The sequence below is a fragment of the Schistocerca gregaria genome, chromosome 9 (genome assembly GCF_023897955.1).
Source record: "Schistocerca gregaria isolate iqSchGreg1 chromosome 9, iqSchGreg1.2, whole genome shotgun sequence".
Lineage (NCBI taxonomy): Eukaryota > Metazoa > Arthropoda > Insecta > Orthoptera > Acrididae > Schistocerca > Schistocerca gregaria.
The window spans coordinates 174,740,159-175,011,813 of NC_064928.1; the positions used below are offsets into that span (position 1 = coordinate 174,740,159).

Genomic DNA, 271,655 nt, shown 5'->3' on the forward strand with positions numbered 1-271,655 from the left:
CCTCTGATACTGAGTCTTGCCCAAACAATTTCATATGCAGCTTCAATTTCTGTCCTGATGAATATGAGATTTTTGTCTACTGTGACTAGCGCAGGTGTTATGTAACTTGGCGGGTGAGGACTGGATGCGCAGTGGCACGGAAATCACGTGAATTGCCAACCAGTAGGAGTCAGTCAGTCGTTCTGTGCAGAGCAAGTTTACGATTGGTTTTAACATTTGTGTGTGGTGCTTTTTCGGAAGTTATTGCAAGGCATTGTTTTAATATGAGTGACAACAGCAAATCTCACTCAGTATTACACAGGCAGGCGAGAGAAATAATATTACGCGTATCAGTTCTTTAGACGGGAGCTGGATGTGGCAGCCACAGCTGACAAAAAAGCGTCGCCCACTGTTGCCAAGAACGAACAGTTGAAGAATGTGGTATCGGTTTGAGAACTGTACAACGGATTGCCAGTGAAGCCAAAGCATCTACTGAAAACAATGTATCACCTATTTTTAAATCACCTGGTAAGTGCCGAAATCGAAAGAAATTTGTAAGTGAGCTCGACGATTTCAGCAAGAATGTGTTATGGTGCAGACATGTATAGCCAAGGTGAATATCCTATGACTGATAAATTATGTTCCTACATGAAAGAAGCCGCAAGTTTCAATGGTACCAAATCTACCATGCTTAGAACATTAGGGGAGATGGGATTTAAATACAGAGAGAGCAATGATGGAAGAAAGCTGCTCTTAGAGAGCTGCTCTTAGAGAGAAGTGACATTGTAGCAGCAAGAACTGTGTTCTTGAGAGAAATGCACGAGATAAAACAAGCCAGAAAATCACGTATTTATTATCTCCATGAAACATATGCTCACCAGAACCATTCAAGACCAATGTGCTGGAAGACAAGTGACGATGTTGGTTGCCTCAAGGCTCCTGTGGGGAAAGGGAGACGCCTTGTGCTTCACACTGGTTCTGCAGTCACAGGCTTCATACCAGAGAGTAACAGAGAGTAAATTAATATCTAAAGCATCAAAGATGAAGGAATCGGATGACTATCACTCTGAAATGACCTATGCTGTCTTCAAGTAGTAACTTGTGCAACAGCTACTTCCGAATATGGCAGAGAATTCTGTTGTCATGAACAACGCAAGCGTGCACTCTGTACAAATGAATAAGGCTCCTGCTTCAAATACCGGGAAGGATAAAATTAGTTCATGGTTGTCGTCTAATGGAATTCCTCTCACAGCATCACAGACCAGAGCAGAGTTCAAAAAATGGTTCAAATGGCTCTGAGCATATGGGACTTAAAATCTGAGGTCATCAGTCTCCTAGAACTTAGAACTACTTAAAGCTAACTAACCTAAAGACATCACACACATCCATGCTCAAGGCAGGATTCAAACCTGCGACCGTAGCGGTCATGTGGTTCTAAACTGAAGCACCTAGAACCGCATGGCCACTCTGGTCGGCAGAGCAGAGTTACTCATGCTTGTAAATACATACAAGCCTAAATACCGCACTTATGAGACAGATGAACTGACAAGACAGCATGGTCACCGAGTAATCAGGTTACCATCATATCACTGCTGCTACTACAATCCTATTGAACTGCTATGGGCGCAAGTTAAAGCCCATATCTCAGAAAGAAACAGCACCCTCCGAATTGCTGACGTGAAAAGATTCACACATGAAGCAGTGAGCAATGTAAGCATATCTGCATGGGCAAACTGCGTCAGACATTTGGAAACACTCCAGGAAGAAGATTTTAAAAAGAAAATCGACAGAGACTCGGTGATGGAGGCTTTCATAATTAATCTTCACGATTCGGATTCGTCTTTATCAGACAGTGAGGATGAAGACAATGTTTTGGGATATCTGTGACAGTACTGCAATGCTGTGGTAAGCAGTTAAACAGATATCATAAATCATAAGCTTATATTATGTAACTTGAGTCTAAATTTCCTGGCTGGTAAAGTAATTATAAAAAGATTTTAGTTTCTTACGCAATTTCGTTGTGGACTTTATTTAAAGCTTGTCTTCAGAGATTACACTTGTCGACTTTCTTATTGAATTATCTGTCAAAGTATGTTAAATTTCTTTTGTATTTATGCTAGTTGGACTGCTGTCTTCATTTTTGAAAAAGTAATTCTTCTTGCTTTCCTGAAAATTATTCCCAAGAAACAGCATGTGGAAACTTGTTTAATATTATGTATGACAATAACTATGTACAATAGACACAATATCAACAACTATAAATTATTTGTTGGAAGTTAGGAATCTAGAAATAGAAAGTGCCTTTGGTTCTTTTAATAACAATTTTTAATGTGTGACAGGCTCTTTCTAGATTTTCTGAAATATGATTCTTTCAGCTATGTGCCGAAAAGATGCTCTCCATGTAGGCTGCTCATACGTTTGCTTAGGTCACTTAAAAAACTGGCATGTAAAAATTTCACATGTGCGAATATTTCACCCGCAATCCAAACAAATAATTTTGACTACAGACAAAGCCATTACAGGGTGAACATATTCTCTGGGTTCGAAAGGGAGACAGAAATACTCCTGTATGTGCCGCGATTTTTCCCAGTACTCACAGGTATTGCAAAACATTGTAAGTGTATTATAAAAATTGTTTGAGTATCAGTAGGTATACATTTTTTCGTGAGGTTTCTTCTACTTTTCAATATTTTATTTTTCAAGGCAGCACAAGAAGATTGTATTTTATGAGCTAGAATAGGAAAGATAAATAAATGTGCAGCACTTTTCCCAGTTACTCAAGATGGTATTCTTGTGTTGATCAACAGACACAATAAACAATGCAAGTCTGTTTATTATTCTTGCCAATGTTCATAGCTTTTATTATTTTTACACATTTTGTACAACTCCATATTTTAAAGGCAGATGATTCGATGACAATGGATTTCTCACAAAGGCGTATAGGTATTATTGCGCTTGTCACCTTTCCTGCATGCGTGCGTACTTCAGTGCGCGGCTGTCGGTAGCTGACAATCGAATGGAGTGGTAACGCATAGTGTGGTTACACTGCCACAGCTGGCTCCCTCACCACTAACTGCTGGCTGCGTAGAACTCTCTCCATCAAAATACGTGACTCCCGCTCTAATACACCACCTGCATTTCCCAGTTTACTATCCTTTTGATATGCACTTAAATTTTCCTCAAAAATCTCACTGCTATCAACTTCAGGCTTCAACCAGCTTTCTGTACCTAGTACTATGTGAGCTTCAATGCTTTTCATGAGCACTTCAAACTCTGACACTTCAGTGCAAGTGCTTCGGCAATTTACCATTGGGATTTTAATACTCTCACCTGTGGGAGGCATTTCTAAGATTAAATTTAAACTTAAAATTAAGCACAAGCCACAAGATTTTAAAATCAAAACCACAGGCAAACAACAGTTTGAACTTATACTTAAAGTCAGGTCCTCAAAATTATGAAAAAAAAGAAAGCGCACTCAAAACAGATAAGCCAATTTCCATATGGGAGAAAGTTGAGCAAATGCCAGTGGTCCCTTCAAATAATCACTAATCAAATGTGGAATACAGCGGAGCAGCACACGTGAAGCTGACAACTAAGCAGAAGGCAGGTGCCAAGCTGCTTCAACAAACTGCAGACAACTGAGACAATTTTCTGGCGAACATTACAAATGATGCTTACCCATAAACAGAAGGAGAGAGGATGTGGCTCTGACCTCAACTAGAAAACCAAAGGAGGCGTTGTCCCTATGTCTGACAAGATCCTGAGTGACTAGGGCAGTCTGAGGTGCAATCTGTAGGCTTCACGGAATTATGCTAACTTCTCCAGGAGGAACCAAGAAACCATACGAGCTAGTGCAGCTAGGACACGGGTAGCCTGGCTGAGTGCATCACTTCAACAACCACACCGTCCTGTAAGGTAAGTGCTGGTCAAGAGTGCTCACACTAGAAAATCTGTGCACCAGCAATACTAGCCAATTACTCTCCAAGAAACACGTCAGACACCACGTCTGTCGGATACCACTACCAACTATCGACAACTTCAACCAACTCCACCTCACTCACTCCACTCTCTCCTTGTTACCACAGAGACGAAAGACCTCAAGAAAGTGCTCAACTCACACGGCCGGAGCTATCGACCATGCATCATCGCCCATTGATCTAATTTGCTGTATAAGGAAAGATATGTTGCAAGTCTGCTGGCTTTAGTTTAGGTACCTCCAACAGCTATATTGCTCTGGAGACTAGGAGGAAAAAGTATGCAGCCAACCCAAGGAGTTTGGGGACACAAAAACACAGTGGAGAAGGTACAAGCTGCAGTCAGTAGTAGTCAGAGGGACGAAAAGACCAAGTAGATCCTTCTGCTGGAGAGTAGTCAAGGGAGGAGTAGCATCCGAACTAGTACAGAACTCCCTGGGTAGTGAATACCAGGTAACTAGTATTTTAAGCCAAAAGTAAGTTTCAGGATGTTGCCTGTGAGTTGGGCTATTGGCGGGAGGATCATGTATTTGTTGTTTGGAGAATCGGGAATAGCTGGGACCATAAGCTCAAGTAGTCAATTGAGGATCACAACAGGCATATTGCTGGAAATTAGTTGTTCACAGTATGTTTATATGTTAAAAATACAGTAGCCTGGTTGCCTTCTGTTTTGGCAGTAGCTTTCAAAGAGCACAAAACCCGTGTTCTGGCAGTAAGATTAACCCGAGGTTATTCTGTAAAGTTTTAGCCTGAAGTGAAACAAGCTGCTAGTGCCCACTGGAATACCTTCAGTACTGATGCAGAACAGCAAGTGAGGGACACGAAGCTGTACTATGCCGTCACAGACAAGACTATTTAACACACAAAATTTACTATTTACACATTTTTATACCAGTTACCTTGTTAGACCCCTATGACAACTGAGTGGTAACATTGAAGGGATTTCTGCCTCTGTAATACTGCTATTTTCTCTCTATTCCGTTTCGCATTGAAGCAGCACATTAATAAAAATTTGGACATAAGAATATTTTAATTATGTGTGGCACTATGGGAGGATATTTCCACAATATGCCAGCTAATTTCTTGGAAATTGTTTTTTCTTTTGACAAATTATCAGTTCCATTACTCTCGGCGATCTTCTTCTTCTTCTTCTTCTTCCTGACACGTTTCTGCTTATACACATTGATCACATAACCTCTTCCAAGCTTCTCTTTTCATCCACAGTCTATTATTCATCTTTTCCTCCCTCAGTAGGCCTTTCTGATTCACATCATCCTTCGCATGGTCTCTCCATCCTGTTCACAGTCTTTCAATTTTTCTTCCTCCAGATTCTGTCCATCCTAAGGCTCTTTTTGGAAGTCTTTCTTGTCCCGTTCTTTTAATGTGCCCAAACCATTTAAGCCTCTTTCTCCCCGTGGTTTCCTTTTGAGGATTGGTCTGAAAGGTGTTTCCTATTGTTTCATTCCTTATCCAGTCCCTTCTCATCTTACCCAGGATGTGTCATAGAAAGCACATCTCTGTCACTTGAATTCTGTTTAGATCTTTCTTTGTCCAAGTCCAGCATTCTGATTCATAAGCCAAAACTAGTAATAATGTGACTTGTATATCATGATCTTTGCTTTGGCTGGAATTTTCCAGTTCTGAGTTAAGTCTAATGGACAATAATGAAATTGAGTGATTTTATATGCTTTATGTAATTTCATCCTTGATATTTCGTTCCTTGCTTAGCTTAGATATTTTAAGCATCTGGTTCTTTAATAATTCTCCCATAACAACTTACAACATTCACTTATTCACTTTTCCTGATAATTTTCATTACTTCACTTTTTGTTAAATTTATTTCCATACCTACTTCTTCAGTTATCTTGTATCAGGTATTTAGGTGTTCTTCCAATTTTGGGTCATTGTCTTCCTAAATCATCACATCGTCTGCATATGCTACAATCTTATCATATGCTATTGACCCTTGGTGAATGTTTATAATGCTAATGTCCACGACTGTATTGAAAACCACTGGTGAGAGCACGTTTCCTTGTTGAACCCCTCTATCTTTTCTCAACCTTTCCGGTTCTTCTTCTTCTTCTTCTTTTTTTTTTTTTTTTTTTTTTTCCATTGATTGTATCACAGTACAGCCACTAGTTATACATGGTTTTGACTCTGAGTTGCATTCTGTTTGACAATTGCAGTCTATGGAGACCACGTCTCTTCCCTTCTAACAGCACCTTATGCATTTTTATATGAACCTCTGGAACTACAGTGTCTTTCCCAAGTTCTAGTTTCTGCTCTACTACCTGTCCAGCAGTAAATATGGTTGTCTATAGTTGATCTCCCGGGTCAAAATCATTGCTTTTCATCTCGTAATGGTGGTTCCATCTTGTTCCTGATTTTCTGTAAAAATTATCCTTTTTTTTCACAGAAATTTTTGAAGTATTTTTTCTATACTTCAAAACTGCTTCTTCCTCCTACATGGGTTATCTTTCTCTGTTGATGACTTCTGAAGTATTTTCGTTTTGCCTACTTCTGTTACCTAATATGTGATATAATATCTTCTTGTTATCCTTAAATCACTCTTCTATTCTTTTGTGAATTTTTCCCAAAATACCTTCTTATCCAGTGCTATAATTTTCCTTGCTGGTCTCCTTTGTTGTTTCCTTTTATCTCTATTATATTCTGTTTTGTTTTTCATTCATTCTCTCCCTTAATTCTTCTTCTTCTTGAGTGCTTCTGCAGTTCTTTCATTTCACCACAATGGAGTTTCTTTGTGTCTGACATTCATTAATGTCCTCCCACATGTTTCTTTTGCTGCCTTAATTAGACCCTGTTTGAAACTCCCACATTCTTCCTCATTGAACAAGAGCTCAAATTCCGAGTTCTGTCACGTTCATTTAGCCAACAGCACTAACAAACAGCCCCATGGTAGAAATTCTATCCATCTGTATTCTCAGAGGGTGCTGGAGGAGAGAAAAACTTCCATTGAGCATTCAACATCTTCTGTCACACCAGATGCTCCAGCAGCATCACAACCGAAACTTCAGTAAATCTGTTAACACAGACCTTTTGAACTTTAGTTGCTTGGGAGTAATGGTCTCAGATGTTTCCAGTGTCCTTTCAATCTTTGCTTGCGCCTGACACCTGTTGTATGTACTTTGTTTTCATTGACAGCTCTCTTTGCAAATCCTGGACACAATCATCTAATTTAAAATGCCATGATCATACATGAATGTGGTCTGTTTTGCATTCGAGCCCCCTCTGGTTTAGCCTGTTTGACAGACCAACACATGCTGGCAGCCTCACACTTACAGTATTACATAATAGGCCATAGCTACCTCAGGTGCAAAATTCTGTGTGTAATGAATCATGGTGTAATACAAGGATTTTTCAATAAGTAATGCAACACATATTTTTTCTTGGTCAGTTTCTGTTGAAAAAAATGAGGATTTTGTAATGGGACGTCATTGAATGTTCTTTCATTAGGCCCTATACTTTCATGAAGTTCTGTTAGGTGGTAGCCCTATATGTAGCCTTCAAAATGATGTCTGTGCTGGTATGTTCCAAGCAGAGAGCTGTCATTGAATTTCTTTTGGCAGAAAACCAGAGCATCACAAATGTTCATAGGTGCTTGCAGAATGTCTACAGAGACCTAGCAATAAACAAAAGTATGGGGAGTCTTCTGACGAGGCACCTGTCATCATCGCAGCAAGGTTGCCAACCCTGTCCAATCTCCCACATGCTGGCCAGCCACACGCAGCTGGACTCCAGCAATGTTGGCATGTTCAGACACACTCATTCGAGGTGATTGTTGGATCACAGTCAAACAACTCGGTCCTCAACTGGACGTCTCTGTTGGTAGGGCTGACACACTCATCCACCAGTTGGGGTACTCAAAGGTGTTTGCCTGTTGGGTTCCTCACAGCCCAACATAAGGCCATAAAGAACAATGAAGAACCATGTGTTTGTCCCAGTGATGAGGGTGCACTCTGCAGAAAGTGGTACATGGATGACGGGAACATTATTGAAGCAGCAAGATATTGGTTCTGACATCAACCAGTAGAATGGTAACATGAGGGAATATAGGCCCTCCCAGTAAAGTGATGTAAGGCCGCCCCTCTGAACAGAGATTATGATGAAAAATAGTGTGAGGAATAGTATACATAAAAAAAGAAAGAAAGAACATGTTGCATTAATTATCGAATGCGCCTTATACTCATTGTTACAATAATCAGCAAACTGTGAAGTTCAAAGTTTTGTGTAGTTACTAAATCAATAATACACATGCATAGTGCTCAGAGCCATTTGAATCATTTAATAAGACACATGCATATAATAAAAATAATGTAAGTAAAAATCATATATTATTTTGATTGAAAATATCATAATGAACATTTATATGCACAAAATCCAATAGACAACACTGTTAAAATACCTGTCACAAGACAATTGAAACATCTTTGCTTTATTTTGTATAACTTGTCATATGGCAAGTTAATATGATCAAAAATATTTTGTTAGACACTGCTGAATGGCTTCATTAATTTTAGCAACTTTGTCATTTGATATGCAGCTACACTATTCTTTTTTTTATTTAATCATTTTTGAAATGTTCCTTTTAGGTATAATGTATTATAACAAACATGTACTTGATCCTTTTTATGGAAATATTTATGTCTTGCAAGAGAGAGTATGTGTTTGTTATAACACTTTATACCTAAACAGGACATTTTATAAATGATTACTGATTGCAGTTGTGGAATCCACAGTTGAAAACCTCTTTTATGATTCAAAGATGGTCTGAATTTGACCAACATTAATAACCAAAATAAAGAAAGTATTAAGTGATGCAGTTCCTAACATAATACCTTTAAGTTTGAAATTTTACAGAAGAAGAAAACAAAATGCAAATCTCACATTTGACCAAAAAAACACACATCACAAATTCTGCAGCAAAAACAAAATAGCTTTGTTGCATATTCCTCATAGGTCTATGTAAGTTATCTGATGTCTAAATAAACGCTCGAAATACAGTTTTGTAAGACATCACTGGATTTTCCAGATTATCTTACCCTGGAGCACTGATGGGTGATGTGCTCCACAGCCTTGCTATGCTACTATGCAGTCACACTCATGGCAACATGCCCCATTTGTATAGGATAGTAGTGGTACATTTGAATACAGTTGCAAGGCACCAAAAATTTTGTGCTTAATATGGAACATGGTGCTGATATACACTGAAAACATTTGTTTGAATTCCTTACAAAAAGGGTAGTTGCTACTCAGCATGTAGTGCTACTCAGCATATAGTGAAGATGCTGAGTCACAGATAGACACAACAAAACGACTGTCAAAAAAAGCTTTTGGGCAAACCAACCTTCATCAGAATTAGAGAAAAAAAAGGGTAGAAAGGCAAGTCATAAAACATACACATTCAGAGAAGAGATTTAAAACTTATTTTGCTATCTCACTTTATCCACTGGACTGCGTTTCTGGTCTTCTGTTTTCAAATAATTTGCAGTAATAATATCAAAAGAAAGAGGGAAAATGTGTCTGTAGCACAGTTTGCGACTTTCAGTTACACAAGTCTTTTTCTTCATCTTTCCAATTAGTTCCATCGTTGATTTCACTTTTTAAACACATCAATTAAACTGCATTTGTTATCTTCTTTTTATGCACTTATATCACTGTAATTCATTTCCTGAAACAGATAAATCAATACATCAGTAGTATTTACCAGCAGGCATAAATTACATACAGATTGTACATAAACAATAGTTAAGTGGTTGGTCTTACCTCACGAAGTGTTGTGTCTCCCCAATTTCCTTATTGGATCAATGTTCTATTGCAAATATATATAATCAGAACAGCACCATCTGTCAGTAGCTGTACATCAGGGCATAAAATATTTTAGTTCATCAAACTGATTCTTACATTTGAAAATGAAGCTACATTTACATTCCACACAAGGATTTCAGGGACCAATAAAATTCAAATCAGACACACTTTATCTGCTTGCAAGAAGGTAGAGTAAATTCACGCAATGACAAAAAATAGTATAACATTGAGCATTACAATAATTTACAATTCAGATGGAATTAATGTAGATGTCTAGGTTAATGAGCTTCACCCTAATGATAACCGCTGTGTGTTTTCCCCAAGACTTGTTGTTGTTGTTGTTGTTGTTGTTGTTGTTGTGGTCTTCAGTCCTGAGACTGGTTTGATGCAGCTCTCCATGCCATTCTATCCTGTGCAAGCATCTTCATCTTCCAGTACCTACTGCAACCTACATCCTTCTGAATCTGCTTAGTGTATTCATCTCTTCGTCTCCCTCTACGATTTTTACCCTCCACGCTGCCCTCCAGTACTAAATTGGTGATCCCTTGATGCCTCAGAACATGTCCTACCAACCGATCCCTTCTTCTAGTCAAGTTGTGCCACAAACTTCTCCCCAATCCTATTCAATACCTCCTCGTTAGTTATGTGATCTACCCATCTAATCTTCAGCATTCTTCTGTAGCACCTCATTTTGAAAGCTTCTCTTCTCTTCTTGTCCATGTTTCACTTCCATACATGGCTACACTCCATACAAATACTTTCAGAAATGACTTCCTGACACTTAAATCTATACTCGATGTTAACAAATTTCTCTTCTTCAGAAACTCTTTCCTTGCCATTGCCAGTCTACATTTTATATCCTCTCTACTTCAACCATCATCAGTTATTTTGCTCCCCAAACAGCAAAACTCCTTTACTACTTTAAGTTTCTCATTTCCTAATCTGATTCCCTCAGCATCACCTGACTTAATTTGACTACATTCCATTATCCTCGTTTTGCTTTTGTTGATGTTCATCTTATACCCTCCTTGCAAGACACTGTCCATTCCGTTCAACTGCTCTTCCAAGTCCTTTGCTGTCTCTGACAGAATTATAACGCCATCAGCAAACCTCAAAGTTTTTATTTCTTCTCCATGGATATTAATACTTACTCCGAATTTTTCTCTTGTTTCCTTTACTGCTTGTCAATATACAGATTGAATAACATCGGGGAGAGGCTACAACCCTGTCTTACTCCCTTCCCAACCACTGCTTCCCTTTCATGTCCCTTGACTCTTATAACTGCCATCTGGTTTCTGTACAAATTGTAAATAGCCTTTCGCTCCCTGTATTTTACCCCTGCCACCTTTAGATTTGAGAGAGAGTATTCCATTCAACATTATCAAAAGCTTTCTCTAAGTCTACAAATGCTAGAAACGTAGGTTTGCCTTTCCTTATTCGTTCTTCTAAGATAAGTCGTAAGGTCAGTATTGCCTCACGTGTTCCAGTGTTTCTACGGAATCCAATCTGATCTTCCCCGAGGTCGGCTTCTACTAGTTTTTCCATTCATCTGTAAAGAATTTGTGTTAGTATTTTCCAGCTGTGGCTTATTAAACTGATTGTTCGGTAATTTTCACATTTGTCAATACCTGCTTTCTTTGGGATTGGAATTATTATGTTCTTCTTGAAGTCTGAAGGAATTTCGCCTGTTTCATACACCTTGCTCACCACATGGTCAAGTTTTGTCAGGACTGGCTCTCCCAAGGCCGTCAGTAGTTCTAATGGAATGTCGTCTACCCCGGGGGCCTTGTTTCGACTCAGGTCTTTCAGTGCTCTGTCAAACTCTTCACACAGTATCGTATCTCCCATTTCATCTTCATCTACATCCTCTTCCATTTCCATAATATTGTCCTCGAGTACATCGCCCTTGTATAGACCCTCTATATACTCCTTCCACCTTTCTGCTTTCCCTTCTTTGCTTAGAACTGGGTTTCCATCTGAGCTCTTGATGTTCATACAAGTGGTTCTCTTATCTCCAAAGGTCTCTTTAATCTTCATGTAGGCAGTATCTATCTTATCCCTAGTGAGATAAGCCTCTACATCCTTACATTTGTCCTCTAGCCATCCCTGCTTAGCCATGTTGCACTTCCTGTCGATCTCATTTTTGAGACGTTTGTATTCCTTTTTGCCTGCTTCATTTACTGCATTTTTATATTTTCTCCTTTCATCAATTAAATTTAATATTTCTTCTGTTACCCAAGGATTTCTACTAGCCCTCGTCTTTTTACCTACTTGATCATCCGCTGCCTGCACTACTTCATCCCTCAAAGCTACCCATTCTTCTTCTACTGTATTTCTTTCCCCCATTCCTGTCAATTGTTCCCTTATGCTGTCCCTGAAACTCTGTACAACCTCTGCTTCTTTCAGTTTATCCAGGTCCCATCTCCTTAAATTCCCACCTTTTTGCAGTTTCTTCAGGTTTAATCTACAGGTCATAACCAATAGATTGTGGTCAGAGTCCACATCTGCCCCTGGAAATGTCTTACAATTTAAAACCTGGTTCATAAATCTCTGTCTTACCATTATATAATCTATCTGATACCTTTTAGTATCTCCAGGGTTCTTCCATGTATACAACCTTCTTTCATGATTCTTAAACCAAGTGTTAAGTATGATTAAGTTGTACTCAGTGCAAAATTCTACCAGGCGGCTTCCTCTTTCATTTCTCTCCCCCAATCCATATTCACCTACTACGTTTCCTTCTCTCCCTTTTCCTACAACCGAATTCCGGTCACCCATGACTATTAAATTTTCGTCACCCTTCACTATCTGAATAATTTCTTTTATTTCATCATACATTTCTTCAATTTCTTCGTCATCTGCAGAGCTAGTTGGCATATAAACTTGTATTACTGTAGTAGGTGTGGGCTTCGTATCTATCTTGGGCACAATTATGCGTTCACTGTGCTGTTTGTAGTAGCTTACTCGCATTCCTATTTTCCTATTCATTATTAAACCTACTCCTGCATTACCCATATTTGATTTTGTGTTTGTAACCCTGTAGTCACCTGACCAGAAGTCTTGTTCCTCCTTCCACCAAACTTCACTAATTCCCCAAGACTTAAGTAAATTGAAGAATTTATTACTTATCTATCATATGGCATATTTTAAGAGCTTATAAATCACAAGGATACTTGTACATATATAAAGATTACTGAACTACTACATATCAACACCTCAACATAGCTCTCCAACATAATATAATACAAATACCAATAGTTACAGGTGAATATCAAGCAGAGTTATTTATATAGTGTACCACTCCATTTGTCATTTTCAGGAAATCTTAGAAAACACTCTTGTAGGCATGTGCAGGACTCATTGATACAACATAAGAAACTGTCAGTCGTTCCCCTTAGTCACAAGATGATGATTTCCCCCATGTGTGGAGAGTTTATGCACATCTTCCATGGGCCATCCTGAAGCACTTCAGAGTAGTCGAAATTTCCCAAAGCTGGTCAAATCTGGGGAGTGTGTTCTGAATGCAGCTCAGGATCAGACATTTTGGGGGACAATTTAATTGCCTCGAGTGTTCCCATTCATCCATGACAGAATTAATCTTCAGAAAGAATCCTGGCTGTGATAAGAGTGGGATATCTTGATCTCAATCTTTTTTGCTCCACAGGAAATACATCATTCAATATCAGAAGGTCAGGCTTATCCACAATCTTCTGATATTCACATAGTAGTGTACTCTGCCATATGACTAGAGGAGGTGGGATGTGACTCAAGACAGATAACTGGTATGTGTTAACAGGCCGCATTGACTAACAAGCAATGTGCATGCATTCTTTAAGTAGCACCGCTGACTATCACATATTAATTATTAAGTCAGACAGACGCACAGTACTTTGCTGTTGCTTAGACCAACCTAAGGGTCCAAAATCTATGAATGTCTGCAGCCAATCCCAGCTAGTGCCACAGAGCAGATCTTAACATCAAATATTCCTTAGGTGAAAGTGACTTATCCAAGGTGATTCCAAGGTATTTTGGAAGCATGTTATGGTGAAGTTCATGTCCCTCAAAATAGACATAAAGGGTTCTGTATGCCAATTTATGGGACAGATGAAAATGTGCAACTCCTGTTTTATTTGAGTTGGGTTGTTTGATTTGATTTGATTTATTTTGTATTGCATAGGTCCAACTGTGTTGAGCTCACAAGGACATGGAATGAGTCAGTTTTTTACAAATACAATATGATAATCTTATAGCATATACAGACATTTGAGTACATAATTATATAAAAATTTATACAGTAAATTCTTTGAGCAGCAATACAGTAAAAAGAAATTACATATTTTCTTAGAATCATTAAAGCACTACAGAAAACAGATACAGAGCACATACAGGTACAGAGCTCAAGTCAAATAACATGCTTAGTGGCATTATGTCAACTTTTATTATACAATATTAAAATTTTACAATTTATTTAGTTAAAAATTCATCTAGACTGTAAAAAGCTTTTTCTAGCAGAAATATTTTTAGTGCTTTATTAAACTTACTCTTGTTATGAATCTCTGTCTTTCTCTGAGAGAATGAAGACATGGTTTTGACCCACTTACTGATTTTACAGATGACCAAAACCTCCTAGGGTTTCTACTCAGGTCAGCTGACAATTTCTTACTTTCAAAATCATTGAACACTTCTCTAATCGCTATCCTTACACTCATTTTTGCTTTATTCAGCTTTTGTTTATCAGCTATGTTTTTACTTATCTTGAATCTCAGATGAAGTGCTCTTTGTTTACATAGCGCTTTTCTAATATGGCTATTAAACCATGGTGGATGTTTCCTAGCCACGTGGCCTAGAGCGTCTTGTTACGGTCCGCATGACTCCCCCCATCATAAGCTCCATTCTTCCCTTGGGGATGGGTGTTTGTGTTGTCCTTAGCGTTAGTTTAAGTTAGATTAAGTAAAGTGTAAGCTTAGGGACCCATGACCTCAGCAGTTTGGTCCCATAAAGCCTTATCACAACTTTCCAATTTACAGTCTTCCCTATCCCTTAAAACCTTACTCAGAAAACGCTTGTCTAGGGCATATTGAATGATGCCGTTGAATTTTTTCCATTTGTTCACCACATCTTCGTCCTCATCGCCAAAATTTGAGGCTGACTGCTGAGATATTCTGAAATTTGTATCCTGTCACCCTTGCTGAGGAAGTATATCTTCCTACCTTTCTTAACATTACTTGTAGGACCAGTCATCATAGTTGCTGTCACAACTTAATGATCCTCTCCGTTAACTAATTCGGTAAGTTCAGGTCTGTTTATTGCCAGGAGGTCTAAGACGTTACCCTCACCAGTTGGTTCCTTAACTATCTGCTCAAGGTAATTTTCAGGCAAGACATCCAGTACAATTCCACACAAATCCCTGTCTCTGGTCCATTTTTTATGGCATTGCACTCCCAGTCTATACCTGGTAAGTTGAAGTCACCCATAATCACAACAGCATGACCAGGAAAATTACTAATGAAATTCTGCAAGTTCTGTCTGAAGTCCTCTACAACTACAGATCCTGACCCACGTGGTCTATAAAAGCATCCGATCACCATTTTTGACCGTTCTTTGGTACTCAATTTCACCCAGATTAATTCACATTCGGAACCTGTGATAACCTTACAAGATTATATCGAATTATTTACTGCAATAAAGATGCCACCACCATTGGCGACTAACCTATCCTTATGATAAATATTCCAACATGGACTTAGGATTTTGTTGTCACTGACATCTGGTTTCAACCAGATTTCTGTTCCCAATACTATCGGTGCGGCGTAACTTTCAGTAACTGATACTACTTCTGGGACCTTACCTTGGACGCTCCTGCAGCTTTCTAAAATGATATTAAATTTTATATCTCTGATCTGCAGGGATCAAGGTTCTCTGAGGACACTGTGGTTGATTTAACAGGCAAATCGTCTTTGATCCCAAGAGAAGGGTTCCCTAACCTAAAAAAAGCCTCATGTGCACACCACACGAATATTGGAATATCCTGTGTTCTACGACAAAGTACCGTTACCCAAGATGGCGGCGATGACGTCATCCAAGATGGCCGATTTTTGGCGGGAAGTTTGAATTTTGGCGGGAAAGTGCCACTCCCCCCTCGCTCAGAAAAATGGCGGGCTATTCATATTCCAACATGATAATGCGTCGCACTCCAGTTGTCTCTACTAAGCAAAGAAAATAGTGGGGAAAAAGGACTTGCCTTTATTATTTAATCAGTTCCAAGCATGTGTGTTCGCCACAGGTTCTCATCTCCAACTGGCTTCGTTGAAAATTCTCGCCATCAGAGAGTGCCACAGTGATGTCATTCAAGATGGTTGATTTTGACAGGAAGATACGACACTTGGCGTACCTCCACTAACCTAAGCATCCGACTGCCACCTCTGTCGAACTCGCGCCAAGTTTGAACTCCAACAGGATAATGCATAACACTGCCCTTAACTCTACGAAGCAAAGAAAATCGTGGGAAAATAAATGACTTGGCCTACCTCCACTATCCTAAGTCACCCGACCTCCACCTCTTCGAACGAACTGGCACCAACTTTTAATTTTGGCAGTAAACAAAGTACAATTCCCATATATCTACTAAGCTAACAAAATGGCGCAAAAGAAAAAAAATACTTGTACTAACCTCAGTCGCCAGACAGCCACCAGCTCCTAAGGATTCCTGGGAAAAGGACTTGGACATAACACTTTATTTAAACTATTCCATGCAGGTGTGTCCACCGCAAGGTCAGGACTCCAACTGACTTAGTATACATCACCACCACCAGAGGGCGCTCTCATCTGTGACGTAATCCAAGATGGCGACACCCAGTGTATTCACCAATAGCTCCAGACTCCAACTGACTTAGTGCACATCGCCACCGCCAGAGGGCACTATCGTGCCATCAGGTGATGATGCAAATACCATTATTCAAGATGGCAGCATACAATGTATTCGCCATCGTATCTGGACTCCAACTGACTAAGCTCATATTGTAACCACCAGAGAGTGCCACCGTGACGCCAGCTGATGACGCAAGTACAGTTATCCATGATGGTGGCTAACAGTGTGTATTCCACGAGGTCTAGTACTCAGTACCACTAGCAGAGGACGCTGTCGTCCTTATTGTGACATAAACCAAGATCGTGAGAAAAAATGGAGGGAAAACGACTCAGCTTGCTCTGGGCTGCTGTTGGGGGAGTAAGCATGGAGTGCACTCTATTTATTTTCAAACAACTTATTTAAGGATAGATTATATCTATCACACTGATACAAAACATCCACCCTGATGTGCCTAGGGTCATGTTGCACAGCCACAGACACACAACCAACTCGTAATTTTAGTACACAATAGCAAACTGCTCCTAAATAATTATTCACACTTATGTGTAGACACGCTCAGTACTCGTTAACTGTCCAAATAGCGCATAGCAGGGTCTACAGAGCCACTCATGAAATAAAGCAATCGACGCACGCAAGCACAGTATACTGCCCCCTGTCCTGTAGAGTACACATGGGATAACAGTAAGTGACACATCCGTCAGATGTCAAACTGCACGTAGCCCCTGCTCGGCTTCCGCAAGCATGAGGTGCAAGTACCCCCCTTCATACATAATGCATGAGAAATTCCTATCCACTAGACACCGATGATGACGCGATCACATGTACAGCCAACATGGCCGTCAACTGTCAAACCATGCACAGGACCCCGCTCGCATCCCACAAGTGGCGCCATCTCATTCACAGTTCTTTTCTGAGAAACTTCTATCCCAATATGTGTTCACCTAGACACACATGCTGACGTGATTGGGTCGAGCTCCAGCCGAACCAGACCAAAGTTGTATTAGGTGCCATTAATGACTGGGCGCTTATTTACAGAGCGTGCACTCCAAGCAGAAGTGAGAAACCACGCATGTGGTGCATTCCTCGCTACCCTCACTACAACTGCAGTCCAGCAAACACGCTGCAGAATTCCATTCCACAATAGCAGTCCCTACTTTCTCCTTACCGATTCTATTGGACCATAAGTAACGTTTAACTGATGCTTCACCGCGTGTAGATACATACCACCGTGAAGTGAGGCAGCCACAGCTTGGCTCCAGCGCGCTCTGTCAGTCCTCGGGCCGGCGGCGTCGAACACCGGTAAGTTACATGCCTCTATGCAGTCACCGTTATACTGCCAAAGCATTCCAAAGCGCGCATTCACGCCAGTCTCATATTCGATGCATTGCTGCTACATTCTGACACCAGACAATGTACAGTTAATGTCTCCTCTTGATGACTGCACCTCAGTATCTATAGCGCATATAATTTTTCACGTAAAAAATCGCTCACCGTTATCCATGTACTCAATCTAGACGTCCCTCCACTCATCCTCTCTAGTCATCCCATTACATAAACAATAGTAACTTTACAATGCAATACATAAACAGTTTATACAGTGTAAGGCACACTAACTTTAAAATACAATATATGCACATTTTACACAAACAGCGCAGTTTTCTTTTATATCTGTACAGTACCCGAAAAAAAATTATGGTATGCCCACACTCACACTGCCTACATGTCATGATGCTCCCCCAGTCCTAGGGAAGCACTGTCAGCCTGTTATTTATTTCTACAGACACTACACTCAGTGGTAATAAACTATTTTACACTAGTCTCCATTTTGCACCGAGAACTAAACATCGCAATGTTGTCTACAATTCATCAAATACACACCAGACTCACAGGAATATTGGGGCATTAAACCGATATCCAGCCAGGGAATATATCACAGAAAACCGTCTCGATCCAGTAAACATGCAATTCATATCCCCCACCATACCAAATGATCCCCTTTATATCAGCATACCGAAGTCTCTCTGCTGGTTGGGGTGGCCGAGCGGTTCTAGGCGCTACAGTCTGGAAGCGCGCGACCGCAAGGGTCGCGGGTTCGAATCCTGCCTCGGGCATGGATGTCATGATGTCCTTAGGTTAGTTAGGTTTAAGTAGTTCTAAGTTCTAGGGGACTGATGACCACAGAACTTAAGTCCCATAATGCTCATAGCCAATTTTGAAGTCACTCTCTCAGAACTGATGTCCAACAACAGGCTCGTTTCAGCCCGGCACAAATGCGTTACTGTTTCCGCTTTCTTGCTCGCATTTCTACAGACATCTCCATACTCCTCGATTAAAACATCAACCGTATATTCGCCATAATATTATACAATTTACGCCGTCCTTCTCGATATCAAACACACAGCAGTAGCCTCCCAATCGCTAACACGACATAATGCACTAGATATAGACTGTAAATTATTTCTCCACAAACACCAAACTTTAGCGAGGTGCAGCATGCTGTAAACCATTGACTAACTATAAACAAATAGAGTAAACTTATATTTGTACTCTCGAATACCGAAGTCGATCATCTAACATATTCCAGATGATCAGTATTCTTACAAACCAACTAGCGTCTTTCCCACGTCTAGAGAACAGGCAAAGATGCATCCAACACACCACAATCGATCTGCCCTGAACTAAATAAAGGCACCAAATGTGCAGAAGCAGTCAACCTAACATTTTACATGGGAGAGAATTACGCTCCACCGCAAACGTACCATCTTCTCAAAGTTACACTTGATCACGAAAGCCGCCTATCACATACCAAGTATTAGTAGCTATTCGCTCGTCTAGAACATGGTAAAGTTAACTCTGATACATTCCCGCACTCCAACAGGCCTCTGCATTCGGAAGACTGATACCATTAACATGGGAACCCTAATCAATGCCACCACAGACTTTGCATGCACAGACACATTCTAGAAAACCCCTCACTTATATCTTCTATCATTATACTTACAATTAAATCTTACGATCGCGGTCTCAACTGAATGGTATTCGGCAATGACCGAAGTATCGGAAATACATTCTGTTCACCGCTGTGGCTCTGGAAATACCTATACTGTCCTTACAACTAACTGGACATGCTCTTCCCTTCGCTATCACAGTACTCCAAGTCAAATCCTTACCTTCCCTAAAAGAGAACATAGACATTTCCTTTACACAAACACATATACTTTATAAACCTGATGCTCAAATGCGAACATATCGCGCACCCAGCACTAATACTAAGTATAATGTTACCTCGTCAATAACTGGATGCATAAGATACCAAATAATACTGACCGAGAATAACAATCCGTGTGCATGTCTCTTACGTTCTTCCTGAAAGTCATACCACCGTGTCATAGACGTAATCGAGCAGATGTTAAAGAAAAAATCCCGATCTCAACAACTACTGCATTTTACTCTCACAAGCGCTCTTGGTTCTACAGGTGCACCCAAGTATCCATGTTGAAACCTATAACCGCTTTACGAATCAAGGTACGACATTACCTCTGAATGGTATGCTGTTTTTCGGACAAATACCGTGATGGCGATCGTAGGAATGCGTATTATCAGCCAACGATGCAACCTCGCGATAAACTCAATGAACTTTGAAAGTCATTGAGCTAAGGAACGTCGCATGTACACGGTATTTGCGACTCCATCACACCGCACCCAACTACATAATTCATTAGTTTTTGCAACATATTCTGTCTCGAGACCATATCAGATGTTCCGCGATACATCTGCTGAGTTATAGGCTATGACAGACAGTAGTAGTAGATGATGTGCTGATTGAGGTCCTAAGAAGAAAAATATACACCAACTTCTCAGATCTCGAGCCTTACGCTATATATATTAGTAATTACGTCCATTCAAAGACATACTTTCATAGGCTCACACCCACAAGTTAATCATATTTCACGCCCTCTCATATCTCTAAACGAGTCACCTTTCTCGAACCTGTCTGCTACAGTAAAATTACAACTTGGTTTTTAATCACACCCCTACACATCTCGCAGTCTCACCCATTTCTACAGCTTTCCACAACTGCTCGTTCCAATTTAAGTCGGTGAAAGACATATCCAACACCTTCTGCAACCCGTGTGGAAACAGATAGAGTTGAGTTACTGCAGCAGGGCAGTGTTTTGAGCATTCGGTGGAAATGCACGCAATGTGGTGCGTACCCAAATTAGTTACAAGTACTACAGATCCCCCAACAAGCTATCTTCGTTATTCTATACCCACCCCAACATAGAAAACTGTGTATAAAATAGATAGAAGGTGTCAAATGGCACTACTAAGTTTGAAATGTATACAACATGTACCAAAGGAGAATAAGGTAACACTAAAAGTTGCTGTGCAGATCTTTCGCTGTACTCTGAAACCGAAAGCTATTAAATAGAAATAAATTTTTCTGCTGAAGTCGATGTAATTACAGGTACCTTTTGTCAGAAATCCTGTCTACCGAAAAGTTACTGCACGAGGTAAATATTCAAACTAGAGTGCACTGATCTAAACTGTATGCTGACTACTAGCACAGAATTAAAACTTAGTGGTTTGCCGGAGTTTAATGTTTTGGGGAAATCAACCCGTGACAAATAAAGTATTTGTGACTCAGAAAAGAGCAATCCGAATTCTAAATGGAGCGAGTAGAAATCATTCGCACAGAAATCTTTTTAAAACACACAAAGTACGATGGTTGGAACTTTGGTAATAGTAGCAACTATTTATTTACAGCTCGTACAAAATAGATACATGTTTCAAAGTTTTAGTGACCTCCAAAGGAGTCACCAGCATTGTGTATAGCCCGTTGCCAGCGATGTGGAAGTCGCAGAATACTCTTAGCAGTGCCAGTTGTGTTGACAGTTCGAGCGGCGCGGTCTATTGCCCACCGAATTTGTAGCAGTTCTGAAGCGAATGCCGTGAAGTGTTTCCTTCAGTTTAGAAATCCAGTTGAACTTACGGGGCTTAAGCTAGGGGAGTGCAGCAGGTGGTGTAGCACTTAGCAGCCCCATCAGTCAAACAAATCAGAAACAGCTTGTAATGTACGTGCTTGAGCATATCCTGTCTCTACACTAGTCGTAGGCTGTATTCCTTAAATGAACAGCATAGAGACAGAAGTGATGACACTTTGTGCAGGACCTGACCATCATATTGCAGGACAATGCCATCCTTTTATGTCATACAGAAAGAGGTTCATAAGCAACAACATTTGCACAAAACTCACTATTTGACATGATCTTAAATTTCATTTTAAATAATTTATCGTACCTCTCTCCCACTGCAACAACATTTCCATCCTTTAAAAATATGCATATGTTGCCGTTAGACTGCTGTATCACACCTCTATCGATGGCTGCACCCAAAGAGAACAGATTGTAGGTTAACCGTGGAACATACAACACCTTGCTGATGTACTTCTCCTACCATTCCCTTCCAGCGTAGGCAGCAATATTAATGTCTCCAGATCCAATAGCAGGAATGCAGTTTCCATCACTGATATGAACAGGCCTTGCCTCTGCAAATTCTACGTACGCGGTGAGTCACGAATGTTGATTGAACATAAACTGAAGAGCCAGAGGAACTGATACACCTGACTAATATCGTGTAGGGCCCCCACGAGCATGCAGAAGTGCCATAACATGAGGTGGCATTATCTTGACTAACGTCTCAAGTAGTTCTGGAGGGAATTAACACCATAAATCTTGTAGGGCTGTCCATAAATCTGTAAGAGTACTAGGGGTTGGACATCTCTTCTGAACAGCACGTTGCAGGTCATCCCAAATATGCTCATTAATGTTCATGTCCGGAGACTTTGGTGGTCAGCGGAGGTGTGTTCATTCAGAAAAGTGGAGGCACTCTGTAGCAATTCTGGTCGCGTGGGGCGTTGTGTTGTCCTTCTGGAATCACCCAAGTCCGTTGGAATCAACAATGGACATGAATGGATGCAGGTGATCATACAGGATGCATACATGCGTGTCACATGTCACAGTCATATACAAATATATCAGTGGTCCCATATCACTTCAATTGCACATGCCCCACAGCAGCCGGCCACGGTGGCTGAGCGGTATTACGCACTTCAGTCCGGAATCGTGCGACTGCTATGGTCGCAGGTTTGAATCCTGCCTCAGGCATGGATGTGTGTGATGTCCTTAGGTTAGTTAGGTTTAACTAGTTCTAAGTTCTAGGGGACTGATGACCTCAGATGTTAAGTCCCATAGTGCTCAGAGCCATTTGAACCATTTTTTGAGCCCCACAGCATTACAGAGCCTCCACCACCTTGAACAAGCCCCTGATGACATATAAGGTCCATGAATTCATAGGGTTGTTTCCATATCTGTAAACGTCCATCCTCTCGGTACTATTTGAAACGAGACTCGTCCGACCAGCAACATGTTTTCAGTCATCAACAGTCCAATGTCAGTGCTGAAGGGCCCAGGTGTTGTGTAAAGCTTTGTGTCATGCAGTTATCAAGGGTCCACGAGAGGGTCTTCAGCTCTGCACGCCCATATCGATGATCTTTTGTTGAGTAGTTTGCGGACTGACACTTGTTGATGACCCAGCATTTAAATCTGCAGCAATTTGCGAAAGGTTGCTCTCCTGCCACGTTGAACAATTTTCTTCAGTCGTCATTGGTCACATTCTTGCAGGATATTTTGCCAACCGTAGCCGTGTCGGAGATTTGATGTTTTACTGGATTCCTAATATTCATGGCACACTCATGAAGTGGTCGTATGGAAAAATCCCCACCTCATTGCTACCTTGGAGATGCTGTGCCTCATTGCTTGTGCACTGACTATAACACCAAATCTTGATAATCTGCCATTGTAGCATCAGTAAGCGAAATAACAACTTCGCCTGACACTTGTTGTCTTATATAGGCGTTGCTAACCGCAGCGCTGTGTTCTGCCTGTTAACATACCTCTGTAATGGAATACACATACCTATACCAGTATTTTTGGCACTTCAGTGTAAATTTTCATAGCAATTGATGGATGTGATATTGACAAGTACTTTCACAAGATGTTACTGAAAATTACTTTACAGTGTTCAAAAGGTGAAATTATATACACTCCTGGAAATGGAAAAAAGAACACATTGACACCAGTGTGTCATACCCACCATACTTGCTCCGGACACTGCGAGAGGGCTGTACAAGCAATGATCACACGCACGGCACAGCGGACACACCAGGAACCGCGGTGTTGGCCGTCGAATGGCGCTAGCTGCGCAGCATTTGTGCACCGCCGCCGTCAGTGTCAGCCAGTTTGCCGTGGCATATGAAGCTCCATCGCAGTCTTTAACACTGGTAGCATGCCGCGACAGCGTGGACGCGAACCGTATGTGCAGTTGACGGACTTTGAGCGAGGGCGTATAGTGGGCATGCGGGAGGCCGGGTGGACGTACCGCCGAATTGCTCAACACGTGGGGCGTGAGGTCTCCATAGTACATCGATGTTGTCGCCAATGGTCGGCGGAAGATGCACGTGCCCGTCGACCTGGGACCGGACTGCAGCGATGCACGGATGCACGCCAAGACCGTAGGATCCTACGCAGTGCCGTAGGGGACCGCACCGCCACTTCCCAGCAAATTGGGGACACTGTTGCTCCTGGGGTATCGGCGAGGACCATTCGCAACCGTCTCCATGAAGCTGGGCTACGGTCCCGCACACCGTTAGGCCGTCTTCTGCTCACGCCCCAACATTGTGCAGCCCGCCTCCACAGTGGTGTCGCGACAGGCGTGAATGGAGGGACGAATGGAGACGTGTCGTCTTCAGCGATGAGAGTCGCTTCTGCCTTGGTGCCAATGATGGTCGTATGCGTGTTTGGCGCTGTGCAGGTGAGCGCCACAATCAGGACTGCATACGACCGAGGCACACAGGGCCAACACCCGGCATCATGGTGTGGGGAGCGATCTCCTACACTGGCCGTACACCTCTGGTGATCGTCGAGGAGACACTGAATAGTGCACGGTACATCCAAACCGTCATCGAACCCATCGTTCTACCATTCCTAGACCGGCAAGGGAACTTGCTGTTCCAACAGGACAATGCACGTCCGCATTATCCCGTGCCACCCAACGTGCTCTAGAAGGTGTAAGTCAACTACCCTGGCCAGCAAGCTCTCCGGATCTGTCCCCCATTGAGCATGTTTGGGACTGGATGAAGCGTCGTCTCACGCGGTCTGCACGTCGCGCACGAACGCTGGTCCAACTGAGGCGCCAGGTGGAAATGGCATGGCAAGCCGTTCCACAGGACTACATCCAGCATCTCTACGATCGTCTCCATGGAAGAATAGCAGCCTGCATTGCTGCGAACGGTGAATATACGCTGTACTAGTGCCGACATTGTGCATGCTCTGTTGCCTGTGTCTATGTGCCTGTGGTTCTGTCAGTGTGATCATGTGATGTATCTGACCCCAGGAATGTGTCAATAAAGTTTCCCCTTCCTGGGACAATGAATTCACGGTGTTCTTATTTCAATTTCCAGGAGTGTATATGGGTCCTACCTAAAGTTAATCAAACAACCTGCTTTAGCGTCGTATCAAAGACTATTACTGCATTGCCTATTATTTTCCTGCCCTTCTCGGCTCAGCTTGTGGTCTTGCTGTGTAACATTCTCACTTCCCACGCATGGGGTTCCAGGTTCGATTCCCAGTGGGGTCAGGGATTTTCCCTGCCTCGAGATGACTGGGTGTTGTTGTGTCGTCTTCATCAACATCATCATTCATCCCCATTACGGTCGGAGGAAGGCAATCGCAAACCACCTCCGCTAGGACCCTGTCTAGTCGGTGGTACAGGTTTCTCGCATCATCCCCTACACTCCTCGGAGTTTGGTACCTCATCATCATCATTTCTGCCCAGGTGATTTTCACAGTTGTAGGAATTCTGCTGTAAATTATTGATCTTACACTGGAACGCTCCCAGTCAATGTCCTGAGCTGATTTCCATGGTTGTAGGAATTCTGTGGTAAATTATTAATGTCACCCTGAAAGTGCTCCCGTTCAGTATTCTTCTCGTTCGTATTTCCCCTATTATTCCCATTATTCCCTGTTTTACCGGTAACACATTGTACTGCCCATCCTCTCCACAAACTCAAGAAATCTCTATATTGTTTCCATGGGGCTGTGGATTAAATCCCCCTTCAAATGATCTGGCAGGCGCCTTTACAGTGCGTGAATCTCTGTGAGTATGCCCTATGGTCTATTAAAATGCACCAATTTCTGCAGCTTACACACATAAAAATCGCGCATGCTCCCTCGGCTATTGCTGTACAGGTCCAAAGGCCAATTCACACTGGCCGTCATGGCACCATTACGTCACAGCACCATCAAGTCTGTATTCACACTGTCCTCACGTCAGGGCGCTTCAAGTCAATTCGTGTCATGTGATTTCAACTCGCGTAGCTTTCCACAACTTTTTTTGTATTTTTTTTCTATCCTCTCAAAGCGATTTTCGACTGTTTTCATGCATGAAGTTTACATACACAGTGTGGTAGCTTATACAGGATGTTACAAAAAGGTACGGCCAAACTTTCAGAAAGCATTCCTCACACACAAATAAAGAAAAGATGTTATGTGGACATGTGTCCGGAAACGCTTAATTCCCATGTTAGAGCTCATTTTGGTTTCGTCAGTATGTACTGTACTTCGTCGATTCACCGCCATGATTTCACACGGGATACTCTACCTGTGCTGCTAGAACATGTGCCTTTACAAGTATGACACAACATGTGGTTCATGCACGATGGAGCTCCTGCACATTTCAGTCGAAGTGTTCATACGCTTCTCAACAACAGATTCGGTGACCGATGGATTGGTAGAGGCGGACCAATTCCATGGCCTCCACGCTCTCCTGACCTCAACCCTCTTGACTTTCATTTAGGGGGGCATTTGAAAGCTCTTGTTTACGCAACCCTGGTACCAAATGTAGAGACTCTTCGTGCTCGTATTGTGGACGGCTGTGATGCAATACGCCATTCTCCAGGGCTGCATCAGCGCATCAGGGATTCCATGAGACAGAGGGTGGATGCATGTATCCTCGCTAACGGAGGACATTTTGAACATTTACTGTAACAAAAACGCTGGTACGTTCTGTTGCTGTGTGTTTCCATTCCATGATTAATGTGATTTGAAGAGAAGTAATAAAATGAGCTCTAACATTGATACTAAGCGTTTCCAGACACATGTCCACATGACATATTTTCTTTGTGTGTGAGGAATGTTTCCTGAAAGTTTGGCCGTACCTTTTTGTAACATCCTGTATACATGGGTGCTAGAGTCCGCATGTGTACGAAAGTGACATTTATTGGATTCAAGTGGTTTGCAGGTTGCAGGGATAGCGTGTATATTACAGAAGGAAGACAGAAAAGCAAAACAACACAAAAAAGGATGTGGTTATGAAAAAGCCATTTCATGGTACAGAAAAACGCACTGTTCAAGGATCTTGAGGAAGGTAAATGATCATCTTATATTTTATAAAGTCGAAGCATCAGTTTTTTTATTTGTTATCAAATTGTACACAGAATCACTAAAAGGAACACAATGTTACGAGCTGTCACCACTTCACGTGAAAAATTGCTTGTTTCGTTGCTAGTAACGTGCAAATTTTTGTGCAATATTCGTATCTCCGTATCTCCCTCAGTACCTTTCCCTTCAAGATTTACAGGCTTTCTCTAAGTCATGTAGTTGGCTTTGAACAGTTCAAGTGCCTTATTTGTACTGGGGTTAGCAAGTGAAACCACATAAATATAGACCATTGATTCTTGCAAAACTATTTCATACACAATTCACAGAACTGCTTAGCAATGAAGAGGCCTGCCAAAAATACTTATTTAAGCAAACAACTTGTAGTATCTGAAGGTTTCAGTGCATTTCTTTATGTAACACTAAAAATCCCTGACAACCTTCAAATAAATTTCACCTACTAATAAGTCTGATTCTACGCATAGAACTTTCTTCACTTCAAATTGCAGCCATGTTGCTGTCCATTTCATTGTTAAATTTTAAATACGATACCAGTATCTATAAAAATCCACTTTACAAAAGTAACAGAGGGGAAGTAATTTAGTACGCTCATATCATACAGGTTAGACTGCTGTCTCACTGTTTCAGTTAATCTGTCGTTATTTATTATAAATTTTAGCAACAGAAATAAGGAAAAGAAACAAACAACTGATATCAATCACGAAAACCACAACGAAACAAACCATGGAGATCTGCCCATGTTCGTATATCGGGAGGAAATGAACTTACGGGTCACATGATCAGCAATGGACGGATGACATCATCCGTCCTAACTTTCTCCAGAGAAATCTTTACGGTGCCGTGGCTTGATGTGACGTGACGGGACGCCTAGTGGGGATGTTACCATTTGAAATGCATCGCAGAATGTTTTGTCGAGACGTTACAGCATTTGACGTGACGGCCAGTGCGAATTGACCTCAATTCACATTGTCCATCCTGTCAGGGTGTATTCACTTACACTTTCTTCCACAAGTTAAAGTTCTTGTTATCACTGGTCTGAGAGTGACAAGCTATAAGCAACTTATATATACAATGCTCTCTCTCAAAGTAGTGGAGTGTCTGTGATGCTGTATATACCATGACTGCCTGGAAAAACAAAATGCTATTGTTGCAGTTTCTGAAGATTTCATTTCTCTAATAAACATTATAACATGCAAATAAATTCCAGTTAGAAGTCAATCTACTTCTACCCATAGTAATTTTTTTTCAGTTCTAATTGCAGACATACTGCAATCCATTTCGTTGTAAAATTAAATGCGTATAAAAATGCACTTTATAAATGTTGCAGAGCACCAGTAAGCCTAATTTAGAAACACTACTGAGAATCCATTTTAGGCACGTGGATACACAAATGAGAAAAGGTTTAAAATGTCCATGAATCAGAATACTCATATTCTTTGACGTTATTTGTTACAAAAAAATAAAAAAAATACATTACGAAAATTCATCAGGGCTCAAACTTGAAACACAACTTCTCAGCTCACCTTCTTCATTGTATAATTTAATCACAGTTTTGTATACACCCATCCCTGGCAATTCCTTGCCTCTGGGGTAGGAAGGTTCACACAGTACCTGCCATGATCATAAAGAACAAATATATAGGGCACTGTGTCCTCTGATGCAGTAATTCCTTAACCTGTTCAGAAGAGCTTCATGATGTTTCTCTCTTTCGTTTTCTGACTGTGCCGGATGGAAAGTTTAAATTAGGAACTGAGAAACTGGTGATACCAGGAGATATGGCTTCTTCTTTTTGAGAAATTGTTTCATCTCCTGTATTTGAGATTTCTCTCTCTCTCCCATGAACCATGGACCTTGCCATTGGTGGGGAGGCTTGCGTGCCTCAGCGATACAGATGGCCGTAACGTAGGCGCAATCATAATGTTGAGAGGCCAGACAAACGTGTGGTTCCCGGAGAGGGGCAGCAGCCTTTTCAGTAGTTGCAGGGGCGACAGTCTGGATGATTGACTGATCTGGCCTTATAACAATAACCAAAACAGCCTTGCTGTGCTGGTACTGCGAACGGCTCAAAGCAAGGAGAAACTCCAGCCATAATTTTTCCTGAGGGCATGTAGCTTTACTGTATGGTTAAATGATGATGGCGTTCCTCTTGGGTAAAATATTTCGGAGGTAAAACTCGAACTCTTTACAGACGAGTGAAAAGACTGGTAGAAGCCGACCTTGGGGAAGATCAGTTTGGATTCCGGAGAAATGTTGGAACAAGTGAGGCAATAATAACCTTACGACTTATCTTAGAAGAAAGATTAATGAAAGGCAAACCTAAGTTTCTAGCATTTTTTGGACTTAGAGAAATCTTTTGACAATGTTGACTGGAATACTCTCTTTAAAACACTAAAGGTGGCAGGGCAAAATACAGGGAGCGAAAGGCTATTTACAATTTGTACAGAAACCAGATGGCTGTTATAAGAGTCGAGGGTCATGAAAGGGAAGCAGTGGTTGGGAAGGGAGTGAGACAGGGTTATAGCCTCTCCCCATGTTATTCAATGTGTATATTGAGCAAGCAGTAAAGGAAACAAACGAAAAATTCGGAGTAGATATTAAAATCCATGGAGAAGAAATAAAAATTTTGAGGTTCAACGATGTCATTGTTATTCTGTCAGAGACAGCAAAGGACTTGGAAGAGCAGTTGAACGGAATGGACAGTGTCTTCAAAGGAGGATATAAGATGAACATCAACAAAAGCAAAACGAGGATAATGGAATGTAGTCGAATTAAGTTGGGTGATGCTGAGGCAATTAGATTAGTAAATGAGACACTTAAAGTAGTAAAGGAGTTTTGCTATTTGGGGAGCAAAATAACTGATTATGGTCGAATTAGAGAGGATATAAAATGTAGACTGGCAATGGCAAAGAAAGTATTTCTGAAGAAGAGAAATTTGTTAACATCGAGTATAAATTTAAGTGTCAGGAAGTTGTTTCTGAAAGTATTTGTATGGAGTGTAGCCTTGTATGGAAGTGAAACATGGACGATAAATAGTTTGGACAAGAAGAGAATAGTAGCTTCCGAAATGTGGTGCTACAGAAGAATGCTGAAGATTAGATGGGTGGATCATATAACTAATGAGGAGGTATTGAATAGAATTGGGGAGAGGAGGAGTTTATGGCACAACTTGACTATAAGATGGGATCGGTTGATAGGACATGTTCTGAGGCATCAAGGGATCACCAATTTAGTATTGGAGGGCAGTGTGGATGGTAAAAATTACGAGAGATGAATACACTAAGCAGATTCAGAAGGATGTAGCTTGCAGTAGGTACTGGGAGATGAAGAAGCTTGCACGGGATAGAGTAGCATATAGAGCTGCATCAAACCGGTCTCAGGACTGAAGACCACAACAACAACAACTCTCTCTCTCTCTCTCTCTCCATAAAATATGGCTTTAAAAAGCTCATGATGTTCTCGTACTTCCACTCTCTGTTGTTCCTTACTGCCTTTGCACATTTAGATTGTTTGTTTAGTACTTTTCCATATTGGTCCCTTTGTGAGATCCACCTCCGCTTGCTATAGAAACTGAAATAAAAACAAGGAACTGTAATTTTACTCACAAACAAGTACACATCTAACGCTACATGATGTAAAAAATGTTCTTGGAATCAATTATCATAATAAACTTAAGATACACTGATCTGCCAGAACGTTATGACTACCGACCTACTATCGATATAAACCCATCCACATGATAGCAGTATCACCTGGCGAGGAATTATTGTTAGCCAGACACATGGACACTGCACGTAGTATCAATGAGCGTGCTATCTGTGTATAGAATGGGGAAGAAGAAGGTTCTACTGTTAGGTAGTTCTCATAGAAGAGGTGTAGGCCAGCAGTTGCAGGAAGTGCTGTGGAGTGAGTACCAGGTCACCAGCATTGTGAAGCCTAATGCAGGATTGGCGCAGGTGACTGTTAACATGGGGGGCTATGTAGGGATTTTACTTAGAGGATCAGGTAGTGATTGTGGGTGGGGCTGGTAAAGGTATTGATAGGGATGGGGAGTATGACGTAGATGGTGACCTGGAAAAGATAGCCACTCAGACTGGCAACACGAATGTGCATTTCGTGGAACTGTTTCAGTGTCACGATCAGCCTCATCTTAATACAGCCGTCAGGCTTAATAACATGAGACTTGGGGGTGCGCTGATGACAGAAGGCATGAGTCACATTTCAGTGGTGTCGGTGGAGTCTATCAGCAAAACGGGTTTCACTAGACACGGCCTACACCTCAACAGGTATGGGAAGGGGAGCTTAGCAAAGCTTATAGGCGACAGCATAGGTGGGGGTGGTGGGATCACTCATGGCAAAATTTCTGTAGTAGTGGGAGTTAGAGCTACACCTTTTTTAGATTGAAGTCAGCTGATAGGTGTTCCTGCTTAAGGGAAGTCTCTCTAATAAAGGAACCACTTTTGACAAAGCTTAGGTATCCGAGTAATGAGGGAAATAGTATATTTCATCAATATATACAAGGTATTAGAGATAAAGTTAGTGAATTGCTTATAGATGTTGACTCTGAAATTATTGGTATATCTGAACACTTCTTAAGTAAGGAAATAACTCAGAGGCTTCCTTTACCAGGATACAGGTTGTCAGGCAGCTTTTCTAGGAGCTCTTTTCGGTGTGGGGGAGTAGCCACGTATGTGAAAACCGGCATCCCATTTGAGTCAATTGATGTTTCAAAGTACTGCACTGAAAAGGTGTTTGAACGTTGTGCAGGTGTGGTTAAATTTAATGGAGCTAAACTTCTAACTGTTGTTATTTATAGATCCCCAGGCTCCGATTTCACAACATTTTTGCTAAAGTTAGAGGAGGTTCTTGGTTCACTTTATAGGAAATACAAAAAGTTAGTTATATGTGGTGACTTCAATATTAATTGTATAAGTGATTGTGCAAGGAAGAGGATGCTGGTAGACCTCCTTAATTCATATAATCTTATGCAAACCGTATTCTTTCCAACGAGAGTGCAAGGGAACAGTAGAACAACCATAGACAATATTTTTGTTCATTCCTCATTACTAGAACGGCATTCAGTTAGCAAAAAAGGTGAATGGCCTTTCAGATCATGATGCACAAATTTTAAGTCTAAAAGATTTTTGTGCTGCAACACATGTTAAATATAGTTACCAACTTTTTAGGAAATCTGATCTAGTTGCTGTAGAGGCTTTTGTAAACCTTATCAAGGGAAAAGAGTGGCAAGATGTTTATAGTGCTGATACAGTAGACGATAAATATAATGCTTCCCTCAATACTTTTCTCGTGCGCTTTGAAAGTTGCTTTCCGTTAGAACGTTCAAAACAGGGTAGTAGCACAAACATGCAGCCTGGGTGGCTGACTAAAGGGCTAAGAATATCTTGTAGAGTAGCTAAGTCTCAGGATAAAATTGAAACCATATGGTCAGCCGTAAAGGAATTGGCTGGTCTGTAGACACAGGTCGAGGATATAGAATCAGTGCGTAGTGGGAATGTCTGTGTTACTTATAAGTCGCATATATGTACACTACTTAACAATGACTTTCTGAATATAGCAGTTGAACTAAATAGAAACCTAGTCCCAACAGGGAATCATATTACGCTCGTAGAGAAAAGTGTTCCGAGACTGTTACCTGAAATGTGATTGTGCAAGGAAGAGGATGCTGGTAGACCTCCTTAATTCATATAATCTTATGCAAACCGTATTCTTTCCAACGAGAGTGCAAGGGAACAGTAGAACAACCACAGACAACATTTTTGTTCATTCCTCATTACTAGAAGGGCATTCTGTTAGCAAAAAGGTGAATGGCCTTTCAGATCATGATGCACAAATTTTAACTCTAAAAGATTTTTGTGCTGCAACACGTGTTAAATATAGTCATCAGCTGTTTAGGAAAGCTGATCCAGTTGCTGTAGAGACCTTTGTAAACCTTATCAAGGAACAAGAGTGGCAAGATGTTTATAGCGCTGATACAGTAGACGATAAATATAATGCTTTTCTCAAGACTTATCCCGTGCTCTTTGAACGTTGCTTTCTGTTAGAACGTTCAGAACAGGGTACTAGCACAAACAGGCAGCCTGGGTGGCTGACTAGAGGGATAAGAATATCTTGTAGAACAAAGTGGCAGTTATATCAAAACGTTAGAAATAGTCAGAGTCTAAATGCAGCTGCTCATTACAAACAGTATTGTAAGGTGCTTAAAACTGTTATTAGGAAGGGAAAAAGTTTGTGGTATGCAGATAGAATAGCTAAGTCTCAGGATAAAATTAAAACCATATGGTCAGTTGTAAAGGAAGTGGCTGGTCTGCAGAGACAGGTCGAGGATATACACTCCTGGAAATTGAAATAAGAACACCGTGAATTTATTGTCCCAGGAAGGGGAAACTTTATTGACACATTCCTGGGGTCAGATACATCACATGATCACACTGACAGAACCACAGGCACATAGACACAGGCAACAGAGCATGCACAATGTCGGCACTAGTACAGTGTATATCCACCTTTCGCAGCAATGCAGGCTGCTATTCTCCCATGGAGACGATCGTAGAGATGCTGGATGTAGTCCTGTGGAACGGCTTGCCATGCCATTTCCACCTGGCGCCTCAGTTGGACCAGCGTTTGTGCTGGACGTGCAGACCGCGTGAGACGACGCTTCATCCAGTCCCAAACATGCTCAATGGGGGACAGATCCGGAGATCTTGCTGGCTAGGGTAGTTGACTTACACCTTCTAGAGCACGTTGGGTGGCACGGGATACATGCGGACGTGCATTGTCCTGTTGGAACAGCAAGTTCCCTTGCCGGTCTAGGAATGGTAGAACGATGGGTTCGATGACGGTTTGGATGTACCGTGCACTATTCAGTGTCTCCTCGACGATCACCAGAGGTGTACGGCCAGTGTAGGAGATCGCTCCCCACACCATGATGCCGGGTGTTGGCCCTGTGTGCCTCGGTCGTATGCAGTCCTGATTGTGGCGCTCACCTGCACGGCGCCAAACACGCATACGACCATCATTGGCACCAAGGCAGAAGCGACTCTCATCGCTGAAGACGACACGTCTCCATTCGTCCCTCCATTCACGCCTGTCGCGACACCACTGTGGAGGCGGGCTGCACGATGTTGGGGCGTGAGCAGAAGACGGCCTAACGGTGTGCGGGACCGTAGCCCAGCTTCATGGAGACGGTGGCGAATGGTCCTCGCCGATACCCCAGGAGCAACAGTGTCCCTAATTTGCTGGGAAGTGGCGGTGCGGTCCCCTACGGCACTGCGTAAGATCCTACGGTCTTGGCGTGCATCCGTACGTCGCTGCGGTCCGGTCCCAGGTCGACGGGCACGTGCACCTTCCGCCGACCACTGGCGACAACATCGATGTACTGTGGAGACTTCATGCCCCACGTGTTGAGCAATTCGGCGGTACGTCCACCTGGCCTCCCGCATGCCCACTATACGCCCTCGCTCAAATTCCGTCAACTGCACATACGGTTCACGTCCACACTGTCGCGGCATGCTACCAGTGTCAAAGAGTGCGATGGAGCTCCGTATGCCACGGCAAACTGGCTGACACTGACGGCGGCGGTGCAAAAATGCTGCGCAGCTAGCGCCATTCGACGGCCAACACCGCGGTTCCTGGTGTGTCCGCTGTGCCGTGTGTGTGATCATTGCTTGTACAGCCCTCTCGCAGCGTCCGGAGCAAGTATGGTGGGTATGACACACCGGTGTCAATGTGTTCTTTTTTCCATTTCCATGAGTGTAGAATCAGTATGTAGTGGGAATGTCCGTGTTACTGATAAGTCGCATATATGTACAGTATTTAATAATCACTTTCTGAATATAGCAGGTGAACTAAATCGAAACCTAGTCCCAACAGGGAATCATATAGCGCTCTTAGAAAAAAGTGTTCCGAGACTGTTACCTGAAATGCTCCTCCATGATACTGACAAGAGGGAGATTGAGGTAATAATTAAATCACTAAAGACCAAGAACTCTCATGGATATGACGGTGTATCTAGCAGAATACTGAAGAAGTATTGTTCTATGTATGTTAGCCCAGTACTTAGCCATATCTGTAACTTTTCGTTTAGGAGTGATCGGTTTCCTGACCGACTAAAGTACTCGGTAGTGAAGCCACTTTATAAAAAGGGAGACAGGGATAACATTGACAATTAAGGACCTACTTCTATGCCATCGGTGTTTGCTAAAGTTATCGAGAAGGTTGTATATACAAGGTTATTGGAGCACTTAAATTCATATAATTTGCTGTCAAATGTTCAGTTTGGTTTTAGAAATGGTTTAACAACTGAATATGCTATATTCTCTTTTCTCTGTTAGGTTTTGGACGGATTAAATAAAAGGTTGCGAACGCTAGGTGTTTTCTTTGATTTAACGAAGGCTTTTGACTGTGTTGACCGCAAAATATTACTGCAGAAGTTGAACCATTATGGAGTAAGGGGAAATTGGTTCGCCTCTTACTTTAAGAACAGAAAGCAGAAGGTAATTCTACGCAATATCGAGAGTGGTAGTGATGTTAAGTCCCAATGCGGCACTGTTAAGTGGGCGTTGCCCAAGGGTCGGTGCTGGGGCCACTGCTGTTTCTTATTTATATAAATGATATGCCTTCTAGTATTACAGGTGATTCAAAAATATTTCTGTTTGCTGATGACACCAGTTTGGTAGTGAAGGATCTTGTGTGTAATATTGAAACAGTATCAAATAATGTAGTTCATGAAATAAATTCGTGGCTTGTGGAAAATAATTTGATGCTAAATCACAGTAAGACTCTGTTTTTACAGTTTCTAACTCACAATTCAACAAGAACCGATATTTTGATCGGACAGAATGGGCGTATTATAAGCGAGACGGAACAGTTCAAGTTCCTAGGCGTTCGGATAAATAGTAAGCTGTTGTGGAAAGCCCATATCCAGGATCTTGTTCAGAAACTAAATGCTGCTTTATTTACCATTAGAACAATATCTGAAATAAGTGACACTTCGACACGAAAAGTAGTCTACTTCACATATTTTCATACGCTTATGTCGTATGGTATTATTTTTTGGGGTAATTCTTCGGATTCAAAAAGGGTATTTTTGGCTAAAAAACGGGCTGTTCGAGCTATATGTGGTGTAAGTTCGAGAACCTCTTGTCGACCCCTATTCAATAGTCTGGGAATTCTGACATTGCCCTCACAGTATATATTTTCTTTAATGTCGTTTGTTGTTAGCAATATTAGCCTATTCCCAAGAGTTAGCAGCTTTCACTCAGTTAATACTAGGCAGAAATCCAATCTGCATGTGGAATGCACTTCCTTGACTCTTGTGCAGAAAGGAGTGCAGTATTCTGCTGCATCCATTTTCAATAAGCTACCACAAGAACTCAAAAATCTTAGCAGTCTAAACTGAAGAGTTTCCTCATGGCTCACTCCTATTCTGTCGAGGAGCTCTTGGAAGAGCTAAAAAATTAAGCTAATTCCAGTGTTACATTGTTGATTTTCTTTATTTAAACTTACGACTTGTCACCTGAATATGTTTTTTTATGTTTCGTTTTATCTGTTTCTACTATCGTGTTATAATTTCATGTATTGACTCGTTCCAGGACCATGGAGACTTCTCCTTAATTTGGTCCCACGGAACAATAATTAAATAAATAAAAATAAAATAAAAGGTGCTTGACCTTGCTGAGTTTGACCGAGGGCAGATTGTGATGGCCCAAAGACTCGGCGCGAATATTTCAATTAGTGCACGTCCAGCACGAACGCTGGTCCAAATGAGGCGCCAGGTGGAAATGGCATGGCAAGCCGTTCCACAGGACTACATCCAGCATCTCTACGATCGTCTCCATGGGAGAATAGCAGCCTGCATTGCTGCGAAAGGTGGATATACACTGTACTAGTGCCGACATTGTGCATGCTCTGTTGCCTGTGTCTATGTGCCTGTGGTTCTGTCAGTGTGATCATGTGATGTATCTGACCCCAGGAATGTGTCAATAAAGTTTCCCCTTCCTGGGACAATGAATTCATGGTGTTATTATTTCAATTTCCAGGAGTGTATTTAGTTAAATAATTTGTCAGGAAATCGATTGCAGCATATGGGACATTATTTACTCAAGTTAGACAATGTGTGGAATAGCTTTTATGTAAATAATTTACGCAATCCAAGGTGGTGTTCGGAATATGTTTATCTAGTTAAAGAATTTGTCAGGAAATGGCTTGCATTGTATGGAATACTGCTTATTTAAACAATTTGCTAGGAAATCGATCGCAGTATGGAATATTTAAACAATTGCGGTGCTTTTCTATTCTAATCACACTTGGGTTAGTTTATATTTGCTGCTGAAGTCATGAGCGCTACGGCTCTTATTATTTATTGCCTCACTTATCGAAGCACACTGGTGTCCAAGCACAGACGGGAACATCAGAACAATTACGTATCAAACCGTTCATGACATATTTCGAAATCCACTGTCACTTTCTGCAGACAGAGAAATTACCACAATCTCATTGGCAAACCATTTCGTACAGATTGAGAAACATACAGCACTCATACTGCACCGACATTTAAATCCTGCAATAGTGGTCCACAGGTCATGACTGGAATGAAGTGCGGTGTAGCAGCCACTGTTTGGGGTCTCCTGTGCGTGTCTCTATCGTCAGGGCACAACATCAAAAGTGAAAACGGCCCATGTCCTAATTACAGATCACCTTACTGAATACCACCGATCACGGACCTTCATGAAACGTGGAATGTAGTGAGCTGCCTCGGGTCAGCTAGATTAGATTAGATTAGATTAATACTTGTTCCATAGAACATGAATACGACACTTCGTAATGATGTGGAATGTGTCAGGTTAATGAAAGATGTCTGTACAAGATATTACATTACACAAAATATTGCATGACACTAATGCTGCAGATTAAATCGATGAGTGAGCAGGGAGCGTTGATCATAGGCAATGTAATGAGGTCTTTCAGTTTCTAACTTCATCATAAGAATGCGAGGATGCTCTGTGACTCCCATATGCATAGGGAAAGGTGGGCAATCGTAATCGTAAATTACGCATTATGATCGAAGTGCTAGAAATACGTAGATCACTGGCTGGTATACTTTGGTACATATGTTCGACAATTAACAATGAATGGACGTACTGCACAGTCATCTATCTGAATTCGCAAAGTAGATGAGGGGCAGTTCAGCGATACAGAAACTGGGAAGCTTGGTGCCACGTCACTGGTCAGCGTTGTAAAAAACTGGTAAAATTGCAAAAACTTATCGCAATATCAACTGTGATACTTATTACAATACATCGGTGGTGTCTTTTACATCCCATCTGCCCACTGGTACGCTGTTGATTACCACATAATGATTAAGTGACATCGCTTGTTTGAGATGGAGAAAGAATCTTGGCGGAGGGGCAACACCTTCCAGGGATGGCCAGTACCAAAACAATGATCATGTACATGACTGCAATATGAGGAATCAATCGAAATAGAACACCGAGAAATCAGCTATCTCGTCACTGTGAAAGATGAGTTTAAATGTAAAGGTCGTAGGTCACCTTCGGACAGCAGTTTGGAAACGCTCCACAATACACCAAAGCTCTTCCAGTTTCTTTATGTTGTGACAGTCTTTTATTTCAATCATCCATCGTGTGTTGTGGGAGCAGCAGCAACATGATTTACACCGTGGCCAGTTTTCGGTGAGAGTCAATTGACCGAAACATGTTAGTGTCAGTTTAGAATGTGACACAAACCTCGAAGTCGTGGCAGAAAAAACAAAATGTGTGGCGGTGTACAAAGCGTGTTACAGCAGAAGAAAACAATGTATCAAACAACGAAACAGGGACCCTCTCTTGCGACTTACAGTCTGTGAGATATGGCCTCCTACAGTACAGGTGATGTAACTTTAAACTGATGTGTGCAAGCGACTTCGATCACTGGCCATCTGCTCCAATGGGATCAATATCTGTATATTTAATAGGATCACTACACATGCTCGATGGCGGCATGCAGACGATATATATATATATATATATATATATATATATATATATATATATATATATATATATATATATATATATATATCAGAAGAGAGAGATGTGGTAAAAATCTTATCAAGTTCTCTGTCGGATGAAGTTAGTGGAGATTTTATAGTTCATAGTTTTTCTCTGTTGGATGGTACAAAACGATGATGAAAGACAGACCTTAGTGCGCCCTGAGGGACACAGACCTCCTTCAGACTATAGTACCTGTATGCAATTTGGAAATGCATAAAATGCAGTAGCAATATCCTTGTCTTTCTTCCAGCCTGTGTGTGATGGATTCTTATTAATTTTCCCAGTAAGAAACAGCACCGTCACTGCTTGTCCCGTCTTGTATACTACCTTTTGTTGCAGAAGAAAGCTCCATTCTGGTGCTGACCTGATCCATCGAACACCGTTGCTATGACAACATGTTCTCAATTCTATTGAGAAGTCAAAACACGATCCTGTCGCATTAACTCTGTTACTACACAGGTTGCAGAAGGTGTTAGGTATAGCGCTCTCCGAAATCTGCTCAGTTTCGACTTAAATTGGGACGATCACATGCGCAAAGCTGGAGGGGTGGCGTGGGAAGACTGAGGAGCGGTTACAAGATGCTTAGGGACTGTCTAGAACCACATTGTAGTTTTACTGTAGCAGACAGGTTCGGAAAAGGTGACTCGTTTCGAGATATGAGAGTGCTATGAATATGATTCACTAGTAGCTGTAATCATTAAAAGACATCATAGGATCCAGCGCAGGTATGTGGTTGAATCGAAAGACTTGATTCCAAAATTCATTCAGCGCGTCTACCAGAAAGCGTAACGCTATCAGCGACTCTTGTGTGTACCTGTAGTATCGAGGTCGCTTTTTGTGCATAGTGATGGTAACATAGTCGTTGTGATCGTGTTTTTAATAGCGCGGTCCTTACGCTTAATGTATTTAGCCGGAGGCAGTTTCTTTTTGTGGTCGGATTTGTTGGCGGAGCTACGACAACATGTTCCCGTTTCCACTGAGTGGTCAAAAGACGGTCCTGTAGCATTAACTCAGCTCAACCTGTTGCTACACGGGTTGCAGAAGGTGGTGGACATAGCGCTCCCCTACTTCCATTCAGTTCCGACTTAAACTGAGACGATCACATGGACGAAGCCGCAAGGAGGTCGGGGCAGAGGCTGAGGAACAATTAAAAGCTGTAGAGGAATTGTCTAAACCCACATTGGAGTTTTGCTGTAGCATATAGATTCGAAAGGGGTGACTCGATTCGATATATGAGAGTGATACGAATATTTTTCAACAGTGGCTGTAATCATTAAAAGATGTCTACATAGGATCTAACGCAAGTATGTGGCTGAATGGAGAAACTTGATTCCAAATCGCTGACAGCATTTCTACCAGAAACCTTTACAGTATCAGCGATCCTTGCATGTGCACATAGAACCAAGATCGCTTTTTATGCTGGTTTTTAATAGCAAGGACCTCATGCTTAATGTATGTTGTTGGTGGTAGAATCCTTCTGCGGTCAGCTTCAAATGTTGGTTCGCAGTAGTGTTCCTCGAAAAGAACATCATCTTCCCTCCAGGGATTCCCATTCGAACTACATTCTGACTGTAGTCCGACAACTGAAAAAGAAAAATTACTCTCACGATCAATTTAATTAATTACCGTATGAACTTGATATCAGTGGCACGCCGCCTTGCGGGTGTAGACGATGGCTAGGCACCACGGGTATGATTCTTCACTTGGTGTTTTTTTCGTTGCGGCAATACCTTTTAACGATATTTTAATCGTCTCCTTGTACAGGGAGAGACAATCATCGTAATAAAAGCAAATGTGTTTCTGAATATATAAAGTGATATATAATACAAAACTTACCTCAAGATACTTTGTATGTGGCGAGACATTTGGTTGCCTTAAGAGAGAGCTCGAAAGTTAGGAGGCCTCCTGTGGCAGTGATAGATGTTAGTACTCCATCATAATCGAAAAATGAGTTTAATATTCTAGTCCTGTGATGCATGACGTGACAGATAAGGAAAGATATTTTTCTACTTGATGAAAGAATACTTAGAGGGAATATAGCCTATACCACAATCCTGTGCAGGATTTTCACAGCAAATAAAGATACTTTAGCGACCTGAAAAGCGTGCATTGTCCAATTTCTTCTATCTACGAAAATAGCTCGTATAAATGTGAGGAATCTAAACTTAACACGAGAAATTCGAGGAATGTGGCCAACTACATCGTTGCCTCTGATTGGATAAGTAGATTTTTTTTAAACTGGGTGGTCTATGTTGGGGCAGAATTGTTTAGAACTACTGTATATGTCCAAGCTACAGCTGCTTGTTTCACAGTGCACTGCAGCAGCCTGCAAGGATGGTCATGAGAAGTTGGCAACCGAAAGTAACGGATTAGCTCAGCCTTTGATGGGTACAAAGAATGCACCTACCTGTCTGATTTTTCCCAAGGCAGCGAGGGCTGTCTAACTGACCAGTGTGTTGGGTGAGTGCGACAGAAGAAAACGTGTGTGTTGCGTGAGAGAATATTCAAAATGTTGGGCGTTTTCGATGTATGTACTGATAACACCTGAATTCCTACTTCTCCATTCATCCCTATATGCCCTCCATGGCCGGGGCTGGTGCATCCTTGCATACACATGCATCCACAACTGTGGCTGTGGCTGTATCAGAAATTTTCACTGACCTCTTAATGCGGAACTGGTGGTGTACATGGGTATGGGCACATTGCGTGTGGATGTCTGGAAGGTGAGTGTGCGGGATGTGCGAGTGTTTCAGTGATATCTGACATACCCACAGTAACTACTGCTATGGACTGGGTTATGGTTTAAGTGTGTTTTGTTTAGTGCTTCTCAGTACATCGAGGTATTTGGTATTGTAGTGGTATGTGCTATTCTGTCACACAGTACAACCTTTCTCCCTCCTTCCAAATGTAGCAGAGATAACCAATTTAGGAATTCTATACTGCTTGAAAAAACCAATCGTGACATCAAATTCTAGCATAGGGATCTATAACATCTAGCCACGGCATCTAATACTACTACAGATTGTATCACGGTGTGAGTGTGTCATGCTTAGTGCTTCTCAATACATTGCAGTGGACTCTGTCTTGCAGCAGTATTTGCTGTTGTCTCTATCCCATCATGCACTAGAACCTTCCTATCCTCTTTCTTCCGAATGTAGTGGAAAGAACCAATTTAGAAATTATATTGGGCTTGAAAAAACCCAATCACGGCGTCAGATTCCCGATTGGTGCCGATCTCTGACATATAGCCATGACAATTTACTGCCACGGACTGGACTGTGGTTTAAGTATGTCAGGTTTAGTGCTTGTCAGTACATAGCAGTGGACCCTGTCTTACTGTGGTATTGCCTATTGTCTTTATTGTATCGTGCACCTTCCTTCCTTCTTCCGATTGCAGTGGAGATTGCCAATTTAGGAATTCTACAGTACTTTTAAAAACCCGACCACGACGTCAAAGTTCCAATTGATCAAGTTATTGTGCCAGATAGTTGTATTCCATGCACGCATGCATTCAGGTGCTGGTCTCTCTGCTGGCCAGTGCAGACGGAGGCTACAATGTAGATGATGAACAGCACGCACTTCGTGATTGCTAGTTCATGTGATCGGTAGAATTTTTTTCATCAGACATGTTCAGTGGATCATTGTATGTCTGCCGTATGTTTCTCAATCTGTACGAAATACTTTGCCACTGAGTAATTTCTCCGTCTGCAGAAAGTGATGGTGTATTTCGAACTAACTTTTAGATATGTAAATGTTCTGATGTTCCCATCTGTGTTTAGACACCAGTGTGCTACGAAAAGTGAGACAATAAATAATAAGAGCCATAACACCCCTGACTCCAGACTCCAACAGCAAATATAAACTAAGCCTGCTCAGCATTTCCAAGTGTGATTAGAATAAAAAAGCACAGCAATTGTTTAAATATTCCATACTGCGATCGATTTCCTGGCAAATTGTTTAAATAAACTATATTCCATACACCAACTTGTATCCTGTAAATTATTTAAATAAAGAGTATTCCATACTATTCAGTCTATTTCCTGACAAACTCTTTATCTAAATAAATAAACTATATTCCCAACACCACCTTGGATCATGTAAATTATTTAAATAAACACTATTCCACACATATTCTAAATTGTTTAAACAATATTCCATACATTGCAATCAATTTCCCATCAAATGACCGATCAACTGAGTCTTTTTCACACCAATTTGTGAGAGGGGGAGGGGAGAGGGAGGACTGGATTTTTTTCAGAGGCTGGTCTTAATTAACTGATCGATTAAATTAATTAGTCAATCAAATTAATATAAAAAATGTGCTTCTTTTAGTGAGGGGAGTTCCCTGAGGGATCGCGAAGAGTAAAGTGGAGGGGAAGGGGGAGGAAGGAGAGGTTAAAGACCTGTCAATAAAAAGGAAGGATTATTCCAAGGGATCATAACCAAGGATGGATTATCCCCAGGTGTCTTAATCCTCTTAGCAGAACAATAGGTTAAAGACTCGTCAATCAAAAGGGAACTACAGGTTTGACACGTTTGCCCCTGAACGAATAGTCTGCTTCTGAATGTAGTCAACCCACACTACCGATCTTTACTGATACCCCTGTTGCCCTACTACTGTTGTCAAGATGTGTTAATGCACACAACAGTTCCTATAATCAATCTTTAGAATATTAATAACCTTCAACAGCAGTTGTGTACTATTAGGTCTTGCTCTCGTCCGTACTCTCTTCAGGTACTGCAAGTGATTTTTTTTATCAGCGTTTTTTGTGTCAGACATCGTGAAGGAATTGTGATTGACTGAATGGGTGAAGGTGGTACACAGATTAGTAAGTAACTAATGGATGGCATCATGAGTCATAAACAATCTACAGGGATAGCATAAGGTCTGATAACCTGTTAAAATGCCAATCAAACAGCTGTAACAGCAGTATAGAGGGCATTAGTATAATCAGCTGTCTTTACAAATAGCACTACAAAATATGTGGCGTGATAATTCAGTTTAACTTAACTGTTTATTATGCTGACAGTATGCTGTGGCAGGCGACCGTGACCGTAAACAAAGTGTCGCAGAGGTTTGGAGGGGTACAGGGGGAATAAACCACGCCTCTATCTCGAAGGGCTGCCAACGTACGTCGATATTCTGTGCTTCTACGAAAGCAGAACTGACAAATGGCCACAGGGATCACATATGCCTTTTGTTGTGATAAGAGTCGCATTCGAATCCCTTCATGAAGCAGGATTAGTTTCTTCACTCATTTCTAAATAAGAAAAAGAAAACAAGCAATCCACAACACAAAGCAAATTGAAGTACAGAAAGCACTTGATAGTGGCTACAGCGCAATTGTTTGGTGCGGCTGGCAGTGGTAGTTCATGCCTGATCTCTATCGCTACCTTATGCAACGATAGTTCGAAACACTCTCAACCTAAACTGTCATGGTATGGTTTCTGCACAATATGTAGGCGGTTGCTGTCAGAGACTTTGCTGGGTGGCATGAAAAAAACTGTTGCAGTGAACCCCTCGTAGTAGTGCCGCATGATATGCATAGAAAATTAGTGATTCACAGTGACAGTCATGGAAATCAGATCCTGAGTTTCGGCATGAGTTTTTATTTCATGAAATGACGATAATAACCACCGTTTTTTATTCTACCAAACTCTTTATTTACAAGCCACAGAACATCTATAAAGCAAGGAGATTATAAAATGTCGTGTATTTGAAAGTGAGTATTACAAATAGGAGATATAAATGTCTTGAAGACCTCAATTGCCACCAACCACAATATGTTGAAGTAGTAACCATGGGACAGTAAGTGCCATATGGGTCCGAATAACACACACTCAAATGGATTACGAGATGTGCCGGCCATGCTTGGCAAAACATGCACCATGCAGCAGTAATAGCAGAAATAGGAAGGACAACACCACCACAGCAGGTCAAGACCTACGATGTGAGCTACATGACTAGACCGCTGGATGTTAGTGAAACAAGTGCACCTCAGGGCCAATAAATAGTTGTGAATTTTGAGGCAGATTCATTTGGAGTCCAGCAGCGCCAATGTGACACCAGATCTATATTGGATGATAGACGACTGGGCACTGCCAGCTGCAACCATGAGTTCGTGACAAGGACAGACTAGCTGCCACCTGCACTGAGCCTCCTTGTGAGACTTGGTGCCACAGCACGGCCAGCCTGCTTTCCGTGCCCGTGATCGCCAGACTTCTGCCAGGGGGAAGCGGATCCTGTCATGTGCATGGCAGTCTCCACCCTCCTGAACGATGGACGCAAGTGGGGCCTGAGTCGCCGGGTGTGGCCATTCTGTAGCAAACGCCGCCGCAGCCAAAGTAGAAGGGCACCACTGATGTCAAGGCTGTGGCCTAGTGGCAGGCCACCTTAGCTCTGCTTGACATCAGCATCGCAGGGCAGTAACACACACATCTCTTTACCAGGGCAGATGAGAGCTGCTGTTGAGCCATTGCTAGCGAGGGTCACCAGAGTGGAATGTGATGTGATTTGAAGTTGCATCAAACATTGTCTCTATTGAGGTCAAAGTGGAGCGCAACAGTTGTGTAATCTGGTCGGGTATGACACGTGTAGAAGAAACCAGTTAACTGTTGGGTGTTTTTGCCAACCACCCATTTCCATTGTGACAGTTCTAGAGCTGTTCAAAGAAAGTCTACAGTCAGTTGTTGTAACCTCCCAACAGAGAAAAATATTTACAATATTCATATTTAGTGTAACCTCCCAACAAAAAGAATCTCTTTTAAGTTCCCCATAGAAAAATTTCTTTCCAGTAATAAAATTTCAAGTTTTAGTGTGAATTTCCATTAAAGACTGACTGCATCTCGAGATTAATAAGTTTTGACATCAGCAGCGCTGCGTCATGGCCCTGTGAAATCATCCTGAATAAACGGAAAAATTCTTACCTCACAATGATGTCGCCAGGTAATGCTATCTATATATCTGATTTGATTTTAACAGGAGAGCTAAAACAGCTTAAGTCTAAACCACAACTGTCCGCACCAAAACTAGGTTTATTGTGCGGTATGGCTCCCTGTATACCTAGTAAAGCCAACCAGTGCCCTTAAATAGTGCAAGGAGTCCCTCTACCAGTTTTTTGTTAGGTACAATTTCTTCAGGTCTAGTTGTCCCGAAGATTCTGTATCTTTTACTCTCCAGTGCCATGCGTTCAAAGATTAGGTGTGATGTAGTTTCTTCTCCCTCATCACAGATCCTACATTTAGGGTCCTCTTCCATTATACCCATTATGTGTTAGCCGGCAGAGCATATTGAGGAAAGTGAGTTGTGAGGAGCAATTCCTGCTTCTGATGTGCTGTCTTTGTATATTCCCCATCCTCCTTCCTCAACGTACCTCCTGGGTTAGTTGGTACTCTAGTGAGAATCTTGTGAAATCTGGCTTGTGCAGCCGTGCCTTCCACTTCCTCACAGAATGCCTTCCACGATGCCTCCTTTGCTTGTCTTATTGCAAGGTTGTAACTGACGAGGGCCTCACGATATTTAGCCCATTGTCCTTTGCGTCTCGCAATATTAAACAGTCTCTGTACCTGTTTTCTTTGCATTTCCAATTTGTTATTCCACCAAGGAACCCTCCTATTTGTGCACTTCCTGGTGATTGCGCAGTTATCCTGATATGAGGTCACTATGGTAGAGGTAACAGCCTCTCCTACTTCCTCAAATTCTACTGGCTTCCTTGTCGTGGTTTTAATATCTGATAAGCCTAAGTCAAGGTCCCTCCTATATGTCTCCCAGTCTGATTTCCTGGGATTTCTATAAGTCATGGTCTGTCTGATTCCCATTTCAACCTTGAATTTAATGTACATGTGGTCCGATGAGGATGGCTCCAACACCACATGCCATTATTTGACATAGCTACCCATCGTCATGGAACCAAATGTTATGTCAATTACTTCTTCCTGTCTGCTATTCCTGAATCTAGGTTCATTGCCCCTATTCAGGACCTCTAAGTTGTTAGCTAAGAAGAATTCAAGAAGGTACTCACTTCTACTGTTGGTGTCCTTGTTGGCCCACACTAGGTTGTGGACATCGGCATCGCACCCCACCAGCAGTTGGTCACGTTGCCAATGACAAGTCTCTACCAGTCTCCTCACCTCCAAGGGGGGGGGGGGGGGGGAGGGAAGGTATGCTGAGGCCAAGACAATTTCCCTCGTGATACCTTCCTTACATTGCTGCATTTTGATGGTCACAAAGTCCCTAGAGCAGAAATCCATCATTGGCATGAAAGAGATGTCGTTTCTAACACAGATGCATATTCTGGAGTTTCTTAGATTTCTAGCATAGATCAGCTTACCTCCACTGCCTCCGAGGCCCGATACATTCCCTTTGTATAAATATGGTTCTTGTATCAGGGCCACGTCCACTTCCTGTCTCCCCAGGCAGCGGCTCAGGGCACCAGAGGCCCCTTTATTGTGCTGCAGATTAATCTGCAACACCTCCAGGCTCCGTCTTACTGCCATCTTTGAGGTCTGACAGTGACCTACAAGAACCCTAAAAACAGTTGCACGTCCTGCTCCCACATCGCCTTCAGGGACTTCTCACCAACCTCCACCACCAGGGTTCGTCCTTCTGAAGCAACCTTCTGGTTATTCACTCTCCAGTCTTCTGTCGGGACTTTTGGGTTCTGGGCCCCTATTTTCCCAAACAGAGTTTTGGGAGAGACTTCCTTAAGGATCTTGGGTAGCCATAATGATATCTTTGCGGTCTTAAGAAGCTCTGCTGCTGTCTTGACCAGCAGCTTTGCATCTTCCCACGGGGATATCATGGGCACCTTGTCCTTAAGCCATTCTACTGTGTGCACCCCCTCAGACAAAAATGAGTGCACCACGGTCTAGATAGACCCTCCTGCAGTTGGGACCTGGGCCAGCGTCCCCCCCAATCTTTCCAAAGAGGGCCATCTGTACTAGTTCCTCCTGATGCGAGGTAATGGCCACCAGTGGATAACCTTCCTGGATAACAGCCATCCTAAAATCTTAGGCTGCAGTACTATAGGTCTGTTTCCCTATTTCTTGCCTCAGTTTTTTCTGGACTCGCTTATCCAGGGAGGAGGGAGTCTTTGATTCCTCCCTTATCTGCTTACTACCAGTCTTTGACGTTGTGGGGTCTGCGTGTCCCCTTCAACCTGAGACAGTTTTTCCTGGGGGTCTTGGGTTCTAGTCCCTTTACTTCCCTCCATTTGTGTTTAGGAAGCCATTCTTATCCTTCCTTTTCCCTCTGTTCCCTGAGTAGCTTCCTCCTTTGGGCCCCAGACAACCTCTGATCCTAATCTGGTCTAGCTTCTTGGTTACAGTTCCCACTCCTGGCTCAAGTCTAGACCCTGATTCAGTAGTTGAAGTTCCTTCCATCGGTTCAGTCTTTGATGTTTGGGTATCTGAGGTCTCAATTTGCCCCTCAGTTTCTTTTTCCTTTTCTGTAATCATGTCCATGTCGGTCCCACGAGATTTGGGGATATAGAAGGTCCACACCATGAATACCCAGCTCGGTGTAATGCTAATTACTCAGGGAGGTCGCCCGGTATCCCTGAGGCTCCGTTTCTGACACATCTTCCCATGTGCCATGCCCCCCTCAGCACGGATCACATCACATCTTGGGTTGGGTCAGGGAACAGGGTAGGACTAGGACTGGATACGGAAGAAGGGACGTCGTGGCGCACTCTTACTCTGATCCATCAGCTGAGGCCTTTCTGGCAGTAGGTCCTCTACCTTCGACATAACCCTCAGCTTCCCGCGGATACGCAAGCCTCTCCACCCGCATGGACAGTGCTTCGTCAAGGTGGTGTCCCCCGGAGAGTATCTATATATCTACTCCTATAAGAAATTTTTGCCACAGCCCAGTACAATGCTGGCCACTAGATTTTCATTTGTAGAGAAACAACCGATTTTCTTTCGCTTAATCAACATGAGTATCACAGGAAAAATTTGTAAAATCTTTAAACTCAGATAAATGACTGTCAAAAGCTTTCTTCCGAACAAAAGTTATTATTGAAACATTTCTGCAAGGAATTACATGGGACTTTAACATTATATTTGTTGATAAACCAGCTGTGGCAATTAACATATGTGTGTGGCAACAAAGAGCAATAATTTTTTTTACTACCTCATACTACAATCGCTCAGACACTGCCATTGTTCTGCTTGACTGGCCCAACACAAGTCAACTGCTGGACTGCTCTGTCCGAACTCCAAAACTCAAGTGCTCTGTGCGAGGTACAAAACACGACTGCTCTCTGGGAGCTACTAAACTCGACTTAATGCTAACACTGCTCTGACCTGTGATTCTATTGTAGCATAGATATTCCACATCGCAGGCAGTAAGTGAGCAATCCATCGAAATTACATCTGCTCAAATGCGCTAGGGAATAGTAATGAACCCCTTACATTGTTTATAAATACCCAGATCAAGCAATACTAGTTGGAGGCGACCTACGAAGTATAGACTGTGTAGGAATAGCAAAACACAAACTATGATTTATTGGCAGAACACTTACAAAATGCAACATGTGTACTAAAGGGATTTCTTGCCCCACGCCAGTCTGCCCTCTTCTGGAGTACTGCTGTGCGGTGTGAGTTTTTTTACCAGATGGGGCTGACGGAGGACAACGAAAAAGTTAGAATAAGAACAGCTCGTTTTGCATTATCGCGAAATGAGGAGAGAGAGCCATAGACATCGTGTGTGAATTGGGGTGGCTACCATTAAAACAAAAGCGTTTTCGTTGCGACAGAATCTTCTCGTGAAATTTCAATCACCGATTTTAACCTCCGCCTGCGAAAATACACTACTGGCCATTAAAATTGCTACACCACGAAGATGACGTGCTACAGACGCGAAATTTAACCGACAGGAAAAAGATGCTGTGATATGCAAATGATTAGCTTTTCAGAGCATAGCAGAATATGGAATCGGTGGGTTCAAGAGGGTAATACGGAACGCCGTGCTGGATCCCAACGGCCTCGTATCACTAGCAGTCGAGATGACAGGCATCTTATCCGCATGGCTGTAACGGATCATGCAGCCACGTCTCGATCCCTGAGTCAACAGATGGGGACGTTTGCAAGACGACAACCATCTGCACGAACAGTTCGACGACGTTTGCAGCACCATAGACTATCAGCTCGGAGACCATGGCTGCGATTACACTTGACGCTGCTTCACACACACAGGAGTGCCTGCGATGGTGTACTCAACGACGAACCTGGGTGCATGAATGGCAAAACGTCATTTTTTCAGATGAATCCAGGTTCTGTTTACAGCATCATGATGGTCGCATCCGTGTTTGGCGACATCACAGTGAACGCGTATGGGAAGCGTGTATTCGTCATCACCACACTGGCGCATCACCCGGCGTAATGGTATGGGGTGCCATTGGTTACACGTCTCAGTCACCTCTTAATCGCATTGACGCCACTTTGAGCAGTGGACGATACATTCAGATGTGTTACGACCCGTGGCTCTACCCTTCATTGAATCCCTGCGAAACCCTACATTTCAGCAAGATAATGTACGACCGCATGTTGCAGGTCCTGTACGGGCCTTTCTGGATGCAGAAAATGTTCGACTGCTGCCCTGGCCAGCACATTCTCCAGATCTGTCACCAATTTAAAACGTCTGCTCAATGGTGGCCGAGCAACTGGCTCGTCAAAATACACCAGTCACTACTCTTGATGAACTGTGGTATCGTGTTGAAGCTGCATGGGCAGCTGTAACTGTACACGCCATCCAAGTTCTGTTTGACGCAATACCCGGGCGTATCAAGGCCGTTATTACGGCCAGAGGTGGTTGTTCTGGGTACAGATTTCTCAGGATCTATGCACCCAAATTGCTTGAAAATGTAAACACATGTCAGTGCTAGTATAATATATTTGTCCAATGAGTACCCGTTTATCATCTGCATTTCTTCTTGGTGCAGCAGTTTCAATGGCCAGTAGTGTAAATCACTCAAGAATGCTAAGAGAGTGTTTCAGCCAGATAGAGCAGATAAGCAATTGTTAGCATCTCATTTAGACAGTAAATGACGTCACTCAGTTCCAATAAGATGGACGTAGAAGGATTATAGGCAAAATTTAAGTAGATTGTAAATCGTAGTCTGGAGAGTTATAAGCCGAGTAAGTGGGTAACAGATGGAAAAGATCCACCATGGTTCATAACGAAATCTGGAACCTGCTGAGAAAGTAGAGGCTGTTGCACTCTCGGTTCAAAAGAGAACGCGCAAATGACGAAAAGCAAAGGTCACCAGAGATACGTGAAAATATTTATATGCGAAGCATACAACAACTACACCGCCAAATCTTAGCAAAAGATCTGTCAGGGGAACTGAGAAAATTCTGGTCCTATATAGACTCCCTAAGCAGGTCTAAGGCTTCCATTCAGTCTCTAGTTGACCAGCCTGGTGTGGCAATAGAAGATAGCAAAACGAAAGCCGAAGTTTTAAATTTCGCGTTCAAGAAATTATTCAAGCAGGAGAGTCGTACAAACATCCCGTCATTTGATCACTGGACAGACTCCCGCATGTAATACCAGTGAATGTAATAGTGACAAGCATCCCTGGCATTGAGAAACAACTGAAAGATTTGAAGGCAAATAAGTCACCAGTACTGGATGGAATCCCATTCAGTTTTACAAAGATTACTCTACGGTATTGGTCCCTTGCCCAGCTTGCATTTATGGCGAATCTCTCGCCCACCACAAAGTCCCAAGCGACTGGAATAAAGCGCAGGTGACGCCAGTATATAAGAAGAGTAAAAGAACGGACTCGTAAAATTACAGAGCAATATCGCTACTTTGGTTTGCTTCATCCTTGAACATATTCCCATTTCGAATGTAAGAAATTTTATTGAGGCTTATGTCCACGAATCAAAATGGTTTTAGAAAGCATCGCTCGTGCAATACTCAGATTCCCATTTTCTCACATGATATACTACGAACTATGGATGAAGGGCAACAGGCGGATTCCGTATTTCTAGATTTTTAGAAAACATTTGACATGGTGCCCCATTGCAGAGTGTTAACGAAGGTACGGGCATAGGGAATACGTTCACAGATTTATGAGGGATTGGAAGACTTCTTAAGTAACAAAATCCAGTATGTTTTCCTCGATGGCGAGTGTTCATCAGAGACAAGGGTATCTGTAGGAGTGCCTCAGGGAAGTGTGATAGGACAGCTGTTGTCCTCTGTATACATAAATGATATGGCACACGGGTTGGGCAGCAATCTGCGATTGTTTCCTGATTATGCTATGCTGTAGTAAGGTGTCAAAATTGAGTGACTGTAGGAAGATACAAGACAACTTACACAAAATTTCTAGTTGTTGTAATGAAAGGCAGCTACCTTTAAATGTGGGAAAATGTAAGTTAATCTGGATGAGTAGAGAAAACAAACCTGTAATTTTGTATACAGCATGTCGTTTAAATATCCGGGCATAACATTGTAAAGTGATATAAAATGGAACGAAAATGAGAGGACACTGGTAGGGAAGGCGAATGACTGACTTCAGTTTATTGTGAGAGTTTTAGGAAAGTGTGGTCCAGCTGTAAAGGAGACCGCATATAGGATGGTGGTGTGACCCACTCTTGAATACTGCTCGAGTGTTTGGAATCCATACCAGGTCAGATTGAAGGAGGGCATCAAAGCAGTTCAGAGACAGGCTGCTAGATGTGTTTCTGAACAACATGTTAAGTGTTACGGAGATGCTTCAGGAACTCAAATGGGACTCCCTGGAAGGATGGCGACTTTCTTTTCGAGAAACACTATTGAGGAAATTTAGAGAACCGGCATTTGAAGCTGACTGCCGACAATTCTACTGCCGGCAATATACATTGCGTGTAAGGACCACGAAGATAGGATACAAGAAATTAGGTCTCATACAGAGGCATATGGACATGGACTTTTTCCTCGTAGTATTCCCGAGTGAAACAGAAAAGGAAGTGACTAGTAGTGATACAGAGTCCCCTCCACCATTCAAAGTATGGTGGCTTGCGGAGTGCCTGTGCAGGTGTAGATGTATATTCCTCCCAATCACTAGTGGTTCATTGGACCCATCAGCCCATACCACTCACCCTCCTGAGTGCCGTCTGCACTCTGCAGAGCTGTGTCAGCAGTAGAATCTTCAAAGCCATCACCACGCCGTTTGGTGAGAGCAGTCAGCGCCTATAGTCACCCACTGTGGAGGACAAAGATGACTTGGCTATTGCAGGGGTACAGTTTTGTCGACACACAGTGAGGTGAGTGCAATCTTTATGTTTGGCTGTGAGGTCATTGCAAGTCAAGAGATTTTGCCAAGGGTTTACTTGCATTTGTAAGTTCAGTATGTGACAAGTGAAAACAGACGGTATTTTTGAGGAGGCGAAAATATATGCGTTAGTATTCACCTGGATGATATTGGGAATGTGGGCGTCAAGAGCAAGAGGTGTGGGTCATTGTCCAGTCACAAATCCCTGGAGTATAGAGAGAAGTTGTAGAGAGAGCAAATGGCTGGCTGATCAGAAAAAGGACTCGGTATGTGGGAAATATAATATGTTGATTATGGAGAGAATGAAAAGAAGAGTAAGAGATGAAGCAGAAAGAAGGAAAGAGGAGAAATCTGAAATGAAGATGAGCAGGCTTGTGGATAGTTAACATGTTCTTGGAGGACGTCCGGCTACCTTCAATATAGTTGGAGCTGTCAGTTCTGTGAAGAGTAGGGAAGGACATCATGGAGGAGTGGATGATCTTTTCAGAGGGAATATTAAGTTACTTGCCGATGGTGTCATAATGAAAATTCCTTGGAAGTTACAGGAGGCACAGAATGATAAGATAATTGAAGTTAAGGAGAATAATGTACAAGGGGTGTTCAGTAGGTAACGAAACACATCTTTTTCTCGGCCAATTTCAGTTGAAGAAATGTGGGCTTTGTTGTGAGACATCGTGGAATATTTCCGCTTCAGTTCTTATAGTTTTAAGAAGTTTTGATTGGTCACAGTGCTATATGTAGGCTTAAAATGGCGTCTGTAATGGACGTGTATTCCAAGCAAATCGCTGTCATTAAGTTTCTTTTGGCGAAAACCAGAGTGTCGCAGATATTCATATACTCTTGCAGAATCTGTAGAGGGACCTAAAAGTAAACAAAATGTAAGTAGGCTGTTTAGGTTTTTTTATTGGTAACGCCGCCGCCACGTAGCGCTCTGTATGAAAATCACTGGCTGTGCCGTGTGCAGTCAGTGGCTGGTTGGCATTGTTGTAATACTCGCCATTGTAGTGTTGGGCAACGGCAGCTGGATGTGAACAGTGCTTAGCGTTGCGCAGTTGGAGGTGAGCCGCCAGCAGTGGTGGAGAGAGATGGTGGAGTTTTGAAATTTGTAAGAATTAGTGACATGAACTGATATATATATTATGACTATTAAGGTAAATACATTGTTTGTTGTCTATTAAAATCTTTCATTTGCTAACTGTGCCTATCAGTAGTTAGTGCCTTCAGTAGTTTGAATCTTTTATTTAGCTGGCAGTAGTGGCGCTCGCTGTATTGCAGTAGCTTGAGTAACGAAGATTTTTGTGAGGTAAGTGATTTGTGAAAGGTATAGGTTAATGTTAGTCAGGGCCATTCTTTCGTAGGGATTTTTGGAAGTCAGATTGCGTTGCGCCAAAAATATTGTGTTTCAGTTTAAGCACAGTCTTGTACAATTTTTCAAAGGGGACATTTCATATGGCGACCCTGCCAGGATACCTCACTGGAATATTCTGATTTTTTCCTTGTAGTTTGTGTAATTACTGTAGATTTTGTTTATTGCTAGCGCGTAATTGTAGAGAGAATCTCCTTTGTAGTTGCAGTCTTTCATTGGTGTACAGTAAAACAGTTGTGGCATGCATGTAGTTTTGCACAAAGTATTTCGCAGCTGTGCTTGCAATTAACTAGATATTATTTCCAGTGCTATGTTAATGTGTTCTCTTATTTTTGCTCTTCAAATTGTGCTTTTCTGTGTTATAGTGTGTAATATTGTGACAGTAGTAGCGTCTGAAGTAAACTGAGACATGACAGTGAAGACAAAAGCAGTGTATTAGCGCCACCATGTAATGAATTAGCTAATGTTCAAAGTAGTAATTTGGTAATAGTACATAGGGAAATGGAGCAGGCTGCAAATAATGGTGTAGGCAGTGAAACAATTAGTGAACAGGGAAGCATTATCGATCAATTGGTCGGCAACAGCTCACATCAGGAATTCTAAATGACAGGACACAATCTAGGAAATACTGTACATTCACGTTTTTCGTCCTCACCGTTTTCTAAAGTAAGTCAAGACACATTTTCTTCTTGTCAAAATGTGAATGTTGCCGGCGCAACTTCACTGCCGAGAGGATAGGAACAAAAAAAAGTAGGGTTTAGGGACAACAGGTTTAGGTAGGATTTTTTTGGAAATAAATGATGAGGTATGATGATGGAAAATAAATAATGAGGTAAGAAATATGTGAACATATAACTACAAAAAGCATGCTTGGATAGGATTTTTTTGGTGGAAATAAATTTTGAAATAAGACGAAATATCTATGGAATGAAGTTTTGGGTTGGACTGCAGTACCAAATGTTACACTGAAAACAAACCCTCTTCTTTCCTTCTGTTATCCCACTATGTGTTTGTGTACCCTTGTGTATTTATGTTCTACCGGTCTTTATATGTTTATCTGATAAGATTTATGTTGCAGAATTTTTCTAATACTCAGCTACATGAACTATGATGAGGAATACTGTTATCCTCAAATATAATTTGCATTAATAATATGTTATTTACTTTGTAAAGATGTTAGACATTATTAATTCTGATCTGTTTTAATGCTCATGTGTGAAGTTTATGTTTCAAAAGTTATTCTGATCTTTATGTATTTACTTATGTCATAATTCTTGTAACACTGATGTATTTGTTATTTCGATTCTTTTGTAAAGCCTGTATTACTGCAAATGTTATCTGTACTATTATGTTCTTTATTGATATATTTTGTACCTTTGTTATTGTATTCTCGTGTTATAAAATTGTAATTGACACCAGTTGATCAAATTAAGTAATTTGTAAATTACATTTCACTGCACACGTTTCTGTTGGTCATAATATATGGGCAATGTATGAGAATAAGAACTGATAGTGTTTGCACGTGTGTTAATAATTCAGCAAGGGACTGGACAACAGCATTGCTGGTTCTAAGGACAATTCCAAAAACTTTGCGCGTGCACAAGTGGTGGTTGATAGACTTGCTATATTCTCCGCAAGACTCTTCGATGGTGATTGTGCACCTGCACAGTCGCAACAGATGGCTGCTGGCTATCTCTACAAGGACTGAAGTGGGTCTACGCCTTTGATGACTCACCAATACCATTATTTCTACAAGGACTGCAGTGGGTCTGCACCTCTGGTGGCCCACCAATACCGTAATCTCTACCAGGACTACAATGGGTCTACTCTGTGTTGACCTACCTACCAATATTCTTCAAAACTTCGACTGACTCTGCTGTGGGTTTGCTCTGTTGTGGCCCATTACCTGTCTGTATGTCAAGAGTCAGCACTGTCTTTCCGTTGGAAGGAAAACACTACTTCTTCAAGACAGCATGGAAATCCATCACTTCCATGTGCATTTTCTTTTACTGCCCAGACTTTGAGAAAAGCACTGCTATTTTACTGTGATGAATGATCAGGACTGTCTTTATGGACTGTGAGAAAATTTTAGCTTTTGACCAACAATGTATCAATAAGCGTATGTATTTGATTTCTTTGTTATTGTAATTATAATTATCAAAAAAATTTTCAAATCTGTATTGGCCACTGCCCAAAACAATTTGTAAAATTTTTTGTGGGGAGCATGGGGGCTATGTAAGTAGGCTGTTTAGGTTTTTTTATTGGTAACGCCGCCGCCACGTAGCGCTCTGTATGAAAATCACTGGCTGTGCCGTGTGCAGTCAGTGGCTGGTTGGCATTGTTGTAATACTCGCCATTGTAGTGCTGGGCAACGGCAGCTGGATGCTAACAGCGCGTAGCGTTGCGCAGTTGGAGGTGAGCCGCCAGCAGTGGTGGAGAGAGATGGTGGAGTTTTGAAATTTGTAAGAATTGGTGTCATGAACTAATATATATATATATATATATATTATGACTATTAAGGTAAATACATTGTTTGTTCTCTATTAAAATCTTTCATTTGCTAACTGTGCCTATCAGTAGTTAGTGCCTTCAGTAGTTTGAATCTTTTATTTAGCTGGCAGTAGTGGCGCTCGCTGTATTGCAGTAGCTTGAGTAACGAAGATTTTTGTGAGGTAAGTGATTTGTGAAACATATAGGTTAATGTTGGTCAGGGCCATTCTTTCGTAGGGATTTTTGGAAGTCAGATTGCGTTGCGCCAAAAATATTATGTTTCAGTTTAAGCACAGTCTTGTACAATTTTTCAAAGGGGACGTTTCAAAAAGTACGACGAGTCGTTGGGCATGGTGTCTGTCATCATTGCAACAATGTTGTGCAAACCTGTCTGATATAACGCCTGCTGGCCGGCTGCGTACAACTGTGACTCCTGTAGATATCATGTGCTACCTTCAGGAAATTAAAGAAACAATATCAGCAAGTTCGTCGCCACAAAAATGCGAACTAACTTCTTCTCTATGACAATGGAAGGCGTCAAATAAGTCTGCACGCTCTAGAGGAGCTCACAAAACTTCATTGGACCGTTCTTCCTCACACAACCTACAGCCCGGATCTAGCAACGTCCGACTTCCATCTGTTTGGCCCAAGGAAGGAAGCACACTGTGAGAAGCAGTAGATGGATGATGGGGAGTTTATTTATGCAGCAAAACGTTGGTTCCGACGTCGACCAGTAGAGTGGTAAAATCCAGGCATATAGGCCCTCTCAGTAAGGAGCCTATGGCCGGTGTATTAAACAGAGATTGTGTTGTAAAATAGTTATGTAGCCATAAGAGTGGATAATATGGTGTATTTGAATCCTGAATAAAGCTAATCTGCATTCATAAAAAAAGTCTTGCATTCCTTATTGAACGCCTCTTGTAGAAGTACAAGTTCCAATATCCAGTGGAATTGTGCAGTCTGAGGAAGCAGGAATGAGTGTGGGATGTACCAAAGTGATTAAGTGTGGGGATAGCAACATGGATTACTTAAGTATAGGAGTATCTGCCTAATTGGGTGATAATGGGTGTTGCGTTGAGGTTGGAGAACATGGACCAGATGCACAGGGAAGTGCGTGTGCTGATGATATTAATATCGTGCAGAGTGAAACTGCAGACAACGTCGTTGTTTTAGATACTACAGGGAATACACAAGAAGTTCTTGATAGTTGTATTGCAGATGATGTGGCAGAAATGGTGCAGGCGCATGTATTTGCCCATGAACAGGATAAACGAAGGAAAAGAGAAAGGAAAAGGAGATGAGTTTGTAGAGTGGATGATGAAGTGGACGGGGCTGAATATGTTGAAGAATATCTGTCAGAGGGTCAGGCTATAGCATAAGTGCAAGTACTGGGTCACAGCATTGCAGGACAAGCAGCTGACGTGAGCAGTGGACTGCTTGCAGTGTGATGTATGCGACAAGCATAAAGTGGCGAAGGGTGCAACATGAGCCTGGGAATAAATGTTCTGACTGAACATCATGTTAAAGTTAACTTTTAGTGACAGAAAGCTGTTGTCAGAGTAGAGTTGCCGTAAGGATTGTCTATGGTACAACACAATCCAATTAAGCAATGCAAAAATACACTATGGGGTAATTCGCTTGATGTTGTGCCACCGGGCAGTAGGAAATTGTTTTAGGTGGGCAGGAATACCGGAAAACGAAGTTTTTGGGAGAAATTCAGTCTGTAATGAGCGCTACATAGGAAGGAAAAATGTGACTGTTGTCGAACTGTTGTGAGTGGTAGTGGTGTACATTGTTTTCTCGTGAGTATAGTTTAGGAGTATGTCTGCTATGAAAGTGTAGGTGGGAACTGTTGTCCCAGGGACAAAGGTCCGAAAGTTTTTCCAAAATATAGGATAAAAAAACACTGGATAGACATAAAAAATACCAAACGAATGAGTGTAATGGAACCAGACAACATTGTAAGTTGATGTCCTAAGGATAATTTTTTTAAGAAAGGAAGAGTGTCGTTTCAGTTTATGAGTGTGCAATGAAGAGTTAAAGGACGTTTGTTTTTAAGCATGGCAAGAGGCCTAGCAGCAAAATATTTTCCGCGATATTTCAGTTAATGAGAAGTCCAATGAATTCTTGAGAAACGTTGTGGGATTAAGCAGTATGAGGAGAGATTGCAGGGTAACAATAGCCATAGTAAGTATATGAGGAATATTCTGGTCTACATATCAGAGAAGAATACATTTGTAGAACTTAAGGAACATGGGAAGCAGCTGTTAAATTCAATGTAGAAACTATATAATGTTTAAAATTGCCAGTCTAGTATAATCTTGGAAGTGTATACATATTTTATAGATCAAGCGTGGAAGTAGTCACAGTGGTGAACCACTCCTTTAGTAACTGTTTGAGAAATATTGTGATCAAATTTGGTAAATTTGTAGAGCCTAAGGAAGATGGGAAGCAGCTATAAAATTTAATGTAGAAAGCATATAGTGTTTAAAATTGCCAGTCTAGTTTAATCTTGGAAATGTGTACTTATTTTGTAGATCAAAGGTGGAAGTATTCATGGTGGAGAACTGATCCTGACCAAGACCGGAGGGCCTGGATCTTCTTTATGGAGAGGACAGTGTCGTGTTGCTACTCAGAATTTCGTGAAATTTGTGAGGAAGGCACCTCAAAATGTAGTAGTAGCAACTGTGGGCTGCAAAGTGCAGTGGGGTGACTTGTGGGTCAGAACAACACATACTCAAAATTGCAAGACAGGCCAGCCATGCTTGGTGAAACCTGCACCACACAACGGAAACAGCCGAAGTGCGCACGACAATGTCACCACATAAGGGCGAGACCAGTGCTGTGAGTTGAGTGACTGGAGGCTGTGTAATAGTGCAACAAATGCGCCAAAGAACCATACAAATAGCTGTGAATTTTGAGGCAGATCTATTTGGAGTCCAGAAGCTCCACCTTGACACCTGGCCTATGCTAGTCGATGAGACAACTGGACATAGCCAGTTGTAGGCATGGGCTCGAGGCCGGGTCTGGTCAGCCGCCACCTGCACTGAGTCTCCTTGTGGAACACTGTGCCATAGCACAACCAACCTGCTGCCTGCACCAACTTTCACCAGACTCCTGCCAGAGGACAGTGGATTGTGTCGTGTCCATGGCAGTCTCTACCCACTTTTCCAGTGAATGAAAGTGGGACCTGAGACACCAGGTTCTGTAGTGAACACCATTGCAGCAGAAACAGGAGAGCGACACTGATGTCAAGGCTGTGGCCTACTGTCATGCCAGTCATTGCTTGGACTGACATCAGCACTGCAGGGTGCCAATACACGCATCTCTTCACTAGGGAGAAAGACAACATGTTGCGAACAGACACTGATCAGTGTCACCAGAGTGGGGTGTGTCTGCCTCACATTGCTAATGATCTGATGTGAATTTGAAGTGGAATAAACCATTTCTCTGGACAATGTGTGGTCCACTGGACCTACTGGCTCATCACTCTTCCTAGCAAGTGTTTTCTGCACTCTTCAGCAGTAAGAGTTATTACATTGAGTAGGAGACTGGGCTACTGCAGGCGATTATTCACAAAATTGGGAATAATGATTTTTACAGCCATTATGTATTTTTGTGCTTCCTTCACGTTAAGGAAAATCTAGATTACTTCAGCAAGAGGCATGAGATAAATAACCACAACACCTGCAGCAAACAGAGTATAAACTTAATAACTTGTTGACTGTGCAAAACAAGATACAGCCAATGTCGCCCCTGAGAATGTTCAGATCGGTACCCATGGAAGTGCAGATCACGCCACTTGATAGGTTCAAGAAGAAAATTTCAACAGACTAAAAGCTTTGTCAGATATACTCTGTCCAGGAATTTTTTTACTGCAAGGAAAGTGAATGGGTTTACTGACCTTTCTCTGAAACCAGTAAATCTGTCAGAGATCTAGAATGGCAATGTTAGATGAAATGCATCTATAGCAAAATACTTCAACTGTTCAGTTCTTTTGTAATGTTAAATATTATTTGCATTGTAATATATCAATTTTGTGATTCTTCATACAGGCTGTCCAGCCATGGCTGCTCAACGAGACAGACTTCGTAATAAATCTCCAAGTTTGTGGCAGTTCATTGTAGGGTAATGAATAAATGTGTGGAGTTACAGAGTGGATGGAAGTAGATTCACATCCTGCTTTAAGCTAATATTCGCTTTTATAGATCTTTGCATATGTAACAGATTCTAGGACTTTCTTATTACTACAACACTAGCGTGTTCTGCACTATTTGGTGTCATTTACGTATGAAAATGCACTTTCCCAGGAATAAGTTTCTTCGATTGTCATGTTGGACGTACATCGTGCCATGTGAGTACACTTAGTCCAGTACTGAACAGTGAAAGGGAGTTTATGAGTTACCAAAAATAACAACGATAAAATTTATTAAGGACCAAAGCAAACTTCAAGATATATGTAATTGGTCAATTTTATGTGACAAATTGCTGAGAAGTGTAATAACATTTAAGAGCATAGATATTTATTTGCTTGCATTTATTAGATACACATAAAATTATCAACCAATATTTATAAGGGAGTATATAGACCCTGTTTACCTTATCCATTACGTTTTATTTTTCTACATACCAAATAATATCACAAACAACTTTGTTTTTCTTCTTCAATATGACTGATTTTTTTCACATATAAAAGGTTATTTAATTAAAATTGCTAAATCAATTTATGTTCTTATTTATATCCAGTATAGGTGTCAGCCCTGTTCCTGTAAAATTTAAATTACTTTTCAGTTTCTGAAATCTAGCACCACTTATGCAAGAACAATCAATGGAAAAAATATCGAAGTCGTCATTGAGCATTTGTAATTTGTCATGAAAACAGATCAAAGTAATAAAATAAAGGCCATATACACCGGTTGTCCCTTCACATCATGGAACCACAACGTATTCATACTGTCTGACACATCTTGTCATTTTGCTTAGGTCATTCCGAATGGTGAAAATGAGGTTATGAGTTACCATCCACGATACAAAAACTTGGAATATAGTCTCAGCATTGCGGAACTAAAAACGATAAAGTTTATTATAACGAAAGCAAATGTCATAACAAACATCAGCATTTGTTTGCTAGCAAAAACATATACATTAAAACATATTAAACGATATTTGTAAGAGAATAAATAGTTTTACACTTAAAATGTTGCCGGCTGCGGTGGTCTTGCGGTTCTAGGTGCGCAGCCCGGAACCGTGCGACTGCTACGGTCGCAGGTTCGAATCCTGCCTCGGACATGGATGTGTGTGATGTCCTTAGGTTAGATAGGTTTAAGTAGTTCTAAGTTCTAGGGGTCTGATGACCACAGCAGTTGAGTCCCATAGTGCTCAGAGCCATTTGAACCATTTGAACTTAAAATGTTATTTAATGCGAATTGCCTCATCAGCTTACATTTTTGTTTATATACACTGTGGGTGTCACCTCTGTTCTGTTATTGTAAAGGAGAATTAATTTTTCTCTTTCAGTTCTCTGACTTCACTTGTGGAAGAACACCGAATTGAAAAAAACTGAGATGCAACGGAATATTTACAATTTTCCCACAAAAAGAAATCACAATAACAAAATTAAGATTAAAGGAAACAAAAGCACAAAATAAAACATTATAAAAATGAACTTGGGCTGGTTGTACAATTCTCGTTTACCTGTTGGAGTAGAGCGACGAAAATTGGTTAAACTTTCTTCCGGAGAAATCTTGAGATGCCGTGACGTGACGCAACCTGACGGCCATTGACGTGCTTTATGATTCCGCCATTTGAAATGCGTTGTGGAATATTTTGACATTACATTGTGTGATAGCCACTGTGACTTGGCCTTAGAAAGAAAACAAGAGTTCAAAATAAACTACTATAACACTTAGCATCCGTTGTAACACTTCCCCCCACCAATCTCACAGTCAAAACTTTCTCCCGAGAAACTCTGAGGTGACATTACACTGATGGCCTGTGTGAATGCGTCATTTGAAATGGATTGTGGAATACTTTGATGTGATGTAACAGCAAGTGTGAATTGCTCCTTACAAACTTTCTTTCTTTCTTATGATGTCATGAACGTTAGCCAATCAGCTACCTATTCTCTGGCAGCAGCGAGAGGTAGACGTGTCATGCATGGGTCAGGCATGAACCTCTACTGCAACTCTCTGCATCAAAATATAAAGCTCTATTGTAAACTCCAAATATGGACTGACAATCTATAGGGAAAGTTGTGCTTTAGTATTATGGAAAATATTGTACTCAAGTGTAGCAATCCATATGTCACTGAAGTCATTACTGCAAGATGCCCATTTATAAATGCAACATTCTGACTTTATGCAATTTTGTCATATTTTGATGGTGTTGGACGAATGTTATGAAAACAAACACTCCAAACCGACATTTCACGTAAGTCACATAAATGAAAATCTGTAACGCAACCATCTGTTATGACGTGCTTATAATTATGTATTATTTATATTTTAGGACAATTAATCTCCAAAAAACGCACCACATATTATAAGGAAAGCATGTAAACTGTCTGAAGATGAATCATAACGATTTGAAACCGGTAAAGGTACTCTCTGAATAAAGGAACTGAAAGTAAATTTGTGGCTGGTTGCTGTCCCAACACCACCAACATTCTGACCTTACTCTTTTGTAGGACAAATATTTTAATTTTAACTACACTGCCATAAAAGATTTTGGCATAGGACAGTACTAAGGGAAAGTGTGCTAGCAATCCCTTCTGCAGGTTGGCATAAAAAGACAGATTCCTTAGTGCAAAGCAGGTAGAACAGAGATTTTGTTTTGCTATAAGGTCAGCTGCTCTTATTTTCTCTATTAAAGAATTACTAGCTGTCAGATATTGATTTGACAGATCTGTCAAATTAATATTGAAGGCATAAGTCAATCAAAATGTGAAGCCTTACAGAATATTTTATCAAAATATAACACTGATATTGTTGCTGATCAGCAAACGCATATTGAAAACGAAGATAAAAACGAATGAGAGAGGAGAACTTCCTGGCTTCGACTTATTAGGATCAACATGCATCATGCTTATAGAGTGGTAACTTATGTGCAAGCATCAATCTAGAATGGATATATAATCTCTGTTTCCGATCTCAATGACATCCACGAAGTTACAGTAAAAATGGTAGAATTTCAGCTATGTCAATATGAAAAGTATTAACAGTTGCAATCATGAACAACCATCAACTGTATAAGGGGATGACAACAATGAAAATCCATGCCGGACGAGGACTGGAATACAGATTTCCTGGTTTACATAAGCAATCATCTCAACTGCTTTGGCTATCTGTGCTCAACCCAAGACAGGACCCACACTCCCACATGTCGTCATTCCTGTTTCACAACTTGTACTCATACAGATTTTAAGTAATTCTCATACACGGGAGAATATTTTGATTGAAATTCTCTGCCTGGCACCAGCCTGTGACACAGGAATGATGACATCCAGAACTTTGGGTATGGTTGTGGAACATGCACAGATAGCCAAACCAGTTACAGTGGCCACACGGGTAAAGTAGAAAATCCAGGTTAGAGTCCTAGTCTGGCACAGATTTGCATTGTCTTAATTCCCTTTTTTAGATGACAGTTGTTCGTATTCACTACTGTGAAAACGTTTCAGGTATTTAAAAATGGCTGTAGTCGCCACAGTGCCTGTTCCTTTGGACATGCATGCGTGTCCAAAGGAACATTGTGTTGTTCTACTTAACAACACAGACACTGTAAGATCTTGCTGCATCAATCTCTTGATATTCGTAGGTCATTCCAGTATAACAACAACTCACCGTATGTCTCAGACGTTTTAACAGTCACCATACTCAGTGGAAGTATAAGGAAAGTAGTGAAAATGGTGAAGTCTTTGTAAACAGGGCAGAAGACAATAGCTTACATTTAGTGTTTGATGCAAAAGAGGAAGGAACATTTGTATCAGCAGCTTAGAGACATGAGTATAGTCCCAATATATGTTTTGTAACAATTAATGTAAATAAATTACCTCTCCAAAGTTAGTGAATCATATTACAAGACTTCCTACACAGCCATAACTGTCCAATCTTGATTGAAAGGGGGCAAGTATCCTACTCGTTACATCGTCTCCACGACCTAGATGAAACTTTAGAAAAGCAAATTGGGATGTATTTGTTAATAATCTGGACAAATGTCCAAAAGCAAAAAACTATTATGCTTGTTGGAGCTGTGTAGCAAAGAAGGCAATCTCTGGGACTACTAGAAGACAATCTAGGGACTACCAGAAGCACTATATTCCAGGTTGGAATGAAACTAATGAGAAAGAATATGATGAATTTCTAGAAAGAATTCCTTGAAAGAATTCTGTGTAATCGGATTAGTCCTGTGATCTTTCAGGCCTTCCTATTGAACAAGTGGGATTCCATCCATGACAGTTCTTTCCTTGTTCTAAGTGCAGCATATGACATCGTTTGGAGGCATGGACTATAAATGATCACAACTTGACAATTGCAGATGGACAACAAAACTAATTAACAACATGTTGGGAAGAACGTTGACAGTAACTGCATAAAAAGTGACTAGCTACCCAAAAGTATTGAATAATTGCTTACTACACTGATCTGCTCTCGCACTTCTCTTGTTCAGTTTATATATATGTGACATTCCTCCAACACAGTCCAGAAAGTTTGGCTATGCACACGAGTGGGCAATAGCCATCAAACACAAAACTAGGAAACAATGAAGAAATCCTAACTTCTGATCTAGACACCTTAAGCTAATACTTCCATAAATGGAGGTTATGACCCAACTCAAATAAAACAGAAGTTGTCTGTTTTTATCTGTGCAATAGGTTGGCATGCACACCTCTTGATATCTGTTTGGAGGGAGACAAAGTTAAACATAACATGCATCAAAAATACCTTAGGATAAAGTTAGACAGGACCCTTTTTGAAAGAAGCACTTGACACGAACATCTGCTTAGCTCAAAAGCAGACATAAAATCCTCCATAACCTCTGTGGCATTCCTTGGGGATCATCAGCAGACACTCTTCGAGTCTCAGCGCTCAGATTGGTATACTCAACAGCAGAGTACTGTAAACCTATCTCAATTAACAGTCCACCAGTGAAAAAAATCATGTATAGTTTAATGAAGCCATGAACATTGTTAGTGGGTCAATATGAAATACTCCAACATACAGGTTACCTATCTTGACCCACAGTCCACTTACTCGTATCAGATGGAAGAGTGCATTACTCCATTAATGCAGGAAGGTTGCTGATGATACCGACCATCCAAAATTGAGTGATGTATTCCCTGTGGAGGAAAAAGAGTAAGCTCAAGACACTCTACTCTTATGACACTCAGGACTCTCACGGAAATTGAGTTCAGTACCATCAATGTATGTAAATGTTACTGGCAACAAAACTATCCTCCACAATGCCTGAATCTGCCCTGCATCCAGAAGAAATCCCTTGGATTTAACCAGCCTTGGGAAATTTGGACTATCCTGAACTGCATTCAAATGGGCCATGGAAGATGTACAGACACTTTCCACAAGTGGGGCAAATATTCATCAAAATCATGCGAGTGTGGTGTATCGACATCCAATGGGCCTACAAGGGCCCATTGTAGATTTCCGTACAGTGGTGGGTGATGTGATAAACATAAAAGACCTTGGTATCTGTATACAGCTGTTGTCATTCGTGTTATTTTATGCCGGAGAACTGTGTTTAACTGTTAAAATGCGGTAGTGTCATAATCTATAACCAGATTTGTGTATCACCTATGGATGTTCCCAAACATTAATGATCATGCCTTTCAGCCTTTTAGAATTCTTGTGCATGCGTTTTGGACCAGCTATGGTGATCAATGTCAATAAGACTTCGATTGGAACCACTTTACACCAGAAATTGGACTATTGTTAGCAACCATTATGCTTTCTTTTCGAAGAAGCAACTGGAACGGCAAACGAACTGGAGCACCTACAATAAAGAATTGTTGGCAATTTATAAGAGCGTGGAGCACTTCCACCCTCATGCCAAGGCCTGTTCAGCGACAACTTTCTTGCGCCACAAGCCAGTTGTACCCACATTCTAAAATTCAGGCGATAAGTGCTCACATTGACAGTTCATAAACATTCGAGTTGTTACCAGTTCACGACAGATGTTCAACATATCTGAGGTGCCAAAAACAGTCATCTCCTACCTTTCCTGTGTGTGTGATGAGGTTGCAATTTTAAAGTATGATGACCTCACCAAGGCACAAATGGCAGATCATCAGCTACAAGACTTACTAACTAATCAGTTTTCGAGTCTGTGATTCCAGCAGGTCGAGGTACTAGGTTACAGTGTTAAGTTATGGTGAGACGTCTCTTAGTAGGCACCATAGCCCTGTATCACACGAAAATTTTTCAAAATAGCATTCAACAGCTTGCACAGTCTGGCAAACCACAGAGAAATATCATTGTTAACATGACAGTGGAACATTTTGTGTAGTAATCGGTTAAAAAAGATGCTCACAACTAGACATACACCTGCCTCCACTGTCAGTCCTGCAAAGTGGGACATGATCTCCATGCTGATGTTGGGCATTTTTCGGATATAAAAGCGAGATTTCGAAATATGTATCTTGATATTGTGAGTCTCCCATCACTCTCTGGTGATTATAAATTCTTGTTCACAACGATGGACTGGTGCAAAAAATGGGTGGAGGCCAAACCACTAATGGAAATATCAGCTGAGATGGTGGCAAAGGCATTGCAGATTCCAACACCACCACACCACCAAGTACCACCCACCAGCAATGGAATGGTGGAAATGTGGCATATCTCACTGAAAGTGGCCTTTATGTACCAGCAAAAAAGTTGGACTGAAGTGCTCATTAGATGGATAAAGGGATTTTTGGCGAAGTTTTAATTCGTTCAAGACAGCCTATCCTCCCCCCAACCCCCTGGTGTAGATGTGGCAACATTGCACTAATGATATGAGTGTTCTCCCTTCCCCTCCACTTTCCCAAACATCCCCCTCCCCTTCACACCCCATTTCTCCATTCCCATCCCTCTCTCCTTTCTTCTCCTACCTCCATACCTCGTCTCCCCTCTTTCACCTCCAACCCTTGCTTCCCTCCATTCTCCCCCCCCCCCCCCTACATTAAAAAATCGCTCAGTCTGTCCTGAGCTGTTGGCGTGGAAGCACATAGGATAGTTCATTTTCTCTGTTTTGGTTGTTATCTCATTGGAATGCGGTTTCTAAAGTTTTTTCATGTTCATTTGGTCACCTTGTGAGTGGAGAAAGACTGACCTAGTTTACATTGCCACCACCAGCAGGCCTGCTGGTTCAGACTCAAAAGTATCATTCACAGCTTCAGGACCATCAATATACAGAACACATGTGGGAAGATAGGGAATGCCTTTGTCAGCTTTCACCTTTCCTTCCTGGAAAAAGCTTGTTGTTGACTACATCAAAATGTGCGAAGTCCTCTGGGGGTCTGGGGTGGGTATTTCCAACAAGATCGACATCCCAGGAATGTCTTTGTCAGTGTTCAACAGTCCTTTCTGGAAGGATGGAATATCTTTGTTGCATCTGACACAGGTTTCTACAAGCCAGAGACCGACACCCATTTCATTTGTGGAAATATGCTTGATGGCCTATGTGAGACAGACCAAAAGCACTTTGTCCTGAAATAGTGTTTCAGGTGGTTGGGAGCATTTGAGTCTGTAGGTATACCATGACTGTAGGACGTGGAGAGGATATTTTCGATATTATTCTAGCACTAGAGAGTTGCTACAGCCAGTGTAGCTAATAGCCTATAGCCCAATAAATTTGGAAAGGATGGGTAATAATAACAGGACAGCAAGCATCACTCAAGTGCAGGGGAGTAGCCTCCTTCAGATCTACAAGTGAATAGCTGCTCCTGTAAGTGTCCCACTGCTGCAGTTTTTTTTCCTTTATTAAATTTCGATTCCCCACAGAATGAGGGGGGGGGAGGAGGGCTGGCAGCAGCTTCATTTGCCGCTCTTCAGCGTACAGAAGAGTTAAAAGCATAATGAGAAGATAACAAACAATAAAAATATGCGAGAAAAGGCGACTTTTTAGAAACTGTAAAATGGCAGAAAGTTGTGGAAGTTAAAATGTAAAAACACAGGGCTGGTGATGCTAATTAAGACACACAGTAAGTAGACAGGCACAATTAAAAAACATGGCAACATTCTGGTTTCTGTTCGCAACACTTAAAAAAGGGGACATACAATACTGAACACTCATGTAAACACTGTACTATAGAGTAGACACGAAAATGACACCACAGCCTAAGGCAGATGCGGTGAGAGGGGGATCAGGACAGATGAGGGGGAAAATGTGGGAGGAGAGGAAAAAGCAAAAGGGGGGTAATACTCCAATATTTTTTTTCTTTATTGTATTCCAGTGCCCCATATAGGGCGGGCTGGCAGCAGCATAAGCGCCACTCTTCAGCCTAGAGACATACATTGAATACATGGAGACATAAAAAAAACAGAAAGGAGGAAATATAGCGAAACATACATGTAAAAGGGAGAAACATAATGGAAGATAGCATAAAGAAGGGGGTGACTGTAAAATGGTTATGAAAAGCTAAAAACTGTACACAAGAAACCACACACTGTGCCGATTATAAGAAACACAAGGCGAAGTATGGCCGGAGGAAAAAAGTAGCAATGGGCGGTGTAGCACACAACAATCACTGACAGTAACACTATGCACAAGTCCAGCACACAATTATAATAAAATGGAAATGCCATTAGGCTAGGGCCTCCCTCTGGGTACTGTTCGCCTGATGCAAGTCTTTCAAGTTGGCGCCACTTCGGCAACTTGCTTGTCGATGAGGATGAAATGATCATGATAAGGACAAAGCAACACCCAGTCCCTGCGTGGAGAAAATCTCTAACCCAGCCGGGAACTGAACCCGGGCCATTAGGTATGATATTCCGTCATGCTTACCATTCAGCTACACATGTATAATCACAGCTCTTGATGGCATGGGAGAATGGCACCAAACTCAACACTGACATAGCACACTGATGATGATGAACAAGCTGAGAGGATCTGCCAGGGAGATGAGGGAAAAGGGAAGAAGGGAGGGATAGGTGAGGAGAGGGGGTAAGGGGGGGAGACAGGTGGGTGGCATGTCGGGGAGGGAAGGATGTGGGAGGGAAATAGTCAAGGAGGGGATGCAAAGACTCAGGGCGAAGGAGGAAAATCCGCTCTGGGAGAAGGAGGGGACAGGAAAGGGGGGCCTGGGGAGGAGGAGGGGAACAAGGGCAGGCTACATGTGGTATGTAGGGTAGATTTCACAGCAAAGTTCAACATCTGGGAGGAGGAGGTGCTGGAAATTGCCCTTATGAAGGAGATGGTGTGAAGATGGAGAGAGAGAGAGGGATACAGCGATAGAGGCGTGACAATGGGTGAAGGGTGGAGAGGAAAGAGGAAACTCCATGGGGGGATCAAGCCTGTGGACAGTGTAAAGGATGCAGAGATGTTGGGAGAGTTGGGGGAAGGGAATGAGGTCATACGTGTTGTCAAAGGGAAGCAGATACGGAAGGCAAGGCGGGGCACATGGTGTTCTAGGATTTGGAGGGCCGTGTAAAGGGGGGGGGGGGGCTGAGGTCCAGGCAACACTGGCACAACAAAGTATAGGATGGATGAGGCACTTGTAGGTGTGCAGGATGGTGGAAGGATGCAATTCCCATATCCGCCCAGACAGGAGTTTCGGGAGGTGGAGGTGGGAATGGGCTTTCTGCTGGATGGTCAGGAGGCGCCAGGTGTGACAGAAGAGGGTGAGGCCAACGTATCTCAGGGTGGAGGTGAGCTGGATGGGATGATTATAAATGGTTAGACAGAAATCATGGAGACGGAAGGAGCAGGTGGTGTGGCCTATAATGATTGCCTGGGTTTTGGAGTGGTTGATACAAAGGAAGCACTGGTTACACCAAGTGGTGAACTGATCAAGGTGGGTTTGGAGGGCACGTTGGGATCATTGAAGGGTAGGATAGAGAGCCAGGAAGGTAGTGTCATCAACATATTGGAGGTGGTTGACAGATAGGAGTGGCTTGGGCATAGGAGATAGAGGAGAGGGGAGAGGGGAGAGCCCAGTGGAATGCCAGCAGTGGGATAAAAGATACAGGCGTTGGTGTCATGAAGGGTGCAGTAGGAAGGACAGCATGAGAGTCAGGAAGCGACCAGACAGACAAAATTGATAAGCAGTGGACAAAATTGATAGACAGTGCGTAGGTTTGAAGTTGAAAGAGGAGACCGTGATGCCATAAGTGGTTATAGGTATTTTGAGGGCCGGGGGAAACAAAAATGACAGAGCAATCGGAGTTAAGTTGGAGGCAGGGAAGGTGGACGAGGATAAGGATTTGGTCTTCAGTGGAGAAGGAGGGTAGAAAGCTGCACTGGGTAAGGGGAAGGAGATGGTGTTGATTGAGGTGGTGATGGATACCTGCTCCAATAACTCCATGCTCCCTATATACAGGAGTCATGTAGCAACAGCATTGGCGAATGAAATACACTTATACCTGTTTATGAGTCACAAGTCGCATCCTAGCCAACAGAAATGTATGAAATATACAAAACAATATTTTTCATGACTGTGGTGCTCATATCTTACATGAACATGGCATCTCAAGACGAAAAAACTGGTGAGTCACATCCAGGATAGTCCAGCGCCATCTACCAAGTGTATTTTGTTCCTGAAGAACAGACTGCCCAGAGTTTTTATTTGTACCTGCCGTTTCCAACAGCATAAGCTGTGGCTTCCAGTCAGGCATTCCCTTGTGATCACACCTGCCACTGGCCACAGACCGTCATCACTACCTCCTACTGCACTGAGACAACTAGGCATAGCTTGGATGTAGAGTTCTATCTGCAATTCCACCCCTGACATAGACTTCCCAGTTTAAAAAAATCCACTTTACCCAATCTGAGGGTGGATGTTTCTCTTCCGTCCTTCCCTCCCTGACCCTCTTAGGCGCGCCCTCCACCCCATCTATCCTTCTCTCCCCCCCCCCCCCCTCTAACACCACCCATTTCCCCCCTTTCTTCCCTTCTCCCTTGTATCTGTACTCCAGGTAGATCAGTTTGTTCTTCATCATCAGTGTGCTATGTCAGTGTTGTGTTCTGTGCTGTTCTACAGTAGCGTCAAGCGCTGTGATTTCAATCATATGCTGAACCTGCACATAGTGTTGCTATCCGTGATTGTTCTGCGATACGTCACCCATCGCAACTTTTATGCTCCAGCTGTACTTCACCTTGTGTTCTTTCAACCATCACAGTACATGGTTTTATGTGTACACTACGTTTTTAGATTCTTATCTCCATTTTTACAGTCAACGTCCTTTGAATGCTATCTTCCATTATGTTTCCCCCTGTTTTATATCTCTGTTTCGCTCTATTTCTCCTTTATGTTGTTTTAAATGTTATGTACTTACTGTCCCTTGGCTGAAGAGCGGCGCCTATGCTGCTGCCAGCCCGTCCCAGATGGCGAATTGAAGTCCAATAAAAAAAAAGTGGCGATGTTGTTGTCCACACAACTCGAATTTCTCACGCAAAATATGTATTATTTTCGAAGACAGAAGAACTCAGAGCATACACACGTTTTCACATCGCTACAGTATCATAACTTGTTGATTCTTAGTGTGAAAATAAGGTACAACAATATCATAGGCTATATTTCCTCTAAGTATTCTCTCCCCCAGTAAAAAAATTTGCTCATGTCAGCCTCAGACCTATCACTGGCGAATCCTCTTTCACCGCCCCAGACGTATCATGGATGGAGTCACGTTCAAATCCAATGTGTGGCGATGCCACCTTCAAACAATAACCTGACCATAACACATGGTGGCCCCACCTTCAAGCTATACCCCAGATGTAACATGTGATGAATCCACCTACGAGCTCTATCCCAGTACTATCCTGAAACTACCGTGTATTTTGGGGCACTTCCCATGAAAACTGATACACATCCATACAGAAAAATTGCGCAATTGCGCTATGTGCTTACAACTGTACTATGTGTATAAGCAAATTTAAAACATTTGGAGAGAAGTGACATCATGATCATGTGAGCAGAAGAGTCAGCATCTTTAATGTGATTCTTTAATTTCTCCAGGCTTATTTTATGACGAGATAAATCTCTGGTGAAGAGCCTAGTACGAGTGTGCATAGGACACAATATTTCAGCAATCGATCACGTTGCCATCATCAAGTGTGCTGATGTACTGATCGGCGGTGGGCCAGCGCCAGGTATACATAGGAAAAGCCCCCTCCCTCTCCTCTCACAGGCGCTTCCTATGAGTCGGTGCGTTCCGTGCTCCGCGTGCTGTCCAGGTACAGCGTCCATTCTCCCAGTGTCTGAGCGCTGTGTCCTACGCCTTCTCATTCAGGAGGTTTGCCACCACTGCTCTCGTTATTCTTCCCTCCTCCCCCGAAGTCGGTACACTCTGGGAAATATCCTTTTTCTTCTTAATCTGGGTGACCGTGGGTTCCCACGCCTTGCTAAGGATGTAACTGCTGCCTCGATTTAGTTGTGGTTCCCTTACTCTGATCTCTATGGCTTCTTTGATGTACATCAGCGCACCTGATGATGGCAATGTGGTCGATTGTCGAAATATTGTGTCCTGTGCATACTCATACCAGGCTGTTCACCCGAGATTTATTTCATCATAAAATACACCTGGAGAAATTGAATAATCACATCATATACCTCTACAGGGAGGAGATGTATCGCAGCATGAAAAGGATCGACAAGCTGCGTCATCAGAGAAGTAGTTTACTGACTTCTTTTGTTTTTCTTATGAAGTGCCGAGAAGACCGTGTGGTACGGAATTTTGCTAAGCTCAAGCATCTCATCAACTCAGGGGCACCCAGAAGAAACAAGAAATGGGACAGCCTAGCTTTGGTACGAGAGAGAGTTCACTTCACGCAGTGGCAGTTGGACACTACCAACAAAGAACTCCTACAGTTACATCTACAACTGGATGTGGAATTGGGTTGATGGTGTCACATGGGCCACAGCGGACTCAACCCAGACGAAGTCAGCTGAACAACAGGCATCCAAGTTTGAACATATATTAGAGAAACAACCTTCTGATGGCAGCAGAAAGACCATCATCAATGTCACTAACAAGGAACTGGATGATGTCGCTATTTTGGTTCTTAAGAAAGCATTGAATTTCGCTCCTATCGATGTACCCATTGCTGACATCATTAGCACAGTGGAACAAACAGCTGCTCGATGTCCACCTGAAGCTGCTGAAGAAGTTCGTTGTGAAACCTGCAGAGCTCTAACCAAAACAAAGCTGATGAAACCGAACATTTCCTACGGGGAGAGGGCTGCCACACGGGAGCTAAGAGAAGATCCAGACATAGTAATATTACCTGCAGACAAGGGCAATGCAGCAGTGATCCTATCCCAACAGGATTTTGCTGAGAAGATGTGGGGCCTACTTGGTGACAGCGCGTACCGCAATATTGACACTGATCCTACCAAGAGGCGCTGGCGCTTCTCAAGGATTCCGGCTTCCCTGATGAGATTACAAAGAGGCTACGCCCAAGGGCTGCTGTTCCTCCTAGACTATATGGACTGCCAAAGGTGCACAAGGAATCGATTCCGTTATGTCCCATTGTCAGCAATATTGGTGCCCCAACGTACCTTCTCGCCAAGCGCCTCAAACAACTGCTTAGCCCTTATGTTGGGAGATGTACACACCATATCTGTAATTCCATGGATCTTCTGGGATGCATCAACAACCTTACGCTTAAGGAATCTGACATACTGGCGAGCTTCGACGTGGTATCTCTATTCACTAAGTTCCGTTACAAGAATCCTTGGAACTCATCAGCCAGAAATTTGATGAAGAGACCACCAACCTTTTCAGACATGTTCTGACATCAGCTTACTTCTTATTTGACGGTGAATACTACGAGCAGACAGAAGCAGTAGACATGGGGAGTCCACTCTCACCCGTTGTTGCAAATACGTAAATGGCACATTTCGAGGAGGAAGCTCTTGAATCAGCATATCTAAAACCCATCTGTTTTTTCAGATATGTGGATGATACCTTCGTTATTTGGTCACATGGAAGAGATAAACTGGCAGACTTCCTCACACACCTCAACTGCAGACACAAGAATACTAAGTTCACCATGGACATAAAAACGGATGGGATGCTCCATTTCCTACATGTTTTGATTAGAAGACGAGCTGACGGCACTTTGGGCCACAGCGTGTATAGGAAGAAGACGCACACCAATTTGTGCCTACATGCAGATAGCTGCCACCACCTGGCACAAGAGAATGGCGTTCTCAAAAGTCTTGTACACAGAGCTCACGCCATCTCCGACAGGGACAGTCTCCAACAAGAACTGGACCATCTGAAGACCGTGTTTCGTGGGAACGGTTACAAGGAATGGCAAATTCGGAAGGCTCTACATCCCACACCTGGAGCACTGGTGGAAACTGAGGATGAACCTCAGGAGGAGGCGGCCTTGGCTATTATTCCGTTTTGTGGGGCCTTATCCGGAAAAATTGGATGCATTTTACGTAAACACCAAGTGAAAACCATCTTCCGTCCTCCAAGCAAAACCAAGAGCGTTCTTGGTAGTGTCAAAAACAACCATGGTCTACGTAAATCAGGATTTATCAGATACCTTGCCAATACGGTAGTGTATACATAGGTCAAACCATTCGTACCATTGAGGACCGATGCTGAGAACATCAATGGCACACTAGACTGCAACAGCCCAGTAAGTCGACAATCACTGAGCATTGCCTGTCAGAACTCCAAACCAAAGTCCTGACACAGACTTCCAAATACTGGGACTGTGTCATCAAAGAAGCCATAGAGATCAGAATAAGGGAGCCACAACTAAATCGTGACAGCAGTTACATCCTTAGCCAGGCGAGGAAACCCGCGATCACCCAGATTAAGAAGAAAAAGGATATTTCCCAGAGCGTACTGACTTCGGGGGAGGAGGGAAGAATAACGAGAGCGGTGCCGGCAGACCCTCCTGAACGAGAAGACCTAGGACGCAGCGCCCAGACGGTGGGAGAACGGACCCTGTACCTGGACCGCGCGTGGGGTGTGGACCGCACCGACTCATAGGAAGCACCTGAGGGAGGAGCGGTTGACGCTGGAATGACGAGCCTTTCCTTGGCTTGAGGTGGTGCAGTATAGACATACATTTGTCATTCCTGCAGTTCCTGTAAGAGAGAGAAATATATATTAACACTCTTGTCATTTTGTCCTGTCTGGTTTTACCTGAAAAGGAGAAAGACACACTCTGTTGAGGATTAGTAAAACTTAATCCCTCAGCAGGTCAGGCCAATGCGTGGTTGGCCTGTGATGTGGTTGTTGGCCCAGTCCACAGATGAGCCGGTTGTGGGAGTGTTCCGTCCTCTCGTAGAACTTCCTTTCTCGGAGAGGCAGGATCCCGGTTGAAACGCCCCTTTGAAAAATTATACAAAACTGTGCTTAAACTGACACACAATTTTTTTTTTTAGCGCAACACAATCTGACTTTCAGAAATCCCTACAAAAGAATGGCCCTGACTAACATTAACCTATACCTTTCACAAATCACTTACCTCACAAAAATCTTCGTTACTCGAACTACTGCAATACAGCGAGCGCCACTACTGCCAGCTAACTAAAAGATTCAAACTCTCTAACTACTGATAGGCACAGTTAGCAAATGAAAGATTTTAACAGAGAACAAACAATGTATTTACCTTTATAGTCATAATATATATATCAGTTCATGACACCAATTCTTACAAATTTCAAAACTCCGCCATCTCTCTCCCCACGTCCACCACTGCTGGCGGCTCACCTCCAACTGAGCAACGCTACGCGCTGTTAGCATCCAGCTGCCGCTGCCCGACACTACAATGGCAGACAACAATGCAAACTAGCCACAGACTGCACACAGCACAGCCAGTGATTTTCATACAGAGCGCTACGTGGCGTTACCAATAAGAAAACCTAAACAGCCTACTTACATAGCCCCCATGCTCCCCACAAAATATTTAACAAATTGTTTTGGGCAGTGGCCAATAATGATTTGATAAAATTTTTCATAATTACAATAACAAAGATATCAAATGCACACACTTATTGATACAATGTTGGTCAAAAGCTAAAATTTTCTCACAGTCCATAAAGACAGTCCTGATCGATCATCACAGTAAAATTGCAGTATTTTCTCAAAGTCTGAGCAATAAAAGAAATTGCACTTGGAAGTAGTGGATTTCTAAGCAGTCTTGAAGAAGTAGTGTTGTCCTTCCAACAGAGAGACAGTGCTGACTCTTGACATGCAGACAGGTAATGGGCCACAACAGAGCAAACCCACAGCAGAGTCAGTCGAAGTTGAAGACTATTGGTAGGTAGGTCATCACAGAGCAGACCCACTGTAGTCCTGGTAGAGATTAGGGTATTGGTGGGCCACCAGAGGTACAGACCCACTGCAGTCCATGTAGAAGTAATGGTATTGGTGGGCCATCGAAGGTGCAGACCCACTTCAGTCCTTGTAGAGATGGCCAACAGCCATCTGTTGCGACTGTGCTGGTGCACAATCACCATCGAAGAGTCTTGCGGAGAATATAGCAAGTCCATCAACCACCACTTGTGCACGCACTAAGTTTTTGGAATTGTCCTTAGAACCAGCAATGCTGTTAACCAGTCCCTTGCTGAATTATCAACACATGTGCAAACACTAACAGTCCCTTCTTCTCACATATTGTCCATATACTATGACCAACAGAAATGTGTGCAGCGAAATGATACTTAATTTGAAGAACTGGTGTCTATACAATTATAAATTTCATAACATAAGAATACAATAACAAAGGTACAAAATACATTATAAAAGAACATAAAAATACAGATAATATTTGTAGTAATAGGGGTTTTACAAAAGAATCGAAATAACAAATACATCAGTGTTACGAAAATTATAAGTACATACATAAAAGATCAGAATAACTTTTGAAACATCAACTTCACACATGAGCATTAGAACAAAACAGAATAATTAATGTCTAAACATCTTTATGAAGTAAATAATATGTTCTTAATGCAAATTATATTTGGGGATAACAGTATTCCTCATCATAGTGAATGTAACTTAGTATTAGAAGAGAAAAAATTCTATGAAACAGTACACAGAGACAGGAAGAAAATAAATCAACAAGGGTACACAAGCACATAGTGGGATAACACAAGGAAAGGGCAGGGTTTGTTTTACTGCAGTATTTTGCAAACAAAACTTTCTTTACTTCTCGGAGATCTCCCTTCATTCTTCATTATTTCCAAAAAGTCCTATCTATACCTGCTTTCTGTACTTTTTTCATATAACCTCTCAGTGCATTTCTTCAAATCCATCGCAACTCATTCTCTTATATAGGCTACCCCCTCTTAAGCTAACTTAAACCTACTGAGCTCAGATGCTAAACTAAGGGACGACGCAATGCAGCAGCACAAAACAATTAATAAATACAGCAATGACAAAAAAAAATGCAAGTAAGCAAAGCAAGCAGCAATAAATGTAATAACTTATATCTGAACATGACAAAGGTGAAGCAGAAAAAATATTACAGTAAAAATATTTAATACCTATGTCACATCTTAACACTAGAGTGATGCATCATGAGAACATACGCTAGCAGATAAGTTACCAAATCGTAAAAAAATTATTTTTGCAATTCCTGTGAAGGGAAATGTCTATTTGTGGTCTCTTTTCCAAGAAAGTACATCATAAAATGATTCTTTACTGGGTCTGTAGACAGAAAATACTGATATTAGTACATCTATTAAATTTTATTTTAACCAATGCTGCAGTGCAGATAGAAACTGGATATTAAACAAAATGAGCAATCTCTCAGCTAGAAAGACAATAGATATAAAATGTTTCTCATCATTTCATTTCAGTAAATATCATAAATTAAGAACTCTACAGTGTAATCATGTTTTCAAGTTTGAGGGTGTCGTATTTACGATGCTTTCTACAAAGGAATGTCAATAGCGAGGATAATGGCCTTTTTTTTCTCTCTCTCTCCACCTGTGCCACCGAAAGGCACACACTAATAGCTTTCTTTTGTCAGGTAGTTGTCGCGCAGCTGGGTGCCCACGACGCATTACGTGCAGGTGGTCACCTAACTGTCTTATCGAAATATTTACGACACCAGTTTCCGCTACAGTGGCAGTCTCATATAAAAATACTTTCACAGGTTGAGTATTTGCGTTACAAATGTGTAGAAAATTAAATCCTATAAATATAACAGCGTCCAAAAAGATTTCGACAACATTGTAATACATTCACGCATGTACACACATTTCATAATTCTTAAAGTACGATTCTTGGTTTCCAACATCCTTTTCCACAAACCAGAGTCCCTAACCACTACTCATTATTCCTTACCTTATTACACATATACATATTCGTCGACACTTCTTCAATATTTTATCATAACAGATACATAGCATAATCAAATAACTCATATAGCATCGGCATATTGATCATAAACATACTGCAACAGCATAATACACATAGTCATCATAATAATATCGTAACACCTCAGTCAACTCACAAAATCGTCGTAGCTTTTTCCAATAATTACAAAACCTAAAAAAATTCTCTGTTCATGTCAAAAGTGTCATCTGCCTCAAACGTACTTTTAAAAATCATGATCCCATACCAAATACATCATTCAAAGCTCGCATAGTATCACAATAGTTCCGAAAAAATATGAACATTTCACAAAGTACAGACAAAATAGAATTTCATAAGTGTGAAGTTATCCACCTGCGTAATTGCTTAAACATGTGTCACTGACGTACTAAAAAGGTGTTTGTTTCTCTGTCAAATAATCAGATAGCTGTGTAATTCTGTGTTAGAGAAATATGGTACCGATGTGTAAAGTTGTATAAGCAAATACCATATTAGCTAGGGCTCCTTGTGCTTGCCAAACACATGGTACACAAAGTAAGCGTGTACCCCCCTGAGGATTAATGTAATTATATCCTCAGGTGCTACAGATTACAGCAATGGAATGAATTGTATCACGGAAAACCTTTGTATCATTGTACTTCAAATATCTTTAAAAATAAATGTTTTAAGTACAAAATTAATCACTCAAATACGTGTACTGCAGCGCTAAACTGTGCGTCTTGTTGCAAGATAATCTCTGTGGAAGTGTTGTAGTTATCGTCCTCTGTAAGCAAAGTTCTGCAGAAGTCAATGTACTTACCTCATGATAAACAAAAGTGAAATGCTTTGCGTATAGATATTGTAGTTACTACGCTTATTGCCATGATGAAGTAAGTACTGTACTGTAACCTATTGTTGTGCTACAGAAAAGGCTGTCTCATTGTAGCTATACCACAAAGTTACTACTAAAACATGTTTTTCTTTCCAGAAGAATTCAGAAAAACTGTGCAGATATAAAACAGATACACCGCGAAAGCAACATTGTAAATTGTCACTCATTAGTAGCGTCGTGATATAATCGTGTAGCTGTCACATATACTAACTACTGTGTCATCTGGTATCTCACAGAAAGTACTTTAAATCCAGAATGTCTTTTCAACTAAACCAAAATGTTGCATTAAAATCTCATTAACAGTATATGTTCTAAGTATGTAAGCCTTATAGTCGTTACATAATCGTGCAACTAACAAGCAAGAATGTACAAATAACAAGAATGTGTCGTCTGTTCACTATAACAATGCATTTGTAATTTCTGTTTAAAAATGTTCCCTAGGTTCTAGACTGGATAGTTAACTTCAAAACATTGTTGCATGTTAACAGTTTCTCAGTGTGACAAAGCATACTAGAAATGTGAAGTGGAATGTTTTATGGCAAAGACAAAGTTAAAAAGCAGATTATATTTCAATAAACGGTTTTACATGTGAAATGTGGTGCAATCTTTTACTCTTCCTAGTGCGCAGAGTTTCAGTCTCAACGCAATTATCATGTGGTTACGTCGGTAAGGAACACTGGAATTTTGCTCAAGGTTAGCTTATGTTATTTTTCTCTGAGCCAGCCGGCGCACGCGGCTGCCTGCGGTGCGAGTCATTGTCTGTCTCTTTGTTGGCGCGCGCCCTTATTGGGATTAGGAGACCTAACTTCTACAAATTCACCTTAACGAGAAGGCCCTGCCCTGTTTGAAGCTGGCCAGTTCTGATGGAATTCAGGTCTGTCGTTACGATCATATCGTCTGTCGTCATGTCGGTAATTTCTGTAATTAATTTCTTGTCGGTCACGTGGTGGAGAATTTCTCCCTGAATCGTAACTGCGCACTGGACCGTTGCGTCTGACGTTATTCCGTCTCCCTTGATAATAATTATTTTGGTTTCCATAGTGTCTGTTTCTCTGATTGTCTCTGTGATAGTCATTACTACGGAAATGCGATCTTTCTCTGTAACTATTATTATTCCGCCAGTGCTTGTCATATGGGTGGTGTCTGTTTTGGTCACGATTTGCTTTGTAAGAATAGACTTGTCGTGTCCAGTTATTGTTTCTGTCGTCACGGAATTGTGACTGATGTGAACTGTGATTGTTGTGCTTCTGTTTTCGCATTCCGCGACTGTCTGTGTCAATTTCTAATTCTTGTAAGAGTCCCTGAAAAGCTTCAATGTCGTCTTTGCAACGCCCTGCCAAAATAATATTCCTTAAATGTTCAGGCAATTTCATTATGCAAATTCGGATGAGTTTTGAAGGGCTATATGGGTTTGAAAGATATTGATTCTTATGTAACATGTCTTCAAAATATTTGACGAGACTGGAAAATTCAGATTGTTCAAAGTGTTTCATCATCAAGATGCTATGTTTTACTCGGTCTTGTGTAGCTTGAGACCAATATGCTGAGAGAAAGGCATAATAAAATTCTCCTTCACTGTGGCAGTCGTGAATGACCGATCGCATTCTTACAGCCGGTTCATTCTCTAAATAGCCACACATAAATTCTAATCTGTGCTCTAATGACCAGTTGGGGGGGGGGGGGGGGGACAATGAGAGAATTGATGAAGCCACGCTTGTGGATGAATGTCGTTGCCAGAAGTTTTAAATGTTTTGAATTTATGTGTAGTAATGAACAGCTTATAGTCAAAATCATCATGTCGGCGAGTCGCATGTCGGTCATTCTTACATCGTTTCGGCGGTTCCATCTCAAAATTCAGTGTACCTTGCCAATTTCTTTCATGATTTCCGAAATGCCCTCTGTTATTATTTTGTGGTTGTTCTGTATTGCTATGTCCCTCTTCCCGTACTGGGGCGCGAGTGTCCTCTGTAATATGTAATTCTTGTATTACCTGTGTCAGCTGATCTTGTACTTCCCGGATTTCTCTTTGGTGTTGCGTATTAATTTGATTCTGATTTTGTTTGAATTTCCTAATTTGTTCGAACTCTTCTGTGTCATTAAAGACTACCGGTTTTGTGTCATTCAGATTATCATCTATCTTCGTAGATAAATTATTTAGCTGATCCGAAAATTCAACTACTTTCTCTGATAATGAACTAATGTCCTCCATGTGTCTTTCTGAACCAATTTTCAGAGTATCTACTGTGTCCTTTAAGTTTTCTTGAGTTTTTGCAAGTTGCGTAACCGAATCGGTAGATGCAACTGAGTCAATTTTAGCTTGCAAGGTCTCATGATTTTCATGAACAATTGTTTGCAGTTCTTTTATGGCTGCTTCGTGATTCTGTAATGCATTTTCATGCCGCGAAAAAATAGGTTGGAAATGCTCACAAATTTGTGTTTTTACGTCATTACAGTGTTTTTGACATTTCGATTCGATGTTATGTAACTCATTAGTTAAATCTTCACGTGTTTGTTCAAGTGTGGTGTCTAACTTTTGAAGCTTTTGTTCCATTGTGTCTAACTTTTGAAGATTTTGTTCCATTGTGTCTAACTTTTGAAGATTTTGTTCCATTGTGTCGAACGTTTGAAGCTTTTGCTGTGTTTGTCTCTGATTTTGTTCCATTGTGTTTAACTGTTACTGTGTTTGTCTCTGATTTTGTTTCATTTGCTGCATTAATTGCAATAATAATGTATTAGTGTCTGGAATCTGTTCCTCTATGCTTTTCGGCAGTGCATTTGCACCGGCAACATTCACATTTTGACAAGCAGAAAATGTGTCTTCACTTATTTGAGAAAACGGTGAGGACGCAAAACCTGAATGTACAGTATTTCCTAGATTGTGTCCTGTCATTTCGGATTCCTGACGCGAGCTGTTGCCGACCGATCGATCAATAATGCTTCCCTGTTCACTAATTGTTTCACTGTCTACACCATTATTTGCAGCCCGCTCCATTTCCCTATGCACTATTACCAAATTACTACTTTGAACATTAGTTAATTCATTACATGGTGGCGCTAACATACTGCTTTCGTCTTCACTGTCATTTCTCAGTTTACTTTGGAGCCTAGTATTACGTTTTTCACAAGCCATTATTGTCACAATATGTCACACGACAACACAGAAAAACACAATTTGAAGAGCAAAAATAAGAGAAAACATTAACATATCACTGAAAATAATATCTAGTTAATTGCAAGCACAGCTGCGAAATACTTGGTGCAAATCTACATGCATGCCACAACTGGTTTACTGTAAAACAATGAAAGACTACAACTACAAAGGAGATTCTCTATACAATTATGCGCTAGCATACTACAAACTACAAGAAAAAAATCAGAAGATTCCAGTGAGGTATCCTGGCAGGGTCGCCATATGAAACGTCCCCTTTGAAAAATTATACAAGACTGTGCTTAAACTGACACACAATTTTTTTTAGCGCAACGCTATCTGACTCTCAAAAATCCCTACAAAAGAATGGCCCTGACTAACATTAACCTATACCTTTCACAAATCACTTACCTCACAAAAATCTTCGTTACTCGAACTACTGCAATACAGCGAGCGCCACTACTGCCAGCTAACTAAAAGATTCAAACTACAGAACTCACTAACTACTGATAGGCACAGTTAGCAAATGAAAGATTTTAATAGAGAACAAACAATGTATTTACCTTTATAGTCATAATACACTCCTGGAAATGGAAAAAAGAACACATTGATACCGGTGTGTCAGACCCACCATACTTGCTCCGGACACTGTGAGAGGGCTGTACAAGCAATGATCACACGCACGGCACAGCGGACACACCAGGAACCGTGGTGTTGGCCGTCGAATGGCGCTAGCTGCACAGCATTTTTGCACCGCCGCCGTCAGTGTCAGCCAGTTTGCCGTGCCATACGGAGCTCCATCGCAGTCTTTAACACTGGTAGCATGCCGCGACAGCGTGGACGTGAACAGTATGTGCAGTTGACGGACTTTGAGCGAGGGCGTATAGTGGGTATGCGGGAGGCCGGGTGGATGTACCGCCGAATTGCTCAACACGTGGGGCGTGAGGTCTCCACAGTACATCGATGTTGTCGCCAGTGGTCGGCGGAAGGTACACGTGCCCGTCGACCTGGGACCGGACCGCAGCGACGTACGGATGCAAGCCAAGACCGTAGGATCTTACACAGTGCCGTAGGGGACCGCACCGCCACTTCCCAGTAAATTAGGGACACTGTTGCTCCTGGGGTATCGGCGAGGACCATTCGCCACCGTCTCCATGAAGCTGGGCTACGGTCCCGCACACCGTTAGGCCGTCTTCTGCTCACGCCCCAACATCGTGCAGCCCGCCTCCAGTGGTGTCGCGACAGGCGTGAATGGAGGGACGAATGGAGACGTGTCGTCTTCAGCGATGAGAGTCGCTTCTGCCTTGGTGCCAATGATGGTCGTATGCGTGTTTGGCGCCGTGCAGGTGAGCGCCACAATCAGGACTGCATACGACCGAGGCACACAGGCCCAACACCCGGCATCATGGTGTGGGGAGCGATCTCCTACACTGGCCGTACACCTCTGGTGATCGTCGAGGGGACACTGAATAGTGCACAGTACATCCAAACCGTCATCGAACCCATCGTTCTACCATTCCTAGACCGGCAAGGGAACTTGCTGTTCCAACAGGACAATGCACGTCCGCATTATCCCGTGCCACCCAACGTGCTCTAGAAGGTGTAAGTCAACTACCCTGGCCAGCAAGATCTCCGGATCTGTCCCCCATTGAGCATGTTTGGGACTGGATGAAGCGTCGTCTCACGCGGTCTGCACGTCCAGCACGAACGCTGGTCCAACTGAGGCGCCAGGTGGAAATGACATGGCAAGCCGTTCCACAGGACTACATCCAGCATCTCTACGATCGTCTCCATGGGAGAATAGCAGCCTGCATTGCTGCGAAAGGTGGATATACACTGTACTAGTGCCGACATTGTGCATGCTCTGTTGCCTGTGTCTATGTGCCTGTGGTTCTGTCAGTGTGATCATGTGATGTATCTGACCCCAGGAATGTGTCAATAAAGTTTCCCCTTCCTGGGACAATGAATTCACGGTGTTCTTATTTCAATTTCCAGGAGTGTATATATATCAGTTCATGACACCAATTCTTACAAATTTCAAAACTCCGCCACTGCTGGCGGCTCACCTCCAACTGAGCAACGCTACGCGCTGTTAGCATCCAGCTGCCGCTGCCCGACACTACAATGGCAGACAACGATGCAAACTAGCCACAGACTGCACACAGCACAGCCAGTGATTTTCATACAGAGCGCTACGTGGCGTTACCAATAAGAAAACCTAAACAGCCTACTTACATAGCCCCCATGCTCCCCACAAAATATTTAACAAATTGTTTTGGGCAGTGGCCAATAATGATTTGATAAAATTTTTCATAATTACAATAACAAAGATATCAAATGCACACACTTATTGATACAATGTTGGTCAAAAGCTAAAATTTTCTCACAGTCCATAAAGACAGTCCTGATCGATCATCACAGTAAAATTGCAGTATTTTCTCAAAGTCTGAGCAATAAAAGAAATTGCACTTGGAAGTAGTGGATTTCTAAGCAGTCTTGAAGAAGTAGTGTTGTCCTTCCAACGGAAAGACAGTGCTGACTCTTGACATGCAGACAGGTAATGGGCCACAACAGAGCAAACCCACAGCAGAGTCAGTCGAAGTTGAAGACTATTGGTTAAAACTCGTTCTTTTCTTGTTTTTTCCTACATCAGTCACAATTATGTCTGTTCTTAATATGTTAGCTATGATTATACTACGGTTTAACGCCTACTGGCCTGTGTTCAAGAATCGTAATTTTTTAGTGTCTATGCATGGAACTGACATACATTACCATTGTTTTGTCAACATATGCAGTCTTGCACAGGGTTTTAAAAGAAAATCACATCATCCCCCAGCAAAGCACTATTGTTAAGATATGTGCTATCGAGTTCCATATGATCTGTCGACACGTGCTTTGTAATATGTACACACCACTATGCTAATAGTGACTAAATTATGTATAGCGGTGTACTGCAGGGGAAAAAAGCAGAAAATCTTAGTGCCACCTATAGCCATGCACGATATTACATCAGTATAAAACACTACACAGCAGATGTAATCGGAATTGATGGTTAAAGGTGTATGGTTTTTTTAAAGTATGCACTATATGCTGGCTGGTAAGATAATGTCACATGTATGAACTCCCACCCGGCCCCGGTCCCAGCACGGTCGGCCACGCCACGCCGCTGGCGCGCATGTAAACACGCCTCAAACCAGACATCCTCTAAGAAAATGAAATCCTGTCCGAACTGCTTTCGTGCCCATCCCGTCAAGGACAGTGTATCTTTTGTAATAAGAAAGGACATGTGCGAGCTGTGTGTAGTAAGATAAACAATAATTCCGAACTTGTCTCCCGTTCTCGTGACTCGCGTGGACGTCACCGCAACGGCAACAGCCATGATCGTGCTTCACATCAGCCTATGAATGCTAATGCCATTTATTCACAAAGCCTTCTGCTTCACGTGCTTCGAAAGCTCGTCGTGTGAATCAAGTTTTGCCAGACACTTCCTCTCGCATTCAGCGCGATGCGAGGAAACTTTTTGTGACTTTGCACATTTGTGGACGTTCTGTTCGCTTGCAGCTGGACATTGGTGCTTCAGTTTGTTTACTGAACAAATCTACGTATGACATGCTTGGTTCGCCCCCGCTTCGTCGTTTGCATTCCATGCTGACTGCTTTTACAGAACATGAAATCTACATCTACATCTACATCCATACTCCGCAAGCCACCTGACGGTGTGTGGCGGAGGGTACCTTGAGTACCTCTATCGGTTCTCCCTTCTATTCCAGTCTCGTATTGTTCGTAGAAAGAAGGATTGTCGGTATGCTTCTGTGTGGGCTCTAATCTCTCTGGTTTAATCCTCATGGTCTCTTCGCGAGATATACGTAGGAGGGAGCAATATACTGCTTGACTCCTCGGTGAAGGTATGTTCTCGGAACTTCAACAAAAGCCAGTACCGAGCTACTGAGCGGCTCTCCTGCAGAGTCTTCCACTGGAGTTTATCTATCATCTACGTAACGCTTTCGCGATTACTAAATGATCCTGTAACGAAGCGCGCTGCTCTCCGTTGGATCTTCTCTATCTCTTCTATCAACCCTATTTGGTACGAATCCCACACTGCTGAGCAGTATTCAAGCAGTGGGCGAACAAGCGTACCGTAACCTACTTCCTATGTTTTCGGATTGCATTTCCTTAGCATTTCCTTAGCGGATTGCATTCCATGAATCTCAGTCTGGCATCTGCTTTACCGTCGATCAACTTTATATGATCATTCCATTTTAAATCACTCCTAATGCCTACTCCCAGATAATTTATGGCATTAACTGATTCCAGTTGCTGACCTGCTATTTTGTAGCTAAATGATAAGGGATCTATCTTTCTACGTGTTCGCAGCACATTACACTTGTCTACATTGAGATTCAATTGCATTCCCTGCACCATGCGTCAATTCGCTGCTGATCCTCCTGCATTTCAGTACAATTTTCCATTGTTACAACCTCTCGATACACCACAGCATCATACGCAAAAAGCCTCAGTGTACTTCCGATGTCATCCACAAGGTCATTTATGTATATTGTGAATAGCAACGGTCCTACGACACTCCCCTGCGGCACACCTGAAATCACTCTTACTTCGGAAGACTTCTCTCCATTGAGAATGAAATGCTGCGTTCTTGTTATCTAGGAACTCTTCAATCCAATCACACAATTGGTCTGATAGTCCATGAGCTCTTACTTTGTTCATTAAACGACTGTGGGGAACTGTATCGAACGCCTGTGGAAGTCAAGAAACACGGCATCCACCTGGGAACCCGTGTCTATGGCCCTCTCAGTCTCGTGGACGAATAGTGCGAGCTGAGTTTCACACGATCTTTTTCGAAACCCATGCTGATTCCTACAGAGTAGATTTCTAGTCACCAGAAAAGTCATTATACTCGAACATAATACGTGTTCTAAAATTCTACAACAGATATACGTTAGAGATATAGGTCTATAGTTCTGCAGATCTGTTCGACGTCCCTTCTTGAAAAGGGGGATGACGTGATCCCTTTTCCAATCCTTTGGAACCCTACGTTCTTCTAGAGATTGACGGTACACCGCTGCAAGAAGGGGGGCAAGTTCCTTCGCATACTCTGTGTAAAATCGAACTGGTATCCCATCTCAGTGCTCGGCGTGTGTAGTTTGCAAGCCACATATGGTGCAATGACCCGTACAGTGTCTTTTCATGTGCTCCGCTCTAGTGATGCTACGAACATTTTTGGCATGGACGCATTTGACCTTTTTGCCTCGCCATTCAGGACAATGACTTTGCATCAGCGCTAGTGACCATGCAGACAGTGTTGCCGCTCTACGCGATGATTTTGCTGAACTCTTTTCTGACGGACTTGGTTATGCCACAGACTTTGAGCGCATGTTGTAGTTAAAGACAATGCCATCCCTATTTTCCGGCGCTCACGCCCGGTACCGCACGCACTGTGCGACGCCGTAGCTGCTGAACTTACGCATTTGCAAGACAGTGGTGTAATGGAACCTGTTTCTGCTTCGCAATGGGCTTCGCCTATAGTGTGTGTGAAGAAACCAAATGGTCGTCTCCGTATTTGTGCTGACTTAAAGTCAACAGTAAATCCCCTGACAGTGGTAGCTACATTTTCCTTATCGCGTCCTGAAGACATTTTTGATAAGCTTGGTGCGGGAAAATTCTTTTCCACGATTGACTTGCAGGAAGCATACTTTCAGATTCCGCTCGCCGAACAGTCGCAGCGCTGTTTTGTGAGCAACACACCTTGGATTTTTCAAGTTTCACTGTTTCCCTTTCGATTGTGCTTCGGCTCTTGCTATTTTTCAGTCTTATTTGCAGCAGTTGTGTGCCACTGTCCCTGGTTGTGCCAATTATCTGGACATATAGTTGTATCAGGTCGCACCCCTGACGAACATTGCAGAATTTGTGTGCCTTGTTTACTGTACTTTTGCACGCAGGACTAAAGTGTAACACGGACAAGTGCAATTTTTTTCAAACTGAGATTCAATATTTAGGACATGTGATTAACGGATAGGGTATCCACCCCTCAACGTCCCATCTCAATGCAATTAGAGACTTGCCAGCACCCGGGAAGTTGAAAGAACTTCAGTCTGTGTTGGGCAAAATCACTTACTATATTCGGTTTATACCAAATGCAACGCAGATTGCAGCGTCTCTGCGAACGTTCCTTTCGTTTGGTCTTCGGAATGTGACGCTGCTTTCCACAAGCTCAAATCTGCTTTGTTGAGTGATCGCTGTTTGATTCCTTTTGATCCCTCCAAACCAGTTGTTTTGACTGTCGATGCATCTTCTCACGGCATCGGCACGGTTCTCTCACACCGCATTAATTCTGTCGATCGTCCAATCGCTTTTGCGTCTAAGTTGCTCAATTCTGCCCAGCAAAACTATTCTCAAATCGAGAAAGAAGCTTTAGCTATTGTGTATGGCGTAACTAAGTTTCTTGATTTTTTGTACGCTCGCAAGTTCTATTTGGTAACCGACCATAAGCCTTTGACGTCGTTGTTCCACCCATCAAAGCCAGTTCCAGCCCGTACTGCACAAAAGTTGCAACGTTAGTCTTTGTTTTTGTCTAACTACAATTACGAAATCTTGTTTTGGCCTACGGCCCAGCACGGCAAGGTTGATGCTTTGACTCGTCTACCTATCGGTCCTGACGAAGTGTTTGATTCTTACGAACTCTCCTGCATGTTTATCGATTCGCAAGATAAGGATTTAGCTGATGGTTTTCCGTTGCATTTTCGTCGCATTGCTGCCGCGACAGCCGCCGATACTTCTTTGAAATTCTTTTGCAGTATATTCGTACTCAATGGCTTCCATCTGCTACGCAAATCCGTGATCCACTTGTTCGACGTTACTTTGCGCAACGTCAAAACCTGTCTGTACACCACGGTGTTATCTTGTTACGAACTGACAATGACCAGTCTCGTGTGGTTGTACCTCGTTCGTTACAGTCGGAAATCCTCCGTTTACTGCACGCTGGTCATTGGGATATAGTGCGGACGAAGCAATTAGCGCGTTGTCACTGCACTTGGGTCGGCATTGATAAACAAATTGAGAAGTTGCTTGCTAACTGTCGATCTTGCGAGGAGCATCAATCTGCTCCCCGCCAGCGCTTCTTTGCGTGGCCGACTCCCACTGAACCTTGGCAGCGCGTTCATATTTATTTTGCGGGTCCTTTCTGGGACACCCGCCGGTTGATAGTTATTGATGCGTACAGCAACTTTCCTTTTGTTGTACCTATGTCCTCTACTACATCTGCCATCACTTTTCGGGCTTTAACGTCTATTTTTTGCATTGAGGGCCTTCCCGGAGTTATTGTCTCCGACAATGGCCCTCAATTCGTGTCCTCAGATTTTGAAGCGTTCTGTGCTGCTAATGACATTTGCCACCTGACCTCAGCCCCATTCCACCCCCAGATGAACGGCGAGGCTGAACGCCTTGTGCAGATGAGCAAGTTGCGCGCTACGCTCTCTCGCGAGCCCGCGCTCTGGACTTTCCTTGCTTCCTATCGCTCTCAGCCGCTGATGCTGTCGCTGCACAGACGAGAGTGGACCCTCGACGTGATTAGGAAGTTCTAGCGCTGGTGCGCTTCGCCTACCTCGTGGCCGTGTGGCAAGATTTGACGTGGAGGTATGGAACAACATGACGGTGTGCATATGCATTTCTTTTTCTTTTTTTAAATAATACCTAAAGACGACAGGAGAGTGAGAGAGAGACAGTAGAAGTGGAGGAAAACGAAAGGCCTCATGTGGCTAGTAGAAGGGACAGTAAGAGAAGCAGGAAAACGAAAGGCTCAAATGGCAAGCAGGTCTTTGAATGAGATTGGAGAGAAGAAGCAGAAGAGAGAATGAGAGAAGAAGAAAGACCAGAAAAACGAAGGCCAACCCAGCCGGTCACTGACAACTGACGGTGAGGCAGACACGAGCAGTACGAGGGGTGGGAGAACCGAATAAGGGGGAGGGGAGCGGTCCTGGGGGGGGGGGACAGTCTATGGACTGAGTGGAAGACTAGAACAAGGAGGGAAAGAAGGACGAGAGAATGTGGAAGAGGCGTGGAGCAGCTGGCAGGGAGGGGGGAGGGGAGAAAGAAAGGAAGGGAACACGGGGAGCGAGGAGGGGAGGGGAGAAGGGGCGAACAGGGATCAGGGGGCAAGAAGGTCATGCCATTGGGTGGTGGCCAGGCGATGCCAAGGGAAAGGATGAGAGGATTGACAGATTGGCGGCAGTGGTGGTAAAAGGAAACGGCAGGGGAGCATACACGGTCGTGAAGGAGAGCGATACCAGCAAGCACGTGAAGTTCGAGGGTGGGGAAAGGGTACGGGAGGCGGAGGGCGCGGCTCCCGTTCCCCAGCGGAAATGCTCCACGGCCTCGCCCATCGGTCGCTCCTGCAGCTATTTCACCTGGCGCTGCACGCTCCTACTGCTTCCCACTGTTGGCGCCGCATGCTTTGGTGGTCTATCGTGTTTTCTCTGGCAGGCAGCGCTGGGAGGAGGGGCGCATTCTTCGCCAGCTCGGCAGCGCCCTATTTCTCATTTGTGGTCCCTCCGGCACTGTCAAACGACACCGGAACCAGATTCGTTTGTTCCGTCCTCGGTTTTCTGCCGCCGGTTGTTTTCTGACAGAATTGGAGGCTTCGCGGCTTCCGCCGCCTCCGCCCACGGCGCCACCGACGGCGTCTCCGCCGCTCGCGCCCCCGCCGTCACCTGCACCGGTCGGGGGCCTCTTGCCGCCGCCGCAGCCGAATTCCTCCGCAGTGCTAGAACCGATGGACGCTGAGGCTGCCGTCACGCCCGTGGAGGTCGTTGCTCCGCCTCCTCATCCGAGCATACCCAGTAGCGGTGCGCAGTTTGGGCAGGTTTTCCACGGGGCGTTTTCCTCGCCCCTTCGCGAGCAATTGGGGATCGTGGGTGGGCAGTGCGCCCTGGCAGTTCCGCTGTCTGCCCCCTCAGCTGCGCCGCCGCTGGGTCTCTCCACCCGCCGTCGGAAGCCACACTTAACGACGGTGAGTCGTTTCAGGCGGGAGGCATGTGGTATCGATAGCTACGATGCCACAACGTAGGTCCGCTCTGCTAGGTTGGCACTATGAGAGACACCGACGACAGCGCCCTCTAGCCGGTGCTGTCGAGGTCTACGAGCTCTGCGACTGCTTCGACCCATTTTCGTCAGGTGTGGCCAGCCGGGACACTTCGCTTCAGCATCGCACCTACCTACAAAGTTATGTAATCGTTTATCACTTTGTTTTCGCACCAGTAAACCATTTTCTCACAGTACCGTCTTGTATTATCTTTTCCCGTTCCTACCCACACCCCACCTCCCAGGCAGGATACAAAAGATGGCGACGATCAGGGAGTAATTTTTTTTTTTTTTTTGCATTTCCTATCATTTCCTGTTTTGCTCGGTAATGCTTAAGGTTTTTTGTGATTTCCCAGTGTGAATGTGTGGGTGTATGAGTGTTCCCACCATTCGCTATAAGACATTCATTTGTGTAAACCATGGCTTCTCCAAAGGAACAGGCTTCGCTGTCCGGTCTTGTACGTTTTCAGGCTCAGCAAATGACGCAGCTGCTTGCTGCCATAAATGGACTGGTCACACTACAGACTGCAGCTACTGTGGCGCCTCCGACGCCACCGCCTGTACCGACGCCGTCGCCATTTCGGGCCTTCAATCCTGATGTTAACACAAGCCAGAATAAATCGCCCAGCTCGAGGCACATTTCACAGCTTACAACGTACCAAGTACAGAACGGCTTGCTTTTTTCATTGCCAACGCAGGTGTTGTGTTGTACCGTGTGCTCGTGAAATTGTTGCCCAGCACCACATGCATTGTGAAGAAAGTCTGATGCATACTGTGTGGTATCGATAGCTACGATGCCACAACGCAGGTCCGCTCTGCTAGGTTGGCATTACGAGAGACACCGACGACAGCGCCCTCTAGCTGGTGCTGACGAGGTCTACGAGCTCTGCGACTGCTTTGGACCATTTTTGTCAGGTGCGACCAGCCGGTACACTTTGCTTCAGCATCGCACCTACGTACAAAGATATGTATTCGTTCATCACCTTGTTTTTGCACTAGTAAACCATTTTCTCGCAGTACCGACTTGTATTACCTTTTCCCATTCCTACCCATGCGCCATCTCCCAGGCAGGATGCAAAATACTGAGTATTAATTCACTATTCAGCTATCCGGAGACCCTCACAAGGCCTGTCACTGGGGCTTCTCCCGTGGGCCAGACTCTACTAGCCAACGAGCCAGAACTTTTCTTTGTATCTGCCACCCACAACAGACTTCACCCAGAAACATCAATTTGTTCTAGTCAGTGGTTACCTCAGCCATGCACCCAAACAACCAGCATAGCCGTCCTAGGAAACCAGCCACATATTTATCACTATCATTTCAGTTAAATATTACTATCTGAAGCCCCATTCTGCTGACATTCGACAATGCAAAAAGTATCAGAAATATCTCCTCCAGATGGCTGTGGCTCTGAGATGAATCTCACATTGAAATATCAATATCTGCAGCCTCCTTATGACTGCACATAATTTTCCACGAAAAATCTTTCATCCCCTTTACAGCTAATGATGCTCTGAAGTCGCAGTCTTCCACGACAGATCCATACCTCCCTTACAACCGGACATAGTCATTTTCTTTGCACACATCGGAACACAGACCACAGTATCTTTACATTCCACATGTACTTCATAAGCCTGTTGGTCACAGTGAATCTATCACAAATCCTCTATTAACTATAATACTTCGCCAGTAACACTGAGCAATGTTGAGCGAAAACTGGCGAGTGGTACCAGCATTTGAGAAAGAGAGACATAATCACAATTGCAACGACCATGTTACAGTCACTCGGCATAAAAAAGTGGTCTCAGTTCTACAGCACACACAAGCATCGCTAACGCTATCTATGTTAAAAATTATACATGCTTTATAAGTTGAGGTATGGTATTGCTTCCGAGTGAAGTTGTCTTCCACATAAATATCGTGACAATGAATTTAGATGGTGATCGTGGGGTGTGTATTAACAGACCTAAAATGGAGGTGTGTGTCGCCAGTGGTGTAAGCTCCTAATAAAATCACCCTTCTCGCCAAATTTAAAAAGTGATTCGACTGAGGAACGTGATATTATGGATATATTCATAGGTTTATAGGCAAGGAAGGATGATGGTCGATAGAGAATGGTCACATACAGTAGATGGTGTGCTATTTGAGGACTTACCTAAAAAAATGCAACGCTAGATTGTAGTTGGAGAAATGTATAAAATCCTGTGACCTATAGAACAGCTTTTGAGATATATAGTGTTACACTTTCTGGTAGAAATCCTGACTGCAATTTGGAACCAAGTCTCTCCATTCAATCATATACTTGCATTGGATCCTATGGAGATGTCTTATAATGATTGCAGACACTGGTGAATCATATTCGTAGCACTCTCATATCTCGAAACAAGTCACTTTTTTTCGAACCTATCTGCTAAGGACCCTATATAGAATAACTCGAGTGTAGTTTTAGGCAGTCTCTCTTTATCTTGTAAATGTTCCTCAGTCTCCACCCTTCCCTCCCTGTAGCTTTGTCCATGTGATTGTTCCAATTTAAGTTGGGACTGAGCGGAATTTGGAGAGCACTGCATCAACCAACTTCTGCATCCTGTGGAGAAACATGATGTGCTGAGTTAATGTGACAGGACTGTGTTTTGACCACTCAGTGGAAAGGGGCACATTCTGTTGTAGCTCCACCAACTGTGTACAATATGTAAGGGCAGCGTCAAACGGTATCTTCCTCATGCAACACCATGAGCTAGTAGGAAAGACAGTATGAGGAGTTGCAGAAGTGTTTCATACCGGGAAAATTAGGAAGACCCCACATCATATGGGACTGGAAAAAAGATGAGGATTTTGCTACTGCATTCAGGTGGATTTCGATACTGAATACAGCTACAACAGTCTGAAGGAGATCTGCATCTCTCAGGGTGCATTCAAGTATATCACCCGAACATTCTCTCTGTCCTCGTTATTTTGTGCCATCCAATAGAGAAAAACTGTGAACTATAAAAACTTCACTAATGTCACCCAGTTGAGAAATTGATAACTTACTACAGTGTCCCTCTCTTCTGATATTTCGAAAACAAGTACCATGCTTGTGTTGACATTGAACATATGTGGCGATCCTGTTAAATATACAGGTACCGGTCTCCATTGGAGCAGATAGACAGTGATCAAAGTCGCTTGCACAGAACAGTGTAAAGTTTTGTTGCATGTACTATAGAAGAACCATATCCCACAGACTATCAATCACAAAAGAGGATCCCTGTGTTGTTCTTTCATGAACAGTTTGATATATTGTTTTTCTGCTGTAACACATCCCAACAGTGTGTGACTACAGCTTTGTACGCTGCTGCACATTTTGTTTTTCTGCTATAATTTCGAGGTCTGTGTCAGGTACTAAACAAATGTTAACATGTTTCGATCCATTAGCTCTCATAGAAATCTGGTGTAAACTATGCAGGTCCCACAACACAAAGTATTGTTGAAATAAAAGACAGAGGCGTTGTTTCTTATTGACAAAAAGTGGAGGATATCACAACATATGGAAACAGGAAGAGTTTGCAGCATTATGGAGCTTCTGCAAACAACTGCCTAAAAGTGATGACCTCTACATTTAATCTCATCTTTCACACCGATAGTGTAGCAGATGTCTAGGTGTTCCTTTTCAAGGAGATCAAGAACATTAATTCCTCATATTGCAGCCATGTACGCGATCACTCTTTCGGTGCTGGCCATCCCAGGAAGGTGTTGCTCCCACCAAGACTCTCTCCACCTCAAACAAGTGGTGTCAGTCGATCATTGTGTGGTGATCGAGAGCATACCATTGGACAGGATGAGATGGAAAAGTCACTGTGGATATGGGATGATGTATTGTAGCAAGTACCACAGCTGACTGTGTGATCAGTTTTAGCAAGTTTACCAGTTTTTGTATAATTTCAGTGTCGACCAATGACATGGCAGCATGCTTTCCAATATCTGTATCATCACTAAGACACCCCTCCACTACTTTGCATGTACCACTTACTAGATTTCGAATGTAGAGAGGTGACTGTGCAGTACATCCTTTCAAGGTTAACTCTAGAGCACATACACCAAAGTATATCAGACAGTGTCCTGTACTGATGCAGTTAGGTTATCTACATATTTCTAGCACTTCGATCATAGTGTGTAATTTACGGTTACGACTGCCCATCTTTCCCTATCTGGGTGGGAATCACAGAGTATTCTCGCATTCATGGGATAAAGTTGGAGATTGAAAGCAATCCATGCATTGTCTTTGACCAACCCTCCCTGCAACACTGTCGCCGATTTAGTTTGCAGCTGACCAGATGTTGGAGGCTACTATACCCACTACATTCCACATCTCATGAAGGAACAGAGCAACCTGAGTCCGTAACTGCTGTTCAGTGAAGACTGTTCTGCACAACTCTTACTCATTGCACCCATCCAAGTGCACAAGATCTCTCCAGATGTGCACATGTTGAGGAGGTTAGCACTCCTTGTCAGTGTATAGTAGACATGACAGTGTTGTGGTGATATAACAGGTGGTTAAGAAGAAATGTGTGGCTTATGCATAAGGGAGCTCCAGATGGATAGAGGTTGAAGCACTTTACCTAAATCAAGTGTGCTGTCAGTTCTAAAGTATTGTTTATTGTTCCAGCATCTGGGGTCAGCAGCAAGAAGGTCGCCTGATGCATGCGGCATTCTTGACGTTTTTTATCAAGCCGAATCTCGAGAAGCTGCTGCTCTCTTTCTTGCTGCAAAGTGTCGCCTTGCGGTAGGATTGCAGCCGGCTGGCGGGCGCACTGATCTCTCTCCTGCTGTGCCTCCGAGATCGGTTTGTTGATCTGCCTCTCTTGACGCTCCTTCATCGCTCGTGCATCAGCCAGCTCCTCAATGACGGAGGTAATTGACTTCTCCCTGAGCTGCAACTTTGGTGCGTCCTTTGGCGTGATGGTGCTGGAAGCAACAGGAGGCGCTGCTAACGTCCATTTCTTCACCATTGTCCGTCTTCGTCGCAGGAGTCGTCATACGTGAGGGGCCAGATAAGGCCATCGTCCGAGCAAGCTCATCCGAACGGTGATCTGCCGACCCGTCTTCCTGTTGAACACTCCGTGGAAACTCTCGTTTATCCAAGACACGCTTGCGCTTCGGCCTCTCAGCGCGGTGTGTTCACGAGATTTCAATTTCCGGTCCGTATCGTCTGCGCATCCAGACACTATCCAATGTCTGGGTGCTCGCTGTACGGAAAGAATATCGCAGAACTGCATGCGATCTTTGTTATATTTATTTTGTGTACTGGGCTGTAGTGTATACACATTCTGATGGGTTTGTGAGTGTAGGTGTAGGAGATACGTATGTGAGAAATTGTGACTTTAGGAGAACTCATACGTACTAATTTCAGTTTTCGTGTGCATTTCACAGACTGCATATTTTGAAAAGGGTAAGTACTTTGTAATGATGATCATCGGTATGTCAGTAATTTATTTTCCCCTCAAAATAACAGCGCTGTAGGTCGTTGAATGGCAGTATAAATAAAGAAATGGCCAGGAGTTAGGAAATATTACATGTGAAGCCAAATACATTGAGATTTTTGTAGTCAAAATGTATGAATCGACTAATATCCAATAGTGTCCAGATATTAAAAACCTAAAATACATATTGATGTTCCACAATAATATCATTTCATAGTTCGTTATAAACCCCTTTCTATGTATTCAAGTTCGTAACATGTTTGCGTTCCACCAAGTACCGACGGAGTACTCAATAAATGTTGACTTATGTAGTTATTACTGAATCTTAGAAGAGAGTTTTTAAATTTCCATCTTGTAGTAACAGGTGTCTGAAAGCTAGGATGAATTCACTAGCGGAAAAGAAAATTCAGTTTGCTGCATACATATATCGTTTTTCTGATGATATGACATTCTTAAATGTACACCTTAGTTGCGTTATTGCAAGTACTCAGTTTGCACATTTGCTACAAACTGGTACTATATTGCTCCCTCAAGAACAGCTAAGACATGGCAGGAAAGTTGGCCGAGTTTTTTGCCGCTACTGCAATAATTAGGTTTCCCAAGTACTCCAACTTAACGATTTGCGCTTCGCTAGTGTCGCTGATGAATCTGTTACAACAAATGTCAATCCTCAGAACTTTTTTCATTATTAGTAGCTGTTTGTCATGTGCTCAAACAAATTATTGCACAGTTACTGCCAATATATGTATACAGCATGTAGTAATATGTTAAATCTCCTGTTGGAGTGTACTCTTCGATTTTAAGTATGAATGTTCAAGATTAATTTATGTTCAGTGTAGTGATTAGAGGTAATGTCTTGTTCATAGTGGTGGTAATATTGTTTTAAAGCATAAGCTGGTTTGATTTTTCTATGGAATTGTAACAACAGCAGTTTCATAATTGCTTTGAAACTTTGCGGTGACATGCATGCAGTGTTGAGAGAGACTTACTGATGTTATAGGTAGCAACTTATTTTTTGCTACAGGTGGTGATCAGCTTTGCTGAGTCATGGATTGGAGACCTAATCAGTGAGTATTGAGTTCAACATATTCACTATGGCAACCTATATTTATCTGTAAAGAAACTTGTTTCCTGCATAAATATAGCCAGTCATCTTTTTGTGTTAGATTTTGCATTATTGCTGAGTGTTGTCATTTACATTGTGGTTTTGACCAAGAAGTAATATGACTTGTAAATATCAAAGGAAGAAAACTATGTTTGGTCGCTGGTAATGGCTGTATTGACAGGCAGTATGAATGTTCATCCCGTGGGGGTGCCCTGAAATTAGCTTTACATGTGTCAATTTTATTCCATTAAGAATGATGTGTTTGTTTCTATCTGGTAGGAGGTTCTGAAACAAATAAAAATTTATTTATTTAGTTTTTGCTGTGATGTCATCAATATGATGGCTTTTGTAAACATTTAATATTTATGGGTCTTAGTGACGTAAGTAGTAAATACAACAATCTCTCTTTCTCTGTCTCCATCCTCTGACAGACAAGAACGCCATTCCTCACTGAATGTTCGGTATTATTCTTTTAATACAACCTGGTAAGGCTCCCACACTGATTGTATTATTCAAGAGTCTGTGGAACTTGTTTTGCAAGCCACTTCTTTTGTGAATTCATTATATTTTCTTAACATTTCCCCAGTTAATCTGTCTGGTATCTACTTTCTTACAATGTGTTTTATGTGGTCATTCCAATTATAAGTTGTTCCATGTGGTTACCCATAGACAACAGCAGCATCCATGCTTTGCAGACTGTCCAACTTCATCCACTAAATCATTAATATATTTTGTAAACACTAATTGTCCATTCATGACCCCTTGGGGCACTCTTGAAATTAACTTTACATGTATCAATTTTATTCCATCAAGAATAGTGTATTTCTTTCTATCTGCCAGGAGGTCCTGAAACCAATCCAAATTTTGTTATTTATTTAATTTTTTGTGTGGCGTCATCAGTATGAGGGCCATTACAAGCATTTAATATGTATAGGTCTACTGCTAAAAGTAGTAATTACAACAATCGAAAATGCTTATCAAAATACATTACAATTTTTACACTTCTTAGTCTGACAAGAATCATTAGATTACCACATATATAAAGTGTATCTTTTATAAAATCATCTCATTAATTTATAAAAATGCTTCAAACATCTTACCCCCATCTTATGGTTACATTATGTTACAGTATACCAGTGGTATTTTTATGTTGATGTTGTTGTTGAGGTCTTCATTTCTGAGACTGGTTTGATGCAGCTCTCCAATGCTAAATTTGTGATCCCCTCATGCCTCAGAACGTGCCCTACCAACCGGTCCCTTCTTCTTGTCAAGTTGTACCACAAACTCCTCTTCTCCCCAATTCTATTCAGTACATCCTCATTAGTTAAGTGATCTACCCATCTAATCTTTAGCATTCTTCTGTAGCACCACATTTCGAAAGCTTCTATTCTCCTCTTGTCCAAACTATTTATCGTCCACGTTTCACTTCCATACATGGCTACACTCCATACAAATACTTTCAGAAACGACTTCCTGACACTTAAATCTATACTCGATGTTAACAAATTTCTCTTCTTCAAAAACGCTTTCCTTGGCATTGCCAGTCTACATTTTATATCCTCTCTACTTCGACTATCATCAGTTATTTTGCTCCCCAAATAGCAAAACTCCTTTACTATTTTAAGCATCACCCAACATAATTCAACTACATTCCATGAGCCTCATTTTGCTTTTGTAGATGTTCATCTTATACCTTCCTTTCAAGACACTGTCCATTCCTTTCAACTGCTCTTCCAAGTCCTTTGCCGTCTCTGACAGAATTACAATGTCATCGGCGAACCTCAAAATTTTTATTTCTTCTCCATGGATTTTAATACCTACTCTGAATTTTTCTTTTGTTTCCTTTACTGCTTGCTCAATATACAGATTTAATAACATTGGGGAGAGGCTACAACCATGTCTCAACCACAGCTTCCCTTTCATGCCCCCTCGACTCTTATAACTGCCATCTGGTTTCTGTACAAATTGTAAATAGCCTGTATTTTACCCCTGCCACCTTTAGAATTTGAAAGAGAATATACCAGTCGACGTTGTCAAAAGCTTTCTCTAAGTCTACAAATGCTAGAAACATAGGTTTGTCTTTCCTTAATCTTTCTTCTAAGATAAGTTGTAGGTTCAGTATTTTCTCACGTGTTCCAATATTTCTACGGAATTCAAACTGATCTTCCCCGAGGTCGGCCTCTACCAGTTTTTCCATTCGTCTGTAAAGAATTCGCGTTAGTATTTTGCAGCTGTGACTTATTAAACTGATTGCCCGGTCATTTTCACATCTGTCAACACCTGCTTTCTTTGGGATTGGAATTATTATATTCTTGAAGTCTGAGGGTATTTCACCTGTTTCATACATCTTGCTCACCAGATGGTAGAGCTTTGTCATGACTGGCTCTCCCAAGGCCGTCAGTAGTTCTAGTGGAATGTTGTCTACTCCCGGGCCCTTGTTTCGACTCAGGTCTTTCAGTGCTCTGTCAAACTCTTCCCGCAGTATTGTATCTCCCATTTCATCTTCATCTGCATCCTATTCCATTTCCAGTACATCGCCCTTGTATAGACCCTCTATATACTCCTTCCATGTTTCTGCTTTCCCTTCTTTGCTTAGAACTGGGTTTCCATCTGCACTCTTGATATTCACACAAGTGGTTCTCTTTTCTTCGAAGGTCTCTTTAATTTTCCTGTAGGCCGTATCTATCTTACCCCTAGTGAGATAAGCTTCTGCATCCTTACATTTGTCCTCTAGTTATCCCTGCTTAACAGTTTTGCACTTCCCGTCGATCTCATTCATGAGACGTTTGTATTCCTTTTTGCCTGCTTCATTTACTGCATTTTTATATTTTCTCCTTTCGTCAGTTAAATCCAATATTTCTTCTGTTACCCAAGGATTTCTACTAGCCCTTGTCTTTTTACCTATGTGATCCTCTGCTGCCCTCACCAAATAGCAGAGATGTTCAGTTGTTGACAGGCACAAAGAAAAGAATGAAAACTTTGCTGGTTTTCAGAAGAAATCTTCTTACGAGCTAGAATGCAAGTAGATGCGCGTATGGATCCCCATCCCCCACCACGCACAGGCACGCCACCCAACATGCTCCCCACCCCAATCCACCTGCAGAACTGCAATCCAGGCATTGTGTGTCCAGCTGGCACAATGTAGGTATGTGCATTGGTTTTTGTATGTGTGTGTGAATGGGGGAGGGGGGGGGGGTGCAGTCTAGTATGTATTTCAACTCAGTGTCTCAGTTACTATTTGTTGTGTGGTCTCATTTACTCCTACCTCACTGTCCATTTCATATCAAACAATAGAAACTCCATGTAGGAGTATCAGTAATGTAGGAGCAAATAGATTGTTACTTACCATAAAGAAGACATGTTTAGTTGCAGACAGGTACAATTAAAAGATGCTTACACAAAGCCTTCAGCCACAACCTTCATCACCAAAAAAGAAACATGTACCATTCGTACACACAAGATTCACACTTCTTGCACACAACAGCCAACTCCAGCAGCTCGCACCAGAACACCACTATCATTTGGGATGGAACCAGTAATCTGGAGGGGGTGGGGAAGGGGTCATACTGTACTGGTTGAGGGAAAAATGGAATGCCGTTTGGCAAAGCGTGCAGCAACTAGAATGCCAAAAGATGCAATGTGAGGAGGTTGTGGGGGGGGGGGGGGGGGGGAGGGCAGGTGGGAAGGGAACGAAAAATGAGAAGGGAGGGGGATGTGTGGGTGCATTGGCATAGGGTGGGAGATGAGATTGGGGAGAAGATGATAGTACAGAAGGAGTGAGGAGTGACAAATGGGTGGTTATTGTGGGGCAGTGTGTTACATAGGTTGAGGCCAGGATAATTATGGGAGTGGAGAATGTTTGGTAACAATAACTCCCCTAACTCCCCTCTGCACAGTTTGGAAAAGCTGGTGGGGGGGGGGGGGGGGATAAAGATGACTTGGGTTGTGAAGCAGCCATTGAAATCAAGCTCAAGCATGTTATGCTCAGCTGCATGTTGGTCTACTTCTCTCTTGGCCACAGTTTGATGGTGACTGCTCATCCTGGCGGACAGATGGTTGGTAGTCCTACTAATATAAAAGCAGTGCAATGATTGCAGCAAGCTGATAAATGACTTGGCTGCTTTCACAGGTGGCACGGCCCCTGGTGGGGTAGGATAAATATGTGACAGGACAGAATAGGAAGTGCTTTGTTTGTGGATTGGGCAGGCCTTACACCTGGTTCTTTCACAGGGATATGATTCTTGAGGCAAAGGGTTGGTATTGGGAATGGTATAGGGATGGACTAGAATGCTGTGGAGGTTAGGTGGGTGATGGAATACCACTTTTGGAAGGTTGATCTTAGAGAGGATGTTCCTCATCTCAGGACATGATGGTAGGTAATCAAAGCCCTGGTGAAGAATGTCGTTCAGTTGTTCCAGTCCAGGGCGGTACTGGGTGATGGAGGCGGTCATGTATGCATGAGGTGTGCTTGTTTGTGTTTATGGATGGTGTGTGTTTCTCTTTTACTGATGACTGCTGTGGCCAAAAGGTTTGTGTAAATGTCTTTTAATTTTGCCTGCCTGCAACTGAACGTGTCTTCTATACAGTAAGTAGCAATCTGTATTTTCCTACATTGTTGTCAATTTTATATGAAAGTTTGGTACACTGTTTGTGACTCATCAGGTACATGGCTACAAGTTTCGTTGGTATTTAATGCCCACAGTTTAAGAGAAGCCCATAGTTACCTGAGTCAAAGGTTTGCTCAGGTCTAGAAATATTCCAGCTGTGTGCATTCCCAGTTCTATTTACTGTGGTCTTCATGGGAGACACTGACATCAGTCGCCATGCTAAGGCCTTTCCAAAATCCATGCTGTGACTTGGTAAGCATTTTGTATTGTGAGGCAAAAGCTGTGAGTTGCAATAGTTTAACGGTTCCAAATATTCTACTGAAGTGAGGGTTAGTGATGTCAGTCAATAATTTGAAAGGTCTTCCTCACTCCTTTTCTATTTATGAGAGTTGCCCAGAAAGTAATGCACTACATTTTTTTCTCACCTGCCACACCATACAGCAATCTTTTCTAAATCGCTTTGCAACTGATACTGGTCTTTGGAAGACCTTACTAGACGGTAAATTACAGCATCTGCGAACAACCTAAGCGAACTGCTCAGATTGTCACCCAGGTCATTTATATAGATCAGGAACAGCAGAGGTCCCAGGACGCTTCCCTGGGGAACAACTGATATCACTTCAGTTTTACTCAATGATTTGCCGTCTATTACTACGAACTGCGACCTTTCTGACAGGAAATTACGAATCCAGTCGCCCCGTAGGCCCGCAGCTCGATTAGAAGTCGCTTGTGAGGAACAGTGTCAAAAGCTTTCCGGAAATCTGGAAATACGGAATCAACTTGATATCCCCTGTCGATAGCAGCCATTACTTCATGAGAATAAAGAGCTAGCTGCGTTGCACAAGAACGATGTTTTCTGAATCCATGCTGATTACATATCAATAGATCGTTCCCTTCGAGGTGATTCATAATGTTTGAATACAGTATATGCTCCAAAACCCTACTGCAAACCGACGTCAATGATATAGGTCTGTAGTTCACTGGATTACTCGTACTACCCTTCTTAAACACTGGTGCAACCTACGCAATTTTCCAATCTGTAGGTACAGATCTATCGGTGAGCGAGCAGTTGTATATGATTGCTAAGTAGGGAGCTATTGTATCAGCGTAAGCTGAAAGGAACCTAATTGGTATACAATCTGGACCTGAAGACTTGCCCTTATCAAGCGATTTGAGTTGCTTTGCAACCCCTAAGGTATTTACTTCTAAGAAACTCAAGCTAGCAGCTGTTCGCCTTTCAAATTCTGGAATATTCCATTTGTCTTACCTGGTAAAGGAATTTCGGAAAATGGCGTTCAATAACTCCACTTTAGCGGCACAGATGTCTCAGTTGTTGACAATAAATATCAGCAGTGGTGAGTACACCTGGGGGAAGCAGCTCCATAGTTCACCATACTGTTACTGGTCCACCATATGCATAACATTATCTTTTGTGCATGTGCACAGGTCTTTGTAGGGGGAGTTCCTGCTTTGTTTGAGCTCAGGCATTCCTTTCTTTACATTATGTTAGCATAAAGACACCATTGCTCATCACTGCTTATAATAAAGGATAGGAATGGTTGGGTTTGTTCACGAGTCAGTTGGCGACGGACAGGCAGAGGTGCACCTATGATTTTTGTGACTTTGGCATGGAGCATGCTGTGCCCATACACCTGATTTTTGAACTTTCCCCATGTCATGCAAATATCACACAATGTCAGGATGATCACAGTTTATCACATTTGCCTGTTCTCAAGTACACTGATGTGGATCATTGAGGATTAATGCATTTAAATTATCTTCATCAAATCCTGAACATCTTTCAGAAAGTGGAGTGTCACTGACGTCAAAATGACCCTCCTTAAAACAAGAAAAACCATTTTCTTGCTGTTCTCTATGGCATTATTTCCATAAATAGCACAGGTGTTTCTGGCTGCCTCCATTGCTGTCGCCCCTGTACTGAACTCAAAACGGAAGAATATGTTGGAAACATTCTGATTTCTCCATTTGGCAATTGCTTTTTTTTCATCCATAACTCTACTCACTACCTCCGAATGACAATATGTAAACTCAAATAGCAACTGAACTGAAAATAAAAAATGATAAAAAAATAATAATAGATAAATGAACCCATAATAAATTCCATAATAAATGGAATACCAACATATAAAACAAACTCCATGAATTTATGCACCGACCTAATACATACAAAATAGCATAGATGCAGCAAGGTCATGGGGCCATATATGTGTGTTCGCATTGCGTATATGTGAATGTATGTGTGATTTTTGTTCCAAAAGAAGAACTTTTGGCTGAAAGCTGAAATGTTCAGTAGTCTTTCAGTTGTGCTTGTCTGTGAATCAGCGCCTCCTCTTTGTTGAGTAGCAATCTATCCTTTTCATGATGATGTTTTTTTTGTTCCTAGATTTTACATTGTTTTATTATTATTATTATTATTATTATTAGTATTACTATTACTATTATTACTGGGCAGGTATTACATTACTGTTCAGTGAGAACTGGTGCTGTAGACCATGTGTTGCTTCAATTGTTTGTACCATTTGACAGTATGTTCTAAGCTCCAGCAGTTCTTGTTGTTTCATCTCGACATTCTGTCCAATAACTTCCTAGAGAACATATAGTGACAAGTGTTTCTTTTATTATTGTATTGTGTTTCCTGTGGTCTGGCTTTCAAAGTAGCTATCCTTTCTACTATAATCATCTCGCCACCAGTTTGCGTTCTGCATTAAATTGTTTCAGGAGTCCTTAGCTCTCCAGTCTTTCTAGTTCTTCTAGTGCCATTTTTGGATACAATATTCATTCACAGGTCTTTCTCAGCATTTCTCATGTTGAAACATTTTGTTCTGTTAGGTGTTTGGCCACTGCTAGCAGGCAATATTTATGCCTCGTGTCTCTCCTAAAAGTTGCCAGATCTCATTTCCTGGTCATTTGAAAGCTATTATTAATTTAATTTTTGTGACCAAATGTAGTAATGATCCCAAACAAAGACTGCTCATTCAGTCTTTCATGAAAGATTAACTTTCAATAGAAAATGTTGTTTTAATTCTAACTACAGACCATCAACAATGGACAGAGAGAGAGAGAGAGAGAGAGAGAGAGAGAGAGAGAGAGAGAGAGAGTGTATCCTGTGGCAGAGCATGCTGTATAACATGACAGTTGTGACCTTGTGCCTCCTTCACAGCTGCTATCTGGATTCTTCCACCCAGCATTAATCTACATTTACATCTATGTGGATAATGTGTAAGTCACACTTAAACACTTAAGTGCCTGGCAGAGGGTTCACGAAAGCACCTTCACAATAATTCTCTATTATTCCACTCTCAAACTGCACACAGGAAAAACAAATATCTTTCTGTGCAAGCTCTGATTTCTGATACTTTATTATCAGGATTGTTTCTCCCTATGTAGGTAGATGTCAATAAAATATTTTTTGCATTCGGAGGAGAAAGTTGGTGATTGAAATGTTGTGAGTAGATCCCACCACAACAAGAAACACCTCTCTTTTAATGCCGTCCACCCCTGTATTGTGTCTGTGATACTCTCTCCCCTGCTTCTCGATAATACAAATTATACTGTTCTTCTTTGAACTTTACCTATGCACTCTGGTAATCATATCTGGCAAGGATAACACACCAAGCAGCAGTACTCCAAAAGAGGACTGACAACTGTAGTGCAGGCAGTCTCTTTAGTAGATCTATTGCATCTTCTAAGTGTTCTGTCAATAAATTGCAGTCTTTGGTTTGCCTTCCCAACAACATTTTCTGTGTGTTATTTCCAATTTAAGTTGTTTGTAATTGTAATTCCTAAGTATTTAGCTGAACTCGCAGCCTTTAGATTTGACTGATTTATCGTGTAATCAAAGTTTAATGGTTTTTTTAGCACTCATGGGATGACCCCACTTTTCATTATTTAGAGTCAGTTGTCAATATTTGTACCATATACATATCTTATCTAAAACAGTCTGCAGTTGGTTTTGATCTTCTGATAATTTTATTAGACAGTGAATGAAGCACCAGCTGCCAACAACCTAAGGTGGCAGTTAACATGGTCTCGTAAATCTTTTATACAGGTAAGGAACAGCGAAGGGCCTATACTACTACCTTGGGAAATGCCAGGAATCACTTGTTTTACTCAGTGACTTTCCATCAGTTAGCTCTCAGGGGCTTGGCATTCATTTGCTGGCTACGGGCTTGGCGACCCAGGGGTTCCTGAGCTGGGGACTGGTTAGTGCTGCCAGCCCCCCTGCACCATAAACTCTGGGCATGCATTAGCGACCACCGTGTGGCATCGCTATGGAATGTTGTGTGTCTCAGGGGAAACCTGTATAAAGAACCCTTCAGTCTCAAGGTGTGCATTGTGTGTCTCAGGGGAAACCTCTATAAAGAACCCTTCAGTCTCAAGGTGTGCAGTGCACTGATGAGATGCATGGCTGCTGAGGTGGAACAGTCATTAGCGGGCAACCTCTGAGGAACCTGCTGCACCTCAGTTGTATAAGATTTACTCATGCATGCGGCGCTCTGTCTGAGTGGACCCTTATTTCCCTAGCTGCTCATGGGACCAAAATGGATCCTCCGAAATCTTCCTTTCCTCCTCCCAGTGTAACAGGTGAGCCACTGGAAGGTACTAACACCCCAACTAGTGAGAGGGCTTGGGTAGCCAGCCCTCCAGATGCGAAAGTAAGACAGCACACAGCAGTAAAGAGTAACAGAGCACAGGATGGTAATCAGAATGCGTTTTTAGTAATCAAACAGAAAGAGGGTATTTTCGAGATGGTCTCGCCTTTTTACATCCAGAAGAGCTTAGAAGGAATTGCTGAGACTTTAAAATCTGTGAAGCAGTTGCGAAATGGGACGCTATTGTTTGAAACATCCAGTTCCCAACAAACTGTTAATCTACAGAGTGCAAAGTGCCTGGGCAAATATGCCATCAATACAGAGATCCACAGCACTTTGAACTTCAGCAAAGGTGTTCCAAATGCCAGCATTTTGGGCATACAACCCTTGGGTGTAAAGAAGAAGAGACATGTGGAAACTGTGGTAAGGCCGCTCGTGAAGGAGTTGGTTGCTAGTCTCAAGCTAGATGTATAAACTGCTCTGGGCAACACCTGGTGAGGCACAAAAAAAAAAAAAAAGTTAAAAGTCCATGCAGCCTCCCACATTTGCTTTGACTTTTGCGTCCATTTTTCAGAAGCCTACTCCAAAATATGATGCCTCTATAAATTGGAGACGGCGAGTGTTGGCACAAACACTGCACATGTCAGTGCACTTGCCAGGCAGCAAGTGATCCAACACAGTAGCCCCCCTGCAACAGCAGACAAAGCTACAGTGGCCAACTTGATCGAGACCCGCCTGAGCCTGTTCAGAAGCCCAGCACAGCCATTACCATTCCTCCTCCAGCTCAAGCAAAGCCCACAAAACCGTGAAAAGCTACTGTAAACAGAAACAGCTGGTAAAGTCAAGTGATAAACCATCCGACCATGTCGATCTGATTCTGCATGATGCTTCATGTGAATCTTCCTCAGAGCTGTTGGAGTATGAGGGATGTGTCGGGCAATCATCTCGACCCATGACTGCCGTTCCTCCTGCTCCAGTCTCCCCACCCAGGCGGAGAGACAGGTTGAAGTTGGTACCCGCGTGATAGATGGTTCCAATCTTTAGTGGAATTTGTAGAGTTTCAGGACGCATATGGAGGAACTTTGTCTACTCTCTCAGGGTAGACCACTGTGTCTGTGTCTCCAGGAGACTCTTTTTCTGTCAGTCGTACACTCCTGAGCTTCGGGACTATGTCCTCCACAAGAAGGACGACGTGAGTGGCGAGAGAGCTAGTGGAGGAGTCTGTATTTTCGTCAATACTGACTACCACTCCTCGCCTCTCTGCCTTACGATGAATTTACAAACAGTTGCCGTATCAGTGCACTTGCATCATCCATTGACATTATGTTGAGGCTCTTGGTGACCTCCTTACACAGCTCCCCCACCTCTTCATCCTCTGTGTTAATTTTAATGCTCACTATGTACTTTGGGGCTCTGCAACTAACCTGTCTGCAGGGAAGGGCAGTCGAGAGGTTTTTCATGTCCTCGTGTGTGTATTTGCTAAATACGGGACAGAGCACACACTTTTGCACTGCAGCTGGGTCGTTCTCAGCCATTGATCTCTCACTTTGCTCTCCAGCCCTTGCTCACGTGGCTCAGTGGGAAGTGGTCGCCGACTTGCCACTTGCCAGATGGGGTGGAACCCAATAGGAAGCTGCTGCAGTGGGTGCTCTGTAGAGCAGAGTGGACACTTTATGAGCAACTAGCCCAGATTGAATACTGTGCCGATGTTGAGGAATGGGTGGATCATATTACCAAAATGATCCACCACACTGTTGTGGCATCCATTCCACAGGACAGAAGAGGCACCTTGTCCCTTCGTGAAGGGACAAATGCCACTCTGCAATCAGGACTAGGCATGCGGTTCTGCCTAGGTTCAAGTGTCAGCCAATTGTGGAGAATCCTGCAGCCTTTCCGATGGCGAGGCCAAGGTGTCGCCGGATTATTCGGGAGAGCAAGAAGAGGTTGTGGCAACAGTTCCTGAACACCATTACTCACTCCACAAAGATTTCTATTTTATGTGAGACCATCAGGCAAATTTTAGGGAGAGGTGCCCAATGGCTGCTTTAATTGGGAGCGGCACACTGCAAACCAATCTGCAAGACATTGCCCAGTTGATGGCGGCCTATTTTGCCATGGTTACTGCAACTAATAGTCAGGATCCAGCTTTCCAGTGCCATAGAATGGTTGCTGAGAGTGGCAGTTTGGATTTCCGGTCTGCCTCTGATGAAGTTTACAACTGCCCATTCTCCATGTGGGAGCTGAATTCTGCATTGTCTGTGGCTTGTGACACATCCCCTGGTCATGATAGAATCCATTGTAGTATGCTGCGACACCTCACCAACAGAAACAAAGGTAGCCTCCTCGCACTTTTTAATGCCATTTGGGCGTCAGGCCATTATTCTGACTCGTGGCGTGAGGCCATTTTGATTCCTCTTGTAAAACCTGTGAAGGACTGTGCGCAGCTGAGTAGTTATCGCAGTTTTGCCCTCACTAGCTGCCTGGGAAAGGCCTTGGAGTGGATGGTCAACTGCCGCCTGGTCTGGATGTTAGAATCCAGTCAACTCCTTAGTCTCTTTCAGTGTGGGTTCAGGAGGTATTGCTTCACCTTTGATAACCTGGTCCTCCTGGAGGCGGCTATACAATAGGCTTTCCTGAACCGGCATCACCTTTTACGTATATTTTTTGACATCGAGAAGGCCTATGATACTGCTTGGAGGCATCTTATCCTTGAGCAGCTTGGCAACTGGTGTTTTCGTGGTTGTCTTCCCATTTTTATTTGGTCCTTTCTCTCGCCAAGGTATTTTCGATACAGAGTCGGTGGCATTCTGTCTGAGCTGTTTGAGCAGGAGAACGGTCCCCCTCAAGTTAGTGTTTTAAATGTGACTGTCTTTGCCACAGCTATTAATAGTATTACCTCAGCAGTGCTAAGTCCTGTCCAGTGTTCTTTGTTTGGGGATGATTTCTCTGTGTTTTTTTGTTTTTCTCCTCTTCCAGTCTTGCCATGACAATACGTTATTTGCAACTCACTCTTAGACATTTGGATTAATGGCCGCAGAAGAGTGTGTTTAAGTTTTCAACTGAGAAGTCTATGTGTGTTCTTTTTAACCATTCTCATTCCATTTTAAACTTTCCTGAGTTGATGATAAGGGATTCTACAGACATAGTGAGGTTTCTGGGCCTTATATTTGACAGCAAACGTACATGGTTGCCACATCTTAAGGGCATGAAGAAACTGTCACTTAAGGCTCTCAGTATTTTAAAATGTCTTAGTCGCACTACACGGGGAGCAGACAGGACTTATCTGCCCTGGTTTTATAGGGCATATGTGCGATCTTGGCTCGATTATGGTTGCACGGTGTATGGGTCTGTGAGACCTTATTTGAAAATGTTGGTCATGGTGCTTCTTGAAGGCATTCAATTTCCACTGGGCATTCAGAACAAGCCCCATACCAATCCTCTGTGCAGAGGTTGGTGAACCGCCACTTCACATTAGGCAGTGTCTTCTTAGTGTGCGCCAGATGTATAAAACTCTGTTCACACCATACATACCTGCATACCATATTGCTGCTCGGCTTCCACTGGCATGGGTTTTTCATACCAGGCAACGTGCAATGAGGCACTGTGGGATTCGTGCACAGGATTGCCTTCTAGAGACGGACGCGGCTGGTCTTAATGTTTTGCATCGAGGTTGGAGCAGATTTCCACCCTGGCTCCTCCAGAGACCTAGAATTATTTTAGATTTGACTAATTCTAAGAACGATAGTTACCAGATTTTACATATTGATCTATGTTTCATGGTCATTTACACTGATGGCTTCAAACCTGGGAATTCCCTTGGCTGCTGCTCTGTCCTGTTCCCAGACTGTGTCATCAGGATTTGCCTTCCCGTCGAGTATACGATTTTTTCAGCAGAGCTCCACGTGATCCTGAAGGCACTGGAGCAGATGCGTCGTCTTCTGGGCAAAAGTTTCCTCATCTACTCCAATTTCCTTAGTGCCTCAGAATCATTGCAGAACCTGTACCCAGCTGAGGAGTTGGTCTGGCTCGTATTTAGCCAATTGTACTTGCTCCAACAGTGGGGTAATCACATGTAATTCTACTGGGTGCCTGGTTATGTATGGATATGGGCCAATGAACAGGCCGATCGGGCTGCCAAGGAGGGCCTGCATAGGACAGGACGTGACACAGTGTCCTATTCCCTCGCAGTATGTCGCTTCTGTCCTGCCAGGAAGGGCGTGCAGTTGTGGGAGGAGTGGCTGGTGGTGACGGCCAATAAGCTGTGGTTGGTGAAGTCCACAACCTGGCCATGGTGCTCCTTCTGCTCAGGTGGTATGAAGTCACACTCACTCGTCTCTAGGATTGGGCACTGTCCTCTCACACATAGCTTTCTATTGTGGCAGGAGGATCCCCTATTTTGTGATGCCTGTGTTGAGCACATCTCTATCCGCAATGTTTTAACGGAGTGCATTTTATACTGTGATGCAAGGGCGGCAGCAAAATTAATGGGGATCTGCCCTCTATTTTAGCTGATGATGAGACGAGTGTACTTAGGGTTTTAAAGTTTTGCGATGTGTCTGGCCTCTGGCCTAAACTTTTAGGCTGGAGGTTTTAGTGTGTTGTGGTGACTGGCACCTCCTTTTTTTTTTTTCTTTCCTTGCAGTCCACTAGCCACATCCTCTGTTATATTGTTTTAGCTCCTTCTACCACTTTCTTCCTGTGTCATTCATGTTTTACTGCTGACGCCATGCTTTGTCCCATGCTTTGGTGTATGGCCGTATGGTTTTCCACCCTTTGTTACATGTGTTTTACTTGCTGTTTTATCTTTCTGTTCTGGGTCTTTTACCGACACTCGTCTCAATCTGTTTTTGTGCGGATGCTAAAGACCATGCCATCAGGTGCCCTTATCATCATCTCCATCCATCCATTTCCATCAGCTACTATGAACCGTGACCTCTCTGTCAGGAAATCATGAATCCAGTCCCATAACAGAGCTGATATTCCGTAAGCACACAATTTTATTACAAGCCACTTGTGAGGTACAGTGTCAAAAGCCTTCTGAAACTGTAAAAATGTAGAATCAATTTGAAATCCCTTGTCAATAGCAGTCAACACTTCATGTGAGTGAAGAGCAAATTGTGTTTCACAAAAACAATGTTTTCTAAACCCATGTTGACTGTGTGTCAATAGACCATTCTCTTAAAAGTAATCAGTCATATTCAGACACAATATCTATTCCAAAATCCTGGTGCATATCGATGTTAATGATACAGGTCTGTAATTCAGTGGATTATTCCTGTTGCTTTTCTTGAATATTGGTGTGACCTGTGTAACTTTCCAGTCTTCAGGTCTTTTGTCAAGCAAGTGGTTGTATATGTTTGTTAAGTATGGAGCTATTGCATCAGTATACTCTGAAAGAGTCCTAATTGGTATCCGGTCTGGACTGGAAGGTTTGCTTTTATTAAAAGATTACATTGCTTTACTGCTTCGAAGATGTGTACTTCTAAGTACTCATGTTGGCAGCTGTTCTTGATTCAAATTCTGGAATATTTACTTTGTCTTAATTTATGTTAATTTGTTCAGTCTGAGCCTATCTTCTCAGTAACTATTCCGTTCTACAAACCCTTTTAGTTTTATAATCTGTCTCTTTTTTTTTCCACCCCTCCACACACAGTGCACTTAGCTTTTTTGCTCTTATTAACTCTTGGTCGATGTTTTGTAAGTAATCTCAATAATGCTTATTGCTGTTCCTTCCACTTTCCCAGCAGAAGCAACCACTTGGGTTGGTGATGGAGATTTCCACATTGAGTTTTGCTGTTTGCTCTCAGGATCAAAATGGTGTAGCAAAGTTTCATCAGCAGTGATTACATTTAAGGGGGGGGGGGACAAAAAAAACTCTGGATCTTCCTTTAACATTGACTTTAACTGTGTGCAGACCTGCACACGAGTGTCCCTTTTATTCGGGAATTGACAGTCTAGGAACCCATCGCACACAAACACGTGTTGTGTGCACTTTTTCTGTCACCAACATGTGGGTGGCACCCAGTGAAATGTTCAGTATTTCAGAAAGTGATCTTAAGGTAATTCATCGATCCTCTCTCACAATGACAGCAGCATTGTTGATGTTTTCTTATGTAAGAGCAGTAAATAGAGCACCAGGTCCACCTTCCTTTGATATTGGTCATTCCCCCTCTTTAAGCATTTTAAAGCACCTTCGAGCTGTGCTGTAGGGAAGAACAGACACTCCATAGGCCTCCTGTAACATTGTATAGGCCTCAGCTGAAGATTTGTTGAGACGAAAACAGAATTTCAAAGCCACATATTGTCCCTCACGTGTTACCTCCATTGCAGCAGCAGGCGATCCTGAACATTTCTGACCTTGGGAACCAGGAGTCCCAACAATGAAACTATTACAGCATGTTTGTTGCACATTAAGCTAACAGGATATCGTAAGAAATTTTAGCACAAGAAATTATGACCATAAAAAAATTATGATCATTCTTTATTGAACAGCTCTCGTAAGTGAAAATAGAACAGTCCCTAAAGTGTAAATATCTATAAAAATGATTTTTAAATTGTTTAGATTGTATACATTGGTAGAATCACTGTTTCCAGTCTTGGTAGCAGTGTTGAAAGGCTTCAACTGGTAGGGCCTTTAACAAGTTGGTCATGTCGTTTTGAATATTCTTGAGAGACCCAAAATGACAACCTTTTAAGACATTTTTCAATTTTGGCAAAAGAAAAAAAATGTGAGCCAGGCCTGGAAAATAAGGGTGGCTGTGGAGCAACAGTAATGTCTTTCGAGGTAAAATATTCTGTTATATACAAGGCCATGTGACAGGGGGTGTTGTCTTGATGCAGACAACTCACCTGTCTTCATTGTCTGGTCTCACTCAATTCACCCTTTCCTTTAGCCTTTTAGGGACACTTCTGTAAAACAGTTTGACCAGGGGGAACAAATTCTTTATGCACAATACCCATGCTGTCAAAAAGGCAAATCAGCATTGTTTGGATTTGCTCATTTGGGCTTTTTTCAGTCAAAGTGATGATCTCCTTTCTCACTCACATGACCAATTTTTGCAATTTTCCCAGCACACTGACATAGTAGGCAGCGTTCACTATTTGGCTGTGGGGAACAGACTTTCTGTGGACCACACTATTGGCATCAAAAAAGACCGTTGACATTGTTTTCACTTTCAATTTGCTCAGTTTTGATTTTTTTTTCAGTTTTGGGGATATTGAAGTGTATGCCACTTGCAGCTTTGACGTTCTGTTTCATTGCTGGTAATGATGTCCAAGAAATAAGTTAAAAAATCAGCGCATTCGAGAAATTCAATTGCAAGAGGCACCTGATGATTCCTCCGATTGCCCATCAAAAGCTTGGGAACCAGTTTGGCACACACCTTCCTCATGTGCAATTTATAGTTCACTAATTGTACAGTTGCTTTGGGACTGTTAAGAGTTTCTGCAATCTTCTGGACACTCAACTGATAGTCAATTGAACAGATCGCACACATGGCCCAAATTGTCATCGGTTTTGGTGCTTGATGACCGTCGAGTGTGTGATTCATCGACTACCTCTTCCTGGTCTTCCTTAAATGCTTTCATCCACGGCGAAACTTGCGAATTTGATAGAGCACTGTCCCCGCAAGCTTGCACAATCAGTCAGTGACCTCCAGAAGAGATTTGTTCAGTTTCAAACAAAATTCACTGCATAATGTAGCTCAGGTGACTATTTCATTGCCTTTTGAGATGCAGGCACTAAACAGGGGTGCACAGAGACAGCAGTCCTGATGCCCCAACTGCCCAGACAAGAGTGGTGAAGGCATCACTGTGAAGCTGAAAGTCCCTCCCCCAATTAATCCAACCATTTGAAATTCTATGTGGCCACTTGAGGTACCAGCACAAAAAAAATTCAGACATTTGCTGAGTAGAAACATCTTACAAGTTTTGAACTGCACATAGTGTGGCATTTTGAACTTCTGTGACAAAGATTTGCTTAGATATCATATATTAATGTGTGTAAAAGTTCCGTTAATGATGCTTTCTAAAACTAGACTGAATTCAGTGACAGTCCATTTGCCGCTACCAGTCATTAATTTTTGAGAAAAAACACTATGCTGCATTTTAAAAGCTTTGGAACGATGTTTCATGACTGTAACAATACATAAACTATTTTTCATTCTGATTTCAAATCTTATTTTGGTTTTTCTTTGTCACACCAGATTTTTTTGTGCAAATTACATCCGAAGTTTTAGCTGAAATCACATTTTTTCTAACAGGAATTTTTTTTTAATTGCATTAAAAGTTAATCATTTATTTTGTAATATTGTCCAGAATCATTACACACTGCATTAGATGAAACAGTGGTACACGTTTATTCAAAAATGCTAATAATTATTACAAAACCAGCACATGTCTGACAGTTTAATTTCCGTTAGCTGATTTCACTGTGTCGAGGTCTTTCTAAGGTGGGATTGAAAGGTCTCTTATTCGATTGTCTCCGTACTCCAATGTCATCTCTCAGTAGTATAAAACAGTTTCAAGCCATCGTGTTTGTTCGTTCCACCTTCCCTGGTATTTCCCTTCCATCTTCTTGATATCCTCTTGGAACCATTATCCTTCTTCTTCACTGACATTGGCATGGTTTGCAGGAAAAAATTCAAAATGTGAATGTGGAAAATGGAGCTTCACACATGTGTTGCATCCTAATTTCATGAGACTGCAACATTACTTTAACTGTGGTTTTACAATTTGGATGTTTGTTGATGCCCAAAAGTTGGGCACTACATTGTTAAATTAAACCCAGGCCCTTTACACTGAATTCATTGTACTTTCAAGCAAACTGTCTTTCATTAAATTTCTGATCTGCGGCTCCACAGAGATGCCTTCTTTAAGTTTCTCATTAAGTACTTTTGGAAATCTTGTTACTGAGCACAGTAGGCTGTCACCATCTTTTGGAAGTGCTTTAGTGAAGGGTGTCATTAATCCAACCTTGCTGTGATGAAGTGATCATAGTATCTTGCTTGGATGACCAACTGCTTCATTTATCATATTCTGTGAACCAGGTTGAAGAGCGAATTAGTTAAGTACCAGTGCTGGTTTTTCACTCAGCTGTCCCGCTCACAAAAGAAACTAGACATTTTTGTGTAGCCAGATTGTTCATCAACTTAACATGCTAGCTACTTGCAAATTCCCACATACGTCCTAGAATGTTTTTCATGATTCACAGTTTCAGCACAGCATTGAGGCCCAGTGTACTGAATGGACAACAAGTATTGAGCCAAATAAATTTCCATTGTGGAAGAGTATGCCTTTCAGGCTACATTTTGATCAGTCTGTAAACAATCTCCACTGCTTTGTATCATAGATCACATTAAAGATATTCAATAAACCCTCAGTATGGCAACAAAAAACCCTATGGTCTTCTTCTTTAATTTATTAATTTCTTTTCATGTGCCAAAAGAATGATACTCTGGCTGACTGTAGTAGATGACCCAAGCAATTTGGGAGCATCTTTTGTCAGATTCAGGTCACATGTTAAATCATTTAGTTCCTTTTGATTAAATAACTCTAGTGCAGCTCTTCCAGCTTGTAATCATCACTCTCCTTTTCTGAGTTGCTCTCCTGTTGCAAGTCTTCAACAATGGAAGGTGGAGTTGGAGGAGGGGGCTTCACTATGTGTAACTGATCACAAGACTGAATAAATGTTAGGATATTTTATATCCTCCTTGCTTTTTGCGCTGTGGCCTGTGATGGTAACAGTACTAAGGGAAAACAAAGAGATACACATGATTTTGTGGCTCCTTCCAAACTATGGGGATTGCAAAAGATATTGATTTCCTTTTCCCATTTTTCCACATCGTCTATGCATTGATACCTGTACGGTCTACCTTGTGTGATGCCCAGCTTTGGTTACTATCACCAAGTCTCATACACAAAGTATGTGTAGTACATATTTTTCATGAAGCTATTAATGTCATATTTCACTTAGTTACGTAGCTACCACATACATAACAGAATGCATTTGGGCTACGGGACCACTTTCGGGAACTCTTTACTGAGAAACTGCAAATCTACATTTAACAACACAAATGTAACCTCGTAACAGTATAGCATACCAAACAGCTAGATGGGAGTGACAGGCGAGGCTAACTACTCCAAATTACTAAAATAACATTTCCCTTACTTGCAATAAAATTTCTCTTTGTGGAACTTGAGGTTAAATGAAAAATGCACTTATTTAATGTGGAAAAACTATATGTTGTAACAGATCTGAAATCTGCACTAAAAAGTAATTCAGAAGCAGCAAAAATTATGCAAACATCAAAAATCGTGTAGAAAACCTTTTTTTACATTTTCAAGTGTTGAAATTACTCCATTAGGTTTTATTATAATACCTATATGTACTAGTTTGGATTTTCAGCAAAGTGAATTATTTCTGCTTCTTGGATGTGTGATAGAAGGTCCATTGTATGTAACAAGAACAAAGGTGACCCCATATTAATTCGTGTTCTAAAAATGTAGATTTTATCCCCATACTGAAGTTGCTGTTTCATTGTGTGCAACTGCTGAATTTCTCAGTGCAACACGTAGCATCCTGATAGATAGAGAAGATGAAACCAGTTAACAACATGGTCTTTGATCCCATAATATTTGAGCTTCTGTAGGAGAAACTGCAAACTGAAAATCATGTGCATTTGACATATCACAGAAATTACCAGTTGGAAAAATTTTATCTTTTAAATGTTGTATAATTATACTATTTAGTGTATCAAGTGTGAAGGCATTTGGATGCATAATTTTTTTCCAGCACCTTCATGGTGGAGATTAGTCTTAGTGAGACCGGTCAGTACTAATTAACATCTGTCTTATTGCCTTTATTGTAAAAGGGTTGACAGTAACACATTTCAGTCTGTCTGGAAGTATCCCTCATTATAGTGATACATATTGGAGTATTCATCGTATATCAGTGAAGAATAGTAATGTTTCAGATCCTTTTTTTACTCGTCTGACGACCACTCAGCACCCCGACCGTACGGCGAGTGTTACCTTTAGTCTTATAGGGCGTTGGCTGTAGGCTGTGTTCTTCTAGAATTCTGAGCCCGTTTATCGATTTAATATCTCTCGTATAACAGGCGGGTGCTGACGCAAGTCCCAGTCACCAAAGATCCGATTATAGAAAGAGGACCAGTACTATATGGCGGCAGAGGGAAACCACAATACCAGCGGCAGCCGCTGCCCGCGGTGCAACCACACCGACCGCTGCCCACGGTGCAGCCGCGCCACCCGCCACCTGTGGCACAGCCACCTGTCGTACAGCAGCCAGTGGTGCAGCAGAGCCACTACCAGTCGCCGCCTGTGGTGCAGCCGCCTATCGTACAGCAGCCAGTGCTGCAGCAGAGCCACTACCAGGCCCCACCTGCGGTGAAGCCACCTGTCGTGCAGCAGAGTTACTACCAGTCCCTGACACACAGCACTGTGTCATCCCAGGCTGTGCAGCAAGCAGCGGGCATGTTTGCACAGACAGGTAAGGAAACTAGACTGTTCTGTCTTACAGTAGCTGTTAATAGGCATCTCGCTTCTTACCTAATTCTTTTTACGCTAGTAGGGTGTGCTGTCCGCTTCTACATTTATACCCCACTAGCCACCTTACAATGTTTGCTGGAGGGTGCTTTGACTACAAGAGCCACTTGCTCTCTTTCCTGTTCCAGCCACAAACAGTTTGCGGGAAGAACAGTTGTCAGTAAGCCTCCGCGTGAGCACGAATCTCTCAAATAAATTTTTGTTTTGTTTTTTTTAGTTAGATTTATGTAGGGTGAAGCAGTATATCGGTTGACTTGTGTAGGAATGTATTCTCTCAACAATGTAGGAAAAGACAGATTGCTATTTACCGTAAAGAAGACACGTTAAGTTGTGGACAAGCACAGTTAAGACACATACATAAAGCTTGTATCCACAGCCTTCATCAACGAAAGAGAAACACACACCCTTCATACAAACAATCAAGTGCACCCCACGCACACATGGTTGTAAACTCCAGCACCTCGGGCCAGAAGGCATTCTGGCCCGAGATGTTGGAGTTTGCGATCATGTATGCGTGGGGTGCACTTACTTGTTTGTGTGAAGGGTGTGTGTTTCTCTTTCGTTGATGAAGGCTTTGACTGAAAGCTTTATGTATGTGTCTTTTAATTGTGCCTCTCTGCAACTTAACGTGTCTTCTGTATGGTAAGCAGCAACCCGTCGTTTCCTACATTGTTGATATTCCTGACTGTAGAGTTTGAACACACTCTCTCGGAATTTTAGGAATAAACCAGACCGTGACACAAAATGCCTCTCTTGCAGCATATGCCACTGGAGTTAGATAAGCATCTCCATTGGTGTTTACTAGATCAACTTTAACTAAGTGCATTGCTCTTCTTTGCACTTTCTCTGTTTCCTCCATCAATCTAGCTTGGAAGGATCCCAAACTGAAAAACGTTATTGGAGTATTCATCGAATGAGGATTTAATAAGCTACCTCCTTTGTGGGTGAACTACACTTCCCCTCTGCCATGGTCTGCTCCCCCTGAGACAATGCCCCTTGGTCTGTACCCCTCACCACACAGCCCCTTTGGTCTGCTGCCCGCTCTGTGTGTACACTTCCCAAATCCATTCATCCACACCCCAAGTGCATCCACCCCGGCAAGCCCCTAGCCCCTGTCCCACCTCAACATCAGCCCGGAACCCCCCCCCCCCCCCCCCCCCCAGCCTTCGCTGCCTCCCTTGGCCCCCACCGCCACCCTCGACCCTCGCCGCCACCCTCGACCTCGCTTTTGTCCCTTGTCCATATCCTTGCACCCTGACCCCTGACCCTGTCTCTCAACTTTCGCTTAGTCCCATCCCTCACTCACACCTCCCACCTGCCTTCTATATTCTACACCTATACTATCCCCTCCCTTCTCTGCTTCCCCTCCCCTCCCCTCTACCTCTCCAACTTCCTCCCCTCTTCTGCTCACCTCAAAACATGCCATTTTACTTCCCTCTTCCCCTCATTCTTACTTCCAGCCTTCCTCCTCCCCTCTACCCTCACCCCCACCACTCTTGCCCCCACCCCCTCACCACAACTGCCCTCACCTCTCCGACCTAAACACTTGCTTACATGCCTGCCCCTCAGTCCCCACCCCATCCTCAGAACCTGCTCCACCCTGCTTGTGCCTGGCCAACACCCTCTTGTACCTGTCACCCCCCCCCCCCCCTCCCCGATGCCATCTCTCTCCTTTGTCTGCACCATGTCTTTCCACCCTCATCCCCTGCTGCCTCCAGCTCTTTATCTCGTACCTTGGTCCGTTATTTGCTGCCTTAGCTATGACTTCTTCTCCTGCCATAGCTCTGCCTTCTCCTTCTCATGCCTTAGCTCCGACTTCTCCTCCTCCTGCCTTAGCTCCGACTTCTCCTCCTCCTGCCTTAGCTACGACTTCTCTTGCCTTTACCTACACCTCGCCTCGCTTTACCCACACCTCCCCTCCTTTCCTCCTTTTGACCCTATCTCCACCCTGTGGCCTCCATGTGCCTGCCTCGTCTCTGTTCATGACCCCCCGCTCTCCCAATTCCATTTGCCCTGTCCTCTTTCCTTTCTTTTTAATCCCTCCTTCTCTCACCTCCATGCATCTCCTCTGACCTTTCCCTGTACACTGATCAAGTGCTAGCTCCACCCATTGTTACATTACCATGTCATCGTTTTCCTTTATTCCTTTCCTGCCACTAGCCTGTGTTCCTTTAAGGTAATCCATTTGGAACTGAAAAGGAAAGGTAATACATTTTTGTTCAATATGTGGTGCAGTAAGTTTGTTTGTTTGTCAGCTCCCTAGTTCTTAGATTGTAGTCAGCTCCCAGTAATCATTAATTTTTCACCTTCTCGAGAAAGAACATAATTTTCTTTTGTTATGTAGAGAAACGGGCAGTCATTGTGCAAATGGTGATAAAAAGTCTTGTTTCAATTACGTTCACGAAATAAAATCATTACAAAATGTTTACTTCTGTTATTTACAGGAATTGCAGAAGAATTCGTGGAGTTGAACTCCTCAAATTCCTTAAAGTTTGCCAACATGCACGGTGATATTCTTACTGATATCGGTCATAATGCTAGCCAGTGGCACCAGATCACTGTAAGTACATCAGTTTCTTTTACATAGAAATCTAAATGGTAGCTGTAATATATTACACAATTTTTCAATGTGTATTGATAGAAGTCAAGAAAATTTCTTCTTGAAAAAATACTACATCAGACAGGTGGTAGATCCATCATATGTCAAAGTGTGTAATGTACCTGTGACAGACAAAATTTCTTACTGGTCTCTTTTCTTCTATTTTTTACTGCAGAAAGGAAGAACTAAGGTGGATGATTAACTGACTAAAGGAAAATCACAGAAATGAAAGATTCAGACAATTGTATGCCCTTCCTTTTGCCCTACTCTTATGTATAATTTTGCTAGAGTGCGAGATTTGAAGTGATTCACTAACGTGAAAGTAAAAAACCCAGTGAAATGAATGAACAGTTGATTTCAGTATATGCAGGTAATGGTATGAAGCAGGACACTGTAATAATGTGGCAACAGTGTGGGCAGTCGGGTCCAGAATATGAAACAGTATTGGCTACCCAGGTATATGATGTGGGAGTTGTTGGGAATCCTTAAAATTGCCATTGTGAAAGGTTAATTACGACAATTCCAATATTGCTATCTTATGGCTGTGTACAGATGGACGTTGCTCTTTATCTGTAGGACAGTGTTACATAGGGACCAATCAGCAGTCGTTTATATCTGGAGAGTGATTGCTTGCATCTGATGGGCATTTTTTTTCGAGATTTATTCATCTCAATATACAGTTTTCTGCTGAGGCAGCACTATCTGTTTAAGGATGTTACTTTTCACCAAATACAGAATTGTCAGATGTGGAGATACCCTGGGACGAATTAATGTTTTATGCACTTCAAATGTCTCGGGTGAAGGTTTCTGCCATCTTGAATTATGCTTTCACCTTATACCAGGCAGAACCTTCACTTCTTCTAGATGTTCTTCCCGTAAAGCAACTTTTACTGTGAAGAAAAACAGGCTATGTGCTCTGGACACAATCTAGTTTGTTGTGGAAACTACAACTTAAGCTCAATTTACAACTCAACTTCAATTTGCAATTCAGTTTGCAACTTAATGTTAGCTGCTTCACAAGAACATCTCGTCTGACAGACTTCTGTCATCAAGATTATTCTCTTTTCAATTTTGTACATTCTTAGAGCTGCATTGACAAAAACATGGAACTTCACCAGGGAGGAGATTCGTGGTGCAATGCACGGCACTGCAGACTCTGAGCGATTACTTGTGATGATTGAAACTTGCCAAAAGGATGTCTTACAATGGCCCAGCAACACTTCGAACATAAAAATCTGTCCCAACAAACTAAGAATCACCTCAATAGTATAACTAATGATAATAATGCTATATTTATGAGAAGCATTTGTGAATATTGCCAGACTTTGGCTGCACTATGCATTATTGACAGGAAAACTTGTACATGGGCCAGGACTTCAACCTGGATCTTCCACTTGACACTAGTGGTCACCTCGTCTGCCTCGGCCACTGAAGCACTCTCCCTGGACCTACCCAAATTTCCGTATCTCACTGCTTTCATCTACATCCTATACTTGCACAGATATTGTGAGTCCCATATGGGAAGAGATATGTGATTAAAGTCAAAGCTCTTTATTAGGCATAAAATGCATGAATGTCTGAAGGACATTGCAAAGTACGTTAGAACAACACACCCACTACAATGTAGTATTTTACACTAAACAACTGGTCGAATTTAATCATATATCTCTTCCTGTATAGTACTCACAGTATCTCTCTCTCTCTCTCTCTCTCTCTCTCTCTCTCTCTCTCTCTGTGTGTGTGTGTGTGTGTGTGTGTGTGTGTGTGTGTGTGTGTGTGTGTGTGTGTGTGTGTAGGGAAAAGCAGCATTATGGAAATTTGGATTGGTTTGGGGAGCATGCTCGGATGGTCAAGGCAGTCTTGTGGAAGTACCAGGTTCAAGTCCTGGCCTGTGAACAAGTTTGCATTGGCAGCAGTGCATAGTGCAGCCAAAGTTTAGCAAATGCAAATATGATTCTCATATTTCATATGACTGTTGATTGCTGCAGTGCCTGTTCCTTCAGACGTGCGTGCATGTGGGGAGGGCTTAAAAGGTGATGAGGACCAAAGTCTGTAACTGGAAAGTTCCACATAGTGGAAGGTGCTACCTCTCCCAGCCTTATAATCTCATACTGTTGTCATTGTCACTATTATTACAATGCACAACAAAATTAAAGGATCAGTTTCTTTTTTGTCTTCCATTCTGATGCATAAGTTTGAATTTCAGCCCAAAGGTGCCTACAGTTATCCTCTGTAGTGGTGGAAAAGCGTAGTGCCGTGCAATGTCACCCTCAGGTTTGACAACACTTAAAACAGCGAATGTTGACCCATGTGGAAAATAGGCCAGAGCTCAGATGCTCATGTGATGTATAAAGTGGGTTAATGACGTCACATTGGCACCAAATTCAGTCACAGTTCTACCCAGTGCCACAGTCGATGTGTCAGATGATAACGAGGTCATCAGAGCCCTCTTACCCACATTTCATTCCTTCTTTTAAAGCCTTTGCGATGGAAGTCTGAATCGCAACACCTGGAATTGAAATTGTGCAGTTTTTGTACATGTTGCTGAGGAAAACATTTCAGACATATCGCCACTCACAAAGATGGCTTCAGAAGATGACATAAAGGGCATCAGTGAAACCACCGCTTTCCTTCCGACTTCGATTCCCACACATTTTGCGGTCAAAAACAACATTTTGGAGTGTGGTGAGCAAAAGGAAGACATTTTTGACAACATTTGGCACTGTTGACATCACCTGAACTACTCACCCCGTTCTCAACAGACATCACAGAGCTGCAACCCCATTGAATATGATCTCACTCCTTTGGAGTGCAGTGCAGTTGCAGCTTTTGCTCTAGTGTACAGAGTGAGTCCAGTAGGGACTATTCAAAACCATTTGATGAAATTTGAACGTGATGCAAAGCAGTAAAGGGCCTTATGTTTTTTCAATGTTCCTGTTTCACACTCTCCTGTGGCAGGATCACGGAATGGTGTGAAACTGACACACGCGTGAATAAAACAGTAAAATGTTCCTCTAAGACCCCCAAGTTCAGCAAAACCATTGGTGGGACCTGCCCACACTTATTGAGTAATTTGAAAATGTTTCTTTACAGGAAAAACTTGTGAAATACTCCTAGTTGTGTGCAGCAGGCAAGCCACGGAAGGATGTCAGCTAGTTGGTTACATGCAGGTGCCCCTGGCAACTTCACAGGTTTTCTGTGTGACAGTACGTTTTTAAAATTTCCAGTAAATGTAGGCAGCTACTACTAAATATTTTGCCAACCTGGAGGTTTTAGAGGGACCTTTTGCTGTTTTATTCACGCATATGCCAATGTTGCACCCTTCCGTGATCGTGTCGCAGGAGGGTGTGAAACAGTAGCATCGAAAAAACATAAAGGTCCTTTGCTGCTTTGGATCACATTTAAATTTTGTGAAATGGTTTTCAATGGGCCCTACTGGTTCCATCCGGTGCACCAGAGCAAAAATTGTCATAGCGCTGCACCCAAAAAGGGAGAGATCACTTTCAGTGGGCTTGCAGTTCCGTGATGTCCACTGAGAAGGGTTGAGTAGCCCACAAGATGTTAGCAATGCTGAAGCCCAAAGGCTGTTAAGGATGTCTTCCTGTTGCTTAAAACACTACAAATGGTTGTTTTTGACCACAAAATGTGTGGAAATTGACGCCACAGGGTAAGGCGTGGCTTTACTGATGCCCTTTCTGCCACATCCTGAGACCTTTTCGTTTCGATCCTGAGTGTCGGTGTGTCTGAAATGTCTTCCTCGCCTGCTCACTCGACACTGGGCATCGCGGTTCTGACCTCCACCGCAGAGGTGTCAGTGGAAAAAATGAAATGTGGCTAAGATGTGCTGTGACGACCTTTCAATTGTGTGACACATCCATTGTGGTGTTGGGCTGAATTGTGGTTAAATTTGGTGCCAGTCTGACATCAGGAACCCACTTCACATGTCACATGAACTTTTTTTCTGCATGTTTTGACACCTTGCCATTTGGAGGGTTGTCAGGCTCAAGAATGACATCGCATGTTACCACGCTTCTGCACCATTACGTAGGAGGGCTATAGGCACATTTGAGCCAAATTTCAGACTTGTGCATCAGAATGGGAGACAGTTATGAAGTTGTGCAGAGGGTTATTATTATTGTTATTGCTATTATTGTAGTGACCACTTAACAACACTCGGTTTATGTATGTTCTCTGTTGTTTTTGCTTTTATCCTGTACTCATTCATCTTCTCCCAATGTTATCTTTTTCTTTCTTCTGTCCGTGTTGTCCTGCCCCCCCCCCCCCCCCCCCTCCTCTGCACAACCTTGAAAAATTAAGGATGTTGATTGAAAAGTGTTTGTATTATTTCCTATCCTTTGATTATGTTTCTCTTAGCGTCTTTCTAATTTCTGTGATCCATGCTATTGTTGATTTCTTACTCCAGAAAGAATTGTTCTTTTGGCCTGTTCTGTTTCATATGGTAGAAATGTCCAGAAAAAAAATAATCATTACTTTTACTTTTCCATTTCCTATGTTGTTATGATGATGGTGGTGGTGTATGAAGCTTCATATATTTTATTTCCAGATCAAAACTCCCGTTCCAGAATATGAGAGAAGATTTGTCATCGCAGCCATCAACAAACGAATATCTCCACAGAAAATTACGCCTTACTTTGTAAGTACACTTCCTTTTTCATTTCACGGTAGTATTTTTTCTACATTCTTTGGCTTTCATTTCTCTCACTTGCCATGTGATGATTTAGCTCTCGGTGGTAATTACGTTCTGTATAGGCACACCAGATGAAAAATTTGGTATTGCCAGCAGACATCATACTAATAGGGGCAACATCATGCTAATAAAGGCAACACCAGGTCTCTAGTCTCAATAATGGCATCAAAGTAAGAGTGAACAGGTGTGCTGTATCGAGCTGTGACTGCTCAGTGATGATTAGATCCCTTATAACTACCAAATTATAACATTATTGATTGCTACATTCCATATTCTGTTACAAATAGTTCCAAACTTATTTTATGGTATTTAGTGTGCTTCTTCTTGTGTAATAAGGTGCCTGAACGTATGAAACCAGCAATGTGTGTGTGGGTGAACTTGGCTGTTGTCATGTTGAAAAATGAGAGCTTCCACAGTGGACTCACCATAAGATGTAGTCACCAAGAGTGTTGAAATAAACGTCCTCAATTCACGTTCAAAGTGACACAACTGATTGAGCCTATCTCACACTCTGAAAAAGTCCTTAAGTTGGGACAGGATGACCCCTGCCCTGAACTACACCCTCTGCACATTTCAAATGTCCATTTGTGTGCAGTTCCTTGCACGGTGTTCACTTGAAAATGGTCGAGAAGATCCTCCGTATTCTGATGGCGCCAAGTCTTACTAGGTTTGAAACAAATTCCCGTGACGAGGTGTGACATTTGTCTCCGATCCATCAATAATTCCTCTCTGCCATTCTTCCGAGCTCCACATATGCCTGTCTCACTGCTCTGATTCTGTACAGCCGACTGGCACATGTCCACCACTTCACTGCCACAACTTTCGTCAGCAGTGGAGGTTTGCACGACTAGCCGGTAGTTGCTCTACGATGACAGTGTGTTAAGAAGGTGACTAGCATTAAACTGGTCAATGTCAATTAAGTTAGCCATTATATAGAGTATTAATAATAATGATTATAATGCTAAAAGCACAGTATTTTTATAATCGTGCAGGAAGTTATAAAAATTTACAAGGTTATACTATTTGTGGAGTTTCACAACTTAACATTAATGGTACTCGCCATTCAACAAGACTGACAACTTTCAGCCAACAGTATTTTCATAACCGCTCAAAATATGAAAATGATTAAAATAATTTTGCTTTGCAAACTTAATAACAATCTGATAATCTTTATCCTTTATTTTCCAGAGTATGTGGATATTACCTCGTCTGACAACTCTATATAAAGTATTTAGTGTTTTTCATAAAACGCTAAGGGCAAATTTTGGGATGGTCATTAAAATAACTCAGCATGACCAAATTGCTTTCCTTCACATATTCACATTATTTGCATGTAGAAATATTTATTTGTAATTCATATAACATATTGCACGACTATGGTATTATGAATACCACTTTCCTATGCTGGAGGATGGAAACTATTTGCAGACTTGAGATTCTTTATTATTGAAACTCCACCTTGTGAGAAATAAGTCTACGAAATGAAAATGAGAATATTATAATAATGATAGATTGATACTCACTGCAATGATGATACTTTGTATTGAAAACATGCACAATGAGAACACTGTTATACATAGAGCTTTTGGCTAAAGCTCTTTTTTTTTTTTTTTTTTTTTTTTTTTTTTTTTTTTTTTTTTTTTTTTTTTTTTTCCCCCCCTCCAGAAAGCACGCGCGCGCCTGCGCGTCCACACACACACACACACACACACACACACACACACACACACACACACATAGATTTATACAAACAAGCAGGCAGCCACTTCGGCCAGAATTCAGCTGTCATGTTAAATGGAAGTGGCAATCTGGAGTGGGATGGGGAAGGGGGAGGGAGAGCTGGATACGGCTGTGGTGGTGGTGGGGGGGGGGGGGGGGAGAGAGAGAGAGAGAGAGAGAGGTGAGTGCTTTCTGGCAGAGCATGCAGGGATTAGGTGGTGGCAGGACAAAGCAAGTTGGCAATGGAGAGAGGACCCAGATACCCCAGGTTGTGAAGAAGCCTTTGAAATCAAGCATGTTATGTATGTTCAGCTGCCTGTTGTGCCACAGTGTGGTCCACTTTGCTCTTGGCCACAGTTTGGTGGCAGCCATTTGTCCTGGTGGACAGCTGGTTGGTAGCCTTTACAGTGAGCAGTAATATATCTTCTTCCTAATATTGTTGATATTCTAATCTGAACTTTCCATTGTTTGCTGGAGATTGAGAGAGTTATTTAAATCATTTTATTATTCAAAAGTCATGTCATTGAGATGAGGTTTTTGTGTGATTGAAATGTCGCTTATGATAAGCTGTTAATTATAAGATCATGGTGAAAAGATGTGATTCTCTCATTTATGAACTTTTGTTTTTGTTGTATCAGTACAAATTCAGCATTTATGCTATTCAATATCAATGTGATTTGCAGAATAGACAGCTTTTTAAAGTAGTCATTTTGTGCTATTTCACTCAAGAGACTGTCCACATTAATCTTTCTTGTTGAATGGTTTATTACTGATGGAAATTCACCCAAAATTGAAGTTTTGTCAGGAGTCTGTTCATTATTATTTTCACAAGTAAATAAAAGAATTTGGACGTGTCCATACTACTTCTGAAGATCTCGTATTGGATGATATCCTGAAACTACAGCTGCAGATGAAAATGTTATGAAATGCTGTGTATTATATTGTACCTTGAGTTATTACAGATATATGAAATAATTGCCACCTTAAGCGTATCAGAAGAAGAGAGGGTGAAGGAAACCTTTGTACAAGGCTGACACCACATTTTTTGATTGCTGACCAAAACGAAAAACAGTCAGAGCAATACTTCAATTTTTGTGCTGGCTGGTTACTGTGGATGAGATGTGAGTCTACCACTTCAGCCTGGGGTGGGGGGAGGGGGCAAAGAAAAATGCAATCAAAATGAGAATTGAAGCTGGCACTCCACCATAAAATGTGATGTAGCTTTCATTTGCCTGCAAATATACGACTAGTGTTTCCTGGGTTCAAAAGGGATTTTTCATATACATTACTGGACTTAGAGTGAAATGGTATGTGGCAAATGTTAAAATTGATGTAGACTGCCTGGGTGAAAAAGTATATGAGAAGAGATTCGGTTTTCAAAAAGATAGTTTTTCATTGGGACAATTCTGGTGCCCTTAGAGGTGTTTTGCAGTGGAAAACTGAGTGAACTTAAATAAAAGTCTTATAAGTCTGCCCTACCCATCACGTTCTTAATATCTGTCTTCCATGTACTGCCACATCCAAAACTTTGCATTTACAAAACTTGTACATGGAGGAGGATACTATTCTTTGACTGCTGCTCAAACTGCCTGCTGCTGATAAACACTTTAAAGAGTTGAAAACAAGTAAGTCGTCATGTCAAGGTATTATACAGTCTGGTTTCACAAAGAGTACTCTTGTGCATTGACCACATATTTTGCTTACATTTATTATGAATCTCTTGCCCACCAGAGTATCCCGTATGACAGGGGTGGGGGAGGAAAAAAAGAAAAAGAATAATGGAGGCACCTCCATGACATAAGCAAGGTAAAATAACAGAGGTGCAGAATTACAGACCAATATCCATAATGTCTTTTTTTATTTTACTATGTCCGCCCTCGTGTACAGTATATATTTTTTGATGTAAGGCATGTGCTAGTCATTTGTTTACCTGCTTTGGGCTGACTTCACCAGATATGATGTGCCTGTGTGCTGCATTCTTACAAGGCATTAATTTTGTACCATTTATATCAATGTTAAGCAGATGTGTTGAACTGAGTATTTGCCATTCTGCACAGTACACAGCAGAATGATGTTAATGCTCTAAGAACTTTGCACTCAACAATAGCGTGAAAGCCAAAATCTAGACTGTATAGAACAAAAATACAGTAATGTACAGTCAAATGGCAGTATATTCTTTCAGAACTTATCAATATCCTTAATGTTGGCTTCTTGATTAGAAATAGAATTATATTATAATAAATTTCCTTGAAAGAGAAAACAGTCTATCCACAAATCATACAAATTTAGAAAAAATTTCTTGTGCAAAACTCAGTTCACCTTTAAGGAATAGATTTCGGATAAGTGAGTTGCTCGAAGAACTTTTGAGTAATAGAACCCAGTATATTATCCTGGATAGCAAGTGTTCTTTGGAGATAAAGATGTCATCAGGATTGCACCTAGGAAGTTCTCTGAGTACACGTAAACATTCTGATGGGTAACACGAGCAACAATCTGTAACTATTTTCTGACAACACTGTTGTGTGCAGGAAGGTGTCATTGACGAGCAACTGTAGGTGGATATGAGATGACTTATGTAGAATTAATATTTGTTGTGGTTAACTGCAGATTGCTGTAAATGTGGTGAAATGTAAGCTAGTGCATATGAGTAAGAACAACCACCTTGTAATGTTTGAATGCAGAATCAATGGTGTGGTGCCTGACACAGTCTCTCCAATTGAACATCTAGGCATAATGTTGCAGTGACTCAAAATGGAACAATCTCAGTGTGTCAGTTGTAAGTAATGTGAATGGTTGACTTTATTGTTTAGGGGACTGATGAAATCAGATGTTAAGTCCCATAGTGCTTAGAGCCATTTGAACCATTTGATACTATGTGGGAAGAATCACAGCTAGAGCCCTCTGTGGGATTCCGGATTTGTCTAATTTTGGCACAGTGGTAATTACACGAGGTGTATGTCAGAGTAAGTAGTACAATTGTGACTCATTTTGGAATGTCAGCTCTGAGAATTTTGTAGGTGGGACACCCCACAATGCAAGACATCTATCTGACCATGCCTCACACTGCAGTTTGTTGAATGTGTCCGTCGATGTCTCAAGCACGAATGTCTCCTTTGTACCATATGTGAGCTGATTAGTGTTTGTATTTCAGTTCAGTTGCGGAATGGAAGCAACATACAAGCTTGTGGGATGAGCTGTCACTTGCATCCTGCCCTCATTTGGGTGGTAATCCCTCTGTTACACTCCCTGCGTATCTGGGGATTAGAATAGGCCTGTCATTAGAGGTGACTAACAGGAGTTGCACAAGTTTCGGCCTTTATGTGATGGTCCCCTGTAGGGTTTGATCTCCATTTTCAAAATTTTCCCAAAGAGTGAGCCAATTGCGGAAGAGCGCCTTACATGATGCGTCTTGTCCATTGTGCATTGATATCTTTAGCCCACTTTCTCATCGTCACATTGCAGGCCAACTCATTCTCCATCTCTTGGGTAACGACACCTTCCTGGGTGCATTTTCCACAATACACTATCCAGTGTTGCTTTCTGTGCCGACAATGACCATTGACTTCTTTGCACCTCAAATCCAGAATGGTAGCCAGTCTGTTGTGGTAGGGCCACCATGTACCTGTTGGTTGTAGTCCCCTGACAACACAGGGATTGCGCCGTTAACTCCCCACGTATGTGCCGAGGAGTGGATGCCCATCACCCTGGGGCATCAGGACTCTCAGCAAAGGCCATGCTGCCAGGTAGCGGGTGGCGCCCGTGGGGAGGGCCCCTGGTCGAAGTGGGTGGCATCAGGGAAGGCCCCTGGTCGGAGTGGGTGGCATCAGGGAGGATGGTACACAATGAAGCATACCACGTCATCACTTTGCTGGCTATCAGACACCAGCTGTCTCTAAGCATTTCAAGTCTCAGTACAATGCAAGAAAGTATGACCCTAAGTCATTCCTCTCCCTGGCCACACTATTGGAGGAACACCAGGCTAAGGATGTAAAAGAACTCACGGGGACTCCTTTGTTTTGATGAAGCCACAGTTTTTTGTAGAGCATTTAGAGGACAAGTTTGGGGAGGTGGAGGGCTTGTCCAAAATGAGCTCTGGGTCAGTCTTGATTAAAAAAGGCATCCTCTGCCCAGTCATGGGCTTTAATCACCTGTAACCAGTTGGAGGATGTTTCTGCTACCATCACACCACATAAGGTTTTAAATATGATCCATGGTATTATATTCCACAGGGACATTCTTTTGCAATCTGACAACAAGCTGCACCCAATTTAGAGTGGTGAAGTGTTCATTTTGTGCGGCGCGTCCATTGGGGTCCGAGGGATAATCTGGCTGCCACCGGTGCCTTCATCATGGCCTTCGAGGGTGACACCTTACCCTAGAAGGTCAAGGTGATTGTCTACCACTGTGATGTCAAACCATACACCCCTCTCCCGATGCGGTGCTTTAAGTGCTGGAAGTTCGGCCATATGTTTTCCTGCTATACTTTGAGTGTCACATGTTGAGATTGTGGACGTCCATGACATCCCAATACGCCATGTGCCCCGCCTCCCATCTGTGTCAACTTCGGAGAGCGTCATTCACCTTGCTCGCCAGACTGCAGGATTTTACAGAAAGAGAGGAAAATCAAGGAATACAAGACCCTGTACTGACTGACCTACACTGAGGCTGAGAGAAAATATGAGCACCCACATCCTGTAGCTATGACCTCCTCATATGCTGCCGCTACAGGAACAGTTGTAGCCCCACCTATTTCGCAAATTCCAGTCGGCTGTCGGAGCCAGAAGGCTACACCTGCCCCCTTGATGGGGGGGGGGGGGGGGGGGGAGGGGGCACAATTACCCCTTGTTTCTACTGCACCACCTAACTCAGTAGCACTGCCCCTCCAATCATCGCAGACACCAATCCCCACTTCCCAGCCAGAGAAGCATAAGTCTTCTTCAGCTCCTTTCACCAGGAAGGGATCCCTTGGGTTACTTCCTTCCCAGGTTTCTACTAGTGGAAACGTGAGGTCCGCCACTGGCTGAAGTGCCCAAAAGCAGCTGGTTGTAGGGCTTCACAATCGTAGTCAGTCCCGGAGACTGAATCAGTGAAGCCCTCCCAGCCAGAGCAGTGAGAAAAGTCCTAAAAGAAGACCCTTAATACCAAGGAAACTGCTGTGGCACCCACACCACCACTGCCTACAGGCTCTGCATCTAGGGATGAGGTGGAGGTTCTGGCGTCCGCTGAGTACCTGGATCTCACCGGACCCTCAGAGACAATGGATATAGACTGCTCAGGCAATAAGTTGGTGGCAGACGGTGGCCCTTAGGCGTAAACTGCCTCATTGAATGTTTGATACCTTCCTGGTCTCACAATGTTGTGCTCCAGTGGAATTGCAGCAGTTTTTTCCACCACCTGGCTGAGCTATGGCAACTGTTAAGCTTTACACCTGCTTTCTGCAGTGCCCTCCAGGAAACTGGTTCCTAGCAATGCCGACCCCTGCCCTCCGCAGCTACAAGGGATATTACAGGAACCGTAGTGACTATAATAGTGTCACGTGCCCCTTCAAACCCCTCTTGAAGCTGTCGCTGTCAGGATAAGGACGACACAGGATATAACTGCCCACAATATATATCTTCCTCCAGATGGTGCAGTACCCCTGAATGTATTAGCTGCAGTGATTGATCAACTCACTAAACCTTTCCTACTTTTGGGAGATTTTTAAGCTCATAACCCCTTGTGGGGTGGCACCATGCTTACTGGCTGAGACAGATACGTCAAAACTTTACTGTATCAGTCCGACCTCTGCCTCTTACATACCGGGGTCGCCACACATTTCAGTGTGGCTCGTGGTAGTTACTCGGCCGTTGATTTATCAATTTGCAGCCCAGGACTTCTCCCATCTATCCATTGAGGAGCACATGACGACCTGTGTGGTAGTGACCACTGCCCCATCTTCCTGCCACTGCCCCAGTGTCAGGCTCCTGGACGCTTGCCCAGATGGGCTTTAAACAAGGTAGACTGGTAAACTTTCACCTCTGTGGTCACCGTTGCCTCTCCCCCATACGTTAACATCTATGTGATGGTTGAGCAGGTGACCACAACAATCGTTAATGGGGCAGAAAACAATGATCCCTCGCTCTTTAGGGTGCCCCTGGTGAAATGTGGTCCCTTTGTGATTGCTGGAAGTCACTGAGGCAATTAAGGAGTTTCGGTGAGCTCTACAGTGGAATAAGCGGCACCCTTCCCCGGAGCACCATGTAGCCTTTAAGCGGCTCCATGCTCGCATTCACCAGTATATCAAAAGACAGAAGCAGGAGTGTTGGGAGAGATAAGTCTCGACCATTGGATGCCATACGTCACCTTCTCAAGTCTGAACAAAGATCAGACATCTTTTTGGGTACCAGACCCCAACAGATGTCCCTGGCATTAACATCAATGGCGCGTTGTCTACCGACACAAACATGATTGCTGAGCACTATGCTCAAGCCTCTGTGTTGGAGAACACCCTTCAACAGCGGATGGAAAGAAAAGTCCTCTCAGTCGCTACCTGCCACAGTGAACCCTATAACGTCACATTTACAGAGTGGGAGCTTCTCAGTGCCCTTGCACATTGCCCCAACACTTCTCCTGGGCCAGATCAGATCCATGGTCAGATGTTTAAACATCTCTCATCTGACTATGACTACAAGTATCATCTGTTCGTCATCTTCATCTGGATCTGGTGTGATGGCGTCTTTCCATCGCAATGGCGGGAGAGTACCATCATTCCGGTGCTTAAACCTGGTAAAAGCCCACTTGATGTGGATAGCTATCATCCCATCATCCTCCCCAACATTCTTTGTAAGCTGCTGAAACATATGGTGTGTCGGCGGTTGGGTTGGGTCCTGGAGTCAAGTGGACTCCTGGCTCCATGTCAGGGTGGCTTTTGTCAGGGTCGCTCTACCACTGGTAATCTTGTGTCCCGTGAGTCTGCCATCTGAACAGCCTTTTCCAGAGGCCAAACCTGGTTGCTGTCTTTTTTTTATTTTTTTTTATTTACAAAAAGCATATGAGACTAGCTGGCAACATTGTATCCTTGCCACATTATACGAGTGGGGTCTCCGAGGCCCACTCCCGATTCTTATCCAAAATTTCCTGTCACTTCATACTTTCTGTGTCCAAGTTGGTGCTTCCCATAGTTCACCCCATCCCCAGGAGAATGAGGTCCCGCAGCAACTGTAGGGCATCCGTCTCACCATCTCTGTATGCAGATGACTTCTGCATTTTGTACTGCTCCACCAGTACTGGTGTTGCTGAGCAGCACCTACAGGGAGCCATCCACAAGATGCAGTCATGGGCTGTAGCCCACAGTTTCCAGTTTTCGGCAACAAAGTCGTGTGTTATGCACTTCTGTTGGCGTTGTACCATTAGTCAGGAACTAGAACTTTATCTTAATGACGATCCACTCACTGTAGTAGAGGCATATTGAGCTTAAACGGAAGTGCTGGCAGCTCCTCATTGCCCTCCGCTGCCTGAGCAACACCAGCTGGGGTGCAGATTGCTCTATGCTGCTGCACCTGTGCAGGGCCTTTTTTCAATCCCGCCTTGACTATGGGAGTCTGGTTTATGGTTCGGCGGCACCCTGAGCGTTGCGTTTACTCGAACCAGTGCACCATTGTGGAATTCACCTAGCAGCAGGTGCTTTTAGAAAGAGTCCTGGTGGAGGCCGGAATCCCTCCATTGCAGGGTAGGCGTGTGCATTTGCTCTCCAGTTATCTTGCACACGTTCGTAGTTCTCCTGCACATCCGAATTACTGTATCCTTTTCCTGCCCACGGCAGTTCATCTCCCTTATCAGCGTCCTAGATCAGGTCTTACAATTGCAATTCGTGTGTGATCCCTTCTCTCCAAACTGGAGTCGTGGCCCTTACCACCTGTACTTGAGGTTCATTCACATACACCTCTATGGTGTACACCTAGGCCTCAGCTTCACCTGGACCTTTCACATGGCCCTAAGGACTCAGTTAACCCTACAACTCTCCACTGCCACTTCCTCTCGATTCTTGACATGTACCAAAGCCAAACAGGGTTTACACCGATGGCTGATGGTGACGTTGGCTTTGACTATGTTCATGGACGACATATAGAACAGCACTCTTTGCCCGATGGCTGCAGTGCTTTCACTGCAGAGCAGGTAGCCGTATCTCGTGCTCTGAGCACATCTGCTCGTGACTAGGCAAGTCATTTCTCCTATGTACTGACTCCTTGAGTAGCCTACAAGCTATCGACAAGTGCTACCATCTTCAACCTGTGGTAATGACCATCCAGAAGTCCATCAATGCCCTGGAATGGACCAGTCGTTCAGTGGTATTTGTCTGGGCAACGAACTTGCCGACAGGCTGGCTAAACATGCCATGTGGAAACTGCTTATGGAGGTCGGCTTCTCTGAAACTGACCTGCATTCAGTATTACGCCGCAAGGTTTTGTGGCTTTGGGAGACAGAATGGCATAACCTCAGTATGCACAACAGGCTGTGTGCCATTAAGGAAACTACGAATGTGTGGAAGACTTCCATGCGCGCCTCTCGCATGGACTCTGTGGTTCTCTGTCAGCTCCGCATTGGCCATACGTGGCTGACACATGGTTACCTCCTCCATCGCGAGGACCCACCTCAGTGTCACTGTGGCTCATGAATGATGGTCATCCATCTCTTGCTGGACAGCCCAGTATTAGTCGCTCTGTGGCGGACTTTTTCCTTTCCCAGCACCCTACCTTTGGTGTTGGGCGACAGTGCGTCAACAGCAGCTTTAGTTTTACGTTTTATTCGTGAGTATGAGTTTTATCATTTGCTCTAAGTTTTAGCACATAGCCTTTGTCCCTGTGTGTCCTCCATCATAGTGCTTTCATGGTGGGGGTTTTAATATGTTGCAGAGTGGCTGGCTTTTCCTTTTTATCCTCATGGTCAGCCAGCTGTGGTAACGTGCTTTCTTGTTTTAACATCTTCTAGCTGTTTCTTGCGTCTTTGTGGTTTTCATGTCCCCTTTTGTGGATTTAAGTGTTTGTTGCCCTTCAGTCATTGTTGTAGTTTTCCTTTCATTATGTTTTGTTTTATTTTCTCTCATTGTCTTATTCTCACCGTTTCGGCATTGTGTGCTTCGGAACAAGGGACCAATGACCTCATAGTTTGGTCCGTTCCCTCCTCTTTTAAACCAACCAGCCTCTGTTGCAAAACCAATTTTAGCTCACCCTACGTCAAGTGTGGTAATTGTTGTGTAGCAAACTGCTGCAAACGAACACTCATGAAGATGGGGAAGTTAGCAGAGTTGCAGACTGCGGCCAAATGTCGGTTGCTGACCTGTTCCTTTCTCGTTTATGAGAGTTGTCTTTTAAATTTGTATGGATGAGCACTAGATTGTGCTTATGAGATGTGACATTAGTGTGATTTAAAATTTGTCATTTGTTATTGTTAATCTGTGACAATGGTGTTTGCAGTTTGTTTACATTGAGTGTTTGAAGAAATAGTAAAGAAAAAAATGAAAATTTTGTGTGAAGTTTTTCATAAAACAATTTTTTGTGATTTTTTTTTTTTTAAGGCCTGACTATGACGGTTCCTCAAACCACTTCATTTGAGTTTTGGTAGTAGAGTGCGTCTCTGACAAATTTGATGAGGTTGGTATCTGGTGTAATTTTGTGTTATTTGTAAATTTAGTAACTGACCTTAAAACAGTCTGAATCACCAGGTTGATAGAGGGTTGGCAACTTTGAAGAAGTAATATGAGCAGTATAGTAATATAAGTAGTATAGTATGTAGTATATAAGCCTTTGGAAAAGACTGTTTATAATTTTGTGGAATATCTATGGACAGAGGCATCATTAGGTGTACGAAAGACTACAGTGCATTTGTACATTTGATTTTGCATCAAAATGTAGCTCCGAAAAAGACCAGTGTGATCAAAGCTTAAAAACTGTCAGCTGATGCAAGAAAATCTTCAAAAGATTCCACTGAGGAAATGTAAAATCCTTATAGAAAAAAATTATAACTTGAGATGGAACTGAAATATTATCTAGAAAATAAGCAGCAATGTACTGTGTTCAAAGACAGAAGTTTTTTGTTCCTTTCAAAATCATGTTTTTAAAAATATCAACATCTGAGTGAGAAAAATGTTTCTAAGAGGCAGTCACTGTAACAAGCGCTCTCGAAAGTAATGCCTCTGACCTCTTTTGTATGTGTCTGTTTTCCTTTGCTTGCAAGAAGACTTTTTGTAAAATTTCAGCACTTTTGTACTGTTTTGTTTTGTATTTACGCTCGTATCTATATTTTGACCATTCTTTTGCAGTTTCGCATGGAAAATCTACGCATAACATTCTTTGTGAATATGTGCGGGTTGGCACTGAGAACACTTTGCAGGAGAGATCTTAAAGTGCCGTACGTCTCTGACAAATTTGATGAGGTTGGTATCTGGTGTAATTTTGTGTTATTTGTAAATTTAGTAACTGACTTAAAACAGTCTGAATCACCAGGTTGATAGAGGGTTGGCAACTTTGAAGAAGTAATATGAGCAGTATAGTAATATAAGTAGTATAGTATGTAGTATATAAGTAGTATGAAGTAATACTAGGTGTTAATCAATAGTGTAGAGTACATAACTCATTTGTTTACTTTGGACTGTTTGGAGATAAGTTTTTGTTAATTTAGTTGCTTTAATTCCATAGTAGATGCTATGTCTTAAAACTGTTGTTTTGGAAATTTGTCAGCTGGGAGAAACAGTGGTGAAGTTTCTTTTAACTGTATGAAGTCATTCGGTGTAAATGGGTCTTAAGTATATTTTTGCACTATAACATACCTTATTGATTTTTGATTTATGCTGCCACTCTGCTGTCACCATATGGTGTTGGTACCAAGTGTAGGTGAACAATATTCAACATTTTTTTGCTTTTAATTTATTTGCAGTGTAGCACTTCTGAGGGTTACAGACTTAATTTTCACAGTGATGCAGAACAATGTTAGAACAGATACTTAAAAACCTCACATATTTGTGAGAGTTCAATCCAAAAGATTGTCTTTAAAGAGCGTGACAATTATCCACCTTGCTAGAAGTGACACTAGCACAGTGTCCGTGCCTGCTTGTAGACGACATTGATTGACTTAGTGAAGTCTTATGGAATGTAGTGTCATGGGTTTTGTTAGTCATTCAGTTCATACAGCATAACATACTAAAAGCCAAGAGCAACCTTTTCTTACAACAGGGTGTATACGACCCGGGAGATCGGGGAAAAACCCGGGAATTTTTTAGAATTCCGGGACCTTTTGTTGTTTTAGTTTTCAGCTAAAGTTTTGTAATTTTGACTGGTAAGAATCAATACTCTAACAAAGGAATACTACTGCAACAATAAAACATGAACGGGGGAAAATAAAACATGAACGGGGGAAAATAAAACATAAATTGCAAAGAAATGTGCCATATACAACAACAAAACCCTGTGCTCATACAAGCATTTGCCAACAGCAAAATGTGTCAAAGGTTTTAGGAAGATGATGCAATGCTTCATAACAACAAATTGCCTCCGATGAGCGTGACGTCACAACTGTTTACATTAGATTCATTTTAGCAGTTACGAATGGACTCGTGTGCATGCACAGTTGAGTGGCATATGAGTAATACGTTCTCCCGTTTCTGGCTACAAAAATGTGGCTGCTTCTTTGTAAGCAGTTGCAGCAGCAAGCCACGAGATGCAACCGGGAAAAAAATCTTACTGCTGCGCCCAAGGCGCCAGATTCATGCAAGTGCAGTGGGCTGAGATCTATGAGGGAGGGGCGGGGGGGGGGGGCGTTGTGCCAAATTCATAGTACTTCCACAAAGTGCCTAGCATCCAGCGCACGTTGGTCTATCGATTACTCATATGATTTTGATGCGCACCCCTGTTGGGTTTTGATCACACTCTGTAAGTTGATTTCTGAATGAATCATAAGACGCGTGGGGAAGCCGTGCGGCCTGAGGTGACTTGTCATGGCTCCTCCCCTCGGAGGTTCGAACCCTCCCTCTGGCATGGCTGTATGTGTTGTCCTTAGCGTAAGTTAGATTAAGTAGTGTGTAAGCCTAAGGACCGATGACATCAGCAGTCTGGTCCCATGGTAAAAAAATAAAAATAAATCATAAGTTGATTTTTTGAATGTGTGGATAGTGTAGATGATGTCTCTGTCAGGGGAATCCTTGTCGCATCTAGAAATAAACTTTCCTGCAGGCAAAACGGGACCGGGCTATACAAGCTGAGCGGAGTAAAGCTGAACGAGTGAACGCCAATTGCTGTCTGATTATGTGGTTGATTGGGTTTGTGAATGATCAGCGTTGTTATAATTACTAGGGAAATCCATAGATTCAGACTACCAGAGTGGAAATAAATGACTAACAGGAGTAACTGGTAAGAGAGATTACGTATTATCTTCTCGGTGTATCAAGCAAAATTAAATTTTGTCAGAAAATTTTTGACCAGATTGCTACACTAGTAAGGGCCAGTTGTACAGTCTCCGTCTAGCAGCCGCTTAAGTTCTATTCTGGAAGTAGTGTGGTGACAAAGGCAGGAATAGTTCCAGAATTAATCATGATGAGATTGTTTGTTAGAACGAGTAAGGAGAGGACCAGGGACATAACACAAATTAGGGAAATATATGATGAGTCCAAATTTATATTAAGATCTCATACTACTACTTTTCGATCTCATGCTCGATAAGCTGGAGCGTATGAATGAAATGTGAAACTGTTTTCTAACGTAAAACTTTTTGCTTGTAGTAGGTCTAATAGGAATTTTATGTTGGTCTTCGCGAATTATATTCTGACGTGTTATAAAAATGACCATTTGTGCCAAAGCAGTCTAGTTTATTTGGTGTATGTTACAACTTCCGCAGTGTTAGAAAGGCCTATTTTGTTTTATTTAGCAGACAGTGACAAAATAGACGTAATCAGATTGAGAAACCACACCAGTCTTGGGTACTATTTGTATTAACAGCTTACGCTGTATTAGACAACGATATTTCGATTTTTCATGTAGCAAAGCATTTGCCAAACTTTGATGAGGTAATAGATTCAGTCGCAGAAAGGAAAGCACGCTATGTAAAGCAGTAGCAAGATTAGAGAGAAAACAATGCTAGCAGCTAAGGATTGAAGAAATGGGTACTGTATTGCTTGTCTCTTGCCTTTACTGGTTTTGTGTATCCTATATTTAGTTTTATGTCACCCAAAACAGGAAGTTATTAGCTAACAGGCAATAAAGAGTGAAAATTTTCTGAAGAGTTCTTATTCTTCCGATTACAAATAATCCCATCTAGTATTAATTGCGAGTTGAGGGGCAGGATGTCAAACCAGGCGACTGGGAGCAGCAGAGGCGCCACAGGACATTTTAATTTCTACTGTTCTGAATATGGTTTGATGGCATCCAGTACAAAATATACACGTTTCAATCCCACGGAGCGAAATGCAGTGATGTGCGATAGAATAATGCTGTGTGAAGAGGTGTGGCACTGCACTCTGGCACACTTAAGACTAAATAACATGTCTTACATTTCCTCAAACATATATGTTTTATGTATCAGACTCTTCAGAAAGATGTGCACTACAAAATGAACGTATTTTTGAAATCGATTTTTTAATTTTTTGACGTATCTGAAAAGCTCGAGGGAGGGGTGTGGGGCTGGGAGGGGGGAGGAATTTCCACTTTTCTGACAGCTATGTATTAATCGCCTTGTAGAGCAATGAAGTTATTTTTGTCAGTTTGCTAACAGAATTTGGCTTTTATTAATCTTTTACGCTGAGGCAGTCAACTTGTTTGAAACAAAGTGTTTATTTCCATGCTATTGGCTAATTTCAACTGCTCCCTGCATTTCAAGTGCACGTTTTCATCTTCTAGCACGTATGGCATTGTGCCATAATAAAGAATCAAAAATGAGTTAATACAGTACTGGTACTCCAAGAAAATTTACATCCCGAAACCCACTCTGAAAAGCTTAATATCAGGTCGAGGCCTACTTCATTGGGAATCTGGACATACGAATGTGCTCTTTAAGTATGCACTTAAAATATGCCATTTTAGTATGGTTCACAAAATTCCGATGCTCTTGGAGTATTGTCTGTTGACTTTTTTCTTTTGTGACATAATGTAAGATCTTTTATTGTTTTACACGTACAAACATACAGGCTTCCTGCGTCATAGCAGCTGCCAAAGTGCGATGGTGCCTGTTATCTTGCACTCTCTGACGACTACTGAAGTGAACCTGTTTCTAACAGGTCACGGGAAAAAATTGCTCATGGTTGTTTGAAAAGCGTTACTTTCAAAGTAAATTTCCTTTTACGCAATTTGAACTATGTGTGAGAATGTATGATGAATTTCTTAAATCACAGATCGTTTGATGACGAGCCATTTAGAAGTATTTCGAGTGCAGATCGGACATTCATGTCATCATTATGAACAAATTGATATAGTGCTGTGGGAAGCTCTCTCTCCTCTGCAGTAGCTAATTCGTTTGTGGAGAACTTCGAGGACAAGTCACTGGAATTGGCTAAAAATTTTACTGGCGCATTTGTGTGATATATATTAAAGTGTAACACGCGCAAAAAATATAAACATTATATGTGAAAGCTTAGCTTTTCTTGTAACAACATTATGTATATTAATTTAAAAACATTAACTTTTCCTGTTTGTGTATTCACGCTACATAAGTGATGTTGCTATTAGCTGCCTACATCACGTGTCCTGTGGTCTGAATATCCACTGTCATCGGCTGGTGGGATCACATGACATGAGCTATGACTGGCTTACAAAAGCAAATCGCAATATCAATTACAATGGTTCGGAAAGTAACATGCAATGTTTGGTGGAATTCGAGTTTATACTTTTGTAATAAAAAAATATGCAGCGTACATGTTGCTGCACATCAAAAATAGTTCCAAAAGGAGTTTTCTTCCCTTAGTTTCATTTTCTGAAGTGCCGGGAAATTCTCCGTCCGTGTATAAAAACATAACCCTCAAAGGATTGAAAAGTTTTACAGTTCCGAGGGAAAATATACTGTCACTTAATAGCATGGAAAAATTGTGTTTTCATTCGGGAGAAAGTGTATTTTTAACCGGGAAATCTGGAAATTTTTTCCCTGTCTGCAATTGCAATATCAGCAGTGTAATAAATAAAATTGCTTTATCATAATCTACAGACTTCACAGTGTGTGTTGACAGCAGTGTTTTGTTTTGACAGCTCACTGTCGTCGAGTTCCTTATTAAAGGAAAGGAAATTCGTCTCTGACTTCAGTGGGGATTCCGAGGGGTGTGTGTGTGTGTGTGTGTGTGTGTGTGTGTGTGTGTGTGTGTGTGTGTGTGTGTGTGTGTGTGTGTGTGTGTGTCAGCGGCCATGCGTTTCGTGCAGTTACCCATGAACAACATACGTAGTACGAGTATGTATCAAGGAGACTGACAAGTCACTATGAATGAAATCGCAACAAAGCTTGAGATAGAACATTGTGAAGTGCAAGAAATGGTTCAAAGCTTCAGTTATTAAAAAATATTTGTCCATTAGGGCCCCACATTTATTGATGAGAGATCACAAAGTTTGAAAAAGAAATGTTGCAGAAAGACTACATCAGAGAATTTGAAATGAAGGAGATGCTTCTTGGTAAGTGTTGTGACATTTGACAAAAGTTGGCTATCTGTATTATCAACTGACTAGCCTGTAACCCACTACTATTTACAGTTTGCTAGTCTAACATGTCCAGGGGCAAGAAGAAATTCATTTACAGTGTTTCACATAATTATTGAACACATTTAAAAATTTAAAGTGATATCATAATCTACTCATTAAGAATTATAATCTTACAAGAAAAATGTAACACACAATACGATTAGTATTACAATTAGAAACTGTGTCTATATATTGATGCAGCAGAACTCTTTGTGCACAGATACCCAGACTTTATTAATTCGTGTTTGAAAATGAGAGCACCTAGTGACTTCTGACAAACTTTACATATAATTTGAAACCTTTACAAATCTTTTTCGCCGTGACCCTCCCTCACACACACACACACACACACACACACACACACACACACACACACACACACACACACACACACACACAAATGCTTAAGGGAAAAATGTTTATCCCTTACTACATTTTAACTATTCATGCCGTTAACTTCTGCATCAGGTAAAATATTTTAATATATTATTTCTTTATCACTAACTCTGTTCATAACACATTTTGCAGGCAGTATCTTTGTGATGTACCTGCAACATTATATCATTGTACGACACACAGTACAAGAGATATGATGTCATAAATATTGAGATGTGTGAAAAACTTCGTTTTGCTTAAAACTGAGTGCAACTTACACAGATTATATCACCCAATATTTCATATTGAGAGCACTTAGTGACTTCCGACAAATAATTTCAAAGCTTCCCTTATTTTTTCGTCACTTACATGCTTAAAATCAAATGTTAACACACTAAATCATTACTAAAGTAATCATATGTTTGAACTTGTTTTATACATGAGCATTTTTTATTCTTTTAGAATCGGTGGTTTACTAGTTTAATAGAGCAGAGCAAGCAGCAGAGATAAATTTAATGGCATACGGGATGAGGCACCTGTTTTTACATGGGCTGGATAAAAGTAGTGGCAACACTGTTATAATTCATGCCAGACTTTATTGACTGACATTTACCATATTACAGGCTCTCGATATAAATATCCCACATCGCGATCAGCTCACCCACACAGGTACTCTGTCAGTGCATCTATATCTGTCTCACAAAGTCCGCCTTATGGCATGGATGATGCCTTCTCTCATGTTGTAGTGTGCGCTACGAGGAGGTTCCTTCATTTAGGCAAACAAGTTCAGACCACACTGACTAATTTTGTGTGAGTACAGTAGATGTTCCAGTATCTCCCACCCTTACAAGTCTCCACGACTTTATCTTTCTACAAAATAACGCGAAACTACATGTCGTCGATAATTCGATATAGAGGGTGTTCGACTGTTGCCCTCACTGGTACAGTCTTCAGATCTTGTACCCATCAAAAATATCCAATTTCAGATTGTCGACAGACTGACACAATACCACTCGCCTTCTACTACAGTTGATAAACTGGCATATAGTCGATACTGCACAGAACAACATAATTGCACTTGTGTTTGAAACCCAGTTAAACTCGATGGCCAGTTGTGTTAGAACTGTTGTTGGTGCCAGAAATGCCACTTATGTACCCTTAATTTTGCACCTTGTATGCTTTCAGATTAGTTGAAAATGATTAGTACTTAACAGTGCCTGGAAATCTAACCTTTGGAGATGATTTTGTGGAATGTTTTTGAGAATTGCATCATACTGCTTTAGGATATTAATGTCTGGGCACTGTGCCGGAAGTCCTATAAGTATAAAGGTAATGGAAGAGAACTGGGCCATGTCTTGCAGCCACAGCCTGTCACATGGGCACATGTACTGCAGACAGGTACGTGAACAGCACTTTGTTCTTTCCCCAGAACTGTCATCAACAGCATTCTGACATTTACTGGAGGACTGTGTTCCACACATTTACCCAAGACACACCTAGAAGCTGTGATGTCATAACTATAAAATTACAGAGAGATGGAATTGCTTGCCATAACTTACCTGACAGTAGAGGAAATACGTTCTACCAACAGGCATGTTGAAAAGTGAAAAATAGGCATGAAAAGTGAAAATCTGTGGCTAGGTTTTAGAGCAATTTTTCCCTTTTTCTGGTAGGAAAGATGGATATAGGTCAGTAAACGTTAGGAGGGGAGGGGGGAGGCAGCTCACTCGGACCCACGTGCTGTGAGGAAGGTTCTAACTTTATTTGGTGTCAGATTTTGTTCCTGACAGTAAAAACCAGCTACAAAGCTAAATACTGCTTGTACGTAAGAATAGTATTGTTATATTCTTTGGATTCATAAACAGTATTTTCATTTTAATGTTGTGTTACTTCTGCATCAATGACAAAATTTTGCTTTTTTAATCTGACAGATTGAAATGACAGTCAAACTGTTCAGCAAACATTTCAACCTCTCAGAAGCTCTGAAAGAAATTATTTCAAGAAGACTGGACAGTCCAAAAAAGTTTTTGGATCTCTCTTATATAAACAGCATTCCTGGTGAGTACAACATACTTTTTGTGGTTGCATGCGCTCTCTCTCTCTCTCTCTCTCTCTCTCTCTCTCTCTCTCTCTCTCTCTCTCTCTCTCACACACACACACACACACACACACACACACACACACACACACACACACAACCTCCTTTGTTCTATATCATTGGTTCTGTAACTGTAATTAAGCTTAACTAACTGCACAACAAAACTCTATAGCTTACCTGCCAAACATTATCAGAAATTTACAGAAGTCATAGAGCCTGAAGACTGCAGTGCTCAGTTAGAATAGTATGTTCCGTCGCCACCCTCGGGATCAGTGGGCGCCCATCAGCTCGCCTGCAGGCTACCCACCGGGAAGCTCTATTGCACGCAGTCTACATATGGGAGAGCCCCTCAGCTGGCGCAGTAGGGCTGCGTACACTAGGACTCGTCTCTCTGACTGCTGATGCCTCAGCTGTTTGCCTGATCACCTCAGCTGGAACAGTTTGGCTTAGTGTTGTTTACTCCCTGCATTTCTGACGTCCTTGAGAATTGATACTTAACTTCCTGTGCTCTTCATTACATCATGTAAGGTTTATCTGATCTGGAAATTGTCAGCTCATTTAATGTGGAAGAGCTTTCAGAAGATATAAACAGAGAATAAGATGAATTCATAGCCTGTCAGTACTGCGGCACTCTTAGTGCATTTGTGTGTGTGTGGGGGGGGGGGGGGGGGGGGGGGAGTTACTGAAGTATTGTGTACTACATTATTGTTTTCAGCAGATGATTAGCGTGGAAACAGGTTATCAGAAGAGACTGGAAGTGATGATAAATGTCAGACTTACTATCCGTCACATCAGTCGCAGAAGCTGGTGTGCAGAAGGTGACGGTCATTAGCTGTAACTTGCCATATGAACACTGAGAAAAATTCTTGTCATAAATCCTCTGCTGGACTGTGCTAGAGTTTCCCTAACAAATAAAAAAAATAGAGAACTGAAAGCCAAATCTGTGTACATAACAAGTATTAGGGGAGAAGAATATTAGTAAAAATGATCTAAAACATTTTCCACTCCTGTAATTGTCGCCTCACCCTCCACCCAACAGTTTCCATCCTTCCGTCCTGCCACTTGCTCCCACCTTCCCATCCACTCACCCTCACTGTGCACTGCTCTCCCGTAATGCACTCACTGATGTTTCCCCATCTCTTCTCCTCCCCTTTCGATTCTTTTCTTTCTCACCTGTCCCTCCCCAACAGCCTCTCGGCTCTGCACCAGGCAGCCTTGTTCCCACCTCTAGTGCCTGCACACTACTAGGTAGACGGGTTCCTCTTCCCCCACTCATACCACGCTGTCCTTCCTCCTTCCCCACACCACTACAGATTGTTTCTCCTATTTGGTGCATTTCAGTTTCATTCTGGCCGGAGCAACCAGAGATAGTGGTAATGTGTGTATGAGGTGGGCTTGCTTGTGTGAATGTGTGTCTGTTTTTCGTTAGTGGTAAAGGCTTTGATCAAAAACTTAATGTGTAACAGTCTTTTCACTGTTCCTCTTTGCAACTCAACATATCATCTTCACGGTGAGAAGCAATCTGTCCTTTCCATAATTGTTGAATTACTGCTTACTTTGATGTGCATATATTTGCATCTTCTTGACAAATGTAAGCTTTTTGAACTTGCAGATGTGTAGACTTCAGCTAGCAGTGTAATATAGGCTGATACTTTAGTCATAATCAGTAGAAGCCTTTCATAAATGTAAGTGGCGAGCATCGATAACTTCTGTTGATCTGTCATCCTAAGTTATGTGTAATACTATGTTGCTAATTTCCGTGTTACGTTAATGTATGTGCAGTTGGATAAAACCAAATTTTTCTTGCCAGAAGGCTTTGCCATCAGTGGTTTGAAGCATATGCATATCTGTGTGTGTATCAGGCCTTTGCATTCTAGGCACCGAACTTTCGTGTTAGAAACAGCTCTAGCATTTTCTGACTTCGTATAATGTAATAATGGACAGACTTTGCACAATAGTCGGCAACAACTTTCCGATTGCAATATGACGACAATGTGTGTTCGTACTCTCTGTGCTGTGCTTACAAATTCAGAAAGTGCTAGAACTGTCTCTAATCTGGAAGTACATTAGCTAGTACATAAAGCAAAAGGCTACACATTCAGGCCACTGAATATGCCTTTCAAAAAAACAAACTCAAAATTTGTGTGGCATGAAAAGATTGGTTTTTATTTAGTTGCAGATATAACCAGAAATTTAGCATCCATGGTGAGATCTGCTTGCCCCCAAGGATTAACAGCAAAGTAAAATATTTATTTGAACAATTCCCCCCTTCCCCCAACACAGTTCAGTCTACTAATCTAACATGTAAACGCTGCAAAGTATATTTTCAAAAACACAAAATTCTGTAAGTTTTACTGGACACTACAATACCAGTGGTTATCTGTATGGTACTGTAAGGGTGCAAATGTTTATTGATATAAAGCTGAGAGTTGAATCACGGAGTATTTGTAGTTAAAAGAAAATTACATTCTATTTGGATTGATGTGGTGGTGATTTATGTTGGATATTCCGGGGGCATCAGACAGATGCTTGTAATGTCAGAATAGGCAGGGGCCCAGAGTCTGCAAAACAGTGCTGCACTCTGTGGAGCACCACCCATGGCGAAGTTCCACAATGCTGGTACTTTCTAACTGAGGAAACCTAAGTAATAATGCAGAACCGAATTTGACTCAGAACTGTAAGGAGAGTCTGTTAATGTTGTTATCTGGTTGCATGAGCATACTGTTGATCATAACTGAAACAGATTTCTTATAATAATAACAAATCCCTTTTATGACCCTTCACATCAAAGGTCTGCCCACAGTACTCAGCAAAGCAGCTCCTACCAGTGATAGAATTGCTGGCTCCCTTTGCATACTTTCGATAAATTCAGCCCTGTGGCATGCAGTAAAGGCCAAAGAAGCATTTATTCTACTGGAGAGTGTGCTAAGGCTGCCATGTAATGTTGATAACAAAACACCTGTCAAAAAGCTATTGAATGACCTTTGGGATTCTTGCACTTAGAACAACAAAAGGAGTGTATTGGATTTAAAGAGTTCTCATTTGATGATATTGGCACACTGAATTTTAACTCATGTAATCTTGTGTTGTCTCAGTTTGTAAACACACTGTCAGAAACATTTTACATATTGGTTACAATAATAGATACATTTTCTTGTTTCAAACTTATACAACTACTAATATACTCCATACTTTACCATCTGACCAAAAACAACAGACTTGCATAGCCTAGCTTAGGTCCTTTACATTAAAAGTTACAACACACAGTGACAAGTTCATTACTCGTATTAATATGTTCACAAAGTTGTAATGAAAAATTACATATTCACAAAGACAGTGTGTAACATTGAGTTTAACAGTAATTAAGAAAATATTTGACTCTGTTCCTTTTCATATAATATTTTGTAAGGTAGTGGTTTTGAACATTTGCTTTTGAAATATGCAAATTTCATATTAAATGCGTAATTATTTTGATTACAATTTTTTGTAGAAGTTTCAAAGCTAAAGTTACATTATTTATGCAATCAACAGCTGTACGACGACATTAAGGATTATTAACTACTGGACTATTTACTACTTGAATAATTGGTCTTAACTTTGCTGAGTGTTTTTCTAGGACTTACAGTTTGATAATTTTGCATATGAAAGCAATGTCCTTTTGCATTTGAAATTATTGATTTAATGGAAAAATGTATACACGTAATTGCAAATTATCCTGTTTTATAATCATCTAAATTAAATAGTGTATCTAACTTTGTGATTTACAGGCCTTTCAGCTATTCTCAATAGTATTAAGATAATGAATAAAAAAAAATGTAGGAATAAACACAATCATGGTAATGGATGTTTAAGTTCTGTTCCTATGCTCGCAGAAAATATTTGTGAATTAAAAGAGTATCTGCCTTTTTGCAAGAACACAAATTGTTAGATTTTGTAAAGCTGATGTTGGACAGCTTTTAGATGTTTAAGAAACTTAATTGTATGATGGCACACCTGTGTTTGCTCTGTTTTTTAACAATTAATTGTTGTAAGCTTTAAGACCAACTTCTGGTTGTCAGCACCAAAAGAAAATGCTGTACCTGTCCACTCCTCTGACAGCAATTCAAAAGATACAGTTCCCTAAATCGCACTACAAGTGGCTCTCGGTTTCACACAATTTCACAGATAGCGGCACTCTGTACAACAGTCCACCCCTTTTTCCCCTTCCACATGTTGGGTCATGTAGTGCGAACTCACGGACTTCGAGCTGCATAACGAGGCCAGTGCAGCTGACTCCAGCAGATTCACATGCTGTTTATGTTCTTAATGATGACATCGACTCCTGCTTCACTCAAGGACTTCTACAGTTTGCTGTGTAAACTGGATTCTCGTGTGCCATTCACTTGATGACTACAGGCAGCCTCGGTTCAGTGCATCGGACTCACACTTTGTGTAAACTGTAATTGTGCATTGGGGCAGCAAAGGAGACGCGTACCATGCAGTTACACACACACAAAAAAAAGGTGCTTACATTTGTTCTGATGTACACTACTGTATTAAAACAAAGTTGTGGTTGAAAATCCATCAGATGTAAGTAGTTGCAAGTCTTTTTCTTACAATTTCTCTTAAAGAATTAAGCTGTTCCATTGCAGTATAAACACAGATCCTGCAGAAAATCATGTGTTTATTTGAACACATTTTTGTACTCTCACTTCAATTATGAGTGATGTTAAATTATAGTCTGTTCATAATTACTTCATGATTAATAGTTACAAGGAAGCAGTAAGGCGGAGGCCCATGTGGGAGGTACGACGTGCAGTCCACTGCAGATAAAATTAAAATGAAAATATTGTACAGCTCTTCCAGGATACAATGATGCATGTTCCATCTTTGTAAATCAGATAGTTTGTCAGATTTAGCACATTAAAATTAATATAAGATTACACGTGTTCTGTGTGGGATGCGTCAGCTCTGCATCGCACCTCCATGCACTCATGCTGAACTGTCAATCTTAAAGTAATTTTGAACAGACTGTAGAAGGTATGTCTCACATGCTGTTTTGTGGCTACATGTAGAATAATAAATATTACATCAGTAGTATTCCAGTCCCTAAATTGTGAAGCATGTTATTGTGCCAAAGTGGTTAATGTATTGTATAACAGTTTGTGATAGCCTTTCCTTTTGGTACAAATAACTTGAAAACAGTGTCAAACATAACCGAAATCGGTGTACCTGGGTACAGTTCCTAATATGTCAAAAATTATGTTTAGTAGCTGCTGCCTCGGAAGTAGTTGTGTGAATCTAGAGTTGCTCGAAGGCAACATTCACGAAATTTGAAATATATCGATCATCACACTGATGATTCTGTTTTTCCCATTTCTAAGAGATCCAGGAAATGCTGTTTGACCCGACTGATAATTGGCACATCCTGGACCAGATGCTGAGGGTCGCAGAGGTCTCGGCGCCTGGGCTCGTTGCCCTCAGACTCGCGGGTAATGGGATCACGACGCTGACCCTTCTTTGGGATTTTCTGGTCCACTCCAAGTGGAAGTCTCTACGAACTCTGGATGTGTCAGACAATGAGGCAAGTTCCACTTGGTTAAAGTTTTAAAATGTCAGTGTTTGTATTTCCCATGTCTACTGAAAAGCTTAAGCATGTTTCATCCAGCCTGAGATCATTAAAACCAGAAATGAAGACTGATGCAGTCCACAATTGAAGTAAGAAACTAACAGGTGTCAAAACTGCCATTCCGTGAATTTGTGTGTCACTGGAATGAGCTTTATGCCACCAATTCGCTACACGTGACATGCAGATAAATATTTCTGCCATGTTAAAAGTGTGTGCCAGGTGAAGACTTGAGCCCAGTATTGTGCTGTATCCACAAATCTTTTATCCTGGCTTTCTCACTCCAGAAAGTATGTAGGAGTGTTTCAGTGAAGTTTGAAAAGTGCGACAGTGAAGTCAGCAGATTTGAGGCTGTGAGGGCAGGTCTTGTGTAGTGGCTAGATAGCTCAGTCAATCTGAGCATCCCCTGCAAAAGGCCATGTTCGGTGTTTGAATCCCAGTCTGTCAAACACATTTTATGTGAAAAGAAGTCTCAAAACTGTTAACACTCCAATGTGAAGTGATAAATTCATTCTGGAAACACAGTCTAACAAAGTGCAATAGTGAAAATGGAAATTGCACAAAGCTAGCTAATTCTTATCAGTTTCATTGTCCTGATAATGAATATCATGAAGAAAAATAAACCTCAGCTCTAGTTTTTGTTTCACATAGGTTTTCATCCATAAAGGGATATAGAAGGAATTCACTGCCTTATATGTATCACATGTGACAAAAATGAAACAATATAATAAAAATGTTATTCAGCCCTCAGTTCAGTACCTTGCTTTGGTTATATCCATGAACAATGGAGGGCTGCACAGGCCCACACAGTGTAGAGGCACAGATGGGGATTACAGTGTAGCCGGTTGCAAACGGCTGGTACTGTATGCGCATAGAGATGTAAACATCAAATAGTTCGTAAGCTTGTGTTTAGGGGACAGCAGAGAAAGTTAAGTTCCCACCACCACATGACTACCATGGTGAGACGACCAGATTGAAAGGAGTAAGATGTGCAGTGTTGTCTGGCACAGCAAGTTGCAATTTGTGGTTCATGCTGGGCATCTCTGAGCATGGAAGTACGAATGCTGCTGTCCAGTGGCAAAATTAAAATTTACAGATAATTATTATCATAAATCACCAGAAAAACTGCTGCCGTGCACAGTGTGTCACTGCTACCTATGGAGACATAGTCTACCTTAAATTAAATTATATTCTGAATTCTGAAGTGAACAATTTTAATACCACAAGAATATTGTATGTAATATTGGAAAATCTTTTGCAACTGTGATAAACATTTTATTTAGACCAGATGCATTTCACTTTATTTTAAAGCACCTCAACCGAAACTGAGTTGATAAATTACACAAAGTGAATTGTGGACTTATAAAAATATAAAAGCCAAAATCTATTAAGTGTCAGTGAAGTGCAATGTGCTAAAAAAATGAACTTGTTTGAGTGTGTCTGTTATACACAAACAGTTATTTCGTTCTAAAATACAGGTCAGTCAAGACAAATGTTGACTGTGATCTTACCAGTGCAGTGACGTGCAAAACTACAACAGGTAATAAAGTGTCTCAGCAATGTAGAAGCCAAAAGACTCTCCACAGATCTTTCAAAATAAAGCAGAATGCATGTTATGAATAAAACTTTTATTGCAGTCACAAAAGACAGAGTATATCTCAATATTACCGGTAAAACAGCGACTGGGAAAGAGAAGATATGGGGGGGGGGGGGGGGGGGGAGAGAGATACAATGTGAATATGCTTGTGTGCCTCACTTTACATTGTTAAATTGTTTTCAGTTTCTGCAACCATCGTCATCTTCATCGCTGCAGTCCGTGTCAATGTCTGACTCATCTGGTATTATGACGGTGATGAAGATAGGATCAAGGAGATTGTCAATTAAAATTTTCCTCTCCATGTCCTTCTCGTGTAGCTATTTTGGGTGCTAACCACACTCAAACCGTGCTGAAGGTGTTGTGCTGTCAAGAACTTTGTGCACAAGCCTTTCTGTGTCAGCAGTTTTAAATGTCGGGTTTCGTTCTGCGACATTCCCTTTCACTTGTCTCTGTGTTCCTGTGCAATGCAGTCATTTCATAAACTTTTAGACGAGACTTATGAAACCCTTAAAGATTCGACAGTTCAGCCCAAGTTTGATTGACAGTGTTAGGTATCTTTTTACTTGCAAGCCACAGCATGATGTTTTTTTTTTTGTGGGAGCGTTGTTAACAATAACTGAGTGATAACTCGCTTTGTGCATAACAACTGCTGTATTTGCAGGCATTTTAGGGAGAAACTGTTTCCTAAACCATAATTTAAATGTCTCTGTGTTCACTTCAGAATGATAATCTCCTGAATTACTCCATTTTGCTTTCTGGAATGAATAAAAAGCAGAATGATGTGAAGCACAATTATTCAACCACCTTTTACCAACTGGTACTTTAAAGCTACCCAAACCATCACTCGATTTCCAACATGCTTTTCTTGAATGATTCTGGTTTACCCATGATTCATCCTAGCAAAAAATGTTCTAATTGCCATATTTTCTTCTTTCGAGAACACTTTCTAAGTACTGTACCCTTGAAGCTGCAATATTGCAACATTCCATTAAAAATTTTCGTTTGTCATATGTATTTACATGTTTGAATTCTGTATTTTTCAGCACTCTTCACATTGAGGTACACTGCCTTTAAAATTTATAGTTTCACAAATTTTCACCATAACTTTTTTGACAGTAGGAAAATCTCCTGTCTTACACATATTGAATACAACTTGTCTAAGAACATCTCTGTTGAAGTTGTTTAAATTTGTGACAGGCTTCCCACAACTGAGATGTTTACCTGGTCATCTCCAAACTGAGCTACCACTTGTCTGGACAGAAAATTACCTTCATTGGCAGTGCAATCCATCGAATAGTTGTCAAGCTGACGATCGAGTTCACAGGTGAACAGCCGGTTATTACTGTCCAACGAGCACAGTATTTCAGCAAGTGACCACGTTGCCATCATCAGGTATGCTGACAAACTGACTGCCTAGGCGCCGGTGCCGGGCTTTTATCTCCTCCCCCACCTCGAGGTGTTCCGAATGGAGTCCACGCCCAGTCGTGGAGCATCCATCATCTGTTCCCTTTGCGGTCCGCACCCAGGGACTGGCAACATCTTCTCAGCAACTCTGACTGTTCTTGAAGTCAGTTCATTGTGGAATGTTTTCTTTTTTTAATCAGGTTCAACGCGGGTTCCCAGGCCTTACTAAGGATGTAACTGCTATCTCGATTGGTCAGCAGTTTCTATACTCAGATCTCAGTAGATTCTGTAGTGAGACAGTCCCAGTATTTGGACGTCTGTGCCAGAACCTGAGTCTGGTCGTAATTCATTCTGTGTCATTCCAAGAGGCAATGTTCAGCAACAGCCAACTTGTTGGGCTGCTGCAATCTGGTGCGCCATTGATGTTCTTGGCAATGATCTTCGACAGTACGCGCTGTTTGACATATAAGTCATACCACATTTGCAGGGGATCTGGCAGACTCCAGGTCTCCAAAGTCATAGATTGTCCTTGACATTAGCAAGCAGTGCCTTAATTGGTGGGCGGAAGACAGTCTTCACTTGATGTTTCTGAAGAATTTGACCTGTCTTTTCCAATAAAGTGCAACAGAACGGAATAAAATGCTGTGCTCCCTTTCTTATGAGGTTCCTCTTCTGTTTCCTCTGGTTGTACAGTCAGTGTGGGACACAGAGATTTCCCAGTTTGCTTCTCTGTGTATCCATTTTTCCGGAAAACAAAACTGAGGTGTTAAAGTTCTTGGGTAAGGCTCTCATTGTCAGAAAGGGTACAGGCCCTGTGAACCAATGTTTTGAGAATCCCGTTCCTCTGCACTGGATAGTGGCAGTTGTTTACATGTAAGTAAAGGTTGGTGTGCATCTTCTTACGGTACACGCTGTTGTGCAGCGTGCCTTCTGCTCTTCCCTTAACCAGGACATCCAGCAAGGGGAGCACTCCATCCACTTAGACTTTCTTGGTAAACTTGAGGTTCTGGTGTATGGAATTGAGATGTATGAGAAAACAGTTCAGCTTGTCTTGACCATATGATAAAGGTGTCGTCAACGTAGCAGAAGAAATGGGTAAATTTCCACTGCACTGAATCTAAGGCTCCCTTCTCGAAATGTCCCATGAACAAGTGGGCGACGACTTGTGAAAGTGGTCTCCCCACGCCATTTTGCAAGTGAGTATGTTGGAGCGCAAATGTTGCTGACATATCTGAAGTATATGCTTAGTCCTTGCATTGGAAAAGGTCCACATGACATTCACAACTCAGTGGATTTTGTCCGGCATCTTAACAATTTCAGATTTTTTGATTCAAACATCCTTGTGAGTTTCGATGTTGTCTCTCTGTCATCATGAAGGTGTCTTGGAAGTTATAAGTCAGAAATTTGACACAGAGATGACCAACCTTTTTAGGCGTGTCCTGACATCAACATATTTTCTCTTCAATGGTGGATACTGGGAGCAGACAGGAGGGGTAGCAATGGGGAGTCCACTTTCACTAGTCATTACCAACTTGTTCATGGAACATTTCTAGGAGGAATTCCTGGATTCAGCACAGTGGAAACCTACCTGTTTCTTCCACTGTGTTGACGACACCTTTTTCATGTGGCCTCATAGTAGAGGCAAGCTGAATGGTTTCCTCGTACATTTCAATTCCATACACCAGAAGATCAAGTTTACCATGGAAGTCAAAGTGGATGGAGTGCTCTCCTCTCTGGATGTCCTGGTGAAAAGATCAGATGACATGTTGGGCAGCAGCGTGCACCATAAAAAGACACATAATGACCCTGTGTGCGGACCATGAATGGAACAGATGTTGCCTGGAGCCTGGGTGCAGACCACATTCAGTACACCTTGGAGGAGGGGGGGGGGGGGGGGGAGTAGATTAAAGTGTGGCACCCGCATCTGATGATAGCAGTGTGGTTGTTTGTTGCTTGCTGAAATATTGTGCTCATTGGACACTAACACTTGGCTGTTCACCCGTGAACTCTTTCGTCACGAAGTACGCTGGGAGAAATTGAAGAAACACAGTTCACAAGCTGATGCCACTTGCTTATGCAGTGTGTTCCTGAAATCTAGTAACATCTGTGTTAGATCCACTGTTTCCTGCTTCACTTTCAAAGAAAGTGTATATCCTGTAAATTGTGTCTTTTGCTTGTTCGTGAAGTATTTGTTGCTTACCACCACCATCAGCCATGACAAATCGCAAGAAACTGAATAAAAATCCACCAAATAACTGCGACAATCATGTTCAACACTTGCACTGGCCAAAACACTCACAGCAGAGTGCTGAGAAAAACGGCTGAACAGTCATTGGCTGTAGGAGGATGATTTCGCACCAGGTGCACAGAATGAGCCTAAACTCGACCACTGTCATTCGTGGCTGCAACTGTAGTATTGTACGTGGTGGTAAGTGGAAAAAATTCTAACAGTTGACCAAATTGAAAGTAAAAAAGGTATCTTCATTTGTCTGAAGATTTGAACACTTTCCAGAGAGAAGCAATTGGATGAAATGTTACATGGTGACGAGAAGGTTGCCTGGGAAAGTTTCTGAAATGTTTTTCATATATTAGGAAATAAGAGAGGTCAGAATTATAAGGTCCCTATGACTTGTTTCTGTAATTCATTTCTTTCACGCTCATCTCAACTTCACAAGTGATAAGCCAAGCAGGAAACTTGCAGCCAGTTTAAAGTTAGAACAAAAATTCTTCATAATGTTGTCTGGACATTGATAGTGGTGAAACTGTTTGTCTGGCTTTGGCAGCTAGAGCCAGTGGTCATGGGTGTGTGTGTTTTGCTTTGTGGATGTGCGTGTGTTGTCTACTTTAGAAGAAGGCCTTTTGTCCGAAAGCTCACTTATTTAGCAGTCATTTTGTCGTGCCTGTTTGCGACTCGACATCTCCACTATATGGTGAGTAGCAATCTGTCCTTTTCATAATACTGTAATTATTCCATCCTGGGTTTTCCTGATCTTGTTTGTTTTACTGTTGTGTGTGTGAGCTGTTCAAAAAGTATCAGACCTTATTTTTATTGCTGAAAACAATAATGTTATTGGCCCACAACCACACTATATGTTTGTAAGCATACATAGTGCACATGCCTGATTTTTTTCGGGACTGCAGAAACAACCAGTTGCTAGCTAGCTGTTGACAAGTGGACATCTGTAAGTGGCAGTCGTTGGTTTTTGTGTTATGGGCAATATGTCAGAAAAAATATAACAAGATTATTGCATCAAATTTTGTTTTAAGCTTGGTGATTCTCAAGTGTGATAAGTATTTGGGGATGAAGCATTGGGCACCACACAGATAAAGGAGTGGTATAACCACAGCCGAGATAGCTGGTTGTCAGTGAAGAGTGGTGCATTGTCAGGGACGCCCTCAACATCTGCAAATGAGGTTGTTACGGATCACGTAAAGACCGTGGTGATGCAGGATGGATGATTCACAATCAGATAACTCACACATGACATTAAAATTAGTACTGGGCGCATTCATTCCATTTTGATGGAACATTAGACCTCAGGAGGATCCCAGCAAAATTCGTGCCAAAGTTGGTAACAACTGAAAAGAAGCAACTTCGTTCGGAGATCCTACAGAATGTGCTGGATACTGTGAACTGTAATCCCAACTTTCTTAAACAGTGATCACTGGTGGTGAGTTCTGAGTTTATTGGTACGATGCAGAAGCAAAGTTCCCGTCTTCGCAATAGAAGCATCTGTCATCCTCGAGATCCAGTGAAGTGTAGCAGGTCCACAGCAGTGTGTGAAAGTGATGCTTTTTTGACTAGGTTGTGTGGTCTATCACAAGTAAACCCCGGAAGGTACTAACTGTTACGATGACGATGAAAGAGTCGTCAGCAATGTTGACAGGTGGCCAATGCTAAGTAGAAACATATAAATCACAGCAGGTGTGTCAGTAACATCGATAAGGTGCTGGCTGCGTGGTCTGGATCTGTAATGACTAAAATAATCAGAAGTCGGTTGTAAAAAATAATACATATTGTACTTAACTGGTTGTACAGAATTCTTGTTGGCTGCATACATATAATTATCTCACTCAGGCCGTACATTACTAAGCACCTTGTTAGAGGTTGCTTCCTATCAGCTGAAGGCTATGCTACTTTACTAGTTGACGTTCCGAGCAAGAGTGGATGAGAACTTGCTAGAAACTTGATACAAGGCGCACAGCAGCACTAGCAGTGCTGGTCACGGCTTGCAGGTGCAATGATACTAATATGGTCCGCAGTCGATAACTGCAACCTCTGACAAGTGTGGTATCGAATGTTGATACCACATTCCTCCCCCGCAAATCTGCGAACGGCCGTTAAATATGGCTTATGACTGCCGGGTGGAGGTCCCCATGCTGACGTGGAGAGCCTGACTGCAGGAGAGGTGTGCCCACCCGCACCCTGCCATTTGGACCGAGGGGAGACAGGAAACGCCTGGAAACGTACTCCACGGTGCACATCAACATGAGGTGTCTGCACTTCTACAGCTATGGGAGGAACCGAACGGTTGACCTCCATCGGCTCGAGGCACCCGACCAGCAACAAAAACTGGAAACCAGGAAGTGCAGACTGTTCTACGGCAGTGGACGGCATTGTAACTGGAATTTCACTGTGTACTATCACAATTGAAGGCCCCTGATCCACATGGTCATCTGGTCGCCGCAGTGATGCTGGCACAGCGGGCGACTCCGGCATGAGACATGATGTCCACGCTGGCGCATCATCGCATGGCAAAGGTGAAGCTACGGGCACTGCCACCCAGGGGCGAGGAAGAGGTCCCCGCCGGGGGTAGCCCCGTTGGCGCCGACACTGGAAACATAGGGCAAGTGATAGAAAACCCATGACTAAAGAGGTGCATCTGATTCTGGTGTCTGCGCACCTAACCAGGTGGACCTGATACGACAAACATAGCGCAGCCAAGATGGCGAAGCATGTGCCCTTTCAACCATCAGCGATTGCCGCGGAAATGACGAAAGTAGACAATATCATCTGGCAAGAACTTGTGGGTCTACCGTGGCAAGTAAACGCGGTGCGGAGGATGCAACAAATTCATCAGAGTTCTGTGAGGACGACCAAGCAACAATTCAGCTGGCGAAGCATCGTCATGTGGCTGCGATCAGTTCAAAGATAAAAACAACAAAAGAGCGTCCTCACGAGAATGAGAGTTGCGCAGTTTAGACATTTGTGACTTAAATGTTTGAACGAATCTTTCAGCGGCTCTGGTAGATTGAGGGGAGAACGGTGCTGAAGTTAAAAACTGATTACCATTAGCTGCACAAATTGTTTCGAACTCTGCAGACACAAAATGAGGTCCATTGTTGGTGACAATGACTTGTGGCACTCCTTCTATGCAGAATATAGAAGACAAGGCTTTGATGGTAGCAGATGATGTCGTTGAGGACATACGAACAACAAATTGAAAAAAGCTAAAAGAATCAACAAGAATTAACCATTGTGCATCCCAAAAAGGACCAGCAAAATCTAAATGTGAGCAATTCCATGGCAAAGTGTAATTAGGCCAAGAGAGAGATTTCTGCGGTGGTGCGGATGGATTTTCTGCACACACAGAACGAGGACAACAAATCTTGGCTGTGTCAGCATCAATGCCAAACCAGGTACAGTGACGGCGAGCTAACTGTTTTGCCCGCACGATACCCCAATGACCTTGGTGAAGAAGTCGTGGCACAGCTGACTGCAAAGAATGTGGAACAATAACACAAGACTGATCGTTCTCCGTGTGGAGCAAGAGGACACCACATTGGACAAAAAGTTTGTCTGTGCACAAAAAGTGATGAACCAACTGATCTTTTATACGATTTTTAGGCAATTTCGTACTGCCGTAACACATAACAACACTTAATACTGGGTCGTTAGCTGTTGCTGTGGCTGTACGACGAAAGTCAACAGGAAAACTTTCTACATCAGCATCATTTTGCACATCAATGAACATACAAGCCTGTTCGGAAGAGTTGCACAGCAGGTCTTCAGCTATTGGCAATTGGGATATAACACATTGGCATTACCATGCTGGGCAGTAGGCCGATAAAAGAAGCCGCAACGGTACTGCGAAAAAAATAGTGACCAACGAATAAATTTTTGAGCCTTACACGGAGGCACGGGCTTTGACGGGTGAAACAGACATCAAACGCTCACGGTCAGTGAGAGCTGTAAACTTGCAACCATATAAGAAGTCGTGGAATTTCGTAACTCCTAAAATCAAAGCAAGAGCTTCCTTCTCGATCTGCAAGTAGTTAACGGTGCGCAGAGAGTAGCTTCGATGCAAATGTGATCAGGCGATCGTGTAAATTTCAATTTTGTGAACAAGACCAGCTCCGATCCCAAAATTGGAGGCATCAACCATGAGGACATGTTTTGAAGGATTGAAGGGCATAAGACATGTACTGGATAACAACGCAGATTTAAGCTTATGAAAGGCATGTTCGCATTCAGATGAATAAATGAATGGAACGTTCTTTTGACATAGTTAGAGTAACGGTGCTGCAAGAGATGATGCGCGAGGCAAAAACTTGTGATAATAATTGAGCTTTCCAAGGACAGATTGTAATTCTTTAACTGTCTTGGGTGCTGGTAGTTCTGATATTGCTCTTAAATGATCCGGACTTGGATGGATGCCTTGACAGTTTATTACGTGTCCCAAGTAGGATAGCTGTTCAGAAAAATATGTACACTTGGCCTTATTGAGTAACACTTCAAATAACTGTGTCAAATTATGCAAATGTTTATGCTGCGTAGAACCAGAAACTACAATGTCTTCTAGGTAATTAGACACTGAAGGAATCAACGCACAAAGAATCTGTAAGTGCTACTGAAATAGTGCCGGTGCGGAGGCATATCTAAACGGTAGCCTCTTAAACTATTAGAGACCCAAATGCGTATTCACGACAAGAATCTTCTGGGATTTGTGATCCACAGGAATTTGAAGATATGCGTCTTGCAAATCTAACTTAGAAAAATATTTGCCTGGAGACAATTTGTCAAACAAGTTTTCTGGACGTGGCAAAGGAAACGTTGCAACAGGAAGCTGAGGATTGATGGTGGCTTTAAAATCCACTCACAGTCGCAATTTGCCTGATGGTTTTTTTTAAGATAACCACTGGTGAAGCCCATAGTGATGCTTGTCACTGGTTCAATCACTCTTTGTTCCTCAAGTGCATGAAATGTTTTAGCAACTTCACCTCAAAGTATGTGAGGCACTGTGCGAGTGCGGAAAAATTTAGGCTGTGCATTGTCCTTCAATTCAGTATGTGCCTGAAAATTTTTTGCGCAACCTAAACCTGTCAAAAAAATTCAGAATACTCTTGACATAGTTCGGAAACGCTGTGGGAACACGTTTAGTGACAGCTAGTACATCATCACGCACGATTAAGGAGACTACATCAAATAAATCAAGACCAAAAATATTTAGTTAAGGAGACTACATCAAATAAATCGAGACCAAAAATATTTACAGATGAGGCTGAACACAGTATATGAAAAGAAACCACTTGAGTTTGCCCATGGTATGTCACTGGCAAACTGCACAGTCCTACAACTGGGATACTTTGACCACGGTAGGTAGCTAACGTACCATTTTGCATTACGCAATGGAGGTGAACCGATCATTTCGTAAGATTTATGATTCATGAGTGAAACAGACGCTCCAGTGTCCAACTGAAAAGAATCATATGATTCCGAGTGTTAAAAGTCCACAAAAAGTTTGTTCTGCCATTGGCAAAAAATGTCATTCTGGAAAGCAATGTTGACGGGCAAATTATGCGCGTCGGGATTCTTACATCGGCGTGCACTGGCATCGCAAGCAAAATTGTCGCACTCGGGCAACGTCACAGGTACTCGAGGTGAATTTACAACATTTATTTGCATTGCTTGTGGCTCATTGTGATTGGAAGTCTTATTCCGGAAACCGTTCCGGTGGTAGCTACTTTGTCCGGAAACGGGATACGGAGCGTCAGATTTTTGTCTTGTGAGGCACACTGCCTGGACATGTCCCTTCCTGTTGCAAAAATGGCACATGGCCTTGCACGATGGGCAGTTGTGACGCGAGTGCTTTGAATTACAATGCGGGCATGAGCGCAAAACAGGCGGCTTCTGCCGGTGTGTAACAGGTGTGTTTCCTGGAAGTGAATTGGGCAGGCACGCACCGAGCTGGTACAGCATCACGTACGTGTGGTGCGCGCACAGCTGGCTTGCTAACCTGACAGACAGCGGGAGACGATTCAAAAGAATTTGCAGCAAAGTCCAAAGTGTCCTATAGGTCTAAAATGTCAATCACCTGTTCTAAAGTGGGGCTGGATAATTTAAGAATTTGCTTCCTAATGCATGTGTCTGAAACTTTTTATGCAATAGCATCCCGTACGATTATGTCAGAATATGATATGCCACAAAAACATGAAAATTCACAGTCGCGAGTGAGTCCTTGCAAAGTGGCTACCCACTCACAGTAATTACGCTGAGGTGCACGTTTTGTATGGAAAAATTTGTACCACTGAGCGACAACATTCACACTTTCAGAACTTTTTGGGAATAGTTTGAGGAGGATGCAGCACGATGCCCAGACACGAGATAAAAGCGCATGCATCCGTGTTTTACCTTCGATGTCATATACAGCAAGGTGGTGTGAAAACTCCATGTGCCACTCCTGCCAGCTTTCCACTCTGGCGTGGAATGCGCAGAACGGTGGGGCTGTACAGCCGGCTCCTGTGCAGCTGGTACTTGTGACACAGCTTGTTGTTGTCCCTGGACGAGCTGTTCCAAGGCGTGCAGTAGTGGACGAGAGCTCGCTAGAAACTTGATACAAGCTGCGGAGTGGCACTGGTTGCAACTCGCAGGTCCAACAATACTAATGCGGACCGCGGTCGGTAACTGCAACCCGTAACAAATGTGGTATCGAACGCTGATACCACACTAACATCAATAAGTAATAGTACCAAGAGGTTCTATGGCACATTTTTGAAGCAGTGAGACACAAACGGCGGGACTTGTAAGCAGCAGGCAGTTATCACCCTGAACACGGTAATGCACCTGCTAATCATTCGCAGTTAATTCAGAGATTTGGTCAAACCCAACACGACTGTGGTTTGACAGCCTCCCTAGCCCCCTGACCTAGCACTGAGTGACTTTTGGCTTTTCCCTAAAAAGACAAAATCTCTGAAAGGGATCAAATTTCAGAACAGGGAAGACATTATACAGACGGAGCAGCTGTGCACCACACAAAAAGAGGCTTTCCAGTAATGCTTCCAGCAGTGGCAGCAGCATTGGGAGAGATGTGCAGGAGCTGAAGAGGACTACTTGGAAGATGACTAGTGTCAAAAAATTGTATCTGAATGAAGACTGCTTTTATAAATAAGTCAGATACTTTTTGAACAGCTATACTATAGTGTTACCTACTGTTATTTTACTTCTTCATTACAAAAGAATTAATGGATGGTTAGTGTATGTCTGGAAAGGAAAGAAAGAAAGAAAAGATAAAATTATTCAGTTTGTTTTAGTTTAGTAATTTTGTGAGTTTATGTATTGAGTTTTATCAGTGCAAAAGTTTCATATTATTTGAGTGAGTGCTCGCCTCAGAAATTCAATGTTATTAACAACATTCCTATGCTAAACCTTTCTTGCCTATGTTGCTACTTAAATAAATATATCTGAAGCAAAGTATTTGTCTTAACTGCTGTTTTTCTGCTTTTTATGTGTAAATAAATGTAGAAATCCTAAATATAAGTAATATATAAATTTTCAATGAAAATTAGTATTCCTGAACAGTGCACCATCTGCAACTTTGAGAATTCTGTAATGTGTGAAGCTTCTGCTTGCTGCCACCAAAAGCTTTAAACATAGTGGCTCAGAGAAAAGAGAGGAATCTCCCTTTATGCAGGAATCCCCAAAGCACCAATGGAGATTTGTGGAGGACAGTGTCAAATGAGTTGCGAAACAGCTGTGACTCTGTGCTGCGGAATTATGCAGACCAGTGAAGAGAAGCGACACTTCATTTGGGGAAATGGATTTCAAGTTCCTCACCATTTGTGGCCAGGTTTTGCCATGCTGTAATGTGGGATGTGGAATTGCATAAAGAAAGGGTTGTACCCAGGACTCTAAAACATCTCTTACATATCAGTTCGCACTACTCTTATTATGTGCACTTTGTTTATGTTAAGTTTGGCTTTAAAGCGAACAGGCACTGTGATCGGTAATTGACCACTGTATTTAGTCGAAATAGGCCCTGCTTATTTACCAGGTATTTTTTTTCTTGCAACAGTGGAAATGATGCAATGAGGCGAACTAAAGCATTGAAAATCTTCATTATTTGTTCTGTGCTAAATAAAGGTCTGGTAGTAAGTCACTGATAGTCTCAGACATTCACTTTGTCTTTCCTTCAGCCAGGTCTGCGCATATTACATTGCTGAGTATTGGTTGCTCTTTGTCTTTTTTCATCTCTGTTTATATGAATTGTTAAATACAGTATTTCACTAGACTAATTAGAAACCACTTTATGAAGTTGATAAATAAAACTCCACTTTAAAAAAAATTGTTTGTAATGGGAAATGAGCTGACATCTTCTGTTGATGCTGGGCAGTGTACAGAATTTGTAATTAGGAGTTGAGCTGACTTAATTTACACACTGTACAAACAAAATTGCAAATATTTGCTGTCATATGTCAGTAATTTGCTGCCAGGATATTTTAGTGCAAAGTCTTCTTGGTGTCTCGAGGTCTGATGAAAGTAGACTGAGCTCTGTTTAAAACTATGCTGGCACGCATATATAGTACCAAATCGTCACTGCATGCATTTGTAGAATGTGTGTATGTTGTAGCAAGTCTGTGCATTGTTGTCAGTGTCCTCTGTGGTGAAGGCTTGTGTCTTCAATATCTGATTGTTTGTATTAGTACAGTAGAATGACACCAGTTACACAGAGCATGAAGTTTTTGTATAAAAGGATTTCCACGAAAATGGATAGTGATCCCTACTACACACAAACAAACACCACAACATGGAAGAGGATGATGCTTTAAAGACTACAGTCTACTTCCTACATATTGGAAATATTTCCACAAAAATGGGCAGAATACTAAGAAAACATAAGGTTAAAGTGATCTTTCATCCATTAAAAATCTCGGCACTTCTCGGATTAATAGTAGGTGACTTAGAGCTGTGCAAAGCAGGTGTTTATAAGATTCTTTGTATGGTAGCTTGCATACAGGATGTTACAAAAAGGTACGGCCAAACTTTCAGGAAACATTCCTCACACACAAATAAAGAAAAGATGTTATGTGGACATGTGTCCAGAAACGCTTAATTTCCATGTTAGAGCTCATTTTAGTTTCGTCAGTATGTACTGTATTTCCTCGATTCACCACCAGTTGGCCCGATTGAAGGAAGGTAATGTTGACTTCAGTGCTTGTGTTGACATGCGACTCATTGCTCTACAGTACTAGCATCAAGCACATCAGTAAGTAGCATCAACAGGTTAGTGTTCATCATGAACGTGGTTTTGCAGTCAGTGCAATGTTTACAAATGTGGAGTTGGCAGATGCACATTTGATGTATGGATTAGCACGGGGTAATAGCTATGGCGCGGTGCGTCTGTATCGAGACAGATTTCCAGAACGAAGGTGTCCCAACAGGAAGATGTTCGAAGCAATTGATCGGTGTCTTAGGGAGCACAGAACATTCCAGCCTATGACTTGCAACTGGGGAAGACCTAGAATGGCAAGGACACCTGCAATGGACGACACAATTCTTCGTGCAGTTGACGATAACCCTAATGTCAGCGTCAGAGAAGTTGCTGCTGTACGAGGTAACGTTGACCACGTCACTGTATGGAGAGTGCTACGGGAGAACCAGTTGTTTCCGTACCATGTACAGCGTGTGCAGGCAGTATCAGCAGCTGATTGGCCTCCATGGGTGCACTTCTGCGAATGGTTCATGCAACAATGTGTCAATCCTCATTTCAGTGCAGATGTTCTCTTTATGGATGAAGCTTCATTCTAACGTGATCAAATTGTAAATTTTCACAATCAACATGTGTGGGCTGACGAGAATCTGCGCACAATTGTGCAATCACGTCATAAACACAGATTTTCTGTGAACGTTTGGGCAGGCATTGTTGGTGGTGTCTGGATTGGACCCCATGTTATTCCACCTATGCTCAATGGAGCACTTTATCATGACTTCATATGGGATACTCTACCTGTGCTGCTAGAACATGTGCCTTTACAAGTACGAAACAACAATGTGGTTCATGCACGATGGAGCTCCTGCACATTTCAGTCCAAGTGTTCGTACGCTTCTCAACAACAGATTCGGTGACCAATGGATTGGTAGAGGCGGACCAATTCCATGGCCTCCACGCTCTCCTGACCTCAACCCTCTTGACTTTCATTTATGGGGGAATTTGAAAGCTTTTGTCTACACAACCCCGGTACCAAATGTAGAGACTATTCGTGCTCGTATTGTGGACGGCTGTGATACAATACGCCATTCTCCAGGGCTGCATCAGCGCATCAGGGATTCCATTCGACGGAGGGTGGATGCATGTATCCTCGCTAATGGAGGACATTTTAACATTTCCTGAAACAAAGTGCTTGGTTGCTGTGTGTTTCCGTTCCATGATTAATGTGATTTGAAGCGAAGTAATAAAATGAGCTCTAACATGGAAATTAAGCATTTCCGGACACATGTCCACATAACATTTTCTTTGTTTGTGTGTGAGGAATGTTTCCTGATAGTTTGGCCGTACCTTTTTGTAACACCCTGTATAGGGCAGATGATGTGCACTATTAGGGAGCAGTGTGAAGACCAGCGGGGTACTCGCCCCCTCTGGGCTACCAAATCCATTACCGCGTAACACTGTGTGTCACTGGTCATTTGCGTGAATAAATGAAACAAAAGTTGTTGCCCATACTTCAAACTTTTGGAACTCTGTTATTGACAAATTAGCAGAAGTATGACTGTCTGAGGCTCATATCAGTTGTGACCATGGTTTTCAGTTAGATAATCTGTGGAATCTTTTTACAGAAAAAATTTGTGCTCTGTAAAACCAGCACTATTCTGTGATTTTATTGTATGAAGATAATCAATCTTGTACCAATGAGGTGAGTGCTCACCACAGAGTGTGGTCACAGTAGCGTACATATTCACAGTAGATAAGAATGTGTTCTAATGGTGTGTGTGCAGTGACAACAGGGTACACTGTGACTCTCCTTGCCCGCTTTCAAACAGGAGAGCTCGTTGTACTTTTGCCAGTATATACCTGAAGACTCTGCATCAAAATTTTGCAGCTGCAAGTTATCGACATTGGACATTTGCCTGAAGTTTCATGAAACCTAATGATTTTTGTATTTATTACGAATTTTGGGTTTTATGTGACACATGAAAGTTTAGCTTCAAGTCACTTATTGCTGTGAATTATCCATTGCTTTGTTAATGGTACAGGATATTATTCACATACAGAGTTTGGGCAAAGTAGGGAGAGTATCCACAGAACTGAGATTTCCTGACATTAAAGCTATATAGCACAGCAGAACTTGAACCTCCAAAACAGCAGCAGAATGGCAGGTAAGGGCATTGCATACAATTTATGGGAAGAGAAATTTTCTCAATCCCTCAAAAGGTGTCAGAGGAGGGCATGTAAGATGAGACCAATTTCCCTCTCATGGAGCAAGTAGTTTTCTGGCAGTTTGATGAGTTATTTTCCAGGAAACACCATTCAACAGGTAATAAGAGAGTGAGATAAAAGGTCCCTGTCCAACAGTGAAGGACTATTTCTTGGGTTAAAAATGCACTTAAACCTCTGCATCATCCATTTTAGTTCCTATTTACGCATACCTTAAAGCATGCCCAGAGTTTGCGATAAAACAAATGAGTGGGGTCCCTCGCATTTACATGTGCCACGGAAGTATCGCAAGACAATGTAGAGTGATGAAAGGATATGCAGGCATTTCAGTTGTCATCTGCTGTGGCTGTGGACAATAAGAAAAGAAGAAAATGGTTATTGCAAATGAAAAAATTATAGACAAGTGGTCAGGAGAGTAGAGGAATCCTGACTTTTCTTTGAAAATGATATTTAGATGAATATACCAAATTCCATTAATGTAAATAAATTGCTATTTTCCGTTGTAAACACCTGACTATATTTATTCAGAAATCCCATCATACCTGCATACTGCACCTATCTGTTAAGCCTACATCCAGATAATGCAGTCTGTTAAAGAAGGCATATTTTCGTTTATATCATTGTTGGGGTAATCTTCAGTCCTTAGATTGGTTTGATGTTGTTCTCCGTGTTTGTCTGTACTGTGCAAGCCTCTTAATCTCTTTGTGACTACCACGAGACACATCTATTAGAGCCTGCTTACTATGTTCAAACCTCGGTCTCTCTATACATTTTTTACCTCTGCCTTCCTACACGGTACAAAGAAAACCGCCTGACCAGCGCATTGTCAGGAGAAGGTCTAGCATACGAGTACGCGAGCAAAAACCTGCAGAAACTGCAGTCAACTGTCTGGCGCATTCTGTGCAGTTGTCTGTTCGTAACTGTTCTGGCACTGTCTACTTGGGGTGATGAGCTTCGTTTTAACAGCGATGTTCTGATGCTACTAGAGGAAGACAATTTTTCACAGAAGTCAGTTTTCAGTGACAAAGCTATGTTCCGTGTGTCTAGAAATGTGTATGGTCATACTGTGCATGTTTGGGGCACAAAACATCCACACGAGGTTTTGGAACACATTTGTATCTCACCTAAAGTTAACATCTTCTGTGCCATGGCCTGTTCAAAAGTTTACGGACCATTTTTCTTCATGGAGAAAATTGTGACTGGTTTTTCATAATTGGACATGCTGCAGTAATGCTTTGTGCCCAATGACAGCAAGACAGTAGAGGTATCGCTTTCAACACCACCATCCTCCTTCAACCATTCTTTCAGCCATTCTTGATTAGCTCAGTGCTGAACTGTATCTACATTTGATCGAATTTGTCTCCCATCGTGAGTCTCTTCTGCAGTGGTCCCCGCAGTCACCAGACTACATGTGATTTCTTCTTATGGAGGAATGTTAAAGATTGTGCGTTTTTGTTTCCACTGCCACTTAATTTGGTAAGGAAGGATAACACTGTTAGACATGGGTTCTATTTCTGATATTAAAGTATGTGCTTCTAGACCATTTTGCCGTGGGAAATTCAAATATGTACGCAAAATATCGTTGTCAGGGATACTTTTTATGTAGTATGTATATATATATGTATATTCACAACTTATGGCAAACACAGAGACGTTATAGAGAAATACGGGTATGTTGGCGCATCCAGCAGTGGTAGAACATGATAATTTCTTCTGTAACAGCAGGTGGGAAGAATCAAGACATCATTAGGTTATCCCCCGCCACACCTATGTCATTAAGATCACCTGAAACATCTCATTAACCCGAACGGCGACAGCCGTCGCTGACTCGGCAGTAAAGCTTCATGTCTCCTAGGGGCAGGTGCATCGAGTTTACAACAGTGGTGTTAGCCGCAATTTGTGTCAGTCTTAACGAGTGGGTGTTTTGGCTCACAAGTAACTGTCTGTAATAATTCTGAGCAAGGTTGAATTTTTTAGTTCCTGTGTGTAAACTGATTAAGCCTGGTGCTGAAGGTAAAACAACTGCTTGTTTTTACACATCAGCGTTCCTCTAGTTCCCTACTATTAATTTAATACAGGTGTATTAACAAAGTGGTATTTTTAAATTTGCAGAAATGCCACGTTGTCGTGGATGTCGATATAAGCCGGACAACTTCTGCTATATCTGTGGGAAGTTCACTTTTGCCAGAAATAGGAAGAAAATTTCTTCAGTCATAAAGAAAGCATACAAACATTACTTTGGAGTAGAGGTAGGAGACCAAGATAAAGAATGGACACCACATTTCTGTTATGCTACATGTTACTGCAAACTAATTCAGTGGTGGAAAGGTAGAGAGAATGTGGCGTTTACTGTTCCCATGGTGTGGAGGGAGCCTAAGGACCATGTTACTGATTGTTATTTCTGTCTAACAAAAATTCAGGGTTTTACAAACAAAACGTCAAAGAGGCACATTGTTTACCCAGATCTGCCTTCAGCGAGAATGCCAGTGCAGCATTCCGACAACCTTCCAGTACCTTCAAGAGCTCGAGGTCAAATTCCGAGTGACAGTGAAATAAGTAGTACTGAAGAAATCTCAGATGATGATTCTTTATATCGCTGCACAAGTGAGTCATCGCCACATTTGTTAACACAGGCAGATTTAAATGATTTAGTACGTGATCTAGGATTAAGTAAACAAAAGGCGCAGGTGCTTGGTTCAAGATTACAAGCGTATAATCAACTGCACCAAAGTACTAAAATCAGTGTGTTCAGGCACAAAGAACATGCCTTTATTTCTTATTTTTCAATTGACAAGTACTGACATTTTGCAATGATGTTGCTGGTCTGATGAAAGTGCTGAACTTCACTTATATTTCACAGGAGTTGAGACTTTTCGTAGATGCATCGAAAAAAAGTCTGAAGGGTGTTTTGCTCCATAACAGAAATAAAATACCCTCTGTTCCAGTAGCTTACGCTAGTTTGACAAAAGAGAATTACGAATTCGTACAAAGGATGCTATATTCATTAAAATAAAATGAACACAAGTGGAAAATGTGTGCAGATTTCAAGGTAACTGCTATGGTAGTGGGAATGCAACAAGGCTACACAAAGTATGCTTGTTTTCTTTGCGAGTGGGGTAGTCAAGACCGAAATTCTCACTATGTGAAAAAGAAATGGCCTAGGCGAAGATGGAAAGTTGGTGAAATGAATGTACAACGTAAAAGTCTGGTAGCTCTTGCATATATAGTACTTCCACCGCTTCACATCAAACTTGGCCTGATGAAACAATTCGTGAAGGCCATGGATACAACAGGCTGTGGGTTTGCATATCTAGCTACCAAATTCCCCTGCCTTTCAGCTGCAAAAATAAAGGAAGGTGTATTTGTGGGCCCACAAATCAGGGAGCTGCAGAAAGATGCAAATTTTGAAGCATGTTTAACTGATAAAGAAAAAACCGAATGGGACTGTTTCAAGATGGTGTCGGAAAACTTCCTTGGAAGAAGAGGAGCTACTAACTACAAAGCAATGGTGAAGGATATGACCAAAGCATATCAGGATTTAGGGTGCAATATGTCTTTGAAGGTACATATGATGGACTCTCATCTGGACTACTTCAGAGTTGTCGTGACGTATCAGATGAACATGGGGAAAGATTCCATAAAGACATTTCTACCATAGAATGGCGCTATGAAGGGAAGTGGGTACCCTCTATGTTAGCAGATTATTGCTGGAATATCATTCGAGAGAAGAAAGATTCACAATACAAGAGAAAAAAGGGATGTGCATTACAAGGCAGTGCCTCATTGTTTGTCAATTTTCTGTAATTTCTCATGTCAAATAAATGCTTCAAAGTGTATACACAAAGGTTACTGTGTTATATGTTAGATCCCACCCTCCATTAATGAACTTATAACATCATAAAGATATGTATTTGTTTGTCGAATTTCACCTCACGTTTGCTGCACTATATCTGAAACTGAAAAGAGAAATATAATTGTGATTACTCATAAACTATCCATGACAGAAAAAAACCAAAAACAGTTTTCAATTCAGCACTCAAAATACAACTAGGATCACAATATTTTATATGAGAAATAGGAAAAAAGTTTTTTAGAACAGTGTAATTAATACTGACTGTGATATGTTGGGACATGTATGTATAGTGTTTGATGATTGTATTGGTACTTTTACATAAGCCTGTATATAGGCTTGAATTCTGTTCTGTGTAATGTAGGGTAGCAGCACAGGGCCATCAAGTTCGTATAGTACGTGCAACTCCATGGCCTGTTGTGCTCTGAAAACATCATATAGACACTTGAGCCTAAATGTACATCTACAACCGTACATTGCAAACTGCTATGAAGTGCATGGCAGAGAATGCTTCTTATTGTAAGACATATTATCGTTTCTTGTGGTTCCATTTATGTACAGCTTGTGAAAAGAATGACTGGTTACATGCCTCTGTGCATCTGGTATTTAGTCTATAGTCACCGTGGACCCCACAGGAGTAGTATGTTCATAGGTACTGACTTAGTAATAGTTTTTGAAACTTTGTAAGTAGTCATTTGTGGAGTAGCTTGCATTGATCTCAAAGTGTATGCTATGTTTTGGTTTTCAGCATCGCAGTGATGCTCTCCCATGGGTTAAACAAACTTCGGACCATTTATGCTGTCCAGTATCTTCTTTTAGTCACCCTTCACATAGGTCACAAAGATTGGATCAGTATTCTAACGAGGGATGCACAAGTGTTGCACAAGTGTTTTGTAAACAATCTATTTTGTAGATTGATGGTTTTCGCAGTATCCATGTTGCACCACATTGAAAAGGTATTGAGATCTGACTGAATATATATGCAGATTGTTTCAGATAGTATTTCATAATAGGTAATAGCCTGATCTGCAAAAACTCTTAGATTGTTTTTAATAGTCAGGTCATAATAATGATATACATTATGAAATGCAAGCGTCTCCATAGAACACTCTGAGGCACGCCTGAAGTTACTTCTACATCTGTCGATGACTCTCCATTTGAGATCACGTGCTGCATTTTCCCTATACGAAATGCCCAGTCCAGGTACAAATTTCTTTTGATACCCCAAATCATTGTACTTTCATTAATAAGCATTGATTGTTACTGACTCCAACACTTCTTAGAAGTCAAGAAATGCTGTTTCTGCCTGATTGCTTTGATCCACAGCTTCCCGGATGTCACGTGAAAAAACTGCAAGTTTGATTTTACATGACAAATCCTTTTGAAATCAGGCACACAGTCTCCAACTTTGTTGCAGTTAGTAGAGTCTATCCTTGAAATTAAAATTGTATAATATGTATTGTTGCTATAAACCTTCCACTGGTTTCAAAAAATTGTCCGTACAAATTTCCTCAGATGTGAGAGGGTGTCAAATATGGTGCATATTTTGATAGGTAGTACTTCGTGTCCCTCTGTTTTCCAATTGCCAGAACATCTTTGTGGATACGTGCATTGTAGTAGATACAATTATTTTCTATTTTGTAATCTAGAAATCAAAAATAATTTATATGCAGAAAAAATTATGAGTCAAACAGATGGTTGCAGTGGGAAGCAGAAATTGAAGGATGATCTGGTTACTAGAGTAACGGAAGGGGAGGTGGGGGGGGGGGGGGGGGAGAGAGAGAGAGAGAGAGAGAGAGAGAGAGAGAGAGAGAGAGAGAGAGTAATACAGCATCATAGTGGCCTCACAAATCGAATATGACTATCCTGTCAGTACAGCTGTCCTATGTAGTAGCACAGGCCCAGAAACTTTATCATTTCTCCTAGTGCCATTCATTTCACAGTTCAGAAGATGGTGTAAATATTAAGAGATTGTAAGGCTGTACTGTTGATATCCTCTGTGCACACCTGAGTTGTACTAGATGAAAAAATAAGAAATCGTGCATAATTGTAAGTCAACCAATAATATGTGGTAGCCACAATCTCTGCACTCACCACAAATACGTGGTTTTTAGTGATTTGCTATGTATTGCTGGGCATGACAAACTTAAATGTAGAAGTGGTTTATTTTTTACAGTGGAAGTACAATATCTGCCAGGGAACTCTAAAAAAATAATAAAATGGAAAATTGAGCAATAGAAAATCCAGGATGGTACGATGACAGTATTATGAAAAGGATATATTGCTACTCACTATATAGCTTAGAAGTTGAGTTGCTGCTAGGCACAGCAAAAAGACTGTCAAACAAGTAACCTTTCAACCAGAAAGGCCCTTTTCTCAATTAGGCAACACACACACACACACACACACACACACACACACTGGCTGTGGCTGCCGAGGTCAGGCTGCTAGTAGCAGTGCATGATGAAAATAGCAATTTGGATGGTGGGGGTAAGGAGGATGCTGGGACTGGGAGGGAGAGGGATAGTGGGGTAGGGGTGGAGGATCGTAAAGTGCTGCAGGGGAGACCATACAGGGTAGGCAGGTGGGAGGTTAGGCAGAGGATGGGTCAGGGAACAGTAGGGTGTGTGTGTGTGTGGGGGGGGGGGGGGGGGGGGAGAGGTGTCTTTGTTCCTGTCCAACATTCGTAGGTATGGATTAAATAGAAGCTGACAATTACAGGAATCTGAAAAGAAACGTGCATCTAATGGCGTAGTGATTGTCAGAACTCAAGATCTAATGCCAACAGCAATGTGGCAAAAACAATAACTCAGTCTTTTCACAGTCCAGTCACTGAACAGATTGCTCTTGGCACCTAATAGTGCTGTTAGTCATTTAAATATTTGGGTATGATAATCAGATATGGGCATTGAATGTCAAGCTGTCTGGCCATAACACTGTGAAACCATCAGAAATTGTGTAAAAATCATATTAAATTTTACACAAAAAGTGTGTCTGACGTTATGTTACACCTCACTTAACTTACATTTTGTTTTGTTGAACAACATGTGCAGCACTAACAATTTGACAGGCAACATTGTTTCAAACTACTGTCTGTCTTCAGTAATCTGACAATTTGTCATTTCTGTTTTCAGGTAAAGAGCACTGGTACTGTTTCATTGTCTCGTACTTTACAGATCTCAGAAGTCTACTTGGATTGTAATCCAATATGTCACATGCTTAAGAGAGATTCATACATAAGGTGAGTGCTGTGTTTTGATAACACGATTTTCACAAGAATTACCTTGTAGTAGTTGATCACTAAGAAGTAAGTAGTGTGTCATTCCAATGACTATTAACTAATTCTTCTTCTTCTTTCAAAAAGCTAAGTCTTGCCTGTGCACCCATAGTTTTCTGTCTCCAGTAGTCCTCTTGATCTCCACGTATTTTGTAAATAGGATGTTCCGTTCTTTCCTTCACTATGATCTCATCTTGAGAGCTGCTCTGTAAAAGAATATCACGTCTTAATTAAGTATCCAGTGAGTTTTGCTCTGTGCTGGTCTGTAACTTTCAGTCGTTTTTTCTTCTCTGGTATTTCTTCTAGAGCTATGTTATTCATTTTTCTTAAAGTCCAGCTGGTTCTTGTAATTCTCATTTAGGATCTGGTGCTGCCAACAGGTCGCATTTGCCATCTGTAGTAACGTTTTTTTCCTTTAGTAACTTCTAGTTACTTTTTCTTGTTAGAAATCACTTTTTTGGCATTATGAAGTGATTTGGATAGATTGGTAGCGGGGGCAGGGGGGGGGGGGGGGGGGGGGTTGGGAGAGCAAAATCAAAGTGGTGTTTCTTCCATGAAACTGGGTGTTACATTTTACATGGAAAAATCAGGGCATTTTTAACCTAGTATTGAAATTGAATTTTATTGAGTTTTATAAATCACAAATAATGAACAAGTTTGTTCTACAAGAAAAAAGCAACTCATTGATGTAGGCATCTTTAACATTCACCTTGTACATAATCCTTCTTTTAAATTATTGCATCATCTAGCTTGGAGAAAATGCTTCTGATTTGATTGTCTCTGTATATAACTTTTTTAGTGATTAGCTGTCGATAATGGAAGACTTCGAACATACAACATTCATTGAGGTTGTATAGGCTTCAATTCATAAAGAATAGGCTATCCAGATGGTTAACACTGGAAACCGTACTGATAAAACAACTTACATTTTCTTCCACCAAAGAGGACTGCTGTAGCTCCGTATACTGGGTACAAACACATTGTTTAGCATCTGAAGAAACCCACAATAGAAGCTGAACTGTCATTTCTTTGCTCCACTGCATGAATTTTTACCCAGTACACTGGAACATTCCAGAAAAAAGAGCCATTGATATGTTGGCTTTACAGTGAAATGAAGAGGCCTTTTCAGGTTATCCGGGAGTAATTTGTAAACCACTAGTACTGTAGATGTGTGAACTGTTAGAAAATATTTTAAAGGAATCCAATTTGCTTCCTCTAAACGACATGTTTTGTGTTGGTGAAATTACAGCAGCTGTTGAGGAGATAGCTGAGAAGAACCACCTACTGTTCTTGATGCATGTTAAGCAGTATTTTACAGAAGCGTGTAAAAACATTATTCGTAAATGTAACCTGGTAGGGCCAAGGACTGCAGCAATTCCAGTTTCTTCATCACATAACAGAACATCAGCTAAAAAGGCAATTATCTTGTAAGCATGGCAAAAGCATTACCACTGGATATTGATTGTGACCAGCTAATGGTTGAGTGGAATCATCTCCAGTTGGAAACCACTGTAAGTTCAAGTACAGCACAAACTCCAGTTGACAGTTATTGAAAACAAATCTGTAAGACAGGAGAACCAAATTTCCCCATACAAGTAAAGTGGTGAATACATCTCTAGCTCTGCTGCACAGGAATGCTGTGGTTAAAATGGTTTTTCTGCATTGAGAAGTTATCTTACAGAGTACTTGGCATCAGTCTCAGAAAAAACTGTCAACGCAGTGATAACGGTAAAAGATACAATGAAATGGTATGACAACTAGCCAGAAAAAGTACCTGTGACTGAAAGGCTGTTTCTTTTTTTGTGCAGTGTGTATACAAGAAATACTAGAACTACATAGAAAAAGAAAGGAGAAAGGCAAAAGAAAAGGAAAAACAAAAATATGAAGAGGGAAAACAGGAAAAAGGAAGTCAATAAAAACTTGCAACGGAAAAAAGGAGATTTCATCATGTGAAGAAATACTTAAACAAAAACAGTAATAACAGGAAAAATTTATGGCAGCTAATAAGTTGACCTCTGAAGAAAATGAAAGACTTAAGGTTGCCTTACAGAAGCAAGATTTGCCCAGGCCATGTTGACATATGCTCTTCAGGTACAGAAATTAGTTCAAAAATAACGTGCAAATGCTCTCCAGTCTTGAGTTGATTAAAGAAAGTGTTTCAATAACATCATTTTTAAACAAAAACCAAAGAATAGTAAGTGTTAATTTCTCCAGTGCCACTTTCTAAACAATTATGTACTTTTTTATCTTACCTTGCTTTCTGTACATGACTTATGGTATAAAATGTTTAATAATGGTAGGAAGTTTGTAAACCGTACACAACTTTTGTAATTAATGGGTAAATAGTGGCCAATCCACATTTAAAATTTCTGTGCAATACATTGAAATTTGATATTCAGTTTATACAGTGAAAAAAAGCAAAATAAGGATGAAGTATGTTGCTTTTGACAGACTTTAGAATAAAGTTTAAAGAAATGATTTCTTTCTATTTTTACAAATTTAACTTTGATCTTAACCAGTTAGTAGGTAGGGGACATTCTTCTCTATAAAGCAGTGTTATTTTTGAAATACATATTGTCCGGTCATAAAGAAAGTTAGCCACTTTTTTGTTAAGTTTTGTCACTTTTATCACCTTTTTCACATGCAAAAATTATTGGTAGTCCTGAAAACCACATTTCCATAAGCCTGAAGCAGCTTTACCCTGCTTTGCTAATGTCCAGGTTTCACATCTGTATGTCAGAACACTCCATGCAAAGATCTGTACAAATCTTTTCTTAGTGTGGCCACTTACATGTTTATTGAGCAGGAGGTCCTTCTTATTTTGGAAGGCAGTCTTTGTCTGTGCTGTTCTTCCCTTGATTTCCTGAAGACATCTATTGTTTTCCTTCACAATGCTACTGAGATAGTGAAATTTGGTGACTTCCTCAAGTTGCTCACTGTGTCTTTTTATGTCAGTCTTACCTTCACCTCCTTTCTCATCTGTAACCACGACTTTTGTCTTCTTAGTATTTGCTTTTAGTTTTAGTTCTGCTATCTCTTGAGTTAAAACAACAAGCTTTTTATTTATTTCCTTCTCTAAGTCTGCCTCTGCTGCAGTGTCATTTTCAGATCTGATACAGGGAATATGTGTACCATTAATTTTTATTCCAGTGGTATTTTCTTTCATTTTTGTTAGTTCCTTCGTAGTAAAAGTATTAAATAATTAGGTTGAGAGAAGGCGCCTGTGTCACAATCCCTTTTTGATTTTTGCGTCTTCCTTGCTACTATTAATAATCAAGTCCTACTTTATACGTTGCTTTAAATATGTAAAATTTTTGATGGATGTGACAAGAGTGTTCTATAATCTATACAGTCCTCTGAATTTGACCTCTTGGGTAGTGCAATTAGTTCCATCTTTTGTGATGTCAAGTGGGATGATCCTCCCCTCATAACATTTACATACCACAGTAAACAAATTACTTTTGAAGTTGTCATTGCTGTTTGGTAGAAGCTCTGCAGGTATGTCATCTGTACCCATTGCTTTATGTGATTTTAACCTATTTAGTATAAGGAAGAACTCTCCTTTTTTATGACTGATCCTTCATTGTTTTCATAAATTAGCTCTTCATCATCATTATACTCATATCAGCTTCCAATTCCAGCACTACAGTACAGTTCATCAAATCCTCTTTCTACCTGTCGCATATATCTTTACTACTAGCCATTTTAAAATAATGGCATAGACTAAATTAAGTAAAAATACAGTATCTAAGCAATTTCTTTTATAACATTATGTATACCAAGTTGTTTAGCTTCATTTTCCATAGATCATTTGCAAAGTAAATCGTAATGGTGCGGAGCGAGTGTTTTACATTCACATTACAAATTAATTTGTAAATGGGGCCACATGCTGAACATTTATAAGACATGGGTGCTTTCTTTCTTGCTTTATTTTCTTTTATTTTTTAAGAAATGTGTGAGCTAGTAATTCCTATCCACCACTTTTTATATAATACAATTACACAACAATACTGTTTCAGGTTTTCATCTGTCTTTAATTAGCATAATATAGTCATCATTATTGCTGTCAGCATTCTGAATGTTGCAGCTGCACTGTACAAAATGGTTTTCAGAAACACACAAAAATTGTAAATTGACTTTAATTATAAACAAATGCATAATGTGGCCTTGAGGGGAATTTTGCACTGCAATAGTCTGTTCTTGTTGTCTTCAGCCTGAAGGCTAATTTGGTGCAGCTCTCCACTCTGCTCCATCCTGAGTGAGTGTCTTCGTCTCTATTGCAACCTACACCAATTTGAACCTGCTCGCTGTAGTCATCCTTTGGTGTCCCTCTATATTTTGTACCGCTCACTGTAGTAAGTTGACTATTCATTGATGCGTCAGTAAGTGTCCTATCAACTTCTCCCTCATTTTAATTGAATTGTGCCATAAATTTCTTTGTTCTCCAGCTCCATTAGTTATTTGATTTACCCATCTGATTTATCCATCTTCTGTATCACGACACTTCAAAAGCTCTTATTCTCTTGTTGCCAGAGCTGCTTATTGTCCAAGTTTCACTTCTGCTCAAGACTACACAAAAGGAAAATACCTTCAAAAAAGTCATACTGAAACTTAAATGAATATAATATATTAACAGATTCCTCTTCTTCAGAACTACTTTTCTTGATACAACCAATACACATTTATATCGTCCCTACTTTGAACATTGTTACTTTTGTGCCTAAGTAGCAAAACTTGCCTACCACATTTAGTGTCTCATATCCTAATCTAATTCTCTCAATATCACCTGACTTATTTCAACTACTTTACACTACATTTGTTTTATGTGGTTGATATTCAACTTTGAATCAGAACCCGCCAGCCACATTTGGTGTCTCATCTTCTAATCTAATTCTCTCGATACCATCTGACTTAATTTAGCTACTTTCCATTACGTTTGTTTTATGTGGTTAATATTCAACTTTTAATCTCTTTTTAAAGTCACTGTCCACTCTTTTCAACTGACCAAATTCTTTGCTGTCTCAGGCAATTACAATGTCACCAGAAATCCTCAAGGTTTTTATTTTTTTGTACCTGAACTTCAGTTTATTTTCCAGATTTTTCCTTGGTTTCTCCTACTGCTTGCTCAGTCAGTGTACATATTTTAGTAATGTTGAAGATAGGCTGCAAACTCTGTCTCACTCCCTTCTCAACTACTGCTACCTCTTTATCTACATAGATACTCCGCAAGCCATCATACGGTGTGTGGTGGAGACTGTCTATACACCTCTGTATGAGCCCAAATTTCTTGTACCTTATCTTTGTGGTTCTTATGTGCAATGGTTGTTGGCGGCCAAAGAATCATTCAGCAGTCAGCTTCAAATGCCGGTTCTTCCTTTCCCTTGCATTTCCTTCAGTTATCATTCTGTTTAGTTATTATTCAATGGCCACACTTGTTCATCTTCGGGAACTAGTTCACTGATGATCGGGAACTAGTTCACTGGTGATCGGGAACTAGTTCACTGGTGATCATTCCTTTTTGGGAACCATTCGTTTTTATTCCGTCACTGTTCATATGTGGATTTGCGACACATGTTCCCAACAAAACCATTACTTCTGCATGATAAATTCATTGATTACCTAATGTACACATGTTGTTTACATCGATTTCCATACCTGACATTTTTGTCAGAATGCATCACATTAGTCAAGTGATGTGATGGGCCAGCGATTGTAAGCCAGGCAGAGAGAGCCCAGGACAAGCTGAGTGGAAATTATGGAGCCTATTTTTGAGCTGTACCGGACAGTACTAATCATCATTAACTTTTGAGAGAAGTTCATAGTTGTAACAATTGTAGTGCCTTGGTTTTCAGTTTCTTTACAGAAACTCCATTACAGAAAATTATGTATAATTGCACAGGCATTACTAGCATGAAATGACTGGAAGTAAACTATCACCTGTCAAACCAGCATTAATAGTTTTATTTTAAAATTTTTGGGTGTGTAAATTAACTACACATCAAGGGTCATACTCAGTTGGAAGTGAAGATTTATTTGGAAAATTATTGACTTCAGACAAGAGAGCTGAGAAACTGGTTTGTATTGGCAATGGCAGCAACTACGTAAATGTGCTGGAAGATCATCAAAACTTAAGAAGTGAAAGAAATGTGATTTCCTCTTCTCCCTCCCCCCCCCCCCCCCCCCTCCCCAGTTGCTTAGAAGATGTTTGCAACTGAAAAAGGTAAGCAGTTTTTGATCAGTTAGTGGTTGAAAAGTGTCAAGGTACATGCATGGAATCAGTCATCAGTTATTAGAGAAAGAGAACTTCTGAGCAATCAAGGGGAACCATTAACAGATGAGAGTAAAATGAATATGCCACTTCAAAAGCCAAAGCTCCATATTTAGTATATATCAGGTTGCCAGTAGTAGAAGAAATAGTCCCATGTGCAGCTTTACAAAAGCTGAAATATTATACATAGTTCCTGTTCCTTGTTCTGTCACCTAAATCTTCTGAATTAAAAATTAGTAACTACACTGAATCTTGAAGTAGAACCAATAAACAAAGATACATAAGAATTTAAGTAGGTATTGATCAATCCCAGAAATTATATTTAAACAGTTTGATTTGAGTGTCAAGTTCCTTAAGACAGATTCTTCACAGTGGCATGTAAATGAAGATGTCAGTGCTCTACAACTAGTTACTAAAGTAAGAATGGTAAATTATCCAATTGAGACAGATCATATAACACTGTAATAAGTAACTTACAAAAAGAAAAATGAGGAATAGAACCTACATATACAAGGATTTGGGGCAGAAAAAGACATTTTATCACAGAATAAGAATGTTTAGAAGAAAATGTGATTTCTCTCTTTCTCTCTCTCTCTCTCTCTCTCTCTCTCTCTCTCTCTCTCTCTCTCTTTTCCCTTCGCATTTGACTCCCTCACTTGATAAATAGCAAGTTTATATGTTGTATTATTAAAGTTAATGCAGCAATACTGTATTAATAATTAACTTGAAAGTAATGAGATTTTTTGCTAAAAAGGTAGTTTTAAACAACATTCGTTGAGATAAACACTTAATAGGATTTTGTACCATTCCACACTTTTTCAAAAGGAGAGGCTCCCTTTCCCCATTTCCTACTGAGTCAGAATCACAAACAGTTTAATATATATGAAACCAGGAGGAGGAGGAGGAGATGATAACTGATACTAGTCTCAAAGACTGCATGTGAAATGAAGAATGAAGCAGAGTAAGCATTAAAAAACTGTGGAAAAAGGAAAAAAGAAAAACTTGCCTTGTCTTAAGTATGTTTTCTTCAGGTGATCAAGATGTTGAAGAAATTATCAGATTTCTTTGTTTGCTGCCTGAAAAACATATATTATGCACAACTTACTTTTTTATAAGTCATACAATATAAAAATGTTGACATGGGACATGAAATGAGTGACTGCCAGAAAAAGAACAAGATTGGCTACAACTGAAGTGAATGGCGAATGACAGTGCTGGGGACAAGACCAGCTGTGATCATTCGCAGAATGAGACTGTTCGCGATGAAAGTGAACGGTGAACCACTTTTTCTTGCAGAAGTCGTTCCTCAGTCCTCCTGTTCACTTTAGAGAACAGTTCCGTTGGACCCATTTGTTCATGGACGACCCACGTCTACGTACAACTGCCTTCTAGTTTCTGTACAAGTTGTATTTTAACCCTGCTACCTTCAGAATTTCAAAGAAGGTATTCCACCCAACATGTTCAAAAGTTTTCTCTCACTCTACAAATGCTGTAAATGCAGGTTTGTGTTCCTTCAACGTATGTTCTAAGATATGTCATGTGTTCCTACATTTTGCCAGCCGCTGTGGCCGAGCAGTTCTAGGTGCTTCGGTCTGGAACTGCATTGCTGCTACGGTCGCAGGTTCGAATCCTGCCTCGGGCATGGATGTGTGTGATGTCTTTAGGTTAATTAGGTTCAAGTAGTTGTAAGTTTAGCAGACTGATGACCTCAGATGTTAGTCCCATAGTGCTTAGAGCCATAGTGTTTTGATAACAGGCCCGTCATACCATAGGTCTAGTACGGCCGTTGGTGAGTAATGTGTGGCCACACTGTTGGCAAACGCAGCATACAGCGCATGCGCAGGAGAGCCACTCTGCAATTTTTTGCAGAGGAAGTTTGAATATTGCACCATCTGTCTATCTGCAAATCATTGCGCATGCGCGATTTCCGCACCTGCGCATTCTTCGCGTGTGTGTTCTAGAAACGGGGTGTTGCCGTGCGGATACCATCAGTCATACCTAGCCACCAGCTAGGTTGAACCACCTGAAGATGTCGGACAGTTTTTCTGAGGGAATACTGTGGAATTTGCACAACATGATCTGGCGGCAAACCCATGAAGACTATTTACAAAGATATTTCTTATTGTGGTAGGATATTATCACGGAATTACAGTCACCAATTTCTCCTCTGATTGCAAAAATATTTTGTTAAGTGTATAGGTGTTCATTTTTTTCCTCGCGCCGTTAGTGTTGAATAATAGAGAATTATTTTGAAGGTAGTTCAGTGAACCCTTTGCCAGACACTTATGTTTGATTTGCTGAGATGCCATGTAGATGAAGAGCAATGTTAAAAATCTATGTGTGAACATGCACTTGGAGAAAGGTATTGAGAAGTGCCATGTAGTGTTAACCACACTGAGATGCAGTAGCATTGTCTCTGCAGGCATTTCAACAAAGGACATGTGAAAGTACTAGTTATAGTGTGAAACACAGTTTAGTTTTGTTACAAATTGTGATTTACAGCAACTGAGGCAGATGTGTGATGTCATGCAACTGTATGGACCAACAGAGGCTGTAAGGTATTTATGGCAGATTCCAATTCATTTTGGATGTAAAGGAAAGTGCTGGTCATAAGCCAAGTGCAAGTTGGCAGTAGACATTGTAGATGGATCATGACAGATTTTCTCACAAAATTGGGGTCTGTGCAAGAATTGGCATTAGAGAAATTGAAATTGATGAGAACAGTCTTAAGTCAGTCATTCCTAAAGATCTGACTACGTGTAAAATTTGGGGCTTCGTAAATTAACTGCCAGACTGAAAGCAACAATGGCAAGGAGAGGTTTGATTGACTCATATGTCTTAGATCCATCATTTCTGCCAATTGTCATGACAGGGAGTGACAGTTGGGCTACCTGTCTGATCAGTAGTCAAGTAGATGACTCTAATACTCCAAGTACACTCTGTCTATGTCAGATTTTGAAAAATATCTGACATTTTGTGACGTCTGAGGACAAATTGGTTTTTGATGACATTTTTCATCTACATTATAACATAACCATAACTGTGGTCTATCTACTGGGGATAATTTTATTGGTGGATAAAGGTATTTTGTTTGTATCTTATTTTGTTTTGTAGTGGCCATCCCTGAATTTTATCTTTCAGTTTCTTATTGACTTTACAAGGGCACACTTTTTTAATGTTGCATGAGCAAGTTCCTGTTTAAAGTTGAAGCACTAAAGAGTTTTTCTGCAGCTTTACACCTTTGCATTGATTTGATGTTAAAAAAAAATACTTGCTCCAATCTCTCAATTTTGGTGGTCGTTTTGTAATTATATAATGACGTTAGTATACTAAGTTTTTATCAGTTTGGAGCAAAAAATTATGTTTTTTGTTTCTTCTTTTCTAGTGCCATCAAGGCAACATTTCCCCGTATTGCAAAATTGGTGAGTGCTCTAAAATTTACATTTAATAGTGTATTTAATTAAAGTAATTGCTTGTAGTGCTTGCTATGTGGTTCAGTGTCATGCATTTATCAAAAGTGGCACTAAATGTAAGTCACCCTAGGGAAAACACTAAAAGAGTCATTTAATACCATGTAATTCTGCTCCTGAATGTGATGACTGTCTGGATTTGATTAGATTGGGCAGCTACATCACACCTGGGTTAAGACACTCACTGAGGATTTGAACACACAATTTCACCAAATTGTGGGTCTGCTGGTGATTGTATTTTATGTACTGCTTCAACATGTCCCGCAGATTCTCTGTGGAGTTCAAGCAAGGTAATTTTACAGGCCAGTCAAGATGTATTAGTGTGGGGGAGTGTATAGAAAACCAGTAACATATTTTTCCAGCCTGATGAACTTTCCTTGAGATATAGTGATGGCAGTACCCTCTTGTAGGTGACTGCAAATGTTCCTCACATACAGTTTCCATCTCACTGTTCTCTTGTTAATAGATTCGGATGGACCTTCATTCATTGCCTGCAGCAATTCCTTCAGATTTGGAAGCGATTTTGATTCACAAGCCATGAAATGTGTCTTCAGTCCCTCTCAGTCGCAATCTTTTTCTGACCACAATTCAGACGTGGTTACATGGGTGCTTGTAGGCTCATCGAGCTGTTCACTGCGAAACACCCACAAGTCCATTAGTGTCACACACTTATGGCAATGTACACAGCCCAGTACTATCCCCCCCCCCTCCTCCCCCCTCACATCCTTACATTTACCCACGTTTACATACAATGTACGCTTGAAACCATTTCAAAAAGCAACCCACCATTCAACACTGTTTGACCAGAAGGATTGTCATTGAAGAGGTACCAGTCCTTCGATCACATTTGATTGTGTTAGATTTTTACTCCAGTGTGTTGTCTTTGGTTGCCTCGGTGTTAGCTTGTAGCAAGAGGTTTTTGTAAAATCTGGGAGACATCAAACATTTTTAAGAGTACTTGGATGTTAGCATGTTGTTCTGTCAGTACTGAACACACATCTGTTTAAGAAAACAACCGCTTTTGTAGTAGAAGTAGAGGAACCTAGTGGGAGGACCCAGCACTAACAACCTTCTACTCATAGAAAGGAGTTGTCATTGCTTTTAACTTTCCCCATGTATCCCAGAAACTAAATGCTCACCAAGAGGCGTACCCCCTCCCTCCTCCCCCTCTTCCCTACCCCCACTCCCAAACCCCTTCCCCCTCCCTCCCCCCCCTCGACACACACACACACACACACACACACACACACACACACACACACACACACACACAGTTCATTTGTTGTTGAAAACATCCTTTTTACGTGATACATTGCTCCTAATTCAGAACAATTTCCTTCATCTGTCACCTGAACATGTTTCCTGTACACTCACTTGTATCCTAGATCTTTCTCTGTTGATGAAACAATAATTAACTTCCAGAAGCTCTTGTTTTTTGTATAAGACTTTTTTTTTTTTTTTACAACTATTGCTAAATATATGCTCCTTTATGTCTGGAAAACCCCACTAACAAAGTGTCTGGTGAATTGGTGTTTGATTTTCATTGGCTATTTTGGTAAATAATAATTAAGGTCATTCCATATGGACAGAAAGTGATGGCACCTGCATTGTAGTCTCTTGGACACAAATGGAATTTACTGGCAGTGACAAATACAACACACATGCTCACTATGGAGCAATCCAACTAAAAGCTATGTGAAGGAAAGAACATACGGAAGGAATCACATCAGCGATGTCAGTGTTCATGGATTGCATAATGACGCCTGAAGTTTTTTGGTGAAGTTGTAGTTCCAGTTCTATGGTAGAAATGGGAGGAAGACAAACTCCAAATTTAGACAAGTGAAATTAAGTTTTTAAAAGCCTTACTTGGAGATAGAGAAAGTTTGATATTAGATAAGGGCAGAAAGTTGGATATTAGATAAGAGCCTTACAGTGGACTACTATTTACTAAATTAAAAATTATCAACATAAGGTGGTGTGAACATCATCGTGGGTACGTGTTTATAAATTACCAGCAAGAGCCATGAATTATGCTACAAATTAAGAAAACGTTATGCAGGAAGGAAAAGGACATGTGACAGAGATTTATAAGTTGTCTCTGCTATTTTTGTCTTCAAAATCTGTAATAATGTAACATATTTTATTTTGCCAATGATGTTATAATTTCTAGCTACACATTTTGCAAATACTAGTGTTTTCTGTTATATGGTGCCAGCAGGATAGTGTTTGATTATGTGACCAATATCAACTTGCATATTGAATGATGAAAGACATAGAGTTTTTGAATACAGAAGCTGAAATGCTAATTCTTATTTATTTTGTTTTTTGGAGTTACTTTAGTGGATATAGATAGAAATGCAAATGCCATTACCTGATTCAAATTGATGCAGCTAACACATTGCTACAGAGACAGAACCAAATAGTGGGAGAATGTGAATATGTTCAATGCTTTGGAGGAGGTATTAATAAAGCTCTTATGTGTGCACCTCCCCCCCTCCCCTCCCCCCCTTTTCATGTTATTCTGAGCCCATTACTATTCTTCCACTGTTAATGATTTCCAGTTTTGTTTGAATTAGTAGGCAGTTTCACATTTTTTTTGGGAAAGGGGGGGGGGGGTGATACAAGTATTGTTGCCAAGCCAAATAATGATGCACATAAATAAAACTTTTTTGTGGGATACATTTACTGGATTGACAGCAGTGATCTTGCACTGAAGTTTGTGAAACACAGCTCAGTCAGACACTTGATTTTCTCCTAGATTATTTGAAACATGAACATCCTTCATTTTCAGTGCATGAGTGCAACTAGAGAGAGGAAATTTAGACCCTATGTAGTTTGAAAATGCTCAACAAAAACCACAATAATAAAACACACACACACACACACACACACACACACACACACACACACACACACACACACACACAAAATTCATACAAATGCAGCTCTCACACACATGATCACTGTCTTTGGCAAGCCCACATTTTGTCTACTCATAGAATCATAGTATAAAGAGTAACACTTGCCAGAATAGACTAGTTAATTCTACACAAAACCTGACCTCCATTATCCATAGTAAATCAAACAGAGGAACATGGGTGGAGAGAGAGAGAGAGAGAGAGAGAGAGAGAGAGCTGAATTCCTAAGTTATTGTACACACTGATCTATTGTTTATAGTCTCTTGTGATAAGGAATTTTTCTTCACGAGTTTGTTAGTGACCTCTTGATACTTTTTGTTTGGTCAGCACTTAGTTTGGAATGCACTGGGTCAGATAATAAACACTGCCAGCTTTGAACATAATCCTGCTTGTCCAACACAGTTACAGCATTGCCCTATTCCATGGGTAAGTGAATGATATCAAGGTCCACCCAGAGTGTGAATCCAAAGCAGCCCTCTCAGCCTCTTAGGCGAATCTGCTTCTGCCGACATACTGCAGGCTTCTCGCCTAACCTCCTCAGAACAGTCTGAAGGTTGCATAAAATCAGCCTGCTCAAGAGAATTAACCTCATTCAAAAACAGATCTCCCGTGCCTTATCTTTCCAGTCACCCACCACCTCCCAATGTCCCACTGTCTAGCCACAGAGGAGCATTCCTCTTGTTACTCAGTACCGCTTAGGACTGGAGCAACTGAATTACATTCTCTACCAGATTTTTTACTACCTCTCATTGTGCCCTGAAAAGAGGAATATCCTGCACACAGTCCTTCTCAGCCCTCTCAATGTGGTATTCTGCTGCTCACCAAACCTACACAATAGGCTCGTACATCCCTACATAACCCCTGCTTCTAGCTCCTTGTGCCTTGTGGGTCATATCCCTGTAATAGACCGAGGTGCAAGACCTGTCCCATACATTCTCCTACCACCATCTACGGCAATGTGGCCACAAGCATCACCTGTCCCATCAAAGGCAGGGCTACATGTGAAACCAGTCTACTGATTTACAAGCTAAGCTACAACAACTGTTCTACATTCCCCCCTGGAAGCTCATCACTCTTTGGTGAGTTTTTCTCTTCCATGCTGCTTGTCTATCCTCTTGCTGTTCTTTCCCCTTCCCTTGCGGAAAAAGTCTGAGCTGTTTTTGGAAATTATTCTACATTTTCAGTAGTCAGTATCAGAATATTCTCCATTGTTTTTTGTTTGTTTTTTCTTTCTTCGTTCATCTTCTCCTATCCTTCCTCCACTTCGACGATTGAGGTTCCTGTTTTCCTCCTCCTTCCCTGTGTGTTCCTGCGTGTGGCGTGTAACAGGTGACTGGAAATGCGTAATTCCCAGCCCAGGGTCAACAAATAGGATTTGCACTTACATTGCCTGAGCTGCTATGTTCTGAAATTGCCGATTGGTCCCTCTGTCAGGTATTCAGGTCCCCCTTCTGAAGGGGGTCGCGAGTTGGAAGAAGCACACCATCGGAGATGCTGGCAGTTGTGGGGGATTTTCTCACAGAGAGCCAATCATCTTGACAATCAACTGCTATGAAACGTAAACGGAATGAGGCTAATGATTCGAAGTTCCTCCCAGCTGCACCGTGGTTCCTTGTGGTTTCACGTACTGAAGACGGTCAGTTCGTCGTAGTGGTAAATCAGTTTATTATTCAGAGAGATGTTGGTGCAACTGCTGGCACTGTGAAATCCTGCTCTCGTTTATGCAATGGAACTTTGCTGTTGGAGGGTATTTCTGATTCTCAAGCATAACAACTGCTTGCAGCTTCGCTCCCCCACGGCTATCATGTTCATGCCAAGGCCCATCAAATGCTAAATTCTTCACTTGTTATTTACACGAGTCTGCTCGATGGTCTGACCAAGGCAGAAAACCAAATGTACCTCTATGATCAGTGTGTCATGGCAGTCCATCAGGTGATGAAAAAAAGTAGGTGTCTCTTTAGTTCTCACGTGCACTCTCTTTCCCACTTTTGATAGAAATATTCTTCTGTTAAAGATGAAAGAAGGTTATGAAGTTATCACAGTCAGACCGTGTATTCTGAACCCGATGCGCTGCTACCAGTGTCGGGAGTCCTGTCAATACCCAGCCAAATGTGTGACCTGTAGTACAGAGGGCGATTGCCTGCCTTCTCCTCCCCACTGCATCAACTGCAGCGGCAATCGTGCCGCCTCCTCCTGCTATTGTGTTGTGTATCTCAATGAACGGACTGTCCAGTAGATCCAGGTGCAGGAAGAAGTACCTTACCAGGTTGCTCGCAGGTTGTCGGCTAGTCGCATATGCTGCACTCTACTATCTGGCACCTACAGTAATGTTCTTGCTACATGTTGCTCCACGAAGAATATGGCCACACAGACATGTGACATCAAATTTAGCACTGTTTTCGTGAATTCACCCAGTATCGTGGTAGCGTTCCCATCTCCTCCTCCAACTGTGCAACATGCTACCAAACTGTCACCTCATAGGGTGAAGTCACCAGCTACACAACTGGCAGGCCGGAAAGAACAGAAGGAATGCTCACATGAAGACTTCCTATGTCCCTCGAGCCAACAACATCTGAGTCTACTTCTGCCAACAGGAAAAGCGCAAAGAAGTCGAACAAAGGCAAATGGTCTCCTCCTTGCCAACTCGAAGATCCTCTTCGGTGGTGTCACTGCGTGATACCTGCTCTCAGGCAGTCTCCGTGTCGCCAGAGCTGGACTCCACAGGTGACAGAAGAATGTCAAACACTTCTGTAGACCTCATGGAGCAGGATCCTCTGTGCCCTGTAGCAGTGAGTCTTCAAAGGCTGGCACTCGGAAACTGCCGAGGTGTCACCCTTCATTTTTTCCTTGTCATTACATTCCTCCAATGGAACATTTGCGGTCTTAAATCTAACAAAGAGGATTTACGGCTGCTCTTAGAATTGCAGCATCCATTTGTTCTCTGCCTTTAGGTAACAAAATTGCGTCCTCACAATCACTTTGAGCACCCACATTTCTTCCCGGTCTGTTTTGACCTTCCCTCCAAGGATTGCACTCTGTCATATGGGAGTTATGCTGCTCATACGGGATGACATTCATAGTCAATCCATCTCCCTGGCAACCCGCCTTCAAGCTGTTGCAGTTTGTCTTTTCCTTCCTCACTTGGCATTTTCCCTTTGTACCATATACATCCCTCCGTCATTCAGTGTCAGCAGAGCAGACTTCCTCCAGCTTATTGGGCAACTACCTCACCCCGTTTTGCTGCTCGGTTATTTTAATGCGCAGTATCCCATTTGAGGTTCTCCCAATACCTGTCCGAGAGGTGCGCTCTTGGCTGACCTTCTCTTCTGCCTTAACACAGAAGCTCCCATATTCCTTTCGGACTCCAGGCACACCTGTTTCCATTTGGACATATCCTTCTGCAGTGCCCACTTTGCCCGTTGTCTTGAGTGGTCCGTTCTCTCTGGCACATACTTGAGCAACCATTTCCCTTGTGCTATCTTTTGCTGACACCTATCCCCCCTACATGCACACCCAAATGGCAGCTTACTAAGGGCAACTGGAGGCTTTACTCCTCCCTGGCAACTTTTGACGAACATTTCCCCAATCGTGATGACCAGGTAGAATATCTTACGAATGATATCCTTACCGCCGCACAATGTTCCATTCCTTGTGCTTCCTCTTTACCACACCATGTTCTGGTCCCTTTGTGGACTGAGGCATACCATGACACAATTTGTGCACGGAGACATGCTCCCAGCATATTTACCGTCATCCTATGATGGCAAGCTCCATTCATTATAAACAGTTGCATGCACAGTATCATTGCATTCTTCAGATAGCAAAAAAGCTGGCTTGATTTCATTCACTAGTTCTTTTAACAGTTCCAATCCCTCTTCTGTCGTGTGGGCCAACCTCCGATGGCTCTCTGGAATCAGGATGCATATCCCAATTTACAGCCTGACAGTGATGATGATGAGTCCCATACTCCGTTTACCGAGCGTAGGGGAGCGACGCGGGAGACCCGCGCCGCCATACTAGGCAAGGTCCTAGTGGAGGTGGTTTGCCATTGCCTTCCTCCGACCGTAATGGGGATGATTGATGATGATGATGAAGACGACACAAACACCCAGTCATCACGAGGCAGGTGAAAAATCCCTGACCCCGCCGGGAATCGAACCCGGGACCCCGTGCTCGGGAAGCGAGAACGCTACCGCGAGACCACGAGCTGCGGACAGCCTGACAGTAGCAGACGATATCATCGTGGATGCTATTGCTATCTCGGACACCCTGTGCTGCCATTTTGTGGAGATTTAGAGCTCCTCTCACTATCACCCTGCATTCCTACATCGGAAACAAGCAGAGGAGGCTCAGGGAATACCCTTCCCTTCTCAGAATCGTGAGTGCTACAATGCCACCTTTACTATGAGGGAACTAGATCGCGCTGTCACTTCATCCCGATCCTCCACCCCAGGGCCAGATGATGTTCACTTTCAGATGTTGCAGCACCTTTCTCTTGTGGGCAATCACTTTCTGCTTCATACGTGCAACTGAATCTGGGCAGGGGACACATTTCCCAGATGCTGATGTGAAGCCAGTGCCATACCCATGCCTAAGCCCAGTAAGGACAAACACCTTCCTTCCAGCTATCGCCCCATTTCTCGCATCAGCTGTGTTTGCAAGGTGATGGAATGTATGATTCATACCCAGCTATTACAGTGGCTAGAGTCTCGCAATTTACTAACAACTGCACAGTGTGGATTTCAAACACTCTGTTCTGTTGTTGACCCTCACCTCACTTTGTTCACCCATATCGTGAATAGTTTTCTTCGGAAATCCCAGACTGTGGCAGAGTTTTTCGATTTGGAGAAAGCCTATGACACCTGCTGGAGGAGTAGTATCCACCGTGCACTCTAAGGAGTAAGCTCACTAAGGAGTAAGCTCGTCAGAAAATAACGGTGATGCATATGTATGTATGAAACAAACACAACAAAAGAAAACTTTTCTTGCTACTGGTGTTAAACAGTCTCACAGAAAGAATATGGGGTATTTAGATGCCTGTGTCTCGACTCACATCACTAATGATGGAAAGAAGCTCCATATTGTCGAGCCATGTAATAGTTAAGTGACAAGCATGGGAGGTGATGGCTTAGTAACAGAGACTATGAAGTGTTGATCTGACCTCCTATACTGGTGATAAAACAGTACAAGAAGAAGCATCTGATGTCATTCATATCCCAAACACAGCTGTAAATTTGCTCTCAATTAGTAAAATTGTAAGCAAAGGGCATAAAGTGACTTTTAACAAAACAATTGGGTTCATCTACATTGCAGAAGGTGAACCAAATGCCTTTTAACAAAAAAAAATTGGGTTCATCTACACTGCAGAAGGTGAACTAAATGCCTTTTGACAAAAAAAATGGGGTTCATCTACACTGCAGAAGGTGAACCAAATGCCTAAGAGTGGCATCTATTGTTTAAATACATGTAAAGTGAAACAGTGCTACTATACAAAAGATACGCGATTCTTATGGCATCGCAGGCTAGGACATATGAATTGTAAAAGTATGCTACGTTGTCAAAGGTTTCGGCAGGACTAAATGGAGATATCATAGTGAAGGATCCCTGTGAGTTGTGCCTTATGCGAAAATAGTCACGTCTCCCATTCAGACCGAGCAAAAGGTATATTAACATGACTTAGACTTAATACATTCTGATTTGTGTGGGCAAATGGAGACAATCTATTAGTGGAAATCATTATTTCAAAGAACTGTGACTGACGCCCGAACAACAGGGACTTATATACATTGACAATAAAAAATAGCACATTGAGAATGGCTAACTACTAGCTGAAATCTGGATTTGCATAATAAAATCCAAAAAGGACGACTGATTGCTGCACTTCATAATTTATAAAATCATTATTTTCTCTTATTTATTGATGATTTTTCAAGATTCAAGTTTGTTTATTTGTTGAAGAAAACATCTGAGGGAACACAGATATTTGTAAACCCCAAAGCCATGATGGAAGACCAGGCAGGGAGAAATATGTCAATGATGAGCTAAAAGGATTTATGGCTTCTAAGGATATCATCCCCCAACTTACAGTATGTTATAATCCACAGGAAAATGGTGTTGCCAAGGCTAATAGAACATTGGCTGAAAAGGCTCATACTACGATGTTTGATGCTAACCTACCAAATGAGTATTGGGTTGAAGCTATGTCTACAGCTGCGTACCTATCAAATCGTTTACCATCCACCACACTCAGAGATAAGACGCCAAATGAACTTTGGCATAGGAAGAAAGCCTTTTTTATCACATCTGAGAATTTTTGGCTGCAGTGCAATGGTTCACATTCCAAAACCCCAATGCAAGAAGTGGGAAGTTGCAGAAGTCGACATTTGTAGGCTACTGTCAGGCAAGCAAAAGCTATTGATTCATCAATATGGAGACTGTCCAGATAATTGTCAGCAGGGATGTAAAATTGCTGGAGGATGGAAGTTTTTCTAGTTTGAAGACAGAGGAACATTATCTTGGGATTGGAACAAGAAGCAGTTCTTCAGGACAACAGTACTTCACAAACTGAAGAAGAAATTAGATCAGAAGACAGTGATAATGAACCCTTTTATGCCTTTGACAGTGATTCAGTAGAAACTGAAGCTCAAGACAAGGGTCATGAGAATCGAAACATAGTTCAAGAGGTTACACCTCGAAGGTCAAACAGAGAACCAAAACCCAAGACATGGCCCAATCATGTTACTTACCATTTGAAACAAGGACTTCCATGTGAGGACATTGATATCAAAGAAGCTTTGAAAGGGGCAAATGATGAAGAATACAAAAAAGCAATGAAGAATGAATTTCCATCCATAGTTCGTAATAACACATTTGAAGAAGTAGACCTGCCCAGGGGACACAAACCACTCACGACGAAGTGAGTATTAAAAATAAAACCTGGGAGTAGCAGTACACCAGAAACAGTTAGGGCATGTCTAATTGTAAAACGATGCACTCAAGTTCCGGATGTTGATTATCAGGAAATCTTCACACGAGTGGTCAGGCATACATCCGTTAGATATCTCTTGTCTATGACAGCTCAAGTGACCCTGAAGATTGACTATGTTGCCATGACTACTGCTTATCTCTATGGAGACTTGAATGAAGAAATTTATGTCATTCCACCAGAAAATTTTGTAACTCCTGGAGGCTGAAGAAAGCTGTTTATGGACTCAAACAGGCTGGTAGAAATTGGAATCAAAAAATTGATGAGGTATTAAGAAAACTGAAATTGAATAGATCAAACACTGATCCATATATATATTTTCACAGAGATGGCACCAAACTAGTCATCGTAGCTTTATATGTCGGCAAAATGTTGTTATTCTCTAATGACAGAAGTTTCTCGAATCAGTTCAAAAGTTCCTTGAAGAGTTTTTTTGAGGTAAAAGATTTAGGACAGGTTTGCCAATGCCTAGGCATGGAAATTAAATAGGATTGTGATAAAGGAACAAATTTGGATCTCCCAGAAATCCTAGGAAAAAATTGTTCCGGAGAAATTTGGAATGAGTGAAGCCAAGCCGGTGTCAACACCACTTGAACTTGGTTTGAACTTCGTAGCAGCCGAATCAGGTGATATCGAACTACTGTGTCAAGAAGCAATAGGAAGTCTTCTGTATGGAATGTTGAGTCAGGTGTTGTTAATGTTGAACATCTGCCTTCTGAAGAAATGTTACCCAATGCTTCCAGGAAACCATTTGGCAATGACAGACATGAAACAGGTATGAGAACCGGTGGCCTTTTGAAGTAAGTGGAAGAGTGATAGGACATTTAGACTTCATAATTTGTGTCACTGTTAATTTAGGGGACATGTAAAGGTACGTAAATTGATATTGGCAGTTCTTTTTTATTTTTTTTACTCCATTGTGTTGTAATTATTTGGTGGTTATTATATATTCTGGGGTGTTTAGTTCTTGTTATACACAAACTGATTAATTTGTAAAGCTTTCACATTTATATTAAAAATATATCAACAGATAAATATATTCGAGATTAATTATATGAATATAATAGAGGGAAACATTCCACGTGGGAAAAATATATCTAAAAACAAAGATGATGTGACTTACCAAACAAAAGCGCTGGCAGGTTGATAGACACACAAACAGACACAAACATACACACAAAATTCAAGCTTTCGCAACCAACAGTTGCTTCATCAGGAAAGAGGGAAGGAGAGGGAAAGACAAAAGGATGTGGGTTTTAAGGGAGAGGGTAAGGAGTCATTCCAATCACCGGAGCGGAAAGACTTACCTTAGGGGGAAAAAAGGACAGGTATACACTCGCGCACACGCACACACGCACACACACACACGCACACACACACACGCACACACACACACACACACACACACACACACACACACACACACACACACACGTATCCATCCGCACATATACAGACACAAGCAGACATTTGTAAAGGCAAAGAATTTGGGCAGAGATGACAGTCGAGGCGAAAGTACAGAGTCAAAGATGTTGTTGGAAGACAGGTGAGGTATGAGCGGCGGCAACTTGAAATTAGCGGAGGTTGAGGCCTGGCGGATAATGAGAAGAGAGGATATACTGTAGGGCAAGTTCCCATCTCCGGAGTTCTGACAGGTTGGTGTTAGTGGGAAGTATCCAGATAACCCGGATGGTGTAACACTGTGCCCAGATGTGCTGGCCGTGCACCAAGGCACGTTTAGCCACAGGGTGATCCTCATTACCAACAAACACTGTCTGCCTGTGTCCATTCATGTGAATGGACAGTTTGTTGCTGGTCATTCCCACATAGAAAGCTTCACAGTGTAGGCAGGTCAGTTGGTAAATCACATGGATGCTTTCACACTGTCGTACCCTTGTACTCTCTGCTGGAAATATCACATTGCCACAAAGAAAAATTATCCTAATCCTACTCCTAATGATCCAACTCCCCAAGACACTATCCAAATTGAACAGTTCCGTCCTCCATCACAGCGGGGCCCACCTCCTCTTCCTCAAAATCACCCTCTCCAAACCTTCCAGTAATTTCTGACTTCCAGCCTTGCCTCTCAATCCTTCTTAAAAAACCTTAATCCTACTCCCAACATCACCACTGCTGAAGCCCAGGCTATCCGTGATCTGAAGGCTGATCGATCCATCGTCATTCTTCCGGCTGACAAGGGTTCCACAACCGTGGTACTTGATCGTCGGGAATATGTGGCTGAGGGACTGCGTCAGTTTTCAGACAACACTACATACAAAGTTTGCAAAGGTAACCCCATTCCTGATGTCCAGGCGGAGCTTCAAGGAATCCTCAGAACCTTAGGCCCCCTACAAAACCTTTCAGCTGAATCCATCAACCTCCTGACCCCACCGACACCCCACACCCCTACCTTCTACCTAAAATTCACAAACCCAATCCCCCCCCCGTCCCCCATTGTAGCTGGTTAACAAGCCCCCACAAAACGTATCTCTGCCTACGTAGATCAACACCTTCAACCCATTACATGCAGTCTCCCATCCGTCATTGAAGACACCAACCACTTTCTCGAATGCCTGGAATCCTTACCCAATCTGTTACCCCCGGAATCCATCCTTGTAACCATTGATGCTACTTCCCTGTACACAAATATCCCGCACGTCTAGGGCCTCGCTGCGATGGAGCACTTCCTTTCACGCCGATCACCTGCCACCCTACCTAAAACCTCTTTCCTCATTACCTTAGCCAGCTTCATCCTGACCCACAACTTCTTCATTTTTGAGGGCCAGACATACCATCAATTAAAGGGAACATCCATGGGTACCAGGATGGCCCCCTCGTATGCCAACCTATTCATGGGTCGCTTAGAGGAAGCCTTCTTGGTTACCGAGGCCTGCCAACCCAAAGTTTGGTACAGATTTATTGATGACTATCTTCATGATCTGGACTCACACTGAAGAACAACTCCAGAATTTCCTCTCCAACCTCAACTCCTTTGGTTCCATCAGATTCACCTGGTCCTACTCCAAATCCCATGCCACTTTCCTTGACATTGACCTCCATCCGTCCAATGGCCAGCTTCACACGTCCGTCCACATCAAACCCACCAACCAGCAACAGTACCTCCATTTTGACAGCTGCCACCCATTCCACATCAAACGGTTGCTTCCCTACAGCCTAGGTCTTTGTGGTAAACGAATCTGCTCCAGTCCGGAATCCCTGAACCATTACACCAACAACCTGAAAACAGATTTCGCATCCCGCAACTACCCTCCCGACCTGTACAAAAGCAAATAACCAGAGCCACTTCCTCATCCCTTCAAACCCAGAACCACCCACAGAAGAACCCCAAAAGTGCCCCACTTCTGACAGGATACTTTCCGGGACTGGATGAGACTCTGAATGTGGCTCTCCAGCAGGGATACGACTTCCTAAAATCCTGCCCCGAAATGAGATCCATCCTTCATGAAATCCTCCCCACTCCACCAAGAGTATCTTTCCGCCGTCCACCTAACCTTCATAACCTCTTGGTTCATCCCTAAGAAATCCCCAAACCACCTTCCCTACCCTCTGGCTCCTACCCGTATAACTGCCCCTGGTGTAAAACCTGTCCTATGCACCCTCCCACCACCACCTACTCCAGTCCTGTAACCCGGAAGGTGTACACGATCAAAGGCAGAGCCACGTGTGAAAGCACCCACATGATTTACCAACTGACCTGCCTACACTGTGAAGCTTTCTATGTGGGAATGACCAGCAACAAACTGTTCATTCGCATGAATGGACACAGGCAGACAGCGTTTGTTGGTAATGATGATCACCCTGTGGCTAAACATGCCTTGGTGCACGGCGAGCACATCTTGGCACAGTGTTACACCGTCCGGGTTATCTGGATACTTCCCACCAACACCAACCTATCCGAACTCCGGAGATGGGAACTTGCCCTTCAATATATCCTCTCTTCTCGTTATCCACCAGGCCTCAACCTCCGCTAATTTCAAGTTGCCCCCGCTCATACCTCACCTGTCTTTCAACAACATCTTTGACTCTGTACTTTCGCCTCGACTGACATCTCTGCCCAAACTCTTCACCTTTACAAATGTCTGCTTGTGTCTGTGCATGTGCGGATGGATATGTGTGTGTGTGCACGCGAGTGTAACCTGTCCTTTTTTCCCCCTAAGGTAAGTCTTTCCGCTTCCGGGATTGGGTGTCTATCAACCTGCCAGCGCTTTTGTTTGGTAAGTCACATCATCTTTGTTTTTAGATAAATATATTCAACATATATGATGAGAATGTCAGTGTATCCACACTTTGGTCTCAGCCATTTTGGGCTTATACTACATTACTGATGTCAACTTGAGGGTAGAATCCTTTACGGTATCAGAGTCAGCAGCTGTGGATCACATCTATGAGAGGCACCAAATTCAAGAGTTGATTTTAAAAAACAGAAATTCCAGAAGCAATTTGGCATTTTCTCTTTCTCAAAATATGTAGTATCCTACATAATTTCTGTTAAATTCTCAGAATTTTTCTGTTTGGTACTTTTGAGCTGATGAAAATAGAAAGCAATTGCAATTAAGAAATTAGACAAAGAAGTTAAAAAGCAAACATTGTTTATAAATCCTGTTACACTGAAAAGTGAAAGTTCTCCTTTCCAGACACTGTAATGCTGTGTACTAGTGTTAATAGGAAAAATATAAAACATTGAAATTGTCTGATATTTCACTACTGAAGGTACCATTCCTATCAGAATATTATCATCTTTCAAATAAAATAAAATAAAATACAACAAAACAGCTTTTCCCATTCATTAATATTTTATCAAAAGTCAACTGTTTTGCCACCAGTGGTGGCATATATTGTGGACCAGGAATGTTTTACATAAAACTGTATAAGGCCGCTTACTTACTCCCTGCCCACCCGCCCTCTCACTCACTCACCCACCCTCCCACATGCCTGAAGTAGTGAGGACTATTCAGTAAGTGAACTTCCACAACAATGCATTTGCTCTTGACATTACTTGACAGCACTTGCAAACGTATCTGTTGATGCATATGTTTGCAAAATTGAAAAGTGGTCAATGCAGAAATGTCATGCATGCACCAGGTAGATGTGAGAATCATTAGGCAGTGGTTATAAACTGAAACAGGCCTATCATCAATGTCAATGTATTTTTAATTTTGACATAAGGTTTACAGCCCCAGTGGAATGATAATTTCAATCTTCAACACCCTCAATCTTTCTTTCCGTTCTTCATTGACTTAAATTATCACAGAACAGCCTTTTCCAGTGCACAAGAAAAATGACTCTTCTGTGTCTATGCCTGTGTTTATGACCTTTTTAAAGCTTAAAAAAAATTTTATCCTCTCTGAATGAATATGACTTCCTGAATATAGTGAAGTATTTTTATAAATTTATTCTTATATATTTTTAAAAAGTATAAGATGTCAGTTATAAGATTAATTCATTCCATTGCTTAAAATATTACTTTTCTTGTATTTAAACCACTATAAGTATACCTTACATGTTTTATGAAATGCAGACTAGCAAAACATGCATTAAAGTTTCCTTTATTTACGTTGAATAAAGGAAAAAAAGTGTATGCTACCTGACAGCTCTTATTTCTTTCTAAACCCACTGTGTGTATTCTATCGTCATTGTCATCATCATCATCATCATCATCATCCATTAGCAGTTTGGGTATCTTGTGTTCTGTGACTACAGAAACTGTTCACACATTGGACCATGTCTTTATATCAATGCTTCCCTGGGGTTGATACTGTAGCACTTTGCCTGGCAATCTGTTCTCTAGCATGCTAAGAACAATCTGGTGCTATTTAGATTAGTGCTTTGTTCATCAGATACTTTTATGTACCATTGTTTTCATACACATTCAGTTGTCAACCATCTCACATCCCTTAGGGAATGTGAAAAATTTCATCTGCTTACTGTCTACTCGGGCTTGATGTCAGACTTTGTTCTCATATAGAAGCTTTTTTTTTTTTATTTCACATTGTGAAATATTATGTTTCTTTCCTCATTTGCTTATCAACACTTCTTTGTAATCTGTTGACAAAATACTGAACTGCAAATGTAGAAAGTACTATCTGTGCATATCCAGTGCTTGAGTGGGAGCAACACTGTCAATTGATGTGTGTTAGGATACTTGATGATTGTACAATGACTGTTGGAAATCAGTGTTGCTTGAGAGGAATATTGTCAGTTACAAGTTCTGAATCTCACAAGTAATCAGATCTGTAAAATGTGATAGAAAGTTATTTAGTTCTTCTTTGACATTCCCCACCAGTTGCTACTTGAGTTCAAAAGAATGAAATGTTTCTTTCGTGGTAGTTAGGTGAAAATAAGTACAACATTTTAGGTCAGAATTGTGAAGCAAAACTATGTACATGTTATCCATAATGTGCACCTTGCCAGTTTTCTTGATTCCTCTGTCAACAATGCAACTGCAAGAGGTCCTTTAGTTGATAAGTGATTGCTCGATGTTCCTCCTCATGATGTTTTTGTTCGGTGTTATGCAAGAATTTATGTCCCACCTCTTCACTAGCTGCTTTCAGATTTATAAACATGTATTCATACCGATTTCCAATCTGTAGATTGCGACACACAATCTCTTTCACAACAAGAACTTGTTAATTGTTCTGTGGCGTTTCCATGTTTACATATTGTAATGTGTGTAAAACGTCAAAGAATTCTCACATGTATTAATGTTGTGTTTGGTCATCTGACACATACACACATGCATACACAAAACTATGATAAGCTGTTGAACTGTTTTTCCCTTATCTGTTATATGCAGGGTGATTTTGTGGTAAACAAAATGTGTTGTTAGTGTAACATTTGTAATTGTATGTGTTTTATTTTGTATTAAGGATGGGACTTACCTACACACCACAGCACATCTGCCTTACTGGAAGCCGAATTTCATTGTGAATGGTACTGGTGACCCAGGTGAATTTGCTGACCAGTTCATCGAGCACTTTTTCACCCTCTATGATGACCCTGATCGAATGAAACTCCGTGGATTGTACCATGAGAAGGCTTACTTCTCACTTTGCAGTTTATATTTGGATGCACAATTTACAACTCCCAATGCAAGGTAAAAGGAAAGTCAGTCTCTCTCTCTCTCTCTCTCTCTCTCTCTCTCTCTCTCTCTTTTCCTTTCTCACATAAATGAAATAGCTTTGGAAGACAATGGAAACCACAAATTAGAATGACATGGGTTTGAGTGCCTTAACCACTACACCAGGTCACTCTGAGTTTATTTGCGGCAGTGGGGAATTATTCAGAATAATATTTCCAGAGTGAATTTTCACTCTACAGCAGATTATGTGTACCAGACTGGGACTCGAAGCTATGGGATGGGTCATAAGTCGGGCAGGGAAACTCAGTCAGGAGAGCATTTGGTCACCGAAAGACAAATATTCCAGGTTTGAATCCCAGTCCAGCACACAGTTTCGATCTACCACTAAGTTTAAAGATAATATTATTTTAAACATTAGCAATTTTCTTATATTAGACCAGCCCCTCAGGTTTGATATGATGTCAGATTCCTTCTCACCCTGTATCAATGAGTGACTGACTTATTTCCATTGTAAAAAATGCCTGTGGCTTTGTCAAATGTTACAATGTTACACATCCATTATTTTGCTTGTATATTGCCTTCCTTTTCGGTTTCCAGGGGATCAGTTCAGAAATTCTATGCACATAGAAATTTGAACCAAACACATCATTTCATATATCCTTCGGAAATGGTATATGCCGCCGCTGCCGCACCCCCCACCCACCCACCCACCCACCCACCCACCCACCCACCCACCCACCCACCCACCCACCCACCCACCGCTCTCTCTCTCTCTCTCTCTCTCTCTCTCTCACGCGCGTGCACACACACACACACACACACACACACACACACACACACACACACACACACACACTTTTCTCTCTTTTACCAAATTAACAATTCCGTGATACCTCAGGGGCCAGATTTAGACTTTTAGTTCAATGTGCAAACTGTTTTTATTTTGTGTGTTATAGTCATGGCATTCACTGTTGTCTTTGTACAAAGGAAAGTTATTACATACAAAGGTCAACAAGGAAAAAATATACTGTGAGGACCTGTGAAGGATCACCATTTTGCGAAATAAATAACTTGTATGGTGAATATCACTCATTACCCTGATAACTTGATACTTTTTTTTCTTTTTTCTTTTTAACTATCCTTTGACATTAATGAATAAAAGAATCCAAAAGAGGAAGCTTTAATAGTATCTACTTCAGCCACAGAAGCAGTAATTCATAGTGCAAATATTGCTGAGCTATGTCTTTCAAAAAGATTAAGAATGTGGGTTGATCAGTTACATTTGCTGTCTCTATAAGGACCCAGTAGTTTTGTATCTTCAGATTTTTAAATTGGTTTATTTCTAAACTTTTTCTTAATTTTTCAAGATTTCTTTGAGACATATGAAACCTCCTATAATGGGTTTTATCTGCATTGAGTGATAGACCATTTGAAGAAAACCAGTTTAAAATTTTAAACTGTACGTATCTCGTTCAAGATGGTTCCCATGACAATTCATCAGTGAGAATTGAAGTATTGTCTGCAAAAAGGATAATTTACTCTTTATATCGAAACAGAGAGGGAGGTCATTAATGAAAAAAAATATCGTTGTGGCACACTGCAATTTAAGGTCTCCCACTCAGAGGAGGCAGGTTCTCTGAATGGGTCATCAGCTTTACAGTCTGATTCTAGTCCTTTAGGTATTACTGAAGCCATGAGTAAACAGTACAGCCAAACCATATTATTTGCCCTTTTTCAAAAGATTGTTGAGGAATTTGTGGAAGTTGAGATGATGAGAAATATCACTACAGCTAATTTTAGTGGTCCAAGGACAAATCCTTGGAGAAGTGTATTGAACATGTTGCATAAGACTGAACTCATATATTTCAGTATTCCTTAGAAATATTGTCCGCACCAATGGACTATTTATTTTTTAATAACTTAATTATTCTTTCAGTATCATTTATTGAATAGAAGGTAAGGATATCTGTGGGGTTCTGTTGCTGATTACTTTCTGTAGAAGAACCAGTGCTTCATCCACTTCTCTGCTGCTGTCAAAAAATGTTTGTTCAATATTTCTGCAACCATTTCAAATTTCTTTATAATATTGTCACCTTTTTTAATTTCTATTTGTGTCATGTTCCCTGTTTTTCTGCCAGTTTCCCTCTTTTTATCACATTTCAAATTGTTTTTATTTTGTTTTCTAATTTTTCAGTTTTTATGCACATATTCTTAGATTTATTTATTACCTTCCTTAGAGTGCTACAGCTAAGTTGTAGTGCTGCTGTTTCTTGGGCCGAACAAGTTTTGTGAGAATTGTACATCATCCTCTTTGTTCTGCCAGATGTTTGTATTTCTGCAGTGAGCCAGATCTTCCTGTCAGTGGTTACATGGCCCCCTCTTTTTTTTTTTTTTTAAGAAAGGTAGCTTCAAAGTAAGACATTAATTCATTTACTTGTTATTGACATGCTTCACTGTAAACAGGGCTCCAATCTATCTCGTGCAGGCTGTAGTTGAAATTTTTAAAGCTCTCATCAATCATCACCCTAAAAGATTTCCAATAACACTACGAACTGTCACACTGTACAGATTAATGTCTGTCAGTGTAAGTCATTGACCATCATGGTTGGACATATAGTGTGATACCATTGACTCTTGGCTTATTTATAGGTTTGTCAATCATATTTTGACAGTTATTAATACCCCTGGTTCGAAAATCCACCACTGGCATCACATTAAAAGACTCAATCAAATGTTCTAAATCTACATTACTATTGCTCTCATTTAGAAAATTTAAATTCATATCACCTGCAGTTATTAAATTCTTGGATCATGTTACCTGTAGGAGCCCTGTAAAGTACTATCACTGCAACTGGCAAGTCATTTATAGTAATCTGTACTCCACATATTTCAATATGTTCTCCATGCAGCGACTCTTTAAATCTAATGCTTTGTAAGATATATTATTTTTTTACGTAAATTACACCACCACCTTTCTCAAAGATAGTTCTGGAGTAATGTGTTGCTAGACAGTAACCATTAAGCTGCAACATTTCAACATCTTTCCTGTGGTCTTCACTGACACATAATACATCAACCTTTACCTCTTGTGGATTCTCTAAGAGAAGATAATTTCATTTATTTCACTTGTAAGTCCCTTTATATTTTGGTGAAAAATTGTCATTGCTTTGTTATTTGCAGAACCTGCATCCTTTTGCCTAAAATAGAATCCCAGGGCTTTGAAGCAATAGGCTCATTGTTAGCTGTTTCACTGATATTTTTGCTTGAAAAATGCTGTGATGAGATTGCTTGAGCCATTTGAGGGGAATATGTTTCGAGATGGAGTTGTTATTGTCTACTTCCACAGTTGTGTCAGTCAAAAGAGTACCTAATGCTTTATTTCCATATTAATTCTGGTAACAAAGAACACTCAGAAAAACAGAATGGCAACTTTAAATCAAGCATTGGTAAACATCTATAGAAACAAAGATATTCATATTGCACAACAAATGTGCAACATTCAAGAAGGCACAAATTGCTGTCATTGACGTAACAATATCTATAGCAGAATTTATCAATTCAATATCACGATGCTTGTATGGCCTGTCAAATTTTGTTATTGAAAAGATAGTGGACATTATACTAGACTCACTTTGTTTATTAATAAATTAGATTTTTTATGAGTTGTTCTTTTCCAGACTGCTTAAAGATAACAGTAGTTGTCCCTGTACATAAAAAAGAGACAGGTTATTTGTTGATAATCACTGTCTTCTCAAAGTGTATGACTGTGTATCATCATAGAAGCACTGAGGTGCTACGGCATTCGAGATGCAGAGCTCACTCTTGTAGAATTCTATCGTGACAATAGCAAGCAGAAGATACACTTTAATGGTATGAGCTTTGTATTCCCAAATATTTCAAGACACGTGTCTCAAGGTTCTGTACTGGGACCCTTGTTGTTTATAATCCATATTAATGACATACTAAGTATCATGCCATGTAAATGTGTTCTTTCATTGTAATCAAAAATGACATAGGGGACCTAAAGGAACAAAGCAAACCAAAGAATTTGTAGTGTCTGGTTTAAGGACAGTGGATTACCTGTTAATCAGAATAAAACTGAAAGTGTTATTTTTAATCTATGCAATACCAACAACAATTGTATGTCAATTAAACTTCTGTCTGTAAGCTTGAATTCCAAATTAACCTGGAAACTCCATACAGATTCTGTATGTACTAAATTTTCAAGAGTCATATACCTGATACTTAGATTTGGAACGTGTGAGTGAAAGCAGGTCATATTACGAAATTTTTTTCATAGCCATATAACATACTTCATACTGCTTTGGGGCAGCTCCCCTATTGCAGAGAGAGTTTTTATGTGACAAAGAAAGGCTGTCAGATGTGTATTGAGTGTCCTGAAAAACAATTTATCTTATAGGCCACTTTTAAAGAAGCTGGTTGTCATAACAGTCCCATCATTATTTGTGCTTAGTTGCCTGGTTTACACAAAAGAGAACACAGAGCTACACATTAAGGCATTCATTTCACTGTAACAATACATGTTGTTGTTGTTGTTGTTGTTGTTGTTGTTGTTGTTGTTGTCTTCGGTCCTGAGACTGGTTTGATGCAGCTCTCCATGCCACTCTATCCTGTGCAAGCCTCTTCATCTCCCAGTACCTACTGCAACCTACATCCTTCTGAATCTGCTTAGTGTATTCATCTCTTGGTCTCCCTCTACGATTTTTACCCTCCACGCTGCCCTCCAATGCTAAAATTGTGATCCCTTCATGCCTCAAAACATGTCCTACCAACCGATCCCTTCTCCTAGTCAAGTTGTGCCACAAACTTCTCTTCTCCCCAATCCTGTTCAATACCTCCTCATTAGTTATGTGATATATCCACCTTATCTTCAGCATTCTTCTGTAGCACCACATTTTGAAAGCTTCTATTCTCTTCTTGTCCAAACTATTTATTGTCCATGTTTCACTTCCATACATGACTACACTCCATACAAATACTTTCAGAAACGACTTCCTGATACATAAATCTATATTCGATGTTAACAAATTTCTCTTCTTCAGAAACGCTTTCCTTGCCATTGCCAGTCTACATTTTATATCCTCTCTACTTCGACCATCATCAGTTATTTTACTTCCTAATTAGCAAAACTCCTTTACTACTTTAAGTGTCTCGTTTCCTAATCTAATTCCCTCAGCATCACCTGATTTAATTTGACTACATTCCATTATCCTCGTTTTGCTTTTGTTGATGTTCATCTTATATCCTCCTTTCAAGACACTGTCCATTCCGTTCAACTGCTCTTCCAAGTCATTTGCCGTCTCTGACAGAATTACAATGCCATCTGCGAACCTCAAAGTTTTTACTTCTTCTCCATGAATTTTAATACCTACTCCAAATTTTTCTTTTGTTTCCTTTACTGCTTGCTCAATATACAGATTGAATAACACCAGGGAGAGGCTACAACCCTGTCTCACTCCTTTCCCAACCACTGCTTCCCTTTCATGCCCCTCGACTCTTATGACTGCCATCTGGTTTCTGTACAAATAGTAAATGGCCTTTCGCTCCCTGTATTTTAACCCAGCCACCTTCAGAATTTGAAAGAGAGTATTCCAGTCAACATTCTCAAAAGCTTTCTCTAAGTCTACAAATGCTAGAAATGTAGTTTTGCCTTTTCTTAATCTTTCTTCTAAGATAAGTCATAAGGTCAGTATTGCCTCACGTGTTCCAACATATCTACGGAATCCAAACTGATCCTCCCCGAGGTCCGCATCTACCAGTTTTTCCGTTCGTCTGTAAAGAATTCGCGTTAGTATTTTGCAGCTGTGACTTATTAAACTGATAGTTCAGCAATTTTCACATCTGTCAGCACCTTCTTTCTTTGGGATTGGAATTATTATATTCTTCTTGAAGTCTGAGGGTATTTTGCCTGTCTCATACATCTTGCTCACCAGATGGTAGGGTTTTGTCATGACTGGCTCTCCCAAGGCCGTCAGTAGTTCTAATGGAATGTTGTCTACTCCAGGAGCCTTGTTTTGACTTAGGTCTTTCAGTGCTCTGTCAAACTCTTCACGCAGTATCTTATCTCCCATTTCGTCTTCATCTACATCCTCTTCCATTTCCATAATATTGTCCTCAAGTACATCGCCCTTGTATAAACCTTCTATATAATCCTTCCACCTTTCTGCCTTCCCTTCTTTGCTTAGAACTGGGTTGCCATCTGAGCTCTTGATATTCATACACGTGGTTCTCTTCTCTCCAAAGGTCTCTTTAATTTTCCTGTAGGCAGTATCTATCTTACCCCTAGTGAGATAAGCTTCTACATCCTTACATTTGTCCTCTAGCCATCCCTGCTTAGCCATTTTTCACTTCCTGTCAATCTCATTTTTGAGACGTTTGTATTCCTTTTTGCCTGCTTCATTTACTGCATTTTTTATATTTTCTCCTTTCATCAATTAAATTCAATATTTCTTCTGTTACCCAAGGATTTCTAGCAGCCCTCGCCTTTTTTACCTACTTTATCCTCTGCTGCCTTCACTACTTCATCCCTCAGAGCTTCCCATTCTTCTTCTACTGTGTTTCTTTCCCCCATTCCTGTCGTTCCCTTATGCTCTCCTTGAAACTCTGTACAACCTCTGGTTCTTTCAGCTTATCCAGATCCCATGTCTTTAAATTCCCACCTTTTTGCAGTTTCTTCAGTTTTAACCTACAGGTCATAACCAATAGATTGTGGTCAGAGTCCACATCTGCCCCTGGAAATGTCGTACAATTTAAAACCTGATTCCTAAATCTCTGCCTTACCATTATATAATCTATCTGATACCTTTTAGTATCTCCAGGATTCTTCCATGTATACAACCTTCTTTTATGATTCTTGAACCAAGTGTTAGCTATGATTAAGTTATGCTCTGTGCAAAATTCTACCAGACGGCTTCCTCTTTCATTTCTTAGCCCCAATCCATAATCACCTACTATGTTTCCTTCTCTCCCTTTTCCTACTGACGAATTCCAGTCACCCATGACTATTAAATTTTCGTCTCCCTTCACTACCTGAATAATTTCTTTTATCTCATCATACATTTCATCAATTTCTTCATCATCTGCAGAGCTAGTTGGCATATAAACTTGTACTACTGTAGTAGGCATGGGCTTTGTGTCTATCTTGGCCACAATAATGCGTTCACTATGCTGTTTGTAGTAGCTTACCCGCACTCCTATTTTTTTTATTCATTATTAGACCTACTCCTGCATTACCCCTATTTGGTTTTGTATTTATAATCCTGTATTCACCTGACCAAAAGTCTTGTTCCTCCTGCCACCGAACTTCACTTATTCCCACTATATCTAACTTTAACCTATCCATTTCCTTTTTTAAATTTTCTAACCTACCTGCCCGATTAAGGGATCTGACATTCCTCGCTCCGATCCGTAGAACGCCAGTTTTCTTTCTCCTGATAACGACGTCCTCCTGAGTAGTCCCCGCCCGGAGATCCGAATGGGGGACTATTTTACCTCCGGAATATTTTACCCATTAGGACGCCATCATCATTTAATCATACAGTAAAGCTACATGTCCTTGGGAAAAATTACGGCTGTAGTTTCCCATTGCTTTCAGCCGTTCGCAGTACCAGCACAGCAAGGCCGTTTTGGTTAATGTTGCAAGGCCAGATCAGTCAATCATCCAGACTGTTGCCCCTGCAACTACTGAAAAGGCTGCTGCCCCTCTTCAGGAACCACATGTTTGTCTGGCCTCTCAACAGATACCCCTCCGTTGTGGTTGCACCTACGGTACGGCCATCTCTATCGCTGAGGCACGCAAGCCTCCCCACCAACGGCAAGGTCCATGGTTCATGGGGGGAGGGGGGGTAACAATACTTGTGACAAAGAAAAGATTGACCAACTGTTTAGAAGACTAAGCAAGACTAAAAAAAAAGAATTATACGTACCATAGAGTAAAACCGTTCAGTGCACTGCTACCAGAAGCACACACTACCTCATTAAAAACATTCAGAAATGTTGTACAAAACTGACTTAAAAAGAAAGAAGGCTTTCTGTGTAATATAGGAATTTCTCAATTTTGCAAAAGAAATTAATTGTGTTTATCGTATGAAAATCTACATGATTTAAGTGCTTTCTTTAATATAGTTATATGTATTATTATGCGTTATTCAGTTTTACAAACTATTAACATCAGTAGCATGTAAAATGCTCGAAGATGAAAATATATAAAAAGCTGTCATCAGAACCTTGACGATACTCCCTCCATTTGGAGAAGTTGAGTCAGCACCTCGCTACAACACTTGAGTAGGTGTCTTATACTTGTTAGCGAATGTGTCACCATATTTGTGGAAAAAGATGAACAAATTACAGGTGTAGCTTTGATTAGGGTCACTAGTATCATAGGGAAAAAATTTCTCATGTCCTTCCAACACAAACAAAACAGGATTTTTCCAATGAATTAAATGGATTCCTGTAGGAAGGCGTTACCTACAAACAAATCTGTGGTACGGCTATGGGCACCTGCATGGCACCATCCTATGCCAACATATTCATGGGCCACCTAGAGGAATCCTTCCTGAAAACCCAGAATCCTAAACCTGAATTCATTGTTGACAGCTTTGCTGTCTGGATTAAAGGTGAGGACACCCTATCCACATTCCTCCAGATCAGATCCTCAACTTCTCCCCCCTTTGCTTCACCTGGTCCTACTCAACCCAACAAGCCACCTTCCTAGATGTTGACCTCCACCTCAGAGATGGCTACATCAGTACCTCCATGCATATCAAACCTACTAATCACCAGCAACACCTTCACTTCAACTGCTTCTACTCATTCCATACCAAGAAGTCCCTTCCGTACAGCCTAGCCATCCTTGGTTGTCGCATCTGCAATGATGAGCAGTCCCTCTCAAAATATACTGAGGATCTCACTGAAGCCTTCAGTGACTGTAATTATCGTCCCAACCTTGTTCAAAAACAAATCTCCCATGCCTTATCTTTCCAGTCTCCCAAAGTTCCACAGTCCGGCCACAGAGGAGCATTCCCCTTGTAACTCAGTACCATCTGGATCTGAAGCAACAGAATTACATACCCCACCAGGGTTTTGATTACCTCTCTCGTCATGCTCTCTATCCTTCCCACCCCTCCAACAGTGATATTCTGCCAGCCACCGAACCTTCACAATATACTCAATAGACTTAGACCTGTCTCATACATCTTCCCACCACCACCATCTACTCCAGTCCGGTCACAAACATCACCTACCCCTTAAAGACAGGGCTACCTGTGAAACCAGTCATATGGTCTACAAGCTAAGCTGTAACCACTGTGCTGCATTCTGTGTAGGCATGACGACCAACAAGTTGTCTGTCTGCATGAATAGCAACTGACAAACTGTGGCCAAGAAACAAGTGGACCACTCTGTTGCTGAACACACTGCCAAATATGATATCCTTCATTTCAATCACTGCTTCACAGCCTGTGCCATATGGATCCTTCCCACCAACACTACCTTTTCTGAGTTGCGCAGGTTTGAACCTCCCTGCAAGATATCCTATGTTCCCGTAACCCTCCTGGCCTCAACCTTTGTTAGTCACTGTCCTCGCCCAGTAGGCCCCTTCCCTGTTCCCATTCCACCACTGCACAGCCGTTATTCCGCCACCACACCCAATCTTTTTATTTCTCTCCTTTTCTACCTGCAGTACTTCACTGTCGGCCACCCCCACCATACTATCCCTTCCTCTTTCCCCAACAGCCTCATCCTTACCCCCCAACCAGTCACAATCATGCACTGGTGCTGCTGTTTGCAGTGTGGGTTCAGTTGCCTGAGGCTGCAGTCGTGTGTGTGAGTTTTGTGTGTGTGTGTGTGTGTGTGTGTGTGTGTGTGTGTGTGTGTGTGTGTGTGCGCGTGTGTGAGTCTAGTGTTGACGAAGGCCTTAATGGGCGGACGCTATAATTGTGAGTCTTTTTGTTGTGCCTGTCTGCGACTCAGCATGTCCACTGCAGCAACTTTTCTTCTCATAATATTCGTTATTAATACTTTCTCTTACAAAAAAAATCATGTCTCAATAGATTATCTTGTATAAAATGTGGGTTGACAGATGACAAAGTACGTAGTATGGATAAGATTAAGACAGATGAGTTTGACAGTCATTTTTCATGGGGTTCGTTGTAGCCATGACCTTTTTCTTTTTTTCTCTGTACCCTCTAAACACCTTCAAACTGTTATGCCACAGAACAAGTGGTCCACACACAGCAGGTGGAGATGCTCGTTTGCTGTCTCACCTTGGAAATGTTATATGTTCAAGACAGTCTCCCATCTGCACATATAACAACAATATTTCCCACTTTGGGGTGTCCTGATACTTACTACTAAATGTAATGAATATCTTTCATTGTCATGGAAGCTTGGAAATGGGGCATGTCATTTCATAAAAATGTTAGGTCACACTTCACAATGCTGTACATGAGCTCACTTATGAGACTTAACTTTTACAACACGTTCTTGATGAAAACAGCAGCAGTAATCAATTAGTAAATATATGGCAGAGAAACAATGTTTATGCTGTGACTACATTCTGAGGCACTGTTCAGAAAAGTGTGTATGGCTCTGGAACAAACGCTTTTCAAGCCAAAATTGTTTTCTGATTAGTAAATTGCTTTTCTTACTGCTGGTGTTACTTAGATTCATATAACAGTGTTGTGGAGAATGTAATTAGTTAAAATCAGTAAAATAATAGGTGACACTGTGTTTCAGTAAGATACACGGGGAAGTATGGAATCTGTTCATATAAAGAGGATTTAGGCTCGTGTAGGTGATCCAGCCGTACTGGTTTTCTCAAATCACTGCTGATGAAGACTGGCACAGTTCAACAAATAGGCCACAACCATCACCTTTCCTTTTGTTGCCCAATATTAAGACGTGTGAAATTAAGTACATTTTTATGCCCTTTGTATATTATTGTTGTGTTAATTGTTCGTATCGTACAGAAATTTCAGAGTTGCATGATTGATTAATTGGACGTATTAAAATTAGTTCTGGGTAAATTATAGATTATCCTAAGCTTTTGTTTTTTGCCACTAGTATAGAGGAGCATCTGAATAAAAATAGAGTAAAAAGAATGGCAATCAGAGTTCATCCTTGATAATTGTATGGGATAGATTTGTAATGTGTGAGGGGTTTAACACATGCCCCAATCACTTGCAGTTTCAATGCTAATGTCACCACTATTTTTAAGCCTTTATGTTGCTGTCAGATCACAAAATTATGAAGAAAGTTTTTCTTGGTTCCAGATTGTCTGCTTACATTGATCAGACCCGAAACCTGTTACGTTGCTCTGATCTGAAGAAGGCGAATGCTGCACTAACACACGGCTCAGAGGAAATCCTCGAAAGATTATCGAGCTTACCCACTACGCAGCACGATCCCTACACCTTCGCTGTGGATCTTTTGGTACATACGGTGAGTTACTCAGCTTCAGTTACTCGGTTTGAGTTACTCAGCTTCAGTTACTCGGTTGTACAACCATACCTGCTTATGTACTCTGGAAGCCACCATAGTGTGCACAGTGCAAATGGGTTATCTTACGTAGCAGTATCATTTTCAATTACCTGTTCCATTTCCACGTGTTGGGCATGAAGAATGACTGCCAGTAAGTCATGACACTAAAGGTTTATGTTTGCTATTGAAATGGTGGAAGGAGTGGACACACACACACACACACACACACACACACACACACACACACACACACACACACACACACACACACAGCGAGAGAGAGAGAGAGAGAGAGAGAGCGAGAGAGAGAGAGAGAGAGAGAGAGAGAGAGTGTACATATCAGTTCTTGGCTGCTTCTTTTACAGCTTATATATGTATGAGGCATGTTCAGCAAGTAAGTGCACTGTGACCCTAACAGTCTGTTTCTTTTAGCGCTCACAACACTGTGTGGTAGAAAGGGATACCCTGACCAGAAAGAGCATTGCAGGGACACAGTAGTTTGTAAACTCATGTTGTAGTGACCAGTTGTATGAAAGATGTCAGTAAGAAATCCTTGCAGGTGTGAGTCATGTGCTTCCTACTTGTGGAAGGGATAACACAACCAGATTTTTTTCACGAATCAAAACATTTTATGGCAAAGGTGTTATGAACAGGAAAGCTGCTTTTAAGTGGTGGAGGCAGTTTAGTGGAGGCTGACAAATGTTATGATGAACGAGGAGTGGATGACCTTCCATTTTTACTGATGAGTTGGTCCAAAAATTCTAGGAAACTGTTTAAAGAGTGCCATTGACAGTGGATGAAAATTCTGTGATGTTACCACAACTCTCCAGAACTCTTACAAGACTCGCAGAAAAGCTGGGCTAGTGGAAACCATGTACAAGATGGGTCCCAAAAAATCTTACTGAGCAGCACGAGAAAAATTGGGTCAGTAAAAGCCACGAGTTTCTTGAGCTACTTGAATTGGAAAGAGAGGATTTTTTTTTAGATCTATTGTGACTGGAGATGAAATGTGGGTGGTTCATTACACACCTGAGACAAAAAGACAGTCTCCAGTGTGGTGTCACACCAATGTCCCATCTGCCAAAAAATTCAAAACCATAATTTTAGGCAAAAAATCATGGCCTCGGTGTTTTGGAACTGAAAAGGCATCAATTTGGCCAAATTTCTGCCTCAGGGAGATGGTCAATGCAAAACAATAATGTGAGACCCTAAAGAAACTCAGAAGTGGCATTCAAAACAAAAGGAGGGGAATGCTGATGAGAGGCGTGTCCTCAGTGCACGACATTGCCTTTCCTTGCACAGCCTTAGCCATCATGGCGCTCTCGGACTCATTTGGTTAGGATGTTTTGAATCACTTCTTGACTTTACACCTTTAGATTATCATCCTTTCATTTCCCTGATGGCAGATATGAGTGGAATTAACTTTTCCACAAACAATTTCTTTTTAATGGAAAAAGTGTACTTAAAAAAAAAAACTACTACACCTACTCCCTGTGTGTGTGTGTGTGTGTGTGTGTGTGTGTGTGTGTGTGTGTGTTCACATTTTCTTTCTACTGTGTAGTTCCATAGAGTATGAGGTTCTTGCAAATTATCACTTTTTGCAATATGTTAAGGAGCCCTTTATTTAAGTAACTCTTCAAGACCTTACCTCAGTAATACTTATTTTGCACACTCCAAATAGTTCATGAGATAAAGCAGCCACAATAAGTAAAAGTTCTTTTGCTAATTGCCAACATAAACAAAACACTTGAAACTTGTAGAAAATTGATAGTAATTAAGTAAAGTCAAACTGCTGAGAAATAACTAGAGACAGTACCTTATGGTCTGTGGCCATTGGCTTCTACAGACTAGTTAGTGACAACACACACTGCTTCTCCCTCAGTGCAACAGAAATTTAAGTCCAGTTATGTCGCAAATGTTAGTAATTAACCATTTCCAAAGTTTAAAGATTTGTACATCAACTGTAACTAGAGTTATTTGTCACTCTGCATGTGTGTAAAATATTAAGAAAAGAGTTGTTTGCACTGTTGCTACTTGTTTAACTGTTTAATGTGTCACAACATTTTGGAATCTGAATGGGAGTATTCAGAGTGTTGTGGCAGTACACAGAACTTGTGACAAAAAACTGCCTGCCACTCACAACAGTGGAAGAAAATCTAAATTTGGTTGTAGAGACCATGTAGTAGAGAATTACCAACAAGCAGTTAAGCATCTGTCCGAACCTTAACAAAAGAGGGCATGTAGGATGTACAGAATATAAACTATTATTCACTGGTAACAAGTGATATGATCAGATGTGTGTACTTAAACACTGTTCCCAACCACAAAATGTGTCTTATGTATGGAGATAACCAGAGGAAGTTTACAATCCAAATTGATCTCTTCCAACTGTGAAATCGTAGTGGTTTTAGTTGATAATAATGTGGTTTTCAGTCAGTCGTAAGGCTAAGTGATGTGTGAAACCCTTTTAAGTGACAGTGTTCATTCATTGGTGGTGTCGGAACACATTTTCTGTGTGCCTTGTATATTTGCACTGTGTGTGCCATGTGAAAGTAAGCTCATTCCCTGAAATACAGAAGCAATATACAAAACTGGAGGGATGTGACTATAATTTTGTACTTCAAACGTCAGTTACCTCTAAAATGTTCCTTGGTAAATTTACTAAGAGGAAACAAGAAGCTGTATAGAGTTAGCATAATGATCGTGACAATGAAAATGGAGGAACTCCACCTTAAAAACTGAAATAGCAAAACGTAGTCGTGCCTGTGTAACAGATGTGAATGGTGTGCTAAGGTGTGAGATGATATTTGCACAACATATACTTTAGATGTAGACTTTGTGCATTTTCAGTGAGATATAACTAGCATTTGGTATTTTTTAAATGATGAAAATGAAGTGAAACATTCTGTTTTCTTTCTCCCCCAGCCGAAGATGACCGTACTGACAGTAACAGGTGTCTTCCGGGACATTGCTAAGCAGAAAAGTTCTCATAGACATTTCTCACGCACTTTTGTCCTCCAGAGACGAGAAAATGATGAATATCAAATTACTAATGATATCCTGTATATCTCAAATGCAGCTACACGTGAGGCAGAAGTAAGTAAATCACACAAAATCATTTTTTTAAAGTGTAATATATGTATCCTTATAGAAGTGTTGTCACTTTTATTATTCCAATCATAGGACACACATGTATGAAGAGAGATAGTGTGAAATCTGGAGTTTGTAAGTGAGGTGGATATCTTAAGACTGTGGAAAGTTTGAAAAATAAATGTGTAAATCACTTAGCAAACAATTTGCAACCCACTCACCTCTTCTTAACACTGCAATGTCACAAAAATGTGTCCAGGCTCACACTTTTTAGGCCTGTGTGTGTGATCCCACTATGAGCCTAACAGCACCATAGTCTTTGAGGAACTGTAAATCGACAGATCCAGATCAGCTTCCTGTCCTACTATTACTATAATAAATTTTGGTTTTACATAAACCTCTCTCTTTATGTGCAGTATGTGGTTAATAATACTACTGCACTTAGAGAACTACCAAAATCCAGCAGCTGTAATTGAAACACTCAACTCTAACAGGGTCCCTTCAACATACCCAACAATATAAAAAAAAGAAAAAGCATTCATAAAGCTCTGAGTATCTCACAATCTCCCTTCAACATCCCAGCAATATAAAAAAAGAAAAAGTATTCGAACAGCTCTAAGGAAAGAATGTTTGAAAGCTAAACGAAAATTGGATGTTGTAGTTTTCAGAAATTCCCACTTTAGAAAACCAGATAAAGAATGCAGCACTTCCTCCAGCTAATTATTAGCTCCTTTGTCGTACATGAAACGGCAACCACATAATAACACCAACTGCTGTCATGCTAAAGTGTTGAAGGCTGTCTAATCGGACTCATAGCCATCAGTAGTACTCTAGGTCAGTGTTCCATCAGACCTGCTATCCTGCCTCCTATTTCATGATTCCTGGGCAACTCTCCAAATTTGGTAGACTTTCAGTACTGTGGTTGCAGAACTATTGGCTTGTTTCTTCCTCAAATTCATTCTACTGGTCCAGCCCCTCTAAGGCTCATAAATTACTCTCTAGTTTCTGGCTCTGCTGATGTGTCAGCCAGAATAATAAAATGTTGTGCTATCTAGAGTTACCTTTGCAATCTGTCGGTGAGTTAAGGAGTCTGTCCTGAAAACTGTAAAATTCAGTCACTACGCCAATATACCATATGTATTACAGACCGATTTCACTCCTTCCCTTGTTCTCAAAAAGCTTTGAGAAGATAGCTCACAGTAGAATAGTGAACCATATTTCTGAATATAATCTATTAATGACAACTCAGTTTGGCTTCTATTAATATTTCTGTATTGTGCGCTCACACAAGGATAACTGAACAACAAAAATACCCTGTTGGCATTTTCTGTGAGGTTACTGAGCTCTATGACAGGGTGGATTAGGTTGTTGTTGTTGTTGTTGTTGTTGTTGTTGTTGTTGTCTTCAGTCCTGAGACTGGTTTGATGCAGCTCTCCATACTACTCTATCCTGTGCAAGCTTCTTCATCTCCCAGTACCTACTGCAACCTACATCCTTCTGAATCTGCTTAGTGTATTCATCTCTTGGTCTCCCTCTACGATTTTTACCCTCCATGCTGCCCTCCAATGCTAAATTTGTGTTCCCTTGATGCCTCAAAACATGTCCTACCAACCAATCCCTTCTTCTAGTCAAGTTGTGCCACAAACTTCTCTTCTCCCCAATCTTATTCAATACCTCCTCATTAGTTACGTGATCTACCCATCTAATCTTCAACATTCTTCTGTAGCACCACATTTCGAAAGCTTCTATTCTCTTCTTGTCCAAACTAGTTATCGTCCATGTTTCACTTCCATACATGGCTACACTCCAAACAAATACTTTCAGTAACGACTTCCTGATACATAAATCTATATTCGATGTTAACAAATTTCTCTTCTTCAGAAACACTTTCCTTGCCATTGCCAGTCTACATTTTATATCCTCTCTACTTCGACCATCATCAGTTATTTTACTTCCTAAATAGCGGAACTCCTTTACTACTTTATGTGTCTCATTTCCTAATCTAATTCCCTCAGCATCACCTGATTTAATTTGACTACATTCCATTATCCTCGTTTTGCTTTTGTTGATGTTCATCTTGTATCCTCCTTTCAAGACACTGTCCATTCCGTTCAACTGCTCTTCCAAGTCCTTTGCCGTCTCTGACAGAATTACAATGTCATCGGCGAACCTCAAAGTTTTTACTTCTTCTCCATGAATTTTAATACCTACTCCAAATTTTTCTTTTGTTTCCTTTACTGCTTGCTCAATATACAGATTGAATAACACCGGGGAGAGGCTACAACCCTGTCTCACTCCTTTCCCAACCACTGCTTCCCTTTCATGCCCCTCGACTCTGATAACTGCCATCTGGTTTCTGTACAAATTGTAAATAGCCTTTCACTCCCTGTACTTTACCCCTGCCACCTTCAGAATTTGAAAGAGAGTATTCCAGTCAACATTGTCAAAAGCTTTCTCTAAGTCTACAATTATAAATTATAAAATTCTTTAAGGGAAACTAAAATTATATGGGATTAAAGATCTTCCCCTCACCTGAATTTAGTGATATTGTAATGACAGGAAACAAATAGGTGCATCTGCAGCTGATACGAGGGAATAAAAGTAAATTGAGATGTTCTTGGCCTGCCCCTTTTCTTTGTCTACGTAAATGTTTTACTAGGTACATGGAATGACTCTTCCAATACTGTAATGTTTGCTGTAGACATCTGAGATAATAGTGGAGTGAGCTTTTAACTGGTTCTTGGCCAACACCTTAACCCTTAATGTTGCGAAAACTCATATTAATCCATTCCTGGCAAATAAAAATCACTTTGAGGTACCAGAAATAGATATCAGTGGCACAAATATTCCAGATGAGCTTCATGTGTGAAGTTCCTCGATATGTCGGTGCATAATGAATTGGTACAAGCAGGCAGATAAGTTAATCAAAAAGCTTAGTTCTGCCTGTTTTGCGTTCATAAACTGGAACTGTCATAGTGTTTTGACCTGCAGGCAATATTCCTAGCATACGTGACACATTTGCACTCATTTCTCCCCTGCGGCATAACCTTCTGAGACATTGCAAAGTGCAAGAAATGTGCAGTAAGAATATTGTGTAAAGTTGATCGTTCCCTAATGGTTAATAAAAAGACCAAATTTAGGATGAATGCTGCTTCATTAGCCACTCTTCCTACAATATATCTGAATACTTGGACTCACATTTCCGAAAGCAAAATTTTTGGTTTACTCACATTTTTGAAATGATCTCTTAGTTTCATCATACGATTATTTAATGGGTGTAATTTTTTTTAGTTTAGCTAAGCATTTCAACACCACAAATATATGTGTCCTTCCCCCCTGGTCCGTAGAAATGTTAATGTACTATGTTCTGTATGTATTACTGTCTCATATCCCTCTAGTAGTTATTTAAATTTCTTGAATATGCACGCTACTGACAATGTTTCCTTTTCCATAACACTGTGACTTTGTTCTTGTTGTGTGGCATTCTACTGGCAAAAAAAAAAAAAGTAAAATAAAATAAAATAAAAATAAATAATCTATTGGTTTTTGCCCCAATGTGTGATCAGTTACATATTTGGAATATGTGAGAGCCCAACTCCTCATCTGCTTCATTTATTTTTGAAAATTCTTCGTGACAGTGTATATCCCATCTCCACATTGTGTTCTGTTTTAATAACCGTATCAAACTTGGCACTGAATTGGTGATGAATTTTTGTAGAATCATAACATATACCTAAAAAGATGTGAATTGTTTTTTATTAGTAGGTTCTGGGCACTTCATTTTAACATCTAATCTGTGTAGATCTGCCTCAATACCAATAGTATTGACACCAATAATTTCACCTCTTTTCTACTAAATTGCGATTTTGACAATTTAATGGTAGCACCTAGGAACCTAATCTCTCAAAAAAATTCATCCAGTGTTAGCAAGTGTTCTTCCCATGTTGTGGATCTTATAACTATGTCATCAACATTTAGCAACACTTTACTTCTTAACTCGTTTCCCAATTCTTTATCCAAAGCTCTTATAAAAGTGAGACTAGGCAAAATGGTAGCACTTCAAATTGGTACGATCTTCCTTCATACAGAAATGCCTTATGCTTTTGCAAATCTTCGTGGAGGGCAATCTGTCAATACCCTAATATCAGATCCACTGTGCTGATGTATTTTACTCCTTCAAACTTTGCAAGCAGTTTCTCTGTTATGGAGAGTCTATCTCTCTGGCTCTGTTTTTCTGTCTACAGTTCATCCCTCCAACACTATACATACATACATTACCATCTGGTTTTTCAACAGTGACTAATTGATCATTATAACAGCTAGACATTTCTGTAATGTTCTTTCAGTTTCTTTTTGTACTAACAACTTTGTCAACACTGGTATGGTTTAGAGTCTGACATAAAATGGATTGTGTTTTTTAATCTTCAATCTATGAACAAAGTCTTTAATAACATCTGCGCATGTTAAAATGCATAATAAAGAAATCATATCTTCCTTTTCCTCAATGCTTAGATTCTTTGATTTGTTGGTGTTATCAATCATGTCTGCCTCATTCAAGTGTACCACATCTGAGCCATAACTGGTGTCTGTAATTTTGTTTTAATGTAGTTTCTGTCAATAAAGCGAGTTTTAATCTGCGTGTGTTTCTCTTTGTGAAATGAATGACAGGCAAGTCATCCCCTGTTAGAAATTTTAACAATAAGTTGATGTCATACAAAACGTCTGTGCCTAAAATCATAGCTATATTTAAACCTTTTAGTGCAAACATTACTTGTTGAAATGTGCATGTGTTTAATGCAAATTCGATAAACAATTGTGCATTCACCAGTTTGCTTGTCATATCTGTTATTCCAGTTATCTGTAGTCCTGTGACTGTTAGCTGAAGGAATGCATTTAACAAATTATTTTGCTTTAAGAAATAGTGATTACTACTGATATGTCACTACCAGAGCCTAAAATGACTTCCACAATTGTGTTATCTACAGTGCATATGAATTTTGATTTCATACATTCTTTTGTTCGTGTATTTCCTTCGCCTAGTAAGACATCTTTTACACTCTGCCCATAATTGTACCTAATTAAGCTAGGACAAATTTGTTGTGGCTCATTTTCTAGTGCACAAGCCTCTCCTCAGAAGCGTATTAGTTTTCCCTCTCTCTCATACTTGTATTGTCAAATGTGTTATTGTGATAATTTCTGCTGTTCCTGTTTCTGTATCTATTCCTTGAATGGTTACAGTCACATCCGTTGTGTTCCCTGTTTCCTCCATTCGTAGCACTCTCCCTGCCCTGTTTCCTCCATTCGTAGCACTCTCCCTGGTGGGGCGAGATCCTGTGTTAACATTACTTTGTTCGTTATTTTGATATTGCTGCCTGGGTGCCATCTTTCTGATTGCCTTTTCACTGTGTCCACTTGTTCTAGATATTCCAATAAGTTGTTCTCTTTTCTCCAGTCCTTTGCTAGCAATTTGTCCCGATTCTTGCTTTGTTAAGGTGCCAGTCCACAAAATATCTGTACCCGTTCCATGAACAACTGTTGTATCGTATCAGTGGTAGAAGCTCTACTCTCAATTTCTTTTGTGCCCCGTCACTCCAGTACTTAGACTTAAATGCTGTTTCGAAATCATTGTAAGTTGTGAATTATTCTGCCCCACTGTTCAGTATCACCCATCAAATGATTTATTAAAAATCATACTTTATTAAAATCTGACCAGGAATCAGCAACATGCTTGTAAATGACTTTAGAATTGAAACAGGGTGAATATCACACAAAGGTGAAAACTTGGTGAATTTATGATTTAATCCTTTGCTTAGTGTTGCGGTAAAGTCATCACAGGTATTAGTTATGTCCTGTTTTTTAATAAGTCTGCTACCTCTAGTCTTAGTTCTTTCTTCGTCTCCTCAAGAATCGAAGAGTTACGTTGTGTCACTGCATTTGTGTTTGAACTTAAAAATATAACAACTGCTTTTTCATACATACATATATACATTTTTGGTGTAAACTTCTGGTTGTTGATGTACGTTGACAAGGTGGCTGGTGCAGAAGACTTTTTCTGCCATTGACTACTCTGAGCACATCTTCAGCTCTCTTGGAACGGCATGGAGACCAGGCGGAATACCTTACACAAATAATAAAATGCACACTAATTAAAACTTCGTATTCTAAACAATTATTCTGGATAACAAAAATGCATATAATTTACTAGTGAAGCTTGTTCATTTATATTCAAAATTAGTACAAGATTTCACTTCCACTTAATGAAATTATTCATTTCCAAACTGTGCGTACAAAATATCTGGAAAATCTTACACCCTCACAAATCCTGAAGATAGACATTGGTGACTGTCGATTTGCTTCCGATGAAGAGGTGCGCATTTGGGTACAACAATGATTCTGTAGGCTTCCACAAACATTTCAAACATTTTTACCCAATGGCATTCACCATTTCATCTTGCAGTAGGATAAAAGTATTAACAGTTATAGTAATTACTTTTCAAACAATTAACAGTGTAATTACTTGTTTAGGTCTTGTTTTCATTTGACTGCCCCTTACACATATATAAAGAAGAGGTAATTAGCAGTTTGAGTAGATTAGCACAAGTTGTTATTACATTTCATAGAAGTGACCAGCAGTAGCTGTTCCTACCTGTTCATGTATATCTTGACTTGTTCCATAACACTGAATGTCCTCCTTCATGATGGGATTAACAGAACACACTGTGTGATGAACAAAATGAATTACTGTTATTTCCTAAAAGAATTGTTGACTTATTTCCTGTTGGATCATAGGGCAGCAGTAAAGACCTTCCATCTGGTTGTGTTGGCAACCAAACATTTCACTTCACTCCATGTTTTACCAGCTTTCAGGGCTTCTTCTTCCACCATTCTTTTCCATGTCTTTTCGGGCAGCCACGTCTATGTGTTCCTTGTGGGTTCCAATCCAGTGCTGCCGTTTCAACAGCTTGTTATTTGCATATCGCGTGACCAATCCCCCTCCATTTACTCTCCTTTATTTGTTCACGGAGTGGTTTATTTGTTCATGGATTGGTCGCTGGTTTGTCATCTCCAACAATTCGTCATTTGATATAACATCTGGCCACCTCATATTTATAATTTGCCGAAGACACCGGTTTATGAAGACTTGCAGCTGCTTTACAATCATGTTTGTTACCTTCCATGTTTTGCAACTATACAGGAGGACTGACTTTGTGTTGCTATTGAACAAGCACAGCTTGGTTAATCTCGAAATGTTCTTGTGATGCCAGACAGGGTACAGTTGTACAGAGGCTCCATTTGCCTTCCTTATCCGACTCTTTACATCCTCCTTGCCTCCTACATCTTTACAGATGGAACTTCATAGATATACAAAGGAGTCTACCTGTTCCAATTCCTTTCCATACACTGTTTGCTTCTCTTGTTTTTTATTTTGCATTCTCATTTCCTTAGTTTTCTGGACATTTATTTTAAGTCTTGCAATTTCTGCTTCCTCTTCCATCATTCCTGGTTTTCTTCCATGTCACACAATCTTTGCGAGAGCAGACATATCATCAGCAAAGTCAAGGTCTTGCATTCCCCACCGAATACCCCTTCCCCTACAATCAACAACTCTTTTTCTTACGCTGTCCAGTACCAGCAAGAACAAGGTAGGTGACAGAATACATCCCTGCCTCACCCCAGCATTTGTTTGGATAGAGTCAGTAAGCTTCCCATTGTGTGGCACCCTACATTCATATCCATCATAAGTGGCTGTAATATTACTTACTATCATATTCTTCCAGGGTATGCCACATAGCTCTCATATTAAGTGTGTCAAATGCCTTTTCAAAATCAGTAAATGTAAGGTAGTGTGTGTTCTGCCATTCTGCACTCCGCTCAAGTATTATACGCAGTGTGTTGACGAGATCGACACAGTTTCTGTGCTCTCTAAACCCAGCTAGCTCGATTCTCAGTCATGCCTCGACTGAGTCCTTCATATGATTTAGCATCAATCTACAGAGTACTTTACTTGGTACAGATAGGAGAGCGATGCCTCGCCAGTTATTGCAGTTGGTTCTATCCCCTTTCTTTGGCATCTTAATAATCACACCTTCTTTCCAATCCTTTGGCATTTTCTCTTCTGACCATATCTTCTCAAACAATGGATGCAGTAGATTTACGGTGGTGTCAATGTCTGCTTTTAGCACCTCAGGTGCAATATTGCCCATTCCTGGAGCCTTCCCGTTCTTTATCTGTTTGAAAGCTATTTTAATTTCAGTCTTAGTTGGTGTGTTTACATTGATTCTGTGAGTGGCATCTGGAAAATTCCATTGCCTCTCCCCCTCTACAGGTTGTCTCTGTTTAAGACTTCAGAATAATGTTCTCTCCATCTTCTAAGTTGGTCTTCTTCTGTCGACTCTCCTTGCTTTTCACAGGTCTGTTCTTGTTGAAACTTTTTTTGGAAAACATTCTAGGGATGCGGTACAGCTCGTTTGCGTCAGCCCTTGCTGTGTCTATCTCTGCTCTCAGAGCTTGCTCATCCATCCACTTTCTCTTATCATTCCTCACACTCCTCTTTATTTTATAGTAAGTAGCTGCATACTCAGCTTGCATTCGAGTTTTCTGCTGTCTTGTTTTAGTCATATTTAATTTTGCCTTAATCTCCTTCCTACAGCTGGTCAAATTCTGTGTACACTCAGACATCCAATCTTTCTTCTAATGGTTTTTAAAGCCAATGACCTGTTTGCACACATTGCAATAGATGTCCTTAATCTGAGTTCATGTATCATCAACACTGTTTTCATGATTTTCCTATGCTTCTCGGAGTGCCTCGTAGCGGTTCCTTAGTTCAATACAGAAAGCTTGTTTTGATGTTATTCTACATTTTCCCACATCATATTTTTTGTTCCGTTGTTCGAACTTTCTATTTGTAGCCAAGATTTTTAGTCTAAAATTTGCAGCAATAAGGTTATTCCACACGTTCATCAGCAACCTTCTAAATTTTTTGCTTAGCGGTATGTGATCATTTTGGTTTTCCGTTCTGTGATCAGGGGATACCCATGTAACCTTATGGCAATTATTGTGTGGGAATAATCTACCTCCAATCACCAGTTCGTGACTGGCACAGAAATTTGAAAACATATCCCTATTTTCATTCATCTCTCAGATACCATGGACTCCTTTTACATGCTCTAGCCCTTCATTGTTCTTTCCAACTTTTGCATTTAGGTCTCCCATAATAATCAGTATGTCTCTCTTACTGTTACTTACAATGGTGTCACTTAAGGAGAGGTAAAGATTTTTTTTCTGCTCAGTATCTGAGGTTTCTGTAGGAGCATAGCATTGGATGTCTGTGACATTTTGAATGTTTGTCTTAAAACGTGCTGTCAATGGTCTTTCTGAAACCGGTTTCCATTCCATAAGGCTCTTTTTTGCTCCATTGGTTCCATTTCTGTGCTCTGCATCCTTTCCGGCAGGTCCAGAGTATAAAAAGGTGTATCCATCTTGTGTTTGGATTTCTCCAAAATCTAGGCATCTCACCTCACTAAGTCCGAGACTGTCCAGTCTGTAAGTTTTCATCTACTTTGTAACCTGTTTCAGTCTGCTGGCTTCTCTCAGTATTCTAATATTGCAGAAACCTATTTTCGTTTTCTTTTTTGTGGCAAAGGTCATCATATTTGAGTCCGTCCGACTGTTCTTTTCTGCTGTTTCTTTAATCATTTGTTTTTGGGAATGCCGGCGATTGGCCCACAGCTCCCTAGTCTGGTGGTGGGGCTGCCACCTAAGAGCCTCCAGTCTTGCCCGATTTTCTATTAAGGGTTTACTCCCCTAGGTCAGCTGGCTTCCCTACACCTGAGAATCCCCCCTTCCCTTTATTATGTTTTGAGATGGCAGGAAAAGGACAGGCTTGGGATAGGTGAAAAGGACCTATGGGCTGTTGTGGGACACACTTCGTCTGGCTCCTTCCCCTCTGCCAATCCAGCGTGGCTGACCCTTCTGGTAGCTAAGCTACCGTTGGTATAGCTCTCAGGATCCAGAGCACGCAAACCTCCTCGCCCGCACGGACAGTGCTGCTGTAAGGCAGTGTCCCATGAGGAGGCCTAAAAGAGTGACTGGTATCCAAATGTTACAAAATTAATGATTGGAAAAGCTTCCCCAACATTGCAGGAAAGTACCTTGATACTGGTACAGTGAAAGCATCCAGAGTGACAGTGGAATATCCTTCAAAAATCCTAGTTGCATTTGCTTCCATCCTAACAACTATTGTGGTCTTCCACCTTTTACTTCACATATATAAAATTACTTACCAGAACAAAATCGACACTGAAATAATTGCTCTGACTGCCATCTCTGGAGGCTTTAAAATGATATCTTATAAATGGAAGAGTGGTAATGTCTCATTTGGTCCAGAAAGATTGTGATAAAAAATGACAAAAAAGAGAATCCACTTGAAGCAGAATGTCAACGAAAGGATTATTAAGAGGAGTCAAAATTGGCTCACCTTCCACTTTGTTGCATAATATTTGTTATATTCTTTGGTTTACTGAACCCATTGCAGTCAAATGCTGGCACCAGTCCATTTAAGAGGTTTGCATACCAGTATTAACTGTGGACTCACTGGAAGTTACCTAAAGAGGAGGGGGAGGGGTGGACTGAAAAATTATTATTTTGACACACACAGTTTAAATAACGCAGCAATGCCCTATTTTATCATCTGCATCTTCCCACACTAACATTCTTCGAAGTAATTCAAATCTGAGTTGTTTAGCTGGATCATCAATCAGCATAGTTGGGAACCTTCTGTTTCTAACAGTATCTGTTCCCATCATCAGAGTCATTAGGGCATAAAGCTATGAACAACAGCTTTTGGTATTTGAGAGTGATTTTTGGATGTAAAAACTGGTGGGTTGTTATGTCAGCAGTTTCATAATGGTCCTTGCCCTCTTCACATTATTCTTAGGTGTCTGGCAATGTTTCATTTCGTCCAGAAAGAGGATATACAAGAAGATATACAGAAGGAGGAAAAGATTATATACAGAAGAAGGATATACAAGACCTAGTGCCAAATGCCAGAATGTAGGTGCAGCTTTACGATTAATCACTTCACTTTGTTGAGATGTGTGTCAGTCATCAGGACAAGTGCACTACCCATTGTGATAGGAGTGCTATAGCCCCCTACACTAAGGATGAGTTTCTGAGTGATTTAGTGGTACTGCTGAATGTGGTTATTGGAAGTTACGTTAATAGTTCAGGGTGCACAAGAAATATTTTTTGGGAACTTCATATCAGTATTTCATATTTTTTTCCAATATTTCCAAGAAATAAATTTGAATGAGCTAAACATTTTGCATTTATCACACTGTTAACTCATTCCTAATTTGGAATGAGTGTTGTTTATTTACCTCTGTTAATCCATTCCACTCTGTTGAAGATTCTCTTTCATGGTGAGATATTTGTAATGTGATGTATGACTAAATAAATGGCTAATTATGTTATCACAGTATATGTACTTTGTTTACAGGAGGCATTCAAGTATGTAAGACCACCTAAAAAAATAAAGAAAAAGCGACCAATGCCTAATTTGTCAGAGTGTGAGAAGGAGTCCATGACCGGAATGGTTCAGCAACTGACTAGTATGTCAGCTCTATGGTCACGAAAGTATGTACCATTAATTTTGTTGATTTACTTCATATTATGTATAACTCATTGACAGTGGAGGAAATACCACAAGTACAGTATTTGCTGCCTCCGTTGACGAAGTTGTTGATAGGCACTTCTATAGTGGTGGCGGCAGTGTTTTGGATAAGGCCTGTTCAAATTGATGTATGGAAGGAAACAGATGGTATTTAACCAGAAAGGGGAAAGTTCTCCAACACTGGTACTTGCAGCAATGTCCTGATTTCAATCTCAACCCCTCCCCCTCGTGGGTTTGTGCATGGCACACACGGGCCCCTGTTATTGCAGCCAATTCTTCTTTTCCTGGCTGCATTTTCTTCACCTTGCACTCCCTCCCTATCCTTGCTCCTTCCCCACTGCCCCCCCCCCCCCCTCCTTGCCCCTCCCAGTGTTCCGATTTATATCCACTTGGTTTCCTGTATTGCTTGCTATTTTCTTCCCTGTGTCTGCTCTTTCATCCTTTTTGGCATTTAGATCCCCTCTTGAGGTTTGACCTCCACTTCAGAATTTCCTGTTTTTAATGTGAGCCATTTGGGGAAGAACTCCCTTCCTAACATCGACAGTGTGGATTCCTCTCCCTCCTTCCTTCCCCTCTCCCTTCCCTGCTGTAGCCCCCTTCCACCCTGCCAGGCCACCAGCATGTGTAACTAATCCGTGTGGTGGGTCTGTTATGTACCCATATGGCTGAGCCCCATGACAACACAGGAATCACACTACTGATACCTGAGCTTTTGCCTCCCCATGTATGCCAAGGAGTGGTGGCTTGTCTTCTTGGAACATCAGAACTCACGGCAATGGCCCCCGTGCCAGGTGGCCCTCGCAGTGGCTGGGTGGCACCCGTGGGGAAGAATCATTGATTGCTGTTTCTATGAGCCAACAACCTTCCCTTACATAGCTACACCATGGGAGGAGGGCCAGGCTTGCTGTCTTCAGATGAAACACTTTCCCCATTACCTCGTCTGTACCAGGACAGATGGGGATACATTCACTGCCACAAAGCCATTGTTTTGTGGAAAATATCAAGGACAAGTTTGGTGTAGTCCCTTAGCAAGATGTGGTAGGTCTCCCTGTTGATCAAAGCTTCTTCAGCCAGCCAATCCACAGCTCTTTGTGTCTGTGATCGTCTTGGCAGTGTCCCAGTGTCTGTTAATCCTCACCAATCTCTGAATATGATCCAGGGAGTGATTTTTCATAGCGATCTCATCCTGCAAACTGAGGAGGAATTCTGGGCTAATGTGGAGCGGCGTGACATTCATTATATTAGGATCGCAAAGACAACTGCATCGATGCTAGTGCCTTCATTCTGGCTGTCAAGGGAAATACCCTCCCAGAGAAGGTCAAGGTTATTTGCTAAGAGGCGTGAGCTGTACGTCCCTCCATCTATGCAGTGCTTTCGGTGCTTACGTTTTGGGCATATGTCTTCCTGCTGTACAACGGACCCTGTGTGTGGTGTACAGTGGACCCTCTGTGTGGTGACTGTGGACACCAACTCCATGAGGGAAGCCCTTGTGTTCTGCCACTCCCCTCCCTCTCTGAATAGCCCAGCTTATACTAGAAAAAAGAAGATCCAAGAATAAAAGTCCCTGGATTACCTGTCTTATGCTGAGGCTCACCAAAAGTATGATAGTCTCCATCTAGTGTCACTACCTTCAACTTTTGCCTCTGTTACTTCATTTCCTCCTCCTACCTCTTCCTTATCCCAGTCCTGTCCCCCAGTTCCCCCGACCTCCCACCTGGGAGCTGCCCCCTCCGCCTGAGGAAGTATTCCCTCCCAGGCTGGAAGACTCCTACCACTACTCGGCCATGAGATACTTCATCTGTGCGCCTCAAGGTCGCCTGCTCTTTTTCAGTTCCAGATCTTGCAGATGCCTGTACTCCTATGCCCTGCCCTCCTCTACCTCTGAAAGAGGAGGAGAAGAAAAAGAAACATAAATCTTTATTGTTTTATGTATCCTATATTTAATTTTCTGTCACACAAAACAGCAAGTTATGAACTAATAGACAATAAAGAGTGCAAATTTCCTGAAGAGTTCTTGTTCCCCTGGTTACAAATAATCCCATCCAGTATTAACTGCGAAGATTTTCCTCTGTCGTAAATATAGTTTGATGGCATTCGTTACAAAATATAAAAGTTTGAATTCCACAGAGCGAAGTACAGTGATATGTGATAGAAGAATGCTGTTTGAAGAGGCATGAGAGTGCACTTTTTTACAGTTAAGACCAAATAACATGTCTTACATTTCCTCGAACATATGTTTCATGTATCAGACTGTTCAGAAAGATATACGCTACAAAATGAACATGTTTTGAAAAAATTTTGGCATCTCAAATGCTTTGGGAGGGTTCGTAAATGTCGTAGATCCGGGGCAGATGCGCAGAGCTGTAGTGAGGAGATGGGTAGTCTCCAAGTGACCCTTATTTACATTTAGTGATTCTTCTTCATTTACTGCTTTCACGTCAAGTGAAAACAAAATGGATCTCTGTAGCTGGGAGCTATCAGTTCGATTAAAATACATTCGCATAATTATGGAGGGCTAAAATGTTATTAGTTTCAGGCCTTATTTTATTCTCACCTTTCTGATAGTCAAGCATTAGTCACCTTGCAGAACAATGAAGCTATTTTTGTTGGTTTGCTAAAGAAATTTGGCTTTTATTAATCTTTTCCTCTGAAGCAGTTAATTTATTTGAAACAAATTGTTTAATTCCATGCTGTTGACTAGTTTCAGCTGTTTAGTGCATTTTAAATGCACGTTTGGCATTATGCCACAATAAAGAACTAAACATGAGATGATACATTACTGGTACTCCAAGAAAATTCACATTATGAAAACCACACTGAAAGCTTAATATCAGTTCGAGGCCTACTTCATTGGGAATCTGGACACACAAAGATGCACTATAAGCCAAATTATGCATTTTAGTATGGTTCACAAAATTCCGATGCTCTTGGAGTATCCTCTGATGTCTTATTTCTTTTATGACATAATGTCAGATCTGTTAATGTTTTACACATACAAACATACGGGCTCCCAATGTCGTCATAGCTGCGCAAGTGCAATGATGCCTGTCATCTGCTATTCTCTGACAACTGCGGAAATTAACCTATTTCTAGCAGGTCGTGGGAAAATATTGCGAATTGTGGTTTGAAAAGCATTAAAGCCTAGTTTACACGACGACATTGGGTTCCGCCACTCATTGTGTTGAATGAGTTGCATGAAAATGGTTTCATATATGTGTTAAATGAGTTGCGTGAAAATGGTTTCATATATGACTGTAGACATGGTGACACCAATATACACGTCAGTTTCATCATTTTGTGGGTTCCTGAGTCGTGTCTCAAATGAAAGTTTTGGCAGCTGCACGCCACACGAGTTGTGATGGAATTAAAGCCATTCCTATTCTTGTTCATGGAACTGTCAAAAAGGCGGTGTAGCACTTCAAGCTGCAATAGGTGTTGCTTGTGCTGCATTAGTAGTTTGGTTCACTGGGAGCTGCTGTACTGTGTTTAGCAGAGAGGATATTTGCTGGCTGCAAAACTGAAACATCTGCCTTAGCTGCGTTGCATCTACTGCTGGCAGACTCCTGAGCAGGGTTAAAATAGCTGGGGTGGACATGTTGGAAGAGACAAGTGCAATAAACAGACAAGGCAAGCAAGAAAAATAAGTACAAAAGCTAAGAAAATTTTGGCGTCGGCCACATGAAAACACTGATTAGCAAAAATATAACAGACTGTTAAAGCAAGTAAACAGCCCTGTAAATAAAAGTCGAGACAATTAAGGTGCCAGCAAAACACAAAAGCAAAATTCCTTAGCCGTGAGATGTGGCCCTTTTCTTTTTTTTTTTTAAATCGCCATCCTCAATTTTTTTGTATCTTGCAAACTTGTCCAATATAGGGTGCCTAGGAAGCTGTTTTCTCTTATTGCTAGACAGCAGTTCAAGCATATCATATTAATGGAGTTTATTACAGTAAGTTAAATTGACAATACTTAACTCTGCATTTTCACAAATGGGTGTCGCAAGCAAATGGTGGCATGCAAACAATCAACGTCCTTCGGTATATAAAATTTCATTGCAAGCAAAACAGTACTGTTCATAAATCACTGCAGAAGCGTTTGTATCATGGCTCATCATCCACTGCCCTCTCTGCTCTTTGAAAACTTAGTATTTGGAGTCTGCCATCCGATTGACCTTTTCCCGCCGTCACCACCTTATTGCCGCCTTTTTTTGACCCAACAAAAGCCTGTGATACTGTTTGACGATGTCACATTCTCACTACTTTGCATGATTTTTATACAGAACTTTTTGTCACTCCACATCATCAGCGTTTCAGTTGATCTTCACACAGTTCTCCCATTTCAGAGATAATGGGCTCCCACAGGGATCTGTACTGAGTGTCCCACTCTTTGTAGTGGCCATTAATGGTTTTGCAGCAGCAGTTGGGTCCTCAGTATCACCCTTCTCATATGCTGATGACTTTTTATTTCCTTTTGCTCATCTACTGTTGGTATGGCTCAATGTCAACTACAGGGAGCCATACAAAAAGCGCAGTCGTGAGCCCTTACCCCCAGCTTTCAGTTTTCAGCCCCCAAGACTTGCATCGTGCACTTCTGTCACCATCGCACTGTCGACCCACATCCAGAAATTTACCTCAGTATGCAACTACTTAACACTGTGGGGACATATCACTATTTGGGATTGGTTTTTGACACACACTTAACTTGTCATCCCCATCTTCGTCAGCTTAAGCAAAAGAGCTGGCGACATCTTAACACTCTTCAAAGCTTAAATCGCACCGACTGAGGTGCAGATGGCCCTGCACTGTTACAGCTGTACAAAGCCTGTGTAGAGTCCCACTTTGGCTTTGGGTGTTTGGTGTAGCATTGCCCTCAGCAGTGCATATGCTGTACCCTATACACCACTGTGGAGTTCGACTTGTGACAGCTTTCTGAACGAGCCCAGTAAACAGCATACTTGTGGAAGCTGGGGTTCCTCTATTGTGGATGAGGCAACAATGACTCCTTGCACGTTATACCACACACATTCACAGCCTATCTCAACATCCAATTTACTGTCTCCTTTTCACTGACACGACGATTCATCTCGCACACTGGTGGCCCTGATCGGGGATTGGAACTACAGTGTGCATCCAGTCCCTTCTCACTGAACTCGAGTCTTTCCCTCTTCCACCTTTTCTCCGGGTCCACTCACACTCACTTCCATTGTCCATGCTTCGGCCACAGCTTCATCTGGACCTATCACAAGGGCCAAAAGACTCAGTTCCTTCTGAGGCTCTCCGCTGCCAATTTTTCCGTTTTCTCAGCTTTTGATAGAGAGGACTTGAAGGTACAGTCTGTTTTCAAGACATTGGTCCTACTTCACAAGACTATATATTCTGCATGAATGGAAACAGAGACTTGAAGGAAATTTCAACTTACGCATCAAAACTAAAAGTTTACCTCAGCCCCAGTTCTAAGTTGCCATTTCGTGATGATGTGGTTGGGGGCTGCCCACTCTTGATTGCTCGTTCGTCCCATTACACAATAGCAAAAGACGTTTTGCATTCTTCATTTCAACACGTGCAGTTCTGTTACTGTTTTGTAAGGGGCATACAAATCTTGCGTTGCGTCATTGACCTCCCAGGTCTCCTTGCAGTGAACTGTGACACCATGTTACAACAGTGCTGAATTCAGTAGTTCTAGACGTGCTTGGAAAAGTATGAGACGAGGTTGGTTAAAATACAGATATTCGTCGTGCATTTGTTGGTGAAAGGTAAATAAAAACTTAACCCCAAATGTAATTGTGGAAAATTGTCTGGTGTTGTAAGTCCATGGATGTGAAACATATGTCATTGTAAAATTAGATGATTCTTTTGAAAGTAAAAACTTTATAGTCCCAAGTGTCAGTTGAAAATTATCCCTAGTTTCTGTATTCATTCATATAGAAATTATAGTCTTGTGAAATTGGTCAAAATTTACCGTTTGGAGAATTGAACAAAACTGAAATAAACTTAGGGGATAGGGTGGCCTGTAGTATTTTGTGATAAACTAATTAAGTTTGGAAGACCATCTGAGCAGTCCTTTCAGATTGTTTGCTGATGATTCTGTCATTTGCCTCTAGTAAAGACATCATAAAATCAAAACAAATTCCAAAATGATTTAGACAAGATATTTACATCATGCAATAAGTGATAATTGACTCTAAACAATAAAAAGAGTAAGCTCTTCCACACAAAGACTTAAAAAAAATCCATTTAACAATAAAGCTCACAAATTTGAAGGTTGAATCAAACAATGGAAAAATCGAGGATGGAATAATTACAATATTACGAAAAGGATATATTGCTGCCCACCATACAGCAGAGATATGGTCTGGACACAGCAGCCACACACAATGGTCATTGTGTGTGTGTGTGTGTGTGTGTGTGTGTGTGTGTGTGCGTGTGGGTGTGGGCGGGCATGTGTTGTCTAATTCGGAAGAAAATGTTTTGGCCAAAACCTTACTTGTCAAACCTTACCTGTTTCACTGTCTATTTGTTGTGCCTATCTGCGACTCATCATCTCTGCTGTATGGTGAGCAGTAATCTATCTTTTACATAATATTGTCAAATTTAAAGATCATTGTTTCATGTAAATACCTAGGCGTTACAATTATGAACACATTACAATGCAACTGTCATATAGAAAGTGACTGATTTTTGTTGACAAAATACCTACTAAAGGGATTGCCTACAGTATGCTTGTCCATCCTCTTCCAGACTATTGCCGCATTGTATGCAGTCCTTTCCAGATAGAGTTGATGAGTAACGTTGGAAATGTTTGAAGAAGGGCAGCCGATTTTATATTATTGCAAAACAGAAAGAGAGAGAGAGAGAGAGAGAGAGAGAGAGAGAGAGTGAGTGAGTGTGAGTGAGTGAGTGTGAGTGTCATGAATACTATAAGCGAGTTGAGGTGGCATCATTGAAACAGACATTTTTCACTTTTGTGACATTTTCCACAAAATTTCAATAATTAACTTTCTCCTCTAAACACATTGTTGACTTCCACCTAAATACGGAGAATAGACCATTGTAACAAAAGAAGAGAGATTAGAGCTCACACGAAAAGATTTTTGTGTGCAGCAATGGAATAGTTGAGAAATTGTGTGAAATTTGTTTCGTGAACACTCTACGTAAGTGTGCATTCCAGAGTAGTTTTATAGATGTTGTATCCAGATAAGGTTTCCATAACTAAGTGTAAGGTGTGTCTGAAAGAGAAAGTTTGCTATCTGTGGGTTACACTTTTGACATGTGACAATGAGGCATTGACTCTGAATACAAACACTGTGAGTTGTTCAGAGAACAGAATTGGATCTAGGGTGGGGGTGTCATGTGGCAAAATGACCAAATAAGGTTTACAGAATGAGATTTTCACTCTGCAGCGGAGTGTGTGCTGATATGAAACTTGCTGGCAGAAGTGGGGCTGTGAGGACGGGGAGTGAGTCGTGTTTGGGTAGCTCAGTTGGTAGAGTCTCGGCCCGGCACACAGTTTTAATCTGCCAGGAAGTTTATGACCAAATAAGGTTGTTTAATTGTAAGAGATGAGAATAAGGTTTTTCTTATAATTTTGAATTTGGTCAATAGTAGCAGTTCCTGAGAGCCTACTGTAGTGCTATGGTAAGGAGAAAAGTTTTGTCTTAGCATGAGGACTGTGTTGTTATAAATAAAATCCATCTTTATTTCACTGTTGTGGAATTATTTTCTTTATACACCTCTGTAGATTAACAGTGATTTGTGTCTCTCACGCAAATGGCTAATTTCGAATACTGTGCCATTATAAAACTCCATTGCTTTTGATTTGGGCAGTAATGTTGCTACATCTGTCATGTGAGTCTTTCAAGAGGAGGACAGCCAATTTGAATTCAGGTGCTCATATCTTAACATTTGCGAATGAAGCAACAGTTTTCTTAGAAACTTTCACCAAGCCCAGATGGTTTTCTGCTGGTGATAAAGATGGTCACAATTATGGTTTCAGAGAAAAAGAGTGTCGAAAATGAATAAAATAACTGATGTCATAGTGATATTGGGAACAAAGAGTACATTCAGCAGAACTAACTGTGAGAAAGTGCCATGTGCATTGAAAGAGGGAGGAAGCGAAGAATCTTTTGACAAGATTTTGCACCCACCCAAGGGAGATATTGTTGATGATCATCTGGGTTTAGCTTTGCGTGACTTACATTTTGTGATGGTAAACATTATGGCAGTCATAGATGGATATATTGCATACTTTCCAGAACAACATCTTAGGGGTGTAATCCAGTCACTGGACTGAAGTACTGTGTTGAAAAATTGGTGCGTTTTTAATCAAGAAACACATTTCCCCTGCAAGCTGAGAACTTTAACCCTTTGCCCCCATGTGACAGAGTGACTAAGAAGCAGAACCATGTTTCATTTCAAAAGTGTGGCAACTACAAGAAAAATTTTCATTTCTCTGGGTACGTGTTTGAGGATGACTGGCAAAAGGAAGTTCTGTTTGTGTAAGCTTTAGATTCAGAGTTGTTTGCTTCATTTTGCTGGTCGCCATTATTTCGTATTGAAATAGCTGCAACTTCTCAAAGTTTTATTTTGATTCAACTTGTATTCTTGAGTGACTTAAGGTTTTCTTCATGCTGTTTGGATTTCCATGTCATCAGAAACTAATGCTACTTGTTTTCTCAGGTGCCTGGAGGATACTGACTGGGATATGAAGGAAGCCCTCCAGATTTTTCTGGAACTTCATGAGATGAGCAAAATTCCAAAATCTGCATTTATCACCTCGAAATAGTAATGAAGAAAACTTGTTCAGCTCTCAGAAGAGACTGCATCTCCGTGCTGTGTATGTTGTGTTAACTGTACCTTGAAACAATTGCCTGTAAATAAATATTGTTGTAATTTTGATTGTGTATTGGTGTTTCAAAGTGTGCAGAAGTTTGACAGAAAATTGTGCTGAGTGGGTGTTGAATGTGGCTACACTCTTTAGAACAGAACCATTCCAGTGTGGATTATACAGTATGCTATTTGTATGTTAATACTTTACAGTAATTGCAGAATGAGGAAGGAAAGGTGTCAACATTGTCTGTAATGGTGAATTTTCAGGCTACAGCTATTTGGAAAGACATGTTTTAGCAGTTCCTCTGTCTACGTTCTATGTTGATTGTGCATTAATGTGACATACTTAATTTACGAATATTCATGTAACATACTCCAATGCTTTCATGTTAAGTTCTTCATAGGAATGTATGTGGAAGAAAAGTAAAAAAATGATTTACTAATTAACTCATTTTTGTGCTGTTGTTTGCTGGCATCTGTGTGTAAGTGTATTATTTGTTTTTCACTTCTTACATAACTTGTCCAGTATTTCTTTGCAAAAATTATTCATTAAGGGAGCAGGAAGGATTTTATCAATAAATAGCACTTACACTGATGGCAAAACATTACTACCAACAACAAGACTGTGAATGCCATCTGACAGTGTTGCGGGCGTGTGAAATGGTATGTAAAGTATATAAGCAGAGTAGAGAGGAATCATTGTAGCAACAATATGGGCTGCAAATGGGGTAATCCACTGACATAAGTGAGTGGTTAACTGCTGTGACCATGGACCCGAGAATGAACATCTTGAAACTGGTCAGCTGTTCAAGTGTTCTGTGGAAAGTTGTTAGAAGGCGGAGGCCACTCGTGGGTCTTGAATGCCCGTGCCTCATCTCAAAATGCGGTGTTTGGAGGCTTGCGTGCTCTGTAAAGTAAGACAGGCAGTGATTTGTGGCAGGTCGGATGACAGAGTGGAATGGTGGTGCAGCCAAGTGTTTGACAGCTCACCATTCAACACACATTATCAAATATGGGGCTCCACAACAGACAGATGCTATGTGTCCCTGTGCTGATTCGATGACACCTACAGTTACGATTGCAGTGAACACGGGATCTTTCAGAGTGGACTGTGGATCAATGGAAATGTGCGGCCCAGTTGGGCAAACCGTGTTCTTTGTTACATCGAGTCTACGTGTACGATTACTCCGTCCTCCAAGCGAATTGCTCCTCTAAATTATCACTGCTCCACAGACACAGACTGGTCAGGACAGTGTCGTAATGGGTTGGGAGTCTAATGGCAGCTGCAAGGTGGCAAGAACTGTCTTTGTGTTCGTCAGAAGACATTAGACTCCCACACGGGGTACCCTGGATTTGTATGCTAGGGAGGGAGACAATTGCCTTTAGGGACTCTGCAGAAAAGAGTCAGTGAACATAACAATTTTTTGTTATTCTGTTAACTTGAACAGTCATTCGTGCCCGTCCTAGCCCCAGGCACAGCCTTTCATCGTCCCGTGACATTCTGGCATTGGCGGGACAGGCACGGCGAATTGCCCCGTGGCGTACATGCACAGATGGGAGGCAGATCTGCACTCGACACAGCTTACCAGCAGGGCAGTAGCTGAGAGACGCCTTCTGGTGTGGTGACCTGGTGCTCAGTGTGTGACAGATGGCATTGTGTGCCAGAGTCAAACCCTATACAGATGGCCAGAGGGCAGTATCTGTCACACACCAGTGGCACGGACTCAAGTGGCCCTCCGTTCGTGCTTCAGACAGTGAGGCAGCAGCAGGACGATCGACGGGTGGTCTTGTAGAGATGGCAGCACAGTGTCGGCCCGGGCATTCGGGCACTGAGCTTAGGTTCTGTGCTTGTTGACGGTAGTGGAGACTACATTGCAGGGACGGTATTCATTTGCGTTAAGTGTTGGCGTGTGTCGACACGGCACAGCTGTTTGATGATGTCGGGATGGCCCCAGGGGGATATAAATACTGCTGTCCGGAGCTGATTGTGCTGCGAAGTAGTTCTGCTGCATTCCTCCATTGGCCTGGAGTGTGTTAAGCTGTGGTCAGTGCCCTAGTGCACTGTCATTGCCTCACAATAGGTGGTCAGCACAGAAGCGGCTCAGCTCGAGTCGACACAGGTTGCAGACTGGCATTAAGCACTGATTGTTGTGCTAGATGGCACTGGGCTGTCACTTTGGCCTCTGTTGTTACATTATTATGGTAAGGGGGTTATTCACCTGGACTTTTGTAGGGCATGTTTTTATAATCAAAAGCATCATGCTGGTGTTGGACTGTAACTTCATTGCATACCACTTTCATTCTACAAGGTTGGTGGCATCTTCCAGCAGGACAGTTGTCTCTGTGACAAGGTCATAATCGTGCTACAGCAGTTTGAGGAGCACAATAGTGAACTCACGTCAGTGTCTCGACACTGACTGACAAACCTGTTGGAAACTGTCGGTTCCCAGCCCTGTGCTCACAAACCACCAGCCTGTACTTTACGGAAATTGTGGTGGCTGTGCATAGACATCTGGCGCTGTACCCCTACTGAGGACTTGACAAACTCAGGCTATGTAAAATCACTGTTGTGTTGCATTCCAGAGGTGGACGGACACACTATTGAGCAAGTGGTCAGAATGTTTTGGATCACCAGTGTGTATTGCTATAAAATATATTTTGTATTTATGTTCAGTAGGGCCTCTAACATAGTATAAGTCAGCAAGTGATGTATTTATAAGGAGTGTCCAGACTTGCTGATGTGTCAATTTTTGTTTCGTCCATTTCATTACAGAGCTGTTTTGGCTACATTACCATTATTGAGTGATGTATATATTATGTAGATGGACTGACAGACATATGACATCTTTAGCAAATGTATTTTAACTGTCATTCTACACTGAAGATCCAAAGAAACCGGTACATCTGCCTAATATCGTGTAGGGCCCCCACTAATACGCAGAATTGCCTCTACGTGACGTGGCATGGACTAGACTAATGTCTGCTGAAGTACTGCTGGAGGGAACTGACACCATGAATCCTGCAGAGTACGAGGGGGTGGAGATCTCTTCTGAACAGCATGTTGCAAGAGATCCCAGATATGCTCAATAATATTCATGTGTGGGCAGTTTGGTGACCAGCAGAAGTGTTTAAACTCAGAAGTGTGTTCCTGCAGTCACTCTGTAGCAATCTGGACATGTGGGGTGTCGCATTGTCCTTCTGGAATTGCCCAAGTCTGTGGGAATGTGCAATGGACATGAATGGATGCAGGTGATCAGACAGGTTGGTTACATATGTGTCACGTGTCAAAGTTATATCTAGACGCATCAAGGATCCCGTATTATTCCCGTTACACACGCCCCACACCATTGCAGAGCCTCCACCAGGTGAAACAGTCCCCTGCCTACATGCAAGGACCATGGATTTGTGAGATTGTTTCCATACCTGTACACGTCCATCTGCTCTATACAATTTGAAACGAGATTCGTCCAATCGGAGAATATATTTCCAGTCCTCAACAGTCCAATGCCAGTGTTGACGGGCCCAGACGAGGTGTAAAGCTTTGTGTCGTGCAGTCGTCAAGGGTACACGATTGGGCATTCGGCTCCGAAAGCCCATATCAATGATGTTTTGTTGAATGGTTCGCTTGCTGACACTTGTTGATGGCCCAGCATTGAAATCTGCAGCAATTTCAGGAAGAGTTGCACTTCTGTCACATTGAACAATTCTCTCCACTTGTTGTCGGTCCCATTGCAGTATCTTTTTTACCAGGTGCAGCGGCTGTTGGAAGTTTTATGTTTTCCCGGATTCCTGATGTTCACAGTACACTTGTGAAATGGTCATACGGGAAAATCCTCACTTCATCACTACCTTGGAGATGTTGTGTCCCATCGCTTGACTATAACACAACATTCAAATTCACTTAAATCTTGATAACCTGCCATTGTAGCAGTAGTAACCAACCTAACAACTCCGCCAGATACTTGTTTCGTATAGGCATTGCAGACTGCAGCATTTGCATATCTCTCTATTTGAATATGCATGCCTATACTAGTTTCTTTGGCACTTCAGTGTATATTTGCTGACATGTGGCGGTAATTAATTTGTTATGATAGTAATTTTACAGTTCTACAGTTATGAAGTCATCTGTTTACAAAGTATAAGCACTTTTGTACAGATGGTATGTACATTGTTTGATTGTTGCCATTCGTAGTCACCTATGTTTGTAGCAGTTGCAGTTGTTATTAATTTATATGTGTTTAAATGGTAGGTGTTCTTTATTTGAAGTTTATACTTTTGTCGAATTCTGTTTTTGATAAATTTGGGTAAATTTTGACAATCTCATACATTTGTATTGGCTCCAGAGTATGTGTTTCAGCAACAATGTTAAGATTTTATATTGGCTTGTGTCATCTTTGGCTGTACGCAGTGCTTTGAATTTACCCGTTTTTTGAGTATTTCAGTAAAATTTTTATAGTAGTATTGATGTTTAAGATTCATCTGTTCATTCAGTGTGTCTTATGGTTGCCTTCTTGTGTATATAAATTCCAAGTTCCTCGAGAGTGTTCACTGTAGGACCCGTAGGACTTACGTGAAGTATCTGCAATGAGAGTTCAGTTGTATCTACTGTGTGTTGATGCGGAAAAGTTTTTGACTGGTTGTAATCACAATTTCAAATGTGTTCTTTAAATCATGTGAGAAAGTGTCTTCCATCTGGCCTATATAAATATTATTACAGCTGTTACAAATGCTTTTGTGTATACCAGGGGTAGCATAGACTGGTGGTTTTGTGTTACCTGATCATAATTTCAGTTTGAGGTTTTAATGGTCCAGCAAGCTATTTGTATATTGTTTATTTGTGGGTCTTAGTAATGCCTTAATTTTGTCCGAGATTTGATCCTTATAAGCAGTTAGTATGTATTGTATTTTATTTAAATATATTATTTCTTCCGTTGGTCATATTTTGCTGTGTACTGGGTGTCCATTATTTATTGTATATTTTAGTGATGATTTTAGGGCTGAAATTGTTTTTTTGCACTATGCATTGTAGTGTGGTATCTGGTTTTTTTATTTTGTTTGCTTCTAGTAGTGATTTTGCAGTCTGCTAATCATAGAGCAAAAATTGCAAATTTTTGTGGCACTGGATGCCATGAATTTGCATTTATGATGCAGTTTGTGGAGGTAGGCTTTCTATGAATGTCCAGTTTGTGGTAGCCGTCCTTCCTGCTTGTCATTGTGTCTAAATAATTTATAACATTGTTTGTCTCTGTTTCCATTGTGAATTTGATTTTTGGATGTAGTAATTTATTTGTGAAAAACTTAGGAGGACAAGTCACTGGACTCGGCAAAAAATTTTGCTCACACATTTGTGTGATATTCCCTAAAGTGTAACACGCGCAAAAAAGATCAACATCATATATGAGAGCTTAGTTTCTCATGCAGTATGTGAAAGCTTCACTTTTCTTGTAGCAACACTATGTATATTAATTTAAAACATTAACTTTTCGTGTTTGTGTATTCGCGCTACTTAACAGCTATCAGCCTATCAAAGATCTTTCCAAAACATGTTTTTTTCCCCTTGAGTTTTGTTTTCTAAAGTTCCTGGAAATTCTACGCCCGTGTAAATAAAAACATAATCATTCAAGGGACTGATAAGTTTTACAATTCTGAGGGAAAATCTCCTGTAATTTAACATTATGTTTTCACCCGGGAGAAACTGCATTTTTAACCAAGAAATCCGGGAACTTTTTTTTTCCCCTTGTCCATGTATACACCCTGTTTGAAGTAGTTCATTCAGTAGGTCAGTAAAAATAGTTTACTCTGCTGAAGCTTGTGAATGGTACTTGCAAATATTGCTAGGAACCTCACGGTTACAAAACATATAACCCGTAAATGCAAAATAATGTTTAAGTTAATGAAGTGTGAATGTCTCGTGGCAAAGGATGCATTCATATTTTTGTTGCAGTTGTTTAAAAGCCTCCAGGTTGCGTCCTCTTGCAGCAGCTTATGCCTTTGAAAGTAAGCCTCTTTTGTCTATCCCAGGACATTCTCACTTATTTATCTCTTCTTTCACCTCACACAATTACTTACTAATGTGAAAAGTTTTCAAAGTCCATGTAAAACTGCAAGTCTGTTCATAAATGGGAAGAAGGCAAGCGTATAGCATCTCCACCTGCTTCACACCAGCCCTTGAGGTGAGCACAGCTTTATCAGTTTTTTTAAGGCTCAGACCTGTAAGAAAAATACTTTTACCCAATTATGTATGTGCCAGATGTGGTTCAACTATTGCTCATACACTAACCGAAACTCTACTCTAGGCCATGTTTTTGGCGTTTAGCTGCTTCTGGCAAAGAGTGTTACTTCAGTAGACATATGGTAAGTAGGTTTACAGGGAGAAGTTTTTCAGAGTGCAGTGAGCTACAGGACATCAAGGTGGAGCACCTTTGATGCGGAACCTAGAATGTGGAACTAGGAGGGAAACAAGGTCCACTGAAATTCATTTAGTTGAGCTCTCAAATAACTGTGCAGCTTTGCCAGTGTGATGCGACAGTATTCTTATCACCCACTAAACATCTATCGGCACTTTTTTGACAGCACGTATTCTGTGTAATGTTAGTGAATCAATACATATCTACAAGGGTGAGCCGAAAAGCAGTGCCTCAGAATATTTTATTCTGCTCCCAATATCAGTTGACATGTTACACGTTGTGCATGTTACTCAGTGACTTCCCTGCCTCGCTGACAGAAGTTGCAACCCTCTGCCATTAGAGGGCTTCAAATTGTAGCACGTAACATGGAGGTGTGTAACTATGTCAGTGCATGTGAAACAGTGTGCTATAATTGAGTGTTTTATTGCAGAAAATGTTCGTTCACACATGGAGTACTCTGACATTCATTATGACAATGCCAGATCACACGCGAGTATTGCAACCTCTGCAAGAATGCAACACCTCGGTGTTCACTGCCGTCGATTGTTATCCGTGAGTAGGTTCTTCAAATGACATGCACATGTAAGTAAATATTTGTGGTGTCCACATGTGGAAAAGATACCGTAGGGAGGTACTATTATATCTACGTTGACAGAAATTTTAAGAGTAAACTGTTCGTTTTTTTTTTTTTTTGTTTTTAATACAGGGTGGTCCATTGATCATGACTGAGCCAAATATCTCACGAAATAAGCCTCAAACGAAAAAGCTACAAAGAACGAAACTTGTGTAGCTAGAAGGGGGAAACCAGATGGTGCTGCCATAGGTCAAATGGATATCAACTGCGTTTTTTAAATAGGAACCCCCATTTTTTAATTAAATATTCGTGTAGTACGTAAAGAAATATGAATGTTTTAGTTGGACCAATTTTTTCGCTTTGTGATAATGGCACTGTAATAGTCACAAACATATGGCTCACAATTTTAGACAAACATGTTGTCAGGCGTTGTCAGTGGATCACGATAGCAAATGTCCTTCAACTTTCCCCACAGAAAGAATCCGGGGACATCAGATCTGGTGAACGTGCGGGTCACGGTATGGTGCTTTGATGACCAATCCACCTGTCATGAAATATGCCATTCAATGCCGCTTAAACCGCACGCGAGTTATGTGCTGGACATCCATCATGTTGGAAGTACATCGCCATTCTGTCATGCAGTGAACATCTTGTAGTAACATCAGTAGAACATTACATTGGTCCGGTCACAATCAGTGGACCACCCTGTATAAAAAGGAATTTTCTTTCTTAGCTTATTAGGAATTTGCAACCCACCTTATATGTGCAGAAATTTTGTTTCATGTGCACATGTATCACATGATGGGGTGAATGCAGCATATCTGAAGGCAGGGTGGTTTGCGGCAATATTACGACATGTTGCAGCATTTGCTTCTGTGCCACTTACATCCTGCCTAGGGGATACACCAATCCACAGATACTGGGAGACTTGTTTGTTGACATTTCCAAGAAGTTCAGTCGGTCACTGGTTGACAGCCAGAATGTAGAAGAGACGTTGCACAAGGAAAATTTTTTATAACTTAAAGTATAATCAGTTGCAAAAATGTTTGTGTTGTAATGGAAAGTGAATACATATCTTACAAAGAAGAGTAGTCCGAAATCATTCAGCAATAGCCAGTCTCATAAGTATTTTTCCAGGCTGACTCGGGCATCACAGTGGAGGAAAAGGAATCTAAAGCCAAGTTACCAGGGCCACAGTAATTCTGCAACGGCTTCCAAGTGCTAGAAGGTAAAGTTGACAATCTACGACGACCATAAAATAACACACAAATGGGCCATTATAAACATGTGATGCTTCACAAAGTCAACTTAAAGTTTTTACTGTTTCATCAGTAAGACAAACTAAAATAATGACACTTCTTCAGTAAAATACCTGTTTAAGATGATACCATCCATCCATACACTGACCTCTTCTGTATGACTAATTTTGTAAATCAAGAATTTTCAGGCTTCTCTGTATGTTTGCTCTGTTGTTATAAATCACCCCCACGCAGCCTTCATGCAAGTGATCATATTCATACTTTTCAAATACCTTTAATTTGTGTTAGTGTGGGAATTTCATCACAGTAACTACTGAAAGAAAACCACCAGTGTCCAAATACTCATTGTGCAGGTTAAAGGATGACTGCATAAAGTTTTATTTGGTGCACTTAGCATGTAAAATCATTCATTTCTGTATCCGGTCAGCATTTCCAAAATATAGCAGCTGCGATAGCTTTGTCATTTCCTTCATGAACATCTTGTACTGTGCACGGGTTGTCCATGATGGGGCATACAAGTAGGTGGCTTGGATCTTCAGCCCCGCAGACGCAAGAGGCGTCTGTGCTCTCTGGAAGGATTCCCCATTTCTTCAGGTTGTCTTACATGGGGGGACACCCACTCTTAGGCGGTTGAGGGAACTCCATACAGTGTATTGTAGGTTTGCACCAGGAGCTAGTTCTTCTTTTGGTGATATGTCTATGGGCAGTGAGTGAATGAATGAATGTTACAGTGTCACCATTTGTCAGGAGCATTGTTGTTAGCACAGCAAGTTGTTTCCTAAACAATCTTCCAAGCAAATACGTGAAGATAGAAATACGTTAGCAAGGCAGTAATTAGATAAGGAAGACAAAGAAATGTGATCCGATACATAACTGCAGTACTTGTGATTAGTGTTGTTGTTGTTGTTGTTGGTGGTGGTGGTGGTGGTGGTGGTGGTGGTGGTGGTCGTCTTAAGTCCAGAGACTGATTTGATGCAGCTCTCCATGCTACTCTATCCTGTGCAAGCCTCTTTCTCTTTGAGTAACTACTGCGACCTACATCCTTCTGAATCTGCTTAGTTTATTCATCCCTTGGTCTCCCTCTACGATTTTTACCCTCCACGCTTCTGCCTCGGAATGTCTCCTACCAACCGATCCCTTCTTATAGTCAAGTTGTGCCACAAATTCCTCTTCTTCCTAATTCTATTCAGTACCTTCTCAATAGTTATGTGATCTACCCATCTAATCTTAAGCAATCTTCTGTAGCAGCTCATTTCGAAAGCTATTCTCTACTTCTCTAAACTAGTTATCATCTGTGTTCTACTTCCATATATGACTACACTCCACACAAATACTTTCAGAAAATACTTCTTGACACTTAAATATATACGCAATGTTAAAAAATTTCTCGTCTTCAGAAACACTTTCCTTGCCATAGACAATCTACATTTTATATCCTCCCTACATCGACTCTCATGTTATTTTGCTTCCCAAATAGCATAACTCATTTCCTAATCTAATTCCCTCAACATCGCCTGATTTAATTTGATGACACTCCATTTCCTTTTTATGCTTTTGTTGGTGTTCATCTTATATCCTACTTTAAAGACACACTCCATTCCGTTCAACTACTCTTCCAGGTCCTTTTCTGTCTCTGACAGAATTACAATGACGTCTGCAAACAAAGTTTATATTTCTTCTCCGTGGATTTTTACTCCAAATTTTTTCTTTTGTTTCCTTTACTGCTTGCCCAATATACAGATTAAATAACATGGGTGATACGCTACAACATTGCCTCACCCCTTTCTCAACTACTGCTTCCCTTTCAGGCCACATGACTTATTAACTGCCATCTGGTTTCTATACAAGTTGTGAACGGCCTTTCACTCCCTTTATTTTACCCCTGCCACGCTCAGAATTTTAAAGAGTATTCTATACATTGGCAAAAGCTTTCTCTAAGTCTACAAATGCTAAAAACATGGGTTTTCCTTTCCTTAACCTATAGTCTAAGATAACTCCTAGGGTCAATATTGCCTTGCATGTTCCAACATTTTATGGAATCCAAACTGATCTTTTCCGAGGTTAGCTTCTACCAGTTTTTCCACTCTTCTGTAATTCGTGTTAGTTTTTTGCGAGTGTGACTTATTAAACTGATAGTTCGGTAATTTTCACATCTGTTAGCACCTGTTTTCTTTGAGATTTGAATTATTATATTCTTCTTGAAGTGTGAGGGTATTTCGCCTATCTCACACCTCTTGCTCACCACATGGTAGGGTTTTGTTAGGCCTGGTTCTCCCAAAGCTGTCAGTAGTTCTAATTGAATGTTGTCTACTCCCGGGGCCTTGTTTCGACTTAGGTCTTTCAGCGCTCTCTCAGATTTTTCAGGCAGTATCATATCTCCCATTTCATCTTCATATGCATCCTCTTCCATTTCCACAATACTGTCGTCAAGTATGTCGCCTTGTATAGACCCTCTATATACTCCTTCCACCTTTGCTGAGGACTGGATTTCCATCTGAGCTTTGTTTCCTGTTGGTTGTATCTATCTTACCCCTAGTGATATATGCCTCTACATCTTTACATTTGTTCTCTAGCCATTTTGCACTTCCTGTCAATCTCATTTTTTAGATCTTTGTTCTTCTTTTCACCTGCTTTATTTACTGCATTTTTATATTGTGTCCTTTCATCAATTAAATTCAATACCTCTTCTGTTACCCCAGGATTTCTACTACCCCTCGTCTTTTTACCTACTTGATCCTCTGCTACCTTCACTATTTCATCTCTCAAAGCTACCCATTCTTCTTCTACTGTATTTCTTTCCCCTGTTATTGTCGATAGTTCACTAGTGCTCTCCCTGAATTCTCTACAGCCTCTGATTCCTTTATTTTATCCAGGTCTCATCTCCTTGGATTCCTACATTTTTGCAGTTTCTTCAGTTTTAATCAACAGTTCTCAACCAATAAATTGTGGTCAGAGTCCACATCTGTCCCTGGAAATATCTTATAATTTAAAACCTGGTTCCTAAATCTCTGTCTTACCATTAAATAACCTATCTGAAACCTTCAAGTATCTCCAGGCCTCTTTCAAGTATACAACCTTCTTTTATGATTCTTGAACCAAGTATTAGCTATGATGAAGTTATGCTCTGTGCAAAATTTTGTCAGGTGGCTTCCTCTCTCATTCCTACTCCCAGTCCATATTCACCTACTACTTTTCCTTTTCCTACTGTATAATCAAATTCCAGTCCCCCATGAGTATTAAATTTTCATCTCCCATAACTATCTGAATAATTTCTTTTATCACATCATACATTTCTTCAGTCTCTTCATCATCTGCGGAGCTAGTTGGCATATATATTTGTACTACTGTGGTAGGCATGGGCTTCACAGCTATCTTGGCTACAATAATGTGTTCACTATACTCTTTGTAGTAGTTTATCTGTGTTCCTCCTATTTTATTCATTATTAAACCTACTGGTGCTTTAACCTATCCATTTCCCATTTTAAATTTTCTACCCTACCTGCCCAATTACGTAATCTGAACTCCACGTTTCAACAGTTTTGTTTCTGCTGATAACAACGCCTCCCTGAGTAGTTCCCACCCTGAGATCTGAATGGGGGACTATTTTACCTCCGGAATGTTTTACCCAAGAGGACGCAATCATCATTAAACCATACAGTAAAGCTGCATGTCCTCGGGAAAAATTACGGCTGTAGTTTCCCCTTGCACGCCAACATGCGGTGTATGTGCCCGTAGAGAGACAGGAGGGGCCGAAGGGTCGACCTTCATCGGGCCGGTGCACCCGACGGGCGAAGACGACATATGGTCCGGTGCGGGCAAGAGTTCCATGTCGGAGTACAACTGGTCACGTGAAGCAATCGGTGGCGCGTGACCCAGGGAGGCACCTGGCGGTTGCAGCGCCGCGTCCATTGCTGGCGTCGCTGGCGGGAGAACAGGCGGCGGCGGCACGTCACCATGGGGCAAAATGGAAGTCAGCGTCAGTAACACCTGGGGCTGAGGCGAGCCAGTAGATAGGTCCCCAGGGCGCTGACCGGACGGCACCATCACTGAAAGCAGACGACGAGCGGCAGATCCCGTGGGATGACAGAGGCGCAGCTGATTGAGATGAAGACGCACCTCACCAGATGCCCCCAAAACCAGGTTACATAGTGCGGCCGAGGCAGCGAAGTATGCGCCCTTCGAGCCAATGCCGTGAACCTCGATAGTGGCGATAGGAGACAACATCGCCTGGGGCAAAAGCAGGTGTCTGCTGCTGCACAGCAACCTGATGCGACAGATGTAGCAAAGACATCAAGGTTCGGTGATGATGACCGTGGAGCAACTCAGCCGGTGAGCGACCATCTCGGCGCTGAGAGCGATACGAGGACAAAAAGAGCAATAACGCGTCCTCCCGAGAATGCAACTCTTTCAACTTCAACATCTGTGACTGGAAAGTCTTGACCAATCGTTCAGCGGTACCGTTTGACTGTGGCGAAAACGGCGCAGACGTCAGATGTTGAATACCATTGGCCTTGCAGAAGGACTGAAATTTTGCGGACATGAATTGTGGGCCATTGTCGGAAACAATAGTCTGCGGAAGACCCTCAATGCAAAAGAAAGTGGATAACACTTGGATGGTGGCAGATGATGTCGTGGAAGACATCCGGACAACAAAACGAAAATTACTGAATGAATCTACCACAACCAACCATCGAGCATTCCAGAATGGACAAGCAAAATCGATGTGTAAGCGTTGCCAAGGGGATGTGGTTTTTGGCCATGCAAAGAATTTCCGCGGTGGTGCTGATTGTTGTTCGGCACACACCATGCAAGAATAGCACATATTCGTAATCGCTGCATCGATTCCAGACAAAGTACAGTGCTGATGAGCAAGTTGTTTCGTTCTCACTATACCCCAATGTCCTTGGTGGAGAAGCTGTAAGACAGAGGACTGTAACGAATGTGGTACCACGACCCTGGACTGATCATTATCAGAACGCAACAGCAAAACACCACGTCGTACAAAAAGTCTCTCCTTGTGAGCAAAAAATCGGCGAACCAACGGGTCCCCGAACCGTAACTGTGACAAGGGCCATTGCATAGCAACAAAACGGAGAACGAGAGCAAGGACAGGGTCGGCAGCTGTGGCTGTAGCTACACGACGAAAATCAATCAGAAACGATTTGACCACGTCATCGGTTTCCGCATCAATGAACATACAAGCAAGTTCGGAGGAATCGAATGTCCTATCCTCAGCAACAGGCAAGCAGGACAACGCATTGGCGTTTCCGTGCTTAGCAGTGGACTGATACAAGATATCGTAGAGGTACTGCAAAAAGAAAATAGACCAGCGAATGAATTTCTGCACTGTACGTGGAGGTACAGGCTGGGTCAGATGAAAAAGCGATGTCAAAGGTTTGTGGTCTGTGATTATGCTAAAGTGACGACCATACAAGAAATCATGAAACTTTGTAACACCAAATACGAGAGCCAATGCTTCTTTCTCGATCTGTGAATAATTTCTTTGCGCAGACGAGAGCAATTTGGACGCAAAGGCAATAGGGCGATCGTGAGATCCATCTTTGTGTGCAAGCACAGCACCGATCCCGAAATCCTATGCATCCACCATCAACAAGTGGGGATCGAATGGCGTAAGGCAAGTATTGGAAAGCAACGCCGATTTCAACCGGCGAAAGGAGCGTTCGCATTCCGTCGTCCAGATGAACGGAACACCCTTACGGCCTAAGCGATGAAGCGGAGCTGAAATGGAAGAGGCATGCGGCACATAGCGATGGTAATAATTTATTTTTCTCAGCACACTCTGTAGCTGCTTCAAATTCTGCGGCGAAGGCAAGTCTTGTATGGCACGGAAGTGCGTTGGACTGGGATGTATGCCTTGGGCACTGAGTACATGTCCCAGGTATGGCAAGTCCCGAGCAAAAAACGCACATTTGTCCTTCCGCAAGCGAAGACCATTTTGTCGTAAGACCTGAAATAATGTTCTGAGATTGGCCAAATGTTCTTCTTCCGTCTTTCCAGAGATCACAATATTGTCGAGATAATTTGCTTCAGTAGGGACCGATGCACAAACAGTTTTTAGATATTGCTGAAACAATGCAGGGGCGGATGCACACCCGAATGGCAGTCGTTTGAATCGATACAAACCAAGATGCGTGTTAACCACCAAAACGCACTGGGGTTCTTCGTGCACCGGTATTTGCAAGTACACATCTGCGTTGTCCGACTTCGATAAATATTTACCCGGGCACACATTGTCAAAAAGATCTTCCGGGCGAGGTAAAGGAAAAGTTGCAATCACTAGTTGTGGATTCACTGTTGCCTTGAAGTCTACACAAAGTCTCAACTTTCTGGAAGGTTTAGGCGAAATTACTAAGGGTGACGCCCAGAGAGTAGCCTGCACACGTTCAGTTACACCTTGTGATTCCAAATTGTGTAATGATTTTGCGACCTCATCAAGCAATGCGTGAGGAACATTGCGCGCTCTGAATAATTTCGGTTGCCCGTTTACTTTCAGTTCCAAATGTGCTTTATAGTTCTTTGCGCAACCGAGGCCAGGTGCAAAAATGTCTGCAAATTCTTCACATAGACGAGAAACACTGTCTGACGGCTTCGTTTGGTTCACTGGTAAGACCTGATTTACTATAGACAAGTTAAATAACTGAAATAAATCAAAACCAAACAAGTTCACTGCAGAAGAAGAACGAAGGACGTAAAATGACACAAGTTTTGTTTGTCCTTTGTATGTTGCAAGAAGGCTGCACTGTCCTAACACAGGGATCTTTTGTCCTGAATAACTAATTAATTTAACATTTGCGGCACGCAACGGAGGTGTGCCCAGCAGTTTGTAAGTGTCTTGATTGATCAGTGAAACTGCAGCTCCTGTATCGAGTTGGAATGGTATCACTTTGCCGTTAATGTCCAAGTCTACAAAAAGTTTATTGTCCTGCTGACGACAAGAGCGACTGTCACGTGCAAAGTGAACTGTCACTGGTACATAATCACTTGCGACTTGACGGGAGTTCCGGCTATGTCGATGCGCACTATTTTTGGGGCGAACACAGTCACTGTTAGAGAGAGTGGCACTGCACTGAGTGGAATGAACTACATGAATTTCCATGGGCGAAGTTTCGCGAGCCTGAGTATCCTTGGTTCGATTCCAATTCCAGCGTGAAGCAAAGGGCCTGGAATGGTTTTGAGCTTCTGATCTGAGCTTTTTCTGGTAAACACTCTGAACATGTCCTTTTTTGTTACAATAAAAGCAAATAGCTTGGTGTGATGGGCAATTCTCACGCGAATGTTTAGTAGCACAACGCGGGCATGATTGATCACTGCATTTGCTTGCCAGCGCAACACATGTGGCTGAGAGCCTGGCGGCAGCGGCGCGGCCGGGTGCGAGGACTGTTTACAACTCCATACAACTCGCCCGGCGGGCCGGTTAACCTGACACACTGCTGGCGAAGTTTCTAATGATTTTGAGCAAAGTCAAGTGTCTCCTGCCGATCCAACATGTCCATCACTTGTTGAAGAGAGGGATTTACTAGTTTCAAAATCTGTTCCCTTATATGAACATCAGAAATTTTCCGTGCAATTGCATCACGTACCATAGTATCTGAATAAGGGAGTCCACATTGACACTCAAAAGCACAATCCCTAGTAAGGCCTTGCAAGGTTGCAACCCACTCCCGATTAGTCTGACCTGCTGTATGTTTTGTACGAAAGAAGGTATACCTTTTCGCAACTACATTGACTGATTCCTTGAAATATGCATCTAATGCAGGCAAAATTTCTTCGTAGAACAGAGTTGCCACTTCGCGTCGGGGAAATAATTTGACTATCACACGGTACGTATGTACCCCGACAGATGAAAGGAGAAAAGCTGCCACTAGTTACCTTGAATTCTGTAGGCGGCGAGATGGAATCCAAATTGGCGGGACCACTCCGTCCAGCTTTCCAGTGCTGCATCAAAAGGTCAGAGAGTGGGTGCAACAGCGTGTTATGGCTGGTTAGCGGTGAAGCGGCTGCTGCCACATCGTTTTGCATCGCACGTTGACCCTGGACGAGCTGCCCAAGAGCATCCAGTAAGGACTGTGTCTGCTGATTCTGTAAGCGATAAAATTCGAACAGTACATCTGGAGATTGTGGCGAAGCCATTACACAAGTAAATCAGAGCAATTTAGATAAGAACACTTTTACTCTCGTTGCCAATGTTGTGGTTGGCAGGAGAGCCAACCGTGTTCCTAAAGGAGGCTGAAGTGCACGTGTCTCAGCTCACGCACGCTGGCGTGAGGTCGGGAAAATGACAAGGGAATTAGAATTGAGAAAAACGGGCGTAACTGGTGGAATACTTAACTTAAATCCATTAATGACGAATGTCGCTCTTTATGGTACATGATTCACAATATCAATAGTACGGATACTGGCGCCTTGCTAGGTCGTAGCATATAACGTAGCTGAAGGCTACGCTAACTACCGTCTCGGCAAATGAGAGCGTAGAAGTCAGTGAACCATCGCTAGCAAAGTCGGCTGTACAGCTGGGGCGAGTGCTAGGAAGTCTCTCTAGATCTGTCGTGTGGCGGCGTATGGTCTGCAATCACTGATAGTGGCGACACGCGGGTCCGACGTATACTACCGGACCGCGGCCGATTTAAAGGCTACCACCTAGCAAGTGTGGTGTCTGGCTGTGACACGACAAAAAACGTCGTTGTTTACTTTATTGCGTGTTTTCTACAGTACTTATTACTGTAGATTCATTGTGTGAACAGTTTGTTTTTCAACATGTCTGGATTCAAATGTAAACACGTAACTCTTTCACTAAATGAAAAATTAGCAGTGCTACAAAGACTGGACGAAGGAGAATCGCTCCAAAAAATTTCAAAGGAACTGAATGCAGGTGTTACGACAATTAAGGATTGGAGGAAGAATGGGAAAGACACTGAATCCTATACAGTTACGATTGATGATAAAAACACTCTGAAGAATCGCAAAACATTAAAAAAGCCTAAACTTGAACTGCTTTATAACGCATTGTGGATGTAGTTTTTTCAAGAAAGAAGGAAAGGAACTCCAATATCTGAGCCAATTCTCAAAGAAAAAGCGATAGTTTACCACAAAAAACTGGAAGCCGAAAGTAAATTTGCTGCCAGCGAAGGCTGGATTGATCGTTGGAAAACTCTTCATGGTGTCAGATTTGTTGAATTTCCGGTGAAAAACTACCTGCTAATGCCGCAGATGCTAAGGAGTTCTGTGTTAAGTTTCAAGAAATTGTAGAAGAAACTGAACTGTTACCCTGACCAATGTATAACATCGACGAGACAGGGCTGAACTTTAAACATTGCCAACAAGAACGCTCGCTGCTTCCAATGAATCCGTAGGAGGAACGAAACTTATAAAAGATAGAATAAGTCATTCCTTGTGGCAACGCAGATGGTACCCACAAGCTCCTCTTGTTCGTCATTGCCAAATCTAAGAAGCCAAGGGCTTTCAAAAATATAAACTTATCATCCTTGCCGGTTTATTACCTCAGTCAAAAATCTGCTTGGATGGACCACAATCGTTTTAAATCCTAGTTTTTCGACGAGTTTGTGCCATCGGTCGAAAAATACTTGAAGCAAAAAAATCTGCTGTTCGTGCTATACTGCTGCTGGATAACGCACCATCACATCCATCTCAGGAAGATTTGGTGAAAGGGGACATAAAAGCTCTCTTTCTGCCTCCTAATGTGACCCCACTCATCCAGCCAATGGATCAGGGCGTTATCGAACGGTTATAAAATAGCGATATCGCAGAAAGTATATCGGCTCAATCTTGAAAATATCTGAAGGTCTTAACTTATTTGAGACAATGAAATCCCTGAACATCAAAGATCCTATCTACACAATTACTGCAGCATGAGATGAACTGAAACCTGACACACTGAGGAAATCGTGGCGTAAGTTTTGGCCACAAGTTATGACTGAAAATGAGCATACCGAAGATGAGTAAAACAACGACGCACTGGAAATCGTTAAAGATCCACAAACTCTGGAGCCGAACGTCCCTGCCAATGAAGTTGAAGAATGGATCAACGAATGTTGCCGCTGTTAGCCAGGGAACTGTGACTCGGACAGCGAAGACGAACCCCCCCCCCCCCCCCTTCCACCCGAATTTCACACAACGATGCAAAAAACGCTTTAGACATCGCCCTTCATTACATCGAGCAGAATCCAACTTAGCTCCAATGGACGTTTTGTGGATAAAAAATGGAGGGACACTGCAGCTAAATCTAGAATAACATCTTCTAAACAAAAATGTATCCCTGACTTTTTCCCCAAGTAATTTGTTTTCATTTTTACTGTAAAAACAATGCATACAGTATAATCACATCTAAATTTATACATACAGTAGTTTATTTCTTTGCAAAAAAATTATTTTTTATATACAATGCAATAAACATTTTTTTTAAGTTCACAGTTTATATAGTTTATACGTTATTAAGTACAGTACAGTACAGTACAGTACAATACAATACAATACAGTACAGTACTGTAATTTGTTTGTCGTTTTTCCTTTTAAAACCAATACATATTATAGATTGTGTAGACGTTTTTTAGTTAATATATTGTATAATACTGTGAAATAACATCTTTTTTATATTACTGTAGACGTCTTTTAGTTCTTAAATCTTTAATTTTTTGTACTAAATGTCTTTTATATTTTTTGCAATAAATATTAGGTTTTCTGGATAATCCGACCTGTTTTCCGTTCTGACCATGGTCCCGGTCCCGAAGGTGACAGATTAGAGGGGTTCTACTGCAGATGCTGATACAGTTCACAACAATGTATATTGCAAGAACTGAAGCAATGTGTTGCAACAATAGTAGCGATCCCACGACAAACAGAAACTGATTGTTGTAGCCGTTTTCATACACTGGCGCAGTATACTACCACAATATGTGCTGCGAACACATAGACAGATCCCTTATCATTTAGCTACAATATAGCAGTTCAGCAACTGGAAGCAGTTAATTCCATAAATTAGGAGTGATTTAAAATGGAATGATCATATAAAGTTGAACGTCGGTAAAGCAGATGTCTGACTGAGATTCATTGGAAGAATCCTAAGGAAATGCTATCCGAAAACAATAGAAGTAGGTTACAGTACGCTTGTGCGCCCTCTGCTTGAATACTGCCCAGCAGTGTGGGATCCGTACCTAATAGGGTTGATAGAAGAGATAGAGAAGATCCAACGGAGAGCAGCGCGCTTTGTTACAGGATCATTTAATAATCGCGAAAGTGTTACAGAGATGATAGATAAACTCCAGTGGAAGACTCTGCAGGAGAGACGCTCAGTAGCTCGGTATGGGCTTTTGTTGAAGTTTCGAGAACATACCTTCACCGAGGAATCAAGCAGTATATTGCTCCCTCCTTCGTATATCTCGCGAAGAGACCATGAGGATAAAATCGGACAGATTAGAGCCCACACAGAGGCATACCGACAATCCTTCTTTCCACAAACAGTACGAGACTGGAATAGAACGGAGAACCGATAGAGATACTCAAGGTACACTCCGCCAAACACCGTCAGGTGGTTTGCGGAGTATGGATGTAGATGTAGATGTAGATATAGATATAGACAGAGGCCGTAAGACATATTCTTAAAAGCTTTAGGATACCCCTAAGTCGGTGATAAGTATGCTTCACAAGAGCCGCAAATCACAGATTAATTTCGTGGTAAGTCTACTTCGCAAGCCCCCTTCCCGAAAGTACTTTGGTGGTAACCATACTTCCCAATAATCATTAAAACACCGTTGTTTGGTGGGATATGTACTTCCCACAGTCCTGATGGCCATATTTCACAACAGAAACTACAGCTGGTGCAGCGGACTGCCACTAGATGCCAGGAGGGTACAGAAGCAGTAACATGTATTTCCTTAAACGATGTACAGAAATGCGTTTAATGGGAAGTATATCTCCCAAGGCCAACGAAAGGGTTACCGTTTTCATTATCCAATACAAATGGGCATACTGATGTAATATAGGGCTAAGGTGGTGAGATTAGTGTTCTAGAGCCATTTTCCTATAAGCTCTTGCGTGTTAGGAAACGAGCTACATCGGAAAATTAGGGATAATGCCAATCTTTGTCCAGAACTAGTACCATATATTTCTTCTTACTGCAGTACAATTATCGTGGAATACTACTTATTCCTTCAACTCTGAAAGATCTTCTCCACTTGTAGCTGATTTTAAATACATTTCTGCATGTTAAAATTATAGAATGGAAAAGAATGTGAGCATGTTAAAAGGCCAGAGAGGATACATAACATCACAGACAAGTAGGTGAAAACGAACCTCATGGTGAGATAAAGAAGTTACTCGTTTCACATATCCACTTGTCGTCGCTGAAAGTTTCCTCTTGAGGATAGGGCAAAAATAATGGATAGCTGAAGACAATCGCAGGTTTAGAGTTTACCATCGCGTTTTCATACAAGTTGGGCTGCTGTAGGCCCTATTTGCTTATCACGTTTACTGCGACACAGCAGAGTCCTTCACCAGACATTGTGTGGCTGCCAGTGGCCACAGCAGAACATTTCACCTGAAGACGCATCCCCACTGGCAACCACAGCAGAACATTACACCTCTTCTAATGGTGGCTTTAAATTATTATTTTTAATGGGTTTTATAATTATTCTGGCTTTTAAAATATTTGAACTCAAATGCAAGTTTGAATCGAATTAAAATTATCCTTGGCTAATTGAATCTTCAATTAAATCAAAAAAAGTTGCATACTTCAAAAATCACATATTTTTTTTTTTTTTTTTACATATTGAAAGTGGGATTTAATTACCACCATCATGATTCATATTTTTTTAGCTAGTCTCCTCTACCGGGATTGTCTGTTGGCGAATATAATTTTGGGACACGATTTATGCCTAAAAGTTATCGGACTTTGTTTAGCGAAAAGTGAAACTTTAGATGCAGGTTCTATTCTGAAAGCAAACCAAACGTATTACAATGCTAGGTGCCGTTAATACGCGATCATTCACCAACAGACACTCCCAAACAAAGTAAGCCACATTTAATTATCAAATTCATGAAAAAAAGCTGAGGAATAACGAACACAGTGAAATTAAATAGGCATTACTATGCAAAATGAGCACAAATAACAAAATCTCTACATAACATTGACCGAGCAACAATTTTTTTTTCTTGCACCAGACAATGGCTGACCAGGAAGAAAGAGAACAAAAATTTGCTAGTCCTTGTTCACTTAAATTACATAGACAATATAATTACGGAAATACTAATTTCGTTGTAATCACAGTGTCCTTTTTTGAGTGATAAAATCATCTCAGCGCTACTGCACGAAAACACAGAGTCACGAAGTCCGCTAACACTTACTTGAGGGAGCACTATACTCTGCAGACTGATAAACTTACAGTTAGGTCCCTTTAATCTACAAATCAACCGATCACCTGATGATGTGTGCTCGCCAGTTGCCACTGCAGTGCCTCTTACCTGACTGTGTTTTTTGGCAGCCACAGCAGGGTCTTTCACCTGTCGACATGTGCCCACTGTTAGCCACAGCTGAGAATCTTACCTGATGATGTATGATGGCCAGCTGCCACAGCAGGGCCTTCCACTTGACATTGTGTGCCCGCCGACCGCCACATCGGAGTCTTTCACCTGACAACTTGTGCTCACAAGTAACATTAGCTCAGCTTTTCACCAAATGATATGTGCTCACAGGCAGTCTCAGCAAGGTGTTTCAACTCATAACACTTCTGCACTGGTGGCCATTGCACAGCCTTTCACCTGATAATGTGCGCCAGCCGATGGCTACAGCAGAGCCTTGCAGTTGAGATTACGTGCCCGCAGGTGGCCACCTCTGAACCTTTCATCTGACAATGTGTGCGCGCCTACAGCCGCAGTAGAGCCTTTCACCTGATGACATGTACCCACTGCTGGCCGTAACACGGCCTTTCACCTGACAATGTGTTCTCACCAGCAGCAAAATCAGAGCCCTTTGCCTGACAACGTGAGTAGTGGGACAAGGGCAGCATCACCCCACTCTGCATTGTTGCCAAATTTATTCAAGATTGCAGCTGTCAGTGTGGCAACATCGCAATGGCATCATGGCAAGAAGTTCAAATTTTGGTAGGAAAATAGGTTAGATGGGCTACCTCCACTAACCTAACCCCCACCCATCCTCTCCCCCTCCTCCCTCCTCTTCCCCATTTGGAAATTGATGGGATCTGTGCTGGGCCCCCAGATAGGACTGACATAAGTCTTTATTTTATATGCATTTCTCCCTTCCCCTCCACTCCCCTATCAGTAAATTTGCAGGAAAAGGACTCAGTCTGTGCTGGGCTACCAGATAGGATGGACATAAGAGTTTACTTTGCATGCATTGTCTATTTAAACAATTTGAGTTTTCATAGGCAGTAGCTCTGTCCAGTGTGTTCACCATGACGTCCGGAGTTGAACTGACCTGGTTCACAGTACACAATTAGATGACACTGTCATATCTCCCCCTCTCCCCTCCTGTGATGTAATCCATGATGGTGGTCTGGAATTTACAGCAAATTTATTCGCCCCTTGAGGTGGTGTTTTGCTGATGTGCATTAGTCATATGTAATATTTCACCATATGTTTTTATCTCTTTTGATTAATGTCTGCCTAGGTTCAAAATTTTTAAGAACATGAGATTCAATAAACCAAGTGTTCTTTCAAATTCTTTATTTCCAACCTATACTGCATGCTCAGTTAAACGTATGGGGTGATTACTCAGCAATTATGGTTTATTCTGACTGACCTCACATGTTCCGTCTAACTCATTGTCAATGTAACAGTTGACGAAATCGGTAATAGCGTATCCTTCTTCTTCTTCTTCTTCTTCTCCTGCTCTCTCTCTCTCTCTCCATCTCTAGTGTTTGAGGGACTTTTCAGATTTTCAATTACTGGTTTAAACGTTTTGAAAGAGACTGTTCTCATTCCAGATATCCTAACTTCTGCACTCGTAATTTCTGATGATTATGCTTTTGCGCTTCGATAACATCAAGTTTCTTCAACATGTTGTCGTATACTCGACCATTTTTGAGATAGTATACAACTCACATATATGCTGAGGTAACTGGGATGCGTCTTTCACATCTATAGGCAAGAAAAAAGCCATTAGTTTTGTGTTTACTTCTTCAATTTTCTCATTGACATATAGCTCATGTTGCCTGGTTTTTGTCATTCAACATCTCATTTTCTAACTATATTGGTTCATTGTGTTTTCACCATTGTCAACAATAATGGAAACTGATTTTTGTGCCATTTTGATTGAATACTAAAATTAAAATTTTGAAAAATAGGAAATTGAAATATACTATTTTTGGAAATATAAACATACGATTTACGTGTCGTTGAGTGTTAATTGGCTACTTTTATGACACACGAGATGTTGTGACACAAAAACTTCAAACTTTTTTCTCGTTAATCATTATGTAAAATTTCTAAAAGATTCATTACAATACATTTAGGAAGGGAAATTGCGGAAAGGGATGTCTAATTACTATGCAGGAGAGGGTACCAAGTATAGCTAAGCAAGCGGTTGTGTAGCAGTCTTGCCTTTGCTGCGATGAAACAGCATATTTCCAAAATTTACTGTAAATTCCGGTTTCTTTTTTGATTCCCTTTTGAAATGTTTACTTTATCCACAAGAAATTTTGATTCTCATTATTTTGCTCCCAGTCATGATGCTGCACATGAAAATTTAAAAATAATTAGTACATGCAAAATATGTCATACAATGCCATAAATAACTTTGAACAGTTTACATTATACACAACTGGTTTCATGGCTTTCTCAGTGTCATGTCACCAGCCCTTTAGTTATTATTAATCGAATTAATAACAATATTATCAGATTTAATTTTTATAAATTTTGAAGTGAACGAATTGTCTTTCAGTCTTAATTAACAAATCTTGTAAATTGTAAGTCAGTAGTAGCCTGAAGTTACATCGATGTTTGCGTTCTCTACACCACTGAGATTTACGCAATTTGGTTATATGCTTCTTCTTCTGTCATAAGTACTTCTCATTTTTGACTGTGAAAACAATACTGATTTTTATCAACCTTCCTCTTCAGATGCAGGCAGCTACAGTGACAAGACGTTAGCATAATGCGCGGAAGAAAATAAAAATTATCATGGTTTTACACTAATAAGAATCCTTACACTTCATACTTTCATAAAAATCATTATCCAGATATCACAAATTCTACTACACACTTCTAAAAAAAAATATGTCTCTATGAGGACTAAAAACAGAGTCTGTTAAATAATTGACAAAAAAATTGAATGAAGTTTCCATAATTTGTCATTCGCCTTCCGGCTAAGAAAAATACATCTTTTCCAACGCTTACACCGGTTTTGCTAGTGTTTCTTATCATTGGAGCTTTTCCTTACATATCTATACAAGCTCTTTTTCCAAGACTGGACGGCACACTCTTAGAAAACCAACAGGGTCTCAGCACTCTCCTCCCAGGTTCATTATCCTCGTGAACGAGATTCACTCCGCAAAGGTGTCTGCAATCACTGAGCATTCTAACTGCTGTATGGTGTCACTGACCTGGCGTCCTTCACTAAAAGGACAAGAGAGCGAATTGCCACTAGCCACAGGATCTCTATTACTATTGCTATTACTACTACTACTGCTGCTGCTGCTGCTACTGCAGGAGGATAATGACTTCCATCCTGTCGACGACGGAGTTGGTGAAGTGGATGGGGGTATGCACTGAGGCACACATATCTTGTGTTGTCGGTGAGGGCGATCAGTCAGAGCCAGAGTAGGATCAGATGGCGGCTCTGAGGGCCAGCGGAAGCATCCTGGTGAGGCTGCTGCTGCATACCAGGGCCATCATCACCGCCAGCCTGGCAGGTGGCAGATCGTTTTGTTCTCCTCATTCTTTCAACTGAACCACCCATAGATGCCAGGGAAAACCCATTGGTGCAGGGCAGGCGCTAGAGTGGCCAGAGTGAATACTGAGGCCTCTCTTGCAGCGACCGGTGGTGCTTTGCACGACATTGCAAGCTGCTCGATTGCGTATTCCAATCCTGACCCCACAACCACCACTCCAGGCACTTGTGCCACAGCCAGCTGATGATGTGGTGACTGGGGTGCCTCTGTAACATATGAATAACTAAAACAAAACAATGTAAAAACGTCATGCACGTGGTAAGACAGTGCATTGTTTTGTGTTGCGGTGTATCTGAAACAAATTGTTTAAAGCAATATTTGCAAATGTATTTAGACATTAAACACTTTACCTAATCTGTTTATGCACGCAAATATTCCGGAATATTGGAGGAATACTGAGAGGTTTCACAAATGTTCTGCAACCTTAGGTTGGGTCAGTTGCAGTATAAATCGCAAAACTGAGGGAATCGAATATGCATCAATCTGTTTGACTGTGTATTTACAGACATATTCACTTGGATTTAGTAACTCCTGAAGCAGCTCATGGTCAAGTGTTTTCCCACTGAAGCGCGCAAAGTGCCTCAGGGATGATTTCACAAGTGTGCCGTGATCTGTTTATAGAGTCGGTGGCGGTATACATCACAAAATTGAGGTAATCTACTATGCACCAATGAAACCCTGAAGTAGCTCATGTTCAATGACAAGTTTTTTCCCACAAAAGCGCGCGAAGTGCTTCAGGGAAAGTTTCACAAATGTGTCACTATCTTTTTCTTTTAGAGTCCATGTTCAAGTGTGGCAGAGCCGATATTCCTCGGAATAAAACATGTAATTTTTTAAATATTCTCGTGTCGTCTGCAAACCTCTCTCTCTCTCTCTCTCTCTCTCTCTCTCTCTCTCTCTCTCTCTCTCTCTCTCTGTGCAGTGGTACATTTAGTTACTGTGATATCTTCAAGTAACGTATGTGACAATATTCAGCAACACAAGCTGTAATGATTCACGAAGCAGTACATGTTCAATGACAAAGGGTATGCATCAACCGAGGATGGGAATGGGAAACACCACGGGTATTTTCAACAGGACAGGAAGTGCCTAGAGGCTATCACGTGATTTTGCCATAAGCCGCCGTGGAGACTTGTGGGCAGGTAGCCCGGTGCATTGCCTGCCTGAGTCCCTGGGCCCATTGGAAGAGGCCGCGTGCCAAAGTACGTGAACGTCTTGCCGCTTCAGCTGAACTTTTATTGCATGATCTACATTTACAGCACATGCATTTCTCAGTATGAGTTGCAAAGCGTAACTTAGCCCATATTCGTCTTCACCAAATATCAATGCTATCAACACAGTCTGCAGATGCTAATATACTCCTCCTCCTCCTCCTCCACTGAACACAGTAAACAATTACATCCAGCCTCCTAGTCCAGCAGCTAGACACAGACTGAGAATGTTATTAGATCTGTATTAGTTGCTGCAGAAAGCATGGGCAAAGGTGTTCAGCATAAAAGAGAGAATACTCTACCTCCGGAGTATACATGATACAATGATCTGAACAAAAATCATAGAACCACTACAACTATCACACAATCATCTACCACAGAGAATACTACTCACGCAAATGAAATCCTACCAGTCATTTAAGAGCTTTGAGAAAGATGCATTATTGAATAATTATAGAGACAGTTCTTCACGAACTCCACAAACCTGCCACAGAACTTTCCCACATAGGTGTGTCATAATACTATATTTGGATGCTTTATAACAGGCTGATCTTGCAGGTACATTCATAGTCGAATGAAGGTTCCAAATATATTTTAATCATCATAGATACGTATTCCTAAGTGACATGGACGACATTTGCGAAGGCAGAGACAGTAAAGAAACCTGTGGATTTCTTTTAACAATTGCTGCAGATTTGGATGAATCGAAGTCCTGACAATCTTCAGACCTACCATGGAGGTGAATTTCACAATAGACTTTTCAAGTCGGTAATGAAACGATATGGGATAAACCACAACTCGACGTTCTCCTGCAGAAAAGTACAGTACTGGACATTAAAACTGCTACACCACGAAGACGACGTGCTACAGGCACGCAATTTAACCAACAGGAAGAAGATGCTGTGATATGCAAATGATTAGCTTTTCAGAACATTCACACAAGGTTAGCGCCGATGGCGACGCCTACAATGTGCTGACATGAGGAAAGTTTCCAACCGATTTCTCATACACAAACAGCAGTTGACCAGCGTTGCCTGGTGAAACGTTGTTGGGATGTCCTGTCTAAGGAGGAGAAATGCGTACCATCACGTTTCCAACTTTGATAAAGGTAGGATTGTAGCCTATAGTGATTGTGGTTTATTGTATCGCGGTACTGCTGCTCGCGTTGGTCGAGATCCAATGACTGTTAGCAGAATATGGAATCAGAGGGTTCAGCAGGGTAATACGGAACGCCGTACTGGATCCCAACGGCCTCGTATCACTAGCAGTTGAGATGACAGGCATCTTATCCGCATGCTGTAACGGATGGCGCAGCCACGTCTCGATCCCTGAGTCAACAGATGGGGACGTTTGCAAGACAACAACCATCTGCACGAAGAATTCGATGATGTTTGCAGCAGCATGGACTATCAGCTTGGAGACCATGGCTGCGGTTACTCTTTACGCTACATCACAGACCGGAACGCCTGTGATAGTGTACTCAACGACGAACCTGGGTGCACGAATGGCAAAACGTCACTTTTTCGGATGAATCCGGGTTCTGTTTACCGCATCATGATGGTCGCATCCATGTTTGGCGACATCGCAGTGAACGCACATTGTAAGCGTGTATTTGTCATCGCCATACTGGCGTATCACCTGGCATGATGGTATGGGGTGCCGTTGGTTACACGTTTCGGTCACCTCTTGTTCGCATTGACGGCACATTGAACAGTGGATGTTACATTTCAGATGTGTTACGACCCATGCCTCTACCCTTTATTCGATCCCTGCGAAACCCTACATTTCAGCAGGATAATGCAAGACCGTATATTGCAGGTTCTGTACGGACCTTTCTGGATACATAAAATGTTCGACTGCTGCCCTGGCCAGCACATTCTCCAGATCTCTCACCAATTGAAAACGTCTGATCAATGGTGGCTGAGCAACTGGCTCATCACAATATACCAGTCACTACTCTTGATGAACTGTGGTATCGTGCTGAAGCTGCAGGGGCAGCTGTACCTGTACACACCATCCAAGCTCTGTTTGACTCAATGCCCAGGCATATCAAGGCCGTTATTATGGCCAGATGTGGTTGTTCTGGGTGCTGATTTCTCAGGATCTATGCAACCAAATGACATGAAAATGTAATCACATGCCAGTTCTAGTATAATATATTTGTCCAATGAATACCCGTTTATCATCTGCATTTCTTCTTCGTGTAGCAATTTTAATGGCCAGTAGTGTAATATTAAGGAACATTTGAATAGCATTTGAGAAGTCTTACCTGCTGAACTGGTCAATGGAAATATTTACAGTTTCCAAAGTGCAATGCACAAATCCAAGAACTGCATCGTAAAGGATAGTTAAGGTGAAGAAATTTCTGAAAGTTTCATACAGAGAAATTATAGATATGCTCTGAGCCAGTCGAGTTTCTCATAGAACATGTCATATTTGAAAAGGGAAGAAGTGGCTCAACTTCCCATCAAAGCCAAGTAATTGAGTAAACCTTCACAATCTGGCACATAAAAAAATACATAAATCTCAAACCATGCAGTAGCATAACGTGAGTACCAGGAAACGCATCAGCATTTTCGATTATAAAACATGTAGTTTATTACTTATTATGTGGTAAATAGGTGTATTAGTGTGACTTTTAAGTGTACCATTAAAGGTTTCATTCTTCTTTACGCAATATAGCATAAAATGCGAAAAGATCGTGCAGTCGTATTTTCTGTCTACGTTTTGCCAGAGCAAAACTATAGAATTTCGTTTAGTTGTTTTTTGCTCTCTCCAGCAATTTAACTTAGCGTACCTCTTCATTATTTAAGTAGAATATACGGAAAGTAGCGTAAAGTTGAAGTTGTTGTTTCAGAAACTTTGCACTGTTGTTTTTGTTTGCACACATCTCCGTGTAGGCCAAATTTGTGGAACCATATTTTCGTTTTTAACAGTAATTTAACTGACTTATTCTTAATAAACCATTACGTTTATCATGAGTGAAAAGTGCTTGACTTGCCTTAGGATTGTCAGGTTGGGCCTTTGGTGTGATGGGTGCTTTAGTTTTTTCCATTTGGGTGACTGTAGGGGCGTGGAAATAGGGGAAGTAAATGAGACTCATCAGTGGTTTTGTAGGATTTGTAGTAGAGATAGGAAGATACTAGGTCAGGAGGGAAAAATTGCCGCCCTTCAGGCTGAGTTAGACAAGGCCAGAGGAGGTCTTGACAGGTTAAGGAGGAAGAAGGGTAAAGAGAGGTGGGAAGTGGCAACAGGCAACAGGAAGAACAGGCCTAGAACTTTGTCTGACAGCTTCGTGGTGAATGTGGAAAATAGATTTGACCTGTTGCTTCAGTTAGGAGCTGGTGAGCCTCAAGTAGTTGCAGGTGTAGACAGGGCGCAAAAAACTTTCAGCAGCAAATTGAGAAGTAAGAATGAAGGGAAATCAGTAAAGAGAAAGAAATTGTTGTTGTTAGGTATTTCCCATGGAAGAGGTGTCGGCCAACTTTTGCAGGGTGAACTAGGATCAGAATAACAGGTCAGCAATTTTTTTAAAAACTAGTTCTGGTCTGGAGCAAATGACAGGGGACTTTGCAAAGATTTCACTAAGGCAGACACCGTGGTTATAGTAGGTGGGGCAGGTAACAGTACTGACAGAGATCCTGGGTACAGTGACCTGGCAAAGATTGCATCAGCATCGAAACATACTAGTGTTGAGTTTGTATCCGTTCTTGGGCGCCATGACCGACCTCATTTGAACTTTTCTGTCAAGAGAGTTAATTGGGAGCTGGAACGGCTGCTTATGTCAGGTGCAGGGTCACACATTGGGGTGGTTTCTGTTGATTCTCTCAACAGGTGGGATTATACTAGGCCTGACCTTCACCTCAACAGGAAGGGAAGGGGATGGGTAAATTGGGTGGGAAAATAGCAAGAAAGTTAAAAGGGGGAGGCACTGTCATGAGTGGTAAAATACAAGTGGTTATAGGGTTCAGAAAAGACCCTTTTTTAGGGTAGGAAGGACAGAAAGAAACCAAATTTTAAGACAGGTTACAACTGAGACAAAACCTCATTTTGAGAAAGAAACCAAAAAACATAATTCTAGCTTATTACATCAGCATAAACAGCTACCGGTTAAGAATTTTCAACAGTCAGCAGATATTTTAAATCAGTCAATGTGAAATGTCAGCCATCTTTATTGCATCAAAATATTTGAGGACTGAGAAATAAAATTAATGAATTAACTATCTGCATAGATGAATTAGAGTCTTCAAATCCAGTTGACATAATCTGCCTCTCTGAACATCATATGACCACTGGTATAGAACTTTTAAGTGTTACAGGGTTTAGGTTAGCATCTCACTTTTGTAGATCAGAAATGGAGAAAGGAGGAGTTGCCACATTCATCAGGAACTGTCATAAATTTAAGAGCATAGACATTCATAAACTTTGCCTAGAACAGCATATGGAAGCATGTGCAACAGAAGTAGAATTTCACAAAAAATCCTTCATATTATTAAGTGTATATCAAGCACCTGGAGGTAACTTTAATCTGTTTGTAAACCACCTTGAAGCGGTACTGGCCCATTTAACGACCAAAAACAAAGAAATAGTGGTTGCTGGTGATTTCAATGTAGATTTCCTTAAAGACTCTCCCAATAACAACTTATTTGAGTTAGTGACACTATCATTAAACTTAATTCCCACTGTAAAGTTCCCCACTAGGGTAGCCAATTGCTCACATACAGCCATTGATAACATCTTTGTAGAAAAGTCCAATGAACAAAATTATATTACAAAACCAATAGTCAATGGCCTCTCAGACCATGACATGCAACTCCTTCTGTTAAATGTTAATACTGAACAGCATATAAAATCTGTTAAATCTGAGCTCAAGAGGGTAATCAATAAGCCAAAAATTGATTATTTTAGGACACTACTCAGAGACATTCACTGGACTGACGTTTACAGTGCTCATGGCATGAATGAAAAATATAACACTTTTTCTAATAAAGTGCTTACCTTATTAGAACACTGTTTTCCCCCAAAACTTACCAAGGTTAGAGCAAAGTCTACAAAGAAGCCATGGATTACGCAAGGAATAGGGGTATCTTCTAAAACAAAAAGAAAACTGTATCTGTCAATCTGAAACAGCTCCAATGTCGACGCTATAGCACATTACAAGAAATACTGAAAAATATTAAAGACTGTAATACGAACATTAAAGCAAATATATTGCGAGGAAAAGATAGTCGTATCACACAACAAAATAAAGACAATATGGGATATAGTGAAGGAGGAGACTGGTAAAACCATCTACATCTATATCCATACTCCGCAAGCCACCTGACGGTGTGTGGAGGAGGGTACACTGAGTACCTCTATCGGTATACCAGATACGAAGAGCAACAACTAGCATTAAGAGTAAATGATACGTTGGTGACATATGTGTACAGTGTTCCAGAACTTTTTAACAAACATTTTATAACTGTTACTGAAAAGATGGGGTTGTCAGATTCAGTAGATGCTGCTATGGAATACCTCAGACCAGACATTTCAAGCAACTTCCATAATATGAATTTGACCCTCACTACCTCAGCATAAATAATGTCTATCATAAAATCTTTAAAATCAAAACATCTAATGGGTATGATGAAATATCAACAAAATTAATTAAAGAATGTGATTCTGAGCTAAGTAACATATTAAACTATTTGTGTAACCAGTCGTTTATCAGTGGAATGTTTCCTGAATAGTTGAAATATGCTGAAGTTAAGCTACTGTTTAAGAAGGGCGATAAAGAAATATCGTCAAATTTCCGTCCAGTTTCACTGTTGTCAGCATTCTCAAAAATTTTAGAAAAAGTAATGTACAATCGGCTTTGTGCGCCGATAAACTCGTCACCAGAAACATCGATACGTAAACAAACCATCTTTGCATTGGAATTCAATTCTGACTTCTTTGCTTCATGCTATGTTAATGTTCAGTTTCGTATGTGTTGTTCTGCTATGATGTGCAATAAAATATAGTTCGAAACATGTTGGTGTATTCTCTGGAGAAAGCCACCCAGAATCCACCACAATGGTGATCCCGAGTTTCTTCATTATTTGTTTTTGCTTTCCGACAGCGCCCGTGACGACCGCACCGGCTCCACGCCTAACGCCCGATTTTGTGATAAATACGCACCATGTCGCTGGCGATGTACACCCGCCAGGATTGCAACACGATGTTTCTCCTTCGATGGTGTCGCTCGATATTTTCGAACCTGTAACAACAAGTGAGGTTAGAAACACGCATGACTCTGGTTACCGAACGCCTTTGCTCCCGCCACCTCATGTGCATACCTCCACCAACCGTTCCACCACTACTTACTGTTCTCGATGTAGTGCGGTACCAATGTGTCAAACTCCATTAATGTTTCATTGGACAACTTCCCACTGCTGTAGCATCAATTCTCGACTCTGTGCATCCCCACGTCAACTACAGCCACTTGGTCGGCCCTGCCAGGCTCACGGGCCTTTCACCTCAGCTTCCGACCATGCTTGCTGCTACTTCTGTCCCACATCAATGTGTGTCTTCTGACTTAGGCACATCAGCC

General features: G+C 41.5%; 1 protein-coding gene across 1 annotated transcript; it reads left to right on the forward strand.

Annotated features, from left to right (window-relative positions):
* The first annotated feature begins 97,866 nt into the window (after positions 1-97,866).
* LOC126291566 (nuclear RNA export factor 1-like) lies at positions 97,867-243,149 on the forward strand. The gene is made up of 15 exons (XM_049985089.1): positions 97,867-98,385; positions 99,441-99,483; positions 119,859-120,250; positions 122,751-122,866; positions 127,470-127,559; positions 139,630-139,743; positions 147,319-147,445; positions 152,849-153,048; positions 176,725-176,831; positions 186,521-186,557; positions 203,396-203,622; positions 214,899-215,067; positions 218,032-218,202; positions 229,694-229,830; positions 238,541-243,149. The coding sequence occupies exons 2-15, from the start codon at positions 99,464-99,466 to the stop codon at positions 238,644-238,646; spliced, it is 2,013 nt and encodes a 670-aa protein (XP_049841046.1). The 5' UTR covers positions 97,867-98,385; positions 99,441-99,463; the 3' UTR covers positions 238,647-243,149.
* The last annotated feature ends 28,506 nt before the right edge of the window (positions 243,150-271,655 follow it).

Excerpts from the sequence above, each read along its gene's own strand:
- LOC126291566 (XM_049985089.1), top strand. The coding sequence starts at position 99,464 with ATGGATTGGAGACCTAATCA. Across the intron at positions 122,867-127,469 it reads GCCAGTGGCACCAGATCACT|ATCAAAACTCCCGTTCCAGA; the intron begins GTAAGTACATCA and ends TTTTATTTCCAG. Across the intron at positions 229,831-238,540 it reads TCAGCTCTATGGTCACGAAA|GTGCCTGGAGGATACTGACT; the intron begins GTATGTACCATT and ends TTGTTTTCTCAG.